Here is a 277,374-nt window from a genome sequence, read left to right on the forward strand (position 1 = left end):
AGGCAGTCATACCCCAGATCTGTACTGGATGTGGGTACCAGCCTGCAGTAGGATTAGGATGAGGGCACCACTGATGTGTTCAAATCCAGAGCAATTTGGGCGGAGCCAGGCCCCTGGCCGTGGGAGTAGGGCCTGTGTCTTTAGCTCAAGATCTTGGGGGGCAGGTCTCTTTTAAGCCTGACCACAGCTCCCTGACCATGACTCTGTCCCCTGCCTGTCCCTTACCCAGTCACTGTGAGAAGGTAACACTGAGAGCCCTGAAGTGAAGCCATCCCACGATTGCTTTGAGTCCTAGGTTCAAACAATCACCTTCCCCTGAATGGTGCCTGACCAAGCATTCTCCAGGGATGTGGTGGGTGCTTGGACTGGAGTCACTTACCAGCTGTTGCCTTTCAGAGGACTTACATAGAGGTAGAATCCTGCACTCTCCCTGCAGCTCACAGGACCTACCCATCCCTTCCACTGCCACATTTCTCCCTGAAGCCCTTTGGAGTTCCCAGCTTTCAGTTTGTGTCTGTAGAGTTGGTCTCCCTTTCCTGCAAGCCATGAGCCAGGCTCCTGGGAGAAAGTGCATATTGTCCCTTCCCTTTCTGTCTTGTGTTCTGTCTCTTCAATTTCTCTGTAGGTTTTAATTTTCCTGTTAGATCCTTCCTGGTTCCTGGGAATCTACTTCTCTTTTTTCCTTCTCCAAGTTGTTATTATCCAGTGTCTATATTCCAAATCTCAGAGAGGTTGAATTGTCATTGCTTATCACTCTGCTTTCCTCCCTTTCACCACTAACCCTTCCACTTTGCTACCTCTGCCAAGGACCTCCTTCCCTGCTCATTGATTCTATTTAGCCAGAGACTCACTGGGCTTATGGTGCCAGCAATACTGAAGATCTAGAGATGGTTGTAAACCACAAAGTGCTGCTGATCCCAAGCTCCACTATTGGGTCTGGGCATCTCTCTTGGAAAGTAATGGCTGTCTAGGCTTGACCCAAAGATGTAGTCTTCTTTCTTTTCTTTCTTCCTCCATGTCCTTTTCTTCTTTGTCCTAACTCACTAATGCAAATGCCCTCCCCTTTTTATATGTTACAGGGGATTGAACTCAGGGCCTTCCCACTGAGCTACATCACCAATCCTTTTTATTTATTTTTATTATGCTTTTTAAAAATTTACAATACAAACACTTTTTTGTTTCTTGTTTCTTTTGAGACAGGATCTTGCTGCATAGTTCAGGATGGCCTAGAACTCAAAGCGATCCTCCTGCCTCAACCTCCCAAGCACTGGCATTACAGGCATGTGCCACCACACCCAGCCAAACACTTTATTTTAAAAGTCTCAGGTCACCTATATATAACTTGATATTTAGGATTCTACCAGCAACCCTGGACCCTCCAATTCTAATAGGGTGAGCACATCGTCCCTGTGCATGGGATCTTTCACACTGTGAATGATAGAGCCACTAGTGTAGTCCATAAATTTCATGTGTATCAGTGTGCATTGTCCCTGTGAGCCGACCATGGCCAACACTTTGGGGACTCTGGCCAGCTTGATAGGCTGCTCATGCTTATGTCCATGATGGTGTCTAGGTGGCTCTGTCAGAGCCCCAGCCCTTTTTATTTTGAGACAGGTTCTGTTATGGTCTGGGTCTAGATGTCTCCCCAAAGCCTTGTGCAGTCATAGGTGGGGCTTTTTCAGAGGTGGATCTAGAGCAAGTGAGGCTGGGATTGATTCATGGTACAATGCTAGGCTCAAGGGCACTAGGATTAAGGGTGTGAGTGCTACCCACCCTAAGTAGTCCAAATAAGGTAAAAAGGGCAGAAAGAAGCTGTTAAGGTCCCTTATTACTTTTGCTGCCTTCTGCATGCGATGAACTGTTTCTCCTCTGTCATGTGCCACCCTGCCTTGGAGCCAGACAACTATGGACTGAAACCTCTACAAACTGTGAGCTAAATAAACCTTTCCCCCTTTAATTTTGGGTGTCAGATATTTTGTCTCAACAATGAGAAAAGTAACTAAGAGTTCTCACTAAGTCACTGAGTTGCTCAGTCTGGGCTCAAATTTGTTGATCCTCCTCTTTTTGGGATAACAGATGTGTGCCACCATGCCCGGCACTCATGCAAGCCCTTCTTTCATGCTTCCTTGCCCCAATCCTGCAGGATATTGATGTTGAACTGCCTAATATAGAATATATTGGTTGATTAAAGACCAAAACAGGGCTGGAGATGTAGTTCAGTGGTACAGGCTTGCCTAGCATGAATGAATCCTGATTCCTTGCACCTCAAAAGAAAAGAAAACAAAAATAATACAGCCAGGGATCATGGCACATGCTAAGATGGGAGCATCCTAAATTCAAGGCTAGCCTGGGGAAGTTAGAGAGAACCTGTCTCAAAAAATAAAAAGGAAGGGCCAGGGATTTAGCTCAGTGGCACCACACGTGCCTCGAAAGCACAAGGTCCTGAGTTTGATCCCCTGTACCCAAAAATAAAATAAAATAAAATAAAATAAAATAAAAAGGTCTGGGGATGTAGCTCAGAGGTAGAGTGCTTGCCTAGCATGTGTAAGACCCTGGATTTGATCCCCAGCACACACATACAAAACCCCAAACACAGGTTCATGTCAATTCCAGGGCCCTTGGCTTCCTAGGACTCCAAAGCCTACAATTTGGAAGCTATTTAATGCTTCCCCAGCAGCATCTTCAGAATAATAGAATGGAGCTGGCATGGGAGGACAGGCAGCGGACACTGACACAGACTGCCACCCCCAGGGCATGTTCCTCAGGATCCAGCGCTGTGAGGCCACCATCCTCACTGATGTCAAGGACTTGAGCAACGTGTTCAAGGTGTGGTACATCACCAAAGGCATCTTCGAGGGGCTGCCAGGCAAGCAGGCTGCTCAAGGATGACCAGCTCCTAGATGACAGCAAGATTCTGGGCAGGTGTGGTTTCACCAGCCAGACAGCACAGCCCCATGGTGAGGCTCAGCGTCCTGGCAGATGACACATCTGAGACCCTGTGCATCAGGCTTGTCCCTCACCCAGAGGAGCTTGAAGACTTGCTTCAGGACTCTGATGACAGCGCCAATGAACAAGCTGTGCAGTGATGACCCCAGAGGCCCATCCCCCATGAAAAGAGATTTGGTTTAAATAATAATAATAATAAAGAGCGAAATGAAGTTCAGAGAAGTGAAGTGACTTACCTAGTATTACACAGGAAGAAGGTGGCTTAGCCTGGATAGGACTTGGGTTTCTGAATTTCTCGGAAGGCTTTCCTCCCTGGACATCTTCCCAGAATAGAGGCACTAAGTGTCCTACCAGGATTCTAGGTCGAGGGAATGAGAAGCTTTGGAGAGACACAGTGGAAACGGGCTGGAAAGAGATTAGTATTTAGAGTTAGGTTCCCAGTAGTGGCTTTGGATAAGACAAGAGTCCCATTGTAGTCAAAACTACTATTAATTGAAGTTACTGACTCATCTGAAAAATAGGACACAAAAATAGGATCATGCAAAGATAGAGCCATGTGTTTCTGCTTGCCATTCTCCCAGATGCCTTCATACATTGTATAACACAGTTTGCAGACATCTCAACACCTCCAATGAACCAGGCATGGTGATGCACACCTGCAATCTTAACACTCGGGAGGTAGAGGGAGGAGGACTGCCTTGAGTTTGAGGCCAGCCTGGACTACAGAGTGAATTAAACCTAGCCTGAACTTCGTAGCAAGACCTTGATTCAATGCTTCAAAGTTCTAGGTATTTTGCCTCCACCCTACCCAATATAATAAGGCTTTTTTTTTTGTATTAAATTCTTTTATTGGTACATTGTAGGTATACAACACAATTACATTTCTCATTGGGAATTGTACCTTTACATAATGCATCTTGGTTCTTATTTTTTCCCCATTCCTAGCCCTCCCTTCACGCCCTCCACCCTTCCCTATTTACAAAGATTTTATTTCCATTTTTTCCATTTCTCATCATTTTTCCTTTCCCTTCTTTCCTTTCCCCTGCCCCTCCCACTACCCCTACCCCTTTGGACCTTTTCTTCCTATTTTGCATTATCGATTATTCATTCTAATCATTGGTACATTTTAGGTATACCATATAATGACATTCATCATTGGAAATTTGCACCTTTACATAATCTCTCTTGGTTCTTATTTTTCACTCTTGCCCAGCCCTCCCTTCAACCCCTCCAGTCCTCCCTATTTACAAAGATTTTGTTCCTCTTTTTCCATTTTCTCATATTAATCCCATTTCCTTCTATCCTTTCCCCTAGCCCTCCCACTTCCTTCCCCTTTGCCCCTTTTCTTCCTATTTCACATTATCTATTATACATTTAGTCTTTATTTACACTTTCAGTTTCTCACACCAGAGAAACTATTTGGTATTTACACATGTGTGTCCTATTTATTTCACTTAAGAGTATCGCCTCAATGTGCATCCACTTAGCTATAAATGTCTCTAATTTCTCCTTTTTTATGGCTGAGTAGTACTCCATTTTATTAAAAAATCCACATTTTCTTTATCCAGTCTCCAGTTGATGGGCATTTGGGCTGTTTCCAAGTTTTAGCTATCACAAACTGTGCTGCTATGAACATGGGTGCACATATATCACTGTGGTATGATTCTTTTAATTCTTTGGGGAAGATCCCCAGCAGTGGAATAGCAGGGTCAAATGGGATTTCCAGTCCTAGTTCTTTGAGGTATCTCCATACTGATTTCCACAGTGCTTGCACCAGTCTACACTCCCACCAGCAGTGGAGCAGGGTTCCTCTTTCCCCACAGCCCCACCAGCATTTGTTATTGGTTGATTTCATGATAGCAGCCATTCTTTCTGGAGTGAAGTGGAATTTCAGCGTTGTTTTCATTTACATCTCTCGAATGACCAGTGATGTTGAACATTTTTTCATGTATTCATTTGCTATTTCGACTTCTTTGTCTGAGAAATGTTTGTTCATTTCAGATGCCCGTTTTTTGATTGAGTCTTTAAGTTTGGGGGGTCTGATCTTTTTAAGTTCTTTATAGATTCGAGATAGTAGACCTTTGTCTGAGGAAGAGCAGGTGAAGATTTTTTCCCACATTGTGGGTTGTCTCTTCACACTGCTGGTCGTTTCTCTTGCTGTGCAGAAGCCTTTTAATAAGAAGAGATCCCACCTGTTGATTGTTTGTGCTAGTTCATGGGCAACTGAGGTTTTGTTCATAAAATCTTTTCCTACACCAATGTCTTCAAGAGTTCTACCTAACCTCTGTTCCAACTGGTTCAGTTTCTATTTTAATATTTAGATCTTTAATCCATTTTGATTTTAGTTTAGTGCATGGTGAGAGATACAGGTCTAGTCTGAATCTTTGGCACGTTGAAGCCCAATTTTCCCAGCACCATTTATTAAAGAGGCTATCTTTCCTCCAGTGAGGGTGTTTGGCTCCTTTGTTGAAGATGAGATGGCTGAGTGTGTCTGGCGTTGTTTCTGCAACTTCTAATCTGTTCCACTGGTCCTCAAGTCTGTTTCTTTACCAGTACCATGCTGTTTTTATCACAGTAGCTTTGTAGTAAAGTTGCAGGTTGGGGACTGTGATACCCCCTGCCATGTCTCTGTTACCTGGAATTGCTTTTGCTATTCTGGGTCTCTTCTTGTTCCAAAGGAATTTTTGGATTGTTTTCTCACGGTCCGTGAAGTATGCTTCTGGGATCTCAATTGGAATTACATTGAATCTATATGTCAGTTTTGGAAGTATGGCCATTTTCACTATATTAATCCTTCCTACCCAGGAGCAGGGGATGCCTGTCCATTTTCTGATATCATCTTCAATCTCCCTTTTCAGAGTGCCATAGTTTTCAGAGAAGCGGTCTTTGATTTCTTTCGTCAGGATGATCCCTAGGTATTTCAGTTGTTTGGATGCTATTGTGAAAGGAATTATTTGTCCTATTTCTATCTCAGTGAGTCTGTCATTCATATAGAGGAAAGCTATTGATTTTTGTGTGTTGACCTTGTAACCAGCTACTTGACTGAATTTGGTTATTAAGTCTAGAAGACTTTTGGTGGAGTTCTTGGGGTCTTCTATATAGAGTATCATGTCATCTGCAAATAATGACAATTTGACATCTTCATTACCTATCTTTATTCCTTTTATTTCTTTCTCTTGTCTAATTGCCATGGCTAATGTTTCCAGAACTATATTGAACAGGAGTGGTGATAGTGGACATCCTTGTCTTGTTCCTGATTTTAGTGTGAAGGATTTCAGTTTTTGACCATTTAGTATGATATTGGCTGTTAGTTTTTCATAGATGCCTTCTATCAGTTTGAGGTAGAGACCATCTATTCCAATTTTTTGTAAGGTTTTTATCATAAATGCCTGTTGGATTTTGTCAAATGCTTTTTCTGCACCTATGGAGATAATCATATGGTTTTTGTCCTTGGCTCTATTGATATAGTGTATTACATTGATTGATTTGCAATATTGAACCATCCCTGCATCCCTGGGATGAATCCCACTTGATCAGGGTGTATGATCTTCTTGATGATCTTCTGCATTCTGTTTGCCAGTATCTTATTAAGGATTTTTGCATCTATGTTCATTAGTGAGATTGACCTATAGTTCTCTTTTTCAGTTGGGTCTTTCTCTGCTTTGGGGATCAAGGTGATGCTTGCTTCCAGGAATGAATTTGGGAGTATTGCTTCCCTTTCAATTTCATTGAAGAATTTAAACAGTAGTGGCAGTAGTTCCTCTCCAAATGTCTTGTAGAATTCAGCAGTGAAGCCATCAGAGCCCGGGCTTTTCTTAGTTGATAAGTTTTTAATTACATTTTCGATTTCATTGGTTGATATTGGGTTGTTCAGAATTTTTAGGTCTTCTTTGTTCAACTTTGCTAATTCATATGTGTCTAGGAATCTGTCCATTTCTTCTGTGTTGTCCATCTTATTGGCGTATAGGTTCTGGAAGTAGGTATTGATGATCCTCTGGATTTCTATTGGGTCTGTTGTCATTTCACCCTTTTCATTCCTAATTGCATGGATTTGGGCCTTTTCTTCCCTTTTTCTGACAAGGTTGGCTAAAGGTTTGTCAATTTTGTTGATTCTTTGGAAGAACCAACTCTTGGCTTCATTGATATTTTGTATCATTCTCTTAGTCTCCATTGCATTGATTTCTCCTCTGATCTTTATAATTTCTTCCCTTGTATGAGCTTTGGGGTTGTCCTGCTCTTCTTTTTCTAGAAGCTTGAGGTGCAGCATCAGGTTGTTTAATTGGGCTCAATCTGTTTTCCTAATATGCGTATTCACTGCTATGAATTTCCCTCATAAGACTGCTTTCATTGTGTCCCATAGATTCCGATATGTTGTATTGTCATTGTCATTTAATTGAAGGAACTGTCTGATTTCTTCTTTAATTTCCTCTGTGACCCATTGGTTATTCAGAAGTGTGTTGTTCAATTTCCACGTGTTTATGAAATTTTTTGAGTTTCTTTTGCTAGGGATCTCCAATTTCATCACACTATGGTCTGATAATATACAAGGGATAACTTCAATTCCTTTGCACTTACTTAAACATGTTCTATGTGTGAGTATGTGGTCTATTTTGGAGAATGGCCCATGTGCAGCTGAGAAGAATGTGTACTCTGATTTTGTGGGGTGGAAGACTCTGTAAACATCTGTTAAGTTCATTTGTTCAAGAGTTCGATTGAGTTCTAGTATTTCATTACTTATTTTTAGTCTAGTTGATCTATCTATTTGTGACAGTGGGGTGTTGAGGTCCCCCACTACAATTGTATTAATGCATATATGACCTTTCATGTCTGTTAGTATTTGTTTTATATAATTGGGTGAACTAGTGTTTGGTGCATAGATATTTATGATTGTCATCTCTTCCTCTTGGATTCTTCCCTTTACAAGGATGTAGTGTCCTTCTTCATCTTCTTAATCAGTGTTGGTTTGAAATCTACTTGATCTGCCAAGAGGATAGCTACTCCTGCTTTTTTTCAGGTTCCTGTCACATGCAGTATTGTTTTCCACCCTTTGACTTTCAGCCTATGAGTTTCCTTTTGAATTAAGTGTGTTTCTTGCAGGCAGCATATTGTTGGATTTTGCTTCTTGACCCATTCTGCCAGTCTATTTCTTTTGATTGGTGAATTGAGACCATTAACATTGATGGTTATAACTGAAATGTATTGACTTGTCATTGCCATGACTTTTTCTTTTTGTTGGGTTCTCCCCCTTTACATTTAACTTCTTGTCATGCCAGATGAGTTCATTCTGCTTTGCTTCCTGGGGTTGTGATTCTCAGTGTCTGTTCCTAGGATATTGTATAAAATTCTTTGGAGTGCTGGTTTGGTATTCACGAAGTTCCTAAGGTGCTCTTTGTCATGAAAGTATCTTATTTCTCCATCCATTTTGAAAGATAGTTTTGCAGGGTACATCAATCTGGGTTGGAGGCTGTTTTCTTTTAGGGCTTGGAATATTTCACTCCAAGCTCTTCTTGCCTTGATGGTTTGTGTTGAGAAGTCTGCTGTGATTCTGATGGTCTTTCCTTTGTATGTGATTTGTTTCTTTTCTCTGACTGCTTGGAGAACTTTGTTCTTCTGTTGTGCTTCTGGAATCTTAACAATTATATGCCTATGTGTAGATTTTTTTGATCAAGGCTATTTGGAGTCCTATATGCCTCACTTATCTGTATGTCAAGCTCTTTTCCCCTGCTTGGGAAGTTTTCTGCCATTATTTCTGTGAAGAGTTTTTTTATGTCATCTCCACTCTCTCCTGTTTCTTCATTGAGCCCAATCAGTCTTATGTTATTCTTTTTTGCATCATCTAGCAGCTGCTGGATTGATTTCTCATGTTCCCTTATAATTTTGAAGCAATTTTTCTTTTCCTGGTCCCTAATTGCAATCTTATCTTCTATATCTGAAATTCTATCCTCACATTGGCTCATTCTGCTGTGTAGACTTTCAATAGAGTTTTTCATGTCCTGGAAATCTATTTGCATCTGTTTTATGGATTCCATTTGTTTCTTATGTTGGGATTCCATCATGTTCCTGAGCTCCTCTCTAGATTTATTAATCATGTCTTGCACTAGGAGCACAATTTCTCCTGTTATCTGAGAAATTATTTCTGATTTCCTTTTTTCCAGATCCCCTTTTGTTGCCAGTTCAGTGGGTCCAGGTGGTTGAGTATCAGGGTGTTCCATCTCATTTCCCTTTGGGGTTGCTGTAGGTGGTCTGGAAGTCTGGTTTTGAGACTTATTTATGTGTTTTCTCATTTCGACTGGGGCTGTTAGCGCCTGCACGGATTACCTCCTCTGAGCTGGGTGAGGCGGGACAGGGGCCGGGAGCAGCTGTAGGGATGGTGACCCAAAAGCCCTTTCCTGTGGGCTGGGAGCAGCGGGAGGGATGGTGGCCGGGAAGCCCCTTCGTCTGGACCAGGAGCAGTGGGATGGTGGCTCCGAAGCCCCTCCCTTTGGGCCGGGAGGGGTGGGACGGATGGTGGCCTGGAAGCCCCTTCCTCTGGGCCAGGATCAGCGGGACAGAAGGTGGCCCAAAAGCCCTTTCCTCTGACCGGGAAGCCCCTTCCTCTGGACCAGGAGCAGTGGGACGGCAGCTCAGAAGTCCCTACCTCTGGGGCGGGAACAGCAGGACTCAGTACCTTGGTCTGGTGCTCTGGTGTCCTCTGCTTCTTTGTAGTGTGGAACCAGGTGGCTGCCTGTCTGCAGCGGGGTGATTCGGTGTCTTTCGCACGACTCAGGACCTCGGTAGGGTGTGCACAGACCTTCCTGTGTGCAGCGGGCTGATTCGGCGTATTCTGTGAGACTGGGGACCTAAGTAGGGCGTGGGCAGACCTGCCTGTCTGCAGCGGGCTGATTCGGCGTGTTCTGTGCGACCGGCTTTTTTTTTCTTTTGGTGGTGGTACTGGGGATCCTTGGAGTGAGTTACATCCACAGCCCTACTCTACCCCTTTTTGGAGACAGTAAATCCCTAAGTGGCCTGGGCTGACTTTGAATTTGTGATATTCTTTCCTCAGCTTCCCACAGTGCTGGGATTAGTGCCATGCACCAACATGCCCGGCTAAAATGAGACTTTTATTTTCAGGCACTTATATCTCCTTTTACAGGTTATTTCAGAAAACCAAGAGTTTGTAAAATTCTTCCAGAGCCTGGGATATATATTTAATTAGGAAGTAAAAGACTAGAAGAAAGCTAAGGGGACAGATAAGTAGCTAACAGCTGGCTAAAATAACCTGTTTCTAAATATGTTTGAACCCCTATGCTTATAATTGCTGAGTTATAAGGTATTCAGTGCACCTTTTGTGACGATCTTCAGTAAAACAGTTTGGGTGGTATTTCCAAGTATGTCTGTCAGTAAAATGAAAAGGTGCAATAGGTCATCTCCACTACCCTTTCTAGTTTGTAAACATTCTGTGAGCTCACTTTCTAGTAAAGGTTAGAGCCACCCAGCATCCTTTTGTTGTTGTTATTAAGATAAAATATTATAGGTTTATTTAAAACATTTCTTACCTGGAGTATGCAAAATACAAACTCCACAAAATGTTCATCTCTTTACTTTGTAGTTTATAAATATACAAAATGGAATTTTGCTTAAATTTGTATTGCATATTTATTAAGGCAAGGAACTATATAGACAAAGCACATTTGTCCTGTTTAAGGCATACTTGGGAATAAACCATTGTACAAAGTATTGCACATCTGGAACCACAGTGCATAACAGACTGTCTGCATAAAACTGTTAAAGAAGCAAACCAGGTATATTTACCTGACTTAGGTCATAAATGCAGATTGGAAGGCAAAAATAGATTTTCCTTGTCAGAGAATGCAGCAGTTTGAGAAGAACTTTGACTTCCTCATTTGACACCTTTAGAACCAAGACTCACCAAGCACCATCATGTAGGGCGTTAAAACACATTTTCTGTACCTAAATTTCTTCTTCTAACATCGTACTAATGGCTTTTAGAAGGCAAAGAGAATACAAGGTGATCTTTATACTTGTATTGCATGGAAACACAATTCAAGAAAATTCAGGTCTTCCCACCCTCCCCAACTTGTAGATCTAATTTATACCCTGTTATACACAATTTTCAGTCTCTCCCATGGTGTTTTGTAAGTCTGGGCACGTTCAAGTTGGATTTGGAATTGGAATGATAGAAGATCCAGTCACAGACCCCATCTGTTCTTTGATTTTTATTTATTTATTTATTTTGTCTTTTGAATTTCTCCTTTCTCCTGATTATCCACTCACAAGCTGACCTGCTGGGAACTACATGACTGTAGTGCTTGCCAGATGGGCTCTTCAAATTTTGGGAAGACAGTGTAAAAGGTTTTTTAAAATGTTGAATTCTCTCCTAACAGTGCAGGTCATGTCCACTCTGGGATTTAAAAGTGCCGCTTCGTGTGTAAGGCTTGGTGGTTGGACCTGGAGAAGGCCCAGTTGCACTTCTGGCACTTGAAGGTGCAGTGCTGGGTGAGTTTGTGCTACTGCCTGGTCAGTTCATTGGAGACAGTGAACTTTCCACCTGCAGCCATCCCAGTCACAGTGGTACAGCTTCTCACCTGTGTAGGGTCCCAGGTGTGCCTTGAGATGAGAACTTTTTGTATAGGTCTTGCCACAGCCTGCATAATCACAAGTATGAGTGGCCGTCCTTTTCCGGGGCCATGCCCTTCCCCACTTTGGCTTGGGCTCCTCTGGCAGGCAGGAGCGGGGTGGTGTGAGCTCTTCGAAGTGAAGCTGTGGGACCTGCGGCTGCATCTGGTCAGACAGGAAGGATAGGTAGGTGGGTCCCAGATTGATCGGGATGGAGTCCTGGGGATGGAGTCCTGGGGAAAGCACCACGGCAGGGTGACAGTGTCTGGTGCTCAGCCGTTCCTCAGGACCCAGGGTCGGGTTAGTCCTGCTCTGGAGCTGCCGCTCCAGGGGGAAGTCGTGTGGGCGTGGCCGGTGCCAATTGCTGAGTGGAGATGCAGCGCCCAAGCGGGCCTTCAGGGGCTGCCAACGGTGCAGGAGGGCACGGCCTCCTGCTTTATCTTGGGGCACACGTGCTGTGCACCCCGCTGTAGGCCGCCACCACCACTGCCGCCACCCAGTATTATGACACTTAATTGAAGGACTCTGATTGTCGAGCTATTGTGCAAATCTTTCAGATACTTGGCTGAGTCCTCATGGCCTGTTAAATCCTAGGAGTGACATTGGCATCCCACCAGAAGAGGGGCTGGCAGTGGGCACTGGAACAGCTTTGCTTTAAAGCAGCAGACCTTTCTCCTGGTGAAAACAGGCCGAAGCCTGGAAAAGCAACTCAGCTTTTCTTGGTTTTGTTTTGTTAAGACAAGATCTCCCTGTATAGTTCAGGCTGCCCTTGGACTTGATATATAGCCCAGACTAGCCTCCAACTTTTAGCAATGCTCTTTCTTGCCTTAGACTCCTGGAATGGTGGAATTTTAGGCATGTACCACCATACTTGGCTTTGTCCAATCTTTGTGTCTCATAAATGATTCTTCAGGAAATATTCATACACACTCATCTCTGAACCCATTTGCAATGTTCATCTGTAGAATATATTGCTAGACATAGAATTACAGCATATATGAGAGAGACTGAAGGCTGTATAGAGGAGCCTGAGCTTTCCACTGACCAACTTGAATTACAACCAGCCCTCTCAAACAAGTTCATAAGTCAAATCGCTGTACTGGGTTGATTGGTCTGTATATTTTCAATGTTTTTGCTCTCTCTCTCTCTCTGTGTCTTCCTTTCTTTCTTTTTGAGATAGGGTCTCACTGTATATACTAGGCTAGCCCTTAACTCACTATGTAGCCCAGGCTGGTCTCAAACTCACAGCAACCCTCCTGCTTCAGCCTCTTGAGTGCTGAGAAAACAGGCGTGCACAGCCACTCCCGGCCAACATTTAAAGTAAATTTGTTGTATGTAAAAGCCTACAAAACATGTTGTGATTTTAAAATGTTTTTAGTGCAGGAGGGAGTACCAGTTTCATAATTATATTTTCAGTGCTGGGTATTCTTCCAGGGTCTCATACTTAGTCAAGCACTCTAGACCTGAGCTACATCCTCAGCCTTTTAAATTTTATGCTGAGGCAGGGTCTGGCTAATTACTCAGACTGCTCTTGAACTTGGAATCTTCCTGTCTCAAGCTCCTGAGTAGCTGGGATTACAGGCATGTGCCACTGTACCCAGTCCTCTATCTTCTATCTACTATATTACCCTGAAAATAAGACTGGGTCTTATATTAATTTTTGTTCTGAAAGATGCAACAGGGCTTATTTTCAGGGGATGTCTTATTTTTCACATATAACAATCTACATTTATTCATGTATAAAAATCTACATTTGTTCAAGTACAGAAATCTACATTTATTCAAATACAGTCCTGTCGTCTTTTTCTGGAACATCATCATAACTCTCCAGACCCCAAATTTCAGCCTGAATTTCTTACAACTCCATTTCCTGTAGAACCACTGGCCCCAATCTCTCCTGTCCAGCAAAAGAGCCCTCCTGGAATGAGCACTTCTTGTCTGTGTAGCCTGCTCGTTGTGCATTGGCAACACAGCTGTCAGTGGTTTTATCCCATCAATTCTTCACCCAAGTAACACCCTTTTGCAGGCTGGGCTTCACAAAGTTTTCCTTAAATCGAATGTTAATTGAAGACTTAGCAGATAGGGGTGACAACAAAAATGATGACAGTTAAGAATAATGGTCCACACAAAACTGACAAAAAATTGCAGAATATGTTTTCTTTATTTGACATGAATGGATGAAGTACGTTCCTTAAAACATACAACATATTGAGTTATAAAGATGCATATTAGACACAACCATGTCCATTCATTATCAAGTGTACATGTTATTCATGCCTTGTGTCTGTACTTTGATTGGTCATTTGACATTTAGCCTCAAGTACATCTGTTTACATAGGCATTTACCTCTTGTCCAAAGGCCCCTGCTCGGGTATTTACAATTTTTATTATTATTTATTTTAAGTATTAATGTCAATAAAATTTATTTATATTTAATTATATATTAATATCATTATTTTAAAATTTAATACATCCGTCATGTGTTGACATTAACTGGGGCTTATTTTTGGGGTAGGGCTTACATTATAAGCATCCTATAAAAGCAGGTTAGGGCTTAATTTCTGTAGGATTTAGTTCTGGAGAAATACGGTATCTGTCTAGTGTACTCCCGCAAAGTCGCAGTTCAGAGTTCGCGGCATCAGTCATTAGTGGATTTTTCCTTAGAACCTAACTAATAATTGTTAGAGGTAACCTCTGCAATTTCGTGGAAACCGCAAATATCCTCCGCAACTGTTTTATGGTGGGGGGTTCACAAGTAGCCAATCCGAGAGCGTTATTCAGGTCTCCTAGTTACTGATTGGCTGCTGCCCTGTAAGCCTTCTCCAGCTGATACACCAGCATTTCCGCATCATAACAGGGCGAGTGAAGCTATCTCCAGTGTTCTCGGTTTTGTTCTTCTTAAAGCCCTAAGATTCCTAAGATGCCGCTAAAATGCTTTGCACCTTCTAAGACGTCTGGCAATAAACCTAAGCGCCAGTAGAAGTTTTCGACACACCAGGAGAAGGTTGAACTGCTAGATTTGCTCCGAGAACTAAAACGCTATGCCACATAGCATAATAGGCATTTTTCTGACCATATCTGAAATTCGCGGTTTTTCACAATTCGCGGGTGCTCTAGAAAGTAACCTCCGCGAATTTTGGGGGTCCATTGTATTTATTTGTTGAAGGGTTTTGAAATTTACTCCTCAAATACCTGAGATCAAGTGATCCTGCTGCCTCAACTTCCTCAGTAGTCGGGACCAAAAGTGCGAGTCAGTTCTCTCACAGTTTTATTTATTTTTACTTTTTGGGTTTTGTTTTGAGAGACGGTCTCCTATGTAGTCCAGGCTCATCTTGAACCTCTGGAGATCCTCCTGCCTCAGCCTCCGGAGTGCTGGGGTTATAGGCATGCGCCACCACTCCTGGCCTTTCTCCCAGTTTTAACAAAGTAAATATTTTGGGGTACGTAAGGCAGTGTAAGACTGATGGCCAGGGGACAAGCTACTTAGCCTAGCCTGAGGACAGGATACGGAGAGAGAATAGATGTTTTTTTCAAAAGGTAAAAGAACTAACTAATTTACCCTCCCTTCCCAGTGCTCTCTGACCTGGAAATAGGTGACCACAAAATCTTACAATTTATGTACTAGAGTATAGATAACAAATCATTGCTAAAGATGTCCATAACTTTTATTTCTTGAGGTAAAGAGTGTTGATATCCTTTTTCATTTCTTCCAGGGCTCGAGTAAGGAGAAGAACTTGTGTTTCTACCTCTCTATAAGAAGCATGTTGCTTTTGGGGGGGGGGGGTCGACTCAGGAATGAAGCTACATCCCCTGCCCTTTTAAATTTTATTTTGAGACATCTCACTAAACTGCCCAGGCTGGCCTCGAACTTTCGCTCCTCTTGACTCAGGATCCGGAGTAGCTGGAATTTAAGGCGTGAGCGAGCACGCGAAGCACATCCTTTCTCTTTTTTGGTACCGGGGATCGAACTCCGGACCTTGCACTTGCGAGGCAGGCGCCGTAACCACTGAGCTAAATCCCCAGCCCAGCACATCCCTTCTTGATAGGCAGAGCTGCAAAGAGAAAGTTTTCTTGATTCAAGCGAAGCAAGCCAAAACCAGGTGGGCACTTAAGAGACTACATTCCCCAGCACGCACCGCTCTGCTGGGACGCAGCTAGCGACGGACAGACAACGCCTTATACTTGCGACAGGAATGGGGCGGGGCGCGCGACTATATATCCCGCGATGCAAAGCTCCCCAACTCCAGACCGCTCCTGGCTTGCTTTCCTTTCTAGAGGGACACAATGGGAAGGGAACTTTTCCACTGGGAATCCCCGTAGTCTGTCAGGCCGTGACATTTCAAAAGAGGAAGAAAAGTAGGGGGTCCCTTCACGCTCTAAGTAGTTCCCGCGCAAGGGTGGCGAGGCGTCAGGAAACCCGCCCGTATAGTTTCTCGGAGGCAATGCCAGGCCCTCATTGGTCGAAGGCTCGAGGCAGGTGGAAAGTCTGTGGAGCTCTAAATCGAAGTTATTGGCGGCTCCTCATTGGCCCTACTCGGGCGAGCAGGCGCCAGGGCGCCGACTCCAGTCCCTAGGGACTGGTGAGAGGCAATTGGCCGAAGCCCGCGAAGTGGGATTCTGGATTGGTAGTTGCTAGCAGGAACCTGGTTTCTTCCTCGACTTCTGCGAGTGATAGTGTGTGATTGGTTTAAGTCCGCGGGCCCCTGTCGGTGATTGGGCGGGAGCCACGGGCCGGCTGCGGTCATTGGCTAGTGCTGGGGCCATCCCTCCTCCGGCGGGCAGCGAATGACGAAATGGGAACGGGGAGGGGAAAGGCCGCGACGTGAGCGCGCGACCTCCGGCGCCATTTTGTAGAGAAACAAGCGGAGTTAGCCGAAGAGGGGGGTTGAGGAGAGCCGGAGTCGGGGACCCGGGAGATTCCTGTGTCCAGCCCCGCCGGAACCGCTTGAGGTGAGGTGGGCTGGGTTCAGGGACTGTCGTAAGCGAACGGTGTCAGCCTGAGGACCCGAGTGCGGGTGGAAGAAGGATCGGGTTGGCCCTGGGGCCATTGGAAGTGTTTCCCGGAGCTCCGGGGAACGAGGGCCAGCCGGAACGGAGGAGTGGAGCGAGGCGGGAGAGAGCGAACTTTGCTTTCGTGACTCGCAGAGCCTTTGCGCTCTTGAAGGAAAGCGGCCGGCGCTGAGGCTCCAGAAGCGGAGGGCTGGGCGCGGGCTGAGCCCCGAGGTGGCTCCCAGCCCGGGCCTGGAGGCTCGGGATGGCGGTGGCGGCTGTTCGGGCCCGTGGACCTCACTTCGCGCGGGCTTCACTCGCCTGTCCCTCACGAGCTCTGCAACTGCTCGGCTTTCTCCGGCACTCCGTGGCGGATGCGGTGACCGTCGCCCCCCCTCCCCCCAACTCCTTGGGCGAGGGGCCCGTATTCGGAGCTGTTGCAGGCGCTCAAGTTCTCCGTGTCCCGGAGCTGCCCCCTGCCCCTTCGCGCGCCCCCGGCGTGGTGTCAGCTCCGATGTTTCGGGTGTCTGCGGGTGGGAGGGGCGCTCGTGAGCACTTCCTTATTACTTCCTGCCACAGGTTTTTGTTCCACTCTCGCGCCCCGCCTCTCACCCGTTCTGCACAGTCGGGCCCTACCCACAGAGTCCATGCCTGTGTGGTTGCGGCGATTCCGCTCACCCGAGGGAAGTGTCCCCAAGGCTGCTGAGCAGTTTGCTGCCGATTTTGTAGAGCTTGCTTCAGGCCAAACTCAAGAATCTCTTGTTTTTGCAGCACCATCCGTTCTGCAGCGGTCGCCCACCTATGCTTACAAGACGTTACCCCCACGAGGAATATACATTGTACCTTTAAAAGTGATCGCTGTAGTTTGAAATTGTTGTATTTAAAGTAAACTTTATGAGAAGTAAACTTACCCCTTGAAGTCATTCAATCAAATGCCACTTTATTTTTCTTTTTTGCGGTGCTGGGGATCAGAACCCAGAACCTCAAGCATTCTTGGCAGGCCCTCTACCACTGAGCTGCACTCCTAACCCCACATGTCACAATTCTTTCTTTTTTCTGTTTTAACTTCCCTCTCCCTTGGTACTGGGGATTGAAACCAGAGTCTAATTCCTTTTATTTTATTGTATTTATTTTTAATTCTTGTTTCGTTTGTGGTTTTTTGAAATAGGGCCTTGCTATGTAGTTTTTTTTTTCTTGCTATGTAATTTAGTCTGGGCTTGAACTCGCTGTGTAGTTCAGGCTGCCCTCCAACCTGAGGCAGTCCTCCTGCCTCAGCCTCCCAAGCGCTGGAATTACAGGCATGTGCCATTTTTGATTTTCAGAGATGGGCTTTGGTTATCTAGATTGGGATGGTTTTGGACTGGCCTTGTAATCCAGAGTGGCCTCAAATTTATGATCTTGCTGTCCTACCTCTCAAGTGCTGGGATTACAGGTTTGTGTCACTTTACATGACTCAAATGTCACATTTCTTGTGAAATGTGTCACTCTAATAGAAGTGTCTTTCTGAAAAGTGAGTAACAACGTCTCTACCTATTTCTCTACAATTCAGTCTCCTATGGCCACACCTCCCTCCACAAATTGCTCAGTTTGGGCTCGAATTTGTGAATCTCCCACCTCACCCTCTCAGTGTGCTGGGATTATAGGCATGCACCACCACACCTGGTTTACATGAGGATTTTTTAAAAAGTCAATAATTAAATGAATAATTGTACTTTTTGAGTAAATCCTGAGCATTTATGACAACTTGTTTGAAAAAGAGTAGGGACCCATGAATGGAAAAATGGGAGGGGGCAAGTGAAACATTGTGAAGTAGATACGTGATAGGTCAAACAGATTAAGAACAAATTTAGTTTTGCAGAGCTACTTGGATTTAATGCTTGGATCCACGCACAGTCCAGATTGGGGTTTCTACTCTTTCAAAGACTGGTAGAACAATATTGAACAATTTATGAGATATATGGTAACAGTTTAATCATATTTTAGGACACTATACGTTGTTAACTTGTCTAAGGAAAAGATAGTTTGAGGATACATCCAGAATTAGGTACCTAGCTTTTTCTCCACTGAAATGGTAGCATTTTGAAATTTGTTTGAAACTTGGTCCTTTTAGTTGAAACGTGAAGAATTGAGGCACAAAGAACTGAACATCAATAACTAAAGCACTGCCTTTTTTTTTTTTTTTGATACGAGGGATTGAACTCAGGACCTTGCACTTTCGAGGCAGGCGACAGAACCACTGAGCTAAATCCCCAGCCCTACACTGCCTTTTTTTTAACCTAAGAGTGTAGCTTAGAAGTTTTTAGAAGAGTTTTATGACATGACATGATCTTTTTTGGTACCTAATTTACCTGAGTGAATACATGGCTAATTTTCTAGTGTCTGAATTTCTACTAGGGGTTTAAATCTTGAGCTTTTTATTTAAATGCATCTTGTTAAGCTAAGTACTGTGACATCCGCCTTGATTTTGCACTGAGTCTTTAAAAAACCAAAAACTGTTTGAATGTGAAGACAGTAAATGTCTGCTATCTCTTCAAAACCTGTAAAGGCTAATCTCAGATTCCTTCATGTTGCCTTTGGCAAGTACATTTTTGCTCCAGGCTGAGGCAGGATGATCTCAGGGAGGTTTTTTTTGTTGGTTTGTCTTGTATTTTTAATTTTGTGAGACAGAGTCTCACTATGTAGTTGAGCCTGGCCTTGAGCTCACTATGCAGTCCAGGCTGGCCTCCAACTCTTGGCTATCCTCCTGCTTCTGCCTCCTGAGTGCTGGGATTACAGGCCTGCACCATCACTTCCAGCAGGACCTCAGGTTTGAGCCACCATGAACAACTTAGTGTCCCAGAATTAGAAAAAGGGATGTGGATGTAGTGCCAAAGTACTGTATTCAATCCCCAGGACAGAAATTAAATGTTAAAAAAAAGAAGTTTTTGGCTATATGCTGACATACTTGTAAGAGATGTCTTTGTGGGTACCTAAATTCATAAGCTTGATTATTTCATATGATAAGCTAGCAAATCTTGATAGTCTTTTTAAAACTTTTAAGGTTTTTTTTGTGTGTTTTTTTTGGTACTGGGGCTCGAACTCAGGACCTTGCACTTGTGAGGCAGGTGCCGGAACAATTGAGCTAAATCCCGGGCCCTTTTTTGTTTTGTTTTCTTTTGAGATAGGGTCTAAGTGTATTCCAGGCTGGCCTGGAACTTATAGTAATCCTCTTGCCTCAGCTTCCGGAGTACTGGGATTACATGTGTACACTACCATGTCCAGTAGAATTTTTAAATTTTATTGTTTTTGTGGTAACTGGGGGTTGAACCCAGGGCCTTTGCAGTGACCTATGTCCCCAGCTTTATTCTGAGACAGCATCTCTGGTAAATTGTCCAGGCTGGCTTTGAACTTTCTGTCCCCCTGCCTCAGCCTCCCAGAGTACTGAGATTACAAGTGTGGGCCACCACACCAGGGATTAATTTTTTTTTGATGCAGGTTCTCACTATGTAGTCCAGGCTGGTCTTAAATTCATGATCCTCCTGCTTCAGCCTCCCAAGTGCTGGGATTTCAGGGATATACCACACCAGGCCAGGTCTTTTGTACTACTCAGTACTGTGGAAGGGAGTATGTACTCAGTAATTCTGATTGAATTTTTCTTTTAAGATTAATTTTTTTAGAGCATGCTACCGGTCAAACCTAGGATTTGCACATGATAAATCATGGGCTCTTCCACTGGAGTGTATTTCCAGCCGTAAGATTGTAATTGTAAAATATTATGCTTCTTGACTTAGTAGTTGGAGCCAGGTGTGATGATATATACCTGTTTTCCCACTGCTTCAAGCCCTGCCTGGACAATTTAGCGATTTAGTGAGACTATGTTTTGAAACAAAACAGAAAAGGGCTGGGAATGCAGCTCAGTGTAAAGGTTCTGGGTTCAATCCCTAGTATTGCCAAAAAATAAAAAGAAAAGCCAGCCATTTTGAAATGTTTATTTTTTTGTGAGGTACTAGAGAGCCAATCCAGGGCACTCTATACTGAGCTACATTCCCCAGCCCTATGAGACAGGATCTCACAATGTGGCCCAGCCAGGCCATCTGCCCATTTTAGAGGGCTGGGATTACAGGTGTGTGCCACTATCCTGTTCGTTGAAGGTCTGCCTTTCCCCAGCCCTATCTGTCTTATCTGTCTGTCTGTCTGTCTATTGGTACCAGGGATCGAACTCAGATCCTTGTGCTTGTGAGGCAGGCGGCAGAACCACTGAGCTAAATCCCCAGCCCTTTTTAAATTTTGAGAGCAGGTCTAAATTGCTGACCTTGAATTTAGGATTCTTGTGCCTGAGTATCCCACACAGCTGGAATTACAGGCATGCACCATTATACCTGGCTGAAATTCTATTTTTTGTTTTGTTTTTTTGAGACAGGGTCTCACTATGTAGTTCAGGCTGGTCTTGAACTCACTATGCAGTTTAGGCTGGCCTTGAACTCGCAGCAATCCTTCTGCCTCAGCCTCCCAAGTGCTAGGATTACAGGCATGGGCCACCACACCTGGCTAAAAATTATTTTCAGAGTTAAAATGGGCTAAAACTCTTAGTCGGCTTGGTGGCAAACTGCTGTGATCCCAGCATTTGGGAACCTGAGGCAGGAGGATCCCCAAGATGTCCAGGCCAGCTGGGGCTACATAGTGAGTTCAAGGCTAGCCTGAACTACATAGCAAGACCCTGTCTCAGACAAACAACTAAAACTCTTCTGTACCTTGTGCATGGTTTCTTAAATGTAATTTTACTTACAAATTTGCAAGAATGTTACAAAGGAAATACAGCAAATTAGTCATTGAAAAACATTGTTTGAGAAGGCAGTAATTAGAGGTATAGACTGAACCTGAAACCTTGTGTTTAGAGTTGAAAGAAATGGAGCCTTTGGGGGTGTAGAGCTGTTCAAATTTAAGAAATACTTTGCAGCCTTTAATTTTGGAAAGCTCAGTGTTAATCTCAGGTATTTGTCTTGGTTAATTTTGTTACAGTTGTTAGAATGAAATTTCTAAAATGCTGAATGCTGTGTTAAACTGTAGGATGCTTTGGTGATATTGGGCTAGTTATTTGAAATGTAAGGTAGGACAAAAGCATATTTTGAAAAATGCCATCCAAATATTCTTCAGCTTTATATTAAAAGCTCAGCATTTTCCTTTTTATATAATTTTGAAGTTTTTCACTTTGGGTTTTTATCTTATGATTTTTTAAAAATCAGCTTTGTTGTCTAGAGCAGTTTTAGGTTCACAGCAAAATTGAAGGGAAGATTCAGGGTTTTTTTTGAAGATTCAATTTTGAAATCGAGATTTCTCATATACTGCCTACCCTTAGACACACATAGCCTCCCCCATTGTCATTAAAAACATCCCTCACCAAACACTGAAACATCATTAGCTCCCAAAGTCCATAGCTTATGTTTCTGTTTACTTTTAGTGTTGCGTATTATTGAATTAGGGTGAATTATAGCACCCAATTTTGCCATCATAGTAATACTTGTTCTAGGGCTGAGTATATGGCTCAGTGGTAGAGTGCTTGCCTAGCATGAGTGCCCTCCATGGGTTCAATCCCCAGTACTGGAACAGGAAAAGAATGGTAAGAATGGTTGTTTTGTCTAGTTTCAGTTCCTTTGTCTTTTTTTGCAATGGTTTTCTAACTAATCTCCATTGGCTTTTACCCAGTATTTGGTTCTTAGGTTTCTTTATTACATAATTAATGTGAATATATTCTAAATAGTAAAATACTGTAGGAACACAGTTAATTCTTTTTTTTTTTTTTTTTTTATGGTACCAGGGAATCAAACTCGGGTCCTTGCGCTTGCGAGGCAGGTGGCGGAACCACTGAGCTAAATCCCCGGCCCCCACAGTTAATTCTTTACTGCCAAAATGCCTCTTAAAAAATATTGCTTTGAAAACACCCTTGCTGTGTTTCAGAGTTCTTCAGATACCTTTGCCTGGAGCTGTAAGGGTTGCTCCCTCCCTGCCAGTGGCAGCACATTACTGTATTGTGCTATAATGAAAAGACTGTTACACATTAGTTTCCAGATACGTCTTTGCCCCTTTTAGCTGAAATGTTGTCATCTTTACCAAAACTTACCACTTCTCAGCCTTTTGCCTAAGATCAATTGTAATGTCTTTACCAAACTTTGTCTTTATTCCAGTCCAAACACAAATGTACTATGTATCTATACATCTTTTTGTGGTGCTGGGGTTGGAACCCAGGGCCTTGTGCACGCTAAGCATCCCTAGCCACTATTACATTTTAACAGTTTTGGATTTATTATATTCTTCATAGCTTTTACTTTTTATTTTAGTTTTATTGGTACATATTTATAGTACTTAATGATTACATTCATCATAGGGATTTGATACAGGTACAAAGCACATTTTAATTCTTTTTTCATCCCTTTCTGCCTCCCCTTTTGTAACCTTTTTTTTTTTGGTACCAGGGATCAAACTCGGGTCCTTGGGCTTTGCCAGCAGGCGGCAAAACCACTGAGCTAAATCCCCAGCCCTTTCATAACTTTTTTTAAAAATAGCAAAACATTTTTTGGTACATTTTATTTTATTTTATTTATTTATTTTTTTGGTACCCGGATCGAACTCAGGATCTTGTGCTTGCGAGGCAGGCAATGGAACCACTGAGCTAAATCCGGGGCCCTATTGGTACATTTTAGACGTACAGAATGATAACATTCATCATAAGGAATTTGCACCTGTACACAATACCTCCTGCCTTTTTCCCCCTTTTCCCGCCTCTCAAGCCCCCTCCCCACAATGTACAAAAGCTATATTTCCATTTTTTCCTTCTATTTTCACTTTTTTTGTTGTCCGTTTCCTTTCTCCCTCCCCCCTCCTTTGTTCCCCTTCCCATTTAAACATTTTCTTCCCATTTCCTAACATCCATTATACATTTCAGTCCTTATTTTCACTTTCGGTTTCTCACACCAAAGAAACAATGGAGTATTTAAACATGTGTGTCTGATTTATTTCATGTAAGAGTATGGTCTCAATGTGTATCCATTTCGCTATAAATGGCTCAAGCTCATCCTTCTTTATGGCAGAGTAGTACTCTGTTGTGTAAAAAATCCATATCATCTTTATTCATTTGTCAGTTGATGGGCATTTGGGCTTTTCCATGATTTAGCTATTACAAACTGTGCTGCTATAAACGTGGATGTGCATATATTGCTGTGGTAGGATGCTTTTAATTCTTTCAGAAAGATACCAAGAAAGGAAATAGCTGAGTCGAATGGAACCTCTAGTTTTAGTTTTTGAGGAATCTCCACATTCCCACCAATAATATAGAAGCCGCCCCCCTCCAGCCCTGTGAGTGTTTGTTATTGGTTGATTTTTTTTCAATTTTCAACAAATACTTTTTAAAATATTTATTTTTATTTTATTTTATCTTACCCCCTGGTTGATTTCTTGATAACGGCCATTCTTTCTGGAGTGAGATGGAATCTCAGAGTTGTTTTAATTTGCATCTCTCCAATGACCAGTGATGTTGAACATTTTTTCATATATTTATTTGTTTCTACTTCATCTGAGAAGTGTCTTTTTCATTTCAGATGCCCATTTTTGATTAGATCTTTAAATTTGGGGGGTCTTTTCATAACTTTAATTTTGTACATGCTGCTGGGAAGATGCTTCTGAATACTTAGTTGATTCTAGATTTGGAATTTAGTTCCTTATTTATTTTGTTGTGATTAATTCTTTTCTGGCTTCATTTTCTCAGTTTTTAAAAATAATTTGCTGATACTTAATATTTGAATTAAACTGATATATGGGTTGGGTTAATTCTTTTGTTTGTGTTTTGTTTTTTGAGACAGGATCTCTCTATACAGTTCAGGCTGACCTTGAATTCACTATGCCATGTAGCCGAGGCTGGTCTCAAACTCCTGCCTCAAGCCTCTTGAGTGCTGGGATTACAAGTGTGTGCCTCCACCCCTGGATTGTATTGGATTTTTACAAAATACTTAACATATTCATGCAAGGCTGTTAACTGTTGCTAAAGTTCTGTTACACTGAGTAAAATAGTTTGTTTAAAGTGAAGTCGTTTATATACATATGAAACAGTCTCTTACTTTTTTCTCTTGAAATATTGGAGATTGAACCCAGAGCCTTTACTCTGAGGCTCCAGGCCTGGGTTTTTTTTGTTTTGTTTTGTTTTGAGACAGGCTCTCAGTACATTGCTAAATCGCCCAGGCTGGGCTCGAATTTGGGATTTAGAGGTTTCAGCCTTCCTGAGTGCTATTATAGGCTTGTGACACCATGCCTCGCCCTGGCTAGTTTCTGTTGACAGAATGTAGTATTTACTTTTTAAAACGTCATTGTCTTTTCAGCCCAACTCTTAAAATACTAATGAAACATTTGAATTTGCTGAATTTGTAGGGATTGCAGCATTGTTGTACATCGCAGCTCTCTTGGATGCCCCTAAAATGAAGAAGATAGTTCTTAGTTTATTCTGTTAGGATCTCACCACCCAACCTAAACATATTGTGATAATTCTGGGCAACCACATCTTGGTCTATCTGGTCATGCTCCATGGCCTGTGGTGATTGGTACATTTTGTATAGCAGCTCCTCTGCAGATGGCTGCTTCTCAGCCAGCTTCTAGTGCACAGCACCTGTGGAGGTGACAGTGCTTGTTCTAGTGGATGGATGCCTCCTGGTTTTCACCCGAATTGTTGTTAGCAGAGCTCACATGGTTTGTTTGGGCTGCCCTCTGGTACAGCCTAAGAACTACTTTGAGAGTATAGAAGATTCTTATCTTTGTTCAACCTCCTGCTAATTAAAAGTCCTGTCCACTTGGGAAAACTGATCTAGTTGAAGCTTGATTTTTATTTTTTTCTTTGCTGCTGGGGATTGAAGCCAGGCCCTCATGTATGCTGAGCACATGTTCTATTACTGAGCCACACTCCAAATCCCCCATGCTTTTTGTAGTTCTGTGGAGTGAACCCAGGGGCCGGCGCTGGACCACTGAACTACATCACCAGCCCAGTTTGGTATGTATGTATGTATGTATTTGACAGTATTTTTCCTAATATTAGGACTAACTGAAAAATCCAGTGGTGTAAAGATTATTTATATTCATATCACAAAAGTTTCCCCCAACATGTAAAACAGCCACTTAGTGTGGTTTTGCCATAAGCATCTGTTATATACTGCAGAATGAACAAAACATGCAGTGAAATTCACTTTTTAACCAGGGTATGTGGTAGTGAATTATTGGCATGTGATAACTAGATTAGTTCACTGATTGGTTTAGAATGGTTTTGGGTATGGATAATGGGAAGGCCCATCCTGGGTATGGGTGGCACCAACCAATAGGCTTGTAGCAGAAAGGAAGGGTCACTGTTTGCTGTTTTCTACTTGCCATGCCATGGAGTGTTTCTTCACTGCCATGCTGCCCTGCCTTAGAGCCAACCAGTTATGGACTGAAACCTCTACAAACTGAGCCAATATAAACCTTTCCTCCTTTAACTTGTGGGTGTCAGGTATTATATCCCAGCAACAAGAAAGTAACTAAGACAAGTGGTTACAGTGGGGTTTTCACCTGAAATTCCATTAAAAAGAAATCCTATTGGGGATGTGACACATGTCTATAATCCAAATTTGGGAAACTGAGGCAGGAAGAGTTCAAGAATTTGAGGTCATCCTGGGCTACAAAAAGAAAAAAAATAATTCCAGCACTCAAGACACTGAGGCAAGATGATGACTGGAATTTGAAGCTAGCCTGGGCTACACAGTGCATTCAAGACCAGCCTAAAGTACACAGCAAGACCTATACCAAGATCCTGTCTCCATTCATTCATTCATTCATTCATAAATATAAATAAAACAAAACCAGGTTGATGATGTAGTTCAGTGGTAGAACACCCCTAGGTTCAATCCGAGGATGAGATCCTGGGCAAGCACTCTTTAAACATAGGTATATCCTCAGCCCCCTATAAAAAGTCATGTCTTTAATTTACGTATTTTAAAAATCTCACTCTTCAGGTAACAGTTCATTTGTAGTATATTGCTGTCTAGTGTCCCTGACTTTCACTTGCACTATATAATGTTAAATTGAGAAGTGCTGGAGGAAAAGTACAGCAGACTTAGTTTCTTGGAAAGATTTAGCATTTTTGTTGCAGGGCTATGGCTGTTAACTTCTTTGTTTCTTTACAGATATACTTGTTTCCACTGTTACAATTCCAGAGCCATGATCACAGCAAATACTCTGGGGTTTTAGAAGGATATACAAGTATGTTTTTAATGAAGAAAGGAGGCCTCTAGCCATTTTTGGAGTGTTCTTTAAAAGCTTTGGCCTTTGTATCAAGTTCAGTACTAAAAAAATCTAAGCTCCTATTGGGTTATAGATAGGTGCAGATCAGAAATTGACGTCGCATGTGCAAATAGAGTGGTCCTGTGCCACAAATTTCAGTTAATGAATATCTTGGGATCTCAGTGACCTTTTTTTTTTTTTTTGAGACAGGGTCTGTGTAGTCCAGGCTCGTCTTGACCTCACTATGTAGCCCAGGCCAGCTTCGAACATGTGGCAATCCTCCTCCCTCAAGCTCCCAAATGCTGGGATTACAAGTGTATGCCACCATGCCCGACTAGTGGTCTTAAAATAGTTTAATATATAAACATTTTAGTGGAAAGCTTGTGGGAAAGTAACTTTAGAATTTTGCATTATAGTATTTAGAATAAACATAGCCTAGAAATAGATACTGCAAACCAACCATATATACATTATGAGGTTCAAGATTAATTGGAGGGGACTTGATAGTGTATATTTTTGAGGCTGATAAGTTAAAAATCATCTTGTTATCACTTATGTGGTTGTTGTTTCTGACTAGGAAATTTTCAGTGAGTTTGCATGCTTTTTTTTTTTTTTGGAGACAGGGTCTTGAATTGTAGTTTAGGCTGGCCCTGAACTCAGTATGTAGCCCAGGCTGGCCTTACTACACTCATGGCAATCCACCTGCCTCAGCCTCCCAAGTGCTGGGTTACAGGCATGTGCCACCATGCCTGGTGCATGCTTTTTTGTAGAGTGAAAAAAATGAGTTTTGGTTCTGGGGATTTAACTGAGGACTGAGGGCCTTGGCACTGAGTTATATCCCTAGCCCTTTTAAAAATTTTTTAATTTTGATTTTTTTTTTTTTGTACTAGGGATTGAACTCAGAACCTTGTGGTTGCCAGGCAGGCGCAGTGTTGCTGAGCTACATCGCTGGCCCTAAAATTTTTAAATTTTGAGACAGGGACTTGCCAAATTGCCCAGGCTAGCCTTGAATTTGGGATCCTTCTGACTCAGTTTCTGAGAGTGCTGGGATTATAGGCATGTGCCATCACACCTGACTCCCTCTAGTTTGAAAAATTTGTAGTACCAGAGATTAAACCCAGGAAGTACTGTACTACATCCATAACCCTTTCTTATTTTGAGACAGGATCTTGCTAGATTTTGCCCAGGCTGGCCTTGAGCTTGCTAGCCTTCTGCCTCCTTGGTATTGTAGTTGGGATTATAGGCTTGAGCACTTGGCACAAAGTGAGTTTTCTACCACTGACCTGTGCTCACCAGCCTCAGGTTAGAAAACTTTTTAAGTTTTCATTTACACTTTGTACTTGAAAATATTTAGTGAGCACTTAGTATGGATCCTTTAGTACTTACGTAAATTGGTGAACAATAAGCAGTTACATCAATGGTTTCACAGAATTTACATCCTAATATGATAAGACAGATAAAAGTATGTTACACATTACCTTAGGTGATGAAATGTGGAGAGAATGGGAGTTAGTGGCGTTACAGTTTTGCATAGGCTATTCAGAGTGATCTTCCTAGGGGAGGCATTGAGTCCTCCTGGAGTGGTCCATTGGTATCTAGAAGAGCATTCTAGACTGCAGAGGCCTTAAGGTGGACGTGTTTGTGAGAAACAGGAGGCTATTGTGATTAGAGAAAACTGAGAGGAAGCCAGAAAAGTACCAGTGGTTAGATCCTGTGAAACCCTTTCAAGTCATTATAAGGGGGCTCAGGCTTCCACTCTGAGTCAGTGGAGGATTTTGAACCCAGGGTGATGTGTCTTGAGCTTTCTGTATTTGAGAAGTATTTTTTCTTCCTGTTGTGTTGAAATGAACTACAGAGAGCAAGAATTGAACCAGAGAGACTAGGTGTTGTGGTGGTGCATTCCTGTAATCCCAGCATTCTTGAGGCTGAGGCAGAAGGATCCCAGTTGAAGCCACACTAAACAACTTTGGGACTTAGCAAGACCCTGTCACAAAACAAAAATGAAGGGTAGAGGTGGAGTTCAGTGCAAAGGACCTGGGTTCAATCCTCGGTAGTGCACCCTTTCCCCAAAATAAAAGGCTAGCAGAGTAATACAAGTGGCAGATGATGGCATTTATTTATTCTATTGTGGTGGTATGGGAATTGAACCCAGGGCTTTCCACTGGGCTGCATCCTTAACCCTTAACCCTTTATGAGTTGTTTATTTTTAATGAATTTTATTTTATTTTACTGCCCCCCACTGCCCCGCCTCTTTCCCTTCCTATGTACAAAACCTTCCTTTGGGGTTGGTTGGTTGGTTTGTTTGTTTTTTCCTTTGGAGGTTTTTTGAGACAGGGTTTCACTATGTAGTTCAGCGCGGCCTTGAACTCACAGTGATCCACCTACCTCAGCCTCTCAAGTGCTAGGATTACAAGTGTGTGCTACCATGCCCAGCTGTAGCCCCAGCCCTTTTTATATTTTATTGCTCAGGCTGGGTTTGAACTTGATCCTCTTGTCTCAGCCTCCCAAAGTGCTGGGGATACAGGGGTGTGCCACCACATCCTGCTAGCAGTCTTTAGATATTAATGTCATCGGGCTTTTCTTTTGAGGGGGAGGGGGTTGAGACAGGGTCTCACTATATAGTTCAGGCTGGCCTTGAGCTCATGGCAATCCTGCCTCAGCCTCCCGAGTGCTAGGATTACAGGCATGTGATACCATGCCTGGCTTTCATGGGGTTTTCTTTTTTTTTTTGGTACCGGGGATCAACTCGGGTCCTTGAGCTTGCGCAGCAGGTGGCGAAACCACTGAGCTAAATCCCCAGGCATCATGGGGTTTTCTTATGAGAAGATAGTATTTTTGAAGTATTAAAATGTCTGTCATATTGAGGAGTTGAGTTTCTTGGAGTGTCATTCATTCCACACTAATTTGCTTAAATTATGCTAGATTATACATAAAGTAGAATAGGCTCCTCAAAATATGCCATTCGTGGTAAAGCTATTCTGTTGTTCTTTCTCTGTGGAAGGAGAGGGTGTGTGTGTGTGTGTGTGTGTGTGTGTTTGGGTGCTTTTTTTTTTTTTGCAGTCCTAGGGATTAACCCTGGGCTTTTTGCATATTATGCACATGTTGTACTACAGAGCTACATTCCCAGCCCCAGGTTTATAATATTCTATAAAATAATATTCATATAAAATATGTTTTGAATGTCATTTTGACTGAACGGAACTTGCAGAATCCAAAATACTGTGCTTTTTTTCCTTGACACTAAAAATGGACATTTTTTTGGATATAAATAAAGGCGTTCTTTGGAGGGGGGAATTGAAAAAGGTTCTGGCTATGTACTTCAGGTTTTGTATGTGGTATCAGAGTTGTTGGGATTGAACTCAGGGGCTTGGGTCTTTTTTGTTTTGTTCTTGGTACTGGGAATCAAACTGCTTGACAGGCAGGCATGCTGCTGCTGAGCTAGATCCCTGGCCCACCTTGGTTTTTTTTTTTTTTTGAGACAGGGTCTCACTATCTCACTAAGGTGCCCAGGCTTGGCTCAAAATTTCAATCCTCCTTCAGCCTCCTAGAGTGCCGGGATTATAGGTGTGCACTGCCATGCTCCAAGACCCTACTCTGGGAATTTTCCCCTACCTTTGAAGTAAACTTTTTATAAGAAGGTGGCCGAGAATGGTGCCACATCTATAAAATCCCGGTTACTGAGGAAGCCAAGGCAGGAGGATCACAAGTTAGAGGCCAGCCTGAGCAATTTAGTGAGACCCTCTCAGAATAAAAAATAAAGGACTGGGGATATAGCTCCATGGTAGAGGCACCTTTAGGTTTGATTCCCAGTACTGCCCCTCCTCATGTTAATGGTGGAAAACAATATGTATAGTAATTTAAAACAAATTTACAAGCTAAGGTAGGTGAAAATGAAGTGCTTCCCCACCTATTCATGCTAAGATTTTATGTCTTTTAAAAAAATTGCTTAATGGGCATCTTTCCTGCAGTTCTACTTCTTTTGTTTTGTTTTATTTTGTTTCTGACTCAGGTTCTTGCTATGCAGGTATGCACCTGTCCTTGAACTTTCTATGTAGTCCCACCTGAGCTGGAACTCAGGATATTCCTGCCTTAGTCTCTTGAGTGCTGGGATTATAGACTTGTGCCAGCAGGCCTGGCAACTTAATTCTTTTTAGAAAGTGTCTTGTTTGGCTATACTATCATTTATTTAAATAGTTACTTTTTGTTTTTTTCCCCTAAGTTTTTGTTTTTGCTGTGGTAAAGAATGCAGCAGGGACTGGAATTATAGCTCAGAGGTAAAGCATTTGTCTAGCATTCTTGAGGCTTTTTATATTTTTGCTTTTTCCTCATTTTTGGAGCTTGAACCAACATCTGTTCTAGGTAAGTGCTCTACCACTGAGCCACATCCTCAGCTTGAGGCTCTGGTTTGTTTGGGGTTTTTTTTGGTACCAGGGATCGAGCTCTGGTCCTTGCACTTGCACAGCAGCCGGGGAAACCACTGAGCAAAATCCCCCGCCCCGAGGTTCTGGTTTTTTGAACTCCAGCACCATGAGTGGGGAAAAGAAAAATAATACATCAGTGAAAAATCTCAATTTCCATTTGAGTTCTTGGGACAGTGTCTGGGGAATACTGTCTTAACAGTGGAATTAACAGGTTCAAGGGTGGTGTGACACACTACATTATTGCCAGTATGAGTTTCAGAAAAGTTTGTACCAGTTTATACTACTGTTAGATCTAGTATGTCCTGTTTGCCCATACCCTCCTCATCCTGTGGTATTCTCCAACTTAGATTTTTATTAGTAAGATACTCAAGGGGCAGGGATTTAGCTCAGTGGTTCCACCGCCTGCCTGGAAAGTGCAAGTTCCCGAGTTTGATCCCTGGTACCAAAAAAAAAAAAGGTACTTAAAAGTATGCTATTACTATAAAATGAAGAGAGTACTTCCTCTAAGAATTTATAGAAGGCAGCTTGTTAAAAGTAATGGATATTGGCACAGTTTAATTTCTCATGTTATTGCTATACAGTGAACAAAAATTACTCTTTCTACTCTGTTTTTTGGTTTCTTTTAGGTGATTGTGGAGGGATAGTATTTGTAGAATTTTTGCTTTATACATCAGTGTCGTTTTCTGTATTGTTACTATACTTGATCTTAGCTAAAAGGCTGAGAAGCAGTGGCCTCTCCTATATTGTTAAACTGGTAAAGGATTAAATACCCTTATTAAAGGACTTGATTTACTATGTCATACATGGCGAGTTCTGATTGTAATGGACTTACAGTAAGCAGATTTCTGAACATAAAGTTGTAGATTCATGCACAAGGAGTTCAGTTCCTTCCATTCAAAGATTTTTGTGTTTTACTGGTACTTGTGTATTCTTAAGACAAAATGGGAGTTTTTCGTATGTTTATCTTTTTTCAAATACTGAAATACATCTGACTCAGCGAGTGTTTAGAGTTAAACTGATAAGCATTCTATCATTTTAGCTTACTGCTTCTTTGGGCCTTTCTTTCAGAATTATTCTAGTGATCAGTTCAACAATGTAGGAAGGAATTTGACTTCTGGAGTCCTTATTTATCTTTTTATTTATTTGTTTATTTATTTTTTCCCAGTACCAGGAATTGAACTCAGGACTTTACGCTTGTGAGGCAGACATGGCACTGCTGAGATAAATCCCTGTCTGGAGTCCTTATTTATCATCACAATAACCATTCAAATAACTAAAATATACTTCCCAAAGTACAACTTTAATTTCAAAGTATCAGATGTGAAGCAATAACACAAGGAGTAAAGTGAATGAATAAATAAATAAATGGAGTCTTGTACATAGGTTATGGAAAGAGGGCCTTAAGTGTAAAGTGAGTATTCCTTTCTTCAGACCCTCATTTTAATTGTTTCTGCTACTTTCGAAGAATATAGCAAAAATTTTAATATGTATGTTTTTGTTTTTGTTTTTGGTACCAGGGAATCAAACTCATGTCCTTGCATTTGCGAGGCAGGCAGTGGAACCACTGAGCTAAATTCCTGGCCCGCAAAAATTATATTTTGAAATTCATAAAAATAGAAATACCAATTACAGGCTGTCTTGTTAAAGTGAAACTTTTGGGGAATATTTCCTTTTTATATTTGCTTTATCTAATTTTGAAATTTGGCATCATTTAGCAGTGGTTGAGACATTTAATTATTTTTTAAAATTCTTAGTAACATTTAAAATATGAAAATAAAAGATGAAAATTATTTAACTCTTCCTCTAATTAAGAATTGTGGATTTTATTTTTTTAATAGGTGCCATGTTTCAGTACAGTGTAAGATCCCTGGTAAAGAAGAACTGACTACATTATACAGACACCAGATATAGCCTAATTACAGAGAAAGCATTAACCTGCCTCTGAGGTGACTAAAGGGGAATAATGGTGATTTTGCGCCGGGCTCGGCCGCCTGCTTCCGCCCCAACCAGCAATGAATCTTGACTCGCTCTCGCTGGCCTTGTCTCAAATCAGCTACCTGGTGGACAATTTAACCAAGAAAAACTACCGAGCCAGCCAGCAGGAAATACAGCATGTAAGTAATCTAGATCATAAACACTGTTGAAGGAATGAGTTGAGTATTCAGTGAAAAGCAAGCTGGAGATTTATGTGGGTATGTTGCATGAACTAACTTTTGCCTCTTCAGGGAATTTATTTTCAGTATAATATATATAAAAGAGATCTTATCCCAGTCTTTTAGGATTTTCATAGCATATTCTTCTATATTAAAAATAGACCTAGAAGTGGTGGAGGAATGGTTGGGAGGCTGAGGTAGGAGGATTTAGAATTTGAGGCCAGCCTGGGCTACAAAGTGAGTTCAGAGGACTATAGCAAGACCCCAGTGGGAGGGGGGGAGAAAAATATGATTTGATGATCTAACTTGTTTCGCTCTAGTTTTTTCTTTGACTTTAAGAAAAGTTTCATATTTCATCAGCCATGAAATTCACCCTTTTAAGCTGGGCATGGTGGCGCCTGCCTGTAATCCCAGCACTCAGGAGGCTGAGGCCAGAAGGATTACTGTGAGTTCAAGGCCAGCCTGAACTACATAGTGAGACCTTGTCTCAAAAAAAAAACAAAACCCTGCTCTTTTAATAAATGTATAGTTAAGTAGTTAGAGTTGTGCGATTATCCCCACTATCTAGAGCCAGAATGTTTTCATCACCCCCAAAAGAAATGCTTGGATATGTTAGGGGCCTCCCTCCCATTTCTCCAGTTGCTGATGACCACTCATCTATTTTCTGCTTCATTGGATTTACCTATTCTGGGTATTTCATATAAATGGAATTATATCATGTGTAGGGTTTTTTTTGGCCCTGGGAACTGAACCCAGGGCCTTCTCACTGAACTACATACATCTTCAGCCCTTTTGTTATTTTTTGAGACAGGGACTCACTAAGTTGTGTCAGCCTCCCAGTAGTAGTGCTGGGATCACAGACATGTGCCGCCAACCTGGCTGATAATATGTTTTTAAGGTTCATCCATGTTGAGGCATGTGCCAGTGCTACTTTTTTTTTGCTTTTTTGAGATAAGCTTTCCCTGTGTAGCTTAGGTTGGCCTCAAGCTCATGGCAGTGCTCCTGCCTCAGCTTCCCAGGTGCTGGTATTAGAGGTGTGTGCCACTTCACCCAACAGTATTTCATTTTTATGGCTGAACAATATTGTATATGTATTCTCCATTTTATTTATCTGTTCATCAGCTGGTAGATATTTAAGTTTATCTCCACTTTTGGGCTATTAATAGTTCTTTTAACATTTATTTATAACGTGTTTTTGGGGGGATGTTTCAATTCTCTTGTGTGTATGCCTATTGGAATTGCTCATATGGTAATTCTGCTTTAACTTTTTTTTGTCTGCTTGCCGTGCTGAGGAATAAAACCTTTCGGGGCCTCACACCAGCTAGGCAGGTGCTCTACCATAATACCCCAACTTGCAGCCCATATTAAAAGTTTTTAAGACCAGTGAGACTTTTCCAAAGCAAGGCATCATTATTTCATTTCCAGAAATAGTGCATGAGTTTCAGTTTTTCTTCATCCTCACTAATACTCAGTGTTGCCCATCGTTTTGCTTTTATTTTAATTTTCCATTACTAGGGATTGAAGCTACAGCTTTTATATTGAGCTATACCTTCAACCTGTTTTCACATTTTGAGACAGGGTCTCCCTGAATTGCTCAGTTGCCCTGGCTGGACTCAAATTTGTGATCCTTCTGCCCAGAGTGCTGTTACAGGTGTGAGGCACCACACCCAGCTAGCAGTTAATTTCTTAACTTCCAGAGTTGATATTTAGAAAACAAATAACTTCCCAGCTTTTATTTATTAATTTTTTTTTTGGTTTGTTGAGACAGAGTCTTGCCTTATAATTTAGACTGCCTTGAACTATGTAGCCCAGGCTGACCTTGAACCTGCAGCAATCCTCTTGTCTCAGCCTCCCAAGTGCTGGGATTACAGGCATGTGCCACCACGCCTGGCTTAAATTTATTTTCTTCCTTCTCTTCTTTCCTTTCTTTTTGTATAATATCTCACTATGTAGTCCAGGCTGACCTCAGACTCACTCTGTGTAGCCTAGGCTGGCCTTGAACTTGTGGTCCTACTGTCTCAGCTTCCAGGTAGCTTAGCTGGCATTGCAGACATGCTCCAGCACTGCTAGAATTCACTCCTTTTGAGACCCAAATTCAATATCACCCATTATAGATTCACACCCCCCCCCCCATTTTCTTTCTCCTTTGGTTTTGTGGCACTAGGGATCAAACCCAAGGCCTCATGCATGCTAGGCAAGTGCTTTTCCACTGAACTGTAGCCCCAGAACCTTTTTGAATTGATTCCTTAGAATAAATTTTGAAAGCTGTGCTGGTTAGCCTCTGACCTAACAATTTCATACAGCTGTTATTTAAGCCTCTGGCATGTCTTACAGTTTTTGTTCTTGTTGTAAGGATTAAACCAGATCCTTGTGCTGAGCTACATTGCCCACCCTGTTATATATTTTGAGACGGTCTTGCTAACTCGCCCAGCTAAACTTGAACTTGTAATGCTCTTGCTTCAGATTCCCCAAGTAGCTGGGCTTATAGGTGTGTGCCACCATGCCCAGCCTTAAAAATATTTTATATATCTCTGCGACACTCAATTTTAAAAGCTCAGATTCTTAAGCTGTCCCTAAAATGCAGTTTATGTTCTGTAGAAGCACGTAAGAGATAGCTTGAACTGAAGGTTTTAAAAATTTTTCAACAGGGCTGGGGATTTAGCTCAGTGGTTCCGCCACCTGCTTCTCAAGCACAAGGACCTGAGTTTGATTCCCCAGTACCAAAAACAAACAAAAAAATTTCAACATATATGGGATGGAGGGGGTGCAGGGAAGACAGTTTTGCAAAACTAGGGTGCATTCCTAACAAAACCTGGACCAACTCCGTCATGAGTTCTAGATCATACATGACATGTGTCCCACAGGGCACCTAAGCTAGTCTACATCCATGTTACTGGATGGGAGCTGTCCCAGAAGGGCACCCGAAGTGTTTTTAAGATTCTGTAACTGACTCAGATCCTGGAGGAGCTAGCTGTTGAGCCAGCTAGAACTTGTTTCAAGGAAAGAATCTGGTGGCAAGTGTACTGGATTAACACAGCAAGGCTCTGCATGATCTGGCTGCTTGAGTACTATATTATAATTGCTATATCCTGCTTTCAGGTTCTTAAGGTATGGGGCTGTCTTTATACCTCCTAAGCCTATGATCTACTATATGTTCAAATAAAACTTGAATAAAAGAAGGAATGATTATGTGTAATGAAAGAGGATAAACATGAAAGAAGGAATGATTATAGTTTTAAAGACAAAATGTAAAAATGGTTGTTTTCAATTGATGGCTGAGGTTTTACAATATGCAAATATTTAAAAATTTTTAAAATTATATGAACAATAATTGTATTTCATCTATCTTCTATTGAACATTTAGCTCTTTTACAATTTTTCACTGTGATCAGAAGTTTAATGATAATCATTAGCTTATGCTCAGTTAATTAGCAAATTTTTTAGATAAGTAAAATTTGGATCTTCAGTAGTACCTTTGCAGATGGCATAGGGCTCTTGATTTCCTTTGGAGAGAGATAAAGAAGGCTTATTGCAAATCCTTGGATAATTGGTACTGGTTTTTGAGACTGGTACTGCCTATAGCACTAGGGAGGCAGGTATATTTTGGTGCCATGCTTTGTTGTGGCTTGGTCTGACTAGGAATTTTGTTCCCTTTGGGTTTTGCTTTGTTTTTGAGTCAGGGTTTGCTGTGTAGTTCAGGCTGGTCTTCAACTCAGTATGTAGCCAAGCTTGGCCTCAAACTCTCAGCAGTCCTCCTGCCCCAGCCTCCAGAGTGCTGAGATTACATGCGTATGCCACCATGCCTGGCTTGTTCTCTGTTTTTTCTTCTAGTGACAAGTGGAAAATTCTTATTGAATGTATGAGGTACAGCAAATGTGTTAGATACAAACATATGAGCTAGCCTAGTATTCACATTTTATACATGAGACAAGGTCAGAATTTGCCTTGTCGGTTAAGAATTTTATGACATTTTAAAACATTAATACCTGCAATATTTTACTTTAAAAATAGTGGTTGCCATTATGAAACAAATTATTTAAATAAAAGAGAAAAAGTAACAGGGCATGGTGGTGCACACCTGTAATCCAGCACTTAGAAGGCTAACACAGGAGGATCACTTGAGTTCCAGGCCAGCCTAAACCATATAGCGACAGTCCCCCCAAAAAATATATATGTACATATATATACACACTCATATATATACAAAGTCTGTCAAAAAGTATATACATCAAGAAAAGGAAAACTTTTATTAACAATCCTCCACCCTCATTGAACTCAGGACCTTGTGCTTGCCAGGTAGCAATGGCACTACTGAGCTACATCCCTGGCCCTATGCAGTGACATCTGGACTGCTTTTTAAGAGATAATATTTTGCCCCAGGTACTGAGGGGGAAAGAAAGCATATTTTGATGAACCAGGCAGGGTAGCGCATGCCTATAATCCCAGCATTGGGAGGCTGAGGCAGAGAGATCACTGAGAGAGTTAGAGACCAGCCATGGATACATGGTGCGTTCAAGGCCAGCCTGAACTACATAGCAAGACCTTGCTAAAAAAAAAAAAAAAGTTAAAAAAGGCTGAGATTGTAATTCAGTACTCTCTCAGTTCACTCTCCAGTATCTCAAAAAAAAAAATATGGAGATGTGTGTATATATATACATGTATATATAATATGTATTTAGATATACTCTTCTGATTACTGTCATTGTAATGTGCTAGGTTATTTTCAATTTAAATTGAAAAATTGGTGCTTGATAATTATATAGAATCTTGGACCTTTGATGTCATTTGTTAGGCTAGTTTTTTTGTTTTGGGTTTTTTTGGGGGGGGTCCCATACTAGGGATTGAACCCAGGGCTTTATGTTTGCTGTGCCATTGAATGAGACAGGGTTTCGCTATGTATTCCAGGCTGGCCTTGAAGTCACTGGGTAGCCCTGGCAGGCCTTAAAATTATAATCCTCCAGCCTCAGTTTCTTGAGAGCTTGGATTATAGGTGTGTGCCTCTTACACCTCTTTTAAGATTTTTTTTATATTTTGTTTATTGTGATACTGGTAATTGAACTCAGGGCTTTTGTGCTGAGCTATCTCCCTTTCCTTTCTTTTTTCTTTGAATACAGAATCTTATTAAATTGCCCAAGTGGATTATAATCCTCTTGCCTCAGCCTCGCCAGTTGCTAGGGTATGTGTTTTGGTGATACAGGCTCTTTAAGGAAGCATGTTCAAAATTCTAGGGGATAGGACACATTAATCCCCGCTTTTAAAAATTTAATCAAAGAATGATAACACAAAACCAGTGAATGTGTTCACAGTAACCTTTGAGTTGCAAAGGTTATTGATTGTATATATATCTTTTAGCCTTCAGGTTCCTGGAGGATAGTTTTTCTTAACTCCTACATTTTCTGAATGGGAAAACAGAAGCTGAAATAGGTTAAGTAACTTAGCAGCTATTGCATAGTTACCATGATGTAGGAAGATGATCATAGGCTTGGAAATTGGACTGTATATGTGTATTCCTCTGATAACAGATTATTGGTTTTTTTATGCTCATGAAGTCTGTTTGAAGTATGTACCTCCTCATCCATCAGGGTAAATATTAACAGACTTGAAGATTGAACCAAGGAAGGTCAATGTGATACATCTTGTCCATAGTATATAGTTAAACATTTTAGTTTGACATTCAAGAAATACAATATTTAGCACGTAGTTTGCTAAGCTCTTTTCTAGGCTAGAAGTAAGCCACAACCATACCACTTTGCTTTGCCGTGCAATTTATGATTACAAACAAATTACTGTAATGGTAAGTGCTGTGGGTAAGAGTAAAGCAGAGTTAGGGGCAGTAATGTGGCAGGTCATGTTGCTGTTTTAGGGAGTCACAGAAGGTTGAGTGATAAGGAGACTTTAGAGCAGAAACCTAAAGGAAATGAGAACGAACCATATGTAGATATCTAAAACTTTCAGGTAGAGGAGATAGAAAGTGTAAACACTGTAAGTTTGAAGAACAGCAAGAAACTAATAAAGCTCAAGGGTAACATCTCCATCACTGAAGTCAAATGTTAGCACTGTGCCATGCAGACTGTAAAGAACTAGAGTTGTGTTAGTAGAAAGTGCAAATCACATGAGATTGTTGCTTAAAACTTGCTGAAAATGGAAACAAAGTCTTTGTAAATAGGGAAGGGTGGAGGGATTGAAGGGAGGTCAGGGGAATGGGGAAAAAATAACCAAGATAAACAATGTAAAGGTACAAATTCCCAATGATGAATGTCATCATATTGTATACCTAAAATGTACCAATAAACTTAATGAATTTTTAAAAAACTTGCTGAAAAAATACTTTATTTCTACTAAATATCATCTGATGCTGCTTCATATTTTCATAGATTCTCACCAACATGCAGAGTTATATGGGGAATTGATGGTTTTTCTCTTTCCCTCCAGTGACAGGAACATTTAAAAAATAATCATTGTGGATAGATACTTCTATCTCAATAATTCCTATAACTTTTATTCCAAAGTGAATAATTAAGGTAATTTAGGATTTTGCCCTAGAAGTTGATTTGTTTTTTAAACCTCTGTTATTCATTTATTTCTAGAGTTAAGAATTGTTCCTGGGGCCTCACGTGTGCTAGGCAAGGCTGAGCTATATCCCTGGTCCTCTGTGTGCATGCGTGCGTGCGTGCGTGCGTGTGTGTGTGTGTGTGTTTTTAAGCCCTACCTTTAACCTTCCATTTTTGTTCTTTTTAGATTGTGAATCGGCACGGTCCTGAGGCAGACAGGCATTTACTACGCTGCCTATTCTCACATGTGGATTTCAGTGGCGATGGTAAAAGCAGTGGCAAAGATTTCCATCAGGTATTTGAGGCTTACAGAGTTTATGACTATACAGCTCTATTTGTTCACTGCATTGCAGTTTTGAGCAACATGTATGTAACAAACAACATGTACAAAATACCATCCAGAAAATAATGTTAGCTGAATTTCTAAAAGGGATTGGGGCATTTTCCCTTTTTCTTTCCTTCCCCTTTCCTTCCTGGCTGTAGACCATTGCGATTACCTAATTTAGGATTAGACAGTGTGGGCCACACCTACCTAAAGTAAGTAGGAATGGCGATATCCTGCTTGAAAAGTTAATAAGATGGAGAGGATATTTCATGTCCTAGATTGAATATCTGGCCTGATTCTCAGTCCTGCAGCAGTTTGACATGTTGGTCATGAATTCCTATTTTGTGGAATTTTTGGTTTAAAACTTGTTGCTAATAGACTTAAAGTAGTTTAATATTTTCAAAGAGCTGATTGTGATAATAAACATTATATAGTATTAAATTGTACTTTAATGTATGAGAACTTCTGCTGTTATTTAAGTGAGATGATGGTTAATACTGATGAAAATTTATTTTTATTCTTGAAGACTCAGTTTCTGATTCAGGAGTGTGCGTCGCTGATTACAAAGCCAAATTTTATCTCAACGTTGTCCTATGCCATTGATAATCCATTGCACTATCAGAAGGTTGGTATTTTTTCTTACTAATCCTAACTTGAGGATTCTTAGTAGTGTTTTTTAAAAGGCTCTAACCTTTAGTGTTTGAAGTTTGTTTGTTCTGGTTTTTGGTTTTGTTTTAATGTCATGTCTTAATTTAAAATTTTTTTTAGTTTCTTTGGAGTTGTTTTTTGGTATCAGGTATCCAACTCAGGACCTTGTGCTTGTGAGGCAGGCATCCAGCACCACAGAGCTAAATCCCGCCCCCCCCCCTTTTTTTTTTGGCTTTTTTGAAATGGTCTCACTTCATAGTACAGGCCGGCCTTGAACTCATTGTGTATCCCAGGCTGGCCTCAAACTTGCAGTGATCTTCCTGCCTCAGCCTCCTGAGTGCTGGGATTACAGTCATGTGCCACCAGACCTGGCTTCTTTGGAGTAGCTTTCTGAGAAAATCAAGGCAGTTCATTTGATAATAAATGGAATCTTACTAAAACTATATCTCATGAAGACTTAAATGTGTTAGTCCATAGTTTTAGCACATGGCGTATTGGTTATAGCAGTACCACAGAATTACATTACATTTACGTAGTGCTATAATTGAGTAAATGAGTAATTTTGAAAACTTTGAAAATTGAGCTCTTGTTTTAAAATAAAATTTGCTTTATTTCAGAGTTTAAAGCCTGCACCCCACTTATTTGCCCAGCTGAGTAAAGTTCTTAAGTTAAGCAAAGTACAAGAGGTAAGTAATTTTAAAAAGCTACTTAGGCAAAATTAAAATTGGAGTGGATGTTTGTTTTCTGTGTTTTTTCTTTATTTTTGCTACTGGGGATTGAACTCAGGACCTTGACGCTTGCAAGGCAGGTGGTGGAACCACTGAGCTAAATCTCGGCCCTTCTGTGTTTTTTCTTTTTAGACAGAGTCTCTGTGTTGTCTAGGCCAGGAACTTGCTATGTACCCCAGACTGGCCTTGAACTTGGAATCCTCTTACCTCAGCCTCTCAAGTGTTGAGGTCCTAGGCATGTGCTACCATACCTGATCCCAGCACAGCTTTTTACAACTTGTTACTTCACATATTGTTTCTGTGAATGTGTATATATCTGACTTGGGGAAAATTTTTAGAGAGAAAGAGAAAAAAAGTTTTTATGTGTTTTTGTTTTTTGAGACGGTTTTGCTCTATAGCCCAGATTGGCCTTGAACTCTCAATCTTCCTGCCTCAGCCTCCTGAGTGCTAGGATTATAGACATGTGGCATCATGCTCTGCAAAACACAGCTTTTCATTTAAAAAAAAAAAACCATTAGACTCTGGTTAACAAGACTTCTTGTTTCAGGTAATTTTTGGTCTTGCCCTTTTGAATTCTTCCAGTTCAGATCTCAGAGGTTTTGGTAAGTTGCTTTTTCCTTAAGAGTAATATATTCTAGATTTGTATTTCCTAGTGTCTGTTTGTGAAATAAAAACATAAAATTTACCTTTATAATAGTTCTTAAAAGTACATACAATTGTCCGTATTCACGTTTGTTGTAATAGCTATCAGGAATCGTTTCATCTTGTAAAACTCCTTCCCCTAGCCAGCCCCTAGCAGTTAGTCTCTTTATACCCACTAAATAGAGCCGCAAAAGCATTAGAGAAATAGTAAGTTGGTGATTGAAAAGGATGATCATCTATGTTTTGATGGTATGTGACTTTTTTTTATGTTCATATTTAAATTTATTTATTTATTTATTTATTTATTTTGGTACCAGGGATCGAACTCGGGTCCTTGCGCTTGCACCGCAGGCGGCGGAACCATTGAGCTAAATCCTTGGCCCATGGTATGTGACTTTTTACCGATTATAAACAAAAATAACTTGTTTTTGGTTTATCTGACTTTTAGCTGCTCAGTTTATTAAACAGAAGCTTCCGGATCTTCTGCGTTCTTACATTGACGCAGACGTCAGTGGAAATCAAGAAGGTGGCTTCCAAGATATAGCAATAGAGGTCCTACACCTCCTCCTCTCCCATCTCCTCTTTGGGCAGAAGGGAGCCTTTGGAGTTGGACAGGAACAGATAGACGCTTTTCTTAAGACGCTGCGCAGAGGTAAGGATTCTTTGTAGCCTATTGTACATGATTTCCTTGGATAATTACAAATGCATTTTAGAAAGCATTTTAAAATATAAGCGAAGACTGATTTACTTTCTTATTCTTTATGTTGCTAATCTATGTAAGAGACTTATTTAAAATATGAAAGTGGTAAAGCTTTATTAAAGAACCAGTTAAAATGAACATAACTGCAATAATTTTATTTTTTTTAATGGTACTGGGGATTTGAACAGAGAGTCTTGGCTCGAGCCACATCCTCAGATCTTTATTTAAAAATTACTTTTGAGACAGTGTCTTACTAAGTTGCCCAGGCTAGACTTGAACTTGGCGTCCTTCTGCTTTAACCTCTCAAATAGCTGGAGTTATTGGCATGTGCCACCACACCTAGGACCAATAATCTTACATATAGTTACAATCACAGCTGAGACTTGGCATATTTCCTTGCTGTCTTTTTCTCTCTTCAAGAGAGTATAGTGGGAGACTATTTTAATTTTAAAAGTTGTTTCCTTTTTTTTTTTTTGGCACCGGGGATCAAACTCGGGTCCTTGCGCTTGTGAGGAAGGCAGCAGAACCACTGAGCTAAATCCCCGGCCCTAAAAGTTGTTCACTTTTGATATTACCTCCATCACTACTGGCATTGTCACGTCAAGGTGAATATTGAGTTTTCCTGATTTTGGAGAGGAAGCTACTCTTTTAAAAATAAATAAGTAGGGCTGGGCTTGGTGGCACATGCCTGTAATCCCAGCATTGTGGGACACTGAGGGAGAAAGATGAAAAGTTTGAGCCCAGCCTGGCCAACTTAGTGAGATCCTATCTCAAAATACAATAAAGGTTTAGGGATACAGCTCATTGCAGAAGGCCGGAGTTTAATTGCCCAGTAACAAAACAAACAAAATAAGTGATGGTTTACTAACAGCCCTCTCTATATTTTTATTTACTTCCTAATGTTAATATGTGGTTAAATTTCAAACTCCATTAACTTTCTCAGTGATAGGAAGCTTTGTTTTTGTTGTTGAAATGGACTGATGTACCACGAAAGCTTCCAATGCCTTCATTGAATAGAAATTGATCATACTGTTGTAAAAATTTAATATTTAGGATGTGAATTGTTCAGTAGATATTGGATCCTAACATGAGAAGTTAAAAGTCTTCAGATTAAAAAAAAATTCAAAATTCTGGAACTGGTGTGAAGTCATCACTTGGGTTACCAGGTTGGAAAAATTAAGTAAACTTTGCTTTGAGCATGAATTTGTGGTCTACGTTTTGGGTTTGAGGGTTTTGAGTGGTGGGAGAGTATAAAAGAGGATTGTTGGTTTTTAATCAGTATTGCAGTTGTATCCTTATTCCTCCCTCAGATTTTCCCCAAGAACGCTGTCCTGTGGTGCTTGCACCACTTTTATATCCTGAAAAACGGGACATTCTAATGGACAGGATCCTGCCTGATTCCGGAGGGGTAGCTAAAACCATGATGGAGAGCTCTTTAGCTGATTTCATGCAAGAAGTAGGCTATGGCTTTTGTTCAAGGTTGGTAGTAAGATATGTCAGACTTTTCATTATTCCTGTGCAAAGTATGATGTAATTCCTTAAAATGAATCCCTGAGATTCTTCAAATTTATCATCTGCCTGTCACATTTTTGCTTCTGAATTATAATCTTCCACGTATTAATGTTGATGGCAGCCGTAAATATCCTGAGGGTAAAAATTTCTTTTATCTCCACCAGTTTCTTAAATTTGGATCTAAGATTTCATACCCTAGTTTTCAGGACAGGCATTTTGTAGCTTTTGGGGAGGAAGAAAGAACATTAGGCCAGTGTCTATGGAACTTCTGTTAGTTTATATTTAATCTCTAATTTACTACTCCCTACCCCACTCCTGAGTTACTTAACTGTGTCTGTATCTCTTATCAGCTTCCTTTGCTGCTTTTTTTAACACCTTGCCTCTTATGTTTTTCTCACCTGCCAGGGATGCCAAAGAAAATTTTTACCTGTTAGTAACACTTATCTGTGGTATAATAGAATATTAATTTTTTTTTTCTGTAAGTTATTCAGGGAGTCAATATTGCTTTGTTCTCACTTTCAGTGTAACTTTAATGTTTCAAAACTCCTTATTACAAACCACATTCCCACATATTGAAATAGTATATTTGTGAGTGCTTGGCCTATGCACTTTAAATTTTAATTGAACTTGAAGATGGAGAATGAAAAGGTTAGGATATATTTTCAAGGCTTTTTACATACAGAATAATCAGATTCACCTTGAGTATAAGAGTAACTTGATTCATACTAAAGATGAAGATACTTCATTTGTTTGTGAGAGAAATTATACTTTTGGCTTGTATTTTCTTCCATTGATCTTTTATACTTTTGCCATAGTCTTAAGTAGATAATTGGATCCTAAGTAGGTAACTTTTATGTTTACAATTACACAAAAGTAATCTTACTAGTCTGCCAGTGTTGGTAAAACTAGGGATTTCGCACAAGAGTTCATTTATTAACATTTTTAATTCTTCATATTTGAAGATGTTAGCATTTTCTTAAAGTTATATTTCCGTTTCAGTATCGAAGAATGTCGCAATATAATCATGCAGTTTGGCGTTCGGGAAGTTACAGCTGCCCAGGTTGCAAGGGTTTTGGGAATGATGGCTCGAACTCATTCAGGATTAACAGATGGTATTCCATTACAGGTTTGTTGAATTCAGCTATTTTACAAAGTGAGTTAATGCTCTGTCACCTTTATTTTTTAGTTAAATTACAGTATGATTCGTTGTCCTATCAATCAGAGCTGAACGCATTTGGTTGGATTTATTTCATTCAAGTTTTACTTCCATAGAGTATCTCTGCTCCTGGCAGTGGGATCTGGAGTGATGGAAAAGATAAAAGCGATGGCGCACAGGCACACACGTGGAATGTAGAAGTCTTGATTGATGTTCTCAAAGAACTCGTGAGTTACTTATGATCATGATTTTTGATTTGTGATATTTGTATGTAATTGCCCAAACAAAGTAGGTTTTTTTTCTTTCATGATACCGTGGATTACTGAACCCAGGCCTTGCACATGCTAGGCAAATGGTCTTCCACTGAGTTACATCCCTAGCCAACAAAGAGCAAGTTTTTTATAAATAAGATGCATAACTGAGTAAGAGCAGTTTTTTTTTTTCCTTTTTCCCCTCAATTTCTTTTTTTTTTTTTGGTACCAGGGATCAAACTCGGGACCTTCCACTTTCGAGGCAGGTGCTGGAACCACTGAGCTAAATCCCCGGCTCAGTTTTTTTTTTTTTATGGTACCGGGATCGAACTCTGATCCTTGTGCTTACAAGGCAGGTGGCAGAACCACTGAGCTAAATCACTGGCCCCTCCCCTCAATTTTTTATTGGTGTATTTTTGCAATATATAGTAAATATATGTACCACAGAGGTACAGAGGAGCCAGTACATACACATATCCATCTTGATCCTTTCTACTTCTTCCTCTCCACTTCCTCCAGTCTCCCAAATCTCTAGATCCCCTTCCTACCCTTTCAAAGAACCAACTCTTTGATTCATTCATCCTTTGTATTATTGTTTAGTCTTAGTTTCATTAATTCCCACTCTGATCTTTAATTTCTTTCCTTCTATTAGTTTCAGATTTGGATTGTTGTTTTTCTAGGATCTTGAGGTACATCATTAGGTTATTTGGGATCACTCTATTTTTTGTTGTGTGCATTGCAACTATATCCTTCCCTCTTAGAACTGTTTTCATTGTGTCCCACAGGTATGTTGTGCTTCCCCTGTCATTTGACTCTAGGAACTTTATTTCTTCTCTCATCTTTTCTGTAATCCATTGCTTGTCAATAACATTATGTAATCTCCGTATGTTTGTGCAGTTTCTGTGGCTTTTTTGGTTGCTAGCTTCATTCCACTATGACTTGATAGTATGCAGGGAATTATTTCATTTTTTTTGGTCTTTAATTGTGCATGCTTTATGGCCTAAGAGATGTGGTGTAGTTTGGAAAAAGCTCTTGGGAAAAATATGTATTCTGTTGATGGTTGAAACAGGTTCACTTGTTCATTGGTGTCATTTAACTCTTGATATTTGTTGATTTTGGGAGGAGGGGTCTGGTTGACCTAGATGTGAGAGTGGGATATTGAAGCCCACAACCACCCCCCCCACCCCCCCACCCCCCCCACCCCCCATGATTATATCTATCTGTCCTTTTAAGCCCAATAATTATTGTTTTATGAAATTGGCTGTGCCAAATTCAGTGCATAGATATTTACAATTGTTCTCTCTTCCTGTTGAATTATTTCCTTTACCAGTGTGTACTAGTGGTCTTATTTTGTCACTTTGATCAGTTTTGGCTTGAAGTCTGCCCTGTCTAAAAATAGCTACTTCTGTCCTTTTTTTTTTTCTTGTACTGGGAGTCGAACTCAGGGCCTCACACTTGCCAGGTAGGCACTGCACTGCTGAGCTATATCCCTTGCCCCTTCTGCCTTTTTTTTGATACCAGGGATCAAACTCTGGACCTTGTACTGAGCTAAATCCCCAGTCCTCCTGTCTTTTTTTTTGAAACAAGGTTTCCGTATATAGTTCAGATTGACCTTGAATTCTGAGCTCACTATGTAGCCTAGGCTGGCCTCAGCCTCCCAAGTCTTCTGCTATGCAGTTTGGATGATGTCATGTAATTTTTAAGGTATCATGGAGTTTATGATCTACCACATCCACCTTGTTTTCTCTTTCTGACACTGTCCTTACATTGGTCAAGTCTGCTACCTAGCCTTTCCTTTAAATTTTTTTTTCCATATCATCCATCTCTGCTTCAGGCTGGCTTTGAACTCAGGGTGATCCTCCTGCCTCAGCTCCCCAAGTGCTGGGGTCACAGGCGTGTGCCACCATGCCAGGCTGTTTCTTGTTTAAGCTTATCTAACATTTTATTGGTAAAATCTTTCATCTTTTTAATTAAATCTTTGAGCTTGTTAAATATGTATTTGTTTGGCTCCCTCTAGCCCTACTAAACTCCTATACTATGTGCTTTTAGCCTGTAAACACCTAAACATAGAAAGATACAGTGAAAATGCACTGGTATCTTTGTATGGGGCATTTGAAGTGAATGGAGCTTATGATGCTGGTGGCTTGGTGAGTGAATGTGAAGGCCTGCGACATTACACCATTGTAAATTTCATAAACAGTGCACACTTAGGCTATATTAAATTTAGAAGAAAATATTTTAATATTGAATTTAACCTTAGTCTATTGTAATTTTATAAACTTAATTAAAAATTTTTTTGACTCTTTTGTATTAACATCAAACTTAAAACACAAATACATAGCCGATACAGTGGGGCATTCTTTGTAGTCTCAGTTATCCAGGAGAATGAGATCAGAGAATTGTTTGAGCTCAAGAGCTCAGGGCCAGCCTCGGAAACCTAGCAGGATGCCTCTTCAAAAAGAACACAAAATCCCAAACCCACAAATGCCTTTTATAGTGGCACAAAAATACTTTCTTGGGCCTGCAGATGTATGTAGCTCTGTGGTAGTGTGCTTCATGATGTGTACAAGGCCCTGGGTTCAATGCTCAATATTACAGAAAAAACTTTTTTGTGTTGGGCATGTTTATAACGTGGTAGAGTGTTTGCTTAGCATATTCGAGCCTTCAGGTTCAACACCTAGCACTACAACACTTTTTTTTTTTCTTTTTAAGGTTTGTTGTTGTTAGAAACTAAGATAGACATGGTAGCCTAGGTCTACATAGGGTCAGGATCATCGACATCGCTGACTTCCACTTGCACATTGTGTCCCACTAAAAAGTCTTTGGAGACAAGAACAAACATGGAGCTGTTAGCTTTTACAATGCCAGTGCCTTCTTCTGAGTGTCTCCTGAAAGCTCGGTAGGATTTTCTTCAGGAAATGTCACTCTTACCAAAAAAATGTCCATAGTAATTTGTTGCTTCTTTTCATTATGTATTTGCTTATAAACACACAATGTACCATGAACAGTTCTGTTTTGTTAAAGGAAACTTCTGTGAGTCCATGTTTTGAAACTTTATTTCTTTATGGTGCTGGTGATTGAATCTAGGACATGCTAAGCAAGTGTTTTATCACTGAGCTGGATTGCCAGCCTACTTATTTGTTTGTTTGTTTGTTTATTTTTATTTTTTTGGTACTGAGGATCAAACTGGGGACCTTGAGCTTTCGAGGCAGGCACCAGAACCACTGAGCTAAATCCCTGGCCCGTTTATTTATTTATTTTAGGTGTTTTGAGACAAGGTCTCACTGTGTAGTCCAGGCTGGCCTTGAATGCATGGTGATCCTCCTGTCTCACCTTCCACAGTGTCGCAGAGGTTGCCCAGGCAGGCCTTAAAAATTGGGGTCCTCCTGCCCTAGTCTCCCAGGTAGCATGAACCCCCACCCTTTTTTTTCTGCTGAGATTGCAGCTGCAGGCTACTACACCTGGTTTGAAATTTTTTGAGATTTTAAAGAAAATCTTCTAAACCCTTTGATACATGTATTTGTGGTCCTGGGGTTCAAACCCAGAGTCTTGTGTATACTAAGCATGTATTAGGAGGATAGAGAAGTTGCTAATGAACTACACCCCAGCCAAGTAGATTTAATTTCAGAATTAAATTAATTGATTTAAATTAATTTATTTAATTTCAGAATTAATTTGATTCTTTGTATAAAGCATCAAAGTGTGCACACACTTGTTCATTAAACTTGGAAATACTTTTGTTTTTATTAGAACCCGAGTTTGAATTTCAAGGAAGTGACTTATGAATTGGACCATCCTGGATTTCAAATTCGTGATAGTAAAGGACTTCACAATGTTGTTTATGGTATTCAAAGGGGTTTGGGTATGGAAGTGTTCCCAGTAGACTTCATCTATAGACCTTGGAAACATGCAGAAGGCCAGGTAAGTGAATAGTATTTATTGAAAGAGAAAATACAGTGAATTATTCTTTATATATTGTCATGTGCCCATTGATTAAAATATTGTAATAAGGTAGAGTTTGTTTTGCAGAGCTCAGAAAAGCAGGGGTTGTCACATTATTGAAGGAATATTATGATAGTTCTGCTGCTAGTCAGAATCCTTTCAGGTGCAGTAGTTTTTCCAGTAGTTTAATGGTTTTTGTCTTAGGGTATCTCATTATGCACCTTTGATTTTTCTGAGTTGTCTGATTTTTAAAGGAAAAGTATCTTCCTAATGACCCTGATATTAGCCTATTGAAAATGTTTTAAATTTTTACAGCATTTACAGTAATTTATGTTAGTAAGGACTTTGTTTTTTGTTCCAGCTCTCCTTCATTCAACATTCCCTTATAAATCCAGAAATCTTCTGTTTTGCTGACTATCCTTGTCATACTGTTGCCACTGATATTCTGAAAGCACCACCAGAGGATGACAATCGAGAAATTGCCACATGGTAAACACTCTCATCTCACTTTTCTTTGAAAGGGTCATTTCTCCTCTTTTGGAATACAAAACTAACTGTATAAGTGCATAGTTAACAGATTGTAATGAAATAGCATTTTAAATGAGCTTGTGTGCTTTGTTGTTTTGCAGTGCTGGGGATCAGATGTAGACTTCACACATGCTAGGCAGTTCCTCTACCATTGAGCTATACCCCCTGCCTTGTCCAACTTGTTTTTGTTTATTAGTTACTGTTTGTTTTGTTTTGAGATGTAGGGTCTTACTGTTTAGTCCAGGCTCCCCTTCTCTGTCCTGGATCAGCTTCCTAAGTGCTGGGATTACAGGTGTGGGTGGTGCACAGCTGATTCTGGTTTTTTGAGACAGGATGTTACTGTGTAGCCCAGATTGGCCTTTTACTTTGGGATCTTCCTGCCTTAGTTTACCAAGTGGTAGATTACAGGTGTGTGTCCCTGTCCCCAGCCTTAAATTTTTATAAAAGATTTTGGTGGATAATCTTTAGTTATCTTACCACTAGTTACATCTCTGTTCTTTATAAGATTTGCTATTAGGCATTTTGCAAATCCTCAAAAATTTGAAACTATTAAATGTTGTAAGGGTTTGTACTTCTTTCTCTGTTAGTTATTCTTTTTTTTGGTACCCGAGATCGAACTCAGGACCTTGTGTTTGCAAGGAAGGCAGTGGCACCACTGAGCTAAATTCCCGGCCCCTCTTTCTCTGTTCGTATTAAGAGCTTTCTTCTTGTACATTCATTTCTACGTAAGTTGCTCACAATGCCCAATTCATGAAATCTACTCTAAGCTGAATTATCTACTTTTTAAGTCGTTCTGAATGATGTTATTATTGATATTTTATGGTACATAATTTCAGTTTTCTTATTAATTTAAAACCAAGAAACAAAATTCAGATTGAATCATATAATTTAAAGAATCCATGCTTCATCATCTTTTCTAATGTTTCAAATCAACTTTAAAAAACATGAAAACTAATCTAGGAGAGGCCCCATGTTCATATCTACATAACCATAAGGGGAAAGGGCAAGAAGAGCTGAACAAGATGTGTGGTCTTTCTAGTTTTTATCTTCTGTGACTGTAGGAATCCTAAAAAGAAAATAACAGTTTCATAGCCAAATACATTTTTTAAAAAATAACTTTATTATCTCACACACACACACACACACACACACACACACAGAAATTAAAACCATTCAAAGAAGAACAATGCAAGGGAAAAAAAACTACAATAATATTTAAATACAGTAGAACTCAACCGAAACAAAACTGAAAAGCACTTAGACATTTTTCCATGTAACTTAAAAAAACATCTCAAGCACCAACAAGGTACCAGAGGATGTGATTTGTTTCAGAAAGGTCCCCCAAACCAACATTGAAGAAATAGTGGTCTGGAAAAAAACTGTAGTAAGCAGACTCCACATAAGCCAAACTTTTCCTTCCTTCCTTCCTTCCTTCCTTCCTTCCTTCCTTCCTTCCTTCCTTCCTTTATTTATTTATTTATTTATTTATTTGGTACCGGAGATTGCACTCTGGTCCTTGCACTTGCACAGCAGGTCCCTAATTTAAATTTCGATACAGTCATATGACACGCGATGGAAACATAATCTGAGAAATATGTTATTAGGCCATTTCATCCGTGTGTATCTTTAATTACACTTTCAGTTTCTCACACTAGAGAAACTTAGGTATTTACACACGTGTGTCCTATTTATTAGGAGGATGGCCTCAGTATGCATCCATTTAGCTATAAATGTCTCTAGTTTCTCATTCTTTATGGCTGAGTAATACTCCATTTTATTAAAAAAACACATCTTCTTTATCCAGTTTCCAGTTGATGGCCACTTGGGTTGTTTCCAAGCTTTAGCTATTATTATAAACTGTGCTGCTATAAACATGGGTGCACATATATCACTGTGCTATAATTCTTTTAATTCTTTTGGGAAGATATCCAGCAGGGGGATAGCTGGGTCAAATGGGACCTCTAAGCCTAGTTCTTTGAGGTATCTCCATACTGATATCCACAGTGGTTGCACCAGTCTGCACTCCCACCAACAATGGAGAAGGGTTCCTTTCTCCTCACACCCCTGCCAGCATTTGTTACTGGTTTTTTTCTTTATAACAGCCATTCTTTCTGGGGTGAGGTGGAATCTCAGTATTGTTTTCATCTGCATCTCTCGAATGACCAGTGATGTTGAACATTTTTTCATGTATTTATTTGCTGCTTTTACTTTTTTGAGAAATGTCTGTTCATTTCAGATGCCCATTTTTGAATTGGGTCTTTGAATTTGGGGGGCATCTGATTTTATTTTCAGTTCTTTATATATTCTAGATAGTAGTCCTTTGTCTAAGGTACAATTGCTGAAAATTTTTTCCCACATTGTAGGTTGTCTCTTAGCTCTGTTGGTGGTTTCTCTTGCAGTGCAGAAGCTTTTTGCCAAATACGTTTTTAAACGTCAATAAAGGCAGTGATTCTGCTACTTTCTTTCACAGCATAGTAATTAGAAATTCTTAGGGTGAATGATGGTCTTAAGTCAGCAGTGAACCTAGGGTCTCCACCAGTAATTCTGAGAATGATAGAAGCCAAACAGTTCATGGAAATACACAGTTTGGTTAAGACAGTAATTATCAATGTTTGTTTTACCAATGTAATTTTTAAGAATTTGGTAATGACAGATCAGGCCTGGCCGAGAAAACTTTCTTTTTATTTTAAAATTCCTATAATTTTTGTTTTTTATGGATTTTTTTCTTTTGTTAATTTTATCAGTGTGTTTGTAGTACATAATGATTATGTTAATTGTAGGGAATTGGTACGTATAAGTGACACATCTCAATTCTTTTTTCCCCCTTCCCTTCAACCCCCTTTTCTTTTGCCAACATTAGATTCATTTATAAGACCGTATAAAGTTAATTGTCATATATACAGATTAATAACCAGACCAGTAGGCAGAAAACACATAAACACCTAAGACAATTATACTAAATCAAGAACACTTTCAGAAATTATTTAGTTTTTCTAAATTCAGTTCCAGTTTTCAGAAAAGATGTCACTCTGGCTCCATGTCTAGATTAGGCTCTTATTGTCCAGACATTCCTTTAGGAATGTGAGATTAGAATGGTGAAGGTACATCCATTATCATTTGCATCACACATAGCTACGAGAAGGGAGTGTGGCTTATTTCCAGAGGCATCTGCTTCATAATGTTTTATTGACTTATTGATAACTCATCAGCGCTTTGTATCTGAGGCTTTCACATCCACAGATTCAGCCAACTGTAGATCAAAAATAATTGGGAAAATAAAATAGTATCTGTACTGCTCATGTACACTTATTCTATAAATAACAGTATGATTTACAAGGCATTTAGGTTCAAGTAAGTATTACAGATTGAGAGATGAAGTCTTGAGTGGATATGTACAGGTTTTGCATCCTTTTATATAAGGATTTGGAATCCTTAGATTTGCTATTTGGGAGGGTCCTGGCACCACCTCCAGTGAGTAAAAAGAAACCAACTGTATACTCTTCTGCACACTTCCATGTTGAGCATACCAGATCACTTTAAAGCCCTTTAGATAATGCCAGATTTTCTAAAACAAAAGGTTGTAAACTTTTTCTTTAAAATTTTAAGTAAACTGGGTGTGGTGACACTCATCTGTAATCCTAGGACTCTAGGTGTCTGTGGCAGGATGGTCACAAGATAAGAGCCCAAGTATTATATAGTTGTATTGAATCATAGATGTGATTTAATAGTTAATTTAAACCCTTTTTAGCCAGGGGTGGTGGTATGTACCTGTCCCAGCATTCAGGAGGTTGAGGCAGGAGGATTGCTGCAAGTTTGAGGCCAGCTTAGGCTACATAGTGAGATCCTGTCTAAAAAAACACAAAACAAAAACATGTTAGTCCCTTTTCCCCTCCAATACATACTGCCAGGTGATGTAAAATTTGTCGGTTCAGTTATACAAAGTGTTACTCAGTTGTAGGATGCATTGTACCTTTTAACATCTGATGTAAAACAGAAAGGGCAACAATAAAATAGCTGTCCTAAATAAAGAATATGGTAGAAAGAGATCTGTAAGCCCAGCCTTATTTTGTGATGGTGGTTGTTGTCCAGAATACTTATAATTCTTTTTGTTGGTGGTGTTTTTGTCTTTTGAGACAGGGTCTTGTTAGGTAGTTCAGGTTGGCCTTTCAACTCACTGTGTAGCCCAGGCTGGCCTCAAACTTGGACCAATCCTTCTGTCTTAGCCTCCTGAGTACTAGGGTTACAGGCATACACCACCATGCCTGGCAGAATACTTAGAATTCTTAAGCCTCTCAGAAATTGGAAGTTAAAGCAGGTTAAGTTTCAGGAAAAACCCCCCAAAATAACACAAGTTTAAGTGGGCCAGAAGTTAAGCTTTGGTGCCAGTGCCTGCCTGGCAAGTGCAAGGTCCTGAGTTCGATCCCTGATTCTGCAAAAAAAAAAAAAAAACCACTTTAAGCCCAGCTTGGACAACTTTGGGACTTAGCAAGAACCAGTCTCCAAATAAAAAAAATTTTGAAGGCCTGGGTTTGATCCCCAGTGCCTCTTGAAAACAAACAAAAAAGTTTTTAAATATTAGAACAATAATAATAAAATAATAATAATAAAAGTTTTAAAATATTTCACATGTTAGCCTTTACTGACAGGCAAGATAGTCTTTGTAGCAACTGCTCAACTCTGGTAGCACAATAAACAATGTGACTGTGTCTTAAAATATAATTTACAGAAATAGCTAGTGATTGAGATTTGGCTTTTGGATATAGTTTGCCAACCCCTGTTCTAAAAGTTTGACCCAAGAAGTGGTTTGTTACAAAGTGTTTCTTTTTCCTCAGTTCTACCTGAAATTATTTTTCTGTTAAATCTCTTTGTGGGTAGTCATAGTTTTTCATTTTATTGTATTCTTATATTTATTTTTCTCACTTTTTTCTTCCCGTGGTACTGGGTTCAAACTCATTTTTCTCTTTTGATGTTGGAGATTAAACTCAGGGCTTATGCACTGAGATATTTCTCGAGCTCCTTTGTGTTTTTTATTTTGAGAAGGATCTCACTAAGTTCCTAAGTGGCCCAAGCTGGCCAGGAACTCATCTTTCTGTCTCCGTCTCCTGAGTGCTGGGATTGCAGGTGCACAGCACCATTCCCGGCATTTTTAATTTAAAAAAATTTTTTTTTTTGGTACCAGGGATTGAACTCGGGTCCTGGCGCTTGCAAGGCAGGCAGCAGAGGCATTTTTAATTTTATTTTGATAGATAAGGGCCTCTCACCATATTATAAAACTGCAATGTTACTATCTTTTTTTTTTTTTTTTTGATACTGGGAATCGAACTCAGGACTACCTTGTGCTTTCGAGGCAGGCGGCGGAACCACTGTGTTACTATCATATTTAAGAAGTAATAGTTTCATATTATAACTAGCTGTCTAGATTTAAGCTTCCTTTATTGGCTTAAAAGTGTTTTAGTTTCTGTAATTTAGAATTTGAGACAATGGCCGCAATTTTTAAAATATTTTCTCACTTCATCTTTTGCTGTTCATGCACATCATTTGTTCTCTAGTCTGCCCTGTGTCTGAACTGTTTGTTTCCTTGTGGTGGTTAGTTTGTCCTCTGCCCTATGTCTGTCATGGACTGAGGGTGCAGCTAGATTCTGAGACTTGGTTTAAAGTCACCTGTATGTTACCAGAGTAAGTGTGAAGGGTGTGGTTTTGGTAGAAATTCTCCTGTGTGTAATTTCGGTCCACTGTGTATGTTTACTTTTTCTGATTTTTCTTTCCCCCCCAGTCATAAAAGATACCCCAGTCGGGGGTATCTATAATTATGCAAATGTTCAATGGTTTCATGCTGTCCTTCATCAGTTATTGCTTATTAGTTTGGATTGCCTTTGAAATTGGTCTAGAAGCATAACAACTTATTTTTTCTTTTTGTTGGTGGGGGTTGAACCATGGACCTTCTGCAGGCTAGGCAAGCACTTTACTACTGAGCTATATTCCCCTAGCCCCAACATACACTTCTGAGATAAACAGAAATAATTTAAATATTTCTCAAATATTAAGGCGATTTTGTTCTGTAATTGGTGTCAATTTTGACAGTGAATTTTGGAGCTTGCAGTGGCTTACGGATAATGCTTGCCTAGCACATATGAATGAGCCCCTGAGTTTGATCCTTATCAACCACAAAAAAATTTTTTTCAGGAAAATGAAATTTTTATACATTATTTGCATTGATAGAGCACCTTTCTTTCATTTTTGTTAGGAAGAGCTTGGATTTAATTGAATCTCTGCTGAGGCTTGCAGAGGTTGGACAGTATGAGCAAGTCAAACAGCTCTTCAACTTCCCTATCAAACACTGTCCAGACATGCTGGTATTGGCCTTACTACAAATCAACACCTCCTGGCATACCTTGCGCCATGAACTCATTTCCACTCTGATGCCAATCTTTCTTGGAAACCATCCTAACTCTGCTATTATTTTGCACTATGCATGGCATGGGCAGGTAAGGCGACCATTTGTTTATCATTTCTTCATCTAAATAATTGAAACTTTTTGAAGTCTTGAGTGTGTTCCAGTAAGCAGTTTATTGTGAATCCTTACTAGTGCTGTAAAAATTCTTTTGATAAAGCTTTTTATTAGAATTGAAAAATATTAGCCTTAGTGTCATGCCATTTAGCCAGTTTCTCCTTTTCTAGAGAAGCAGTTCGCATGGATTAATAGTTTATAAAAACTAATAGTTTCCAAAATGTTGAACCAGCATTAAGCCAGCTGTGTGTAAGGCTCAGACCTTGCATCATGCCTTTCTCACTATGGCTGTGAGGTAGAAAGGGCAGGCTAAAAGGAGCGGTTTCTTCTCACTCTTAGTTGAATGTTTGTTCCAGTTGAACTATCTGCCACTCTGGGACAATTAACTACAATATTATTGATTGATTGATTGATTGATTGTACTGGGGATCGAACTCGGGTCCTTCTGCTTGCGAGGCAGGCGGTGGAACCACTGAGCTAAACCCCTGGCCCTACAATATAATTTAGATAGAGCAACAGGAATGCCCTTGCTGAGAAATACTCACTGAGGTCCATTTGTTTGTTTATATGCCTCATTTTAGGTTAGGTCAAAAATCCAGAATACCTGCTAAAAATTGAATAAACAACTTTAAAAATGAACTTACTTTTATGTGGAAATAGCTAAATTTAGAATGTGTATACAAATTTCACTCCCCAAAATACCAATCAAATAATATACTATTAATTAAACACGACAGTTATTTAATTATTTTGTTTTTATTTATAAATTGGTATTTGTTATTTATTTATTTATGTATTTCTATTTGCAGTCTAGGAGTATCCCTAGCTCTTTTTAAATTTTGAGACTACATCCCGCTAAGTTGCCCTCACTGGCCTCACACTTGTGATCCTCTTGCTTCTGCCTCTCATGTAGCTGGGTATATAGGCATGTACCTTTACTGACGACTAATTTACTTTTGGTGTACCTTCATTTTCACATCATATCATACCGTACTGTATTCTAATTTTGTGTTTGAAAATGATTGAGCAGAGCAGACTTACATAGAAATAGTTTTATACCCAGGCATGGTGATGCATGCCTGTATTCCAGAGACTGAGGCAAGAGGATTCCTTCAAGTTTGAGGCCAGTCTGGGCTATACAGTGAGTTCAAGGCCAGCCCGAACTACATTGGTTTAGATGTAGAAACCTTTTAGAAGATGTAGAAATGACTTTGCTTTTTGATAAAAGATTTGCTTTTTGATAAAGATTGTTTGTATATGTGCATAGTGTTTGAGGCCTGAATTTAATGTTTGCATGGATGTATGTATTTTTTACATAACAAATAAAATTCACCACACATTTGTAATTCTACCTATCAAATGGTTAGCATTATTGCCATTTAAACTTCCCCCTCTTTTTCTTAGGGACAGTCTCCCTCAATTCGCCAGCTTATCATGCATGCAATGGCAGAATGGTACATGAGAGGGGAGCAATATGACCAGGCCAAGTTGTCTCGAATACTTGATGTGGCTCAGGACTTGAAGGTGACTGACTTCTGGGGGACAGAGTGACACTGGCTTATTAGTGATTAAAAAATAAATTTTTTGTAACATAGATGCCTTAAGAGTAATTCACATGTAACTAGGTTGTACAGTGAGTTGAGATTTAGAATTTTGCCTTATAATTTCAATGGATGGGAAGGATAGTAGGTTTAGATATGCTAAGTGTTTTTTTCTTTTGGTCCTCTATGTATTAGGGGGCTATTTTAAAAGCAAGTGATGGTTAACCTCTTCTCCTAAGTAATCTATGAGATACATTTTGGAGAAAATGGATACATTTCTACCCTTTAGTCAGTTTATTTGGATAAATTGGGATAATTTGACTTCATAACATTAATAACAGTGTGTATTTGTATTAGTCAGTGATAGCAAACCTTTTTGAGCTTTCAGTGATACAAACAGCCTGCTCTGCAGCACGTGTGCCATAGGTTCACCACCACTGATTGATACAGGTGATGTGATTCTACTTATGTTAGACCTATGCCTATAGTTGAATTTTAAAATGGGTATGGATTGTTAATTGTGCTTTGAGCCTTGCTTTGCTTTAGGTTTAATTACATGAAAAAGCACAGGGTAAAGTTTATGTTGAAAGTAATCACGATCTTTAAAATGTGACATTAAGTCAGGACTAATACTACCACTGAATATGTTAAATAAACTGTTTAAAAAATTGAACCCCCTCTCCCTAATTGTGACCAAAGAAATACTACCAGTATGCTTTTTCTGTGAAAAGTAGAATATACAAAGTAGGCCACAGAAATACTTACTGCTTGACTTACAGTTTCTAATACTCTGGTTTTTTTAGGCCTTGTCAATGCTGCTAAATGGTACTCCATTTGCCTTTGTTATTGATCTTGCTGCACTTGCTTCTCGTCGTGAATACCTCAAACTTGACAAGTGGCTCACAGATAAAATTCGAGAGCATGGGGTAAGCAAGATTTGTCTTTATTTCTGCTTGGAAATGTTGCTGGCTAAATTATCTAAAGAAACAGCTTCCCTGTTGTGTTGGGCTTGGCTCTTGGCACATGCTAGGCAAGAGCTCTTTGTCACTGAGCCACATCCCCAACACCAAGAAAAAGGTTTTAAATGGTAACCAAAATGTCATTTTTTTCTAGATGTTAGTCATAGTGCTTAGATATCTTAAAGCAGTTAAAACCAATTTCACACTGAGAAACATTGATTTTTCAGGAGCCTTTTATACAAGCGTGCATGACTTTTTTAAAGAGACGATGCCCTTCTATTTTGGGTGGACTTGCCCCAGAGAAAGACCAACCCAAAAGTGCTCAGCTTCCTCCTGAAACTCTGGCAACAATGTTGGCTTGTCTACAGGCTTGTGCAGGGTAAGAACATCATGCTAGAAAATGCTAATTAATATTGGAATTGTATTGTTACATGTTGATTTGGATATGTCAGGGAGTGAATGAAAGTGACAGCAGTTTCTGACAACCCAGTGATTTTTATGTCCACATTAGCATATTGTTTAACATGAATATTAGAGGCATTTGTGTTAATTTTTTATGTGTTGTGAATTAGGGGTCCACACTGGCTTTTTTTTTTTTTATGTGGATTTTCACGGCACCATTTGTTAAAAATGATACTTTTCCCCTTTGAACTTTTTTTTCTTTCGTTGTTTTGTTTTTTTCGAGACAGGGTCTTGCTGTGTAGTTCAGGGTGGCCTTGAACTTACTGTGTAGTCCAGGCTGGCCTTGCGGCAGTCCTTATGCCTCAGCCTGCCGAGTGTTGGGATTACAGGCATGCGCCACCACACCTGGTGCTGAGCTGTTTCTTAAAAAAGTAATTTCCTATTGTATGTGGTTTTATTTAAATATTTCTTCCTCCCCTCCTATCCCCTTCCTTCTTTATGGTACTGGCAATCGAATCTAGCGCTTATCACCCAGCTACATCCCCCAACTACTTCAGTATTTTTTATTTTAAGAGAAATCTCACAAAAGTTGCCCAGGCAGGACTTGAACTTGCTTCTACCTTTGCTTCCATAGTGTTGGTATTACAGGTGTGCACCACCATGCCTGGTTTTGTTATTAATTTTCTGAAGAAGATAGGCAGTGTGTCATCATATTGCTACCTGGGGGTTTTTTCATAGATACCCTTCATTAGATTGAGGAAGTTCTCATATGATTTACACCCATTCTTCCCCTTGGTTTGTTGAGGCAGGGTCTCACTAGTTTAAGCTGGCCTGGAACTTGTAGTATAGCCTGGCTGTCTTTGAACTCAAGATTTTCCTACCTCAGCCTCCCAAAAACTGGTCTTAGGGAGATGTGCCACCATGCTTGGCTTGAGTGACTTATTTCAGAAGGGTTTTGTCAGAGACCTTTTCTCCATATATTGAGATGATTGTGTGGGCCCCCCCCCCCATTCTTTTGATAGGTAATCTGTTATGTTAATTGGTTTTTTTGGATGTTAGACCTTGCATTTTTTAGTCACAATCTGTCGGTCATTCTGTGTGAGTATATATGTGTATACATATACAATTTTGTATATGTGTGGCTTTTTTTACTCCCTATATTGGGGGTTGAACCCAGGTCCTCCCACATGGTAGGAAATTGCTGTACCACTGAGCTACATGTCCAGCCCATCTATTGATTGATTGCAATGTTGGGGGTGAAACTCAGGCTCTGCAACAAGCTTCATCTTCAGCCCATTTTTAAATTTTGAGCTAAGGTCTCTTTAAGTTTCCCAGCCTAGACTCAAACTAGTGATCTTCCTGCCTCAGCCTCCTGAATAACTGGGATTATAGCTATGCATCACCATAACCAACTATTATTTACTTGTACTATATTTGTCTAATTGTGATATCAGGGTACTGCTGGCCTCATGGAATGAATTCATAGGTGTTCTCTTGGGCTCAAGCAGTCCTCTGCCTCCCAACTAGCTAGGACTATAGGCATCCACCATTGTGCCTAGTTCCGCTTTATTTCGTAATGGCAGAAGTAAAATTTTTTTGAGACAGGAAGATAAAAGATTATCAATGTGTGTAGAGTTTTCTGGGTACAAAGAATTTCACAGTTTTCTAATACTTTAAGATAGGAAAGTGAGTTTACCTGTCAAGTAAACATCCTTTGTGACATTTTAGACTTCAATCAGTGACTTCCTTATGTGCTTGCTAGGTGTAGTTGCTGACCATATATATATATATATAAATATATATACACACACACATACACACACACACACATACACACATATATATACACATACATATATATGTATATATATATATGGTAGCTTTTGTATAGTTAATAAGAATGTTGTTTTTATGATACATTAATATCAGAATTACTTGGCTGCTAGCTTTGATTTGTCTTGGCTTGGGTATAATTTTGTTGATATGCCAATATTAGAAAATCTGTTGATATTAGGTGCAAAGGGGCATGGTATGGCAGACTTTAGCTATGCACGCTTTTATTAGAAAATTAGGTTAGTTTATTTAAATGTTTTGGGAAATAGTCTGTTTCTTACTTTCCTTCTTTTTAGGAGTGTTTCTCAGGAGTTATCAGAGACCATCCTCACCATGGTTGCCAATTGCAGTAATGTTATGAATAAGGCCAGACAGCCACCGCCTGGAGTTATGCCAAAAGGACGCCCTCCTAGTGCTAGCAGCTTAGATGCCATTTCTCCTGTTCAGGTAAATGAATGCTATGTCTATGTTTGTTCATAGAATTAGAATAGATTACGTTTCAACATCATCATTACTAAGTTGAATTTATTACATTTTAGATATATGTGCATGTATATAGCAGCCGCTTTATTTATTTATTTTGGTACCGGGGATCGAACTGAGGACCTTGCGCTTGTAAGACAGGCAGCAGAACCACTGAGCTAAATCCCTGGCCCTAGATTTTAAAGGTCATCTGTGAATAGGCATAGTTGAGAATGGACTTTAAATCATCAAATAGAACATGATTAAGGAACGATACAAAACCACTTATTTAGGTAAGTATTGCCAGGCATGGTGGTGCACATCTGTAATCCCAGTACTCGGAAGGCTAAGACAGGAAGATTTCTGTGAATTTGAGGCCAGCCTAGGCTACATAGTGAGTTGAAGCCCACCCTGAACTCTATAGTGAGACCTTGGCTCGAAGAAAAAAATGAAAAGAAAAGAAAGTAAGTATTACTTAAACTCTTGAGAAATAAGCACTGCCTTTGAACCTGGTGTCTCTTGTTTGTAGTTTCACAGGCCAAGCAACAGTGCCTAGAGCATAATGACGTGTTATACCTGGGGCTCTTCAGCTCTCAGCTGAACTGCTCTTTTAAAAACAAGGGACATTTAAGTTACTCCCTGACATCAACCATCCCCTTCTCTTTGGGAGCAACACATTCCACTTTTCTTTCCCACTACATTGAATGACTGATTGCAGTTTAAGGAAAGAAAGCACTTCCTGATTCTTCAATGGCTTTTATAAAACATTTGCATGTCATTTTCTATAGTCATGAAAGCATGAAGTAGTGCCATAAACTAAGAAGCCTGCAAGTTCATTTAGTATTTTAAAAATCTTTTGGTGGGCTGGGGATTTAACTCAGTAGTTCAGCTGCCTGCCTCTCAAGTGCAAGGTGCTGAGTTTCCTATCCCTGGTACCAAAAAAACAAAAACAAAAATCTTTGGGTGAATAGCATTCCTTGTTTTGGTTAGTTTGTTTTTAAAATCAGACTGTCTTCCCCAATGCTGAGGATTCTCAAATTTTGACTATGTTTTGACTGAATGATTGATTTCTAATTTCTGTGATTGTATTTTAAAGTGATTTATTAGAGGTTGGGGTTACCTAATGTAATACCTGCTCTGTCATTACTACATGTTTTCAGCAACAGGGGAATTCATTTTAAGTATTTGTCTTTGAAGTTGTGTAGCCCTCTCTGACTGTTCTTTTTGTGATTAATTGTTTAAACCTATTCCTTATAAGATACAGTGTGAAAAAAATGACTGGCACAGGGCTGAGGATGTAGCTCAGTGATAGAGTTCTGATTTAGTATGCATGAGGCCCTGAGTTTAAGCTGCACTCCCAGGGGCAGAAAAAGACTGGCATACTTGACTTGATATTGCAAATTAAATATCTTCACAATCCTGTGATTATTGAGGTTTACTAAGAGTATAAAAAACCGTTGCTAAAGATTGCTTTACCTGTGTCATGTCTGTCTGCCTTTCCTTGAAATATGTTTAATACGTTTTTATAATTTTTTGTTTTAGATTGACCCTCTTGCTGGAATGGCATCGCTTAGTATAGGTGGCTCAGCTGCCCCTCACACACAGAGCATGCAAGGTTTCCCTCCAAATTTGGGTTCTGCGTTCAGTACCCCTCAGTCACCAGCAAAAGCATTTCCACCTCTATCAACCCCAAATCAAACCACTGCATTCAGCGGTATTGGAGGACTTTCATCACAGCTTCCAGGTAAGGAAGAGTTGGGTAGGGTAATACTTGTAAATTTCTTTGTTACTTAGTGTATGGCAAGTGGTTTGGAGTGACTATGATAAAGAGGAAAGAGTTAAAGGGTATTTATAGCTGTAAAATTTGTTGAGTTATTCAATAAGGAGTCCATTTTTTTTTTTTTGGTACCGGGGATCGAACTCAGGACCTTGCCGCCTGCAAGGCAGGTGGGAAAAACACTGAGCTAAATCCCCGGCCCCAAGGATTCCATATTAACTGGCAGTATGTATAATGGGTATTGATGACTTTAACAAAAAATTGTTGTATTACTCAGGCTCATATGCTGAGCATGTCCTCTACCACTGAGCTAAGCGACCAACTCATCATATATTTTAAAGGGCTTAGATCTAGAACTCACATGCATCACTCCAGGTTGGTACAGTATAATGAAAGTAGCAACTTGTACATATTAGATTTAGGCAAATGTTCTATCTTAGTGTACTTCACCTTGAAAAGTGGTCATAAATCCCTAAAACTTTCAGGTTTTTTTTTCCCCCCCAAATATTTTAGCCTGTAACTTTATAATGAAGTAAAGTTTACATTTTTTGATTTTAGGTACTCCTTTCTTATGAGTCTTCTACACTATTTTAAGTCATAAGATCCTAAAACTTTGGGGCTAAAATGTTGTGACTTTGTATTCTGTAACAGTGCTTCTGTGTAGTTATAGACCTGCAAAGATTGGGGGTTTTTTGGGCCTGAGTTGTGAGAAATAAGTCTTGACTCAACAAGAAGATGGTAGCATGAAATTTTCTAATTTTAATCATTACAATAAGCAAACCAGCTGCTCTTACTTTGACTTCCTTGAGTATGCTGGTATGTGCTTTAAGATGTATACTTCTTTTTTTTGGTACGGGGTGGGGGGAGACCTTGTGCTTGCAAGGCAGGTGCCGGAACCACTGAGCTAAATCCCTGGCCCCAGGATGTATACTTTAAATTCTTGCATGTTCAAGAACTAAATGCTGAAAAAATTTATTATCCATTTTGTCTATTTTTACTAGTTTAGATGGTGTATAAAATCAAATAGATATCCGTAGGGAATTAACAAAGAATCTAACTTTTTAAATAACTCACACCTGATCTGAGGTACTTATAAAGTCAAAAATATGAGTAATGGGCCAGGGATTTAGCTCAGTGGTTTCGCCTCCTGCTGCGTAAGCACAAGGACCTGAGTTCAATCCCCAGTACCAAAAAAAAAAAAAAAATGTGAGTAATAATGGAACTCCTGGCTGCTTTCATTCTCTCTAGTAGGTGGTCTTGGCACAGGCAGCCTGACTGGTATAGGAACCGGGGCTCTTGGACTCCCTGCAGTGAATAGCGACCCTTTTGTACAGAGGAAACTGGGCACCTCTGGACTGAACCAGCCTACATTCCAGCAGAGTAAGATGAAACCTTGTAAGTGGTAGTGTTGTCTGTGATTGTGAAGTGTGACTGCACATAAAAATTTTTATTGTGTGTCTGACTTGTTCCTAGTGTTATGTGGGCAAAAACATTGACTTTATTTATATATATATATATATATATATATATATATATATATATGTATGTATGTTTGTTTTTTGGTACCAGGGATTGAACTCAGGACCTTGTGCTTACGAGGCAGGCGAGGTGTCACTGAGCTAAATCCCCGGCCCTGACTTAATATATTGATAGTAGAGCCATGTGTTGATGTGTATCCTAGATCAGTGATAATACATGAATTTGAGTTATTAAAATAAAAATGAGAGCTGTCACTTTTGCCGTGGATTGCCAGAACAAAGTAATGTTTAATAAGAGGAAACATCCTTAGGGTATTATCCTGAATGAAGTAGGTACAGAAAAAAGAAAACTTTCAGCTTTTTAAATATATATACACTATATCAATCTTCCTTTTAACCCAATATTTTCCTAGTGTGGGCTTTTAATAAGCCAGGAGGGGCCAGGAAAATTTCAGATTTCCTTTTTCAATTTGTCAGCTTTTATAGAGTAAATAAATATGTATTAATTATTTTAAATCTAGTCTTACATTTAATATGTATTGCCATAAAATAATCATGATGTAATTTAAAGCTGCTAATGTTGAAAGTTTCCTCTCCTTAGAATTATCATCCAAAAATCAGAGAAGTCATCTTAAATCCGTAGGTGCCAGGCGTGCTGCCACATGCCTGTAATCCTAGCCCTCGGGAGTCTTAAGGCAAGAGAATTGCCATCAATTCAAGGGCTGCCTAGACTACATAGAGTTCGAGGCCAGGCTGAACTACGTAGTGAGACCCTGTCTCCAAATCAGTCAGTCAATCAATCCATAGGTATAATTAAATTACATGTTTTTCTTATCATTGGGACTAAATATTTATGATACAAGAATTGAAAGTATATCCGCTGACTTAAAAATGTTAGTGTGAAAGACTTGTCTGAATGTTATGTTTTGTAGCATGCTTTGTGTTTATATCAGTGTCTCATGCACATGCATTGATAATTGTTATATGTGATTTTTAAATTATAAAGTAACAAAGACAAGGGTAAGTGTGTTAGGAATTTGAGTTGAGTAAACTTGTGTTGTAAGTCCTGATGAAGAAAATATTATAGAGCCATGTAAAGCAGTGTATTAAAAATCTTCTACATACAGCACCTTAGTATTGAAACTTAACCACCTAGTACTTTCTTTAGTTTGTTTTTTCCCTATAATGCTAGAAGTTTATTGGTCTCTCTGGCAGTATGTTATAATAAGATTGTTGAGGAAGGGCTTACATGACTACTGATTGTTGTTTTGTTTCCTATAGCGGACTTGTCTCAGGTGTGGCCAGAGGCAAATCAGCACTTTAGTAAAGAGATAGATGATGAAGCAAATAGCTATTTCCAGCGAATATATAATCACCCACCACATCCAACTATGTCTGTTGATGAGGTGAGTCTCTAGGATGACCCGATTATTCATTGTTTAGGCAAATCTGTCTTGTTTTATTTTGGAGTTGAGGATCTCACCATGTTGTCTGGGTGGTCTGAAGTGATCCTCCTGCATCAGTTTCTCGAGTAATTGTGACAAACATGTACCACCATGTCTGCCTAGACACGCCCTTTTCAAGGTTTTTAGAAATCCAGTGCAAAGTGTTTTGATAGATATGTATAACCTTAATGTTTGTCTTAAGCTCCACGTATTCGTGTTTTGGTTAAGTCAGCTATTAATAGTATTTGAGGAAGGAAATTAGTAATAACTCTTTTTATGTGTGTGTTGTTTTTCTCTTGTTTTCCCAGGTATTAGAAATGCTACAGAGATTTAAAGACTCCACTATAAAAAGGGAAAGAGAAGTATTTAACTGTATGCTAAGGAATTTGTTTGAAGAATACCGGTTTTTCCCCCAGTACCCTGATAAAGAGTTACATATAACAGCCTGCCTTTTTGGTGGCATAATTGAGAAAGGACTGGTCACTTACATGGCACTGGGTCTAGCCCTGCGATACGTCCTTGAAGCCTTACGCAAGCCTTTTGGATCCAAAATGTATTATTTCGGGATTGCTGCACTAGATAGATTTAAAAATAGGTGAGTAAATAGGTTTCTTATGAAGCTCCTTTTTTTAAATATAAGGAACAGTAACTGTCATTTATCCACTGATGGGTGCCAGCCCTCTTAATTATACATATAAATCTGCCAGTGATGATAAGTAGAAGAAGAATTGAAAAAATTCATTACAGTTGTCAAATAAGTGGAAGGAAAACTATGAGATAGAAAGGTCTTGTTTCTTTTTATTTGTTTGCATTACGTACATAAAAGTTACCCCATTTAGGAATATAGTTCTTTGAATTTTGACCAGTTTATACCATCATTTAACCATGGTCACAACAGGAAACTGCATATTTGTGTCATTCCTCTTGAAATGCCCCTTTTTTCCCTCTGCAAACCCTTGGTAATCACTGGTCTCTCAAGTTTTGTCTCTAAAGGTTTTCCAGAGTGTCATTTAAACAGAATCATATAATATGTAGCTTTTTTTTTGGAACCAGGGATCAAACTCAGGACCTTGTGCTTGCAAGGCAGGCGGCAGCACCACTGAGTTAAATCCCTGGCCCATATGTAGCTTTTTGAACATGATGGCTTTAAAATTCATCCATGTTAATACATGTTTTAGTGTTTTGTTCACTTTTTTTTTCTGAGTAGTTTTAATATTATTTGGATTGACTACAAATTGTTTTTCTAGTCACCTGTTGGTGGAAATTTGAGCTTTCCAGAAAGTTTTTGTGGTTCATTAATTTTTTTATGTCATTTTCTTTTTTTCTTCTTATTCTGGTGATCTCACCTAGGGCTTTGTTTATGCTAAGCACACACTGTGCCACTGAGTTATACCTCCATTCTAATCCTTTCAATTAAGTAATAGGTTCATTAGTTTATTTTGTGATGCGGGGGATTTATTCTAGGGCCTTTGGACCTGAACTACATCCACATCCCTTTTTATTTTGGGACAGAATCTCACTAAGTTGCCCAGGGTGGGTTTAAACTTGTAATCTTTCTGCCTCGGCCTCCCAGAGTACTGCAGTTATAGGAATGTGCTACCATGCCCCCGCTAACTTAAAGTAAAAACGACCTTTAACACATTCATGATGAGGCTGTAAATCGTATGTCTCGCTGATTTGAATTTGATGGCTCCCACCATCTTCAACTACCAGTGATCCCATTGGGTGACTTGTTCTGCTTCTCAGAGAGTCTTTGATTATAATAATGCAAAGAGAGGTGTTGATTTAGCAGACCAGATGCCATTATATTACACTTCTTTAAGAAAACATTAAAATGGTATAAAAAAGTTGAAATATAGCTTATTTGTAATACAGCACTTGTACATTCATATTATATATACCAGCAGTGGGGTACTTGTAAGAATTCCATGTTGAAATTTAGAGAATTAATTATTGATAAACTATTCATGAATATAAATTGTATTTCAATCCAATAAATTTGTTGATTATTGTAATGCATTTTAATTGGTTTGAATACTATTATTTATTTTTGGGCAGTAATCATTCAGATTCAGATTCAAGGAGTTAACTAGATTCAGTCCATTTCTACACTCTGTTAATTTTATTACTAAAAAGACTGATAAAAGTGATTAGATCAGTTTGTACCACCAGTGGTTCAAGCTACCTGATGAGACAGTCATGCATGTACTACTGATGGTTCAAGCTGCCGGGAATGTGTTAAAAAGCAGAGATTATGTTTTATTTTCTAATGTGTAAAGAGGGAGTTCACAACTAGATTCCTCACTACTTTTGTGTTCTTTCCTTTGGCATTCTTTTCAAATTAGGTATTCATAGAGTGAGTGAGGGAAATGACCTAGACTGGTATTTAGAAGACAGCTTTTTGTGTTTTGAATGAAATAATAAATGAATGTTTTTGTTGGCAGATTGAAGGACTACCCCCAGTATTGTCAGCACTTGGCTTCTATCAGTCACTTTATGCAGTTTCCACATCATTTACAGGAGGCAAGTGTCCTCAGTATCTAATACCTGTATAATAGTTGGAGGGTTTATCTACTTTGATTTGTTTTGGGATTTGCAAGGGATGGCATTAAGACTCTTCAGTGATTGGCATGATCTCTATATATAGTTAGTGTTTACTGTTTGTTTCTTAAAACTACAACCCATAACGACCTCCTTAGATTCTGTTGAGGTGTTTAAGCAGGAGGCAGTCTCTGGGAACATGGACCCAGGGAATAATATATTACAATCGATCTTGTGTGGTTTTTGTTCTTGAAATTTCAGAACTATTGTTTCGGTGATTGATTTTTGGGGTTGATAAGCATTTTTCATACCTTCTATCAGTTTATACAAAACTGGAATTGATCAGTCTTTACTATATACTTCCAACCTTTTTTATATAAAGTATATAAATTATAGGTTTATATTTTTGTAAGTAATAAGGAAGATCAGGTTTAAACTTTTTTCTTTATTTTGGTGATGGTAGGAATTCAACCCAGACCCTCTTGCATGTACAAGTTCTCTACTATTGGGCTACATCCCTGGATATTTTTAAATTTTGAGACAAGATTTCACCAAGTTGCCCAGATTGACCTTCAACTTGTGATCCTTCTGACTCAGTCTCCTAAAATTATAATTATTTTTATTATCAAAATTATTATATGTGTGGATGATAGCTTTAGTTTTGCTAGGTGAAGATTGTTGAAGTAGCCCAAGAATCCTATGTCAGCTCTGTAATTTATGTTTGGTGAGTAGGGATGGAGATTTATTGATCCTGTGAGGTGAAAAAAAAAACCGGCCCAACAAGGTCTATTAATGTGTTGCTTCACCTTCAGTTGTCTCGGTAGTATTTTTTTGTTTTGTTTTGAGGTAATAGCTTTACTGAGATATGACTTACCATATGATATGCTTTACATGCCTTAGTTTTCTTAGGAGCATTCAATCAAAAAGAGACCAGTTATTATATGCATTCTAAAAACTTTTGAACTTTGTATTTATTAAGGGCCCAGAGAAATTTATATGCAGATATTTGGGCTCCTTTTTAAAGTTTTTTTGGCAGACTAGTTACCTTATAAATAGTTAAACATACACATACTTTATCTTTGAAGGAGTCCGTGGTATCTGCTTATGTATGAGTGCCAGGATGGAGCAAGAATTAACAAGAGAGAAATTTAAAGAGGACTCTGAAATTACTTTTTACCCTCTCACAAGTGAAGAGCATATAATTAATTTCTATTAAGACCTCTTTTAATATGTTTCTTTCTCTTACCCCTGTAGTATATCGAGTATGGACAGCAGTCTAGAGACCCTCCTGTGAAGATGCAGGGCTCTATCACAACTCCTGGAAGTATTGCACTGGCTCAGGCCCAGGCTCAGGCCCAGGTTCCAGCAAAAGCACCTCTTGCTGGTCAGGTTAACACTCTGGTAACCACCTCAACAACTACCACTGTTGCTAAAACGGTCACAGTCACCAGGCCAACTGGAGTCAGCTTCAAGAAAGATGTGCCAGTAAGTGGGTCTTTTTTTTTTTTCCTCAGGATTTATGTTGTAGTATATCCATTAGTAAGTATGTATTTTAATTTTCTTATAACACATTTTGTACCTCCTCTCCCAGCATTTTCCAGAGCTAGCAACTATTAATAGTTCAGTATATGTTCTTGCATACACTTCCAGTGCACAGTCATACCTTGCATATTTTTCATACTAATGGAATTTCTGGAAATTTTCAAAGAAAGCATTTCAACAGCTTTACCTTATGTACTTGTTTGTTTGTTTATTTATTTATTTATTTATTTTAGCCTTCTATCAATACCACAAATATAGATACTCTACTTGTGGCCACAGATCAAACTGAGAGAATTGTGGAGCCCCCAGAAAATATCCAAGAAAAAATTGCTTTTATTTTCAACAATCTCTCACAGTCAAATATGACACAAAAGGTGAGCATGGTGTCATAGTTTAAATACTCTCTCCTTTTTCCCTACTCTGTTTAGGGACTTGTTTTTGATCCTTTTTAATAATTTAAAGGTAGAGGTAATAAAACCATAAATATTTTATCTCTAAATAGTAGTTGTGGTTTTTGTAAGTATATATATAGTACCACTTTTGGAAATAAACTTTATGGTCTCATGATATTAGAAGATTTCTTTTTTTTTTTTTTAAGATTTCATTTTTGTATGTAGTTATTACTCATTTCTTTTGAGATTTCAGAATGTTTATTAGGTACCCAATAATGAAGATCTTGTGAAAAGCATAAAGAATGACGCTTCCTATCTAAGAATCTATGCTAAGACAGTACTTGCAAATGACAGTGTCAGCGATTAAGATTAGCCAAATGAAGTTAGTTTTAAGACACAGTGTAAGAAACAGCTTTCAAAAATCCCAGGTTAGGGGGAAAGGCTTTTATGTAACACACTTTTTTGAAAAAAAAGCTTCAAATTTAAGAAGATATAGTTCTGTTTATATCTGTTAATGTCACGTTGTAGTTTAATAATAAAAGATTTTGCAGGGCTGGGAATGGTGGCAGGAACTAATACATGTTTTATAATTTTAAAGCTGAAAGTGAGCTGGGGATGGTGGCACATCCCTGTAATCCCAGCACTTGGGAGCCTGAAGCATAATCGCCATGAGTTCGAGGCCAGCCTGAAGTACACAGCAAGACCCTGTCTCAAAAAATAAAGCTGAAAGTGATTATATATGTACAGTTTCTAACTACTCATAGTTTGAGAAGTGATTGACTCTATACTACCATAAAATTGAACATACTATACATTAGAATTTTTATCTGTCACAGGGAGAGAGAACTGTGGTGCCTTTAGCATCATGTAATTTTGCAAGAAGGCACATGCTGTAGTATGGTTTACAGAAACCAAACCTTACTTAATCATAGTGTGTTTCTGTGCTGTTTCTGCCCTGTTGATTGGGTAGGTTGAAGAGCTGAAAGAAACTGTAAAGGAAGAGTTTATGCCTTGGGTTTCACAGTATCTAGTTATGAAGAGGGTCAGCATTGAGCCAAACTTCCACAGCCTGTATTCAAACTTCCTTGACACACTGAAGAACCCTGAATTTAACAAGATGGTTCTGAACGAGACTTACAGAAACATCAAAGTAAGAGTTAACTTTTTCATTTTCTTTAATAATTGCTTTGAACTGGATAACACTTGATTGCACAGGTGGAATTTGAGGCATTTGGGTTTTTTGGGGTTTTTTTGAGGCATTGGTTTGCTCTTCTTTATATATTGTGTACATTAGGTATCTGTGGAAATTGCTCTAGGTTGTGTTTAAAATATAGAACTAAATTTCACAAAGAATTTACTCTTAAAGCCCTGTGCACTGTTTATACTGTGTAATTTACTCTTACAGCCCTATACACTGTTTACATTTAATGTAACTACTATTCTGAATGTGTTCATCATTCTTTGTGTGATTTTAGAACTTCACTGTCGGTTGTGCGTGAAAACAGCATTGTTTAGCATATCATATATATGTAGTATCAACTTCTCTATCCCTCTCTGCCTCCCTCCCAGAGAGCAGAACAATATTCACAGCCTTTTTTATTCTGAGGCTGTCTAAATTACTCAGGTCGGCCTCAGTCTCCCATCTTTTTAACTTGATTTTCCTCCTTTAGAATTTTATTTAAATATACTCTTTGCTCTAGAATCTGTTTTATAAAAATAATATTACAGAAAACCATTAAATGGATCCATATTTGCTGCTAGATATTTAGGTTACTAAGCACTATAACTATTGCAAACCATATGGTAATAAATGGTTTTATTTATAGCTTCTGTTAGTCAGGTTCTGGGTATCTCTAAATACCTACTTGTGGAATGGCTTTTCTCGAGAGTTCTCTGCAATTTATCTTAAGGTCAAGCTCTTGAATTCAGGTGTTTTGATTTCTAAATCATTACTTATTTCTAGGAGAAAGTTTTTTTTCCTTCTTCAAGAAAACAATATAAATCAGCATACAACTGTGATCATTCTTTGCCAAATAATTTGGGATTGTTTTAGGAACCAGCACTATATTTAAACTATGAATGGGAATTTTCCCCATTCTTGGTTACGCTGTAGTGCAAAAGAATTCCTGGCTCTTTATTTTGAACAGCTGACTTGGGCCATTCTGCTGTTGCTTTGTGGAGTTAAGGAACAGAACTTTGTTAGATTTTATTACCTGACAGTAGTGATGAAAGTTATTGCCTACTAAGGCAGAATTTTAAGATCTTGTCCTTTAAATAAAAATTTACCCGTAAATTGTGCTGGTGCCCAAAACATACTTCTGTGAGTGTTCTGTCCTTAGGAAATACAGTAACTGGAGAATTGGTTAAATGAATTGGATTTTCTAGATACTTGAAAAGAAGTGAATAAGCAATATAGAGTATATTTTAGGAAGTAACCTTAGTTGACTAAAGAAATACACTATATAATGACCTGGATATACAAAAGATTGTAATAGCTTTATTTTTTTTTGGTATTAGGGATCCAACTCGGGACCTTGTGCTTGCAAGGCAGGTGGTGGCATCACTGAGCTCAATCCCTAGGCCATAAATAACTATTTTATTATATTCTTCCATATGTTTGGTTCTTTGAAGGAGTAACAAGCAAAATTACAATATTAATTTAAATTGAATTTAGCTCTTCAAAATAGATCTGTGGTCATTCTGCTTTAAACCTACCTGAAGTTTTCAGAGTTTTCAAATACTTTCCTATGGAAGGATACCTGACATTTTTAACCATGTGTCCTTTTTGAATTTTGTACAGTGTATTTGTACTACAGATTGAGTGTCCCCTATCTGAAATGCTTAGGACAAGAATTCTGATTTTAGTTTTTTCCAGACTTTCGGATATTTGTATCTGCCTAATGAGAAAATTTGCGTGATGGGACCCAAATTAAAATTAAATCCAGGCCGGGGATTTAGCTCAGTGGTTTTGCCGTCTGCTGCTCAAGCGCAAGGACCCGAGTTCGATCCCCGGTACCAAAAAAAAAAAAATCCATTTGTTTCATATACACGTAGCCTGAAGATAATTGTATGTGATGTTTTTAATGTATCTCACTTTTGGTTGCAACTCATCACATGAGGTCAGGTGTGGAACTTTCATTTATTGGCATCATGTCAGCCCTGAAAAATTTTCAGATTTTGGAGCATTTTGGATTTCAGATTTTTCAAATTAGGGGTGCTCAATCTGTACCTATACCCTAATACCTATTACCTATACCTGTTCTTTTTTTTTTTTCCTCTCCCAGTACCTGGAAATCTAATTCAGGACTTTGCGCTTGCTAGGCAGGTACAGCACCACTCACCTATATCCCCTGTTCCTGTACCTATTCTGAAAAAGTAAAATCTTCTTTGTTTTTTTCTTGGTGCTGGGGAATCAGACCCAGGGCTTTGTACATACTAGGCAAGCGCTCTATCACTGAGGTACATTCCGAGCCCCTAAAAAAGCTTCTTAATGGTAAAAATGTATGTTTGATAATCAACCACAAAATAATATTAATATGATATAATGAAGTAACTCTTACTTTGGAGGTGTATTAGAATTGATGGCTTGTTTTTACAATAGAATAATGGATTTCTCAAGCATTTAGTTGGAAATTTTTCTTTCATAAATTAATTTTTATTTACTGAATCCTACACTATTTCAGGTGCTCCTGACCTCTGATAAAGCTGCAGCCAATTTTTCAGATCGTTCTTTGCTGAAGAACTTGGGACATTGGCTAGGAATGATCACATTAGCTAAAAATAAACCCATCCTGCACACTGTGAGTTTCAACTAAAGGTTTATGTAAAGTTTGAGAATGTTATGGTGTATTATGTACTGACTTTTGGGAAACGATTTTAATGATTATTTGATTTTCATAAAACATTAGCTTGTGTTTTGAATTCCAAATTCTATGTCCATGCTCCTACATTTATTTTAGAGTAAAGAAAAGTCAGTAAGGTATGAGTGTTGCTCTGTTTCTAAGACAGAAGTCAGATATTATGTTAGTTCCTATTTTGATGATGAATTTAGTGAAATAATGCTTCTGTGGGCACTTGGGCTTTTGTAGTATGTTTCCAGCATTTGAGTTTTTCTATTTTAATTCTAGGACTTGGATGTGAAGTCTTTGCTGCTAGAAGCTTATGTTAAAGGACAACAAGAGTTGCTCTATGTAGTGCCCTTTGTTGCCAAAGTCTTAGAGTCTAGTATTCGTAGTGTGGTGAGTAGATTTTAATATTTTATACATGGATAATCTGTAAGAATTGGCTTGTTTCAGCACAACGTCCAAGGGTTTATATTCTTGGTTGTCACCATAAAGCTAGTTCAGTTTTTCTTCGTGGATCATAGTTATCCAATTTGCAAAGTTAGATGAAATTACAAGACTGAGTCTCATGGCTTTGGGTTTTACTATTTTTTCTAAAATATGCTCTATATGAGTAGGTGGGAAGGTGAGGGGTTTTGTTTCTTTTTTTAAAGGCAGAATCTTGCTATGTAGTTTAGGTTGGCCTTGAATTCAGCGATCCTCCTGCCTCAACCTCCTGAGTGCTGGGATTACAGGTGTGTACCACCATGCCCAGCAAAGGGTTTTGTTATCATACAGATTTAAATTTTTAACTTTTTCTTTTTCCAGTACCAGGGATCAACTCAGGACCTTGTGCTTGCAAGGCAGGTGTGGCGCCACTGAGCTCAATCCCTGGCCCTAACTTTTAAATAATCTAATTTAATTAAGGTTGATTTTGGGGACCAGTTTAACATAAAGCTTTTCTTATAGGTTTTCAGGCCACCAAACCCCTGGACAATGGCAATTATGAATGTATTAGCTGAGTTGCATCAGGAACATGATTTAAAGGTAAATTTGTTGCATCTTTCACACATTCTCTGCTTTTGTTTTGTTTTTTGGTACCGGGGATCGAACTTGGGTCCTTGTGCTTGCGCAGCAGGCAGCGAAACCACTGAGCTAAATCCCCTGCCCTACACATTCTCTGCTTTGACCTTGTTAAAATGTACGGTAAAGGCAGAATATCTGGAGGAAAGCACTATAATGGGTTGAGTATATTTTCAATAAAACTTAAATTTATCTTTTCAAAATTCTAATCACATGTTGAAATCACACAGTTAAATTTGAAGTTTGAGATCGAGGTCCTCTGTAAGAACCTTGCATTGGATATCAATGAGCTAAAACCTGGAAACCTTCTAAAGGATAAAGATCGCCTAAAGAACTTAGATGAACAACTCTCTGCACCAAAAAAAGATGTCAAGCAGCCAGAAGAACTTCCTCCCATCACAACCACAAGTAAGTGACAATTAAGTGTAACCCTCTTAGCTAGAAAGTTCTCTCAAATGGTCTATCTCCATGTGTGCAGCAACTTGCAGTTACTCCACTGAGTGTGCTGTTGACATTTTGCGTGCTGCTTTGGTGAGCCTCCTAAGTTATAAAGTAAAAGTAATACCTAGGCTTAAGTCTTAACCTTGTTAGATTTCATCCTTGTAATTTATATAGTATTTTTAACTAAATGATATTTAATCAGTTGTTTTTTCTTACCATTGCTTACAATCTCAGAACTAATTTATGGCACGATGCCTTGTGTTATGGCTCAAAGTGGGGATTTATCAAATCAGGCTGACTTGCCAGGGAAACAGATTATTTTATCTGCATCAGTATGATAAGAGGAATTGAGGTGGCTTGCAGGAATACTGACTAATTGTGAGGTATGGACAGAATAAATGAGCTTTTCTGTTGGCAACTAAAAATTTCCAGGTAAACCTGGTAGCACAGTAAGTTGAAAATAGACATCTGTAATAACAGACTAAGCCTAGAAGGCTTGGGCCTGCTGGTAGAGCTTCACCTGACCGTTCAGTTGGTTTTTGTGCTTTGGTCCACTACTACTGATAAAAGTTTACATGCTTTGTTTACATCAAAATATGATAATAGAATTTCCATTTCAGAATGGGAAAGAGAAGACCTAAGACATCTCCTCCTATAAGACTAATCCAGTTAGTTTCAAATAATGACCACTTAACCTCCAGGTAATTTTATTGTAAAGTCACCTAATTTATGTGTGTTTGTGTTTTTAATCTCTTATCTCTTTTTAGCAACTTCTACAACTCCAGCAACCAGCACTACCTGTACAGCCACGGTTCCACCACAGCCGCAGTACAGCTACCATGACATCAATGTGTATTCCCTTGCAGGCCTGGCACCACACATAACACTAAACCCAACAGTAAGTAAACACTACTCTGGGTCACCTCTATTTCTTCATTATTTTGGATTATTAGGTTGCAGTGTTTTGTCAGAGTAGAGATCTAGAATTGCTATGTGGTACAGTTGGGATTTTTTTCTTCTCTTTAAAGTAGTCTTAACTGATTAGTGTTTATATTGTCTCCTCTTATTCCATCCCATGACAATTCAGTTAAGACAGCTATAAAATCACATTCTTGGATAATTCTTAGGCAGGTCAAAAGACCCTTAATGTATACTATATCCCCTTTTTTTTTTTCTGGACTGGAGATGGAACACTAAACGCACACTCCACTACTGACCCACATTCACATTCCAGGCCCTTATAGATTTTTTGCTTTTATATTCATTTCACGTTAGCCTTGTATTAAGCCATTTCTTTTGGCAGATAACTGGAACTGAGCTGATCTTTGTATGTAAAATTTGTAAGCTAGAGTCTTGAAGTGAGACTTAGTACTTTTTTTGGGCCAGCGGGGGGGCGGAACCGGGGATCAAGCTCGGGTCCTTGCGTTTGCGCAGCAGGTGGCAAAACCACTGAGCTAAATCCCCGGCCCCCTTAGTACTTTTTTTAATCATGTTGTTGTGGCTTAGTTCCAAGAAACTGTCTGGTCTGTAAGTATCAGGTAAGATAACCTCTCATTGAGCCTGGCATGGTAGCACATGCCTGTAATCCCAGCACTTGGGAGACTGAGGCTAGAGGATCGCTGTGAGTTTAAGGCCAGCCTAAACTACATAGCAAGACCTGTCTGAAAAAAACAAACTACTCATCTGTCCCTTTTCCAAAAGCCCCAACCTCACCCCTACACACCTGTACTTGACCAGCCCTTTAAAAAGAATTTTTTTTTTTTTAAATTAAAAGGTGGGATCTCACCAAGCCCCAGAGTTACCGGGGCTGGGTTAGAATTTAGGATCTTGGGTCTAGTTTTAATCTCTGACAGGTTGAAATCCAGTTTTTCCAACACCATTTATTAAATAGGCTATCTTTACTCCAATGAGGGTGGTTGGCTCCTTTGTCAAAGATGAGGTGGCTGAGTATTAGTTGTTTTTGCATCTTCTAATCTATTCCACTGATCCTCGGGTCTGTTTCTTTGCCAGTACCATGCTGTTTTTATCACAGTAGTTTTGTAGTATAGCTTCAAGTTGGGTATTGTGATACTCCCAGCCATGTCTCTGTTGCCCAGAATGGCTTTTGCTATTCTAGGTCTCTTCTGGTTCCAAATGAATTTTTGGATTGTTTTCTCTAGCTCTGAAGTATATTGTTGGAATTTCAATTGGCATTGCATTAAATCTATATAGCTGTTTTGGAAGTATGGCCATTTTCACTGTATTGATTCTTCCTACCCAGGAACAAGGGATGTCTTTCCACTTTCTTATATCCTCCTTGTTCTCCTTTTTCAGGGTGCTGTAGTTTTCAGCATAGAGGTCTTTTGCTTCCTTTGTTAGATTGATTCCTAGATATTTCAGTTTTTTGGATGCTATTGTAAAAGAAATTGTTTCCCTAATTTCTGAATGCGTCTACTATTTGTGTATAAGAAGGCTATTGTTTTTTGAGTGTTGACCTTATATCCAGCTACTCTACTGAATCTGACAATTAAGTCCAGAAGTCTTTTGGTAGAGTTTTTTGAGTCTTCTATGTAAAGTATCATATCATCAGCAAATAATGAGAGTTTAACTTCTTCCTTTCCTATCTTTATTCCTTTTATTTCTTTCTCTTTCCTAATTACTGTGGCTAACATTTCCAGAACTATATTGAACAGGAGTGGTGATAGTGGGCATCTTTGTCTTGTTCCTGATTTTAGCGTGAAAGTTTTCAGTTTTTGACCATTTAGTATGATGTTGGCTGTTGGTTTTTCATAGATAGCCTTAATCAGGTTGAGATAAAGACCTTCTGTTCCAATTTTCTGTAGGGTTTTTATCATGAATGGGTGTTGGATTTTGTCGAATGCTTTTTCTGCATCTATTGAGATCATATGGTTTCTGTCCTTGACTCTGTTAATATAGTGTATTACATTTATTGATTTACGAATGTTGAGCCATCCTTGCATCCCTGGGATTAGTTAGGTAGAATTCTTGAAGATATTGGCATAGGAAAAGACTTTATGAACCAAACCTCAGTAGCATGGGAACTAGCAGAAAGAATCAACAACTGGGATTTCATCTTATTAAAAAGCTTCTACTGCCTGCTGCGCAAGCGCAAGGACCCGAGTTCGATTCCCAGTACAAAAAAATAAATAAATAAAACAAAATAACTATTCCACACAAAAAAAAATTATGCCAGGGATTTAGCTCAAGCTCAGTGGTTCCACCACCTGCCTTGCAAGCACAAGGTCCAGAGTTCGATCCCCTGTGCTGGGGGAAAAAAAAAGATACTCTATAGGGCTGGGGATTGGTTTCGCCACCTGCTGTGCAAGCTCAAGGACCCGAGTTGCATCCCCAGTACTAAAAAAAAAAAAAAAGAAAGAAAAAGCTTCTGCACTGCAACAGAAACCACCAACAGAGCTAATAGACAACCTACAATGTGGGAAAAATGTTTTAGCAGCTGTAACTCAGACAAAGGGCTACTATCTAGAATATATAAAGAACTGAAAAAAATCAGACCTCCCAGATTCAAAGACCCAGTTCAAAAATGGGCATCTGAAATGAACAGACATTTCTCAGACAAAGAAGTAAAAGCAGCAAATAAACATGAAAAAATGTTCAACATCACTGGTCATTGAGAGATGCAGATGAAAACAACACTGAGATTCCACCTCACCCCAAAAAGAGTGGCCGCTATCAAGAAATCAACCAATAATAAATGCTGGCAGGGGTGTGGAGAGAAAGGAACCCTTCTCCATTGTTGGTGGGAGTGCAGACTGGTGCAACCACTATGGAAATCAGTGTGCAGATACCTCAAAGAACAGGGCTGGAGGTTCCATTTGACCCAGCTATTCCCCTGCTGGGTGTTTTCCCAAAAGAATTAAAAGAATCATATCACAGAGATATATGTGTACCCACGTTTATAGCGTCACAGTTTGTAATAGCTAAAGCTTGGAAACAGCCCAAGTGCCCATCAACTGGAGACTGGATAAAGAAGATGTGGGTTTTTTTATAAAATGGAGTACTACTCAGCCATAAAGAATGAGAAACTAGAGTCATTTATAGCTAAATGGATGCATATTGAGGCCATACTCTTAAGTGAAATAAATAAGACACACATGTAAATACCGAATAGTTTCTCTAGAGTGAGAAACTGAGAGTGTAAATAAGGACTAAAAGGGTTAATAACTAATAATTGATACTTTGAAAAAGGAAAAGGTCCAAAAGGGTAGGGGTGGTGGGAGGAGATGGGGAAAGGAAAGAATGAAAAGGAAAAATTATGAGAAAAGAAAAAAAAATGGAAATGAAGCATGTAAATAGGGAAGGGTGGAGGGGTGAAGGGCACACAGGTAATGGGGAAAAGATACATCATGTACAGGTACAAGTACTCAATGATAAATGTAAATATTGTATACCTAAAATGTACCAATAAAAGAATTTAAGCAAAAAAAAAAAAAAAAAAAAGAATTTAGGATCTTCTTGCTTCAGCCTTCCAGAATGGTGAGATTATAGATGTGTGCCACCATGACTCACCCCTTTTCCTACAGTCAGAAGTAGTACTTATTCTATATATTTAGAGTGGCAATTTATTACTTAATTATTTCAGTCTTCTCTTCTGCTTAATAACATGTTTTATCCAGAATCAGTTGCTTTTCAAAATAGGTATAACAGTAACACTTGCCTGCCTCACAAGTGCAAGGTCCTGAGTTCAATCCCTGGTACCAAAAAAAAAAAAAAAAGAGTACCACTAATGCTTTGAACTTTTATATTTTCAAGGTTTTTGTTTTGTTTTTTGTCTTGGTTTTTTTTTTTTTTAGTACCAGGAATCGAACTCAGGACCTTGTGCTTGTGAGGCAGGCGGCAGAACCACTGAGCTAACTCCCCAGCCTGTCTTTTTGTTTTTGAGACAGGGTCTTACTATGTAATTCAAGCTGGCCTCAAACTCACTGATCCTCCTGCCTTAGCCTCCCAAGTGCTGGGATTACAGGCATGCACCACCACACTTGGCTGAACTTTTGTATTAAAAGGACTTGAAAAAAAATTTCTTCCCCATACTAGGAATCGAACTCATGACCTTGCACTTGCCAGACAGGCGTGGAGGTGCAACTGAGCTAAATCCCTGTCCCACCTGAAAATATTTTAGAGATCATATTAATCTTCTTTTTCCTCTTTCCCCTTCTGTAAATGCAGTAGGGTGTGTGTTAATGTGTGTGTGTGTGGGACCCAGATCTAAAAGTCTTAATCCCTCAGTAATTCGAATGTTGTTGTGTTCATTATTAGTAGCTGTTAAATTATTTAGAAATTCAGAAAGTGAAAGAGACCCACTTGATTATTAGTGTGTATTTTATACCAGACATGAAAGATCAGGAAAATTTATTACAAATGAATCAGTGCGTAGCAGTCACTGCACAATCTTTTGCTATTCTGAGGAATTACAGTATTTAGTGTGTACATTACAATATTCAGACCAAAGAAATGGTCAAGAGAAACAACTTGGTGACTTGACTTTTATTTGCATAACTCTTACATGCAGTACTGTAAAGTATTACAGAACATTAAACTACAGTACTGTCCTGTGTAGTATCAGCAAAAATTACATTACTGTCTAAACAAGGTGTATTGTAAAAAAAAAAAAGACATTGAGGCTCTATAAAAAGATGTACAAAACTGTACCAAAAAAACCCAAAGGACAGGTCATAAGTCTGAGTGGCGAGTCGTAAATCTGAACAGTTATTAAACAGGTAGGTCATTAAATGAATATTTGTAGTATGGATCAAAAGATATATAGAATACTTTTATTCCTCTCTATGTAGCCCTGCTTCTGTTTTCTGGGGTTTTCATTGGTTACTTCTAAGTATACAACTGTAGTTTCTGTTAACTTTGAAGTAGTTCCAGAATCATGGGAGTGATCACTAATCCAAATTGGGCTTTCATATTTTGAACAAACTGTTGATTTAATTTGTCATCTTCTCTACCCTTCTTCCCCCTAGATTCCTTTGTTTCAGGCCCATCCTCAGTTGAAGCAATGTGTTCGTCAAGCAATTGAACGGGCTGTCCAGGAGCTGGTCCATCCTGTGGTGGATCGGTCGATTAAGATTGCTATGACTACTTGTGAACAAATAGTCAGGAAGGATTTTGCCCTGGATTCTGAGGAATCGAGAATGCGAATAGCAGCTCATCACATGATGCGTAACTTGACAGCTGGCATGGCTATGATTACCTGCAGGGAACCTTTGCTGATGAGCATCTCTACCAACCTCAAAAGCAGTTTTGCCTCAGCCCTTCGTGTAAGTTGGTTATTTATTTGATATAGTACAAAACTTACTACTGCTGAATCTGCTTTTCTTTGCCTTTGGCAGTGCACATTACCACTTAATTGTAAAATCACTGTGTTAGATGTCTTCCTTCATAGATAACTAACTAGTTCTATAAGGTAAAGCAACATACCTGCTTTTTGCTCTTTATTGTACCCCTAATAGTGTTAGAGGGTTAAGTACACAATATTTTTGGCTTAAAGAAATGACAGAAATTTTTAAAGAATAAATTAACAATATCAGTTGTTATCCATGAAGAATTTAGATTAATACAGTTGGAGTAGGACACTACCAAATTACTTTGGTGAGTTTTGCATGTACAGTAATCAGCATACATTTTCTGTTCAGGTGATTTGTTAGTTTTGAGTCTCCCGTGTATGTCATGGTAAATAATTCTTTTGCTCATTGCCTTACTGTTTTCATGTTCTTTACCATATTCACAACAAATTGATAAATGTTCAGTGTTTTTTGTTTTGGTTGGGGTTTTTTTTTTTGGTACTGGGGATCGAACTCAGGACCTTGTGCTTTCGAGGCAGGCGCTGTGCCACTGAGCTAAATCCCTGGCCCTTGGTTTGGTTTTTTTGAGACAGGGTCTCACTATGTAGTCCAGGCCTTGAACTATTATACCCCAGATTGGCCTTGAATTCAGCAGTGATCCTCCTGTCTCAGCCCTCCCAAGTGCCGAGATTCTAGACATGTGCCACTACACCTGGCAGTGTTCGGTGGATGGAGGGAGCTGATTATTGAGAATATTTCAGGATCATAGCTGATTTATTAAGTACTGCCAGAAATGAAAATGAATTTGAATCCATTGCATTTCCTGTATCTACATCAACTTTAAATTATTTTTTCTTTCCTTTGCATTTTTTTCTGTTCCAAATAGACTGCATCCCCACAGCAAAGGGAAATGATGGATCAGGCAGCTGCTCAGTTAGCTCAGGACAATTGTGAATTAGCTTGCTGTTTTATTCAAAAGACTGCCGTAGAAAAAGCAGGCCCTGAAATGGACAAGAGATTAGCAACTGTAAGTGTTTAGCACTTGACTTTTAAGTTTTGGTTATTTTTTAATTAAAAGTGCTTCATAACAAGAACCTCAGTGACTTTTTTTGTTTGCAGGAATTTGAGCTGAGAAAACATGCTAGGCAAGAAGGACGCCGATACTGTGATCCTGTTGTATTAACATACCAAGCTGAGCGGATGCCAGAGCAAATCAGGCTGAAAGTAAGAATTGGGACTGTCTCTCCCAGCCTTTATTTTTTCTTTTCGTTGTTGTTACTTGGGCCCTTACCAGGACTAGGACAGTAGGGTTAAATGTTGTCTCTGAGAGAAGCCTCTCATCCCCACTAGCATTTTCACTTGAAACTGCCTGGTGAGTCAGTATAGCAATATCTTAGATTTCCCCACTCCCCAAAGTTGTTGAAGTGCTACTGTTAAGAGTTTATGTGCCTGTTAACCTTCTGTCTCCCAGCTTGGGCTTCCTTTGTCATATTTTCTGGTGTTTATGTTCTTATTGGTAGTGCTTAATGGTCCGTCCCAACAAGATGATGGGTGATCTGATATCATTTGCCAGCTCCAAAGGAGAACTGTACAGGCAAAGGTCCTATTTGAGGCATTTTCCAGTGGAAATTTTTTAATCAATTTATGAATGGGGTAACTCAGGAAAATGGGAAATCCTCTTCTGAACTATGTGTGGCATGCATGCTCAGTTGTGCCCTTACATGTTGTAGTGACTCTTGACATAACCCCTGTTGTTACTACCATACAGACATTCCACTATTTGAAAGTTCCTTTCATTGTGCAGTGCTTTCTTGTTAAAATAAGCTCTCTCGTTCCAAGGTTGGTGGTGTGGACCCAAAGCAGCTGGCTGTTTATGAAGAGTTTGCACGCAATGTGCCTGGCTTCTTGCCCACGAATGACTTAAGTCAGCCTACAGGATTTTTAGCTCAGCCCATGAAGGTGAGTACTTGTCTTGGATTGAATTGAAAGTTTTATAGTCTATGTTGAATGTTGTTGTCAGTTAATATAACACTTATCCTCCCAGGAGCTCAAGTTTCAGGGGGAAAATATACCCACAGTTACTTAAATTACAAGGATTTGTATCAGATAAGCATGATGGAGGTTTTGTTTTGTTATTTAAATACAGCAAGCATTTAAAATTCATGAGATTGATTTTTACTTCAGTGTTGAACTTAATTAGAGGAATTTAGCTAGGCATAGTGGCCCACCCTTGTAATCTCAACTACTGGGGAGGCTGAGGCAAGAGGATTGCAAATTTGAGGCCAATGTGGGCAACTTTGTGAGATGCTGTCTAAGGGATGTAGCTCTGATAGTGCACCCCTAAGTTCTATCCATAGTGCCACCCCCATCCCTGAAAAAGGAATATGCATGATAACCTCATGATTTTTTTCCTTTTGGGGTGGGAAGCCTCTAAAATTTTGAAAGTTATTCACAAGAAAAGTTGGAATTTAAAGAAAACCATTTCCCTTGAGCCAAGTAAGTGTAAGTTGCTGACCTGATGTCTTATTACTCCCAAATCCTGTGCATGTTATCTGTGTATTTGATACAGGGTCTTACTGTGTTGTTTAGCCTGGCCTTTGATGTATGATTCTTCTGTCCAGCCTCCCAAATAGCTGTGATTATAGACACAGGCCACCACATACAACTAGTTTATATTTCTTACCAAAAAGTTCTAAGTGACCACAGTATAAAGATTAAACTCACGAAATAAACCTTGACACTTTACTCCCATCTAATTCTTAGTCCTCATTCAAGTTTAACCAAATTATCCCATTAATGTATAGTAAAATTCCTAATTATTATCATTTCTTGAAATCTCCCTTGGCTTTCTCTTCTTTCATGACCTGTATAAACCCATCATTTTCTAGAATGGCCTGATTTTGGGTTTGTCCACTGTATTCTCTTGGCCAAGTGTAGGTATTAATTTTTTTCTTCTTTGTGGTGCCAGGGATCCAACATAGGGCCTTGTGCTCGCTAGGAAAATGCTTTTCCACTGAGCTACATCCCCAGTCCTAGGTAATACATTTTTCAGAGAAATATAACAGAAATGATACAGTGTTCTATGTTTTTTTTCTCCCCCATTAAGTTTATTGGTACATTTTAAGTTTAAAATACAGTTACATTCATCATTGGGATCTTGTACTTATGAGTATCTTGGTTCTTTTTTTTTTTTCCCCTTCCCCTGCCTTCCCTTCACCCTCTCCACCCGTTCCTATTTGCAAAGGCTTTGTTTCCATTTTTTTCTTTTTCTCATATTTTTTCTTTTCCCTTCTTTCCTTTCCCCTACCCCTCCCACTTCCCCTGCTCATTTATACCTTTTCTTCCTATTACACAATATCAATTATACATTTTAAAAATTACAATATCAAGATCTAGGAGACATTACCAAAGATTCTACAGAATTTAAAAGGATATAGAAAGCATATTACAGAAATCTTTTTTGAAATAAATTTGTCAACTTCTAAGAAGTACCTTGGAAGACAAATTAATGAAGCTAACTCTAGAGGAAATATAAAATTTGAATAGCACCTATTAAGGAAAGTATATTCCAAGCTTGAAAACCTACCTATATGACAGCAACAGGCTTATATACATTTTAACTGATAAATTATATCAAACATTTAAAGCAGAAAAAAGAAGGAACACTTCTCCCCACATTTTAGGAAATCAACATTGTGCTAATTCTAAAACTGGATAAAGGCAGTAGAAGAGAAAAGTATGAACATAGATAGAAATTTGTTTAACAAAACAAACTCTTAGAAGTCAGATTTGGCAGGATGTAGAAAGTGGTTTTATTATAGGGCTGGCAGTGTTGGTTCAGCATTGGAAGACCCACTCCCAAAAGTCATCATTTTAACTGAGGAAAGGAAAAAGCCATATGATCCTGTCACTAGTTGGAGAAAAAGTATTGGACTAAATTCCACGGCTGTTCATGGTAAAAGCTATCAGGAGACTAGAAGTAGAACAGAACCTTCTCAACAGATCAAAGACATGTACTCCATACTTCCAGCAAAAATGCCTTATATGAATGGAAAAGATACAATGCTTTCTCCCAAAGGTGGGGAACAAGGGCAGATATGCCTACTCTTCATCTGTCCATTAAACTTTGAAACATAGGCGTAAACCAAAATAATCTGGCAATAAAATGACACAATTAGGATAGGATTGGCAAGGTAGAAGCCAATCATTTTTATAATTATTTATAATTATAATTTATAATTCATAAATATATAATATATATAATACATAATTTATAATTCATCTTTATATGTAGGTGAAATGATCATCTACAGAGAAAATACTAAGAAATCTCTAGGAGCCCCTAGAACTTGTATTTTTGACTTTAGCAGGATTAGAAAACACAAGGTATATATAAAAATTCAGGTCTGTGTATACTTGCTATAAATAAAGAATTGGATACTGAAATTTAAAAATTATGTAAGACCTAAAAAAGTTAAAAGAAAAAAGTGTTGGAAGACATTTAGTGCTTAATTTTAAGACTTCTTCTAAAGCTACAGTAATCAAGGCAGTGTTGGTGTAAGGAAAGACATAGATAATTGGAATGAAACAGAGAATCTAGAAGTAGAACCACACATATATGGTCCACTGAGGTTTGAAAGATTATTTAACATTAACATTTTATAGAATATAAACTCAGTTCAAGAGCAGAGGAAAAGACAGTTTCAGCAAATGGCACTAGAACACCTGGTATCCGTATATAAAAAATTAACCTCAACCCTTTATTTCCATACATAAAAATAACTTGAAAGGATCTATGAACCTAAATATAAAAGCCTAAAACTATGAAACTTTAAGAAGAAATTATAAGGGAAAATGTTTATGAATTTAGGGTAGGCAGGAACTTCCTAGGATACAAAAGACATGATGTATAAAAGAAAAAATTGATAAATGAGATTCTATCAAAATTTAGAACTTTAAATGACATCATGAAAATGAAGAGTAGTTCTTAAACAGACCATATTTACAATGCATATAACCTATGACCAGACTATATAAAGAACTCTTGACAGCTCATTAATAGGCAGCTTAATTAAAAAGTAGACACAAGAAGATGATAGCCAGTACAGCACAAGGAAAGGTGTGCAACACTAGAATCAGAAAAATACTGATCAGTACAATAACAAGATTGAATTATACACTCATTAAGGAGATGAAGTTAAAAGTTTTAAAAGCCTTGTTACGACTTTTTCTTTTTCTTAGATTCTTCCCCTTTGCATTTAATTTGTCACGCCCAATGGATTCATTCTGCTGGGCTTCCTGGGGTTGTGATCCTCATCGTCTTTTCCTGGGATATTGTCTAAAATTTTTTGGAGGGCTGGTTTGGTATTCATGAAGTTCTAAGGTGCTCTTTATCTTGAAAGTATCTTATTTCACCATCAGTTTTGAAAGATAGTTTTGCAGGGTACATCAATCTGGGTTAGAAGCTGTTTTCCTTTAGGGCTTGAAATACATCACTCCAAGCTCTTCTTGCCTTGAGGGTTTGCATTGAGAAGTCTGTTGTGATTCTGATGGGCTTTCCTTTGTATGTGATTTGTTTCTTTTCTCTCACTGCTTGTAGAATTTTGTTCTTCTCTTGGGTTTCTGGAATCCTATTATATGCCTATGTGTAGATTTTTTTTTTATCAAGGCTAGTTGGAGTCTTATATGCCTCAGTGATCTGTATGTCAAGTTCTTTTCCCCTCCTTGGGAAGTTTTCTGCCATCACTTCTGTAAACAGTTTTTTTATGTCATCTGTACTCTCTCTTCTTTCTTCATTGACTCCAATCAGTCTTATATTATTCTTTGCATCATCTAGCAGCTGCTGGATTGATTTCTCATGTTCCCTTACAATTTTAAAGCAATTTTTCTTTTCCTCCTCACTAATTGCAATCTTATCTTCTGTATGTGAAATTCTATCCTCACATTGGTTCATTCTGCTGTGCAGACTTTCAATGGAGTTTTTAATCTTTTGGAAATCTGTTTGTATCTGTTTATGGATTCCATTTGTTTCCTATGTTGGGATTCCATCATATTCCATTTTTTTTATCTGTGTCCTCTCTAGATTAATCATGTCTTACACTATGGGCACAATCTTTGTTGTTATCTGAGAAATTATTTCTGATTTCATATTTTCCAGATCCTCTTTTGTTGCCAGATCAGGGAGTCCATCTGGTTGAGTATCAGATTGTTCCATCTTGTTTCCCTTGGGGTTGCTGTAGGTGATCTGGAAGTCTGTTTTTGAGGCTTGTTAACTTGTCTTCTCATTTCCATGGGCGGGGAGGGTTGCTGCTGGAATGGCAGCTGGAGAGCCTCCTCCTGGGCTCTGGGATTGGCTCACCACTTCTGCCCTGGGAGCAGTGGAATCCAGTGTTCTATATTCTGGCAAACAACTTGATAGTCTGAGTACTGTTACTACTTAGCCTACTAGATGTCACAAGCAATGCTGCCATCTCTGATCACTTGGTTGTGCCAGTATCTGCCAGGCTTCCCACTCAATCACCCTTGTCCCTGGACTGATCTTGCCCCACCCACCCCAATTAATAGTATTAAGACTGAGTAGCTCAAAAAGAAGGGGATTAGCAAAAGTCCTCTATTTTGATGAAATAATAGAGGGAGTAAACATGCTAGTGTACCTCTGTTAGGTATGTGTGCCAGTGAAAACACTTGAAATATTTTGCTTTTCTCTGTTTTTCCTTCTCTGAAACAGCAAGCTTGGGCAACAGATGATGTAGCTCAGATTTATGATAAGTGCATTACAGAACTGGAGCAGCACCTACATGCCATTCCACCAACTTTAGCCATGAACCCTCAAGCTCAGGCTCTTCGAAGTCTTTTGGAAGTTGTAGTATTATCTCGAAACTCTCGGGATGCCATAGCTGCTCTTGGATTACTCCAGAAGGTTGGTTTTTAAACTTTTACTTATACATGTGAGTTAAATATGTAGTTGTAAACATTAGTGACGTGTGCTGTTATTGTCTTTGTACTTAATGTAGCTATGTTTAAGACGTAAGAAAAAAAAATCAAGTTCTTTTATATAAATAGCTGACTTTTCTCCAGTGTTAGAATGTAGTTATAGCAAAAGCTGGGTGTGGTTGGGTTAGGGTTAGTATACACTTGTAATCCCCAACACTCTGGGAGGATGAGGCAAAATCACCAATTAGTTACCACAAGTTGCCCATCTGGGCAACTTAGCAAGATTCTATCTCCAGAAAAAGAGGGAGATAAGGATGTAGGCCCAATGTGAAGGTCCTAAAGAATGTAGTAATAGCAGTTATGGATGCTAAAGTAGGAAAGTTTAGTTTTCCTAAAGGAAAGTTTTTTGGAAGTAAGATTGCTGAGGAAACTGTAGAAAGATAGCTCTGATACATTTTGAGGGACAAGTTGATCCAGTATTTGGGGGAATATTTTGGCTGTAAAGACTGCAGAGGGTTTCAGGAGAGTGAAGAAGTAACAGAATGAAGTTAAACTAGGTAGAACTTGTAGTAGTGGAGATAGTAACTTTAGGCTTTAGAAAGTACTGTGTATAGTAATTTGCATTGAGGTTTGATTTCTAGCTCTGATAGTTGAGTCAAGTACTGTACTGCATTTTTCCATGGTTCTGAATACTTTGTTTTGACCATAGGCAGTAGAAGGGTTATTAGATGCCACAAGTGGTGCTGATGCTGACCTACTGCTGCGCTACAGGGAGTGCCACCTCTTGGTACTAAAAGCTCTGCAAGATGGCAGGGCATATGGATCTCCATGGTGCAACAAACAGATCACAAGGTCAGTACTCATCTTGGAATAGAAATTATTTGACTGGCTTTTGATGTATGTGGTCCTAATTCTTACCAGAATTTTCCCTTTTTTTCTAGATGGTAAATGGAACATTTGAATTTCTTAATTCCAAAAAATAAAAGAATTATTGAATTGTCTTATCTAGTCTCCCCTTTCTCCCAATGATAGTTACAGAAAACTAGTCCCTTGTTTGAGGGAATAAACTGTAGGTCATTTGTTTCAGAGATTACATAGTGATAGTGTTCATAGGTAAATATTTTAATGTCATAAATGGAATCCTTTTCCCTAGAATTTGAAAGCAAAGCCTGAGCTGTGTTGACATTGGGCTAGATTCAAAACTCTGGGCTGTCTCTTCTTTATTATCAACTGTTTTTGTGATTTGTTTGTGTTTTTGGTGCTATTGATTGAACCTAGGGCCTCATATATGCTAAACATACTCTCTGCCATTAAGCTATATCCCTAGACTACTGGCTGTTTTAAACTTTGGATACGGATTTGTGCAATTGACTCTTAAGGGTCCCTTAATTTGGAACACATTTCCATTGAATAAAATGCCTTTTTTTTTTTTTTACATGATATAGTATTGTTAAGTATATGAATAAATGATTTGACTTTTCTAGGTGCCTAATTGAATGTCGAGATGAATATAAATATAATGTGGAGGCTGTGGAGTTGCTAATTCGCAATCATTTGGTTAACATGCAGCAGTATGATCTTCATCTAGCTCAGGTATGGAAGGAATTTTCAAAAAAGAAACCCTAGTATTTTGTTCTATTTTTTCTCTCTCACATTGTGTTTCTATATTTCCAGTCAATGGAAAATGGTTTAAACTACATGGCTGTGGCATTTGCTATGCAGTTGGTAAAAATCCTGCTGGTGGATGAAAGGAGTGTTTCCCACGTTACTGAGGCAGATCTGTTCCACACCATTGAAACCCTCATGAGGATTAATGCTCACTCCAGAGGCAATGCTCCAGAAGGGTGAGGATGAAATGCTTTGGGTTCTCTGCTTTCAGCAGTCTGAGAATGTGCTTTAGAAATTAATGTGCAGGCTTGCTAACATTTGTTATAAATGCTTTATCTAAATCATAATGAGAAACTTTAGTTAGGCCTAATGTTGTCCCTGGAAGTAACGAAAGCTTAACTGCCAGTAAGGTCTTCTTGGTGTAGGGTAGTGTATAATGACTGCTCGCTTAGTGTTAGTAGCCTGTGGTTGTGGTGTAAGCCCTGGCATTGCCACTTTAAAAGTCTCTTGATTTTAGGCAAGTGGACCTAACCTTCTCTAAGCCTGTTTAAGTAAAATGGAAATTCTCAAAGAACTGTCGAAAGTTAAGAGAAAGTATGGCACATAGTAGGCAAACAGTGAATTATTTGTTAATTCTAAACATCAGCTCCATTTCAGTGGTCACATTTTTTGATGAAGTAGCTTAACTGACATGTCATTTTTATGTTATATGTCCTCATAAGTAAACAGATACACGAGACCAAGAATAGTTTTCTTTAAATATAGAAAGTCTCCAATGAAGTGATCTTCACTGTGTGATTTCTGTTAAATAATCATTTGTCCAACTGTATGTCTTTGAAATCACAACCACGAGTAGACTGATTTTCACTCTGGATTTATTGTACTAGATTGCCCCAGCTGATGGAAGTAGTGCGATCCAACTATGAAGCAATGATTGATCGTGCTCATGGAGGCCCTAATTTTATGATGCATTCTGGGATCTCTCAAGCCTCAGAGTATGATGACCCTCCAGGCCTGAGGGAGAAGGCAGAGTATCTTCTGAGGGAATGGGTGAATCTCTACCATTCAGCAGCAGCTGGCCGTGACAGTACCAAAGCTTTCTCTGCGTTTGTTGGACAGGTAGAGCTTTTGGAAAGAAAGGTGCTTTTTATTCAACATACGTAGGGTGTGATACTTCTAGTATTAGTATTATATACCTGTGGTCAGACAGTTAGTTACCTCCGTACTCATGCAAACTAAAAGTGTGTGTTTCTGCATCGTTGATCACAGTGGTAAAGTCAGCACTCCCTGTACCCCTTTTAGTCCTATTTTTCCCATTCCATTTGTCACAGCTACTTAACATACAGGGGATAAGATAATAAATAATGAAGCTGCCTAATAAAATTTTAGTAGCTTGATCATCAGCGATGGATTACAGACTAAGAAATTCTAATAGCTCATGCTTTAAAAGACCAAGATACAAAAAACAAATACTTAAATGGTAGAGCATTTTTATTGTATTTTCTAATTGAAGTAGTTTATCTACCTAAAATGGTCACATACTCTTTTGGAAAATAGTTTTCAGCATTTCAGTTAAATCTGATGCAGAATGGAGTTTCAAATATTAGGAACTACACCTGTAATACCTAAAAATCAAGGTTCAGCAGGAATGTGTGGATAAGATGAACAGGAAAAAAACATAGGGAAAGAGCCACACTAAATTTGGTGTTGTTTTTGATCATCATTGGCTGCTTTCAGTTCCTATGAGGGATTAAAGTAGTATCCAAACTGTAACTTGGCAAGAGTGGTACTTTGCTGAATTGAATTTCTTTAGTAGAACTGGTATAATATTTGAGACTGAGCTATATTTTTATTTCAGTAGATTGACCATTTCTTAAAACTGGAACCTCAGGGCCGGGGATTTAGCTCAGTGGCACTGCGCCTGCCTTGCCAAGTGCAAGGTCATGAGTTTGATCCCTGGTACCAAAAAAAACCCCAAACTGGAACCACAATTTGAGTGTGTTGCCAAAAAAAAATTACTAATTAGGTCTATTTTCAAATAAATAACAATTGAATGTGGAAGAACTGATTTGAATTCCAGAAGTTGTTAAAAATTATATTTACTTTTTAAGATGAATGTTATTTATATACTAAGTAAATTACTCCCCTAAAAGAATCCAGGAAATTATAAGATACACCCTAATTAAAAGCTCTTATTGCATGTTCATAGTTTAATTGCTTATTTGGATGTAAGATTTGAATATTGGGTTTTGTGATTATTGCCATTTCACGGATGTGGCACCTGTTTCACCTCTTCCTGCAGGTTTATTTGGTCTCATCACTCTGTCTTGAAAAAGATTATGCATTACATTTTTCTGATCTCTTTGGCATCCTTTCAAGCATCACTTCCTCCCCCCCTTTCCAGTTTATCGTAACAGACTGGTCCGTTTTCCGCTATCCACCTGCTCCCCTTCCCTCCATGCACCTTTTCAGATTTCCATGTAGACAAAAGTCCCTCTGCTGGCCACCTGTCTTGGCTAGGGTATGTTATTATAGTCTACTTGTTTAGTTGTTTTGGTTGCTTATGAAGAAACATTTGAATTGTTTTAAAATTCTAGGATAACTTTTGTCAGATTTTTCTCTTGGTTGGTTTCTTTGTTTAGTATGTGCTGATGACCTTACTCTGCAGCTTTAATGTGTATTTCCCTGTTGTCTTTTTTTAGGGGGGGGCAGGTAACCGGGGATCGAATTCAGGACCTTGCTCTTTCAAGGCAGGTGCTGGAACCACTGAGCTAAATCCCTGGCCCTTTTTTTTTTTTTTTTTTTTTTAAATACTAGCCAAATAATACTGCCCTGCTTCACTTCCAGTTCATATGTCATATAATTTATAGTTTTTTCTCTTATAAGTAAACTTGGCTTTTCCACTTTATTATAATTTAATGTAGTAGTTCATTATATTAAAATAGCTAGACATAATCTGTGGGTATTTTTATTTGATACCTACTTATTGTACAAATTATGATTGAGGGTAGCTTTGGGGTTCTGAAATCTTTATTAGTTGTCAGAGGAAATTATCTTTAATTTTTTGAGAAGTTATCTGAAAATTCAAATATATGTAATTTAGTCTTCTCTTGGGAGGAAGATAAATTTTCCAGACTATCTTAATCTGAACGTGGCAGTTATTAGAAGTTGATTTTACTTGCATAATTTTCCAAATTATTTGGTGAAAACCTTTTTACAATCGGCATATCTCTTTGTCAATTTCCCCCTTTTGTGTTTTCCATGAAACTTAAATGTGGAGGAATTCTGTCACGGTTCCTAAATGGGGAAGTCATTCTCCAGTGACATTTTTTTTACATTAAGAAATGTGTCAGTAGGAACAAATGAGAGAACATGAAAGCAAAGGTGTACAACGTTTGTTAGGCATTAACTCATGGTGCATCTCTATTTTTGTTTCCATGGCAGATGCACCAGCAAGGAATACTGAAGACTGATGACCTCATAACAAGATTCTTTCGTCTATGTACTGAAATGTGTGTTGAAATCAGTTACCGTGCTCAGGCTGAGCAGCAGCACAATCCTGCTGCTAATCCCACTATGATCCGAGCCAAGTGCTATCACAACCTGGATGCCTTTGTCCGACTCATTGCACTGCTAGTGAAGCACTCAGGGGAGGCTACCAACACTGTCACAAAGATTAATCTGCTGAACAAGGTCTGCAGTCCTTTCTTGCCTGGTCTTTGTACATATGAAGTCTGTATCAAATGTTTCTCAACTCCATTGTGCCCAACGCTTCCCCTCAATGTAACAACTCTTTCTCTCCGGAAATTGAGAAATAATATACATACATACCCACCAAATTTGAGAAAAAGAATGTGCCTTGACTAAAATTTTAAATAGTAATATATATTTCAGTGTGATAAAGTTTTGGTAATGATTATAATAGAAGATATTTAGGTAGTATGAGATTTGCCCCCGTACACAAAATAGTTGTGAATAGATGACTAAAATATCTACAGCTAACAGACTGATAATTCAGATATCAGGTGTGACAGTGGGGTTCTCAGAAATTTGAATATTAAAGTAATGCCAAGATATGTGGAAAATGGACTTAAATTCAGTTTGGGAAAATTAGAAATGAATTCTTCACATTCTTCACTGTTCAGTGAGCCAGGACAGTTCTTTGAGACTGAGCATATTCAACAGCTTCCCCAGGCCACTTACTAAATGCTAGGTGTAAACCATTTGCCACCTGTCAATTTCAGTTCTGACTAGAAGGATTAGATTGTTGGATTATGTCAAGATGATAATGTGAGAGAGGGGTCATCCTGATTTCTATAGTGCTTTAGAAAAACCAGTGGGCATTTGTGAAGAATATACAGGTTTGGTCTGAGGATATTAAAATTCAAAGAAAATAGAACACTATAGGCCAAGGCAAGCAAATGTATGGCCCTTTTGGCTGCCAGCATGTAGTTTTGTATTCAAATGATATATAGCCTTCCTTTAATGTAAGACTTAATAAATAAATCGTTTTTCAAAAAAAAAAAAAAGCATGAGTTGAAAGTGACAAGTGAATTGTCTGTATGACACGCTGGCTGCAATCTCTTTGTTTTGTGTAGGTCCTTGGTATAGTAGTGGGAGTTCTCCTACAGGATCATGATGTTCGGCAAAGTGAATTTCAGCAGCTTCCCTACCATCGGATTTTTATCATGCTGCTCTTAGAACTCAATGCACCTGAGCATGTGTTGGAAACTATTAATTTTCAGACACTCACAGCTTTCTGGTGAGTATTGTTGGGTTTAATAGAGTTTTCTTGTTAAAGGCTGCTGAACATGTAGTAAAATTTTAGTAGAACTTCTGTGTAGTATTTTGAGGTATGTTGATTTGTAAGACAGCTTGCATGTGGCTTACGTTCATATATTGTTCACTGTATTTTATGTTTGACCAGCCTTCTGACTAAGGTTTTTCTCTTTTAGCAATACATTCCACATCTTAAGGCCTACCAAAGCTCCTGGCTTTGTATATGCCTGGCTTGAACTGATCTCCCATCGGATATTTATTGCAAGAATGTTGGCACATACGCCACAGCAGAAGGTGTGGCTGCAGTTTATCTCCTACAGATGAAGACTAACTACCTGGGGCTTGCTTATTAGTGCTGCCTGTAGATTTCAATTAGTCATTTAATGGTCATTGTACTTCTTCCAAGCTTATTTGAGAATTACTGTATTTAGATGAGTAAATTCAGGGAAGAGAAGCTGTCAGTCTCCAAGTTGAAATTGTTTTTAACCTTCTTAGACATCTGAATGAATCTGTGGGTACAGGGATTCTGCATCTGGCTGGATGACGAATTTGTAGTCTAAATGCTGAAACCCCACTCACATTTAAGGTTGAGGACTCCTGGGGCAACTTTTTTTTTCCTGGGCGTGGTAGTGTTGAACATTGAACCTAGGTCCTCATACATGCTAGGCAAACATTCTACCACTGAGCTATGCCCTTTACCCTGGGATATACTTTGATTTTGATAAGTTCTATTAAAGAGTTATTCTAGTTGCAAATGCACCACAGAGTGTGTGAAAATTTATTCTGTCATCCTGGAATTAGATAGGAAATGAGTACTATAGAAAGTATCCTTGGTCCCATCCATCAGACTAGAAAACATGGCTACTAATATGCTAGAGTAAACTGGCCCCCCAAAATGAAACTATTTACATGAATTTATGAATTTGGTTTTGTTTAAAGAAGGGCATTTCAGGAGGAGGGAACACAGCATATTCAATAAAATTATACAAGAATGAACATAATTGGCATGGTTGGGAAGTAAGCAGGCTGTTTGGCTAAAAATGGAGGATATTCACGCTGTAAACTCACCAAACTGTTGAGACTCTAGACTCAATTAAAATGTACAATTAGGTAAAAACCCTTGGGTTCGTTCTCAGTTGGCCTGAAATTTCCTGAAGGTCTCCTTACCTCTCAAAGTTTCTTACAAGGGCCGGGGATTTAGCTCAGCAGTACCGTGCCTACCTCGCAACCGCAAGGTCCTCAGTTCACTCCCCAGTACAAAAAAAAAAAATTAGTCTTGTGTTGGGATTATCTACTTACAGTAGTATGAAGATGATATTCAACAGCATAGCTCTGTGGCACCTTTTTGGTGACTGAAAACATAAGTGTAATTATGACTCATGTACTTTTTTTCAGGGATGGCCTATGTATGCGCAGCTACTGATTGATTTATTCAAATATTTAGCGCCTTTCCTTAGAAATGTCGAACTCACCAAACCTATGCAAATCCTCTACAAGGTAATTAATTTGTATTTGTAAATTAAAATAACTTTCAGGGCTTAAAAAGAAAACCTACTTGGATATATGAGGATTTAGCTATCCAGCTTTTATTGTATAATGTATTCAGAAAAGTATTAAAATCCAATTTTATCAAGTGCCCGCACCAGTTTATACTTCTCAGTGCATCAGTTACACTTTCCCACATCTCGGCATGCCTGAGTTTTTTCATTTTAGCCATTTTGGTAGTTGCGTACAGGACGATCTTGCGGAGGTTTTAATTTACATTTCCTTGATGATTTAATGAAATTCTCTTATGGAGATTAGCCTTTTTGTGATGTTCCTTTTCCAGTATTTTGTTCATCTTTCTATTGGATTTTTTTTTTTCCAGTTTTAATTTTGGGTGGGCAGTGCTGTGGGTTGAACTCAGAGCCTCGTGCATGCTAAGCAAATGCTCTACCACTGAGCCATACCCCACAGCCTTTTCTTAGTTTTTAAAATAAGAGTTCCTCATTTATTATGAATCCAAGCCTTTTATTGATGTATATTCAAGTATCTCCCACTCTCAAACTTTGCATTTTCACTCCCTTAAGGAGTGTTATTTGAGGAACATTTAAAAGTTAACTGTTGTCAGAATTAATTTTCTACTTATAGTGAATGTGACCTTTTGTGAATTGTGTAAGAAATCACTACCTGCCTCAAAAAAGTAAGGAGTTCTAGTATATGTACTGCTTATGTTATCTGAACTGTCAAATTTATTTGCAGAAAAATCATTTAATAAAAATTGTCAGTATTTTTTTGTCTGTAGAATCTACTGATAGTGTTTCCTCTTTACTGATACTGGCAATTTCTCTTTTCTCCATCAGTCTTGGTAGGGCTTGTCAGAACTTTTAGCTTTTAATTTTTCCTCTCCTACTTTGAGTCATTTTTTTAAAATTTTAATTGTTCTTTTTCTTCTGCTTTCTTTGGTTTTCATTAGTTTTTTTTTTCTTCATAGCTTTTAAGACAAATGCTTTAATCAGTGTATTTTTATTTTGTGCAGACTATTCTAGTATCTGAGGCTACAAACTTCTATTACCTAGTGTTTCATGATTTCTAGATTTAAATATTTTTATAAAGTAACATTAGTGTTGATTAAAGCTTAAAAAGCTAATGTTATTTGAAGTGTACTTTTTAGGAACAAAGAATATTACTTCCTTTTCTTACTGTGAAAATGTTTTTCTTTTTATAAAAACAGGGTACCCTAAGAGTGCTGCTGGTTCTTTTGCATGATTTCCCAGAGTTCCTTTGTGATTACCATTATGGGTTCTGTGATGTGATCCCACCTAATTGTATCCAATTAAGAAATTTGATCCTGAGTGCCTTCCCAAGAAACATGAGGCTCCCAGACCCATTCACTCCTAATCTGAAGGTAAAATTCTAAACAGTTCAAGGAAAAGTTGTATCTGTATTTTAGTCCTTTTTCTGATAAGCAGGCTGTGTATTTTCCCTCTCCCAATACGCACACACAACACAACACACACTATGTTAGGTAAGGACACTGTTTGAGGAGAACAATGTTATTAAGCTGGGCGGGTGGGCTGTAAAACTGCTGCTAAATATTGGTTCATAGTGTTTTTGTATTTACAAAACCCAGCTGTTCGGTAGTGTTGGGCAAGTCATTGAGTGCTGTCCACATGACAAAGAATTGCAGAACAGACCTTTTAATGCCTGTATTTAACAGATGTTTCATGTGTGTGCTTGTACTTAAATTGTTGAAGGAGAAAGGATCACTAAAATACTATAATTTTTATGTATTCTCTAATCCCACCCCCCAATGCACTTTTTAAAATGTAGTTAAGTGTAGTATTTTTCTTTTCTGCTGGGGCTTTCCAAAGACTTGAACTCTTGGAATCTCCTTCTGGACTCTTACTTTGAAATCTTAAGTTTAGGAAAAATTGTTCAGTGGTATAAACTAGACCTATCCATCAAAAGTATCTTGCCTGGGCCAGGGATTAGCTCAGTGGTTTTGCCGCCTGCTGCGCAAGTGCAAGGACCAGAGTTCGATCCCCGGTACCAAAAATAAAAAAAGTATCTTGTCTTACTTTAGAAAGGAAGTATATTTTATCAAATGAGAATTTTAATTTTATAGTCTTCTAGTTAAAGTTTGATTAAACCAATACAAAGTGGCAGTCTACTCTTCAAGGCATGTATAATATGTATAGTTTTAGAAAACCCTACCATTTTGTAGCATGGATTGAATTTGTTAATTCCTACAATTGATTCTGGTTGCGATTCTTGGCATTTGTTGCAGGTGGATATGTTGAGTGAAATAAACATCGCACCCCGGATTCTCACCAATTTCACTGGAGTAATGCCACCTCAATTCAAAAAGGATTTGGATTCCTATCTTAAAACTCGATCACCAGTCACTTTTCTGTCTGATCTGCGTAGCAACCTACAGGTTAATTGGTTTGGCTTAAGCTGTTTCCTGTGTCTTCCATAGAAAGCACTCCCTATGTATCATCCTTTGTTTGGTCCATTTCAGAAGTTAGTCTTTTCACCCCAATTTAAAGATTTAGAAACCATACTGTCCTGTTATTTGGGTGAGCTTATAACTTTAGACAACCTGGGAAGGTGAAATTCTATAAGGATAGATTAAACAGTCATTCTGTGTTTGCACCCCAAGATTTTCCTAGGTAAATGGATTCGGGTTTAATTTGCCATGTAGAATAACTCGAAATAGGATTATCTTAGCAATGTTTCCACACCTTACAACTAAAACTTACTCCAAATCTTTATCATTATTGGGATAGTATGTGTATTTCGACTTAGCTTTACTTCAGAGTTATGTCATGAGCACAGTGATGACATTTGCTTGGGTTCCCAAAGGAACTTGTGTTTCTCTTGATAGAACCACTCTTGGAATGGATATGTATTTGTTAAAATCACCTCATTTAATCAATCACAGTTCCTTATTTGGGAGGGTGGGTAAGGAACTGGAGATTGAGCTCACACTGAGCTACACCCCCAGCCCGTTTTATTTTTGAGACAGGGTCTAGCTAAGTTCCCCAGGCTGGGCTCAAATTTGGGATCGTCCTGCCTCAGCCACCCAGGGTGCTGGAATCACAGGGTTAGGGATCACAGGCTTGCACTGCTATGCCAGGCTCAGGTACCGACATTTAGATAACAACATTGAGAGCTGTTCACCCTTTCTTTGAAGCTCTGTGGGAATAAGTTTCCTATTTTGCTCTTTTAGGTATCCAATGAGCCTGGCAATCGCTACAACCTTCAGCTTATCAATGCACTGGTGCTCTACGTAGGAACTCAGGCCATTGCACACATCCACAACAAGGGCAGCACACCTTCCATGAGCACCATCACTCACTCGGCACACATGGACATCTTCCAGAACCTGGCTGTGGACTTGGACACTGAGGGTGAGTGGAGCTGCCAGTCTGTTGAGTTAAGACCATTGTCCCTTTTGTCACAATCCAGTCACAAAAACTAAAAATTGCGGGCCGGGGATTTAGATCAGTGGTGCTGCTCCCTGCCTCATAAACACAAGGTCCCAAGTTCAATCCCGGGTACCCACCCCACCGCCACCCCCAATTGCTGTAAGCCACAGGCAAGAATATTTATAAGTCTGGCTGGTTATCTTTGTATGTTCAGTGAAAAAACAGCAAAGCATAAAGGAAAAAATTACCCAAAATCTTGCTGTTTCAATTAATATTTTGGTGTATAATTATGGTATTTTCATATAAAAATGAACATGCTGTTTTTGGTAGTCTGTTTAAACATAGGTTCATGTTACATAGTTTTAATTGGCCTGTTTTCTTCAACACTGGTACTCACCGCCAGGGAGCATGTTAAATGTGAGTTGTATGAAGATTAGTTAAGATTTCCCTCCCTCTTCTATAGGAAATTCAACAGTAGAACTATTGCAGTTCACATCTTTCCTGGTTGAGCTACACTGCCTTAGGTGCTCTATATTTATTCTTAGATAATAGAGATCTCAGCTAGGTGTTAACCAGCTATAGTCCTCCTTAACACAATATAACTTTAGTAGAACTTCTAATTTTGCTATGGACACTTTAGAGGCTAATTAATCTTGAGTGTATATACTGCTTTCCTGTTTTTAGAAGGAATTTGTGATAGCTTAAAAATCAATTTAACAAAACATACTACACCCAGACCTCAGCAATAAAGAGAAGGCAGGACAGCCTTTAGGGTCACTGATAACTTTACAAACACAAATAATATTAAATAAAGGTAGATAACCAAACCCAGCTAATAATATTAATTCCCAAAATAGTTCTTTAAAATGATTTGAGAATCATTCAGGGTGTCCTCAAGAACCTTTCAGGAGGTCTATGAGGTCAAAACTATTTTCATAATAGCAAGGCACATTTACTTTTATTGCTCTTATTCTGTTATAAATAAGAGGAATTTTCCAGAGGCTACATGAATTACAGTAGTGCAGCTTACTAACTGCAGAGGCAGAAATGAGAATCTGTCCTTTTCTATTGTGACATTAAAGAAATTTACAAATGGTAAAAGTGACACTGTTGGCTGTTTTTTTTCAGAAAATTTTTTTTGGTACCAGGGATCAAACCTCTAGTCCTTGTGCCTGTGCAGCAGACAGTGAAACCACTGAGCTAAATCCCCGGCCCTTCAAAAAATATTTTTATTAACATTTATGTTAATATATAGTGGGTCTTTTTTTTTTAAATGAGTATTTTTGAAATATTACTTTTAATTTCTAAACATGGGAAGTACAGCAGTAAAACCCATAGACAAGTCTATGGGTCCTGAGAAACTATAGGGTAAATAGAGCAATCTGAGAGGCTGTATCATAAACCCAAACCCTAGGCAACAGTTTGTCTTCCTGTGTTGGACTTTCAGAGCAACTCCTTACAATGTTTTAATTTCTAGGTCGGTATCTCTTCTTGAATGCAATTGCAAATCAGCTGCGGTACCCAAATAGCCACACTCACTACTTCAGCTGCACCATGCTGTACCTTTTTGCAGAGGCCAACACTGAAGCTATCCAGGAACAGATCACAAGGTAAGAGTTTATTTTTCAAATTCATCAAAAACGGTTACTCTATGGGCTGAAGATTTAGCTCAGTGGTTTCGCCGCCTGCTGCGCAAGCGCAAAGACCCTAGTTTGATCCCAGGTACCAAAAAAAAAAATGATTATCCTATACCGGGGTGGCAAACTTACGGCACAACTTATGGCATTGGACCACAGCAGGCTAAATTTGTATCATTGAAAGCTCCAAAAAGTTCACCATCACTGCCCTATACCATTCATTTTGAATTCTTAAAACAGTTCTTTGGGCTGGGTATTTAGCTCAGTGGTCCCGCCACCTGCCTCGCAAGTGCAAGGTCCTGAGTTCAATCCCCAGTACCAAAAAAAAAAAAAAAATTAGGAAGAGTTCTTTCTATGCGTTGTTTGGTAATGCTGTGTGGAGTATGGGACACAGTTGTGTACAAAATAGAGATGTTTCCTCCTAATACTTAGTTACAAGTACAGAATCATAAGCTGTAATCATTGTTGTAACTATTTGTTTTTGTGACACCGGAGACCAGAACAGCTTACATTAACTGACAGCTTCTCTCTGAGGTGGTGGCAGCGGCAGTAGCTGATGCCATCCCTGTATACACCCCCCCACCAATTTTGCCTTACTGGGGATTGAACCCCCAGGGCCTTTGCACTGGGTCAGGCACAAGTGCACACATAAGTGTGCACCACCAACCCCTTTTAAATTTTGAGACAAGGTCTTGCTAAATCCCCAGGTTGGGCTCAAACTTTTGACCCCCTCCTGTCTCAAGCCCTCTAAGTGCTGGGATTATAAGCATGTGCATCCTCACCTTTACTCTGAACAGCTTTCAGATACTCATACCCTTTGTCAATAGTGAACCTTTGGGCTCGGCCAGGATTCATACTTACATATTCTAACCAGAATCCACATGCATTAACCATGCTATCTGTATTACAGAGATTAATTCACTTTTTGTAAAGGTAAGCACTTTTTAAAGTGCCCTAATAGTCAAGAAAAAGGGGGGAAAGGTAAAGGAGCTGTGGTCATCAGTTTGTTTCTTTGTGTGTTAATTAACCCTTTCTTTCTTTCTCCAGGGTTCTCTTGGAACGGTTGATTGTAAATAGGCCACATCCTTGGGGTCTTCTTATTACTTTCATTGAGCTGATTAAAAATCCAGCATTTAAGTTCTGGAACCATGAGTTTGTACACTGTGCCCCAGAAATTGAAAAGTGAGTCAAAAGTAACTTTTTAATTATTGAGCAGTGAAACACAAGATTGAGCATGAGTTAATATCTTGTTTGGTTCTATTATTTAGAAGATACTGCTCTAAACCTTGTTCATGAGTACATTTGTAATTGTCTCCATTCTTTAGGTTATTCCAGTCGGTTGCACAGTGCTGCATGGGACAGAAGCAGGCACAGCAAGTAATGGAAGGGACAGGTGCCAGTTAGATGACCTGTATCTCCACTGTAAAGGTGTCAGCCTTGCAGTCCCACTGCACCAAGTTCATAAACTGAAGAATCCTTTCAACTTCCTGACTTTCCCAGCCCTTTGGTTCTCGGGTGTCTGTCCCACTTACTGTTGGGGTCAGCCTCCCGTTTAGGTGGGCACGTTCCAAAGTTTAAATGCATTTTTTTGACTCTTGGCCAAAATTTAGAACATGCTGTGAATATCACTTTGAATTGTGTAAATATATGAAAAAGAAAACCTTTGTCTGGAAATTGAGTCTGTACAAAATGTATTCGAGGCAAGTACATAGAGGCACCTGGTGCCATGCACTTGTCTGGGGGCACAGCTCCCTGTCTTCTGACATTCTCAGTGTCACAAAGGATAGCAAAAAACAGTTTAAATATTGTGCAAGGTATTTTTTAATGTAAAGGACCTTAAAAATCCTTAAATTATTAAAAATGTGAATGCGTTGGAACATGGGAAGGGCTCACATTGAGATCCCACAGGGCTTTGCTTACCTTTTCCCAAAGCTGATCTAAAGGTGCCCACTTTCTGATCCTGCTGGAAAATCTGCACCTTGGTTCCAAACCAGGCTTAAAGCTCCCCCATCACTCATGCTACTTGGAAACTAGAGAAAGGAAAAAAATCTTACACGTCTCCCATATCACTCTGCTTGTGCCATACAGCCAATGTTAAACAGAAAAGTCAACCAGACCAATACAGTCCCTTTTGTAAGGATTTAAACGTTTCATGAGTGTATTGGTCCCTGTTTTATTTTGTGGCTTTTGTGGTTTCCACACTTACATGTGAAGTCAGATGTGCATGTGAGTCCATCATGCCTTTTCTCGGTAGCAGCAGCCAGTGCTGGTGAAGGAAAGTGGACAGCCGAGTTGCAGAGAGCCCAGGACCACTGGGAGACCCACTTCAGGCTAAACCACACTTTCCCACTAAGTCAGCAGTGTTTAAACAAGGAAATTACTTTTATATAGTATTTCGACAACAAACCCCACTATGGGTTTTCTATGGTCATACTGGATTTAAAGACACCAGCCAATAATTTTTCTTTTAAAATAGGTATTAAAGCTTAATCTCAGTTATAATTTACCATTACTTTTTTTGGCACTGGGGATCGAACTTGGGTTCTTGCACTTGCGCAGCAGGCGACAAAACCACTGAGCTAAATCCCCAGCCCTAATTTACCATTACCTTTGATGGTAGTCAGGTTTTATGGCTAGGGAGGACAAGGTTTCAAAATTAAACAATTTCATATGCGTGAGGTTTGAATGTCCTTAGTGTCTTTGGGTTTCTTCTTGAATGGTAACTGTGCCACCCAGTGCAAACTTCAGAGTGATTAGACAACCGAAGCTACAAGTACAGCAACCAGTGACTCCAACCCAGTGCTGATTATGTAGCCTTTTCTTTCCAGGAAATGGAGGCTTCTCTCAAAACAGACTCAGGTTTGAACCATGTCTTCACCCAGAGCCCATGCTATTAATACCTGGCTATAGAAGAACACCACAGCTATAAAAGCTCTTGTTCTTGGGGCCTGGGATTTAGCTCAGTAGCACTGTGCCTGCCCCAAAAGCACAAAGTTCTGAGTTTGATCCCCAGTACCTCCCCACCCCTCAAAGCTCTTGTTCTTGCTGACCATGATGACACATGCCTAGAGCCCCAGCACTCAGGATGAAGCAGGCAGAAAGCTCATAAGCTGGAGGTCAGCCCATATTACATGCCCCCTAAGGTCACTTTAAATAACAACTAGCAGCGATGCCCAAGTCTGCTGACTAGCTTTACTTTAATCACCCTCACTTTAGAGTTAACACCATTGCTACTTTCCCTTTTGGTATTTAATAAAAGCAAAAGGTCCAGACTTTCCTTTTTCAGCAGCTTAGGATGATGTTCTTACTGCTTTTCCTTCAGGCAGCAAGAACTAACTTGTCAATGCCAACAACTGATGTAAGATCATCTTCTGTCCATAGCGAACCTGTAAGGCCTGCTGTTCCCTCCAGCTGAGTTTGGCATAGGCCTCCTTGTTACTGAGGATATCTTGCTCAGTTTTTAAGTCTGTGGTGTAGGTCTGTAAGGTCAAAAGAACACTGTCTCGAAGCAGCTGTCTCCACGATGCTTTGAGTTTCGGGATACTGGTGATGGTCAAGCTGTTCTCTTCCCTTTCATTCTTTCCCCATACATCCCAGTTCTTAAAAGCTCTGAACTCCTCAGCAGGCATACACAGTACCTAGAAGCAAACATGGGGCCCTTCATCATGATGGGCTTAGCTGTGATTTCTGAAGATTCAGAGACACCACCACCCCCTTGGGAGCGTCAAGATGTCCTCCGCATCTCCCCATTCCTCTCTCACCTACCTTTATTTCATTCTAGTTCATCTATCAGCATCACACAGCCGTTCACAGCCCTTACCTTGAGTGTGGTGGTCAGCTCCTCTTCAGTCAGCACCTCCTCACGTCCAATCACGAATGCCCCCTCTTCCCCTACCATCTCCATTTTGCATAAGAAATCCCAGCGCTCAAATAGGAGGAGCCTTTCAGCTTCCTCTTTCACTCCTATAAAGTGACAGGGAAAATTTCAGTATACTTGAGGGCTCGTTTCCAAGAAGCTAACTGCTATTCAGCAGAGCTATTGCAACCAAAAGTCAAAGACTGGGTTGGGAAACTCACCCTGTAAGGCTGCTTCACGAACAGTCACCATCTGAATGTCAGCTGTGTCATCTGTGTTGTGAGGATATGGCTCAACAAAACCATACATATGAATCAGCTGCCAATTAGCCATTTGCCCATAAGTGTTGAAAATCTCATGGCCTTTAGGAATGGACCGAGTAGCCACCATCCGAAGGTAATCCTGGGATGAAAGGGAGAAGCTGGGGCCACACTTCCCAGGCCATTCCTGGCAGGATGGCTGCCTTAGGAAAAGCTTTCCACAGGTGTATTCAGCCACGAGACTCGTGCTACATCTATACTGTTCTATCTTTAGTTCCTGTCAGACATTGTGCTGTAGAACAAAAGGGGTTAGCTTCAGGTACTAACTAGGTCCATCTCTGCTCAGTCATGTTAGCACTTTAAAAGCCCATAGCTTTTTAAGAAGAGCAATAGGAGCAAAGCCCAGATAAGAGGATGGGCCTGGGATTTACCTCAGTGGTTCTGCCACCTGCCTCACATGCATAAGGTCCCAAGTTCTATCCCCGGTACCAAAAATTTAAAAATACAGTAAGGATTAAGTTGGGTATGGTGGCACATGCCTATTATCCCAGCACTTGGGAGGATGAGGCAGGAGGACCCCAAGTTTCAGTCTAGCCTGGACAATTTAAGAACATTGTCTTTATTTTTGTTTTTGGTACCAGGGTGAACTGAGGACCTTGTGCTTGCAAGGCAGACACCAGAACCACTGACCTCAATCCCCAGCCTGGAACATTGTCTTTAAAAGGCGCTATGGATGCAGCTCAGTGAGAAAGCTGGGTTCGGTCTCCACTACCTCCCCATGATGCAAGGATTAAGAAATTAATGGCTACGCTAATTTTTAATACCATAAATGTATACTTTTCTCACAATTTTCCATACGGAACAGAACCGACAGTCTAAAAACGGTTATCTTAGACCTCTGGTCTTAACATTGCCACACCTTTCTCCTGAAAGGACTGAGACTAGCAGTTCTTTGCTGTTATCCACAGGGCCAGCCAAGTCTTGACACACTCCCCTGTCAGAACAGCTAGTGGGGAATGAAATATGTCTGTGCAAACCACCCAACACAAGTTCCAAAGAAATGATGGTAACAAGTTTGTCACAGGATTGGGCTTTTTTTTGGCGGGGGGAGATAGGGTCTCATTGTGTAGCTCAGGCTGGGCTAGAACTCTCAGCTATCCTCCTGCCTCAGCCCCTCAGAGTGCTGGGATTACAGGTGTGTGCCACCACTTGGGGCAGGCCGCCTCTTTTGAGACAAATCCCACTCTAGCCCAGGGTGACCCTGGACTCTGGGTCCTCCTGCCCTACTAGCATGGACCACCACACCCGGTTCTAGCCTATGTTCAAATGATTTCAGGTAATGTGAATACCAAAAGTACAGGAGGAGCTAACTTCACCTCATTTTTAGAAGTAGGAAAGCGGAGCCCAATGACAACAATGGCTTGACTCAGGTGCCCAGTCATCAAGGCAATAACAAGAACTAGGTGGGATCCACTCACTGCAGAGTACTCTAGATTGGCATTGTGATTGGCTAAGTGGTTTAGTATGTCTGCTGCAGGCACCATCAAAGGGGAGTTTGGCTCCTTTTCCTCCTCTTCTTCCTCCAGGGGTTCCTGAAAGCTGCCAAAGAGAACTTGGCTAAGGCCCAGGCTTAAGTGAAGCACTAGGGTGTACACTCAGCTCCACACCCCAGTCCCTCAATAGAGTTCTAAAAATAAGGGCCGAGTCCTCCGAGCCTTTACTGACTGACCTATAGGCCATCACAAGGGCCACGAGCTGGCGATAGAGTTCCAGGGAGCGGACACTGGGACCGAACAGGTCTGGATGGGCTTCCATGAAGGGCAGCACGATGGCGTAGTACTCGCCGCGGATGTTGACCAGATCCTTGTCCACAGCCTCGGGGACACCGGTGCCCTGCAGCAAGCGCCGCCGCTCCTCCTCAGGCCTGTGGGGACAACCCCGCCCCGCTCCCGTCGCACTCTACCGGTCTGGAGCTTGGGGGCACCCACGCTGGGTGGCTGAGCAGGCTGCTAACCCAAGTGCTCCCCAACCCCTCCCGCGGCGCTCACCAGAACATGGGGTGCTCCAGACGGCCCAGCTCGGGCCAGAGCGCAAAGTAGGGGCTCCAGGGTGAGGCTGGAGCCTGCAGTTCGTGGAGCAGCGCCATCAGCAGCGGCACCCAGCCCGACTGGCTCTGCAGTACGTCTCGCTCTGGGGGACGACACGAGGGTAAGCGTCCCGGGCGACCCGCGGCCAGCCCAAGAATCCAGCCCGCTCGCCCGCGCTCACCTCGCTCCAGGAGGCCGCCGATAGAGCAGGTGTGCGGGGACAAGAGCGCGGCCCGCGGCACCGCGAACAGCAGCTCCCCGGGCTGCACGCTCTCCCGGGCCACCATTCCGTAGCCGGCCACTGTGCCCTGCCTGCTCACTGCCACCTGCGCCAGGGGGGAGTCGGGTCAGAGCGTCGCGCCCGCCGCCCGTGGTCCCCGTCTCCCCGTCCCGCTCACCTTGGGACTCAGCTCCAGCCCCACCCGCCCGCACCAGCTCAGGAAGCCGGCCACCGGGTCGGGTGCCTGCTCGCCACCGCCCGCGGCCCGCGCTGCCTGGGAAGAGGGCGCGCGTGGGGGGCTGGCGGCAGCGCAGGGAGGCCGGCGGGAGGGGCCGAGGGCATGGGCTGGGGGCCCCGGCGCCGGCCGCCCGCTACTAAGCCTTGCGCGCTTGGCCCGAGTCGCCATGCTCCAAGCGCGCTTCCGGCAGCTCTAGCCCCGCCCCTGCAGACCGCACGGGAAGCACGTGGGGCGGCCTCGGCGTCCGCACGGAAGGGGAGGGGTGGCTCCTCCTCCACAGCGTCCTTTTTCACTCTGGTGTTTCTAGTTGGCTTTAGAAAACGGTTATTTGAAAAACTCGTGGTCGCTTGCTTCCTCATACCTGGCTCACAACCAGCTGTCACTCTCCCTCCCATTTGTCCCTGAGAGTTGAGACTTCTTGGGTGCAAGTTTGGGTGCGAGGACAAAATTGTTTCCCCCCAGGCTTGGCTGCTGTCCAGTGGGGAGCGCGCCCAGGAGGGCGGCTCGCCGCTTTCCCGATCTCGACCTTCATTACCTATGGTCATCTGACCGCTTCACGCTGTGTTCCCTCAGAGCACTTTGCGTGCTTGGGTCTAGAACAGGCCCCTCTACACACATTTGCTTGTTCGTCCGTCTTTCATCTGCTTACAACCTGGCGTGTTTCATTTCCTCATTAGCTGACACACGGGAAGGACTCATTATGTGTCTAGTAAATGAATAAAGAATGAAACAAATAGTGGTTAAACATGGGGAAATAGCATGTTCGTTCTATTTAAGAAAACAAGGCCCGAATAGAAAGGTTATGGGGAGGGGTTTTGAACCAAACAATGCCCTAGTTGGATCTCTTCTTGGTGCAAATCCTCTGTCCTAAAGCTCGGTTTTCTCAGTTGTGAAACATCTAGTCCGTAGAAGCGGAGTCAGGACTGGTAAGATGAGGTGTGTGACAAGCACCGGAAATGCAGACCTGCCCACCTGCGCCCCCAGCCCCTCTGACACGCAGCAGCCCTCCACAGTCTGCCCCTTCCAAAAGGGCACCACCGCAGTCGCGCTCTTCTTAGTTTATTAGTTTTTCAGCACAGTTAACTTTCTACATTGACAAGGGTTTTTGTTTTACATTTTGTCATCTCAAAATCTAATAACATCAACTACCAGAATACACAAAAGTAGGCTAACTTTGTACAGAGAGGAAAATAATAAACTCCATTGAAAGTTCACCTTGACCAAAGAAGAGACAACCTCTGAGGGAAAACCACAGGCAGGAAGACCCAATATACATATATTTATATAATGTATAGATATTTATATATCTCATCTGAAAGAACACAGCAAAAAAAGGAAAAAAACAGTACTCGCAGTGCTATCTACAGTAAGAGGGGTTAATTCTACCAGCTTTAAAGTCACATTCAATATTCAAAGGAAGCACGTGAGTGAGCAGAACCGGGGCAGACTACACTCCACCAGGGCCTCCGTCTAGCCATTGCTTAACATCATGGAAGGGGTGACACGTGCCAGTGACGTGGATCTGGGTGTCCTCTCAGCCTCAGAACACCCCCCACCCTCTCCCCACCTCCACAGCCCTTCAGTTTTTTCAGCGCTTTCTTCCTGCCATTTGGGGTTTTGTGATAGTTGATTTAGGGTCTAAGACAACTGGCTCTGGTTTCTGGCTGTCAGGGACAGAAATAAATGGCACAGTCCTGGGCTTAGGTGGCAGGAGGGGGCTGGGGTGTGTGAAGCCTTTCTCCCCTACCTGGCCCTGTTCACTTCAAGAACCTTCAGCCCCCGCCCCAGGACTCAATGAGCCCCAGCCATGGCCCCTCTAGCAGCCTAGCTGCTGCCCAGGGCTGGTCCCTCCTGGGAAACTGACCCCCTCAGTGCTGCCGCTGCTGAGTGGCCACCCTTTGGAAACCCAGGCAACTAGGTCTACAGGAGTTTTCAGCTATCCTGCCTCTGGCCCCCTGCTGATTTCATAGCAGTCACCCTGAAGTCCTCAGAGGTACACGTGTTATCCAAGAGCAACCCCAGCCTTTCCCTCTGCCCCCAGCCAAGTCACTAGGGAGAGAGGACCAAATGACTTCTGCCTCAGGGAGACCTTGGCTCAGAATGGGACAGGGCCAAGAGGAGGCCGAATGTGTGGTTCTATCTTCAGCCCCCACCTGCCCAGCTCCACAGCACCAGCCAGCCCACAGTGCACCAGAACAACAGCTGTGAACTGTGGCTACAGTGCAGGTGGCCATCACCTATGCTACCCATCAGAACCCCATGTGCTTGGGGGGTTGAAGGGACAGACAGGGTCTTCGGTGCCCCAGCTGCTATCTCCAGGTTTCTGCATCAGGGTTGGAGCCCAGCAACAATCATCTCAAAACCCCATCCATCTTCCCCCTCCTGCCAAGGGCTTTAATTTGGGGGTGATCCTGGCCCAGGAAGGACTCCAGCTCTTTCCTTAGCCACCCCTCCTGCCCTGCCCAAGGTGGCCATAACTGTGCCTGGGCCGTGGGGCTGGACGAGAGGGGCCAAGGCAGTCAACACCGTGAAGGAGATGGGTGGGGGAGCCCCTCAAACCATCTGAAGACTGTTCTGCTGCAGCACCCAAGGTGGATCCCTCATTTTTTTTTTAAACGAAAAGAGAAGTGACTCCAATTCCTCCTGTTCACCCTCACAAAAATAAAGGGAAAATGAGCTGGCACAGGGATGGCAGTGGGGCCTTGATGTGGGCGGGAGGGCAGGTGAGCATCCTGGGCAGGACCAAGGGCTTCAGCAGGACACCTCCATGGTGTGGTTGACCTGGCCCAGCCCCTCGCTGCTCTCCAAGTGGGTGCAGGGCTGCGGGCGGCTGCCATCCACAGAGCTGGCACTGGTAAGAGATGCGGTGCGGGAGCGTGCCAGGCGGGTCATGCTGGCAGAGGGCACTGTGGGCAGAAAAGGAATGGGTGTGAGGACTGGCAGGTAGGGCCTGGCACTGGCAGGTGGGCAAAGGATAAAGCAAGCAAAGCGGCCAACGAAACCAATCTTCCAGAGACACAAGGCCCAGCCCAAGCCAGGGCACCGCGTTGGCTCCATCAAGCCCGAGGCATGCAGGGCCTGTGCTGGCCAGGCAGCCCCAAGCTGGCGCAGGGCTGTGCTATTCCCAGCATGGCCTCCCACAAGAGGATGACAGGGTGGGGAAGCAGCACTGCTCTTGGTGTCATGGGCACAAGCTGCCCTCAATCCCATTTCAGCCCTTTTAGAGTTTTGCAGGTGAGCTGTGTGGTGCAAACTCTACTCTCCTGAACTAACCTGTCCACCAGTTTGGCCAGGCCAGGGCCAAGCCTGACTGCCCAGAAGGCATCCGAGGAGCTTGTGCTTCCAACTCCCAGAGCTCTAGGAGCCCCTGAGCCCCTGACAACCTAGGAGCAAGACCCAATCTCTAAGACCTAATCTCAAGCCACTCAGCAGGACCAAGTCCCCAGCATTTGAGGAAGAGCAGGAATCCTGTGGGCTTTTGAGTTGAGCAGGACACAAGAAGTTTCAAAACCATAGCAAGATGCATCCTGGCTGCAGCACTGCACAGAGAAGGAGCAGGGCAGAGGCTGGAAGGGGCAACCATGCATTGGGAGAGGGGTCTCAGGGCTACCTGCTCCTCCACTCAGCCTTCGGTCCTTCAAGTATGCAACTGAGAGAGAAGACAGAGCCAGAGTGGCGGGGGCAGGGAGACACAGAACACAGTGAAGATCTTGGCCAGGTGAGGCAGGGACATTGAGATGGGCCAGAGATGAGTGGACAAGCAGAGAGAGGGCCTGGTAGGGCCGAGCCTCAGGAGCCCACGCCTGCCCACCCACCCAAGGACCCTCTGGAGGGACTGATCTCACTATGACCCAGGGAGCCCTGCCAGCAGGATGGGGGCTCTCATCTCACCTGCCGTCCACAACCCAGGCTCATGTCAGCAGGCCCTCTTGGGCCTCTTGGGTCCTCAGGATTCTGCAGGGCCTCAGTCTCCCAAACGCAGAATCCCTCCTAACTACGGGGCTACCTGGTGCATCTCCCCCAGGGCCCTGAGAATGTACCCCAGCACCTGGCAAGTTCTGCTTATCTGTCATTTCACAAATGTTCACAAATTCTTGTGAGTGCAGGGCCTGGCTGGAGAGCCTGCCAGGCCACCCTGCCAGCCTGGGCCCCTCTGCCCTACACCTGGTGCAGAGGCTGGCAGGCCCCTGGGCTGGAGGAGCTCCTTTCCTGCTGTGTTCCCCAGCTCCGCACACCTTCCTCCCAAGGAGACTGAGGGGAAAAACATTCACGAACAGGAAGTTTGCTTCCCAGCAATAGAGGAACTGGAGAAGCAGCAGTGTGTTGGGAGGGGACCAGGGGCCAAGGGGGTACACAGGAGCCACCAGAGCTATTTGTTGGGGGACTGAAGGACAGACCCTGGGGTCTCACCATCCCTACCAAGGGGGAACTTGGGGAGTGGAGGACAGGGAGCAGGTCCCACCCCAGGGCTCATGTCCTCAGGGCTTCAGGTTTGCCTCCCTTACATTCTGCTGCCTGTGGCTGGCTCTCCTAACACCATATAGTCTCACTTGCTTTTTCTGGTCCCCACACCTCAAGCTTACACCTATGATGCCCCTAGATGTCACCCACCACCTGTGACAAAGAGTCTCTTAGGGTCCCTGGGCCCAGCTGCACCAATAGTCCCTGCAGAGTGGGTGGCTCGCCTTATCATGCTCCCTGGCAGGACCCAGCCCAGGCCCTGGACCCCTGGGTTTGGGAGAAGATTCTTCCCAACAGGCCCAGCCCTGCCCTCAGAACAGTGCCCTGAGGCCTCCACATGGGCATGGGAGAGCTGGGCCTGGCCTGGGACAACCCCGTGCAGTCGGGCGAGGGGCCCAGGTAACACAGTGCTCATACACCCACAGGTCCTCAGCGCCAGACACTGTGCCAGCCCTGCCAGCCCTAGGGCCCACCCACCAGCTTCCAGGCCAGGGCGAGTAGGGAGTACTCACTGTAGCCCATGCCTTGCAGGAAGTATTTGAAGGCCTCGGTCAGCTTCCCCGGCTGCAGGAGGGTAGGACAGGGATGAGCTCTAATTAGGCAGCCTGGGACTGGTGGAAGGGAAGGGCTCCCTCACCCCACCCCTAGCTCACTCCCACTGGCAGGAGGGCTGAGTCTCACCTGTGTGACCTGAGGGAGTCCCCCGGAATCTGCCATCTACAAAGGAGAGAATGAGGTGAGTGAGCAGATCCCCCACCCTGGACAGGCTCTGTCAGCCAGACGTACTGTGTGCTCCTGCTCCCTGCGGCCAAGCTCACCTTCAGGAAGGTCGTGGAGGTTGGGTCCATTTTGGAGTTGCATTCAACCTGGAGACAAGGAGCCAGTCTCAGCAACACCCCTGCCCCCAAGGCTAAGGCCATGTCTGTGCTCAGAGCAGAGGAAGGGGCAGTGCTGGGGGCAAGTGCGGGCCTAGGGCCTAGAGGAGGCTGCCTTCCCTGGCTTCTTCCTTTCAGGGATCTGCAAGGCTCTGGAAGTCAGTTAGCAGCCCCTAAGGGGCCTGAAACCCTGGGACCCCATTCGCAGATGGGTCTGCAAAAGTTCCAGGGGCCACAGGGGCCGGGCAGCAATGTGAGGTGTAGCCGGAGACCTGGGCCAGCCCATGCCCCTGGTGCTGCCTGACTCTGGAAGGTACAGTATTTTCTGGGCACTCCTGGTCCTGAGGGACACCCACCCCCAGGCTGCCTGCTGCCAGAGCGCCAACAGGAGGGCTGACATACAGTGCCAACATCCCAGGGTATGTGGGGGGCACGGGGAAGAATGAATCCATTTCATGCAAGTTGAATTTTAGAAGAAAGATCTGAGGCTCTGGGCCCTAAGTGTGTAGAGACTCAGGTTCGGGGCTGCACTAGTGGGGAAGTAGGGGGCACATCAGGCAGCGGCTCCAGCTCCTTCCTCTTAGGCCCCTCTCCGAAGGATGGCAGATGGCAGGGAAGTGGACGGGAAGCCCGCCATCTGGTGATTGCCCCTGAGGCCACCTTGGGCTGCATCAAGAGTTGGCCTTGCTGGCCAGGATCCCCCAGCATCCATGCCCATCGCACACTCACCACCCCATCCTCAGCAGGTGCGTTGTCCCCAACCACCAGCATCACCGGGCAGCTGCAGACAGAGGGAAAGGGCTGTTTGGCCTGGGCGAGGGGCAGGGCCAGGGTCCCTGGAGGGCCATGGTCACTCACCGGAGCGTCTTGGCATTGGGCACTGTCCCAGGCCGGTTAATGTCCAGGTCTCTTCGGCTACAGGGAGAGCAGAGGCAAAGGTGAGCATCTCAGAACTGGATGAGGGGATCCCTGAGCCCACCATGGCCAAGTGGTCAACAGTCAGGTAAGTGTGGGCCTGCTCTGCAGGAACAGTGGCTGTCAGGGCTTTCCTCACTCCGGACTTCTTTCCAGACCCCTGGCTCCTGTCGGCAGGCTCTGGACCGTGTACCACCCTTTCTGTCTCAGGAATTTGTTCCTGGCCTGGCTGCTGGACACTACAGAAAGCGGGGCCTAAGCCCTCACTCTATTGTATGCCACACAGCAAGAGCTTGCACCTGGGTCTCTCATTCTCTATTGTTTTTCCAGCAGGTGCTTAATTGGTATTTGCAAAAGAAAAGGAAGGCAGGCAATGGGGGGTCTGCTCACCCAGATACCCCACAAAGGACCACAAAGCACAGCTAGAAAACCACAACCTCAGGAGGTTCACAAGTTCGAGTCCAACCTGGCAACTTAAGGAGACCCGGCCTCAAAATAAATTTTTTTTTAAAAGGACCGGGGATATAGCTTAGTGCAAAGCCCCTGGATTCAATACCCAGTACAACAACAAAAATAACAACAACAAAGGAAAACCACAACCTCACCGACACCCTCCCATTTCACAGAGGTCAGCACCACTGCTCCATGTTGCTGGGGTCGGAGTGTCACTAACATCTCGCAGTGCTCCCAGCCAGCAGGAGGGGAACTGGTAGAGCCCAAGGGCCAGGGTCCAAAGCCGTGCTACCTGCTGCCCCCAGGAGGCTGTGACTCTGGGCAGGAAGCCACCCCTCTCCCGGGATCCATACGTGCTCATCTACAAACCCCACACACACCTGTTGTACATGTTCCAGAAGAGCTGCAGGTTGGCCTGGTTCACCACATTCCCGATCTGCTGCCGGTAGCTCTGCACCAGCTCCGTGTTGTTCACCAGCTCCTCCTGGGCCCAGGCGTGGAGGGGAGCACACAGACAGAGAGAGACTCAGGAGGACAGGCAGGCATCATCTCCAGAGCAGCCTTTGCCCCACTCCCAGTGGGACAGCAGGGGGAGGGCTGGGAAGACGGGGCCTCTCAAGGGTGACAACAGGCCTAGGCCAAGCCACCAGGGCCTCCTCCTCCAGGTCGGGGCTGGGAACAGCCAGGGCCCAGCTCTACAGGAGTCCTGCCCCTTACCTGGCTGAAGAGGTGGGAGAGCACCGTGTCTGGCAAAGTGCTGGTCAGGCCAGAGAGCTGCGAGAGGGGGAGCCCAGTGTAAGCAGCGCCCCTCACAGCACCCTCTGCCCCAGGCACCCCAAGCTCACCTTGGTGGCAGCCCAGTCAATCCAGCCTTTGCCATTGGGGTCGATGTTCATGAGCACCAGCCCCTCCACCAGGTCAGGGAAGATGAGCTGCAGGGAGAGGGGAGAGGGGAGAGGGTGGGAGGGATGGGGGGAGGGAGCCCCTTCTGCCCACCTAGAAAGTGGGCTGTGAAGCTGCAGCCCTGCCTGTCTCCAAGGTGGCCGGAAAGGTCAGAGGAGGTAGAATGGCTCTGTAAGGCCCTGAGAAGCCACAGATGAGCCAACTGGGCCACTGGGGCCAGGCGCCTGCTGATCCTTTCAGCCTGAACCCCTAAGCACTCTCTGACTTATTTAGAACCTATGATTCTATCGCCATTCTCTTCCCTTTTAATATACAAACATATATGTGCACATATTTCTGCAGTGCTAGGGATGGAACACAGGGTCAGGCATACACTAGGCAATTGCTTTACTACTGAGCTACATCCCCAGCACCTTCTGATTTAGTTTTGAAAAGGTTCTTACAAAAGTGAGTATTAAACATACCAAACCTTAAACATGTTTTCCTTTGCTTATACAGAAAATGAAGGCAACTTGACTTTTTTTTTTTTTTCAAGCACTGGGGACTGAGCTATATTCCCAGTCCTTTTTATTTATTTATTTTTTGGTATCGGGGATTGAACTCAGGACCTTGCATGCTAAGGCAGGCGAGGTGCCACTGAGCTACATCCCTGGCTTCAGTCCTTTTTAAATTTTGAGACAAGGTCCCACTAAGTTGCTAAGCTGCCTGGGCTAGGTTCAAATTTTCAATCTTCCTGCCTAAGCTTCCCAGAGCTCTGGGATTACAGGTATGCACCACCATGCCTGGCTGTTTTTCAAGTTAATTCCCTTGAAGGGTAAAAAGGAGAAAGGTTTTCTAATAAGTGAAGAGGATGTGGGGTGGGGTGGGAGGATAGGGAAGGAAGAAGGATAGTGCTACAGGAGCTCCTGGGACTGCGCTGGGGCTTGGGGGAGGGACGGGAGGAGACTCACTGCAAACTTGGCCAGCACATAGGCTCCGGCTCCCACTCCGATGCCAATAATGTACTTGAACCTGGTGTAGATAGAGCACTGCTGGTCACTCTAGGGCCAGGGTGCCGTTTCCCCCAAAAGCCATCCAGAGCAGGCCCCTCCCACTGCCCACAGCCCTCCCTGATGGCTCTGCAGTGGCAGTGGGCACCTCTTGGTCCCCAGCACAGGGCCAGGGCCAGGGCCAGGAGGGGACTCACCCAAAGTGCTGTACCACGCTGGGGAGCATGGCAGCCAGCTGCTCCATGGAGGGGAACTGGTACCTGCAGGCAGAGCAGGAGGTCAGGGTGCTGTGCAGCCTGGGGTTTGGAGCTGGGGAGGCAGGGGGATTCTGGGGGTACCTACCCTTGAGGAAACTGCGACGCCCCCACCTGCTGTCCGGGGGCATCCACGTGGCACACCACAAAGTGCTTGGTGATCTCCTGCATGTCCTCGAAGTTGAAGAAGGTGTTGAAACACAGCTTGTCTGCAAAGACACACACCTCAGCCAGCCTCGCAGAGGAGGGGAGGAAAGGGGGAAGGTGGGGGGCCTACGGGGCAGGGCAGGAGTGATCACCCAGTGGTCAGTGGGAAAACCAAGGCCAGAGGGCTTAGGCCACAGGGCTAAGTGTGAGCAGGGCTGGACGGCACTCTGTGGCAGAGAAGGGAGTGCTGAGTGCTGCCAGGCTGCACTTACGGTTTAGGCCCACGTCATGGTAGGTGAAGATGGCTGGGCGGTTGCCCTTGGGGGAGCCGCGGATCACCACGTGGAGAAGCCCATAAGGCGTCTCAATGTCATGTTCCTGGAGGGTACAGACAGCGCTGGACTCTTGGCAGCCTCCACTCCTGGCTCTTCTGAGGAACCAGGCAGTGGGGCAGAGATCACTCAGCAGCCCACAGAGCAGACAGGCCAGATGGAGCCCCTTTCTCAGGGGTCTCCAGCACAGGGACAATGTGAACTCCATAGAAAGTCCAGGTCCCTCTGCAAACCAGCCACTGTGCTGCCACTGCCCAGTGGTCCAGGGAGGCCCCAGGCCCGCCCCCATGCAGAGCCCTCAAGGGTTCTCTGACACTGAAGGGCAATAGTCTCAGCAGCCCTGCCTGAAATCCTCACCAGCAGCCCATGCTGGCCTAGCCCCAGGCCCTGCCCCTGCCCCACACCCCTCCCAGGTTTCCACCCCAGCTCTTAATTGTACCCTGCCTTCTACCTCAGTGCCCTTCCCTGTGACCCAAGCATCCCCTAGGCCTCTAGGAAGGGTGGAGTTGGATCACTCCACCACTTCCAAGCCTTCTGCAGGGTCTGCTCAGGGGTCTTCCTGAGTTTATGCCCTTTGTTTTGCTTCTCAGGGTCATTAGTTGTTTAGGCAGCCTTGTCTTTGCTCCTTCTTCTGTGTGACTCTGTGCCTCAGCCTCTTCATGGGGAACCACCTCATAGGGATTTGGTGACAGCTTCAGCATCAGCCCTGGTAGAGAGCCCTGAGCCTCAGGGAGATGCCCTGCTGCTGGCTGGTGCCTTTGGAAGAGGGTAATTCTGGACACTCAATGAGGAAACTCAAGAGGGTCAGCAGAGCTGAGTAAATGGCCCATCCTGCCCTATGGAGAGCCCTGGGACCACAGTGGGAGCCCAAAGAGTTGAAGGTGCCCCTGGGGTGAGAGGCAGGAAGGAAAGAGCCAGTGGCTGAGAGGAGACTGTGCACCAGGTTCCCACATGTTCACCGAGGGAGAAGGACCCCAGCCCCCACTTTCAGAGGGGAAGGTATGGGTGGGGAGGACAGTTTCTCAGGGACTAGCTTTCTTGGGTCTGGTCTCAGAGCACCACTGTCCAGAATTGTGCCTCTAGTAGAAAGTAATAAGGTGGTGCCCACCCCAGGAGACACAATCTGCTGGAGGTCTGATCCCTGGGGTCCACCAGGTGGTCCCAGGCCTGCCCTCCCTGAGGATCCTTCAGCTCAAGGTGCACTTCCTACCTATAGGCCACTGAGTGGGCTCTTTCCATGTGTCCTTTCATTTACTCCTCACATGGACTCAAGCTACTCGGGAGGAAACTGAGGCCCAAAAAGGAAAAGTGACTTCCCTGAGGTCAAGCCCAGAGCAGGTGGGGTAGGGGACTTGCCAGGTGGGCCAGGGCTCCTCAGGGGCCAGGGCTCGGTACTCAGGCTGCATTTTCTGAGGAGGACACCAGTCCCACCCCACAGACCTCTGAGCAGGCAGCCCCACCCACAGAGGCCCACGTCCGCTGGGTGCCTGCCAATCCCATTCCCAGCCACTCCCCTGTTCTCTCAGGCCTGGAGGGAGAGCCAAGGGCTACCACAGTGGGCTTTCTGCACCAGAGGGCAGTTCTCAGGTGAGTCAGCTCTTGCCCTGGGGAACAGAAGTCAGGTCCCAGGGCACCTTCTAAACTCAGACCTCCACCCTCCAGCAGGTGTGATGAGGGGGTACCTGCCCTCCTGCTGAGGAGGCCCCATTTGTCCCCTCCCAGTCCTGATCCAGCTGCCTAGGTCCCCATCTGCAGGAGGCTGTCATCAGCAACAGAGCTGGGTCTGGGCAGTCATGGCAGGCGGGTGGGAGCTTTAGCCAGACAGTCAGTCCATGGGGCCTAGTGGCCTTGGCCTAACCCTGCTAACGATCTTCCGCTTTACTCCATCCTTAGCAGGGAGCTCAGACCCAGCTCAGCCTGATAGCAGTGGAGCATCCTATTCTCCCGGGTACTATGCTGGCCAAGGTGGGGGGCGCCCCAGGACCGCAGCCTGGCGAACCTAAGGCCTCCAACTCCCAGAGCCGAGAGCTTCCATTGGCTCCTGGTGACATCAGAGCCCGGCCCGCCTCCCGGTGGGCACCCACGGGATGCAGTGTGGCAGCCAGGGAGGGGGCTCTGATGTTCCCTCTCAGCTCCTAATGTCTTGCCAGTGACCTTGAGGGCCTGAGGTGGGGGTGGGGATTGGGTAGGGATTGGAAGCTGGACATTGGTGCATGGGGCCAGGGAATGGAGCTGGCACATGAGATTCTTTTCGTCAGCTGCATCAATAATTCAGGGGACAGGGTCTGCATGGGCGGATATGGGCTGATGTCACAGCCTCCATGCAAGGCGACCCCACAGCCTGGGAACCCAGCAGGGTAGGGCAAGGGGGGTGCGCAGGGGCAGGGAAGTTTGTCCTTGCCTCTCCTTCCTTGAGGAAGAACCATTTAGGGCTTGGGTACCTGCTGCTCCTCAGGGGTACAGGAGGCACAGTGACCCCTTGTTTCCCCTTCCCTGCAGAAACCCCTGCCTGAAGGTCCAGACCTCCACTCCTCTGCCGAGCTGGCACCCAAATGCCCTGGGGACATACAAGCAACTCCTAAGGAAGGAAGAGGCTGGGGACACAAATCTGTCCCCTCCCAATCCTGATTCAGCTGCCCCAGTCTCCATCCACAAGAGGCTGCCAATGGCAATCTAGAGCTGCCACCCAAACATCAAGACCATGGGGACAGGACCACAGACCCTGCAGGCATAGCCCTCCCAGGACATGCTGCAGACACAGCCCCAGGCTCACAGAGGACCAGCCCAATGGGCCGAGGTAGTCCCAGCACCCAGGCAGATGCCAGTGGGCACAAGGAAGGCAGAGGACTCGCTGTCAGCAGGGCATGTACACAGGGCCACACAGGCAGAGAGGAGTCAGTGCTTTCATTCTGTTTCCACAGACTGCATCCCTCCCTCAGGATGGACTAGCAGCTGCCCTCAGCTACACGGGTGCTCTAGGTTACCAGGGGACCGGAGCCCTGTGGCCTTGCCTCAGTGACTCCAAGTGAGGGAGAGCGATGGGAGAGTGATGCCCTGTCCTTCCCACAGGTCATAACGATGCCCCATCCTCCTGGCCCCCCTGGCTGCCCCCAGGGCCCTCACTCACCCCATCCCAGCACTCCGGCATCTTGCCGAAGGAGGGGACTCGCCCGGACCGGGAAGAACAAACAAAGGCCTGAGTCACTCGGTTCCAGTGGGAGGGGGCAGCTCAAGCGGGAGACCGTCAGCTCTGGGAAGGAGCTCAGCTCCTGGGCATTTATACACAGCTCCTGGCAGCCAGGTGGCCCCTCCTCCCTGCAGCGTTTCTGAACAGCCACTTGCTCACCCACAGCCCCCACTCCCAGATTGGCTGCTGGGAGACAAACTTGGCTCTGATTGGCTTCCGAGCTCCTCATCACCCAGCCTCTTCCTCCCACCCCAGCAACACATCATCCTGGGGGTCCCAGCCCCTATGTACCGCTGACAACTGCAGCTGCACACAGATACCCCCAGGGTGACAGAAGCTGTGGCCAGGCACACACAGGGGCCTTTCACAGATGTGCATGCCCAATCAGGACAGAGTGGGACACAGAGGCAGGCAGAGCCCTGGATTCATCTCCTGCACGAAGGGCTGAGAGGTCCAGGCCCAGCATGCTGGGCACCAGCCACCAAGCCCAGCTCCCTCACAGGAAGACCCAGGTCACTTATCCTTAAGGAAAGCTGGGAGGTCCCTGCTTCTCCAAGCACCTCTGCTTCAGGGGCCCGCTGCTCTCCCACCTACCTCCCACTCTGTGCATGTTACCCAGGGCTTTCCGAGCTGTCAAAAGTGGGGTGTGTGTCCGAGGGACCTGGGGAGACTGCAGAAGCAGGGGTGTGATGGGGCACACATCAGCTCTGCCCTCCCACCCCTATTCTGCAGCAAGGGGCTGGAGGCCCCTAGAGAGAGGAGGAAGGACAGGGACAGCCTTTGCCTAGCTGACGTGGCTGCCTCCTGCACACCACCCTCCAGCGTGCTGCTTGCCTCCTGGGTCTCTGTGGAGCAGGATGTCTGAGCCACCTCAGGCTCCATGTCCCATCCCCCAGAGAATCAAGGGTCTGGGCGGCAAACTAGCCCAAGCTACGCAGGCAGAACAAGGAGACTGGAGTCATGGTTACCACAGGAGGAGAGGAAATAGGCCAAGGAGGTGAGCAGTGGGAGCTCCAGGCTGAGGGAACAGGACGTCAGGCAGCAGGACGAATGCAAGGCACCCGTGCCCTGATTCTTCTTGTCAGTGAAGGACACACTGCTTGTCCCAGCCTATGCTGCACACCGGCTGGCTGCCCTCGGAAAGGCAACCCTGGGTGCTGGTGACCTGGCAAGCACCTGCCACTGGCACTACCCCTGGCCACATCCTTTACCTGGGCCACCAACCACCTTCCCTGCTCCATCTCTGACCCCTCACTTCAGGGCCTTGAGCAGCATGCTGGGCCCTGTGCCCCTGAAGGCAGCAGGAGTGTAGAATGGGGTGCCCCAGATCTCCCCATCCTGGCCATGCTTCCATCCTGGACCACTGAGGCAGCTCCTCCAAGGAGCAGAGGTCCTGCTACTGTCCCCAGCCAGTCCTGTGCACTCTGTTGGCCTGTCCTTGTCCTTGGACCCAGGTGAGATGCTGACCTGCCCTTCCCCACCCCAAGCTGCAGCCCTGTCCCCATTTGTGCTCAGCTCACTGGCTGCAAATCCACAGACCTGCATCCAACTTCTGCCTGGCCCCTAGCTGGGTCCCTGGGCAACATCTGTAACCTCTGTGCCTCTGGCTTCCCCGATATAAAATAGGTATTGTGCTTTCCTTGCTGAGTTGCTATGGGAATGAGAAAAAACTGCAACAATCACACAGCCCTGACCCTAGATCTCCCCAGCCCTGGAACAGGAGAAACAGGACAACCCACGGGTCTCCCCAGATTGCTGGCCCCTTTCCTGGAGGCTGTGGCCAAGCACAGCTAACTGAGGTTCTGCTAGCTGAATCCTGGTGCCCCTGAAGCTCTGCCACTTCTTTGCTGGGTGACCTTGGACAAGTCAGTCAACCTTTCTGACCCTCTACCTCTGCGAATGGGAGAAGGAGCAGTGCCTGACACACAAGTATTTATAAGGAAAACATACACAGTCTTCATAAACCCAGGAGATAGGATGAGGAAACTGAGGCACAGAGAGGTTAGGCAATTTCCCCACCCAGCTAGTAACACTGGCGTTTCCACCCTAGCATTCCAGGCCTGAGGTCACATTGGGAGCAGCACTTACATGAGATGGGCCACCACGAGCCAGGCTCTACTCAAGCATTTTGTTACCTTATTGTATTTTGTTTTGGTTCAGTGTTTGTTTGTTTTTGCAGTAATGGGAATTGATACCAGGGCCTTCACACTTCCCCAGACGTTTTTTTTTGTACCGGGGATTGAACTCAGGACCTTCCCTTGTGAGGCAGGTGCTGGAACCACTGAGCTAAACCCTCAGCCCTATTTTTGATTTTGAGACAGGGTCTTATTAAATTGCCTAGGTGGGAGGTGAATCATAATCCTCTTGCCTCAGCCTCCCCCAGTGCTGGGATTACACTGCACCCAAGTTCAGTTTGGTTTTTTGAGATAGTCTTCCTATATAGTCCAGACTGGCCTTGAACTCATAATCCTCCCACCTAGCCTCTCCAGTGCTGGAATTACAGACATGTGTCTCCACATCCAGCTTATTTTACCCTCTTATACTTTTCAGAGAAGGCAGGTGAAACGCAGAGAGGTTTGGTGACCTGCTCCATGTTACACAGCTAAGAAACAGAACAAGGAGCCATACCCAAGCAGCCTGGCTCTGACTCCACTTGTCACAGTCACTGGAGTGTCCAAATACTGGGCCACACCCACACCCACGAATGTGTCACTGTACAAATGAGCTGGCTCAGTAGACTGGCCTGTCCTAGAGTCACATGGCCAGGAAGTGGCAGGGCCAAGGGCTAGACTTGGGTCTGTCTGGCCCCTGTGTTTCTCAGCTTTGTTACTTCTCCTCCTGGCAGAGCCCACTGAGGTCAGCAACAGTGACACCACCTCCCGCTGTGAAGTGGGATACAATCCCTGCCAGGCTATGGCCCACATAATAGCCATCTTTGGAGCTGTTTCTTTTATTTTTGGGGGGTACCAGGGATCAAACTTGGGTCCTTGCGCATGTGCAGCAGGCGGCTGAGCTAAATCCTCGGCCCTGGGGCTGTTTCTTTTAAATAAAAACAATAATACAAACAAACAAACAAAAGTCCACACCTGTCTCCATGTAGTATAACTGGAGTGGACAGGGAGTCAGCTTTTCTTTTTGCAGTATAGGATTGTCACTGAGGGCCTCTTACATGCTAGGAGAGTGCTTCCCTCTGAGCTACGCCCAGCCCTTTATTTGAGACTGGCTCTTAGTAAGTTGCTCCAGCTGGGCTTGAACTTGCAAGCCTGAGTAGCTGGGATTACAGGCGTGGACCACCTCGCCTGGCTAGGAGGGAACCTTTTAATACATATTTCCCCTCAACATGCAAAGGGCCTTGAGAATGAGGGTCCCACCTGCCACAGCAGCTGCCTTGGGCACTGTCTGCCTGCTGCTTGGAGGGCTCAGCTGAGAGGCGGCTGCACAGAAGCAGTCGGGATCTGCGTGGCGAGGCCTCCCCTGGGACCCCAAGGCTCGCCTCCACCTCTCCCCATGACAAGGTGAGCGTCAGGCCTGCGCCTTCCACACGTGGGACCAGAGTGACAGGGCAGGGCCTGGCTGCTCCAGGATTTAATGTCATCAGTCCCCTCTTTAGGGCACATTTGCTTATATTCCCAATCTCATTCGGAGCACAGAGGACAAGAAGAGTTGCCTGGATCCTGCTCGGATTTTCAACTGGTCCTTCCTACCAGCTGGCTCCTCACCCAGCCACATCCCTCCCACCTTCTCCTGGCCCCCCAACCAAATCCCATGCCTCTCTTCCAGCCTGGAGCCCCTGTGTTTGGACAGGGCATTCCTGTGGGATCTGAGCACCTGCATGTTGTCTGCCCTGCATCCTCCCCTTGTGTCCTTGAAGAGCACATGACCAGAGACCGACGCACAAGGCCTGATCTTCAAGACTCGTGACCGAAGGACTACACACGTGCCCTGGCCTCATCCTTGCTGGCGAGCTGCTGAGCTACTTGCCAAGGCAGTGCCAGCAGGCGGCCCCACCTCCTGTGTCATCACCTCAGCGGCCTCCAGACCACAGGCTGGCCTTGTCATGGGGCTTGGAGAATGACCCACATCAAGGTTGCCAGTGACAAGGGTAGTAGCCTGGGGTCTACTTTCATCTTTTAGGAGGAAGGATCTGAGCTGTTCAGCATGTTTGGTTGCCTGGTGGAGTTTGGGGAACCCCACAAGACTCCCCTGGTGTCTGGTGTTAGGCGTTTTCTAGCACCTGGAAGTAAACGGTCACTGGGGAACTGAGAAAGAAGAAATGGCTGGACAAGTGAGCCAAAAGGGGAATAAAAACAAAGCTTAAGTTCAGTTTTCATGGAGAATCTGGCATCAAAGTAAAGAGGACATGGTTGTCCTGGCAACTGCTGCCATGGAAACAGGAGCTATTTTGGAGCCAACCTACCTTTCATTGGAGGAAAATGCTGATTCAGGTTATAGCATCCCTCACTCCCTTCTCCATCCCCCTGCCCTCCTCCCCCAGGTCCCCTGTCCCTTTCTGGCTGCCCTGTTCAGGGGCTGGCCAACGGTGGGTCCCACATCTCAGGGGGCTGAGCCTGGACTTACCTTCCAGTCCGTGTCCACAGTGGAGAGGAAGGTGTCAGGGTTCTCCTAAGAGAAGGCAAACAGAGGAGCAAGTGAGGCCCTCACTGGCCTGGGCGGCCCATGGAGGTCAGCCCAGAGCAGACAGCTTTCTGATCCCCAGACTACGTTAATGTTAAGTCGAGTTTACCAAGTGCCAGATATCAGGCTATCCAGTGCTTGGCAGATGAAAAGATTTCCCTTTTACAGGTAGGAAGGGTGAGGCTCAGGCTGAGGCCCCGGGCTACGAAGTGGTGGAATCTCTGTTTCAAATCTGGACTCTTGGTCCCTTTGTTCTCCTGCCCTCATAGATACTTCTGGAGGTCTGACCATCTGGACACAAGGGCAGAGGCAGAGGAAGGAGGGAGGAGGAGGACACGCCCATCACACCCCCAACTGGGATGGGCAAGCTGAGGTGTGCTTGGCATGAAGCCACAAGGAGCTTTTCTAACCTGCATAGTTAGGCACTGCCAGGGCCCAAGGCACTGCCCACTTTGAGTTCTCCAGTCACTTGGACATGTGTGACACTGAGCAGTGTACATCTGTGATTAGTGGCTATCCTACCACTGGACTCCAAGGGCCATGAGGGAGGGACCAAGTCCGACTGTAACATTCCCAGACTGAAATGAACAATCTGCAGGATGGGGGGTGAGATTCAAAATGCACTCAGCTTATGAGGCTGCACAGATGGAGCCTAGCAGCCCTCAGGCTCCCTGCAGCTGGGCCTGACTCTGGGGTGTGACTCAGCTTCTCCACATCTGAATGACCAGGCACCTGATCCAAGTCAGACTCCGGTTGTTTTGGAGGAAGCCTACCAGGAGACCAGCACCCACCCATGTAAGGTGGAGCGTGGGTTGGGTCCACCTTGCTGTCTACCCTGCCTGTCTAGAAGCCTCTCTGCTCCAGTCAGGCAGGCCAAGCAGCCTCTGCATGGGGCATTAGCTACGATTGTCCTTTGTGTTCCTACCCTGGACTCTGTATGCCACGGACTCTCCTATGGAATAAATACCCATCAAATCAGGAGCAGGGTGCAGCTGGAGCATAGCAAGAGAAAGGTTGGGCTGCCACTGTGCAACAGGAAGGAAAACATCCCTGGGTCCAGGGTGCACCCAATGATTCTGATGTTGCTTCTCAAAATACCTTAACATCAAGCTGCCCGCATTCTGGCAGGTAGGGAGGTTAAGGTCAGAGGGCACCAGGGACTGTCACACCCAAAGAGGACAGCCAGGGATCAGCTGCCTGGGAACGTGGAACCCAGCCTCCCTTGCTGGTTCAACCAAGGCCTGGGGGACTCTTCCTGGGAGAGGGAGGGCAGCCACTCTTGGACCCCCCCCACGGAAGAGGACAGGGCTGGGGGAAGGGGAAGGGGCTGGCATGGATGCATCTTCTCACCCTAATCACTGTGTGAGGGAGGCTGGGGAAGCGGGTGTGGGAGGTTTTTATCAAGACCTTACTGGGGCAATTATCTCTGAGAAGGAGGGAAGAGGCAGTTTTGTGAAAAACAAAACTCTGACAGTAAGGATGAGGCAGATAATAGCAGGGTTTGCAGAGTGCTCTCAAGGTGCTGGGGGCCCTGGGAGATGAGGGGTGTGGGAGGGACAGGACCTAACAGCCAAGGAACAGCAGGAGTAACAGGAACCCATTTGGAGACCCTGGACTGTGCTCGATGAGAGAAAGCTCAGAGGCAACTGGAGGGAGAGGGTCCCACTGAGGGAGCAGGAGGCTCAGGGGTGACTTGTGGGGGGCACTGGAGAGGGGGTGGCCAGTGTCCCACAGAGCCCTGGACCAGCAGGCACTAGAGTCTGCAAAGCAAGCCAGTGCGCAGAGGCAGAGGAGGTGCTGCTGTCCCGCAGTCTCTGCAGGGCGCTGGGTCCAGCTCGCTCTGCAGACACCGAGTTCCACAGAAGCTCAAGTCCCTTCTATGAAATGGTGTCATTTTGCACAGAACCTGCGCACATCCTCCTGTATACTTAAATTAGTCCTAGACTGCTTATAATACCTAACATAAGGCAGATGCTGTATGAATGGCTGTTACATTACTTAGGGATTAACTGCAAAGAGAAAGTCTGTACACGTTCAGTACAGGTGCAACTGTTTTTTCTATATTTTCTGTGGGTTTTTTTTTTTTTGGTACTGGGGATTGAACTCGGGTCCTTGTGCTTGCAAGGCAAGCAGTGGAACCACTGAGCTAAATCCCTGGCCCCTTTTTCTAATATTTTCAACCTGTGGTTGACTAAAACCATAGATGTGGAACTCAAGGACACCGAGGGCCAACTGTTTGATCCTCACTGGGCTCCGAGCCTTTGCAGGAGACTGAGAAAGTGAAAAGGGAGGGCACTTTCCCACACTGCCACAGGGGACCTGAGAAGTAGAACAGCTCTGCAGGCAAAGGTGAAGCATGTGGACCCCAGAAAAGCCCTTGCTGGGGGATAAGGAGGATGCTTTGGGCTTGGGGACAGAGCTTGTACTGTGCCTTAGGAAATAGCAGATGTGGCCAGGTCCTCAGCCAAGGGCTTGTGCTGTCTCGAGAAAGGAGAGACCTCCACAGAGACAGATACCAGACCCTCATGCAGAAGTGGGACCATCAGAGCGGCAAACTGTCTTGGAGGCCAGCAGGGTGAGAGACCAGCAGGCTGGGGGGTGGGGGGGTGACTGAGATCACTGATGGGGAACAAGGGGCTGGGCCAGGTGGGTGGAGAAGGGTGCCGTCTACTCTCAGAGCCTCTGTGTGTGTGTGTGTGTGTGTGTGTGTGTGTGTGTATGGTGAAGTGTGGAAGACACAGGTGTCATGGGCCCAAGAAGGCCTCAGCTCTCTGCACTGTGTCCAGGCACTGTTCAGGGTCACTGATGCTGAGCCACAGTGATACCTGCTCTCCACCCTGCCCCCTTCAGCACGTGATGGGATGCAGAGGTCCACAAGGGCTGCCCTATGCACTGGCAAGTCCTCACAAGAGGTCTCTGGTCAGAGGCTTCGAAAGACAGGCTGGTGTGGGCAAGAGGGACTTTTCAGAAAGGTCTGAAAAACTTCTTCCCTCCGAGCTGCACCACAATCTGTGGCTCCCCCCAGCGAATGTCTTTGCTGAGCACCAACTGTGTACAAGAAGCTATGCTGGGCGCTGTGGAGACCTGGGCATCAAACAGAGAAGAAAGCTGCAGAGTCTGAGAGGGAGCAAGACAGAGCAGGGAGGGGTGTCAGGGTCAGACACACTGGGCAGCGAAGACCTCTCTGAGCAGGGGCATCCGAGCAGAGGCAGTGAGCCCTGCGCTCTGGGGCTACACCTTCCAGGCAGAAGGAACCACTGGGAAGGTGGTGGGCAAGTTCAAGGAGGCTGGAAAGGAGGGAGCTGGGGGAGAGAGCAGGGATGGGGCAGGGCGGTGCATAACACATCCTGGGCCCCAGAAGGACAGGGGCTGGGCTGAGCATGACTGGGGCTGCTGGTGAGCTTTAAGCAGAGAAGTGACATGATGTATTTTAAAGGCCTGTAAGGGCAGAAGCGAGGGGACCATTGGGGAGGCCCTTGCAAGTTTCCCAGGAAGCAATAATGGGGTCTGCGGTCTGGGCCAGGAGTGAGTGAGGTTGGAACAAAGGGCCTGCTAAGTGTGTGGCTCCCCCGCTGCCCCAAGGGCTGCCCTGAAGTCACCCAGGCCTCAAAAGTTAATGCAAGACTCTGACTAAGGGCTGTGCCCTTCTCTGGGGACCCTTCATGAGGTCCGTCCTCTGGAGCCCTGCTTGCTGCCTGGTCCCCTAGCTTGCTGTTCGGGTGCTCTTGGTCACCTCCTGAGGCAGGAGGTGGGGGGAGGAAGGGCAGGGCAGAAAACAGGGATGCAGATTTGAGGGGTTGGGTGGGTGTTGGCTTCCCCATCTGCAGAATGAAGGAGGCCTGGGAGGTATAAGCAGTGGGAACCTCAGCCTGATGAACTCCCCCAGCTAAGGAGCAGGTGGCCCTTGGCTTCTTGCACAGTGGTTTGTGTCGCAGTCACTGATAGGATGGTGCAGAGAGGGTGAAAAGGAAAGGTGGACGGGGCGTCCTAACAAGGTGGAGGATAGAAGAGATGCTGGAGTCTGGCACTCAGTTCCCGACACTGGGACAAAATCAACCTCCACTGCCTCAGTCCCACAGCTCCTGAGGCGCTGCTGGTATATCTTGCCCATGGACCTCAGAGGAGCCTGCAGCATGGATAGGGCAGTTCCTGTGCCTGCTGAAAGCAGCACCTCAGGGTGCCTCCCTTGGGGTTGGGGACTGCCCAGAGCCAGGGACTTCGTGGGGCCTCAGTCTGCTCTAGTTGTGTGATCTTGGCCAAGTAACTTCACTTGTCTGTGCGTTTCCGCATCAACCAAATGGTGCTCTCTCCTGCTGAGCTCCAACCTCAAAGACAGCCGCAGCCACAGGAAAGTTAGCTGGGTGTTGGGCGCCTGGGAATCCAGGCTGGTCCTGGAACTCTTTCAAAGCAAGGACAAGGCTGCTCAGGGTGGCTTGTCCCCATTCAGGGTCTACCCGTGACCATCAAGGCCTCAGGGAAGGCTGCGGTTTCCCTCTTCGCCACAAGGTGGCGCGCTGGGGCCCAGGACCGCGAAGGGGCTACTCACCAGCTCGGTAACATCCTGGCCGCGAAGCAGGGGCTTCTCCTCTGGGAATCGCAGCTCTTGCAGCCCGGCCATGGTCACGTCGTGCAGTAGGAGCCCTGGGAAGGAGGGAGGGCGAGGTTGGGCCTTGCTCTGAATCTCCCGGGTGGAGGAGGACATTGAAGGTAGGGTCAGGGGTCCCAGGAGACCATACTGATACTTCCACAAGATTGGCTTAGAAAGATTGCTCTTAAAAGTTCAAACATGTTTGGAAACCAAAGAGAAAAGCAACACATAATGATCTCTAAAACAGTCTTAAGCAAAAGCCTGCCTCACTTGGGCCGGGGATTTAGCTCAGTGGTTTCACCGCCTGCTGCGCAAGCGCAAGGACCCGAGTTTGATCCCCCCTACCAAAAAAAAAAAAAAGAAGGCCTGCCTCACTGAGAAGCAGAAGGGCAAGTGGGAGGCTGGAGCCAGGGTTCGGTATAGGCCCGGGAGTCGACAGCGCCATTCTGGAGGACAGAGAGGCTGGGGAAGAGGAGAGCTGAGGGCACTCCTGGAGCCAGGACAGCCCGGGAGGGGTGGGGACCGTCAGGGTGGCAGGCAGAGTGATATTTAAGGAGGGGTCCTGCAGGGAGGGGTGGCACAGGCGATCTCTCAGCCCACAGCTGCCAGATGGTAGGTCCCAGGGCCCAGTGGCCGGGTGGCTCTGGGAGACCACCAGGCTTCTGACCCTCGGGAAGAACGGGTCACCAGATGAGGCAATGGTGGGAAAGGCAGGGCACTGATAGGGCCCCGGATCCACAGTTCGTCCAGAACTTGGATTGCAGGGTGGCAGCAGTCAGAACGCACCAAGGGAAATGAGCCAAGAACATGATCTGGAAACTCCTAAGAGAATTAAAACTGGAAAAATATGCACGTTCTCTAGAAGTCAAAGAAATGCAAATTAAAAGAAGCTCGTCTTTTTGGCAAATGGAACTGGCGAAGCTTGCAGTGCTAACAAAGGTGCACAGAAACGGGCACTGGCTTATAATGCTTGCAGGCGATACACCGATACATCTTTCTGGACAGCAGTTTTGTAAAATGAATTAAAATTATTTTAAAAGTTCATACTCTCGAGACTCAGCAATCCCTTCCCTGGAAGAAATTTCCTAAGGAAACTGGAGAGGGCAGAGAATGGTGTAGCTCAGGAATGCCAAGTACAATGCCATTTACAATAGAGAGAAACTAGACACAGCTGCATGTCTGTCCACAGGTCACCAAATACACATATCACTGTAGTAACTTATAAAAGATTACTTAATAACATGAGGAAATGCTTGTAGAAAAGAAATGTGCAGTATTATCTCAAGTGTGAGAAATAGGAATGGTTCCACAGAAAAAACCTGGTAGGCTGCATACAAAAAAGTTCACAGGTATAGTCCTTGGGTGGAGGGCTGAAAACTGGGGTATACAGTCTGAAATCAGGAAAAAACATTTTTAAATGACAGAGTGTAGCAGGGCATAGTGGAGAATGCCTATACTCTCAGCACTCTGGGAGGCAGAGGCAGGATGATTACAAGTTTAAGCCCAGACTGGGAAACAATTTAGCCACAAGACATTGTCTCAAAATAAAAAATAATAAAAGGCTGGGGATGTATCTCAGTGCAAAGGACCTGGGTTCAATGCCCAGTACCACCAAAAAAAAGATTGGTTGAAAAACAATTTTTTTTGGTACTGGGGATCAAACTCAGGACCTTGTGCTTGCAAGGCAGGCACAGCGCCACTGAGCTAAATCTCTGGCCCACAAATTCTTATTCTTACAAAGCATCTCATAGCTCCTAAGTGCTTGCTTGTGCTATTTTATTTCACCCTGATAAGATGACAAAACCAGGGCTATAAGAGGTCCAATTACTTGTCCTCAAAGCCAGAGCTGGACTCCTAGTCTAGTACTCATGCTCATCCTGTACCACTATGGCGATCTAACCAGGGAGGGTGAAAGGATGAATTAACTCCTCGATTCTTCCATTTATTCCTTCCTCCTTCCCTCCCTTCCTTTCCAACTCTATATCTAGATATTTTTCAAGGGTGAAGCCTCAGACTTTCTCTCCTTCCCAGAAAACTCACAATCACACCAGCTGCTTGGTTGGGAGATAACCTTCCCACCCACCCTGCTGGTTTCTCCCTATACAGAGCCCAGGGATAAAGACAGCTCAGGGCACGGGGCCTTGGATGAAAGCCATCACTGTGGCATGAGACCAGCTGGCAGCTCCGGGCCTTCCCCACCCTTGTGTCACAAGAAGCAGGAACCGCAGAACTGGGGAGTCCCCGCTAGATCCTAGTTGGGGTTTGGGTGTCCAGCCGGCTGGGAGTACTGATCACTCAGGCCCCAGAACCCCACAGGAGAGCTGCGAAGCCACTGGAGAGCCCGATCCAATCCTCTGCACAGGGGGGCTCTGTTCCTGGTGGTGGTTTCCGAGGAAACTAGCTCACACGATGCAGATGGGCTGTATTTTTAGAAAGGCATCCTCTTTCCTTTTTCTTGCATCCTCTGGGATGTGTGCACACTCATCGGTCCCTTCCCCTAGGCAAGTCCCTTCCCGCACCATGGGACACTCTTCCCCACTAGGGTTTTTTTTAGCCACATGCCTCCCTAAAACCCAACTCAATTCAGTGACCGGGCAGCACTGGGGTGTCCTGGCCTCCCCCAGGCCCATTATAGAGCCAGCCAGGGACCATCCTCCCCACGGACAGCGCTGTTAAAAGGGACAGATGGCCTGGGATGGAGGGAGGGGCCTGGATGGGGTAGGGAGAGACCAGAATGTCCCAGCCCATGGGAAACAGCAGGCCAGGCTGTGTTGGGGATCCAGGACACAGAGGCCAGAGTGGACTTTCCCACAGGGGGAGGAGCAGAGGCTTTTCTCAAGAAAGTTATGATTTTTTTAAAAACCCAGCTGGATGGTACGTTATGAGAAGATGAGAAGATGCTACCAACCTTCTGTAGTGAAGCTGAGTTAAAGTCTGCGAGGGGTTCAGCAGCACAGGGAGTGGGGACAAACCCGGGGTCTAGGAGGCAACACGATGGCTCTCCTCACTTCCCCCCCCAACCCCTCACCCCCAGAGGGAACACGTTGCTTAAACCTCCACAGGCCTGGGACGAAGCCCAGCCTTTGTGCTCACCAGTGGTTAGCCCTGGAGACACTGACACCACGGGCACCACTTCGCTCTCTGCCTGCGTTCATTTTGGGCAAATCACTAAAAGGCTCACTGACTCACAAAAGAGGAACATTAGCCATCCCTGCCCACCTCAGAAGGTTCTGAGGTAAGCAGAATGCCTTTTAGAATTAAGATGTGTTAGGTAGATATACTAACTCCACAGGAGCAATGTAAACATTACGTACTTCAAACATGTACTAATAATTTTTTTTTTAAATGCCTTTCAAATGAAAGTGGATTTTGTTTTTTTGGGTGACATTGGGGGTTAAAACCCAGGGCATTCACACTGAACTATCCTATCCCCCAGTCCTTTTTAAAATTTTGAGACAGTGTCTCACTAAGTCCCAAAGCTGCTCAGGCTGGGCTCGAATTTGCATCCTCCTGCCTTAGCCTCCCAGAGTGGGGGATTACATGTGTGTACCACCCTGACTGGCTGAAATGAAAGTGTTTCCTTACAATATAGCTACGTGGAACAAAAGTAACTGAATGTAGCTGAGGGAGGGAGTGAGTGGGGCTTTCCTTCCCTTCCCTTGCCTACCTAAGACATTTTTTCTCCTTCTGGCTGTTAGAGGAGTCATTCCTTCTGGACGAGAGGCTGAGCTGCTGTTGGTAGGAAAGAACAGTAAGGGGTCACGGGAGAGTAAAGGGCCCCTTTGGGGAGGCGATGGAGCCCTGGGTGACTCTCAGTTTGGCTGAGTGGCAAACGAGGAGCGAGTGTGGGAAGCTCCCCAGAGCAGGGTCAGACTGCTAACTTCACATCGAGGAACTGCATTCCCATTCCACTGCTTTGGTTGCTAGTTTGTGTTTCCGGAAATGTGATCCTGTGATGAGACCTGAGCATATGAACTCTCCGACTTATCAGGTTAAAAATATCAGTGACTACTACAGTTGTTCCTGAAACTATCCAATCAGTGCTTAAGTTGATTAGTAGTGGTTACACACCCTACAGAATGAATCAATTCTTTTGTTTTCTTTGTTATTTTATTTCTTTTAAAAATTCTATTTAAGGAATGGTAGGATGGGAAGAACTAGTTAGGCAGTGGTAGGGGATGGTAGGAGGCATTTAGAAGTACACTAGGGGACTTCTGGCATCTCAATGGCAGGGGCCTCCTACCAACATTTGGTGCCGGGGGGGGGGGCAGAGGTGGGAAGGGTGTATGGTGCCAGCTCAGATGATTCCTAACCCTGAAACACAATGCTGTCCTGCTGAGAAACACGAGAAAGAAAGGCCAACCATTCACCAAGCCCAGGATGGGAACTAACGCAGAGACTGAGAGGCGGTACCGAGGAGCTGCTTGCGTCTCTCCCCCGCAGAGGGAGGGGCCCTGGAGGTCACCATCAAGGGCGGGTCCAGAGTGCCCCGAGGAGGCTGCACACTCAGCAGCTATCAGGTCCTCTGGTTATGGGAAGAGCCACGGGCAAATGCATTAAGCTGCAGCAACTGGCAGGGCCAGACCAGGCGTGACATCTCCACCCTGGGGAAAGGGCCGAGTCACTGAGAGATGAGGATGTCACAGTGGGAGAACAACCCATGTCCAAACCTGTGCTCCCACAATACCCTCCAGCCCCACTGCTGTCTGGGACCTCAGTGAGGGAGCAAACATACATCAGATGGTGATTTAGATGGCTGACCTGACCCACCCTCACCACTCCAGCACCTGTGTGAAAAGCCCGAGACCCCCCAAAGCAGGGAATCACCTTCCAACTGCACTGCGCAGGCAGCAGGGTTGGAGCCCTCCAGGTGGCTGGTCCCCGTGTGGCTCTCCCTGTTGCTATCCTGACCTCAGAGGGTTGAGACAGCACTGGGGTGGGGTGGGCTGAGAGACAGCCACAGTCTTTCCCAACATCCCCATTTCACAGACAAGAAAACAAAGACACAGGAAGGAATGCTGGTGCAACCTCCCAAGGCAGGACCAGGAAGGGGACTCAGCATCCACTATGACACTGCACCCTGCATGTACCCTGCCTCCCTGCTGAGATGGCAGGTGGGGGGGCCGGATAAGAGATTGTTTTCCTGGCCGGCCTCCATTTCTTCCTCCTAGCAACAGTCCCTTGATCTGTGCCTGACCTGCCTTTTCCTCAGGTTTCCATGAATCCTTATCCCCCAACTACGACCACCACCCACCCTGCCAACACACCCTGTCCAGCACATCCTGCTGTGCTTGCTCAGGCAGTGAGGCCTGGGTTCTGGCACTTACAGCTAAAGGCACAGCTGATGCAGCAGGGACACACGTGCCCTCCAGCCTGCTGCTTGCTCCCTCTGCCCTTCCTCATCACATCCCTGCAACCATAACAACAAAAGGAATTCTTACTATTGCTGAGTGCTCCCAAAGTTCCTGGTACCCCTGGGGCATTTTCACACGAGACTCCCTGGACCCCACCTCACCTCTCAGAGGCAGATACTGTTACCCACCCTATTTTGTAGCTGAAGAAGTGAGGCACACAGTGGTGAAATGAGCAGCCCAAGGTCTTACATCTGGGAAGTAATAAAACCCAGATTTGGACGAGCCCCAAGGCCGGGGTCCAATGTTGTGCTTCAGGTAGAGTAGAACCAAAGGCCCTGAGCTCCTAGGTGGGGCTGAGGAAGGGGACTGGATTATGCAGCGCTACTGTAGACTTGCTTCGAGAGGCTGATTCCCCCGCCTGACACACACACCCCACCTGACCAGACTGAGTGTCGCCTCCGGGCTCTTCCCTTCTCTCTCCACCTCCAGGCTGCTGTGACAGCAGCAGCTTCCCTCCACAGCAGGCCGTTCCACCATGCAGTTTCTCATCTGAGCCTCCTGACCATGGACTGAAAGCTCTGAAAAAGCTGTGAGCCCAAGTAGGTCTCTCTTCCTTTAAATCATGGGTGTTGGGTAGTTTGTCCCAGTGATGGAAAAGTGACTAAGGCACCCTGGCTATGTTTTCTCAGTAGCCCATGAGTGTGTGGGTGAGGGTTGTCATCTCCCTACTGCTCTGTCCTCCCACAGCCCAACCCTGTTCATCTGTCCAACTCCATCCTCAATGGCTGAACTGAACAAGTCGTACATGTGAGGAAGACTGGAAATCCCCCAGGCTAACCTGCCCCAGAAACTGCATGAAGGGTACAGGATGAACATTCCCGTCAGTCAAATTCCACTGCTCCAACTTCACTTTGGGAACAGGTACAACACAAGGCTTGGAGAAGCTCTCAAGAGGTCTCTGTCCACCACTCCATGCAAAGCTGGTGGACAGGGTTGGTTTGCCAGAGGTTTCTGAGGCAATGAGATTGGCCACAAACCCTGGCAGAGGCAGATGAAGCCTGAGCACGTTCGCCACTCATGAATTTCTTTTCTTCCCAGTACTGGGGATTGAACCCAGGGCTTTTGCATTTAGTTATATCCCTAACATACATTCATTCATTCATTCATATTTATTTATTTATTTGCAGGGTCTCACTTAGTTGCCCTGGCTGGGCTTGAATTTGGGATCCTCTTGCTTCAGTCTCACAGGTGTGCACCCCCCCCCCCGGGTCCACCTCGTGCATCTTAAGCCAGATTCTCTCCTCGCTGTCAAATCTTACTGGAGTCTCCAACCTCCCCATGGAGCTTACTAGACCACCTAAAGGGGAACAGCGTTAGTAGCTCTCTCATTCCAGGCTCAGCTGGGAGAAAGAAAAAGACCCTGGAGCCAACGGAACCATGGGCCAAGGTCTGGGACCAGGAGGCTGGAGATGCAGCAGGTGAAAAGCACAGGGAAAGCATTTGGACCTCCTCATTAGCCACCAAGGAAATGCAAATGACATAATGAGGTATCGAGAGCTGCTCAAAAACACCTTCCCAGACCCTCGAGAACAGGGGTTTTGCTCCTTGGTGGTGGTGATGATCCCTGTGTGGAGGACAGTGCTGGGCAGGCACTCGGTACATTTTTGCTCTATGCAAAGAAATGAGCACACAAAGGGATGCTTCTCCTTCACTCTAACTCCAAACTACTACTTGGTCACATGCAGTCCTGGCGAGCGGAGAGGAGACGGGCACCACACGTCCACCTCCTGTTGGCGGGACTGCGGTGGGCTCAGCTTTGTCTGGGAGCCACCTGGGAGTTTGTCAAATGCAAGCACCTGGCAAGCACTGATGTGCACACACAGAGACAGTGCACGGGGATGCTCAGTGAGGCACTGTGGGGAATCGGAGGAGTGGAAACAACAAATGCACATCGGGAGAACGGCTACACAGATTATGGAGCCTCTGTGCCCAGGAGTACCATGCAGCTATTTTAAAAGGTCGCTCTACCCACAGAAAGAGAAAGCATTCTAAAATATGCAGCTAGATAATCCCATTTATGTAAAAAACAGATACACTGAATTGGTTCACATATTGTCAAAGTAAAAAAGAAATCCTCAAAAGACTCAGGGTAAATTGTCTCTGGGGAGGGAGATAAGGATTTGGAAGGGGGTAAAAGGGAAGGTTTTTTTTGTTGTTGCTGCCGTTTTGCTTTGTTTAGCAGTACTGGGGATTGAGTCCAGGGCCTTCACCCTGAGCTACATTCCCACCCCTTTATTTTTTCATTTTGAGGCAGGGTCTTGCTAAGCCCCAAAGCTGCTCAGGCTGGGCTCAAACTTGCGATCCTCTTGCCTCAGCCTCTCAGACTGCTGGGATTACGGTGCGCACCACTACACCTGGTGGGACAGTTTTATTCTCAACAGCAGGTTTTATCAGATCTAAGATACCACTGATTACAAGTGACACACTTTAAAATAATAAGAAAAATGCTGCCAATTAAATTAAGACATAACAATTCCTCCCCTTTTAACTTATTTTGAAAAAAGTAGGCTTACAGAAAAATTGCAAAAAACACAGAAATTTCTCACACACCCTTCACTAAGCTTTCCCCAATGCCATGCTACAGAAACATAATACAGGCGGCGGCACCACTGAGCTAAATCCCCGGCCCCAGAAACATAATACAGTTGGGAGAAACTAGGAAATAAAACTGATATAATACTAGTACTAATTAACAGATCCTATATAAATTTCACCAATGTTCCCAATAATGACTTCTTTTGTTTGTTCATTTCAGGTCAGGACCTAATCCAGGAGGCCACATTCCATTTGGTTGTCACATCCCTTCGGTCTCTTTACTGGGGACAGTTTCTCAATCTTTGTCTTTCATGAATCTTTTTTTTTTTTGAGACAGGGTCTCACTATGTAGTCCAGGCTGGCTTAGAACGCACAATGATCCTCCTGCCTCAGCATCAGCTTCATGTTTAGCTGGGATTACAGGCCTGTGCCACCACGCCTGGCTTTTTTGACCCTGATACTTCGGAAAAGTGCTTGTCAGTTAATCTGCAGAGTGGCTCAGTTTGGGTTTGTCTGCAGTTTTCTCATGACTGGACTGAAGTCAGGCACTTCCGGCAAGGACACAACAGAAATCAGTCACTTCTTGGTGCATCAGGTCCGGGGGCACACGGTGTCCATCTGTCTCATCGCTGGTGCTGTTAATTAACCTTGACCGCTTGGGTTAAGGTAGTGTCATCCAGGCTTCTCCCCAGTAACTGTTTTCCCCCCGTGATGAGTACGTATGTACAGGAAGACATGCAGAGACCACGGAAACATCCTGTTTCTCTTCAGACTTTTGCCTTATTTTAGCAATCACTGATGATTCTTGCCCATAACAATTTTTGCTGTGGGGCTCACCTAATGATACTTTTCTACTTCCATTTTCTTGTCTACATTCATCACTTGACATCTCCTGGAAGAAAGAGACACCTTTTCTCCTCCACTTATCTGTCCCATTATTTATTTATATCAGTACGGATTCACGGATATTTGTTCTATAGGCTAAACTCCATTGCTTTTTAAAATTTCCTTGTTCAAACTGCTCTTTGGCGGCTTAGAGTCTCCTGGGGGGGGGGGGTGCACCCCTGACTTTTTGAGTAGTTTTTAATTTTATAGACTCATTAGATGTTCAAAACTCATCTTGTACTTTCTGCTTCAATCCTGAAGTCAGTCACTTCTCCAGGGTGCGCCAGTTCCTTCTTTGGGGAAAGCTGCTTCGAAGCTGAGGCTGGGTGCTCAGTGTGTTCAGTGCTCCTGGGGTCCCAAGCTCAGCAGGCAGAGCTAGGAAATCTGAGACACGAACATAGGCCTGCTTCGAAATCCATCTGCATGTGCACTTAGAACCTGAAATTTATACTTCTAATTTCTCTAACTCCAACTCGACACTAAAGAATTTATGCTCGCTCCCCTCATTTTCTTTATGTGTATTTTTTTTTCTTCAGTGGTGAGAAACCTGGCTCTCATGCTCCACAATACTTTTGCTTATTTGTTCCTTCTTAGGGCACATACAAATCAGTTTGGGAACTGATATCCACATGCCGAGCTCTTATCAGGTGGGTTTTTTTTTTTTTTTGGTATTGTACTTATAGAAAGAATTATTTTAGAGTTAGATTCAGATTTTTAAAAACATTTCACTCAGGTCAATTCTTAAAAAAGGAAAATGTAATCGGAACAAGTTGTTTAAGGTCTTCCGAAAGCTTGTTTGCATTCTGAGGTTGATGCCCCCGAATCTCTGTCATGGAGTTGTGGTGTTGGCGCTCCCCATGCAGCGTGGCTGCTAGGTGTCTAGGATGCTGGCCATGTGGCCTCTGGGTGTCATATTTTCTCCGGAGCTCGTTCAGAGCTGCTGACAGCCACTCTGAAAATTCTGATGCTCAAAGGACAGTAATAAAGGCACAGTCACAACGCCCACTTTGCCGACAGAGACTGCAGGATGCATCCCTGATTTTAGAGATGCTAAATTGTGAAAAACTGTGCAGTTTAGAATTGTGCATTTAGGGGCCGAGGATTTAGCTCAGTGGTTCTGCCACCTGCCTCGAAAGCACAAGGACCCGAGTTCGATCCCCAGTACCAAAAAAAAAACAACCACCATAGAATTGTGCATTTAGAAAAATGTGCTCTTTCATGAAGTCACAGCACCAATGTGTGAGCTCCATTACACAACATGGCTCCAGGTGCCAAACACAAACCTCCAACCCTTACCACTCCAAGCACAGGGGCAGGGACACATTCCATTTGGGCAGCTTCTGCATGTAGCAAGTGAACAAGTTCCACAGTAGCAATGACTGCTCATTGTCTCCCAATATCTATTCTCTCCTTCTCCCTCAATAATAGATTCCCAAGTTTTAGGCAGGCAGGTGAATGATGGGAATAAAGTCTACTTATGACCACACAATGTTCCACCAGTGAGATGTTATGGAAGCATGTGACTTGGGAGTAGTAGTTTTGAAAGAGGAGACATGCCACTCTGACTTTCTTCTGCTAGCTGGCTGGAATGCAGATATGATGGCAAGAACTTGAACAGCCATGTTGGACCCTCAAGGTGGCAGAGAAGTAATATTAAAGGAGTGTAGGTGACTGAGATCATGAAGTCACGTCTTGTGATAGTCTATTTCTAAATGCTCTCGGCAAAGAGGGAAATGTCTTTTTATCTTGTTTAATCTATTTTTACCATGAGCTTTCTGTCACCCACAGTTGAAGCTAATCTAAATTTGGGAGCTTTTTTTGGATGCCCATCTGACCATGCTAAAGGAGATCAAGGAAAAGATGGGGCTTTTCCCAAAGGAAAATAGGGAAATGCTTGAGCTAATCCAGAATCTGCAGCTTCCTCCCTGCCTTGAGTGCACAACCTGACAAGTGAATCACTCCAGGAGACTGAAATCAGTGCACCAGCCCCTCCCATCCACAACTCACAACTGTCCTCCATCATGACCAACACGAAAAAGTTACAAAGCTTAGTTTGGCACTTTCGTCACAAACTCTCAAGCTTCTTTGATACAGGTACCTCACTCAATTCAGCGGTGTATCTTGGCCCGATTTGGCAAATTTCTCAGAAAAAAAGCAATCCTTGTCCTGGATCTTTATGTAAGATTAAAAGAGGTAAACTGAGGCAGTGAGCCTCCTCCAGCACAGGCACCTGCAACAGTGTCCAGCACAGAGAGGGGTGAGGGAGCATCTCTTTCACCAAGGGCCCTGCTCCTCTGAATGCTCGGTTCACTGGCAGTCTGAACAATGTTCACCCGGCAATGAAGGACTCTAAGCAACTCCCAGAGCTGTCCTGCCTTAAACGCCACATCTGCGGGAGAGGGGCTCCTGTTATCCGTGCCCGGCCAGCACCTGGTCCCTTTCTTCTTCTAACAGCTCCTGTGTGTCCCTTTGGGAAACCTCTCTCCCCCATCTTCAGTTCCCATGGCTCAGGCAGGAGGTGGCCAAAGAATGGACCTAGGTATGTGTTCATTCACTGATACTGCCTGAGCACCTATGCAATGAGCATCCTCTCAAGTCCAAAACTTCTTGAGCAATGAGATTAGGCTCACAAAGTTTTGGGTTTTAGAGCATTTTTGGATTTCAGACTCTTGGATTAAGAATGCTGAACCAGGAAAGTTTATGCAATTATGCCGAAATCCAAAAAACCTGAACTATGAAACACCTCTGGTCCCAACAACTTTGGATAGGGAGCCTCAACCTGTGTATTCCAGGGACTATTCCAGGCACTGGAGATAAAATACTGAGAGTTACAGACAAAATTCCCATGTTTGTGGAGGTTTCCAGAGGAGGAGGCAGACAATCAACAAATCTAGGTGAATATATGCTGTGTCAGACGTTCTCAGTGCAATGAAAGCAGCGGTGTCACAGGAGGGGACAGAGAGCAGACTCTGGGGGCTGCAACCTAAATCACCTTGTGGAAAAGATGACATGAGCAAAGATTTGAAGGAAGACAGGGTGTGAGCCCTGGGGATGTCTGGGAGGGGCACTCAGGCCCCCGGGCACAGAGGTGTGAAGGCTGGTTGCCAATGCCCTGGTGCCTGGTGCTTCATGGAAATGAGAGCAGTCAGGGCACTGGAGCAGAGCAGGGCAGGCAAGAGGAGCAAGGGCCAGGGCGCCAGACCTATTATATTCACAGGAAAACCTCGGCTTCTCCTGAGTGTGAAAGTGTATCAGATGGTTTTCGGCAGAGTGGTGTTGAGATAGGATTTTCATCACAAGGGTCCCTCTTCCTGCCATGTAGGGGACAGAGGAGGGGGCGAGGCTGGATAGAGGGGGACCTGTCCTCACAGTGCTCCAGAAGCGCAGTGCTGGTGGCCCACACAGCGGCAGGCAGAGGTGAAGAGTCAGAGTCGGGATTCGTCCTGCAGGCAGGGATGACAGGACCTGCAGACGCATCTGATGAGGATGACGGAGGAAAGGGGAAGAGTGACCTGGAGTGTGTCCTGAGCCCCTGGACTCATTGGGTGGCCATTTGTGAGTTGGGAAGAAGAGATTTGGGGAAAGATGAGGGATTCGGTTTGAAACTTGGGCCCGGTGGAGGTTCGAATAGGCAGGTGGGTGCAGTCTGCACTCAGACCCTGGAGAGGCGTCAGGCCTGGGGGTCTCGGGTCCAAGAACACCATTATCCAGATGGTGCTCAAGGAGACCAGCTGGGGTCAACTAGGGAGTGACAAAGGCAGAGATGATGCCCCAGGACTGAGCCCTGGAGAAAGGCAATGAAGAAAAGTCAGTAGAGTAAGAAGACATTGAGGTAAAAGAGTCAGAGGAGTTTGTGGCCTAGAAACCAAGAGCACAGAGCACAAGGCCCAGTCTCCGAGATGGTTCAGGGAGGAGTGTGGTGTCCAATCATGACTAGGTCTTGGCTGGAATTGTTGGGGGAGAGAAGTTCTTTGCTGGGACTACCAGAAGGATGGTCTGTGAGTCAGCAGTCATCTTGTCATCATGAGGAAGGCTCTGGTTTAGAACTCAATCAACCCAAACAACCAAACTAGCAGGAGCAGGGAGAAAGAGATTGAGCCTGATGTCCTTGTGCACATGGTGCTGGCCATGGACACCTCACTTTCCCCTTTCTGTACCAAGAAACCTGACATAACTTCTAAGTTCTTTTTTACCACCATGGTCTCCAGAGCCAAGTGAAGCCCACCACCCTAGCTATCCTGTTGGCAATCACACATGGAAGGACAGCCTCAATGGGGTCTTGGAGGACCTCAGAGGCTTACAGCCAGTCTCTCCGCCGCACCTGAATGGCCACACTACCGTCTACTCCAGGGCTGGGCAGGGCAAGACCCTCCCAACCCAGGCACTGCTAAAGGTGAATCCTAGGCTGTGATGGGGAAAGCTCCCCCAGGTCATCCTGGGTCACCTCTGGGCCACCTGACCATTACCCCTCTCTGCCCATCCCAGTATGCTGAGTACACAGCAAACACCTGCAACTGGAGAGGGCTTTGGGGGCAGCAGGCCCATTACTGGGTGGATGAGGAAAAGGCTGTTCCAGGGCTCACCTAACAACTCCAAGGAGGAGCCAGCTGCCTTCCCTGTCCCCTACCAATGCCCAGGCCTAACACACATCTTCTCCAGAACACCAAGGGGACAGGGCTGCTAAAAGTCACTTCTGGTACTCCGAAGCCTGGCCACTAGAGCTGTCAGAAATACTATGAGATGCAGACTATGGTAGGGGGCACAAAGCTTGGACTTGGCCATGGGATCCCCACACACATACTCTGAGGGGAAGACATTCCAGAGATATTTCTGTCGTCTCCAAAGGGCTCCCACGGCACTGCATAGGACAGAGTGCATCAATGGGCATCAGTGCCTGTCCTGTCAGCCCCTGCCCTCAGGTGAAAGGGACAAGCAGGTAGTGGCTGGGCTCAGCACAAAGCCACGTGGTCAGGGATGATCAGAACCCGGTTTTTGGACCACAGTGCCGCGTGCTGGCCACCCTCGTGGTGGAGGCTGTGGCAAAGGTCTGATGTGCACACATACCAGGAAATGGTTTCCAGGGGCTGCTCTGACAAATCACCACAAACCCAGTAGTTTACAGCATTACACAGTTATCCTCTTGCAGTTCTAAAGGGCAAAAGTCCACAATTGGCATCAGTGGACCAAAGTCAAGGTTTGGGCAGGGGTGGTCCCATCTGGGGAGTCTGGGGAGAAGCTACCCCCACCTCTCTCAGCTTCCAGGACTGCATTTCTTGCCCTCCTCAGCACGAGGCCCTTCCTCCCTCAGCAGAGCACCTTGCTATGGTCAGCACATGGCCCTTCTATGGCCAACTCTCCTCCTCCTCCTCATGAGAACACATGTGGATGCATTCAGGGCCCATGTGGATGATCTTGGGAAATTTCCCCATCCAAGAGCCTGAGTCTCATCTGCAAAGTTCCTTTTGCTATATGAGACAACCTTCACAGATTCTAGAGATCAGAATCTGAGTATCTTTGGGGGCCGTGATTCACCCAGCATACCTTTAACCCTAGAGGGAGAAATGAAGGCATAGATTTACTGCAGAAGGTCCTGAACCCCACAAACCCCACCTTTGCCCATGTTGTTTGTTTCACCTGCAGGGACTTCCTCCCTCTAGACTTATGGAACACCAACTCCAGCATCCACCCAAACAGCTCCTCCTCCCTTGGCCTTCCTCTGAGCACAAAGGACTTCAGGGCCACTTCAGAATTCCCAGGGGACTGGTTCTCATCAGAACCACAGAGCTCAGTGCTTTCTTCTGTGCATTAGTTAATTTAAATTTTTAAAAAACCCAGAACTTGAAACTGGGTGTGCTGGTACATACCTGTAATCACAATTACTCAGGAGGCTGAAGCAAGAGGACTCAGGTCTGTGGTGAGCCTAGGGAATTTAGCAAGACCATGTCTCAAAAACAAAAAGGCCTGGGATGTAGCTCAGTGCTCCCGGGTTCAATCTCCAGGACTGGAAACAAAACAAAACCAGAACCTGAATTTCCTGTAATACATACTCACTGAGAAAAATGAGAAGAATGGGACAAAAGAAAGTGAAAAAAAAAATCACATTAAATCCTGCGACCCAGAGGAAACCTCTGTTAAGGTTCCAACTCTATCTTTTTATTCATTTTTCAATGGACATCTGTACCCTGAAAAAGATATTTTTAATAGCAAAAAACGCTGCTTTGAAACATCTTTTGGACTCTGTAGCCAGATATTCTGGTTAAAATTCCAGCCAGTCACTGACCTTTGGCAAATTATGTAACAGATCTGTGCCTCAGTTTCCTTATCTGTAAAAGAGGAAAATCATAGCACATATCTTCCGAAGTTGCTATGGTGATGAATTAATGTAGAGAAAGCACTTGGGACCATGTCTGGCACATGGCAAATGCCATACACATGTGAGCTGTCATCATTATTATCACCGTACTCATCTAAGGGACATCTGTTCAGGTGGCTCAGTAACTCTGGCAACGTAATTCACAGCCACCTGTGTGAGTTACGGGTTCTCAGGTATGAATGCATTCTTCTGCTAGCCACTTGTTTCCACTTTGTTTCCTCCATAAACAATCACGGAATAAACATCCTTGAATAAATACCTCTGCACACATCTTTATTTGGTCCTAAAATTTCAACTGCTGAGTCACAGATCATATATATATTAAGCTTTTGATACATCACTGCCATCTTGGAAACAGTGTTTAAGTACAGATGCACGTAAATAAAACAGACTGATGTCCCACTTTCCTGCATCACACTACACAATAAGTCACCTAGCTACCACAAGCACTAAGAGTCTGCCCTCTGAGGACTTTGAGGAGCTTGCATGCAGGTGTGACCACAGACTGGACTTCTCAAGCATCATCTCAGCTCTTACCATGCTCACAAGGTGGATCCATGTTCTCATTCTACTAATAAGGAGACTGAGGCTCAGAGAAGGCAGGAATTTGCCCAGGCACTGAGGAGCATGGAGGAGACCCAGTGATTCACATCCTCAGATTGCAAGGTTGCTGCTTTCCTTGTGCTGTTGCAGCAAGACCCAGGGAGGGAGCTTGGGAACTGCAGGCCTCAAACAGCACTGGTTATCAGTGAAGCCTCCCAGGGCTCTATCACCACCCACTTTGCTTCCCAATAAAAAGATTCACTGGGCCTGGTTTTGGGCACCTCACAGAGCTGAGGACATCTGGCCAGAAGGGCCCAATCCTGGATACCATGTCCCACTCCACCCCAAGTAGTGGGAACCTGAGACCTCAGTAAAATCTCCCACAGAAGCACCTCAGAGGGGCCTGGATTGTGCAGAGAGCCCAGGGATAGAACTGGGACACCCAGAGAAGGGACTCTGGATACTGGAACCAAGGGAAGGAGAGACCCCAGGACACCAAGGAGGTCTGCACTTGCCAGATGGTGCACTCAACACTGGTACATATCTACTCTCTAAAGGACCCAGACAGAGGCCCCACTCTCTAAAAGACCGGGATGCCTTTTACAGGGCAGAAATCGAGGCACGGAGCAGCTGCGACTTGGTCAGAGCCAGGCACTTCAGACCCCAGGCACCACTCCGGGTCAGCACTCAGGCTCACAGCTGGATCCATGGCTTCTCAGCCATACGAACTGAGGAAGTGGCTAACGTCACTGGTAAAATGGGCATGAGAATAAAATAAGAGAATGTGAAACTATATGTAGAACTAAATAGATAAGAAGTTTTAAAAAAGGTTCAGTGAAACAATTTTCTAAGACCAAGGAGAGGACAGGCAGTTTGAAGCCTCTACAAAATTATCCTGGAAGCACAGCTGGTGAGCGGGCTTAGGGAGCCTGGACTCAGTCAGTCAGCAAATATTGAGCACTTGCTGCATGTCACCACAATAAATCTGCCACCAACCTGGCACTGAGCTGCTTATGATCCAAAGGGGGAGACAAACGGGAATCTCAAGGCTGCATGTGAGCAGGGATCAAGGGGCTGAGGCAGATCCAAAGCCCCTAGCGGCCAACCACCCAAGGGCAGGTGGATCTCCGTGACGGGGACAGCCAGGACCAAGGAATCAGAGGGGAGACGCAGACTGAGAGGTGTCCCTCAGGGCACAGGTCCCAACCAGGTGTGTCACCTGCACTATCTCAGCAGGCCTCACATCTCTCGGATGGAGGAGTCAATGGTTCCATCTTCAAAATGAGAAAACTGAAGTCAGAGGTTAAGTGACTGGTCTAAAATCGCACAGCTGACTAGCCGTGGGCCTTGAGCTGGAATCCAGATCTATGTAGCAAGGAAGAGGACAAGAGGGAGCTGTACAGAGAGGTAAGGGCACAGGGGGGATGAGCTGTCTCTTCCAGGGCCAGATTTGAGGTAAACTAGGAGTTTGTGACTGATGACCGTGACTAAGAGGGTCCTGTCCCAGTTTGTGCAGGGGCCTAGAAAGCCTGGACATAATCAGGCGAGCCCATGATGAGGGAGGAAGGCTCCTAACCCGGCATCCAGGAGATGAAGACACACTGTATCAGAACCTCAAAGTTTAGACCCCCACTGGAACCCCCATCAGTTCTCCTCCAGGCCCTCTGGGGCCAGGAAGAGGAGGAGCGAGGGCCCAGTCAGTTCTGTCCTCCAGGCAGGGCCCTAAAACCACAAGGCTAAACAAACTTTCCCTCCAGGTTACCATGTTCAGACTGTGCAGCTCCCTTCAAAGTCAATGGGTCAGGCCCTCCCAGGAGAGCATGATAAGGAAAGGTTGGCGAGAAAGGTGGTAGAATGCCAGCCCTGTGGATAACAGGCTCGGGCCCCACAGTTGTGAGTGCCAGCCAGGGCGTCCAGGGCCCACGAACAATCCCCACCTGCACTTTTGTATGAGCCCACCACAAACCACAGTTGAGTTAGTGCACACACAGCCTAACACTCCCCACCCTGACCTACTCCACCCGACCACACACTCATTCAGGCCCTCCAGCTGCCACACCAATCCCTGATTCTGGCCATGCCACCTGGCTCTCTACAAACAGAAATCCCATCACTTATGTCTTCATGCTCTAACCTCGGTTCCCCTTCTTCTCCAGACCCCTTCCGGTTTCCTGAGTGCACTCACAGATCACTGCCCCTTCCCCACCTTAGAAATCCTGTGCTCTGTCCTCCTGTACCAGCCAATAGGGTCCTTTAGGGCAGGGACCAAACCTCTGGGTGCCAGAGGCCCTCAACAGGAATGTGTTCATTCCTTGTGTCATCAAGTAAACACAGACTGAGCACCCACAAAGCCCAGGTCTGGGGGGTCTGGACTGGGGCCTTCAGCTCCTGCCTGGCTTTCTCTGCTGTACTTCCCTAGGCAGAACATGGAAGCCACGGGTGCTACTGTGCTTCAGTCCCCAACGCCCCGGTTCTGCCCTGGCCTCTGTCCTAAGTCCCTTTCCCACCTCCAGCGTCTTCTGTGGAACTCAGCCACTGCTCCCCGGGTGCAGGCTTCCAGTAGCCATCGGATCCCTTCAGAGAGGCCTGCAGCTAAGGGGCCCCAGTCATCAGGGTTCAATCTGGCCTCTCACTTCCCTGGTCCCTTGGCCTCTACTCCCAGTAAGAAACTTCTCCCCCAAGAGAAGGGTGGCTCAAATTGCCAGGGAGCAAGGAGCAAAAGAGAGGCCACGGCATGGGTCTGCCGGGAGCCCAGGAGCTGCTTTCTTGGGGGATGAGCAGCAGTAACTGGAGATCGGGCTCCCAGCTCCCTTCCGGGGTTCTGACGCGAGCTCGGCCGGTGAGAGACACCACGGGGCTGCTCCGCTGACCCGCGACGCAGCCGCAAGCGCCGCACCGGCCCAACGCGGGCACCGGGAATCCGAGGGCACCGCAGCGGGCACAGTCTCAGGTCCTCGCCCGGGCCGGGCTCCTCCCAGGAGCAGGTAGCGCCCAGACTAGGAATTAACCGAATTTCTTGGTTTCCGCACCCGGTCCCGCTCGGACCTGAGCCGTCCAAAGCCTCGGCCACTGGGCCCGGAGCCCGCTCCAACTCAGAAGCCGCGGGCGGCGAGGCGGGCAGGGCCGCGGTACCTGTCAGCAGCTCGATCTTGTGTCCCAGCACCCTCATCGTGGCGGCGGCGGGGAGCGCGGCCCGGAGAGTCGAGCAGTGCGGGTGAGCGGAGCAAGCGGAGCCAGCAGCCCGCAGCCAAGCGCTCGCCGCCCCCTCCAAGGCGGTTTAAAAAAATCCACCAATTGCGCTGCCGCGCACCCCCAAGGCGCCCGCCGCCACCTGGTCGGGATGAACTCCGGGAGGCGGAGGGAGTGCGGGGTGGGTGCGGGGGACATCTCGGGAGGAGGCCCCGCGCCCGCAGCCCGAACAAAGAGGCTGCCGCCCCCGGGCGTCGCGGTAGCGGGCGGCGCGGGCGACGGTGGGCCGTGCTCCCCAGGGTGCCCAGCCGGGCCGAACAGCGAGGAGCTGGGCGCCGCCCTCGAGTGGGCGGAATGGGGCCGCGGGGCGAAGGTGCAGGGCCAGGGGGTGTCAAGGCTGGCGGGGCCGAGGGCGCGCGCCGGCCACCGCAGGGGCTGCAAGGGTTGCAGGGGCTGCTGGGGCTGCAGGGCGAGGGGCTCTGAGACTCACCCAGGTGCGGTGAGCAGACAGTCGCGCGGGCGGGTTCCGGGCCTCCGCGTCGCCGCCCCTGCGCCGTGCAGGTGCCCGCAGCTAGAGAACCCCTCCGCCGTGCCCGCCGCTGCGGGGGCCGGGCTGGGGGCGGGGACTGGGCGGGGGTTGGGGGCGGGGACGGGGCTGAGGAGCGTGCCCGTGCGGATGGGGGGCGTGGGCGCTCAGGCCCTGGTGCGTTCCCCGGCGCAGGGCTGCTAGCTCCTGCCGCCGAGCTCCGGGTCGGTGGGCAGAAGACGGCGGGGCGCTGCGACGCGCAAACCCAGCCGAGACCTCGGGCGGTCGGCACCCGTCCCAGCCCACTCCTCACCTCTCGCGGCGCCCTGAGCGACGGTCAGGTCGCTGGAGCTCTGCGGCGCGCGGCCCTTCCCGCCCGTCCCGTGCTTCTGCGGCCGCGTGGCGTCGGGCTCTCGGGGAGGGGGCGGCCTCGGCCTCAGTCTTTGTGTGAACTCCCGAGGGAACCTCAGCCCTGTAGAGCCTCCCCCACCCCACCGCCTCTTCTTCTCCCTGCCCCTGCCGCGCGGCCCCACCCGCCGCTGCCTAGGAACCGCTAGAGAAAAGTCCCGGGGTTCGGCAAGAACCGAGGCTTGGGGTCCCCAGGGACATCGCCCCCTCCCCCATTTTCAGAGCCCTGTGGTCCCCTTGGGGAACTCCTGCTGACTCCGGAGGAGGTGTTCTTTCTGGGCCTGGAGGGTCCCATCTAGAGTATGGCCAGATCCTGCTCCTCCCAATTCACTCTCCATTATCTGAGTGAGAAAGGGGGCAGAAAGACTGGTTCGCCCTGCCACTCAAGAGCGAGGACCACAGGCCCTGGATAGATCCACCTCTAGAAAGTATTGAGCTCTGGTAACCCAAAAATATTTATTTAGGCAAGACAGTTTAAAACGAGGGCTGGAGCGGCGACCTTGTGTGGGGCTCTGCCTCTCCCTGGATTGCAGCCTTTTTGTGCAGAAGGAAAATTTTGGACCAGGTCATCTTGGAAGTTCAGGATGGCAGTGAGTGAGAGATTAGGAGGAACCTGTAGTACCTCTCCCTTCGGCGACCTTTGCATTGGTCTGGGGTGAGGTCGTCCTTTTGTTGAGCTTCGAATGGTAGCTGCCGGTGGCAGCAAATTAACCGACCTGCCGTCTGAGGAAGCTGCTACGGTTTCGGTAGCCTCATATGGGGCACGTGTTGCTGATTGGGTTACAGCTTTGTGCTGCTTGAGTGCCGGAGTACCAACCACATAGGAGGCACCAAGCTTGGCTTCCCCACCTTGGGGAAATCCCTAGATCTCAAGGTCTTCCTTTGTAAGGGGGTGGGGGAAGGTCATTGTCAAGGCTAGGGCAAGCCTCACCTCTGAAACTTCTTCCTTCTAGTAGATTGTGGTTCTGTGCCCTGAAGTCAGGAGCCAGTCCTTAAAAGCACAAGCTGGATCTATAGTTTACTGGCTATGCAGTATCTATGCAAAGTTACCTCTGTGAGTTTCCATGTCATACTCTGATACTGGGATGATGCTGATTTCAGAGGGTTTCTGTAAGAATAAGGCACATCGTTTAAGTCACCTTTATTACTGATGATGAAATTGTCATTATTCCATTAGAGATTCTTTCAGACTTTCCTGAGTTCTACCCTTTTCAATCATTTCGTTGGACAAAACTGATCATCTTCTAGTAAAATAGTCCATGAGGCTTTACCTGTTCTGTGTCCCCCCAGAGGATCTAAAAGGCTGCCTAACAAGAGCTTTGACACTATGGCATGTCTGTCGGGGTGAGCAAGAGCATCTGCAATGGCCTTGAACTAGTGCAGACAATCCACTAGGCTCAGGTACTTCATGAACCCCAAGTGAGCATTCTGGTGGGTCTGATTTCAGATTTGAACCCCCTGAAAGTGGAGACTTACTAGGTGATGAAGAAACTGGAGCTATTGCGGCAAGCTCAGATTTGATGGGGGCAAGGAGCCTGGCTCCTTCAGGAGGAGTCAGTTGTCCCAGGCAGAAAGGGTCACTGCTGAGTCACCAGAAGCTTGAGATCTTGGTTCCTTGTGCCAGGGTCTCCCTTCCTCTTCAGCTCCCTGTGGAGCACGTGTCCTGTTTGGGGTGGTGATGGTGGGGGTTTTAACACAGGAAAGCAGAACATTATAAGGGCCAAACTGTTGCCTAGAATAAGGGGCCTCTTAAGAAATGCCCCTGCCGTGTTCATAGTTCTGGAAAAATGCTTCACAAGTCACTGCTTTACAAAATGGGCAGGGAGAGATTGGGCGCCCTGTACTTAGGCTGGAGATGAAGACCCTACCTTTTCTGTGGAGTTGGGTTAATTTACCAGCCATGGTGCTAGCTGAAAGAAATTGAAGCCTACTCTGGCTCATTTAAGAAGAAAAGGGCTTTGTTAAAAGAAGGGTGGGCAGCTCTTTGGGATCTCAGGTGCCAGGCCTGACCCTGCAGTCTTTGTCCAATGTTCAAATCACCAGTCTCGTTCCTGGGCATGAACATTCCAGTCCGCGCTGCCCCTGGATGTGGACACTGGATACTGTTATCTGGACACCAGCTGCCTCCAAGATCAGTGGTAGTACTGCTGCCACTGTTACCATCCTCACTAGAATGGATTCCCTGTAGTTTTGGCTTGCTTGCGCCTCCAGTTTCTCACTCGCAGTCCAGAGGTGGGTATCTGATTGGAGGAGCCAATCATGTCCACTGCAAAAGTTGCAAGGGGGGCTGGGAAGAGGTGTTTTCAGTTCTCTAGTGGGAGGTGGTCTCTGCCCCATGGGAAGGGCATGGTGGATACTGGTGGCCAAAAGAGTGACCAGTGTCTACTTCAGATAACAAAGGACTTGTGAAAGTGTTATAAGATGCTGCACATGGGCACTTAACTCAGAGCCTAGCAGGGAAAGACCCAAGTCTCTGGTCTCAGATTCATACCACACTATAAATCCTCAGTGTCAACCACTGACACTGCTTCATGCTTTCATCTTTGATTTTTTCAGCAAGTGAAAGATGAAAGGACCTTGAGAACAGTGTGGCCTGCTGCCCTTCCAGATGCAGAGGCAGCTCCAGTCTCACTGCCAGGACAGGTGACTGGGTTTTTCCATTGTGGTGATGAATTGGGCTGAGTCACCATCCCTCTATGGTCCCCTCATGACCATGACTGGGAGCAAGTGAAGAGAACTATCGATGGGTTTGGGGGCAGAAATGTGCCTGGGGCTATGAAATCTTCATCTTTCAGCAGATGAGAGGAAGGAGGAAACTACTCCCCCTCCCCACTACCACTTCCCACTCACTAAGCGAGAGCCGGACGGCCTCAGGGGGAGAAGAGAAGATCCTTTCTTCTCTTTTCCAGTATTGATTCAGTGCCTCCTAGGTGGTGAGCCCTATCTATAGGGTCAGCCGGAGAGTCAGAGCTGATCAGGTCATTGACTTTGCCTTTATTATTCATATTGTTGGAGGAAACCAACTCAGAGTCCCATAATCTGAGTACCAAACAGACTGTTAAGAGTGTAACTGAGGTTAACATGGAGTGCAGTGGAGGCTTGGAGGACCCAGCATGGACTTCCTAGAGGAAGAGGCATCTGAGCCTACAGAGAGATGGAAGATCAGCAGATGGAGATGGGCTGATAGAAGGGAGTTCTATCCACTCATCTGTCCGCCCCACCCACCCATCCATCCATCCACCCACTCATCCATAGATCATCTGTCAGTGCTACACTGGCCAGGCAGGCTCTGTGCTGAGTTGAAGGAGGCACAGAGCTGAGCACATGGCAACCCTGCCCCCCATCAGGGACTCCTGCCTTGAGGTGGAAAAAGCTGGATGTGCGCGAGCAGATGGTGAGGAAGCCACCGAGGAAGTGGGCAGGAATGGATCCCTGGCCTCAGCCTGGCTCTGAAGTCTCGCCAGCCAATAGATTATCTTCTGTTTGTTCTCGGGCCCCTGCTGACTGCTCACTGGCTATATTGCCACCTCCTTTTTTCCATAATGTGCTCTCCAGGTAACTCCAGATGCTCTATTCTTTCTTCTCCCATATCAGAAGACATCAGGTCCCCTCCAAATGCCTTCCATCTCCCCAGGAAACTGCTAGTCACAGGAAGCCCTAGGTAGTGGTGGGTCAAGGCAAGAGGTGGGTCTGATACTATTTTTTAAAAATTATAATAGTTACATATACTCTGTACTCCAAATTTATAAGATGCACAGAGAAAACGAAAATCATTCTTAAGTCCACTGCCAGAAAATAGCCAGTGAACATCTAGGGGGGCATGACCTTTAGCACGTTATATTTGCCCTGATACATTTTTTCTTCTGAAATATAATAGGGGCACTGTCTTTATTGCATGGGCACTTCACAATTTTCTCAGCTAACCCTATATTATTGAGCATTTAGAATGTGTCCATTTTTTCATTACTGGAAACAATGTTACAACCAATCTATTGGGAAGACTTGCTTGTCTTTGCACACATCTCTTGACTGACCTTACAAGGCCATTCTGCAGCCTCTCTTTGGTTATGTGGTCTCCATCCTCAGAAGGAGGTTAGTGCATGCTTAATTCATGATTAACACCTGTACAGGTTCTCTGTGTGTGGGTCCATGGGAAGGGGTGCAGTTTCACCAGCCCCCACCTTCCAGTTGTGCTAACCTCCTTTGCTTTTTGTTTTTAAAAAATAGAAAATGTTTGAAACACATAATAATTACACTCATCTTGGGGAATTGGTACATATTACATATCACATCTTGATCATTTTTACCACCCTTTCACCCTCCAGCCTCCCCCTTTCTTCCCTGGATCCCCTTCCCATCTCCACATAGTCTGTCTTCCTGTTTTCTAAAATCTTTCTTTGTATTTTGCTCTTTATTTATATTATGGTTCTCTCATAGAAAAACTATGTGATATTTATCCTTCCATGTCTGAGTATTTCACTTAGAATTATGGTCACAAGGTCCATCCATTTTCCTACAAATGATACTCAGATTTATCCCTCTTTATGTGCCAGCCTCATTTTAATGCCCAAGGTTTTGATCTTGGACTGTCGTTATGTGAAATGTTACTACCAGGGGAAATTGAATCAAGAGTGCACCAGACCTTTCTACTGTGTCTGCAACTTCCTATTAATCTACAATCATTTCAGGATAAAAAAGTAAAAGCAAATCTGAGGCAGGTCTGTGAATAAACCGTTTGTCTTCAGTTTCAGAAACTAATGTTTTAAAATCTCTTTGTCACAAGGAGCAAAGCTAAGGTGTCTTTGCCTCCATTTCCCCTAAAGGTAGGATGTGGTCTAGGGAATGATATCCCCCGTGGTGGGTGGCCATCCAGGCTTTTTTCCATCTTTTCACTCCCACTGGCCTGAGGATGTGCTTGAGGGGCTGCCCAGAGTCACAACTTCCCTTGTGGGCCCAGAGAGATCTGAGTTCCTGGCAGTTACAAATCTGGCAGAAAGCAGAGGAAAAGCTGTTTGCTCTTGGAAGAGAAAAGCCATTCTCTATCCCAAGGAGAAATCACACATCCAGAGGAACCTCTGTCTTGAGGCGCTGGGGAGCCAGCCTCCCTTTCTGCGATTCAGGCTCCTTGGGCTCATGCTTGTCTTTGCACACATCTTTCGGTTGACTTTGTAAGGCCACTCTGTAGCCTCCCTTTGTCTGGTTATAGGGTCATTGTCCAGCCCCACTCCGGGGCCTGAACTGACTCTTTCCACAAACTCTCCAAACTTGAGATGGATTTGGTCCTATGGCCTCAAGACACCTCAGGGCCTGCAGTGTCCCCATGGTGTCCTCAGCAACATAACAACAGGCTCGGGTTGAATGAGAGGTTTCATTCAAGTTCCAAGTACTGTCCCTAACTTACGATGGTTTGACATGTGATGTTTTGGTGTTCGAGTGGGGTGAAAGTGTTACTCATCCAGTGGAAACCATACTTTGAACTTTGAATTTTGATCTCTTTCTGGCTGACAGTGGGACAGTTTAAAACTCTGTCAAGATGCTGGGTAGAGCTAGTGAGCCACAACTCCTAGTTGGCAACATGATCATAAAGGGAAACCATGAATACTCCACCATGCACTGGCTAAGCTCTAATGTTCAGTAGGTTAGGTGTATTAAATACATTTCCAGCTCATGTATGATATTTCAATTTATTTTTTTAAAGGTAAAAAAATTGATATAATGAACATGTAAAGAGATTCTGCTATACTCAGAGTCACATCCTCAACCAAAATGGGGCTAAAACAAGTAAAACAAATTATAGCAAAGAAGCTTTTACTTTATCACACTAGTTACTTTTCTCTCGTTGCTCAGACAAAATACCTGACGCCCAAAATTAGAAGGGAAGGGATTTATCTGGCTTACAGTTTGTAGAGGTCTCAGTCCATAATCAGCTGGCTCTGAGCCTGGCATGGCAAACAGGCATCAGAGGACAAACAACATGGGGTCAGAGGCAGCAAAGGCGACAGAGAGTTAACAGCGCCTCCCTGCCCCTTCTCTCCTTCAGACTACTTAGAGTGGGCAGCGCTCACACCCTTAATCCTAGTGCCCTTGAGCCTAGCATTGCACCATGAATCAATCCCAGCTCCACACGCTCCAGATCCAGCTACTTATGACCACATGAGGCTTTGAGGGAAATTCTAGACCCAGACCATAACATTCCACCCCCAGCCCCTCAAATGTTCCTGCACATTCCTTTACACAGAATGCATTTCGTCCATCTCTGAGAGTTGCCGAAGTCCTAACAGTTTCAGCATTGGCGAAAAGTCCAAGTCTCCTCTGAGATTTAAGGCAAACTCTTAACTGCAAGCCCCTGTACAAATGAAAAGAAAGTTAAACACTTTCAATTGTATAAGATAAACAGTACCATTCCAAAAGGTACAAATAGGGAGATACAAAGGAATGGGACCAAGGCAAGTCCAAAATCCAGTAGGACAAACATTAAATCCCACAGTTCCATTTCCAGCATCCTAGGCAATCTGTGTGGCAAGTTGTGAGCTCCAAAGGGCTTGTGTGCCTCCGCCTCTATTGCACTTCTGGTGGTTGTAGCTCCCACTGCTGTAGCTTCCATGGCTTCTCTCTTGGGCCAGCTCTGCTCCCTCCTTGCAATTTTCCTCAGACAGTACACACTCCTGGCTTCTCCAAACTTCTTGGGTCGCCAGTGAACCTTCAGTTTCACACTCACAGCTTCACACATTGCTCTCTCAGGCATCCTGCCTGGCCTCCTAGGCCTCCTTCTGAAATCTGGGTGGAAGCCTTCCTGACCCCCAACTCTGGCATTCTGCATGTGCCTAAAACCAGTGCCACATGGATGATGCCAAGGTCTGCTGTCAGTGGGAGCAGTAGTAGCCAGGCTTCCTCACTCTTGGCTGTAGGGGTCCAGTGCCTATGAACCAAATCCTGAGGAACAACTTCCCTAGGCTGCCACCCTTCTGGAACATGGTGCTCTGAGGCTTTCCTGATATTTCAACTTATGGGTTTGTGGGGATGTAACCCCATCGTAAGTCAAGAAGCACCTGTAAAGAAACAGAGGAACTGACTTTGGATCCTGTGCTGAGAGCCCCCAAAGCCACCATTAGGCTTGATGATTTGCTAGATGGTCCCCCAGTGCTCAGGAAAGCCATTATATTCATATTTAGTATTTATTTCAGTGAAAAAATACAGGTCAAAAATCAGAGCCAAGCATGGTGGTGCATGTCTATAATCCAAGCATTCAGCAAGCTGAGGCAGAAAGATTGCCACACATTTGAGGCCAGCCTGAAACACACACACACACACACACACACACACACACACGCATGCACACACACATGCATATGCACAAAATCAGTAAAGAGAAAAGGTGTGTGAAAAAAGTTCAGGAGATACCAGGTGTAACCTTACAACTGTCTCCTGGGGAGTCACACAGGAACACATTAATTCTTCCAGCAGTAATATATGGCAATGCATGCAAAGTATTACCACCAGGAGAGCTCACTGGAGCCTTGCTGTTGAGGTCATTCATGTAGGCAAGTAGCACCCATAAGACTAACCTTAGCCACTCATTCTCTAGGGCCCCAGAAGCCCAACTGATTAAATATGGCTCAAGGCCTCCTAAATACAAAAACAGTCATCAGGTAGGATATCCAAGGTCACAGAGGTTATCTTGAAGGACCAGTTTTTTCTTTGGAATATGCAGGGTTTGAGCAACCCAAGCCTAGAGAGAGTTACTTCCTTGCTGTTCAGAAGCCAATCATTTATTTTGCCCACCCCCCCATGTACACATTCAACATCATCTGTTGTCAGCATGATTTCATAAAAGAAAAGAGGTTCAATGCCAAGAACCTTAGGCTAGACATCATGACAGGTCAGTGCTCCCTAAAGGAAACCGTTGGTCTGGTATTGCTAACTTTGAAGGTGAAGGGGCAGCAGCCACCAGTATACATCAAGACCTCTACACAGGAGTGTTTTTGTCAGCACAGCTTTGTCTCTAGCCAAAGAACAGATGAGCTAAGATATCATCCACAGCTAGGATCCTCTGGCTCCTGCAGTAGATCTGGGTCAGATGTTTGTGATCGAGGGGAAGGATTAGGCTCTGCAGGGGATGGGAAGACATGGTCTGGAATCCTCCCTTAAGTGTCTAAGCCAATTTGTCCTTTCTTTTCTTGGACCTTACTGCCATTGCAACTTACCCTGGGGAAGGAGGGCATCTGCTCTTTATAATAAGTCCTCTGGCCTTTGTCCTGTTCCTTGCCTCAGGCTCTAGGTCTCATCTGTTCCTTGACTCAAGGGTAGACCAGGTGTCCTTGTAAGATGCTACCTCATTCCATCTTCCTCACTGTCCAGCCTGCAGGCACAGATGGAGCTGAGCCATCAAAGACTGTTGGCCTGTGCAGGCTTCATGGCCCAGGGTCAGATAATCCCACTATCTACCAGCCTTGGGCAAGTATCCAAACTTTGCAGAATGTCTTCATCTCTCAAATGGGTCTAATGATAAAGCTGAGGAGTGAGTGAGTTGACAACTGAGGAGCGCCCAGCCTGGACTTTGGTGCCCATTGAAGCCCACTGATTAGTGGCTATTGAATTGCATGGGTCCAGCCACAAAGTGTCGGGGCAGGAAGGATGTTTGTGATGAGCTTGGGGTGCAGTGAGACATCTAGCCACCTTAGAACTGGGTTCTGAGAAGGCACCATGGCCTGTGGTTTCCTGACCTGGGTGGGGGAGCATAATTCATGGACATGGCAGGAAGAAATTTGGTGAGGCTTTGTGGTGTCATGAAGATCGAGGTAGCTTCTCACTGCAGAGCCTTTGCATGTACATTTTTCTCTGCCTTGGGTCCTCTTCCTTCCTCTTCTCACACTTCCCTTGGCTAATCCTGCTCATCTCTTAGCTGTCAGTTTAGGCCTCAGTAGCCTCCCTGATTCCCTGATTCCCCTTCTTGGTGCTCCTTTTCAATAGCATGACTAATCATAACAACAGTTTACCACCAACTATGCCAGGCATCATGCTAAAGGCATTACTTACAGATATAGCTTATGTAATTTTTTCAGTATTTACAAAGCTAGGCATGGCTTTATTTTTCTGATTTTCCAGAGGAAGAAACATAAAAAGATGTAAAGGGCTCAGCTTCTTTAATGTTAAATAGTGTTGTCTGGGTACAGATCTATCTCTACCCTAGACAATGAACTTCCTGAGGGTAAGGACTGTGTCCTGTCCCCTCAACTGGGTATTGAACTCAGGGCCTTGGACATACTGGGTAAGTGTTCTACTACTGGTATCACTGGGCTACATCCCCTGTCCTAGAGACTGTGTCTTTTTCACTGTTCAGACACAGCTGTGGGCCTGATACTTAGTATGGGCTCAGTAGATGGGAGCCTTCCACCAGTATTTGTTGAGTAAATGAATGAATGAGTGAATATTTGTAAAGTGTCAATGCAGGCTTGGCATACCATGGGCAATAAACAAATACTGTATTAGTACCTCTATTGGGCAGAATGCCTGAATGCCTGCCAGCCTCAAAAGCCCAAGTCCTAATCTCCGGAACGTGTGAATCAATATGTTGCTGCATTAGTCACTTTCCTGCTGCTGGGGCAAAATACCTGACACCCACAACTTAAAGTAGAAGAAGTTTAGGGGCCAGGGATTTAGCTCAGTGGTTTTGAGGCCTGCTGTGCAAGCGCAAAGACCTGAGTTTGATCCCTGGTACAAAAAAAAAAAAAAAAAGTAGGAGAAGTTTAATTTGGCTCATGGTTTTGGGAAATTCAGTCCATTGTTGGCTGGCTCCAAGGCAGAAACATCATAGGAAGGGACTGGTGGAGGAAAGCTACTCACTTCAAGACAACCAGGAAGCAGAGAGGGAGGGGAAGAGCCAGGGAAGGAGATGGATCTCTACCTCCTCAGTGACCTCTTCTAGCCAGGCCCTGCCTCCTAACAGCACATTCAGCTATGAACTCATCAAAGGATCAATCCACTGATAAGCACATCACCCCCATTATCTGATCAGTTTCCAAAAGCCCCACCTTGGAACACATGAGACTTTTGTGGGATATTCTAGATCTAAACCATAATAGTTATGTTATTTAGCAGTGGGGAACGAAAGTTGCTAATCAGCTGACTTTAAAATAGATGATCCAGGATTATCTGAGTGGGGCCAGTGTAACCACAAGGGTCCTTAGAAGTGGAGGGAAGCAAGAGTGGAAGAGAAATGGCAGCATGAGAAGGATTTGGTTGACAGTATTGCTGGCTTTGAAGACAGAGAAAAGGTCCATGGGCCATGGCAGGCAGGCAGCCTCTAGAAGCTGGAAAAGGCAAGGGCATGCATTCTGCCATGGAACATCAGAGGGGATGGAGCCCTGCTGACGTCAGGGTTAGCCCAGTGAGACCCACATCAGACTTAGGACCTTCAGAACTATTTTTAAAATGTATGTTGTTTTAAGGCACTCATGTGGGAATTATTTTTTATAGCCACAATAAGAAAAAAGTAACATTAAGTGCCCCATCCCCGGTGCCAAAGGATCACATCTCACATTTGGTAGTCACTTATTAACTAATGGCTGAATTGGATTATGGCTGTAAGCACCCCATTTACTATCAGGACAGACATGAGAAAATGTGATGTTGCTTTTTTTTTTTGGTACTGGGAATCGAACTCAGGTTCTTGTGCTTGCACAGCAGGTGGCAAAACCACTGAGCTAAATCCCCAGCCCTTGTATGGTGCTGCATTTTAACACCAGAGGCCTAACTGGGAGGTTTAGAAGTAGGTCAGAATTTGGTCCTAAGTCCAAGTCATTAACTTGTTGGTGATTTGGGGTGGGCTGAGGGTTACAGAGAAGAACCTGAAGGGCTTTCTAGGGAGGGGAGCCACATGTTGGTAAGCAAGCAGGGATGCCAGGCAGGTAGACATCAGCATTCTGTCACCACCTGTGGCCTCTGACCTGTATGCCATCTTTGGATGCCACACCTGCTGCTTCATAGTCATTAGGGCCAACTGCCAGATAGGCTCCTCAGCCATCCCCAAAACCAGTCCAACAGCCCATCATATAAGCACTATGATGATGCCGATGTGTCAAGGGAGGGAATAGCCAGCCATTGTATACTTCTCCACGTTGCTGTATTATTATGGACTATATCAAGATAGTCTCCCCAAAGACTCATTGTTCAGGGGTGGGGCTTTTGGAGCGATTGGATCATGGGGGTGCAGGAGGTGGGGTCTGGCTGGAGGTGTGTCACTGAGGGTGTGACCTGGAAGGGTGGGTGTATTCTTAGCCCTGGCTCCTCCCTTCTCTCTCTGCTTCCTGGCTGCCATGGTTGAACACCTTTTCCTCCACCATGGCTCTCTGTCATCCTATTTCTGCCTTGGACCTAGCTGACCATGGACTGAAACTGTGAGCCAAAATAAACTTCTCGTCCTATATTAAGTTGTGAATGTTGGGTATTTTGTCTCAATGAAGGAAAAGTGATTAAGACATCAGTACTGTTCCAAGTGTGAGCATCCTTAACCCATTCATTTCTCCTAACAGCCCCATGTAATGGGTTCTGTCTCCATCCCTATTTTACAGATAGGAAAAGTGAGGCACTGACCTACTCACACAGCTAGTAACTAAGTGTGAATAAAGCAGCGTGGCTCCAGAGTCTCTGTTCTCAACCACTATGCTCTACTGTCTTTCCAGATGGTACATGAATTCTAATATTAGTACCACGATAATGCCAAAGTGTGCCAGCCTCAAACATGCCACTTTGACACATAGATTAGCTTGAGGCCACCACAACTGAAAAGAAATGCATACACAAAAAGCTATGTACCCCCTCCTTATTTGCCTAAAGCAGGATGAACATTTGTAAAGGTGTCCTGTCTTCCCCCCAACCAGGAAGGACAGAGGCTAGTGAATAGAGAAAGCCCTAGACCCTTCCCACCCAGAGAGGGCACTGAGGAATCCACACAAGCTTTACTAACTGCCTTATCTTCCATTATTTCCCCCAACATTTACCTTCCTACAACTTGCCTTCTAGAGACGTCAGGTCCTTTCCCTTTTTCTTCTTCTCTAAAAATGTCTTGTTGGATGCTCTACAGTCTGGAGTCTTACCCATCCTTTTGAGTTATTCTTCAATGAGTATTTGCATGGGCTTGCATGATGCATAGGTGAATGATCTTTTCTCTCTCTTTGATACTGGGGATTGAACCCAGGACCTTTGCCCAGAGCCACATCCCAGACATTTTTAATTTTTATTTTGAGACAGGGTCTTACTAAGTCATTAAGTTGCCCAGGCTCGGCTCAAACTCTGGATCTTTCTTCCTCAGCCACCCAGAGTGCTGGGATTACAGGCTTGCATTACCACCAGGCTATTTTTCTCTCTGTAAGTCAAATTTACAAGACCCCAGTCTGAGAGGAAAAAATAAAATTTCTTTTCTCCCTACAGCACTGCCTCACCTTTGGGGGAGGCTTTCCTGTGGCCAATATTCTCAGCCTGCTTGTCACCCTCATAGTGGCTGGTGACTAGGATGGGTGCCCTGAGCGATACTGTGGAAACAGACCTCCCAAGGGGGGACCACCCAGCCCTCCAGTCAAGGGTGGGCTTCCTTCCCAGTCTCCTGCCTCCAAGCCCAGGTAGGTCTCTTCTGAAGCTGCTAACTGCTGCATTATTTACGACCTATTGCTCACCTCTTGCAGGCACCCAGATGCTGCTGCCAGAAACTGACCACACTGTCCCCTGGAGAGGGCCAAGGGCAGCTCCTTCCCCCCAGCCCCATTCTCTGCTCTCCTCCCCTCTCCCCCATCCCCACAACTCTCCGGGTGTGTAGCATAGTCTGTCCCCATTTCCCACCCACAAGAACACCTTGTAAGCACAGTCTCCTCCTTGCCAAGCCTGCTGACACATTCCACAGGCTGCTGATTTTCAGGGAAGCAGCAGCAGAAAGTCCAAGGCCACCCCTGGCCCTTGCCCTGGTGTGAGCATGGGCGGGTAGAGGATGGGGAGGGAGGTGTGTGCATGTTCTGGGTGAGAGGGGGATTTGAGAACTCACCACTGAGCAGATTTGTGTTGACTCTTCTGGGTCTCATAGCTGAAAATATAGTGACAATCATTTTCTTCTTCCTGGTCACCCAAAGGAGTGGGAAAGAGCTTAGATCTAAAGTTAGGGCTGGGAGCAGGACCCCTGTCCTGGAACATCAAGCAAGTTGCTTAACCTCTCTGTGCATCATTTTCCTCCTCTTCACCTCGTTGAGTCATTCTGAGGATTAAATGAGTATGTATAAAGCAATCAGCTCGGGGACTCAGGGACAGTAAATGCTGAAAAGAAGCAGAGTTGCTTGGCCTGTATGCAGTAACTAGATCCCTTCATCTCAGTTTTCACATCCATAAAGTGGGCAACAGTTGAATTTAGCAGTTGCTTAAAACTAGAAAATGAAATGAAAACTCTTAAGTAATTGCAGAAATTGCGATTTGGGTTGAACTCTCCCCTTTTCCCTGGAATTTAAGGCATTTGGCAATTGTTGGCACATAAATCCCGAAGGCAGGCATCTCTGTCCTCCCTGCACTATAAGCTCCACACTCCCATGGTTCTCAGAATCATCAGGAGACCTTGTGGCTTACAAAGTCCCTGAGCGCTGATCCTGGGAGCCTGGGTTCCCAGGGGGAGGAGGAAGGCACAAGAGAGTCTGTGTCTTTAATGCCCTTCCCCATTGGCTTCACTGCAGATGGCCCACTCTGCTGGAGATTGTTCCACAAGCCTCTGGAAAGAGTCCTAGACTTCTAGAATCGTGACACTAGGTTCCTCTTCCTCCATCATAGGACCCTGAGAATTGGAAGAATGAGTTTCTCCAAACCTCATCATCTCCCACTTCCTCTGATTTAGCATCACCGGGCACTGTATTTTCATCAGTTTCCAATCACCATAACTGTTCTTGGAACCAGGACAACTGACATCTGTTCTGCAGATGCCCCTCCCTGGAGGCACAGCCAGATCTGCATCAAAGCCCTCCCAGGACAGGACCCATCCTGCTGGCAATGGGACAAAGAGGCATCTGAGTGATGAGTGTCTAGGAAGCCGTGAGCCCCCAGAGCCAGCATCCTCATCACTGGATCCAGTACCTTGTTGGCCCAGTGGGTGCTGGGTGTACATCAGGGAAGGGGAAAGAGTGAGGGGGAGTGGTTTTTCGGGCAACATTATTCCCACAGTAGTGACTATGGTTGTTTACCAGGAGCAATCTATTTTTTTTCAGAAGCTCTGGAAGCCAGCTTTGCAAGCTTCAAATATCATTATGTAATTTCTCGTCTGTAGTCAATCAGAGTCTGGTTTAAAGTCCCAAACCATCCCAGTGACCTTGCTCAGTGCCATCCTATTCCAGAATTGATGGGTGACCCTCATGAATATACAACTGCCATCTTTCCATCTCACTCATCAAAAGAACCACCACAATAACCTCTCACAAGCCTGAGATATTTACGTGGATCACTAATCAACTAGAATGGTCTGTATATTTGCCACCACAATCCTATCAAGTAGGAATTTACATTATATCCCTCCTCTCTTTTGTGGTATTGGGGATGGAACCCAAGGCTGCTCTACCACTGAGCTACATCTCTGGCCCTTTTTATTTATTTTTAAAATTTTGAGATAGGCCCTTGATAAGTTGCCTGGTGGGACTCAAACTTGTGATTCCCCTGCCTCAGCCTTAGATTACCTCCATTTTATAGATGAGAAAGCCAAGCATGAGGAAGTTCGGAAATTTCCTGGCAATGTTGCAGCTGGGCTGTGGTTCCCCAAAGCCTACTGTAGCAGGGGTCTCCGAGCCCACGCTCCTAACCACTGTGCCGAAGAGCCTCCTCATGGGTAGAAACGCCTGGCTTCATGGGACAGCCTCTGCCCCAAGCCCTCCTTCCACACATTCAGGGCCTTCCTCCCATTCGCAGCCCTGCTGCATTTCCCACTTGTGGTGGAAGTGCTCAGTCCCTGCTGGCTGGGGTTAATTATTCTAAAAAGACATTTGGAAACTCAGCTCTGCTGGGTCTAGTGTGTTCCCTTTGGTTAATTTAATAATCCTGTTTTCAAAAATGAGTACGATTTTCAAACTTGTTCACTGCAGTGATTACTCTGCAGATATTTCCCCATCCTTCTTTTCTTTGAACCCAGCTCTGTGAATTTTGCAGCTGAGAGCCATGATTGATGGTCAGGCTGTCTGTTCACCAAGACAGGGTCTTAGCTTTCTGTGTGCCCAGGCTCAGCAGTCAGGCAGGGTGTAGAAGGCCAATGTGAAATCCTGAGAAATCTAACCCACCAGATCAGTGTAAGAGGCAGCTTGGGCTCTGTTGGTGCAATTGGGTTACCAAATGCTAAGAGTGACCCTGTCTAAGTGGTGGATTCCCCCATTCCTCCTCCCTAGCACTGAGGATGAAACCCAAGGATGCTGCACCTCTAAGGTATATACCAGCCCTTTTAATTTTTTTTTGTTTTGAAATAGTCACTAAGTCCCTCAGGTTGGCCTCCTGCTCAGCCTTTGAGTATTAGGGCTATAGTAGATTACTCTACCATGCCCAGCTAGGGTGGTGGATTTTAGGAGAATTTTTAGTCTCTTCTTTATATTTATCTTGTTTTATTTTTTATATTGTTTTATTTATATATATCTTGTCATTTTTAATTTACGAAAGTATATACAAAAGTATATATATAATTTTAATAATAAAATAAAAAGAAAATTTTGTCATTAAAAACCAAGTTCATTCAATAAGGGGAATCCAGTTCTTCAAGCAAAGCCTCAGGCAAGTCTGGCTTTATGAACTTGTTATATGAACGTTTATGAATTAATTAAAGCCACTCACAAAAAGACTCCTCAGAAAATGAGTAGAACTCTATGCAAAAAAAGAGGAAAAATGATTACATTCATAAAATTATTTTATGTATTAAAAATGGAATAGAAATTGAGTTTTAAAAAAATATTAACTTATTGATTTGTTAAATCTTAGATATCATCTTTGTTTACCTTTGGGTATGACTTGACTTAAATTTGTAAGCAGACTATAGGGTGGATTTGTGTTTTTTTTGTTTTTTTTTTTGGTACCGGGGATCAAACTTGGGACTTTGCACTTGCAAGGCAGGCACCAGAACCACTGAGCTAAATCCCTGGCCCAGGACGGATTTGTTTTTAAATGTCTCCATTCAACAAATGTGCATGGAGCTTTGCCCTATGCCAGGCAGTGTACCAAGCTTGTGGGATTCAGAAAGGAAGGAGGATAGGAACTCAGGCTTGAGCAGCTTCTAGTGAGAGGGAGACCATTGTACAGAGTCACACAGTTTGACAAGTGCTTTGTGAGGGCACTGGGAAACCCAGCAGGGACACACTTTGGCTCTGCTTAAGAAAGTCAAGGAAGGCTTCACAGAGGAGGTGACTGGCATTTAGAAGAGGATTTAACAGGTGGAGAAGGTAGGGAAGACACTGCAGCAAAGAAAGATGTGCAATTCCCTGGGAGGGGGTGCCATGAAGAGCTCGAACTGTGCTCACCAAAGAGCAAGTTGCTGGCTATGACTATAGGGGTACATAATGTGTCTATGACACACGCATAGAGCTCACTGGATGGTGAAGAGCCGTGAAGGATGGGATAAGGGCTCGATGTGGTTGGAGATGGGAAGCTATTGAAGGTTTTATATTTTCTGCTCTTAAAATTCTTAGATATCTAACTTTTTTTTTTTTGGTACCAGGGATCGAACTCAGGACCTTGTGCTTGTGAGGCAGGTGGCGGAACCACATACTGTATAACTTTTAAAAAGCTTTGTTTAGCTTGCAGTTCTGGAGGCCCAGGAGCAGAGTGCTGGCTTCAGCTCAGCTGACTTGAATATGTGCTCAGACTTATACAGATTTCAAACAAATTTTAAAGATAAAAACTGCATGTGGGGAGGGGGATTACATCTGCTGTTTCTCAAGAATTTAGAGTGGTGCAGGTGGGGTAGCAAGCTCTTGTAAGAAAGGGATTGGGTAACTTAGAGGATATTTATAAAGGAATTCTAAGATAGGAAGGGAAGGACAAGAGTAAAACAATTCTCAGGAAAGGAAGGGAGTTGGGTGAGGTGACCTTGGTGACTCTCTATAGGATTAAAATGATCTGCCTTAAAACTATAGTCTTCACCACATAAACTCCAGGATGTAGTGAGTTTGGGCTTGGTGAGGTTTCAAAATATGCTGGGAGAAGAATGTACATCTGCACAGGGTCAAAATTTCCTTGAGGTGGACATGACAAGTAATAGGTCCATCATGTATTCTCAACCTAATATTTTGGAGTTGTTTCAATCTGCTTTGTCCTTTGATTTTACTTTTTTACCCATAGGTACAGTCTGATCTTTCTCCTAAGTGGTCAAACCATTTCACATTCCCACAATCCAGTTAGGAGAGGACCAATAGCTCCATATCCTTGCCAACACGTAGTCTCGTCAGTTGTTTTGTTTTTTCAGTACTGGGGGTTGTCTTGAGCCTTTCACACTACGCTACATTCCCACCCCTTATTTTACTTATTTATTTATTATTTTATTATTATTATTTTTGTTGTTACCAAACTTGGGACCTTGGGCTTGTGAGGCAGGCAACCAAACCACTGAGCTAAATCCCCAGCCCTCTTATTTTATTTTTTATTTATAAGACAGGGTCTCATGGAGTTACTAAGTTGCCCAGGCTGGGCATGAATTTGAAATATTTCTGCTTCAGGAGACGCTTGGATTGTAAGCTTGCACCACTATGCCTGGCTCTTGTTAGTCTTCGATTTTATCCTTTCTGGTTGGTGAATGTATTCTGTTGGTAACCTTCCTTGTTACTGAGAGACAATATTCGACACCAGCTTAAAGGAGGAGAGGTTTATTTCAGCTCATGCTTACTGTCCATGGTCAGCTGGCTCCAAGGCAGAAGACAGTGTGGCAGAGGGACATGGTGGAATAAAAGCTGCTCATGTTCTGGTGGCCAGGAAGCAGAGAGAGAAGGGAGGAGCCAGGGAGGGGATACACCCTTCCAGGTCACACTGCTGGTGACCTGTCTCTTCTGACCAGACGCTACCTCCTAACAGCAAGCCAGCTATAGCACCCCCATAATTCAATCATCTTCCAAACACATGAGGCTTTCGGTGGCATTTCAGAACTAAACCATGACAAGTACAGTATAGCTTTTTGTTATAGTTTAAATTTCTCTGATGGATAGTAACTTGTCCATATTGGCCATCCATTGATCTTTTCTTTTTTTTTTTTTTTTGGTACCGGGGATCGAACTCAGGTCGTTGTGCTTGCACAGCAGGTGGCAAAACCACTGAGCTAAATCCCAGGTCCTCGATCTTCTTTTATAAGTCTCTGTTCAAATCTTTTGCTCATTAAAAAAATTGGATTGTCTTTTTATTATTGAGCCACAGCACTAACCCCAGCCTGCCCACTCATGTCGTAGTGAGCCACCCCAAGGCAGAGGAGAGCAGAAGGCAGAACCACACTGACGAGGAAACTAAGGGCTCCACAGGACACTGTTGAAGCCTAGTGCATCCTGAGCCAAAGAAGGCTTTGTTCTGCTCCTCCCTGAGATACTACTCCTACCCCTGCAACTCCACGTGTCTTCCTAAGGAGCACTGAGCTGTCCCGTGCCTCCTTCCTCACCACTTTCCATCCTATCCATCATTGCTTGCCACATAACAAAAGCAAGTCTCCTCTTGAACAGGCCTGGGGCTGAGTAAAGACACTTTTGATTTTAAGATTAAGCCTCTGATCCATCTAGTCCACTTTTTAGGTCTCTGTAGCTTTGAGCCAGATCGAGGGCTTCTAGGGCTGGTAAGATTGGCTTTTGTCTTAGTCTTTGACTTTGATCAAGTCCAGTCCTTTTCTGGGGCTTCATTTCCCCGTCTATAAAATAAGAGCTCTGAAGTGAGGCAGCTCAGCTTCATGGTTGATCAAGAGGCTCAGGAGCCAGACTTCGTGCCTGGTTCCAATCTTGCTCTGGCCTCTCATCCAGGGTAAGTGACTCCATCATCATTGCATTTGTTCCCCATCGCTGAAGTGGGATTAACAACCACACTGACCTCAGAGGGTTGCTGTGAGGCCCAGTGAGATAAGGCTCACGAGACTCTGGCTCATAGCACTCAGCAGTTCTGGTAGGGTCCACTCCTGAGGCCTCTCCTCCAGCGGGCACAACAGCCCTAGGTGGTGGCAACTATCCTCAGCCCCATTGTACACGTCAACAAATTCAAGGTCAGAGAACATTAGGGGCTAAGGAGGCAAAGCTGAGATTAAACTTCAAAGCTTGCAAAGCTTTGGTGGTGGTGGTGGTGGGGTCTTGGAAAAAATCTGAGCTGTGTTATTCCACATCCTGTCCTCACTACCTAGAATACCACAGTCATGGGGAAATTAAGCCTGGGAGAATATTTGAGATTTAATCCCACAGGCAAAAGAAACCAATCCTAGAATCAGAGGAGCCACTGTGCCCTGCAGCAAGATGAGAGATGCTCTGTCAGTGAGACAGACCCTGGGGAAGTCGGAAAGTCTGGGTTGGGGACAAACCAAGGTAGAGGGCTGGCAAGTGACCCCAGACCTGTTGCAACCCAGAGATAAGTATATTTATTTATACATTAATTTATTTAAAAACTATAAAAATCAGGAAACACAAAGAGACCATCTAGATATGTGTGGCTTTCCCTGAAAGCTCAGAAGATCTGGTAACATTTGGTATCCCCTGGCTAGAGCTGGAAGCAGCTGGTCTTCTGGATATGAACACCCCAGTGCCCACAGTCCCCGCCTCTTCCTGCCTTTATATAATTCACTGATGTCACCTTCCAAGGACCTTGGAAGGCATTGGTTTGGGACCTCTGACTTAGGCTTAAATGCTGCCATCCTCAGACAGGGACTTTTTTAATATAAGATTTTTAACCTGGTAGCCACTGATAAAATTCAGGGGGTCTGTGAATTTGGATGGATTTCTTTTCCATGTGTTTCCAATGTTTCGATATGTGAGGCTTTGCTACTGTGGAGAGACTACTCCTCCAGGCCTAGTCAGTTTCTCCAGATAGTAAATGAGTCAGCTAGCCAGTCCAGAAGCCATGCTCCACAACTCCCACCTGCAGCAGGCTCTTACACTATAACTGCTATTCCCCTGTCCTAGTTGCCCATGGTCAGGTACCTGACAGCAGAGAAGGCCCCTATACCTATGCCCACTGAAATTATCAATCCAGCCCTAAAGTTGCTTATGCTGTCTCATCCATGATCACTGAAATCACAATAAAAGCTCCTTCCCAGTGTTTCTTCTGTTCTCTCTGCCTCCTGACCCTCCTTGGTGCCTCCCACTGTGCCCCTGCATGGCACAGCATGGTGTGCCTCCTCCTCATGGGAATCTATGAGTAACAAACTATCTTCTCTGTGTCTGTCATCTCCTCATCTGCTGGCCTCACCATAGCTAAATAATAATCAGACCTACATTTTTTTTTTTTTGCAGACTTTTACAAACCTCTAACTGCAACTAAGCATTTCTGTGTTAGCTTTTTGTCATTATAACAAAATATTTCAGATAATTGACTTATAAAGAGAAAAGGTTTATTTTGGCTCACAGTTTTAGAGGTTCCAGTCTGTGGTTGGTTGACCCTGCTGCTTCTGGGCAGCTCATCATGGTGGCAGTGTGTGGTGGAGCAAAACCACTCACCTCAGGTGCAGGAAGCAAAAAAGAACAAAGAGAGGGAGACGTTTCATCATCTGCTTCAAGAGGAACCCCCAGTGACTTAAAGCCCTCTTTATCTTCAACAACTCTAAGATGAGCTTGTGTGAGGCACTGAATTCACTCCCCCATGTTGCAGGACCTACCTCTTTTTTATTTTCTTCAGTACTGGGGATTGAACCCAGGCCCTTTGCCCTGAGTTATATCCCCAGACCATTTTTATATTTTTTAATTTAAGGTCTCACTATGTTACTAAATAGCCCAGGCTGGGCTCAAACTTGCAATCTCCTGCCTCTGCCTCCCAGAGTGCTAGGATTACAGGCGCACACCACCACACTCAGCTAGGGCCTGCTTCTTAGAGGTTCTACCACCTCCCAATAGCACCACCTTGGAGACCAAGCCTTTAATGCATGGGCCCTTGGGGGACATCAAGATTCAAACCATGGCAATCTGCTTCACATATATTCTAGGCAACAAACTACAGTAGGATTAGCAGCATGAGTGTCTTTGCTCCGTTAGAAATCACAGATCTTTTCATACCATATTAGAGTTGATGATAATGCAGAATACTGGTTTTGCTCATCACCACTTTGACATTATTATAGTTAATAAGCCTACAGTAAGACAGAGAGATCAACAAAGGGGCCTAGACAATCCAGCCTGAACTTTAAGGACAACCCCAGTCTCCAGTGAGGGAAACAGGGAAACTTGAAACCTTAATCTACAGAAGCAGGAAGTGATGGTCTTAGCAGGGCATCCTGGAGGGGCAGCAGGATGGTTCACCAACTGGCCAGGGGGCCCCAGTCTTGGGACTGCAGGTCACTGATTTGCTGTGTCCTCTATTTCTGTACTGAGGTAAGTTGGCAGCCCAGGACTTTTTTTTTTTTTTTTGTGGTACTGGGGTTCGAATCCAGGGTCTCACACAAGATTACTAGGTAAGTGCTCTATCACTCAGCTACATGTCCAGCCCCTAGACATGTGTGTTTACTTTCTGAATGCCATCTCTTCCCCAGCCTCTGAGCTCCACAAGGTTGGGGGCCTTGTCTGCCATGTTTGACACTAGCACCCAACCCAGACCTCATTGTAGGAACTCAATCCTTAGTCAATGGTTGATTGAATAAATACATGGCAAAGTTAAGACTTGAACCCGAGTCTTCGGCTCCTGATTTAGTATTCTTCTGTTTGTTTTTAATCTTCTAGAGGGAAGTGAATGGAAGAGTCGGGTGTCTGCCTTGCCCTGAAGTTTATATTCTATTGGAATGTAATTATATTACAATAACAAGAATACTGATACAACAACTACCATTGGCCACTTACCTAGTTCAGGTGCTGGACTAAACCCTCCACCCCACCATCTCCTACAGACACTCGTGAGCACACTAGAAAATACAGCCCATTGTGGTGCTGCTGACAGATGAGAAACTGAGACTGAGGAAAAGGACTTGCTTGCTCATCCTGGCTGGGCAGGCTGCAGACCCGAGGACATGGTAAGCAGGAAGAGGGGAAGAAACCACATGAAGGAGTTCCTTTCCTGCTACAGCAACACTCAAGGATGGGAGTCAGGGAGGATAGTGTCCTCTGTCCTTAGGCCAATGGAGAAAGAACTGCAAAGCCAAGAGTACACTGGGCTTGCTCTCTTGTCCAGGTAGTACCTCCAGCCAGCCCCTGTACACCTTCCCCAGGAAGCCAGCCCTCCCACACTCTTTCTGAGGACTCCACATGACACCTCCTTCTGGGGTTGTAGGTTACTTAAGTATGGAGAATTCTAGCCAATTCCAGACCATGGAGCATTTGATTCCCATTTCTGAGCTAAACTATTCCAATTCTGGGCATGCACCACCAAGGAAGCAGGAAACTATGAGACATCCAGGCCAGGGTTTGAAACCTCAGCTCTATACAGACCAGCGGGGCGAGAGCTTCAGCCAGTCACATGACCTACCTGGTCCTTGGTTTTCTCATCTGTCAATGGGGATATTAGCAACACCAGTATCTCAGGGTTATGAGGATCACAGTGGGTAATGTGTGTGAAACCCTCCTGAGACTCTGAGGCCCATGTGGTGCAGTCTTAGGACAGGGTCTCAAAGAAACAGCCTGGTGGAATCCCAGCAAGTGCTTATGTCTCTGAAGAATATGATGGAGATCCAGGTACATATACCACAGCCACTTCTACTCAGGTCACCATCTCCTGTAACACTGTACTGCTGCCATGAGATGCTCACCCTCTTTTGCAGCAAGTCTCCCCTGCATCTGTGGATGTCTGCCCCTCTCTAGCCAGCCCTGTGCCCTGCAGCCGAGGCACTACCCACAGCATGGTCCATGGGCAGGTTAGCATGGTCCATGGGCAGGTTGGCATGGCGACCCCGATGCTGCCTGCCACCACACATGCTGCCATTGACTGCTTTCCCTGGGACCGTGCTTCTCCTTTCTGTCTCCCCAAATGAAAGGCAGTGCCTTCCAAGGAGAGAAAGGAAAGAGAGCAGGCAATGCCAAAGCCCTCTGTAGCAGGCAGGGGACAGTGGGGGACACTCACACTTTAATGTCTGTGGTTCTTTCAGGCAGGTAAAGTGCTTGGTGTGGGCCAGTCCATAGCCCTCTGAGGTGCCATTTCTAGAACTGCCAAATGGAAAGACTCTGCTGCAATGTTTCTTAGACTGACAGTGGCCTCAGAAAAATGCCTCAAGTCAAAGGTGAAAAAGAATCTGCCACGAAGAGTCCAGGGCTTCCTTGGAACCTACTAGCCTGAGTAGCCCAGGCAAACAGCACAGTATAGCTCTTGGCATATTCTAGGTGATGGATTTGGATGTATAAGCAAACCTTTACTTAACCAAGAAGGCTCAGAACAAGCAGGCCAGGGGCAACATCTTGAAACCAGAAAGCGTCTAAGCATGGGCTCCCCAAGCAGTGAGGCCCAGGAAATGGTAATGTCTTGTTCTCCAAGCCGTGAGTTACAAAGAAAGTGAGGCTGAAGGGCAGATGGGCCTGGGAGCTTCCCGGGTGCCACTTATTAAGGGTCACCATGAAGCAATAGAAATGCAATGTGAGGGAGAAAACTATAATAACCTGAGCTCTTCTTGGGAGTGGGAAGGAGTACTTTGGAAACCTCTCAAGGCGATGAAGGAGAGACCTTGCAAGAAGCACAAGTAAGTAATATCTATTGGGCCAGGGATTTAGCTCAGTGGTTTCGTTGCCTGCTGTGCAAGCGCAAGGACCTGAGTTCAATCCCCAGTATCAAAAAAAAAAAAAAAAAAAAAGAGTAAAGTAATATCTATAAGTGTTAATTGGATCCTGAGGCAGATGACTGACAACTCCAGGGCTTCTGTTTTGCCCAGTAGGGAGCTCAGAACGGACCGCTGAGGGGAGGCTGAGCCCTGCACCAGCTCCTTCTCATGTAAGCCCCTCCTCCAAATGCACTCAGAGCACGTGGTCCAAGGAGATGTCCTTGAGTCTCAGTTAGGACCTGGCTAAAGGAATGTGCCCCTGGGGTTTTGTCACCAGCCTCATTTTGTCTCTTGGTGGAAGGTGTTTGTTATGGGTTGAATTGTGTCCTTAAAATATATGTTGAAGTCTTAACCCCTGGTCCCTGTGAATGTGACTTTATTTGGAAATAGGATCTTTGCAGATACAATCAAGTTAGGAAGAGGTCATTAGAGTGGGGCCTGACCCAACATAACTGCTATGCTTACAAGAGGGGAAATCTGGACATAGGGATAGATTGAACAGAGGGAAAATGATGCAGTGACAAAAGGGAGAAGAAAGCATTGTGGATATGATGGAACAAATTGGAATGGGTCATCCACAAGCCAAGGACAGCTGAGGATTGCCAGAGACCCCAGAGCCTGGAAGAGGCAAAGAAGGATTCTCTCTAATGCCTTCTGAGCAAGCGTGGCCCTGCTGACACCTTGATTTCAGATTCTAGCTTCCAGGATTGTGGGAGAAGACATTTCTGTTGTTTAAGCCACTTACGTTATGGTACTTTGCTTTGGTAGCCAAAAGAAACTAATCCACTGCATGCTCTTGCAGCCTGAATGATCTAAAATCCATCAGCTTCGCCTACAGGTCTCTTGGTGTATTCATTTCCTATTGGTGCTATAACAAAATACCACAAATTGAGTTGCTTAAAACAACACAATTTATTATATTACAGCTCTGGAGGTCAGAAGTCCAAAATGGTTGAGCTGGGAGTTGCTATCATAGATAATTCTTGATAGGCATAAAAAATATTTGTTGTTCTAAACTTTGTGTTTCATTCACATCCACAGCATGGATATCCACATCATCTGCTTCATTCCTTTTATGGCTATGTAGTATTCCAGAACTGGCTGCTCTCTTGTTCATTTAGAATCTGTCGTTAGATGTGAGGCTGACTCCATTCACTGTCTTAAATTTCAGTATTCCTTTTGGAAGGCCAAGGGCAGGACCCATTTCTTCACTTTTCAGCTCCTGAAGGCCACCTGCATTCCTTGCTGTGGCTCCTTCCAGCGATGAAACTCCAACCTCTCTGCTTCTGTCATCGCATTCCTTTCTTTCCCTCTCCTTGCTCATCACATTGGTTGACTATGACCCTCTTGCCTCCCTCTTCCAAGAACCCTTATGATTATATTGAGCCTACTCCGTAATCCAGGATAATCCCCTATTTCAAGAGCCTCAACCAAATCACACCTGCAAGTCCCTTTTTCCAAGTAAACTAACAAATGCAGAGGTTCTGAGGATTAGGGTGGGGGCATCTGTGGGAGGTCAGTAATCTCTTTATCACGCTTGCTTCCAGAAATGCAGAAGTGTGCAAGGCCAAGGATGAGGATGCAATGACTTCAAATACTGAACAATCAGCCTGACTTCTGACAACAGATTCTAGAGGAACAAGAGAGCAGCCAGTTCTGGAACACTACACAGCCATAAAAAGAATGAGGCAGATAATGTGGCTGTCCATGCTGTAGTTTTATTTTTATTATTATTTATTTTTTTGGTACTGGGGATTGAACTCGGGACCTTGTGCTTTCAAGGCAGGCACCGGAACCACTGAGCTAAATCCCTGCCCCATGCTGTAGTTTTAAATGAGACACAAATTTTAGAAATTCATAATTCACTTGTTCAACAAATATTATCTATGCCTACATATGCCAGGAGCTGAGAACACAGCAGTAAACTGAACAGAAGTTTATATTTCCTTTTTGTATAAAAACTATCTATAGAAATATATGTGTGCATGGAAAAAATGTCTCATCTGGAAAGTAAACATTAAATTGTTAACAGTGAATACATCAGGAGAAGAATAGGGAATGAAAATGGTGAGGATTTCCCCTTTTTATTTGAATGTTTTCATACTTTTTTATCTTTTCAAAAAACATTTATTATTCTTCTGAAAAAGGAAAATAAATTATGGTACAGTTATCAGGAAGAATTATCTATGATATCAACTTTCATTTTATAATGATATAACTGTACCTACCATCTGCAAAAAAGAATGGAGAACGGAAGGAAAAAGGGAGAGAAGAGGAAGAGAGAATGAAACGAATAAGGAACAAAGGAAGGAAGGAAAGGAGGGAAGGAAGGAGGGAAGAAAGGAAGGAAGGAGGGAAGGAAGGAAGGAACGAAGGAAGGAAGAAAGGAAGGAGAACCAGCTGATAAGTGTTAACTTGGGGAAGGGATGGCTTGTGGGGCACTTAGCCAAGGCTGTCTTGGTGCAAAATGTCCCTCCCACCCCCGCAGGAACTGGCAGAGCATCCAATGTATTTCTTTATATCCTCTTTTGGCACCTAGCCCCGGGTCTGTACACAGTAGGTGATCAGTGACACATTGTTGACAAGTAGAGCAACCAATGGGAGCACTGGGCAGCGTGTCAATGACATTTCACCAGCCAGGGCTCGTCTTTGACCCCCGCGTTAGCAGGCACACCCGCCAGCCTCAACTCCGTACTGAGATTTGCCTCTCCTCATTTATCACCATTTCAGCTCAAATTCTGGCCCTCCCCTGAGCCCCTGGAATGTGCCGGTTTATTTGAGGAACAGGTTCTGCAGTTTGGGGAAGTGGGTGGAAATTCCAGGCCACTCATTTCAGACACAGTGGTGCCCAAGATGAACTTGTGATCTGAACTGCAACCTCCAAGCGGGCCTTTCTGTCCCTGGGTGTGTCTCTGGAATGAGGCGTTGTGGCCATGATGCGCAGGAAGAAAAAGAGGCAGCCTTGAGCTTAGGCATCCTTGTCCTCAGCACTGTCATCTTGGACCTAAATCCCCCTGCGAGCCTCGAAATCGCCCACCCAGCAAGGAACTGGCCCTATAACCAACAAAAGGGGCTTGTGTCTTGTCATTTTACTCTTGTCCTTACTATTCTAAGAGAAAAAGACCAGACTCGAGTATCTGAAATGTTTATGTTTTACTCAGAAAACATGGGGAACACTGAGACTTTGTCACTTCCTTTTAGTACCTTTAAGCATAGATTGAACAAGGAAAACAGTTGTCTCCTTGCATATGTACTTTGTTTTTCCTAGATCTGAGTTAGAAAAATTAAGACTACTCCCAAAGTATAACTTGTTTCAGCCTGCCAGACACTCCATGACATGTCCCACCCCCTGCCTGTTCTGCTTTCTCCCCTTTCTCCCTCACACCTAGTCAAGTTCCTGCCCCAGGCCCTTTTCACATGCTACTCCCACCACATGGACTGCTCCTCCCTCAGGGGTTCACATTGTCCCCACTCCTTGAGTCTTTGCTCCAATGCTACCTTCTCAGGTAGGCCTCCCTGACCGTCCTCTTTAGAATTGCAGCCCCTACTCTGTCCTAGCCCCCACATCCTCATCCTTACTTTAGTTTTCTCCATAGCACTTGTCACCTACTCATAGATCAATTATTTGTTTACTTTTTCCCTCTTTTAATGAAAACTCCATGGGATTTTTTGTTTGTTTATTTTGTTTGGGATTGTAAACCCAATTCTAGGATAATTATGGAATTTGAATCTTCAGAGAGGAGTTTGCATTATGTATCTAAAATCTTATAAATATGCTAATGATTCCACACTGCTATTCCACCTCTAGGAATTTATCTCTCAGAGATAATCACATATGTGTGCAAAGATATACTTAGAAATGTTGCAAAACCAAAACACTGGAAATAATAAGAGCTGAAATTTAATTACCACTTACGGTGTGCCAGACCCTTTTTTAAACATTTTATGCACATGAACTCATTAACATTTCCCAACAACCCAAACCTGCTTATTACTGTTTGGATTTTACAAGTGAGGACACAGGCAGAGGGACTGGAGAGAATGTACTTGGTCCAGGATTTGAAGTCTCTGAATCGAGAGCCTGGGCTCTTAGCTGCTCTATGGGTTATATATAACTTGCTCCAATCATATAGAAGAAGGGATTTTTTCCTGAACATCTTGGGGAGGGGGAAATAGACTCCTGAAAATTATAAACAAATGTTGTGTTTATACATACCAAGGGAAGTTAGCTTTATCAGATTCTCAAAGACATCCAGGAACCAAAGTTGTGGAATAATTCTTCTACATGAACAAATTCATGGGGTATCAACATCTATAGCACAGACTTAAAATAATTTTGTAAGCTTCCTTCTTTTCTTCACATAGGCTTTTCTCTTCTTGCCCCAAATCATATTGACGACCTAGAATGTCACCATAGGAGAATTTTTAATGATTTAAAAAGATCTTTTTGATACATAGTTAACTATAAAAAGCATATTACTAGTGAAAATCTGTTATAACTACATTTTGATAGGAAATTCATATGTAGACATATGCACTACGAAAGGTCTCAAACAGATTATATGGTTAACAGTTGTCACTTTGGGGTAATGAATTATTGGGTGTTCTAAACTTCATTTTTTATTGTTTGTGTTTATCTGTTTATAAAAATATGAATTACTTTTGCAATTAAATACATCATTTCCTTTAGGAAAAGGCAACCTCTGGGAAGATAATTTGGTAGTAGCCACCAGAATTTTGTACATATCTTTTATGCCATCAATTAATTCTATTCCAGTAGTGTGTTTTACAGAAATCCTGGCACATGAGTCTGAATGTAAATATAGTAATAGTAACTGCAGCCTTGTGAAAATTTATAAACAACCCAAACCCTTTGTGGTGAGTAATTAAGTTGACTATGGTATCTCCAGACTATGGCAAACGCTGAGGCTGTTAAAAATAAAAACAAAAACAAGGCAGGTAGATCTCTGAGAAAACATTTTGCTAGGTTAAATAAGAGTTTACAAAAGAAAGAATATGCAACTCTAAAATGGCAAAGCTGGAATTTGAACTCAGGGACTCTCACCCTAGAGCCTAGGCCTCTAATTACAGAATGATACTGCCCCAAACCGCCCCTGAGATAAAAACTGACATCTTATTTAATTTTTAAAGACTCCAATTGGCTTTGAGGAGCAGTTGATGGAGTCTATCAGTTACACCAGTGCAGGGCAGCAGGGCAGCAGGGGCTATAGGACCCATCCCCATCCCAAGGTGACTGCCCACAGAGATTTGGGGATGTGATTTGAGCTGGCTCCCCACAACCACAACAAACCAGGCTGTAATTGATAGCATTCACAGATTTGTGTTGGCGCTCTCAAATGTTGATACAAAAGTTCATTTCCACCGACACCAATGGAGATGAAATTCTAGCAGTGCAGCAAAACCAGGGGACCGAACGCCTATTTGGGTTCTATTTTTATTAGAGCCCCATTAACTTGTTTCTATCAGAGCAATTAAAGTGTCGAGGCCTGCAGCTCAGCAAAGCTGTGGAGGAGGTTCTGTATTGTGAGCGGCTGTTCTCAGGCGGAGAATTTTCTGTTCAAAAGGACACACACCCCCCTGGGGGGCGGGATGACTGGATGGAGTCTCAGGCTTATTCTCAGCCCCAAAGTGGGTTTTCTTAGCAGATAATTTAGTAACATCCTCTGCAGCTGGTCTTGAGTTAACTGGGGTTGAAGATAACCTAATTTCCCTTCTCCTTTTCTTCCTTTTTTGGCCTGGTAACTCAAAGCTGGTTTAAAGACTTCTTTTAACTTGCAGCAATGGGATGTAAATTCTTTTCACGCCTTACTCCAGGGCACCGTGGAGGCCAAGTGTGAAGTTTCACTTGGCAGAGCTGCAGAGAAGAGGTTCTGTCTCTCCTTTTGCACCTTGAAATCAGCTAAATCCATGTGAACTGGGCCCTGTCCTCATTCTATGCCAGGGCAGGCATGACTGCTGGCTGAGGTTTGCCCCACCACACAAGTCTGGGCATCTTGACCCAGGCACATTCTGGAACAAAACTGGACAGCTTGCAATTCAGGGCTATTAACGGAGCATCTGTTACTGTGCAAGTCCTGTGCTTTGTGCTCTGGGGATTCAGTGGGTCTGGGATACAGCACTAGAATTTGTAGGTCTAAAAAATTCACTGGTGGCATTGGTTGAGGGACACTTTGAGAACTGCTTATTGTAGGTCTTTGCTTCAGTGTTCCTGCCCTGCAGGTCCGCTCTAACACACACACCCTGATCTGAAAAGGTGCCCCTGCCGTAGGCACTCAAGGTTATATATGTGACCCCTGCTGGGCTCATGCTTCTGATGATCACATGGCAACCCCTACCTCCCTGACCTTCAGCTCTTGTTGTGAACACAAGTGTCACAAAGCCCTCAAAGTTTCTAGTCTCAGCTTCCTTTCCTGCACCTCATCTGTCACTCTTGTCAATGCTCCTGCCATCCAGGTGTGCACTCAGTCCTCAGAATGGACCAAGCCATAGGCTTCTCATCTTTTCTGGCCCCAGAACCTTGGCACTTGCTACCCTACTGCCAGGGACAATGTCCTTCCATGGACTTTTTACCCAGCCAGCTCTGCATCCTTCCTCAAGAAACTTTCCCCGCTCTCACCATCTAAAGAAGGTTGCCCAGTGGTTCCCCTCACACATCCTTTTTAACTCAATCATTGCAACCTGGCTTCCTGTCTGTCTTGCCCTATAGAATGTAAACAGGAGCAAGAGGTGTGGTCGGCTGCTCCACTCCCAACCATGGGCCCCACACCCCACACTGGCGCAGGGCAGACCCTTGTTCGAGGGACAGGCGGATGACTGAACAAGTGGGATTCCTTTCTGCTCCTAAGAAATCCACAGAAGAGGCCAGAGCCAGCCAACCCTGCCCTAAGGAGAATTGGTTGAAGCCTGTGGGCTCTTCTTTTGGCAAACATCCCTTCCTCCAGGCCAGCCATCAGCCAGGCCTTGATTTGTTTTGAGCAGGGAAGCGGGGGTGGAGACAGAGGGAGGCAAGGAGTTCTGGCAACAGCCAGAGTTGCAGATTAGACACACAATCAAATCCAAGGGCTGCTCAGTGTTCTGCCAATTGAGATACCCAGATTAAACAGGCCAACAGCCCCTGAGATGAAATGCTGTGCAAAATAACTTCTCAAAAATAGCGACTTGCAATCTCAGAATTGAGTCCAAATTGTCAATGACATGAACAGTGTTTTGAAACAGAAAGCTGAGTTCTATTTATACTACAGATAATGGTTATGTGACAGAGGTGTAGCTTGGGCCAATTTATCCAAAGGAAAAACTTAAGAGTGGTGGCTTGGTGCTGTGCTGCAGGGACCAAGACTGCAGTGAGAGAGGCCTGGCAGGGTCGTGGGAAAGGGCTGCCCTGGCCTGGCCCTGCTGCTAAGTACACAGTACTCACAAGATTGTGACCTTCAGAATCAGCAGATCTGGCTGCTGTGCGGCCTTGGACATTTAACCTCACTGAGCCTTTCTCTGTAAAGTGGAGACAGCATTAATTTACTTGTTAGGGCTGTTTTGAGGGTTAAAGGACGAATAAAGTGGTTTTCACAATGCCTGGCACAGAATAAACTGTAATAAACAACAGCTGTTATTAGTAACAACTGTACATTGATAAAGTCATATTGTATCTTGGAGCCTATTTTCTCTTTTTTGCAAAAAAAGTTAAGAGCTTTTCTATTCATCAAAAGATACTACAAAGAAAAATAAAAGACAAGCTACAAACTGGGAGATTTCTGCAATATAGATAATTAACAAAGGAAAAGCATCCAGAACATATAAACAACTCCTATAAATCAATAAAAAGATAATCCAGAAGATAAATGGGCAAAACACATAAACAGGCTTTTCAGAAAAGAGGAAGTATGAAAGGCCAATGAATGTATTTCTTAAAAAAAAAACATGTTTAACCTTATTAGTATTCAGGTTAATGCAAATCAGAACCAAAATTTTTTCAACTTATTTATTTTACAGTACTGGGGATTGAGCCCAGGACCTTGGCACTGGGCTACAACCCCAACCCTTTTCACTTTTTGAGAAGGCGTCTTGGTTCCTGCCTCAGCCTCCCAGAATACTGGGATTACAGGCATGGGCCACCAGGTCTTTTTTTTTTTTTTTTTTAAATGTGCTGGGATTGAACACAGAACCTTACATGTGCTAAGTACGTGCTTTTCCCATGAACTGTACTCCTAACCACAATGAGATATTTAAATATACACCGAATTGGCAAAAAAAAAAAAAAAAAAGAATTCTAATAATGGAAGCTCTTACACACTGTTAATGGGAGATGATACACTGTGGCACTAGCTCGTGAGGCAAGAGTACTCACAGACCCGAGGCCATAGTCCCACTCAGGTGTTCATGGAAAGAAATCTGTATAAGAATGGACATAGTGAAAAGTTCATAATAGAAAAAGGACTGGAAACACACCAAATGTCCACTGCTGGAGAATGCTTATAGCAGCAGTGGTAGCATGCTCCCGTGATTGAACTGCAACTACATGGCTGAAAACAAAACAGGAATGCGGCAAGGGGCAGTAGACTGCATGCAGCATGATATAATTTTAACAGAGTTCAAAACAAACCAAAAGAATATATTCATTAGAGTTAAATATCAAGGGGACATTAATGTAAAACCCAGGTTAGTGGCTCCTCTGAGGGTAGAGGGTGGCAGGGAAGCAATGATTGTTCTATAACCTAAATGAGTGAAGTTCACATGTTTATTGTATTATAACACTTTGTAACATACAGATAAGCTACATATATTCTTTTTTCTTTTTCTTTTTTTGGTACCGGAGATCGAACTCGGGTCCTTGAGCTTGTGCAGCAGGTGGCAAAACCATTGAGCTAAATCCCTGGCCCAGTTACATATATTCTTTTGCATGTATCAAATATAAAATGATAAGTACTGTACTTCTAACATCCTGTACTGGTTAATCCAGGCCTCTTCAGCTCTAAATTATGATTTCTGAGCTATTGTGTAGCAGCTACCAATGAAGGAGGATTTCATAAACCTTCTGTAACCTTCATCAGTTGGTTCTGTATATGTTAGTTCTCTGACTTCTCAGCATTAATGACCATCATGGGAGCCTAAAGACAAAACCTCTTTCCTGGGAGATTTGCTCTGTAGTGTGGGTCCTAGGGACCTTGCCACAACCACAAGGATGACACAGAGGAGGTGGGCTTACTGAGCTGTAATTAAGCAAAGTGATATATTTGTCTCCATTTAACTCAGTTAAACACTTTCTTCTATCTATAAGGACATGTACAATAACCTGAGACACATGGTTTTTCTACGGCTTATTTCATTTGATGTGTCAGAAATGCCTTTTAAAATCACAATGATCTATGGAAATAACTAGCTTCCAATGAAGTGGTTTTCAATTTTTATTGATTTCTTTTGTTAAAAAGCCTTAAAAATTGGAGAACTTATTTTTCACAGCTGGCCATACATCAACATGATATTGCATGTTATATGGCTCCCTCCCTCTCTGAAATCCTCAGAATGACCTAGAAACTCAACCAGCTTGGTCCTGCGAAATGGTGATCAAGTTCCAAGCTGGCTCAAAACCTGAGAAAATATTTCCTGGACTTCTTGATTATTTGAAACAAACACATTACTTAATATTTATGTGGAATCTTGGATTAAGAAATAACAGTGAACATGAAGTACTAAATTAGAAAATGACAGTGTCTTTTGAAACACTGTAAAAAATGTTCTGCTCTTGAGTAAAGAGATAGCCAAGTGCCAAGTCCTCTTGCTCCCATTAAGATAAGGCCTAAAAATAGAAGTTCCATTTGACCCAGCTCTACCTCTTCTGGGTATATTCCTGAAAGAGTCAGTCATCATACAATAGCAATCCATGCATATCCATGCTTATAGCAGCACAATTCACAATAGCTAAGCGCTGGAAATGCCCATCAACAGACAAATGGATAAAGAAAATGTGATAATATATGTATATATATTATAAAATTTTATTGAGCCAAAGAATGGCTAGAAAAAAGGGATTTCCAGGAAAATGAATGGATCTTGAGCCCAGAATGTTAAGTGAGATAAGTCAGATGCAGAAAGTTAAATATTGCGTGGTTTCTCTCATATGAGAAACCCAAGGTATAAATAATGAGTGAAATAAATGAGTAGGAAACAGGGAAGTAGACTTTTTGGAGATGGGGAAGGGGTGGGGGGAGGATGAGAGTTGATATGATATGCATGTACCAATTCCACAAAACATATAAATATTATGTATCACAACATACCAATTAAAAATAAAGGTGAAGCCACCTTCTGGGAAAGCCACTATTATTTTTCCCTCCAGTGACTCTGGCAATGTAGCTTTGAAGATTGGTTTCAGTCTCACCTTTTGGAAGCCTCAAAACAAATCCCCACCTCACTTTTCCTTCAATAAATCATGCCATCTTTTCTCATCCACTTCCTTTGTTGCATTTGAACGTACATTCCTTAGCTACTCATTTCTTTGTGTCCAAAAGGAAGATTTTTAGTTGTACAAAGCAGATGGGCAAATCATGTGGCAATCAAAGAGAGCTCTCAGGGTGAAGTGGGAGCAGAAAGTACCACACAGGTTTGAAACTGTTTTTCTTTTTTTGTTGTAATTAGCCTTCAGTGGGAGTTTGCAAGATGAGCTGGTTCTGTGCTCCATTATGAATTCTGAAACACAACTGGTTCCCAGGCACTATTTTCAGAGCTGTGCTGACACTTGTTAATAATGTTGGTGTATAAAGTCGTGCTCATTTTAAACTAATTTAGATACAAAGAAAATTAGCTAGAGGCTGCCAGAAAAGGAGACAATCAAGTTACTGCTATCAGAGAGACTGCTACAAGTTTCAAGTAGAGTCAAAGAGGCCCCTTTTCTATCAGATCTAAGAACTAAGGAAAAAGTGAAAGGTTCAGGTGGAAATCTTACATTCTCTCCCTTTCTGATGAGTTTACCAGCAGCTTGCTCCTAGGCAAGCTCAAAAAAACTCGTAGTTGCCCCCAGGAACCCCAACCTCACTGCAATGAAACCTCTAGTCAGCTCTACTTCTGAAATATAGTAAAGACCTATAGTCTTTACCTATATATAAAGAAATATAGTAAATATAGTGAAGATTTCAAAATCTGCGTAAAGTCTGCATAAAGCCTGTGTTGTACTAACGTTAGCTTTTTGGCTTTGATAAATGTACCATGATCATGGAAGATGTAGGGAAAGTATGTAGCTCAGTGGTAGAGTGCTTGCCTAGCATGCATGCATGAGGCTACGGATTCAATCACTAGTGTTACAACAAAGAGGAAGAAGAGGGATGCAAGGACTAAGCCTGGAGCTGCTCAAAGTTTAGAAGTTAGGGAGTGCAGGAGGAACCCATGGAGGAGAGCGAGCCTTGTCCCACTCCCTGCAGCCCAGACTGTCCCAGGGAAAACCTGCATGCAGCGAGGACTTCTGCCTAGTTATGTGGAAATGGAGGAAAAGGCACACATTTACTCTCTGGATTTTAGCAGCAAGTTGTTATCAGAGTCAATGTGTTGACCTTTTTTTGAAAAATACCTCTTTGAAGGGATCAAACAGTAATCCAGAAAAACTTTACTTGGGGAGGGTGACACAGGAGGGGATAGTCTGACAGGATTGCAGGCAGATGTGTAACTGAAAGTGGATTCAGATGCTATGTGTGTTCAAAATTTCAAATAGAAAAAACTCTATATATGCACACCCTCGTATTCCTTGACATATAGTCCCTGAAGAAAAATTAATTTGAGAAAAAAAAATGGCAGCAGCCTTGGACTATCTTTAAATACAAAGATATCTGTGAAAATAAAGATGCCAGAAGTTAAATAATATGCTTTTCTTACTCTAAGAGTGGTTTCTTGGGTTCTAGCTATACACAATATTGCAACAATAATGGAAGTCTCATTTTCCTAGGCCATAGCACATCCCAACAAAGAATGCATCTCATATTTATGTGTACTGTACAAACAAAAGAGCAGTTGCTAAAACATGATTTATTTGGGAGTTATTGTCAAATACGATCAAAGACAAAATTCTCTGATGGCTTTGCTGATCATCTGCAGTACTGGAGTTACAAAAATATTACTGGTAGAGAATACATTCATAGGAAAAGCTGATCATTTATTTAGTACTAAAATCAAATTGTAAAAACAATTCCATTTTAAAAACATTTCTTTCACTCTAGGTTTACATCAAGACATCTGTACAATTTGGAAACCCAAAACCTTCTGTAATTTCCAACCACAGAGGTAATTTGTCAGTTGTAAGGTGTTGGAAGGGGAGCAATGGTGTGGAGAAAATTGCCCACCAGACAGTCCAGCAGTCTCATAAGGAATGCTATTTCTTACTCAGCCTGGGTTTCCTCCTTGTTCTTCTCAGAAGAGTTATGTGCTTGCTTACATAGATTCCCAGTAAATGGTCAGGGGCCTTCTATGCAATAATTTCCCAGAATTTCCTGAGGAGAAAAAAAAATGTAACCAAGCCTTTTAGCCACTTAACATGTGCCATGTTGATTCTCAAACAGGGCTCCAGTCCTGATTTCCAGATGTAACAAAGGCTGGTTAACACTCCTTAATAACTACTTTGCAATTCCAAGTGGATCCCTGACAGCTTTCCTAGAGCAGAAAGGAATAAGTGTGTGGATGCTCTAAAGATTGCAGAGACAAACACAAGCTCAATTTAACCATGTTCCCTCTAGGCTGACTGCAGTGATGTGATTCCGGTTCACAAAGCCCTGATCACGGAGTACAAAAGTAATGTCTTCTCTCTCCTGCCATGCCATTCATTTGCCTTCCCCTCACCTTTTTTTTGGTGACTGTTTTTGGAAATTAGGGTAATTCCCCACAGGTGAACAGCCAGAGAGATTTGTTAGTCAGGCCAGCACCAGAGGGTGCTAGTCTTTGTTCAAGTATGAGGAAGATGAGGCAAAAAGCTCAAGAGTACATTTTGTGAACAGGCAAAGGTGACCCAATTTGTACACATCCTAGTACAAAGCTAGTGACACTGAACATGTGAGGCTGTCTAAAGTCCCTGACACAAGAATACCAGCTCCAACTCAACTGCAAATGTATATGGCATTGGACCTTATTTAGGACAGATTTGGATTTCTCTTTGCCTGTGCATTCCTAGGTCAAAAGGCTTGGGCTGTGGGTTAGTAAGGTGGGCCAGTCCTGGAAGATTAGAGGACCAAGGGCTTCAGGACACCCCATCCCAACAAGATGGTCCCAACTCCTGAGAATACTGCAGGTTATAACTGATGAGATATGACACAATTTGGTCCTGAACAAGGTCAACTACATCTTATCAAGAAGCCATGAAGCATAAGCCCACCTGCAGCAATTCTGTTTTTCTGGCCTTCAGTCCTCCATGTCGGTGAATTTTCTCTTCTTATAATTCTGAACGAGGTTGGAAGGTGTGATCTGAGAAGCCTGACCCTTTTCCCAACATTGAAAGTTATTCAGTCCTTTCTGCCCAGTTTGAAATAAGCCCCTCTCCATCTCGTCTAGCCTAGCTACCAGGGCTGAAATGTCTTCATTGTAAGTGTTCTGAGAGGAGTCCATGATCCGGCGAAAACGTCCAATAAATGTCTGAAGAAGGAAGTAAGAGAAGTCAGGGTTGATCTAACATCCCATAAAGCCAGATCTATTTTTATCTTGGAATATTTAAATGGCATGAAAGAATTTTGGTCTTAGGACTCAGGAGGAGGACTGAATGCCCTCTACCACTCAGATACGCTACTAAACACTGCCAAGCCTGTTACCTTGACTGTGAAATGGTCTGTTATGGAATCCAATGGTTGTTATATAAAGCATCCAGCAGTGGCTTGCACATAAAAGCTCATTGAAAAGCCTTACCCATTACTGTCAAGTAACAAAGGCCATAATAATGTTCTGTAGTCCCAGGGTAACAGTTTCACCAAACAGATTCTGATTTAACTGAACGCAGTCTCTATTTATCTCAGACACGTGAGATCTCCAGGAGCCATTTTACCATTGGGCTCTGAGCACAAACCACAAGCTCTTGCTTCTGTTTCTTCTACTGTCTCATGGGAAAGTCACCTTATCTATAAGCAACTCTAAAGAACTTGAAAGCAAAGAAAAAGAAAACATACAACAGCTCACTAAAAAACATAAGACTCTAATTGAGGAACATGTTCTGGGACATTAGAAGACAAATGGATTTTCCTCATTTTTATTTCTGTGCCAAAGAGCTTCATAAAAGCTTGAATTCAGGATTATAATCTATGTCTATAGTCTATGTATGGATTTTCTTTTTCTGGATGGACAGCAACATTTTTCTTTACTACCTACATTAAAAGGAGCACTAGTACATGGTGGGCCAAAAACACTTAAGCCTGAAGGATGACGTCAGTTTAGCACAGGGTTCTTTTAAAACTAAGAATGCAGAAGTCAAGCCATTTGGCTGTTTCTGTCCAAAGAGGCAGAAAGGTAGTTTCTCCTAATGTTAACAGAATAAAAAATAATTGTAAAGAGTCAAAATAAAGTTAGCACTGTTTTGTCCACGAAAAATAATTATAGTTATTGCTTATTAAATGTATTAAGTAGAACTATGTGGTTTTCACCGCAACTCAGTAATTTTGGTGCTATTATTATCTCCATGTTACATGTGAAGAATTCATGCCTAGAGAGGTGCAGAAACTTGACCAAATCAAACAACTAGTTCATAGTAGAGCCACGTCTTAACTCCAGAAGAAGGGAACAAAGAACAAAATAATTCAAGTATTTCCAACAGGAACCCTTAGCACAGTCCTATGATGGGCAGGGACTTTGAATCTAAGTGCCTGTAACCTGTAATACACCATCACCTTTTTTCTCTTTTCCTGGACTTCCTGCTGATTCCAATTTTTAGAAAGCATATATAAAGAGCAGCAGACAAGTCGTATTTTAAAAAATATATAAAAGAGGCAAGAAAGTTTGCAGTGTTACTGCAAAGTCAGGTGACTAAAGATAATAATAAACTATATATTTCAAAAAGCTATATTGAAAATTTTTACCATAATGAGTTATGTTTAACTTGATTTAAACATTATACAATGTATATATGTACTGAAATATCACATGGTACCCAATAATATATATAATGTTTGTTTTTAAGTATTAGTTAAAAATAAATTTAATTAAGTGGGAGGGGTAGGGGAAAGGAAAGAAGGGAATGGAATTAACATGAGAAAATGAAAAAAATGGAAACAAAGTCTTTGTAAATAGGGAGGGATGGAGGGGTTGAAGGGAGGGCAGGGGAATGGGGAAAAAATAAGAATCAAGAGAGATTATGTAAAGGTGCAAATTTCCAATGATGAATGCCATTATACTGTGTACCTAAAATGTACCAATAAAATAAAATTTAAAAAAATAAAAAAAAAAAACTTAATTTAAAAAATATTTTTTTTATATTGGCAGACACATTATAATTGTAGGCTGACCTGAAATAATAATAAACTGTTTATAACCATACATTTCCCTGGGCAAAACTGACATCTGGTGGCTGCCACAGCTGCCTCCAAAGACAGATGCAGGACTGCGGGTTTTCATACCAATTACAGTACTTACCTGCAGTAGAGACTGGGATATATCCGCATTCTCCGGACTGTCAAAATGGAGCAACTGGGAGCCAAACCCATAGAAATGGGGTCCCATTTTGTGGAGGTTTACCACATTGGCATCTGCACTGAATACGGTCCTCCAACCCTCTTGGTAGATCTTGGGAAGTTCCACAGAAAGGATGCGCCGCTTGTTGTCAAAAAGTCCTTTTGCCAGCCATAAGGGGAATTCAAGCTTTGAGCCCTGCATCAGACAAGAATGTAGACTAGGGCTGGGGATTTAGCTTAGTGGTTCTAGCACCTGCCTTGCAAGCACAAGATCCCAAGTTTGATCCCTGGTACCAAAAAAAAAATGTAGATTCATAAAAGTAGACAAATATACAGTAAATGTACATGACAAAAAGGAAATACATATAACCTGATCAATATTTTTTCTTCTCTTTGGGAGAATGACTCTCAACTGTAGAAGACCTGGTTGTGACCTAAAGAAATGAACTGTGTGGGCTGAAAGTTTTATTTATTTTTATTAAGTTTGGTTTTTTAACTGACATATAAAATATATTAAAGAGTAAGCAAAAGTGAGACAGGCATGGTGGCACACATCTGTAATCCCAACACTTGGGAGGCTGAGGCAGGAGGATCGCTGTTTGAGGCCAGCCTGAGCTACATAGCGAGTTCAAGACCAACCTGAACTATACAGCAAGACCCCGTCTCAAAGAAAAAAAAAAAGGTGAACTTTCCAATAGTGATGCCCTCCCAACAAGAACATGTCTCTTGCAAAGAAGATACCCCTCTCCAGAGGAAGAGAAGAGGAAACAGGAAGTAACTGGTATAGAGCCCCAGTTCCTACTTCATGGATGTGAAATAACCACATTTCACCACAGTCGTTAGCTGTGCACAAATAGTAGTTTTGTGTGTTGGCTGCCCCCATTGTTCTCTGCCAACCTACAGGAGGACAAGCAAGGCTTACTAAAGGGAGGAAGTAGCACTAACAGCACTCTCAATCAAGATGGGTGGGAAGCCATCCCAATAAACTCATTTTGGATTAAAAAAAGAAAGGAGAGGTGAAATAAAGGCATTTTTCTGAGAGAAAGTGGCCTCAGTTGGCATCTGGAAACTTGGATTTCGGGAGGGTTCCCACCAGTCCCAAAAGTGATGAAAGGATCTCACTGTGACTAAACTTTTGTAGAAACAACATGGTGTATATGAACACTTGCTTTTTATGTGCTGGGCAGAGAGTACTTCCCCAATAAAACCTGGAGCACTAAGTATTTAACAAGCTTCCCTGCTAGACCCAAGGAGGCTTATGCTATGTACCTGGTCTTCTCTAGACTTCCTCCAATATATGCTTTCCCTTTGCTTATTCTGTTTTGTATCCTGTTGCTGTAATAAATCCTAACCATGGGTCCCACCTTATGCTAAGTCCTGTAAGTCCTCTTAGTGAATTATCAAATACGGGGGTGGTCTTGGGGACCCCTGTCAGAGACAGAAATTGAGGATTTACCACCAGATAAATTTCCTTACCAAGTAAGGAAATCCTGAAGGGAAAATGAAAATGATTCCAGAAATATGGAAATGCAGAAAGAAAAAAGGGTCACGCAAAGAGTAAATAAATGGGTAAATAGAATAATAATGTTTTATAGGGTTTTAAATGAATCATATTAGACTACATGAAAATAATGCAGGAGGGAGAGAATAGAACTAAAGTGTTCCATGATCCTAATATTGTCTTTGAAGTAGTAACTTGGATAATATTATTAATAAAAAATTATGTAATAATTAATGTAGTCACTAAAATAATAGAAAAATATATAACTAAGTAAACAAAACTTTAAATGGATAATAAACTTGTTTAATCCAAAAGGAGTCAAGAAAGGAAAGAAAAAGAAACCTGAAACAGATGGGAAACAAAGAAAATAAACACAAATACATCAATAATTAAATGTAAGTGGATTAATTACATGGATTAAAAATTGTCAAACTAAAAAACAAAACCCAACTATATGCTGCATAAAAGGAACATACCTTAAATATAAAGAAACAGAAACATTAAAAATAAGATAGAGGGCCAGGGATTTACATCAGTGGTTCTGTCGCCTGCCTCACAAGCGCAAGGACCCGAGTTCGATTCTGAATACCAAAAAAGAAAATAAAAATAAAAATAAGATAGCAAAAGTGTCATGTAAACACTAAAATGAAGGAAGGAAGAAGCATCACCAGACACAAAAAGGGACATTTGACAATAAGATGGTCATTATATATCTATAAAGAAGATATAAATGTGTCACTACACTGAGAGAAGTAAAAGGAGAAACAAACAAATCAATAATCATAGTGGAAGACTTTAAGTAGAAAGTGCCCCCCCCCACACAAACACACACAAAAATCAGTAAGAACACAGAAAATCTCAACAAAACAAAAACAAACTTCACCTGACTTACATATATTTACATACTTTATTGCACAACATGACTCCACAAAACCCATCTTTCCAAGTGCATTCAGAATGGCTAAATTGATCTTATAACAAGGCATAAAGTAAGTTTTACCAACTTTCAAAAAGCTGAAATAAGGCCGGGGATTTAGCTCACTGGTTCTGCCACCTACCTCAAGCACAAGGTACCTAGTTTGATCCTCAAAACCAAAAAAAAAAAAAAAAAAGCTGAAATAATTCAGACTGTTTTCTAGCCACAGTGGAATTAAACTAGAATCAAGAACAAAAAAGGTATACAGCAAAGTTTCAAAATGTGTGGAATGAAGCACCAGCCCTCTAAGTAACAACCCACAGATTGAAGGAAAAGTTACAAGGGAAATGAGAAAATATTGAGTTCTCTGATAATGAAAAAATACAACAAATCGGCGTTTGCTACCATGTGGATGCCATGAACTGTTTCTCCTCTGTGATGCCCCTATGTCATGTGCCACCCTGCCTTGAAGCCAGCCAATTATGGACTGAAACCTCTACGAACTCCTCCCGGGCCGCCATACCACCACTCCCAGTGCAGAAGAGGTGAGCCGTGCAGGCAACAACAGCACACACACACACCTGTCCCCACCCCCCCATCCAAATGAGAAGACACATAAACAAGTCTCAAAACTAGACTTCCAGATCACCTACAGCAACCCCAAAGGGAAATGAGATGGAACACTCTGATACTCAACCACCTGGACCCACTGAACTGGCAACAAAAGGGGATCGGGAAAAAATGAAATCAGAAATAATTTCTCAGATAACAGGAGAAATTGTGCTCCTAGTGCAAGACATGATTAATAAATCTAGAGAGGAGCTCAGGAACATGATGGAATCTCAACATAGGAAACAAATGGAATCCATAAAACAGATGCAAATAGATTTCCAGGAGATGAAAAACTACACTGAAAATCTACACAGCAGAATGAGCCAATGTGAGGACAGAATTTCAGATATAGAAGATAAGATTGCAATTAATGACCAGGAAAAGAAAAAATGTTTCAAAATTATAAAGGGACATGAGAAATCAATCCAGCAGCTGCTAGATGATGCAAAGAATAACATAAGACTGATTGGAGTCAATGAAGAAACAGGAGTGCAGATGACATAAAAAAACACTTCACAGAAGTAATGGCAGAAAACTTCCCAAGCAGGGGAAAAGAGCTTGACATACAGATAAGTGAGGCACATACGACTCCAACTAGCCTTGATCAAAAAAAATCTACACATAGACATATAATTGTTAAGATTCCAGAAACTCAACAGAAGAACAAAGTTCTACAAGCAGTTACAGAAAAGAAACAAATCACATACAAAGGAAAGGCCATCAGAATCATAGCAGACTTCTCAACACAAACCATCAAGGCAAGAAGAGCTTCGAGTGACATATTTCAAGCCCTAAAAGAAAACAGCCTCCAACCCAGATTGATGTACCCTGCAAAACTATCTTTCAAAATGGATGGAGACATAAGATACTTTCATGACAAAGAGCACCTTAGGAACTTCGTGAATACCAAACCAGCACTCCAAAGAATTTTACACAATATCCTAGGAACAGACACTGAGGATCACAACCCCAGGAAGCAAAGCAGAATGAACCCATCTGGCCCGACAAGAAATTAAATGTAAAGGGGGAGAACCCAACAAAAAGAAAAAGTCATGGCAATGACAAGTCAATACGTTTCAGTTATAACCATCAACATCAATGGTCTCAATTCACCAATCCAAAGAAAGAGACTGGCAGAATGGGTCAAAAAGCAAAATCCAACAATATGCTGCATGCAAGAAACACACTTAATTCAAAAGGAAACTCATAGACTGAAAGTTAAAGGGTGGAAAACAATACTGCATGGGACAGGAACCCATAAAAAAGCAGGAGTAGCTATCCTCTTTGCAGATCAAGTAGATTTCAAACCAACACTGATTAAGAGAGACGAAGAAGGACACTACATCCTGGTAAAGGGAACAATCCAAGAGGAAGAGATGACAATCATAAAGATCTATGCACCAAACACTAGTGCACCCAACTATATAAAACAAATACTAACGGACATGAAAAGTCATATATGCACTAATACAATTGTAGTGGGGGACCTCAACACCCCACTGTCACGAACAGATAGATCAACTAGACAAAAAATAAGTAATGAAATACTAGAACTCAATCGAACTCTTGAACAAATGAACTTAACAGATGTTTACAGAGTCTTCCACCCCACAAAATCAGAATACACATTCTTTTCAGCTGCACATGGGTCATTCTCCAAAATAGACCACATACTCACACATAGAATATGTTTAAGTAAGTGCAAAGGAATTGAAGTTATCCCCTGTATATCCTCAGAACATAGTGCAATGAAATTGGAGATCCATAGCAAAAGAAACTCAAAAAATTTCATAAACATGTGGAAATTGAACAACACACTTCTGAATAACCAATGGGTCACAGAGGAAATTAAAGAAGAAATCAGACAGTTCCTTCAATTAAATGACAATACAACATATCGGAATCTATGGGACACAATGAAAGCAGTCTTATGAGGGAAATTCATAGCAGTGAATACACATATTAGGAAAACAGAAGGAGCCCAATTAAACAACCTGATGCTGCACCTCAAGCTTCTAGAAAAAGAAGAGTAGGACAACCCCAGAACTCATACAAGGGAGGAAATTATAAAGATCAGAGGAGAAATCAATCCAATGGAGACTGAGAGAATAATACAAAAAATCAATGAAGCCAAGAGTTGGTTCTTCGAAAGACTCAACAAAATTGACAAACCCTTAGCCAACCTTATCAGAAAAAGGAAAGAAAAGGCCCAAATCCATGCAATTAGGGTGAAATTACAATGGATCCAGCAGAAATCCAGAGGATCATCAATACCTACTTCCAGAACCTATACGCCAATAAGATGGACAACACAGAAGAAATGGACAGATTCCTAGATACATATGAATTACCAAAGTTGAACGAAGAAGACCTAAAAATTCTGAACCCAATATCAACCAATGAAATTGAAAACATAATTAAAAAATCATCAAATAAGAAAAGCCTGGGCCCTGAAGGCTTCACTGCTGAATTCTACAAGACATTTAGAGAGGAACTGCTGCCACTACTGTTTAAACTCTTCAATGAAATTGAAAGGGAAGCAATACTCCCAAATTCATTCCTGGAAGCAAGCATCACCTTGATCCCCAAAGCAGAGAAAGACCCAATGAAAAAGGAGAACTATAGGCCAATCTCACTAATGAACATAGATGCAAAAATCCTTAGTAAGATCAGTAAGATCAGCAAACAGAATGCAGAAGATCATCAAGAAGATCATACACTCTGATCAAGTGGGATTCATCCCAGAGATGCAGGAATGGTTCAATTACGCAAATCAATCAGTGTAATACACTATATCAATACAGTCAAGGACAAAAACCATATGATTATCTCCATAGATGCAGAAAAAGCATTTGACAAAATCCAACATGCATTTATGACAAAAACCTTACAAAAAATTGGAATGGAGGGTCTCTACCTCAAACTGATAAAAGCCATCTATGAAAAACCAACAGCCAATATCATACTAAATGGTCAAAAACTGAAATCCTTCACACTAAAATCAGGAACAAGACAAGGATGTCCACTATCACCACTCCTGTTCAATATAGTTCTGGAAACATTAGCCATGGCAATTAGACGAGAAAGAAATAAAAGGAATAAAGATAGGTAATGAAGAAGTCAAATTGTCATTATTTGCAGATGACATGATACTCTCTATAGAAGACCCCAAGAACTCCACCAAAAGTCTTCTAGACTTAATAACCAAATTCAGTCAAGTAGCTGGTTACAAGGTCAACACACAAAATTCAATAGCTTTCCTCTACACCAATGACACACTCACTGAGAGAGAAATAGGACAAATAATTCCTTTCACAATAGCATCCAAAAAACTGAAATACCTAGGAATCAACCTAATGAAAGAAATCAAAGACCTCTTCTCTGAAAACTATGGCACTCTGAAAAGAGAGATTGAAGATGATATCAGAAAATGGACAGACATCCCCTGCTCCTGGGTAGGAAGGATTAATATGGTGAAAATGGCCATACTTCCAAAACTGCTATATAGATTTAATGCAACCCCAATTGAGATCCCAGCACCATACTTCATAGACCTCAAGAAAACAATCCAAAAATTCATTTGGAGCAAGAAGAGACCCAGAATAGCAAAAGCAATTCTAGGTAACAGAGACATGGCAGGGGGTATCACAATCCCCAACCTGCAACTCTACTACAAAGCTACTGTGATAAAAACAGCATGGTACTGGCAAAGAAACAGACCTGAGGACCAGTGGAACAGATTAGAAGATGCAGAAACAACTCCAGACACACTCAGCCATCTCATCTTCGATAAAGGAGCCAAACACCCTCACTGGAGGAAAGATAGCCTCTTTAATAAATGGTGCTGGAAAAATTGGGCTTCAACTTGCCAAAGATTAAAACTAGACCTGTATCTCTCACCATGCACTAAACTAAAATCAAAATGGATTAAAGATCTAAATATTAAAATAGAAACTGAACCAGTTGGAACAGAGGTTGGGTAGAATCCTTGAAGACATCGGTGTAGGAAAAGATTTTATGAACAAAACCTCAGCTGCCTGTGAACTAGCACAAACAATCAACAAATGGGATCTCTTCTTATTAAAAGGCTTCTGCACAGCAAGAGAAACCACCAGCAGTGTGAAGAGACAACCCACAATGTGGGAAAAAATCTTCACCTGCTCTTCCTCAGACAAAGGTCTACTATCTCAAATCTATAAACAACTTAAAAAGATCAGACCTCCCAAATTTAAAGACCAAATCCAAAAGTGGGCATCTGAAATGAACAGACATTTCTCAGACAAAGAAGTAGAAATAGCAACTAAATACATGAAAAAATGTTCAACATTACTGGTCATTCGAGAGATGCAAATGAAGACAACGCTGAGATTCCACTTCACTCTGGAAAGAATGGCTGCTATCATGAAATCAACCAATAACAAATGCTGGCGGGGCTGTGGGGAAAGAGGAACCCTGCTCCACTGCTGGTGGGAGTGTAGACTGTGCAAGCACTGTGGAAATCAGTATGGAGATACCTCAAAGAACTAGGACTGGAAGTCCCATTTGACCCCGCTATTCCACTGCTGGGGATCTTCCCCAAAGAATTAAAAGAATCATACCACAGTGATATATGTGCGCCCATGTTCATAGCAGCACAGTTTGCAATCGCTAAAACTTGGAAACAGCCCAAATGCCCATCAACTGGAGACTGGATAAAGAAAATGTGGTTTTTTAATAAAATGGAGTCCTACTCAGCCATCAAAAATGAGAATTAGAGACATTTATAGCTAAGTGGATGTACATTGAGGCAATACTCTTAAGTGAAATAAATAGGACACACATGTGTAAATACTGAATAGTTTCTCTGGTGTGAGAAACTGAAAGTGTAAATAAGGACTAAAACGTATAATAGGTAATGTGAAATAGGAAGAAAAGGGGCAAAGGGGAAGGAAGTGGGAGGGCTGGGGAAAGGATAGAAGGGAATGAGATTAATATGAGAAAATGGAAAAATAGGAACAAAATCTTTGTAAATAGGGAGGACTGGAGGGGTTGAAGGGAGGGCTGGGCAAGGGTGAAAAATAAGAACCAAGAGAGATTATGTAAAGGTGCAAATTTCCAATGATGAATGTCATTATATTGTATACCTAAAATATACCAATGATTAGAATGAATAATCAATAATGCAAAATAGGAAAAGAAGGTCCAAAGGGGTAGGGGTAGTGGGAGGGGCAGGGGAAAGGAAAGAAGGGAAAGGAAAAATGCTGAGAAATGGAAAAAATGGAAATAAAGTCTTTGTAAATAGGGAAGTGTGGAGGGGGTGAAGGGAGGGCTAGGAATGGGGGAAAAATAAGAACCAAGATGCATTATGTAAAGGTACAAGTTCCCAATGAGAAATGTAATTGTGTTGTATACCTACAATGTACCAATAAAAGAATTTAACAAAACAAAAAGAAACCAATAAAATTGACAAACTTTAGCAGAATTTATCAATTTCAAGAGTAAAACTCAGGATACTAGTATAATACTACATTTAAAAGAGTATAAAGGGATATTTTGAGCAACATTATACACTTGAAAACATTGATAGTCAGCTTTCTAGAACTCCCCCATATACTGAAACTCGAGAATAGAAAATACAAATGCTCATATATCTAAGAATGATATTAAATGTCATAAAAACTTTCCTATGCACTTGCAAAAGGGAGGGGGACCAAAGGATGAAGGAAGCGTGAAAGGAGGAGATAAAAAAGAATTAAGATGTGTTATGTACATGTACCAACTCCCAAAGATGAATGTAATCATTATGTACTGCAAACATGTACTATAAAAATAAAAAGGAAAGAAAATTTTAAAAGAAAATAAAACTCTCTTATGCAGAATTGTTTCAAGTATTCATGTAGACAGTTTGGCCTCCAAGATGCAGAGGATAACTTCCTACTCCTTCAGTGTGGCAATGCGTGCCTTCCTTCCAAAGTGTTCAATATGAAAAGGCATAAAAATGACTAACTTTATAGGGGAGAAACCGTAACAAAAACTACTTCAGCCAGTTAATCAAGGGTCAAATCAACACCATGGTCCTGGGACAAACTTGTATTTGAAGCCACAGGGCCCTAGGTTCCAATCCCAGCTCACCATTTACCAAGGAACGCTGGTCTCGGTACCTAACCTTTCTGTTACGTTTACAAGACCTACTTACAGCGCTGAGGACGGACTCAAGGGATAAAAGGCGGAAAAGCTTTCGCCCTCAGGCCGTCAGTCCTGGCACTAACGTCATCGGTGTGCCCGAAAGAATATGGCAATTTGCAGTTCCCAGCGCTAATACGCGCGCTGACAGAACTCAAAGCTGTTTTAAGGGACACGCGAGGAGAACCCCATCCTGAAGTACTCGGCGGTGACAGCCCACACCCCGATACGTGAAGGCGGAAGACACTGACAACTTGCGGTTCCAATAAGGGAACCAGTGTTGGAGGGGGCCCGACGAGGTCACAGCTTGCGGGGCGCCGCCCTCCGAACCGCAAGCCCGCGGCCCACCTGCGGCAGCGCGTGGTCCGGCCCGGCTCCGGCGCCCCATTCCGGGAAGAAGGTGCTCAGGCGCGGCATGGGAGTCTCCGTGCGCACTGGCAGCTTCTCGTGGGACATCAAGATGTCGTCCAAGGAGAGAAAGTTCTCCTCAGGTCCCAGCGCGCCCGACTCCACCCGGAAATAAGCCTCGGACATGGAGGCGACCCGAGCTCCTCCACCTCCCCTAGTGTGATTCGATTTGAGTGGAACCCGGAGGACCCACAGGCTGACCAGGCGCCTCAGGGTCGAGGAGGGTGCTGAGACTGCCGGGCTGGGTGGAAACTCATTTTCCCGCGCCCGGGAACGGGTCAGACCCAACCAGTCGATCGGAGTGGGTCCGTCACTGCTCAGGCAGAAGCAATCGACAAAATCTGCGGATGGGGTCCCGGGCGACAGAAGGGCTAGGGGGCGTCAGCCGGAAGTTCCTCCTCCCTTTTTCCTGCAGCCTCGCTTGAGAATTTTACCTGGAAGTTGGAACGCCCGCTGAGCTGCAGCGTCATTTGTACCAGATTATGTTCATGTGGTCCTTTAAATGTTTATATCAAAATGAAAACGTTTTACAACACTTTTGGGGGCATCAAATAAAGGCATTATGTACTATGTACTCCAGGTCTGATTAAATAGCACTTTGACCAGTTCTTCCATATTGTGACATCATCAAAATTATAGCTACAATTGGCTGTCCAATTTGCTGAGGCACAAACTGCTTTTGTCCAGCTGTATTCCAAATTAGGAATTTATGTAGCTTATTTTTGTATTAGGCAGTCTTGATCAAGAAGATGTCCCTATTGCTGGGCTGATTTTTAAATCCAAATGTCATCCACAAAACTATATTACACTCCACTTACCTACACTGAAACCTCAAACAGACACACTTTGAGCTTGCTTGGCTTAATTTAGGAGGAACAAGCTGGTCCAACACCAGCATTTTCAAACAGTAACACTGCCTTCTGAATTTTATACCTTTTTTTTTTTGGTATCAGGAATCACACTCAGGACCTTGCACTTGTGAGGCAGGCAGCAGCACCACTGAGCTAAATCCCCGGCCCTCCTTCTGAATTTTATGATGCTTTGACATCTTGGGGCTTTGGGGTTGCAGGGAGGAAATGCCTTTCCAGAGTTAGGTAATTCATAGAGATAGCAAACACTGCCCCTGCTAACATGCTTTTGTTATACAAATGTTATACAAATATATAATTAATGCAAGCCCATTTCCTGAAGCTAATTCACACACTACATCAATATTTCTTCTCCCCTAGATCACTGTAGTAAGTCACCCCAGGGCCCAGTACAGGACAACTGGAGATCACTCCTCTACTCCAGAGCCCACTGATGTTATTTAAACAATAAAGTGCTAAGCTTGCTCAAGGTTGCTTTCTTGCCTCCCCATTCCTTCCCATGGACATCATAAAAGGTCTGCACCATGATTTTTACCTTTGCTTCCTGTTCTCTGCACTGACCCTGGCACTTGCCCATGTGACCCTGTGTGGTATATTATGCTCCCTTCTGTTGAGAACTGTAACAAAACTTCTTTTACTGGTGTTGGCCACTCTGCCATCACTCAGTCATCTCCATGAATTAAACATTTGATATAATCGAAACAAAATGCCTTGAGGAGTTGGCCAAATGGTGGAAAGCCTTAATTCTATTCTAAGGAGTTTAGACTATTCCATAGAGAAGAATTGTAAGGTTTCAGAGCAATGAACAAGATACATCTGAGCTTCAAGAAGATAAAGCTGGCAGTGAGGGGAAGAAGGGATAGATGCTGAAAAGCCAGCTGGGAAGCTTTCAGTGGCAGTTTGGGGCAACTAACTGGAAATAGGAAGTAAAGGTTAGACAGGGGTCCAAGATTCACTTTGTGAACCTGGTTGGCCAGATGGATGGAGATGTCAAAATACACACAGAACACAGGAACAGGGGCATTCAGGCTGGGAAATAGGGTGTCTAGAAGCTACTGGGCAGAAAAATCTGCAGCCCAGTGAAGAAACCAGCCTGGAAGCATTACAGTTAGGAGGAATCTACTTGGGGACAGTTGTAAGAGGGTTCCCCCACCTTAATCATATTTTAAGCATTTTGTTTGCTACACAATCCAATATAAAAGCAAACATAATCCATAGGGATAATACAGAATTTCTCTGATGAAATGGATGTATGGTAGTACAGTTTGATGTAGAAATACAAGCTAATTTGTTTAATTGAAAGTAATACAGGTTATTTATTGCTGAGGGCACTAAATGATTCCATCTATGTGGAATCAAGGTAGATGTTTAAAGAACTAATGTCAAAGAAAAGTATTATTATTATTATTATTGTTATTATTATTATTGGTACAGGGGATCAAACTTGGGACCTTGAGCTTGTGAGGCAGGCGCCGGAACCGCTGAGCTAAACCCCTGGCCCTAGAAAGGTATTATTTTTGTACAGAGACCAGAATATTGGTTCTAATTGCAAATACCAGTGCTATATTAATACTAAAGTAACAGGCCAATATTTAAGATAGAATGAGATGGCCTTGTTTTTCTTATTTAATGTTTTGGCTCGTCATGAAACTATGCTTTCTTGCTTATATAGTGTTACTCTATTTAATCTCTTCTCTCCTAGAACAAGTGTAATAAAAAAGTGAATACACCAAAAAAAAGGTGAAATTAGTGAAAATTTCAGTTTATGGTGCTAAATTGCATTTACTCATTTGACAAAAGTGGCACATGATTTATTAAGTATGGATCTGTCTATAGCTTAACTCCTAAGAACCAGAAATGCTTCTCTTCTCTGAGAAAACTGTGTTCCTTACCCTAGTCAACTAGACAATGTATCAGAATTAACTAAACAGAATTTCAGTATGCTTGTAATATTCAGAGTATATTCGGTATATTTACAATATACAGAATTTCAGTACTGTATTTTGATAGGTATCTGCTGGATTCTTGAAATATAGAGTAACTTTCCAATGCAATTAGTTCAAGATTGTGGAAGAATAGAAGGGCAACATTTTAGAACATAGACAAAGTGTCACAGCCTTAGAAGCAGACCCAAGCTTTAGATATGTGAAACCACAAATAGGTTTATAGCTTAAAGCTTTAAATGTGTTTTTTGTCTTTGCAGTGCTGAGGATTGAACCCAGGGCCTCACACACGCTAAGCAAGCACTCTCTCCCTGAATATCAGTGGTAACTTTCCTTCATTGAGTGGACGCAAATGACAGAAACCTAATGGGGGGGTGGTGGTAAGGAGGGCCTTTAGGGTGGGAGAGAAAGAAAGACTATACTGGACTCCAACATGAAAATTTGGGGGTTTTCCTTGATCTTTTTTCCTGCACCTATATTCCATAACTGGCCCATGGGCAAATATTGGCTCTACCTGCACAGTATTTTTAGAATCTCATCATTTCTCATTACTCTAGTCCAACCCACAAGCATCTCTTGCTTGCATTTTTGCCTTAGCTGGCTATCCAGTCTCCTTGCTTCTGCCCATGACCTCCATCTTTTCCCTTCTACACTCCAGGCAAACTCACTCTGGGGTTTGCACTATCTACTCTACTCACTGGATTTGTTTTTCTTAGATTTCTAGTGCCGGTCCCTTTCAGATTTGTACTCAAAAGTTACTGTCTCAAGGAGGCCCTGCATATCTAAAAATTGTAACTATTGCCCTCACACCTGATAGCCCTTTGCTATGCTGTGATAGAGTTCGCAAATTTAATGTGTGGGGAAATAATATCTAGTGTAATAGGTTGGGAAGTGGGGCTTAATGGAAGGTGTGTCGGTCACGAGGACCCTGCACTCACAAACAGATTTAGGAATGGCTAAAAAGAGCTTTCAGGAGTGGGTTCTGTTCTTCTGTTCTTCCACCATGTGAGGATGAAGGATTCACCCCGTTTCCCAGACCCGCTGCTTTCTATTAAACAAGAACCTAAAGAAGGTCCTCATCAATGCCATGACCTTGGACTTCTTTGTCTCCAGAATTGTGAGAGAGTAAATTTCTGTTCTTTATGAATTACCAGTTCTGTAGTGTTCTGTTACAGCAGCACAAAAAGGACCAAAATGCCCTCTTCTTTCCCCTCAGCACTGACCACTCTAATGTACTATACATTTATATATCTATCGTGCTTATTGTCTGTTTCCTCTATTAGAACAATAGCTACATGAGGGTGGGGATAGTTTCTAGTCCATGTTTTCACTGTTGTATGCCCATTACTTACTGTGTGTTAAATACTTCATGGTGTATGTGAAACACTTCATAAATTTTTGTTGAATTAATTAGTAACTATTTATAGCAGTGATATTAAATTTCCTTTAATACATCAAATAAAAACAATGAGTCAGTTTTAAGTAAATAATAGTCCAGGGGATATGTAGATATTATAACAGTTACAAAATGTACCAGTGAAACCCTGAATTAAAGTCATTAAAAATGGTCTGCCCACTTGCCAGGACAGCGACCAACCTTGCAGACCTCTCCCAAGTCAGGCCCCACTCTCTTCCTGTACTAAGAAGGTCCTCCTATCTCTGGGAGGGCTGGCCTGAGGCCTTCACCAGAGAAGCAGAAATGGACAGGCCTGGGGCCCTGGCCCCAAGGCCTAGCATCCTGATGTGCACCAATGGCCCTGGAGGGAGATATTCTCTGAAGCACTATGAGGGGGAATGGGGCTGTTCTGGGGGAACAGCTTCTAAGAGATGGGGTCTAGAACCCCATGGACCTTTCCCAAGTAAGTTCTTTCTTGCTCCCCGCCTCCATTAGCTCTCTGGGGTGACTACACACAGCCACCGACCCTGTAATGTTCCCAAGGATACCAGGCGCTCCTCCTGGGCTGTGTGGCTGACGCAGAAGTGGGAAGCCAGGGCAGAGCCCTCACCTGACAGGGAGTAGTCAGTGCTGGTCATCCGAATTTCAGGGGTATAGGAGACACGGGGAGCTAGGTCTCCACCTTTCTCTTTCTGCCAGCGCTGGCACCAGGCAAATAGGTCCACCAGAACCAACATGAGGAACAGCAAAAGGACGATGCCCGTGACAGCGCCCACCGAGTGCCACTCTGCACCCAGGTCTGGGCTGATCTTGGTGTAGGGATTCAGCTCCTCCACCATGAGGGCAGCTGTGGACAGAGGGAGGGGAGGAGGCAGGGCCTGATACTGACATAGGGCCACTCTCTCTTCAGATCAGCCTCCTCCAGGCCCTCTAGTGTTAGGAGACCCAGCTCTGGTTTTGGCCCTGTTCTTCAATCCGTTTTACCTCCACCTTCACCCTGCCTCAGACTCTTCAGCTTCCTAAAAGAAGTGGGAATTCCAGGTCATGACAAGAACAAGTGTGACTGTATATGTGAATGGTTTGCCAAGGTACAGGCTAAATCACTTATAACTGTCTAAATCCATAAGTTTAAGTCTTTAATAATGTGATGAAAGCTTATTAGATTAAACTTGTTGGAGTTTTGATATAACTGTACTTACCTTTCCACCAACTGAAAAAATGGAATGCTTAAGCAAATAGAGTGAATGGATTTTAAATTGGCTTTGTTTCCCACCTACGAATTATTTCTAGCAGCCATTTCTACTCAGTTGCTCTGTTACTTCCAGAATTCAACAGAGCTGGATGCAGTCCAACTTCCATCACTCTAATTGGCCTTGTGGTGAGTTACCTCTTGGAAGCTTTGATCTCTGTAAGAGATACTGATAATGATAATAGTTCAGAGTCATGCTGAACATGGGACAAAGGACCCAATATACACAGAGCACCCAAATAAAGGCTCAAGAAATGCACTTCCTATCATTATTCATATGTTTGTTCACCCATGTATCCTCAGCACTTCAAATGTAGTAAGCAGTCAATGAACATTTGTTAAGTAGCTATCATCATTCATTATCATCATTGGTCTAGGGTTAGCTACATTGTCCGGCTTCCAATGCAACTCACTAATTTTTTTTTTTTGTACTGGGGATCACTAAATATTCTTGAATGTCAGAAGTTACCTCCAGGTCAAATTTTTCCTGAAAAAACTCAGGTAGAATTTGTCACCTGAGATGAATTTACTGTATTAAGGGCTTTTTAATTATATTTTGAAATTACAGTACTGTGTTTGAAATCTTATTATGAAATGTTAATGTATTGAAATCATTTGAGTTTATTTTTTTATTTTTTATTTTTTTTTAAAAAAAGATGGCACATTTATTGCTACATAAATGTTATATACATATTGTGTTTTCTGTTACAGTAACAGAAAAAATTTGAACTTCTTGTTGCTGGTTGAAAACTTTATCAATAATACCTTGCATTTGACACAGGATACAAATCTGCAATAAATCAACAGTGGAAACTGGAGAACAAGATGAGAAGCGATTCATCTCGAACGTTAGCTCTTGCAATACTCCATAGGTACTACATGGTATGCTAGAATCCTACTATGGTCCTAAAATGCTATTGTAAATTTCTGATATTAATGAACAGGTTATGGTAAATAACCCTACATTTTTACTACCTAATATAATAAAATAAAGTAAGAAACTTTTTGCTGAAAACTTTCAATTTCAAAAATCTAGAAAGAGTAATATTTAGAATTCAAGAAATTTTCTTACAAGATTATTGTATAAAAGACTAGCTGCAGTGAAAGACAAGCCAAATGTTTTTCTTTCTATTTTATGAAGGAAAGCTTCTGGGCATACTGCAAAGTCTAATATAGCGAAAAAGACCACAAGCTCTGAAGCAAAAGGCCAGGCAGTGCTGTATGTTCACTCAGACATCATAAGCAACAACTTTGTTTAGCCGATTAACACTGAAATGAAGAACAAGGCCACAGATAGAGTCTAACGTAATTGGAGAATATATGCAAATTAAGGTAACCAAAAAGTCTACTAAGTTCACAAACAGTTGATTTGTTAGGAAATCATCCTGATTGGAAGATCTGAAGTGCTGCCTTAATTGTTTTTGTTCTTTCAAATTAACAGAAATCTTTAATTTACATAGTGATTTGGGTTCTTCTGTGTGCTGACTGCTCTTGCTGGTGTTAGCTCTGAGAATTACTAAGCCAAGACAACACTGTTTAGCATGTATTTCTCTCCCAAGTTTGTTGTGGTGGAAGACAGATTTCATGGAAGTTCAAAGTCATTATGATGTCTTAAAAAATTACTCTGAAGAATTAGAGAGGTGCCTAATGCACAGTATTAAGATTAACTGACAAGTATCAGTTTAATGCTAATCTGGCTCATCTTGGGATGGGGCTGACGGTTTGCAGTTGATTAAATCACCCACTGAATTCTCCCCTACCCATCTAGATGACAGAGAATAAAGGTGAAGAGAAGGGGACCTGGTGACAAGTGTTCTTGGACTCCATCAGGTAATGAACCTCAAAGTGGTGTGTTCGTTTATCACACTACTGCCTTGATGACTGACTACTCGGTCTTGTTATAGTCACCATAATCATGGCCTGAAAAATCATCTTTGTATTTTAAATGAATTTTGTGCTTACTTACAGCTAACACTTTACAAGTATTATATTATGTAGTACTTACTGCTTGGAAAACAAGGCAATTTCTAAAAAGTAAATTCTCCCCTTGTAATCTACACTTCTTGCTATTACAAGCTTTACTATGAAACCTAGAAGCTTGAAAAGTCTTGGTGTTATTAGAAATAAAGCAATGTTTATTTGTGGGAAAAACCCAGGGAAAATTTTCCCCTTTTAAAATCTTAGCTAGGCTATGGTCACAGATGGTCTCTGCTCACCACTGTAGATACATGTGCAAAGCACACAGTGCTGCATGGATGATTCTGCACTATGACCATAACTACTCAGATTCAGAGACCAAATGTCACACCTACAGAGAAAATAAAAATGCATGAAAAATGAGAGAAAATGCTATAGCAAGTAATATTTTCCTATTTCGTGGAAAACACTATTCATATGGCAAAAGGAGAGGAGAGGGCAACAAAAGACTTTTCTCTTCCTTTTAAAGACACTCACAGGTATGCTGGGAATGCTAAGGACCAATGGTTGTCACTGTTTTGTTCTCTGCATGGGAACAGCTTTAACAAATGCTGGCATCAACCTTTTCCCTTTATATGTAGACCTTACAGTTCCATAGCAACAAATAAAATTTGTAGTTACAATGCATTTGTCAATTCAGTTTAGGCACAAGGCAACTTCCATGGTGAATGGAGAGATCGAGACAGTCTCTGATTGTGCAGAAGTGACACACTGCTTGCAACAAAATGATAGGTTGCAAACATCTCACGGGTTGATGTTCTAGATGAGCTTCCTATCTTCGCTTCTGATGGAAGTGTCGACCAATTGCTTTGATAGTAGGTACATTTGAGTTTCTTGTTTCAAGTGTTTTGTTTTTTCTTCTCTCTCCTGTCAGGTTTGTGTCTTCAGATAATCTGAGTTGTCCAAGTCCTTATTAGGAGAGGTCACCTTCTATGTAGCCTACTGATAACTCTGGAACTGGCTGATGTTTACATATGACTCATAGGGTTGGTAGTTTCACTAAACCCAGGATGGGCTCCTGGCAGCGTGGTTGGTGGCTCTGCCGATACGGCAGAAACTTTTTCTTCTTCCTTTTTCTTAAGGCAGGCTGCTTTGGGGTTAAGGTTCCTCTCTCTGACTTGCTGTTCTAAGCTAAGGATGACGGCCACGGCCTGATGAAGAATGAGGTGTTTTGTTTGGGGCTTTTCACTCTTCAAATGAAGCTAACACATTCGGCCAAGCTCTTTGAATGCCTCATTAATATCCCGCAAGCATTCTCTGGCATTGTTAGCCATTTGCCTTTCCTTGTCCCTTTCTATTTTCTGTTCTGGATTCAGATCCTCATCTTCATTAGTACTACTGGATACTAACAAATACCTTGTTCTGCCTCTAGATGAGACCTTGATATCTTTTTGGGAGGATTCATCATCTGATTTCATGTCATCTGATGAAGGAGGTTCATGAAGGTTCTCATCTTTCTCTTTATTTTCAGTCTTGATTTCTGTTGGAACAACAGTTCCAGACTGACTTTGTAAGCCACCTCTATAGTTTTCTTGTGTTTTATGGTTCAGGTCTGTGCTTGAAGCAGTGACAGTACTAGACAGGACTGAATGATTGCCATTGAGACAGACAGAATCTTCCCGTTGAGCTCCAACCATTGAAGCTGATTGATTATTTGTAACAAGGCTTGATCCTCCATAGTTTGAACTGAGGCTTCCAATTGGTGCCTTATGGGATGGTCCCAATAAACTGTGAATATCACTGTGACCAGCAGGTAAACTGGTGGAAGGTCCCACAGCATGGTTCTGCAACACGTGGATAGCATCATCCAGTCTGTCAAAACGATCCCCCATTCGAGACTCACAGATATCCTTTAAGAAGGACATTGTATCTTGCAAATGCTCATGAAGTTGCTGCTCAACTCGATTTTTCAGAGTGGAGTGAATTTTCATAGCTTGGGGATGAAGGAGCTTGCCCTCCTGGTCTAGGCCATTGAGTGGTACCTATCAGAGGTGAAGGTGATCCAACTGGTGTTGATGGGTTTGACAGAAAACTACTGCTTGTATGGTCAGGAGAATAAATAGATGCCAATGCCTTTCCAAGTGCATCACCTGTCTGTGAGCTTCCAGCAGCATTCCCTCTGGTTCCCAGAATGCCATCTGATCCATTGACAGGAGGAGTGTGGGAGGCAGCAACATAACAGGAACTGCTGGTCCTGCCACAGTGAAAGCTGGACATTGGGGGAAGACTTATGCTCATGTCTGTTGGCGAGACTGAATGTGGAGGGTAACTCAAGCAGTCATGGGAGTGAAGGCTACCATAACCACTGGACCAAGACATGTGGGGAGTGGAGGTCCCCAGAATTCCACCAAAACCAGGCTGGCTTATCCCATTTGATGCACTCCAAAGGTCAGAAGAATTGTGGGTCCCATCTTGCATAAAGAAAGTGGTAGCAAACATACTGGTTGGTGGCTTAGGAGATGGATAACCAGGAGGTTCACGGTTAAAATCATCCAAATTTGGGGATGGTGCACACACGGAAGAAGGCAGACCAGGAGGCCCCTTTCTGGCTTTCTTTGCTTGCAATGGATCAAGGGCTACAGAGTCATGGAGTGGTCTTCTCCTGGAACTTGTGGTAAAGAATGAGTAGTATGGTGTTCCTGGTTTTCCTGAAGAAGATAGTTGGGCTGGGCTCCCGAGCCCTAGATCTTGTCTCAGCAGGTAGATTGACAGCCTGGTAATCCAGTGTCTCTGCTGTACAGGGAAAATGAGCCTCTTTCTGATGTTTTTCCCATCAGATTTGAGTTCATGAAGGGTGTTGGGGACAAGCCTTCATGGGCTCCTAATCCACTGTCATTCAAGTGATCACTGTAATGAGGGCTGTCTGTAAAACCTCTAGATGAGTCATAGGAAGGGCTTGGTTGACCACTTGTTCCCCAAGATGTTGTACCTCCATGTTCATCCATACCTGATCCACTGAACTGACTGCTTCCCAGTGTCGTTGGACTGGTTTTCCTACTATTAATAGGTGGGGGGAAACATCGCACTGAAGTCTAGCAGGTCGCTCAGCTCCTTGTCGGTCCCTATTGCGGCCATGCGCTGTTGTTGGGGGTTCATCTTCGGCCACTTCTCGCAGGTCCAGCCTTGGCGAAAGTTCCCTCGGGTCTCGCGCAGGCGCGGGCTCGGTGGCTGCCTTCCTCCGGGCGGGCTGCGGTCCCCCCACAGAACTTGTGGGTCTCCTCAGGCGGACATTTTTTTCTCTCTTGAGTTTATTTTTATATAATTGAAATGTTCTTTTGGTTAAGCTATTTCTTGAGCCCTGCTCCAGAACGCCTTCCATGAGATCAAAATAAATTGATGGGCCTGATGCGACCTTACATGTGGGTAGTGCCAATTTTAGATTCTTCCCACAGTCTTCGGCAGTACTAACAGACATTGTAAACCCATCTTATTTGTGCAGAGAGATTGTGTGTGTGTGTGTGACCCTCAAAATTTGGCAAAGAAACAGCCACTGCATCATTGTAATGGAGGTACTTGTTAATCTAACTTTCCCTTTTTCTATGTTTCCAATTCCACAAAATATCTTTTCCTACCATTCCTAAATTTTCATTGTTTAGTGGCAAAAGATATAATACATAATTTATATAATTATATGCTATTATATAATTTAGTCTGTGGTCTGATAGGATATTTCTCAGTTCAAAGTGGGTGGAGTGGCAAGCAGATTCATTTCTGAAGAAAAATCAGGGGAGAATAGCTGTCATTTGCTCAAGATGTTCCAGGGCTTGCTAGATGGCCTAGGGCTGCAGACATGGGCACAAAGATGGGTATGACAAGTTTAGTGGAGGAAATAGTAACAGCAGGTGATAAAAGCAATGATGGAGCCATGTCCAAAATGTTATGGAACCTCAGAAGGCATGGTGGACCCTGACCTCAATGTAAGAAGGGTTTACAAAAGCTTTAGAGGAAGGAGCATCCAAAGAGGATCTTAGAGTATGACTAAGATTTGTAAAGTAGGCCCACAAATGTCAGAAAGAGTCACCCTAGGTCCAAGGATCAACCTTGAAGTGAGATGTGAGATTGTGTAAGTTCAGGACAAAACATCTCTCCTTCCAAACCAGCTGTTCCTTTTTGCCTTACATATCCTGATTACTGGCTTCATTGTCCACCTGATTACCATAGCTTTATACAGCAAGTGTCAAGAAAACACAAACTGGCTTAAATCAAACAGGTATTTCCAAGCTTCACACAGGAAAGTCCAGGACTTCATGGTTGGTCGATCCAACAGCCCTAGGGTACCATTGGGGATCTATCTGTGCTTTGGTCTGCACATGGTCAGCTCCAGTCTGTGACTCATTCCTCTCAGGTCACAGGATAGGTTCCAATTCAGTTAGGTCTACAAATGTCCTTGTTCTTGTCAAGTAAGGGAGGGAACATCGGTCCCAGTATTTAATCAAGAGTTCTAACATTCACTCTGATTGGGAGGTTTAGAGCACATGGTTACTTCTGAACCAAGAACTATGAAAAGAGCCATGGAATGTGCAAATTAGTATAATTCCATCAAAGCTACCTTTAAAGCTAGTCCAGGGGTCAGCTATTCCAAAGTGTCTACTACAATCGCTACCCAATTCAGAAACCTAAGAAAAATTTGGTATTGCTTCCTCTCACTTCCCTAAATGCAATAAATTCTGCTGATTCTATCTTTTTATCATTTTTTTTTGGAGGTGGCAGTGGTGGTTTGACTGGGGATGAACACAGGGCTTTTGTAATGAGCTACATTCTTATCTCTTTAAAAATTTTTTGTTTTGAAATAAGGTCTTGCTAAGTCACCCAAGCTGGGCTGAAACTTGTGATCCTCCTGCCTCAGCCTCCCAGAGTGCTGGGACTACAGGTGTGCACCACCACACTTGGCTCTTATAATTTCTTTTATCTATCCAATTGTCTGTTCATGCCCTTATCTTCCTTGTGTGTGTCTGTGGAGGGGAGGTGGTGTTAGGGATCAAACCCAAGTCCTTACGCATGCCAGGTAAGTGTTCTACCACTGTGCTACACCTCAGCCCAAGCCCTCATTGTCTGGTTTTTGTCTTCATCTTCTGATACTTTTTATTTAAAATTACTTTAATTTTAATTGACAAATAAAAATGACATATACTCATAGGGTACAGTGTGAGGTTTTGACATATGTGAAATTTTTCACCATTAGCCTACAATACAGTTTCCCAAGTAAAGATTACTAGAGATCTCTGAAAATGATCACACACCTACCTTCATGCTTCCTACTTCACGTCTCTTTAAACTACACATTCTGTCTCATTGTGGATACTTTATACATGCACAAAGAACTCATAAAAGCATCAGAAAATAATGAAGAGTGTCAACAGAAGACAGCAATACACAGAAGTTCCTGTAAGCTAGAAAGCAGATAGGATCGTATTAGTATAAAAACTAAAGCAAAGACAAACACAGCTTAGCCAAGAATAGGCAAAAACTACTACCAATGAACCTAAAGCAGTTTGGGGATAGTCTAAGCTCACACAATAGATCCCTGAGTAGGAGAAGGTGCCAGAGCAATATATAAACATCTGTATTTACAAGAGCCAGGCCAACCCTTGCTTCCATATTTCAGAGTAAAATTAGAAGGATGCCAAGATAGCATTGCCCCTACACGAAGATGACATGAATTTGTGGTGCATTCCATATTTTTCATAGTATTACCCACAAATTATATCCTAGTCACAAGGAGGAAAAAGTAATTTTATAATGGAAAGATCAGGTACTCACCACCATATGGAAATGATGAAAGCTAACATATTAATAGGACAATCCTACACAATGTGACTGGAGATATAATGCAATATGATGTATGCTGAATCACCTATAAAATATTCTTGCCAAATATAGTCAACCTGAATCCAATCAAGCCTCTAGACCTAATTTTATAGGAAATATGGAGGTGGGGGAGGGATTTCAGGAAAAGTTAAATGACACTAAGAGGAAATAAGCAGACGAATAAGAATGTGTATCATTCTACAAGGGAACTGCTAATAAAATGGTCTCTCAATCTGGTGCATAACTGTAAGACCCTTGTTCATGGCCTCAGAAAGATGTAAGATAGTGTTTTGTATCCTCTCAGTTACACAAAAGTTCTCGGAGAACTTTAAGAGCATGCCTCATAGCATCTCTCAGCTATACAGTGATGCCTCTTAGATGCCTAAGGGATTCATAGAGGCCCAGGGTAGAAAAGAGAATATCTCAATGATAAGACTTTGGAGGAGTGGGTTAGCTTTCTGTTGCTATAAGAAAAGTACCTGGGAACATCAACTTATAAATAGAGGAGCTTTACTTTGGCTTAAAGTTTTGGAGATTTTAGTCCATCATCAGTTGGGCCTCTGGTGGCTGCACATCATGATAGTAGTATATGGTAGAACCAAGCTGCTCACCTCATGGCCAGAATTGGGAAAAAAGAAAGAGGAAAGGGCCAGGGGTCCCATTGTCTCCTCAAGGCAATGCCCCCAGTGACCCAAGACTTCCCACTAGAAAATCCCTCTTAAAATTCCTTTACCTGCCAGTAGTACCAAGGGCTAGGGACATAGCTTCTAATGCATGGGCCTTTAGGGTAAACTTATCCAAACCATAGCAAAGAATCTTGGAGAAAGTTATATACTTCACAAATGAGAGAGAGGCAAATTGTTTTTGGCCAGAATGTGGTCCATGACACTTTTAAAAACACAGCTAGGCCTACCCTCTGGTTCTTTGGCACTGGTCTATAGTATTTATGACAATCTTGGTCTTGGCACACCAGAAAGAACAACTGATTAGAACAATTATGTCACCTTGGGTAAAGTAGTACAATCAGCAATAGCAATAGCATCAAATACAGCCTATAAAATGACAAACTGTGGTAACTATTGATTTGCTACCTTTAACCATATGAACTATATTTATGGTTACATAACAAAATCTAAAACAGACAGAACACACCAAATCAGCCCGCTGCAGACAGGCAGATCTGCCCACACCCTACCGAGGTCCCCAGTCCCGCGGAACACACGCCGAATCAGCCTGCTGCAGACAGGCAGGTCTGGGCACGCACTACCGAGGTCCTGAGTCGCACGGAAGACACCGAAGCACCCCGCTGCAGACAGGCAGCCACCTGATTCCACACTACAAAGACGCAGAGGACAGCAGACCACCAGACCAAGGTACTGAGTCCCACTGTTCCCGGTCCAGAGGTAGGGGCTTCTGAGCCGTCGTCCCACTGCTCCTGGTCCAGAGGAAGGGGCTTCCCGGTCACCATCCCTCCCGCTGCTCCCAGCCCAGAAGAAAGGGCTTTTGGACCACCTTCTGTCCCGCTGCTCCTGGCCCAGAGGAAGGGGCTTCCTGGCCACCATCCCTCCCACCACTCCCGGCCCAGAGGGAGGGGCTTCCGAGGCACCATCCCACTACTCCTGGTCCAGAGGAAGGGGTTTCCCAGCCACCATCCCTCCGGCTGCTCCCAGCCCACAGGAAAGGGCTTTTGGGTCACCATCCCTACCGCTGCTCCCGGCCCCTGTCCCACCTCACCCAGCTCAGAGGAGATAATCCCTGCAGGCACTAGCAGCCCCCTGCCACAGTCAAAATGAGAAAACACAGAAATAAGTCTCAAAACCAGACTTCCAGATCACCTACAGCAACCCCAAAGGGAAATGAGATGGAACACTCTGATACTCAACCACCTGGACCCACTGAACTGGCAACAAAAGGGGATCTGGAAAAAATGAAATCAGAAATAATTTCTCAGATAACAGGAGAAATTGTGCTCCTAGTGCAAGACATGATTAATAAATCTAGAGAGGAGCTGAGGAACATGATGGAATCCCAACATAAGAAACAAATGGAATCCATAAGGCAGATGAAAAAGATTTCCAGGACATGAAAAACTCCATTGAAAGTCTACACAGCAGAATGAGCCAATGTGAGGACAGAAGTTCAGATATAGAAGATAAGATTGCAATTAATGACCAGGAAAAGAAAAATTGCTTCAAAATTATAAAGGGACATGAGAAATCAATCCAGCAGCTGCTAGATGATGCAAAAAAGAATAACATAAGACTGATTGGGCTCAATGAAGAAACAGGAGAGAGTGCAGATGACGTAAAAAATCTCTTCACAGAAATAATAGCAGAAAACTTCCCAAGCAGGGGAAAAGAGCTTGACATACAGATAAGTGAGGCATATAGGACTCCAAATAGCCTTGATCAAAAAACATCTACACATAGGCATATAATTGTTAAGATTCCAGAAACACAACAGAAGAACAAAGTTCTCCAAGCAGTCAGAGAAAAGAAACAAATCACATACAAAGGAAAGCCCATCAGAATCATAGCAGACTTCTCAACACAAACCATCAAGGCAAGAAGAGCTTCGAGTGACATATTCCAAGCCCTAAAAGAAAACAGCCTCCAACCCAGATTGATGTACCCTGCAAAACTATCTTTCAAAATGGATGGAGAAATAAGATACTTTCATGACAAAGAGCACCTTAGGAACTTCGTGAATACCAAACCAGCACTCCAAAGAATTTTACACAATATCCTAGGAACAGACATTGAGGATCACAACCCCAGGAAGCAAAGCAGAATGAACCCATCTGGCCCGACAAGAAATTAAATGTAAAGGGGGAGAACCCAACAAAAAGAAAAAGTCATGGCAATGACAAGTCAATACGTTTCAGTTATAACCATCAATGTCAATGGTCTCAATTCACCAATCCAAAGAAAGAGACTGGCAGAATGGGTCAAAAAGCAAAATCCAACAATATGCTGCATGCAAGAAACACACTTAATTCAAAAGGAAACTCATAGACTGAAAGTTAAAGGGTGGAAAACAATACTGCATGCAACAGGAACCCGAAAAAAAGCAGGAGTAGCTATCCTCTTGGCAGATCAAGTAGATTTCAAACCAACACTGATTAAGAGAGATGAAGAAGGACACTACATCCTTGTAAAAGGAAGAATCCAAGAGGAAGAGATGACAATCATAAATATCTATGCACCAAACTCTAGTGCACCCAACTATATAAAACAAATACTAACGGACATGAAAAGTCATATATGCACTAATACAATTGTAGTGGGGGACCTCAACACCCCACTGTCACAAATAGATCAACTAGACTAAAAATAAGTAATGAAATACTAGAACTCAATCGAACTCTTGAACAAATGAACTTAACAGATGTCTACAGAGTCTTCCACCCCACAAAATCAGAATACACATTCTTTTCAGCTGCACATGGGTCATTCTCCAAAATACACCACATACTCACGCATAGAACATGTTTAAGTAAGTGCAAAGGAACTGAAGTTATCCCCTGTATATTATCAGAACATAGTGTGATGAAATTGGAGATCCATAGCAAAAGAAACTAAAAAAACTTTATAAACATGTGGAAATTGAACAACACACTTCTGAATAACCAATGGGTCACAGAGGAAATTAAAGAAGAAATCAGACAGTTCCTTCAATTAAATGACAATGACAATACAACATATCGGAATCTATGGGACACAATGAAAGCAGTCTTAAGAGGGAAATTCATAGCAGTGAATACGCATATTAGGAAAACAGAATGAGCCCAATTAAACAACCTGATGCTAAACCTCAAGCTTCTAGAAAAAGAAGAGCAGAATAACCCCAAAGCTCATACAAGGGAGGAAATTATAAAGATCAGAGGAGAAATCAATGCAATGGAGACTAAGAGAATGATACAAAAAAATCAATGAAGCCAAGAGTTGGTTCTTCAAAAGAATCAACAAACTTGACAAACCTTTAGCCAACCTTGTCAGAAAAAGGAAAGAAAAGGCCTAAATCCATGCAATTAGAAATGAAAAGGGTGAAATTACAACAGACCCAGCAGAAATCCAGAAGATCATCAATACCTACTTCCAGAACCTATATGCCAATAACATGGACAACACAGAAGAAATGGACAGATTCCTAGATACATATGAACTACCAAAGTAGAACGAAGAAGACCTAAAAATTCTGAACAACCCAATATCAACCAATGAAATTGAAAATGTAATTAAAAACTTATCAACTAAGAAAAGCCCGGGCTCTGATGGCTTCACTGCTGAATTCTACAAGACATTTAGAGAGGAACTGCTGCCACTACTGTTTAAACTCTTCAATGAAATTGAAAGGGAAGCAATACTCCCAAATTCATTCCTGGAAGCAAGCATCACCTTGATCCCCAAAGCAGAGAAAGATCCAACTGAAAAAGAGAACTATAGGTCAATCTCACTAATGAACATAGATGCAAAAATCCTTAATAAGATACTGGCAAACAGAATGCAGAAGATCATCAAGAAGATCATACACCCTGATCAAGTGGGATTCATCCCAGGGATGCAGGGATGGTTCAATATTGCAAATCAATCAATGTAATACACTATATCAATAGAGCCAAGGACAAAAACCATATGATTATCTCCATAGGTGCAGAAAAAGCATTTGACAAAATCCAACAAGCATTTATGATAAAAACCTTACAAAAAATTGGAATAGATGGTCTCTACCTCAAACTGATAGAAGCCATCTATGAAAAACTAACAGCCAATATCATACTAAATGGTCAAAAACTGAAATCCTTCACACTAAAATCAGGAACAAGATAAGGATGTCCACTATCACCACTCTTGTTCAATATAGTTCTGGAAACATTAGCCATGGCAATTAGACAAGAGAAAGAAATAAAAGGAATAAAGATAGGTAATGAAGAAGTCAAATTGTCATTATTTGCAGATGATGTGATACTCTCTATAGAAGACCCCAAGAACTCCACCAAAAGTCTTCTAGACTTAATAACCAAATTCAGTCAAGTAGCTGGTTACAAGGTCAACACACAAAATTCAATAGCTTTCCTCCAATGACAGACTCACTGAGAGAGAAATAGGACAAATAATTCCTTTTACAATAGCATCCAAAAAACTGAAATAACTAGGAATCAACCTAATGAAAGAAATCAAAGACCTCTTCTCTGAAAACTATGGCACTCTGAAAAGAGAGATTGAAGATGATATCAGAAAGTGGACAGACATCCCCTGCTCCTGGGTAAGAAGGATTAATATAGTGAAAATGGCCATACTTCCAAAACTGCTATATAGATTTAATGCAATTCCAATTGAGATCCCAGCAGCATACTTCATAGACCTCAAGAAAACAATCCAAAAATTCATTTGGAGCAAGAAGAGACCCAGAATAGCAAAAGCAATTCTAGGTAACAGAGACATGGCAGGGGGTATCACAATCCCCAACCTGCAACTCTACTACAAAGCTACTGTGATAAAAACAGCATGGTACTGGCAAAGAAACAGACTTGAGGACCAGTGGAACAGATTAGAAGATGCAGAAACAACACCAGACACACTCAGCCATCTCATCTTTGACAAAGGAGCCAAACACCCTCACTGGAGGAAAGATAGCCTCTTTAATAAATGGTGCTGGAAAAATTGGGCTTCAACTTGCCAAAGATTAAAACTAGACCCATATCTCTCACCATGCACTAAACTAAAGTCAAAATGGATTAAAGATCTAAATATTAAAATAGAAACTCTGAACTAGTTGGAACAGAGGTTAGGTAGAACCTTTGAAGACATCGATGTAGGAAAAGATTTTATGAACAAAACCTCAGCTGCCTGTGAACTAGCACAAACAAATGGGATCTCTTCTTATTAAAAAGCTTCTGCACAGCAAGAGAAACCACCAGCAGTGTGAAGAGACAAACCACAATGTGGGAAAAAATCTTCCCCTGCTCTTCCTCAGACAAAGGTCTACTATCTCAAATCTATAAAGAACTTAAAAAGATCAGACCTCCCAAATTTAAAGACCAAATCCAAAAGTGGGCATCTGAAATGAACAGACATTTCTCACACAAAGAAGTAGAAATAGCAAATGAATACATGAAAAAATGTTCAACATCACTGGTCATTCGAGAGATGTAAATGAAAACAATGCTGAGATTCCACCTCACTCCACAAAGAATGGCTGCTATCATGAAATCAACCAATAACAAATGCTGGTGGGGCTGTGGGGAAAGAGGAACCCTGCTCCACTGCTGGTGGGAGTGTAGACTGGTGCAAGCACTGTGGAAATCAGTATGGAGATACCTCAAAGAACTAGGACTGGAAATCCCATTTGACCCTGCTATTCCCCTGCTGGGGATCTTCCCCAAAGAATTAAAAGAATCATACCACAGTGATATATGTGCACCCATGTTCATAGCAGCACAGTTTGCAATCGCTAAAACTTGGAAACAGCCCAAATGCCCATCAACTGGAGACTGGATAAAGAAAATGTGGGGTTTTTTTATAAAATGGAGTACTACTCAACCATAAAAATGAGAAATTAGAGACATTTATAGCTAAGTGGATGCACATTGAGGCAATACTCTTAAGTGAAATAAATAGGACACACATGTGTAAATACCGAATAGTTTCTCTGGTGTGAGAAACTGAAAGTGTAAATAAGGACTAAATGTATAATAGGTCATGTGAAATAGGAAGAAAAGGGGCAGAAGGGAAGGAAGTGGGAGGGCTAGGGGAAAGGATAGAAGGGAATGGGATTAATATGAGAAAATGGAAAAAGAGAAACAAAATCTTTGTAAATAGGGAGGAATTGAGGGGTTGAAGGGAGGGCTGGGCAAGGGTGAAAAATAAGAACCAAGAGAGATTATGTAAAGGTGCAAATTTCCAATGATGAATGTCATCATATTGTATACCTAAAATGTACCAATGATTAGAATGAATAATCAACAATGTAAAATGTGAAGAAAAGGTCCAAAGGGGTAGGGGTAGTGGGAGGGACAGGGGAAAGGAAAGAAGGGAAAGGAAAAAATGATGAGAAATGGAAAAAATGGAAATAAAGTCTTTGTAAACAGGGAAGGGTGGAGGGTGTGAAGGGAGGGCTAGGAATGGGGAAAAAATAAGAACCAAGATGCATTATGTAAAGGTACAAGTTCCCAATGAGAAATGTAATTGTGTTGTATACCTACAATGTACCAATAAAAGAATTTAATACAAAAAGAAAATCTAAAACAAACCAGAAAATTGTGTACAATATATATGCCCTCAATATGGTGATTTTACTCTCAGGGGAGGAAATTTAAAAGGGGTCAGAGGGAAAAAATAGAGAAATAGAAGAGGAAGGGATTGGAAGCAAGGCTGGAGGACAAAGGAAGAGTACTCAAACTTTTGAAAACTTGTGAAGAAGGCAGGAGAGAAAGAGAGAAGGAAGAAATATAAAGAAGAGAAAAACAGAACAACAACAACAACAAACTAGAAACAATGTTGACATTCATATAAAAACAAGAATAGGGATGGGGATATAGCTCAGTGGTGCAGCCCCTGCCTGGCAAGCTCAAGGTCCTAAGTTCAATCCCCGGTACCAAAAAACAAAAGAAAAGAAAAGAACAAACAATGAAGAAAAAACAAAACAAAAACAAGAAAAGAAGAAAAAATGTCCACTTCAAGGTGTGTCTCTGCTTGTTACTCTTAGGTAAATTGGGAAAACAGAGCCCAGATCTGTGTTGATTAATCCCAGCAAGCCAGTCATAGATTTACAGATGCAGCAAGCCTGCATCTTTAGTTGCACTGAAGTTCAGGCTGGTTTCTGGCTGTGAGGCTGGAGACCTATTTGTTCAGCCTGCAACACTGCATGTGCATCCTGCTGGCTTGAACTCAGCTCCTTGACTTCCTGTCAACTCAAACTTGGTTCTGCCTCACTCTGATGCTAGGCGATGCTAGATGGAGCCAGTGTAGCTCTGAGTTCCAAGCTCCTCTTGAAGATGGTGACTGGCCAATCACCCTCTCCTAGGGGATGTCTGAACCTGAATAACTCACCAGCCACTGCAGTTGGCAGGGTCCACTGCTCTACTTCTCTGGTGCATTTCTCCATGGAGGCCTCTGGGGTCACCAGTAGTCACGGCAAATCTGCAAGTTCAAGCTGCCTTTTCCATGCAGTGAGTCAGGGCTCAGGGATGAAGTCCTACTTGCAACCTCCTTCTTTGTCATTAAAGTCTCTTTGCTCTCCCTGTGGGCTTCATTTGTCACTTTAGATCCTTGCTGGGTGCTGGGGACCCACTTCCCTTCTTCTCTTCCTCACATTGCTATAGTTCAGCATCTGGACACCAAACCTCGCTGCTATATGTATATATTTTGGTACCGGGAATTGAACTCGGGTCCTTGCGCTTGCGGAGCAGGCAGCAGAACCACTGAGCTAAATCCCCGGCCCATCGCTGGCATATTTTTTTAAATGGGGGTTATGCATTTATGAATATCCTTGTATTTGTACAGAATACTTCTAAAATATAGTAATAAAAATAGTGATTTCCTCCAGGAAGAAGTAGGAGACTGAGGGTGCAGAAAGGAGAGAGACTTATTTTTCACTATGTCTTTTTGCACGGTTTGAATTTTAAAATTTGTGCGTGTATAACTTTTACTTTAAAAACTCTAAGAAACTTTGAATTTCCTAATTTGTAAGTTCAGGGTATACTTTGACCTCACTATACCCCAGGAACTGGCAAGGCATTGTTCCCCTACTTTCAACTGCTGGATGTGTAGACGTCTCCATAATCTGCTTCAAGCCACCAGGGTTCAGCCCCAAGGGAGCTTTTATCTTCTAAAATATCATTACAGAAAACTTGAATTTTTAAATCATTCATCAATCCCAGCCATGTAGGCGTTCTTATGTATTAACATGTTGAGTTGGAGGGTGTGCTGAAGGTAAAGTAGACCCACGCTTCTAGAAAGAACTGAGAACACTTCTTTGACAATTCTGATCCTTCAAGGGAAGCTACCAATAGTTGTTTGATCTTTAGAAAAGGATTCCACTCCCTGTTTACTTTGTTTATGGAGATCAATATCACATCATCATTACTGAGTTCTTTTTAATTTTCTTATAGTTATCCTGTTCACCTAATACTTATTGGTGAAATCTCCTTCTCTTTCTCTCTCTCTTTCTCTCTCTCTTTCTCTTTTAGTTAGGAGAAAAAGGTTTTTATCTAATAAAAATAGAAAAATTAACTGAAGAAGCTGCAAAAATATATGTTAAAAATCCTGCATCCTATACTGCCAATAAACAAAAGACAATATCGGGCTGGGGATTTAGCTCAGTGGTTCCACTGCTTGTCTCACAAGCACAAGGTTCCAAGTTCGATCCCTGGTACCAAAAAAACAAAAAAACCCAAACAACAACAACAACAACAAAAAGACAATATCACATGGTTGAAATTTAAAATCTGAAATTTAAAGAACACAAGTATGGGGCCGGGGATTTTGCTCAGTAGTTCCGGTGTCTGCCTCATAAGTGCAAGATCCCGAGTTTGATCCCTGGTACCAAAAAAAAAAGGAAAAAAAAGAACACAAGTATGGTGTGATTCCATGATAAACAGATAAAGAACTTATACAGGATTTTTTTTTAAATTCCCTTTTGCTCCACCCACTTCTAATGCTACAAACATCTAAAATATTTTAGACCTGAAAGATATTCAAATCTGTCAGCACTAGCAGTTGGGAAACCAAATAGAACATTATACTTCCCCAGAACCTACTATTCCTGATCTTAACACACAACAAGCCATGTTATAGACCATGAAAAATAGAAGCGTTGCCCATTAGACTGACAGTAATACCAAAAAGCCTATTTTGAATCACAGAAACTGAGCATTCTGTTTTCCTGCAAGTAAAGCTGCGTGAAAAAATATTAAAAAGTGGTACCATTAGCATCTAGTGGATTTAAGAAATAATCCACAAAAACACAAGAGAAGAAGTATATCTGAGTTAATGTATATGCATGTCTTTTAATAAAATATCCTTTTAACAGAAAATTCCCTCAGCTTTATGGGAGTCAGATCTTTGAGGTGCTTTGGTATTTATGAATAAGGCCCAAATTGGGCAAAAATGAACCCTATGGACTATACATGTGTGTAGAATGTGTGAGAGAGTGTTACCTTTGGTGTCCCATGTGGGCAGTGAATTCTGTCACTATGACAAAATTGGATGGTCCATTAGAGAGCCATCTCTCTTTAGCCTCCTCTGTCCTCAGGACCACCTCTCCTAGTTCACCTAAATCATGCTCTGTTGCTCGTCTAGGGTGGCTGTTATGGTTTAGATCTAAAATGTTGCCCCAGAAGGCTTACTGTGTCCAGGGGAAGGGCTTTTGGAAGGTGATTGACTTATTGGGGTGCTAAACTCATCATTGAATTAATCCATTGGTGAGTTCATAGCTAAATGTGCTCTTTGGTGGAGGGGCCCAATGGGAGGAGATGGGTCACTGGAGGTGTATCCTGGAAGGGTGCATTCTTGTCCCCAGCCTCTTCCTCTCTTTCCACTTCTGGCCACTATGAGATGAGCAGCTTTCCTTTTCCATGCACCTCCACTGTGTCATTTTTGCCTTGGAGTGAGCTGATCATAGACTGAAGCTTCTGAAACCATGAGCCAAAATAAACCTTCTTTCCCTTAAATTGTATAAGTCAGCTATTTGGCTTAAAAAAAAGAAAGAAAGCTAATACAATGGCCAATGTCCTGGTTTACCCAGGATAAAGGGTTTTCTTGGGACACAGGACTTTCAGTATTAAAAGTGAGCCAGTTTCATCCACAATAGCCAAAATGTAGAACCACCCAAGTATTCATCGACAGATAAATGGATAAAAAAATTTTTGGACTATTATTCAATTTGCAAAGGGAAGGACATTCTGACACATGCCACAACATGGATGAAGCTTGAGGACATTATGATGATGAAATAAGGCAGTCACAAGAAGACAAGTACTGTAAGATTCCACTTACATGAGGTACTGACAGTGGTCAGGTTATAGAGACAGAAAGTAGGATGGCAGATGCCCCAGAGCTGGGTAGAGAGAAAGAAGAGTTGGTGTTTAATAAATGCAAAGTTTCAGTTTGGAAAGATGAAAAGTTTTGGAGATGGAGGGTGGTGGTGGTTATATAATAATGGTACAGAGCTATACGCTTAAAAGTGGTTACAATAGTGACTTTCCTTTTTATTCCAGTGCTAGGAAGCGAATCAGTGGCCTTCCACTGAGCTACACCCTCAACCCTTTAAAACATCTTTTTATTTTAAGACAGAGTCTTGATAAATTCCCCAAGGTGGCTTAAGGTTGTGATCCTCCTGCCTCAGCCTCACAGAGTGCTGGAATCACAAGCATGCACCATCATGTCTGACTAGAATAGTAACTTTCATGTTATATATATTTTAACACTATAAAAATATAAAAATCTGAAACAAAGCAAAAATCAATAGAACTAAGTCTTAAACCCGGGCACAATTGGATACCCATGTCTTACACTCATCTTTTCCTTCTGTCCTTCCACCATCATGTAGATGTATTTTGGTAGATCTGCTCTCTCAGCATGGTCCCACACATGGAAGATTCTGTGGTTTCTCCCACTGCTACTCTGAGGCACTGGACCCCACTTTTCTTCTGGCCCTAGATACAGTTGATTGGACTGGCAGACTCTTGTTCCAAGCAGGGCATGAATTATGGGTGTAATTTGGAAAATGAGCTGTATCATTAAGATTCCTCCCTTGAATATTTATGCTAAATGACGCCAAGGGCAGTTGCAGCAGGCATTGGACCTTGGAGTGGAGAAACAAAGACAGTAGGACTGAGAAGGGGGTGAGCAGGATCCAGCCTTGAGACTTGATGATCCAGAATGGCTTGCATAAGACTCTCTGTCTTCTCATGACACCCTCCTTTCACTTTGTAGGACACCCCCAAAGCCAGCTGTACTTCTGAAAAACCTCCTGTGGTTGGAATCACTTGATAAAAGTGGATTCTATCTGTGTAATTATAAAAAATAAACCCAGAAAAATCACCTAGCCTAGAGGAGTGGTTTTCAACAGGGAGTGACTTTACTTCCCAAGGGATATTTGCTAATGTGTGCCGACATTTTTGGTTGCCAAACAGCACCAAGAAGGCAGGCAAGTGTGCAGGCATCTGTGGGTGGAGATGGTAGGTACTATTAGTTTTCTAATTTTATGAATTAGGAACTTCTCCAAGATCTCACAGCTTCTAAGAAGTTGACCCATGATTCAAAACTCAAGTCAATTGATTCACTGCCTGTATTCTTAACTACCGATCTGTTTAGAAAAATTAATTACTCGAGCCAGAAAAAATATTTCATGGTGTTGAGTTGAATCAATATATTTCTGAGGTTTATTTTCCTACAAAGGCTTAGGTGTCCTTAATCTCAAGGCATTTTAAAATCAAATGCAGATTCTCAAAGTTCCACAAATGGAAATACAACTTCCAGAGTTCTGGGCTGTTTTGCCAGCTGTGCACCACTGTGTGATCTTTTAAATCAGTGCTTGACAATGCATAGGCACTGCTTAGAAATATATAGCACTGCGTGGCTCTTTGTCAGCATTGCTGAGTCATGGCCAGGTACCTGTAACAGCCAAGTGACATGTGCTCTAATGGGGTCTGACTCATTTGTGGAAGCTCCAATAAAGTGACAAGTTTTGATTTTATAAAACTGAAGAGGACTCTCTGAACTTTGATACTTCTCACCTCTATGTTTAACAATGATATGAGCTAAAAATTATCCCCATGACTCCATATGGCCCTAACTAGTGCTTAACTTCTCTCCTTTCACCTTGAGTGAAGTGTCTCCGAAGTAGTCTGCTCTTAGGGTATCCACCTCTTCATCTATACTCACTTCTTTGCTCCCTGAGAGTGCTCTCTGCCCTCTGCTCCCTTGGTGTCACTAAACTTACCCATGACGTCTCCATCCTTTTCAGATTTCACCTGGGCTGGCTTCTCAGCAGGGTTTGATGCCATTTGCCACAACACTCGTCTTGATATTCTGTTTCCTCATGAGTTCCAGGATAGCATACTCATTAATCCTCTCTCACTGTTTACTACTAGCAAACTACTAGTGGGCCTACTACTAGTGGGCCCTAGAGTTACAACCAGCCTGACATATGAACAACTTGGGTTATGAATGGAATTTTAATTTTAATTTATGAACAAAGTCTTGAGTTACCACCTGAATGCCAGATGCTTGTGCTTCCAGATGGTCTCAGATACAGATTTAAACCTTAAAGAGTTCTGGAAGGAACATTACAACATCCTTTCCTGTGTGGGGTTAATTGAGAAATCTTGGGCTAATGTCTCTCTAAGGATGCTGAGATCTCATGTGTACAGGAGAGAGACTCTGAAGGCTGTGTAGAGGAGGCTGAGCCTTCCATTGACCAACTTGAGTTACAACCAGCCCTTGAGAGCAAATTGAGTTCGTAAGTCAAGGGTCCACTGTAGTTTTCAATCTCTCTTGCTGGCCACATTTTTTTCTCCCTGTCTCGATAGGGTTATATAGTCCTTACTTCCCCTTCCCTTTCTCATCTACATGCCACCCTTAAATGATTTCTCTACTCCCATGGCCTCCAATAGGCCCTACAGGGTGATGATCCCAAGATTGGTAACTGCTGATTCACACTCAAATTCCAACCACCTGTGAATCACCCAGACTCTACTAGAATGTGGATGTTCATAGCCACTTAAACTCTACTGGGTCACAGAAGTAAACTCATCTCCCTCCTTTATTTTTGCTTGCACAAGTGGTACCATATCCTCATTGCCCAAACCAGAAACCTAGAAGCTACATTAGATTTTTCTCAAGCTTCATCTTCTACATCCAACTAATCATCATGTTTTGCTGCTTCTAATTCCTAAACATTGCAGGAATCCATCTTCTCTTCTCTAGGTATTAATCATTTCTTATCTGAAACACCGACCTAGGCTCCTAAAGAATCTCTTAATTGGACTTACCATCTGTCCCCTCTTCTAAGACTCTTTTACCCTATGACTTTGATGATCTCTCTACTGTAACCTAAATAAGTTAAAGGTAATTTAAAACTCTTCCTATTATCACTTCTGAGTCTGGAAGAACATCAGAAGAGGCCCTATTCATAACTCTAGACACTGCCACCCCAAATTCCCTTTCCCTATTGTATCAGTTACTGCTTACTAGAGAAACAGTTAATGCAAGATATATAAATATATAAGGATTTACAAAATAGGCTTACAATGGCCACCCACAGAGTCAGGTGTGGAAGAGGGCAAAACAGCTGTTTGCATGCTGGAGATCCAAGGCCTGGAGCTCAGTGTAGCGTCCTGTCCAAGTCCATATCAGGAGGCCAAAGGGTCTATGATGAAAGGCTGAAGGGTCTTTGCTGGAAGACTGAAGAGTCTGCGCTGGAAGCCAGAAGACAATGTTCAAGGGACGGTGAAGAGGGGAGCTCCTCCAAAAAAACAGAAGTGAGCCTTCCTTCTTCATTTCCCTTTTATTCCATTCAGGCAACAAGCCTATTGGTTGGTGCCACTCACACCTAGAGTAGGTTTTCTGTCTTCAGTAAACCCTCCAGCCACACCAAGAACTGTGCCGATCTAGTTAATTTGGACATTTCTTACTTAAATTGACACAATCAGTTAACTATCACACCTATCAGGCGGCGGCGGTGGTGGTGGTGGTGGCGGTGCGATCGGCCGGGCTGTAGCCGTCGTTGGTCCGGAGCAGCTGGAGTGGCAGGGCTGCCGAGAACGGCGCGAGGCGACGCCAAGGGCAGCGGCGGCAGCAGGAGACCCAGCGGCGGCCCTAGCAGCAGCAGCAAGACGGCCTCGGGGACAGGCGCCGCCGCCGCCGCAGGGCCGGGCCGGGTGTCGCACGCCGAGGCTGGGGGGGAGTCGCCGCCGCCGCCGAGGTGGCTGAAGCGAGAGGCGCCTCCTCGCTCCCGCCCCCGCCGGACTTCAATGACCAGTCCCCAGCTCGCCAGCGTTTTTCGTTGGAATATACGTTGCACATTTATGGCGATTCTGAGTGTGAAGGCAGACTTCTGGCAGGGTCAGCACAGCGTTTTCGCTGACAAGTGAGCTTGGGGGTTCTATGTGCCATAATTAACACTGCCTTGAAGACTCTGGACACCGAGACTGGCTTCAGAAATAGTTGGCTTTTCTTTTTGTAATTGCAAGCATTTCCTTTTAATGACTCCAGTGAAATTAAGCATCAAGTAAACAAAAGTGGAAAACGACCCACACTTTTAACTTGTCTCACTAGTGCCTAAATGTAGTAAAGGCTGCTTAAGTTTTGTATGTAGTTGGAGTTTTTTGGAGTCCGAAGGTATCCATCTGCAGACCCTGAAGCCCAATTTGAATTTGGATTCAAATGGATTCTAAATCCTTCTGCTTATCTTGAAGAGAAGCCTCGTAAGGAATAACAAGTTAATAGATAAAATGCTGATCCGTATTAGGCATTTTAGTGGTCTTTTTAATGTTTTCTGCTGTGAAACATTTCAAGATTTTATTCTTTTTTCATTGTCCCCCTCTCATACACACCGCACGATTACACATTTATTTGCCATAATGAATCGTCCAGTCCCCGTGGAGATCTACAAGAACATGCATTTTCTGATAACTCACAACCCCACTAATGCTACTCTCAACAAGTTCACTAAGGAACTCAAGAAGTATGGAGTGACAACTTTGGTTCGAGTTTATGATGCTACATATGATAAAGCTCCAGTTGAAAAAGAAGGAATCCATGTTTTAGATTGGCATTTGATGATGGAGCTCCACCCCCTAATCAGATAGTAGATGATTGGCTGAACCTGTTAAAAACCAGATTTCGTGAAGAGCCAGGTTTCTGTGTTGCAGTGCATTGTGTTGCAGGATTGGGATGGGCACCTTGTTGGTTTTACTTGCTTTGATTGAATGTGGAATGGAGCATGAAGATGCAGTTCAGTTTATAAGACAAAAAAGAAGGGGAACACTCAATTCCAAACAGCTGCTTTACTTGGAGAAATATCAACCTAAGATGTGATTACACTTCAGAGATACCAATGGGCATTGCTGTGAACAGTAGAAAGAAACAAACGAAGGCTCACTCGATTGTAGCATTTAGAGGGAACTCTTGCTACTGGGAAATGTGAATCTGAAATCTAACCTGTGTCATCAAACTAGTGATGATGGATTCAGTACTCCTCCACTACTCTCCTAATGATTGGAAAACAGCAGACAAACAAGGAATCCCTTAATAGCATAAATAAAATGTTTAAGAAAAGAAAATGAGAAAGAGAAAAGGGGTTAATTCAGTGAAGGATAATTTTGCTCCTAATTTTGGAGTTTTAATTTCAGCCAGGATTGAATTATTTCCAAATCTCTTGTCTTTTTTAACTTTTTCAAAATAGATCTCTAAGGAAAACCAGCAAAATACTAGCCTGTGCATAACCATCTGTTTGGGGAGCACATTCTTCCATTGTGCTTGGCACATAGATCTGCCTGTGGTGGGATTTTTTTTTTTCAGGGGGAAGAAGGATATATTTTCTCTCCTTTGCTCCTTTCTCCTGTCCTCTCCCTTCCCCTATACACATCGTAGATGGAATAGGAGAAGCCCTTGTTGCTGTAGATTTGCGTGCGGTCTGGCAGCCTTAAGCCCACCTGGGCACTTTTAGAAAAAACCAAAAACACCAAAAAAAAAAAAAAAAGCCATGGCGTGTGTGTGTGTGTGTGTGTGTGTGTGTGTGTATAATATTATATTATATGATCCAGGTAGCTTTTAGTCTTTATTGATGATGGAGTGTTCATGTTAGTTTCTTTTCCTTAAAGCCCTGATCTAACATTAGGCAAAGTAGTCAGTGGCTTTTGTTTTGGTAAATTAGTGGGAAAATGCCATTTAAAGATGAGTGTTTTTCCTCAAAGAGCTTAGCTGAGAGTAGAGTTCTCTTTCCCAGTGAATGAAGCTAAGTGGGTATTGCAGAAACTTGTTTTCTGAAAAGGATGACTCTAGGCCATCACTAAAGATATATCCAGGCAGAGAATTAGCACACTTTATACAAACTATTCAACTGTGGGCTGTAGCACTACTCTGATTTTCTGTCTTATGATGTCAGAGAATGCTGGTAGCTTAAAATTTTTATTTTAGAAATTATTTGTATTCTGAATTTTTGGAAATGGTCAAATGAGCAATGGCAAATTTACAATATTTTGTTCTTGAGAAATGCCTATGGTGGTTATTTTTCAGATTTCTCCCTATATATACAGTTCAGTTTAAGCACTGATTGCCTTGTTATTTTCTTACTAGGTTCTTATTGAGATTAAAAAAAAAATCACTTGTTCAGAACCAGTATTGCCTAGTGAGTAGGTGTCCACAGGCTGTAACAGTGTAGAAGAGAGACATCAGGTAACCCAATGAGTGTTGGACTGTGTTGCTTGTGAAATGGTGGAGTAGCAATTTTTTGCAGATTCCCTGCTGAATTCAATGTGTTGATCTAGAAAAGCTATTTATCTCCTTATTTGGGGAAGGCAGTTGTAACCAGAGTGTATTGACAGAGCAAGTGGAGGGACACCAACAGGGGTTTCTGCTCTCTTTTCACTTAACCATTACATACTCAACAGTGCCCTGCTTGTAAGGCTCTGAGTACAGACTTAGAGTCATCTTGTCCTGCCGGAATTACTGTGCAGAGCCAAAAGGTCCCACTTTGTAAGCATCAGCTAGGCTATAGAAATGGACTGGAACCTTATCTCACATTGATGATACCTCAGATGTAGGCTGGCTATGTGAACTGCCTATTTCCTGTTGCTGGAGTTGTTTTGATTTTTTAGCTAAATGCAAATCTGTAGATTCTCTCCTCCCTCATCCCAGGAAACAAAACAAAATAATGATTTTTGACATTGTTTCTAGAATTTTAAAGTAAAAAATGATGGTACTATCCAAAAATTTTATTTCTGAACATGACAATAGATTTCTTTATCATAGGGTCAAGATCAAAACATCATACCCTCTAATTCAGATAGACTGTTGAAGCCAAGGGTTTTGGTCAATACCATCACAAACCTTTTCCATTTGACATGGTCTGAATTTTGTTGTTTGGAGGAAGAGTGAGAGAGTGTGTGGTGTGTGTGTGAGTGCGTGCGCGTGCGCGTGCGCATGTGTGTGTGTGCGTACACATGCACATGTTTGCTTGTGTGTGGGTCGGTAGTGTCCCATCAGTATCAGTGGCTGCTTGAGTTAGGAGAATTACATTCCTGGTTCTGTATGAGAAGTATATATAAAGCAACAAGAAACACTAGCCCTCATTTTGTCTTAAATTACAGACTAATGTTAATTGCTCTCAGAACTGGATTTTTTTCCTAAAAATTAGAACAATTTTTTCTTTTGGATTAAATGAAGTATTGTTAGCTGAAGCCAGTTTGACTGGTGAGAGAGATGTCAGACTGATGAAAGGTGTGCAGCCTGATTTAAAAACCAAACTCTGAACCCTTTTAAAGAACAATAAAACATATTTTACATGCCAAAAAAAAACAAAAACAAAAACTATCACACCTATCATACAATCATTTAAAAAATAAGGTAAATTTACTATATGCTCTTAGAAAACTAAAATGATCAATATACTCTTAAAAAAACAAAAATTATAAACAAAGATGTATACAATTTCATTTCTGTTTTTAAAAAGTGCATGTGACTATCCTAGTGTAGAATGCACAAAACTATTAACAGTAGTGATCTCAGAGCAAGCAATGACAGGAGAAAGGGAAGTCAGCTATTGATTGATTAAGGGTCATTAAACTAAAAACAAATTTCCTGGGAAATTAGAAGCTTTACCACTAAGATCAGGTACAAGACAGGGTATCCTCTCCCACATTCTGCTTTAACATCATATTGGAAGTTGTAGCTAATGCAATAAGACAAGAAAAACAAGTAAAAGGTACAGTGATATACTGATTGAAAAGAAAGAAATAAAACTATATTTGCTCCCATATTATATTATTGTCTGAAATAATCTGCCAAAAATCTCTTGAAACTAATGAATGATTATTGTATAGTTGGATGATACAAGTCCCTTAATGTATAAGAGATGATCATTTTCTTATATAGTAGCAATTAGCACGTGGAATCTGAAATTCAAGTCACAATACCCTTTATATTAAAGTCTTAATAAAATACTTAGATATAAATCTAAGAAAACATGTACAAAATCTATATGGTGAAGAATCACAAAACTGGTGATAGAAATAAAAGAAAAATAGTACTTGGAGAGATAGTCCATATTCATGGATAGAAACACTCAATATTGTCAAAATATTAGTTCTTCCCAATGTGATCTACAGATTCAGCATAATTCTAATCAAAATCCCAGCAAGTTATTTTGTAGATATCCACAAACTAATTCTAAAGTTTATTTAGAAAGTCAAAATAGCATATTGGCAACATAATATTAAAGAACAAAGTCAGGGTGATATAGGGCATCAAGTAGTCCAAAAAATGACATAGGGCAAGTAACCCAAATAAGCAAAAATAATCCAATCAAGGGAAATATAACTCCTAACATGCTAGATATCTGAGATGCGAGTTCATATTCTCTAAAATTGAAGAATGAATTCTAAGAACAATGGAGGCTAAGAGTAGGAAAAATTGATTGAAAGAAAGATAGCTTCTATCTAAGAGAGACAGAGGGAGGACCAGAAAGTGGGTTGCCCACCCACCCCGTTTTTCAAAGGTGTCTTATAGGGCAAAGCCACAAGGTGAGGCGGGTACAAAGTGAGACAAAACTATAAGACCCAATGGAAAGATGTGCATGAGGTGGGACAAAACTATGATAAGCCAATAAGATTACAAATACAGTCACCCAGTAATATTGATTAAATGGGGATCAAATGGGAAAACAAGTCATGTAGGAGGAATTTCTGGAAAGGAAAGGGGGTAGGGAGATTGATGTCTATTTAGAATATCAGTCACTGCTATTCATCTCTAGAGGAAGTAGGTAAATGTAGTACCTTTTCTCTTTTCATGTTAACCAGTGAATGTGTCTCAAATGTTTTTCTATGCTGAGGGCCCAGCTTAGTCTAACTGCCATATAATAATTTCTCACTAACTTAGCTATTTGCAATAAGGGGACTGACATTACCTGACTTCAAAACTTACTAAAAAGCAACGGTGATCATATAGTGTGCATTGGTGAAAAAAAAATAGACAAACAGACCAATAGAACAGAATAAAACCCCCAGAAATAGACCCTCACAAATATAGTCACAAAATACTGATCTTTGACAAAGGAGCAAAGACAATTCAATGTGGAAAAGACAGTCTTTTCAACAAATATTGCTTTCTAACTGGATATTCACAGGCAAGAAAATGAATTTGGATGTAGACATAATGAATTCCACCAAAATTAACTCAAAGTGGATCACAGACCTAAATGTAAAGCATAAAACTCCTAGAAGAGCCAGGCATGGTGGCAATTGGAGGCTGAGGCAGGAGGATTGCCAGGAGTTCAAGGCCAGCCTGGGTTGCATAGTGAGTTCAAAGACAGCCTGAACTACATAGTGAAACCCTGTCTCAAAAACAGTGGTTCTTAGGGGCTGGGGATTTAGCTCAGTGGTTCCTGCTCCTGCTGCACAAGCACAAGGTCCTGAGTTTGATCCCTGGTACTAAAAAACCAAAAAAACCAGTGGTTCCAGTGCCTGCCTTGAAAAGGAAAGGTCCCGAGTTCAATCCCCAGTACCAAAAAAAAAAGAATCAGGGCCAGGGATTTAGCTCAGTGGTTCTGCCTCCTGCCTCACAAGCGCAAGGTCCCATGTTGGATACCCAGTACCAAAAAATAAAAAAGTAAAAATAAAAAAAATAATAAAATCCTTGAAGCAAACAATTGATAAGCTGGATTTCATCAAAATTTAAAACTTCTACTCTGTGGAAAACAATAAGTGAATGAGAAGGCAAGCCATAGAGTGGGAGAAATTATTTGCAAAAAATATATCTCATGAAGGACTATTATCCAAAATATACAAAGGGAGCCAGTCATGGTGGCTCATGCCTGTAATCCTAGCACTTGGGAGACTGAAGCAGGAGGACTTCTGCAAGTTCAAGGCCAGCCTGGCTACATATGAGTTCAAGACCACCCTGAACTACTACACAGTGAGATCCTGTCTCAAACAAACAAACAAACAAACAAACAAAAAATGAGCAAACAAACAAAATGTACAAGAAATTTAAAAAACTGAACAAAAAGCAAACAACCTGATTAAAAACTGGGGCAAAGGCCTGAACAACTACTTCACCAATGAAGATTCATAAGTGACAAATAAGCATAAGAAAACGTTCAGTATCATATGTTGTGCTAGTCAGCTTTCCATTACTGTAACAAATAACTGAGATATGTCAACTTAAACAGAAATGGTCTGTTTTGGGTCACACTTTTGGAGGTTTCAGGCTGTGACTGATTGGTCCTGTTGCTTTGGGCTGTGGCAGGGTTGTACATTCTGGTGGAGCGTGTGGTGGAATAGGCCCTTTCACCTAATGGCTGAGTGTGCAAAAAGAGGACAGAGGAAAAGAAAAGACCAGGATTCCATCCCCTTTCTGGGCCTGGCTGCAATGACTTAAAATCTTCCACTAAGTCCCACCTCTTAAAAGTTACCACCATCTTCCCATAGCACCAACATGAGGACCAAGCCTTAAACACATGGGCCTTTGGGGAACATTCGAGATCCAAATATAGCATATATTGTCAGGGGACTGCAAATTAAAATGATGAGATGAACCACACACACCTTTCAGAAAGGCCAAGATCCAGAATTCCAACACCTAACCCTAGCAAGGATGTAGGGCCACACAGTAGAAGACCACTTGGCAGTTTCTTACAAAACCAAATATTCTAACCATGTAACAGCAGTTGAGCTTCTTGGTATTTACCCAAATGAATTGAAAACTTATGTTCCCACAAAAACTTGCACTTTGATGTTTATAGCAGCTTCAATCATAATTGCCCAAACTTGGAAGGAATTAAGATGACCATCAGTGTGTGAATGGATTGATAAAGCAATAATACACAATAGGGCAAGCCTTTGCCTCCTCCCTATTTTTTTCCCCATAAAATGTTCTGTTCCAGAAATGTAACTGTTTGTGCTGCATGGTGTTCCTGCCCAATGTATCAAAATATTCTATAACTGTTTGTGCTGCAAGTATCAAAAGTGTTCTGTTCAGACAATGTAACTGTTAGTACCTGATGTTTCTACCTAAGGTTTCAAAAATGTTCTGCTAACTCTGCCCTGCTTTTAGCTATGTCTCCTCCCTAAAAGTTTCCTGTCAACTTCCTTTTCCCAACTGTATATGAACAGACACCCACTGCAACTCCAGGCTCAGAAGGACTCAGAATTTGGAGTGGGCAATCTCCTCTGAGCCTGCTGGCAATAAAAATTTTTCTTCATCTCTTTGAGTAAATTTCAGATTCTTGAGTCTTCAAATTGCTGTAGCTGTAACACTTGAGCTGTAGCACTTGAGCTTTAGCACTTGGCTGTAACATTGAGCTCTTCCAATTTGCCACACAACAGGATAAACTGTGGTATATCTAGATAATGAAATATTACTCAGTGCTAAGATATTAACAAGAAACCATAAAAAAATTGGAGAATCTTAAGTATATTTTACTGACTGAAAGCAGCCAACCTGAAAATGAGATAACTATACTGTATGGTTCCAACTATATAGTATTTTTTACAAATCAAAACTATAGAGACAGGAAAAGGATTAGTGGTTTCCAGGGGTAGGGTGCAGGAAGATTGAGATGAATAGACGAAGAAATTTTTAGGGCAGGGAAACTACTCTGTGATATTATATTGGTGAGTATGTTTGCCAAAAACTATAACATGTACAAAAGCAAAAGAGAACCCTAATGAAAGTTGGGCACTCTTGAGGACAATGATGTGTCAGTGTAGGTTCATCAGTTGTAGCAATCAAGTCAAATGTATCATTCTGCTGTGGGATTTTGATAGCGCCTGTTCATGAGAGTGTATGGGAAATAGCTGTACCTTCCACTCAATTTTCCCATAAACCTCCAAGTGGTTTAAAAATCAAGTCTATTTTTTAAAAACTGCCTTTATATCTTTATTACTCTCTACTAACCTCCCACATCCCACTCGTAGGGGTTCTTCTCTTCCCTTGCCTCTTTCTTTTCTCAACCTTTACTCTTTTGGTCTTTACAAGTAAATTGCATGTCTATAAATCCCATCACCCAATCATTGTTGTCCTGGTTATACTAAAATGCTACTCTTTGTTTTAAAGCCCTCCAGGGTCCACAGGAAAATGCTCATAATATCTTGCTCCACCTCTATCTAACTTTTTCTTTGGTTTGTGACCATTCTGCTGACCCCTTCCCTCACCCCACCTCTCCTCCCATTCTCTGAATCATCCATGTGAAACTTTTAATTTACTGTGCCTCCTTTGCTCAGTACTGAGCTCAGGGAGGCAAGGAGTTCATCTTTTCTTTCTGTATTTTCTCAGTGGCCAACATAGGGGCTGGAACATAGAACAGGGGAGTTCTAAAGGTGAAAGCTAGCACATGTTGAGTATCACTGTATTTGTGTGCATTGAACTTGGTCAAGATGTTGTCTGAGCTCAGTCCTCCTTCCTTAGAAAACAGATCTGTTCTAGTCCTGTGCAGAGGCAGCACCCACAGGTGGCCACCTTCTACACCATGAAACCTCACTCTGAAACCACTGGTGACCAAACAAGGGAAGAGGCACTAGCACAAGACCAGCCTATCTACAGAGGATCAGCAGCCTGAGAAGGGACTCACTGAAAAAGCTCCATCCAATCAGTGTTGGTGGTGATTAGTTGTTCCCATCAGATTCTCCCCAGGGAACTTAGATGTAAAGTTCAAGGGGAGATTCAATTAGCAGCAAAAGGAGAAGCTGAAAAGCTAGATGGCAACAGGCCATCAGCCACTGATTGCCATGAATAAACAGAAGTGATGAGGCAAAGAAAAGGTGTATAGCAGAGAGCAGGTAGTTGGCTGTGAGATCGAGTGGGGAGTGACCTCAGCAAAGGCAGGGAGAGGGAGGAGCTAGTAATGCTGAGGATGAAGGAAAGGAACATTTGCCACAGAGAGTGGCAGGGCATCTGGTGTCAAAGCCAGGTTGCATTCTTCCTACTACACTGGTCTCCATTATGCCTGCCTGGTGGCTGTTTCTGTGAAGTCTGGCAGGCAGGACATGCCTGGGTGAGTCTGATCTTCCTGCTGCAGAGCCCTTCATGAAGAGCTACCAGTTACTTGTCAGTGTCTTTGTTCCTCTGCCAAATACAGGTTTGGAGCTTTGCTACCTGGGTTAATTTTCACAAGGACATGGAGGTTTCCAGAGGTGAGTGATTGTGCAGAATGGTGGAGCTGGGCTCTGAACTCGGGTTTACTGATCTACAACCCATGGGGTGTGGCTCTGTCCCTGGCATTTTGATGTTTAAGGCCTTAATTGATAGGATGATGAATAGAGCTAACTGCATCAACCCCAGCCTTTTCCCAGGTGTATGCAGTGCAGGCTCCTACTCAACATAGGCTTAGTTTTTATAAACCACAGGTTTCCCTTTGCAGAAGGCTTGAACTCTTCAGTAATCTTCATAATGACTGTACCAGATTGTATCCCAAGCCCTATGTGAATTAAACCAGTTCATTTCAACTCGGTGATAGTGATAATGGGAGACCAGACAGAAAACGCTAATGATATTCATGATGGTTGAATACTGGACTATTGAGTCACTGTTGTATTTGCCCTGAACTTCTTCCCTGCTCCTCCCTCTCTTTCGCTAGAGCATGCTGCTTTGTCCAGGCCAGGCACATGGTTACAGGCTCCATACTACTGGCTAGAATTAACTGGGTCAGGCAGGGGCATCTGCTCTTTCTGCCTCTCCTGCATCTGGGAGAATCAAAGAGCCCTCATCCTGTTCACCCTTGACTGGTCAAGGCATAGGCAAGTTGAAAGCCAAGCCAGCCAGAGCCCTTCCCTGGGCTTATCAATTTCGAGGTGAAAGGTATTAGTTAAATGTGTGGAGAATATAATCCACTATAAAGGAGGTGATCTCCACAGCTTTTAAAAAATTGTGACAAAATACACATAACTTAAAATTTACTGGGGTGGGGATTTAGCTCTGTGGTTCCACCACCTGCCTTGCAAGTGCAAGGGCCAGAGTTTGATCCCCAGTACCAAAAAAAAAAAAAAAAAAAAAAAATTACTATTTTATTTAAGTGTAAATTCAGTGGTATTAAGTATATTCAGATTATTATCTAAATAGTCTTCAAAAGTCTTTTCATCTTGCAAAATAGAAACTCTGTACCCATTAAACAATCTCTCCCTCCCTTCAGTCTCTGGTGCTGCCATTCTATTTTCTGCTATAGGATTTTGACTGCTCTAGGCATCCCATGTAAGTGGAGTCATGTAAGTCTGCTTGTCATTTACATTATCATAGTGTAAAGGAAAGAAACTTTACTGAACTAAAATTTCTTACAGTTTATGGGCATTCTGAAAATACTATAGTCTGATTATTTTATCCACTGTTGAATGATCAGCCTATATTTTACTTTTTGAGATTTCCCAAACAAGGCATGGTAGGCAGCTTCCTCATTAATCTTCATAATGGCTGTACCAGATGGTGTCCCAAATCCTGTTGGATAGAACCAGCTGTTTCAATTTGGTGACGGTCCTGCTTCAGCAACTGAATCCATATACTAGTGGTCCTCACTGAGGATGACTTGCACCCCCAGACATTGTTGGAACATAGTGGGCAGGAATTATACTAACATCTACCATGCATGGCACATCTTCCACAGCAGGGAGCCCCAATGTCTATAGTATCAGAGTTGAGAAATCATAATCTGATGATCTGTACAGTAGTAACATTTCATGTTCCACACTGATGACAATTTTCCAATCAAGGACTGAATCCTAGTTGCATGATAGATTTAGAAAGCATCTTCTTTCATCAAAGGGTGGGGTTTCTAACTGCTTCCATATACCACCAGCAAAAATACTTCTGATTGTTATTTTTCCTATACAGTGATTCCAGAACTTGACCTTATATGGTGTTTTCATGACTTTCTCCTCCACTGTACTTTACACTTTTGTTGTTTTACAGTATTGTACCAGTATTCCAATTTTTTAGTCAAGACTCTTTCTTTTTGGTATTAGGCATGACACTTTCAGATCCCCAGCTCTCAAGCGGTCTGAAAAGTGAATGTAAGTGACACATTTATTTATTTGCAGTCACTGTGGTATCTCCACATTAGTACCAATATGTAACTTCTAATCAGAAAGATATAGGACCAAGATAGTTTTGTCTGTGACAAAAATCTTCAAAACTCTAAGTACAGATGGTTCCCAACTTACAATCTTTTGACTTTACAGTGGTCCAAAAGCAATATACATTCAAACCATTATAGACAAACCATCATACATTCAAACTATTATAGACAAGCAAGTTGAGCAGAAGGCAACAGGCAGCTAGAGAGGCACTGGGCCCAAGGTAGAGTTCGGATGGCCAGGCCTTGGTCAGATCAGCAGGAACCTGAGGTCAAGAGTTAAAAAGAACCAGGTGTACAATTAAGCCTAGGGATGTAACAAGTGAGGTAACAAACAGAGTCATGGATAACCACTACGACAACTTCTGCTCCTACCTATCTGAAAAATGTTTTGTTTTTCTTATTTTGTTCTTTTAATGAGCTGCTTGGAAAAGATAGAGGCTAAGAGACACTGAAGAAATAACACTTGCTACGTGCCTCATAGGCCCATTTCTAAATTTAGGTAAGCTTGTTTTAGTCCTATACACTGACCTTAGTTTGACTTGGAGTGGTCTGAGCTCTGATCATTTTTTGGTATCAAAAATTTCGAGACAAAGAGTCCCCTTGGCAACTCACTTTCTGGTCCCCTGCCAACTATTGGGAACTTTTTCTGTTTTCTTAACAAACATTCCTCCTGTCTACCTCCTTTGTGGTTGACTTCAATCTTCAACTTAGTGACACGTGGACCCAGATGATGCCGTTACAATACCTTGAATTTTGAGTTTGAACATGTTTCTTGCCTAGTGACATGCAATATGTTACTCTTTATGCTGGGCAGTGGAGGTGAGTCACAGCTCCCAGTCAGCCACATGACCATGAGGCGAAACAACTGACACTCTACAGTGTACTGTGATGTTAAGTTACAATGTTCAGTAGGGCAAGTGAGGTAGATACATTTTTGACTAACATCTTTTCAGTTTGTGATGGTTTATCAGGCCGTAACCCCATCATAAAATGAGGAGTATCTGTAATGGTATTTCCTTGATTTCCCAGAAAAGAAAATGAAACGGGCTTTTAGATATTATTTGAGAGTTCTCAGAAGTCATTGAGAGTAGTTCCAGAATCTACATTCCAAGCAGTAACTCTGTGGCTCCTTGAGTTTAGGTTAGATACTTGGTGATGTAGTTAACTACTATACTCAGTATAATGCTAAGTACCTTACACTAGATTACTGAGTGTCTTATCAGTGAGGTTTCTTGTTTTCCTGTTTCAGAATACCTTGCCTCAAGTGGATTAAATGAAACAGAAATGTACTGACATTACTGAGTAGTCGCAGAGGGAGCTGGATTTGGGGCAGAGACCTGACTAGAAACAAGGTCTTGGGCTCCTAAAGTTGCCCTCTATTCATCCTTAGGACAAAACTGCTTTGTTTATAGACCATTGTGTGGGAGCAGCAAGTTTTGGGGAATTGAATGGAGCAGCAAGTTTTGGGGAAATGAATGGCTGTCAAATAATCAACCTGGCAGGAGCTTGCCTAGTATTCTTTCAGGGGTCAACATCTTTCAGAAAGGTGCCGGGCGAGCTGAGCCTTTCTGACTTGTTTGGTGATGCTCCTAAAATTTCTTGTCTCTGTTCCTAATTTTAGAGCCAGCAGCTGTCATTGCTTTGTCCTAATAAGTCAGTAATTTTCCATTCCCCTTGCTTATTTGTATTCCCTTTATATATCTAGTCACTCTAAAAAAACTTCTACTTGGTCTTATTCTTTTAACCCCAAGGATAGATGCAAATGTCATATATTCTCATATGTATTATTTTGTTACTTCTGCAACTTAGTAATCACTTTTAAAAATTAAAATAACACCTTTTATACATACACTCCACCTACCTCAATTTACTGATATTCTGTGATAGGCATTGAGTTTCATCATCAATGATAGGGCACTCAATGCTCTTTGTCATCATAGGAAGGTGGCTTTTTGTCTGTTATTTGCCATTTTATTTATGTTTTAGGAGTCTATGGGTGCCACTAGAATTCTCTGGAAGTGTTTTAAAATTGGTATCATAACTTTATATTTTAATTTTGTAGTAGTCTGGTGTAGTGGATTAACTAATAGTCAATTTGTAATGCCCAGCTGAACTGAGTCAGTGTGGTCTGGGCATGGAAGATCCACCTGAGGATTGTCATAAATAGCCATAAAAAGAGAACTGGAGGGGAAGATCACGGGCTGTTGATTTTCTAAGAGATGCTTGCTGCGGATGGTTTTTCTGATGCGACCTTGGCTGCTGAAGGAGCTTAGGGCCCAGCTGTCGCTGGAAATGGCTGCTGTTCTCATGAAGGGCGCTCTGATCTTCACCTTGAGCATCACTTCCTGGCTCCAATGTAGATCCCTCAGCCTAGTGGCACAAATCCTTCACCCCGTCAGCGTAGCTTTTCTGGCTTTCACCACTGGCCTTTGGGCCTTCTGGGTACAGATCCTCAATACAGACAAGCATGAGACATTGCTATGGGCTCTAGGCAACTGGCTGGACTCGTGAAGGACACTACCTTGGACTCTAGGCCGTTAGTTGGACTTGTGTAGGACATTGCTGTGGGATCCAGGCCCTTGGCTGGATTCTTTGGGCCTCTAGTGTGTGGCTAATCCCTTGCACTCCTCTGTATTTGACTTTTTGGGTAAATATCATAAAGTAATCCTATAAATTATGTGTCCTGTATTAAATCTATTTCCCTTGCAAAACCCTGACTATAACATCTGGGATGTACTTTAAAATGATCCAGAGGCTAGTGAAACAACACTGGCCATGGTCACTAACTATCGAGGTTGCTGGTGGGAACTAGGTGGTCCTTATACCACGCTAACTCTCTGTATACTTGAACTTTTCCATAATAAAAGGTTAAAAATGTTTTTGCATACAGATTCATTTTTATAATCCACTTTAATGTAGATAATGCCAATTGTTCAAATATTGCCACCTATAGGAAGAAATTATATTATGCTTGTTTTTCTTTGTAAGTTACAATATAAGACAAAAAGTCTTATAATCTTTATCTCCAATATATTAAATTCTAAGCGCAAAATGTTAGTGTTATTATTTTTTCAGAACTCTCCACTAACATGAATTCCTAGGTGTAACTGACATAAATTTTATGACAGTCTTTGCTCTATACATCATTTGAAAAGGGCCAAATTACATTTTAATACAAAGACTTGTAATTTTTCTTTTTTGGTACTGGGGATTGAACTCGGGGCGCTTGCAAGGCAGGCGCCGGAACCACTGAGCTAAATCCCCAGCCAAGACTTGTAATTTTTTAAGTTTAGAAATTCCAATCAAGTATATAATAAAAATGTATTTCTGGACCTTCAAATGCTTTTGGTGATTTAAGAATGTATCTATATTTTAAGTTCTCATGTTCACATGAACTCAACATTTTCTCATGAAGTTACAAAAAAAGAAAAGTACTGCTTTCAAATTTGGGGAAGATAGAAGGAAAACTTCTTTAAATCATATAGAGTAGACATAGGTAACTGTATGGATACTATAAATGAATGATAAAATAAAAACTTTGGGGCTTAGGCAGAAGGTCTGGAAATTGTACTAGAGGTTTTTGAGAGTTTTGATAGCAGGATAAACAGAAAGGTGCCATTAGAACATTTCAGGTGTCTCTTGGTGATTAGAAATATCAGTTAATTCAATATTTGTTTTCTGAAGTATAAATTACATTCTAATAATTGTCATGTATCCACCTTTCAGATAAAAATTATATTACTAGTTAGTCTTTTAAAATTCTAAGAGTAACAATCTTACTCAGCATTTTTCCTTATCTATTGTGTCTGTAGAACTGTACCCTTCTGCTCCTCATGAAGTATTATGAGAAGAGAAGTTGACCTGGGGTGAAAACATGGTAGAATGGTTCTGAGGGCCAAGTCTGTTCATTAAGAGAGTCAGGCACATCCTTTCACATCTTCTGGAAAAATCTATATAACTAGTTGGGCAGGATTCTCTTATTACTCAAACAGAGCACAATGTAAAAATAATATCTAAACATTCCCAATGATGTCAACGCAATTCCTAAACAAAACCACACTTAGCAATTCAATTCATCTCATTTTTTGTTAATGGAATAGTGGCATTTTCTGCTTGAAGATGATGTAGAATTCCTAATATTTTCTGATGAGAGCCTATTTTGGGCAACTGTATTACACTATCAGATTGTTAGGTTGTTCTTGGATATGACACCAAAAGTACAGGGACTTGGCCATGGTGAGCTTGCAGTGTTTTGTTGTCAGAGTTGAGCCAAAGTGAGACAAAGTTCTTAATAAGAAGTATCTGCTAGACTTCAAGATTTCAGAAGAGGTGAGAATATATTGCCACTTTCAGTCAAGCCTATAGGCAAGCAGACTGACAAACCCATTAAACCACAGAAATTGACCTGTTGAGAAACATGATACAAATACTAGGGAAAAACCTGCTCTTCTGCACTAAGGGTAGGACAATGTCACAAGTTAAAGACTCTTACTCCTTTGATGCTCCCTTGGACTTCATCAATTTTACATCTTTGGATTATGAGGAAGATACAGAAAATGTAGATTCATGGTTCAAGGAGAAGGCCAATTTAGAGAATAGGTTTCTTGGAAAAAATGGGGCAGGGGAGCTTTTTCAGAACAAAACTTCCTTGAGAAAAGCAAATCTTCAGCAAGCTAGTCTCACACCTTTGCAACCAGTTGAGAACGCTTACTACAAAGAGGGAGAAAAAGTAAATCTTATGGAACATTCGAATTCTTCAAATGCTTGTTGCACCCTGGAAGTTGAGGGAACCAAATCAAGAAATACTCCAGCCCAGCCTCAGAGGATATCTCTTAGACTCTCTGCCCAGAAGAAATTAGAGAAGAAAGAAAAACAACATGTTCAGATGAAAGCAAAGAGATATGCCACTCCTGTAATCAGAGAAATTCCACCTTCCAAAAAAATGAAAATTTCTCAAAACAGAAAGGAGCCAGAGGAGAGGAAGAGGGCACTGCTCAAGATACTTCCAAAAATAATAAATTTTCCCCAAAGAAAGCCAAGGGCATACGTACTATACCTCATGTACCAACTATAAAGCAGAAGGTTCTCAAAGCTACCGAGGAGCAAGAGTTGTAGAAGAGCATGAAAATGCAGCAGGAGGTAGTAGAAATGTGGAAAAAGAATGAAGAGTTCAAGAAACTTGCTCTTGGGCCGGGGATTTAGCTCAGTGGTTTCACTGCCTGCTGCGCTGGCGCAAGGACCCAAGTTCAATCCCCGGTACCAAAAATAAAGTAAGAAAGAAAGAAGGAAGGAAGGAAGGAAGGAAGGAAAGAAAGAAAGAAAGAAAGAAAGAAAGAAAGAAAGAAAGAAAGAAAAAGAAAGAAAGAAAGAAAGAAAGAAAGACAGAAAGAAAGAAAGAAAGAAAGAAAGAAAGAAAGAAAGAAAGAAAGAAAGAAGAAAGAAGAAAAGAAACTTGCTCTTGCAGGGGGAGGGCAACCTGTAAAGAAGTCAGTGAGCCAGGTAACCAAAGTAGTTGTCTTCCACTTCTGCACAGATGAGTGAATCAAACAACATCCTAAGAACCAGGAGGAGCATAAGGAAGTGAACTTTAGAGCTGAAGGGCGAAAGCATCCCCCTCTCCTGCTCGAGTGGCTAAGGGATGTCCTATTATTAAGCCTTTCAACTTGTCCCAAGGAAAGAAGAGAACATTTGATGAGGCTGCTTTTCCATGTGTGTCCCTGGCACAGCAGGTTGAGGTGTTCCATAAACGAACCCCTAACATATCATTTGAGGAGCAAGAAGGAAAATATTAGCCTGTTATCCTACAAATCTTCTGTGACCAAGATGTCCACAGAACCACAGACCCCTGCACTGCAAACCAAATTCTAAGCAAGGCCTGTGACCTGCAAAAGTATAGCAGAACAGGAGGCTGAAGAACTTGAGAAACTGCAGCAATACAAATTTAAAGCACTAGAAGTTGATTCCAGAATTCTTGAAGGTGGGCCCCTCTTGCCCAGGAAACCACCTGTGAAACCACCCACTCAGCCTATTGGATTTGATTTGGAAATTGAGAAAAGAACCCAGGAGCAAGGGTCAAAGAAGAAGTCAGAGGATGAACACTGAGTTTCATTCCAGACCTTGCCCTACTAAGATCTTGGAAGATGTTGTGGGTGTTCCTGAAAAGAAGGTACTTCCAATCACCATCCCCAAGTCTCCAGCCTTTGCACTGAAGAACGGAATCCGACTGCCCACCAAAGAAGATGAGGAAGAGGATGAACCAATAGTGATAAGAGCTCAGCCTATGCCACATTATGGGGTGCCTTTTAAGCCCCATATCCCAGAGGCAAGAACTGTAGAAATATGCCCTTTCTCCTTTGATTCTCGAGACAAAGAACGCCAATTACAGAAGGAGAAGAAAATAAAAGAATTGCAGAAAGGAGAGGTACCCAAGTTTAAGGCACTTCCTTTGCCTCATTTTGATAGCATTAACCTGCCAGAGAAGGTAAAGAATGTGACCCAGACTGAGTCATTTGCATTGGAGACTGACAAAAGAGGTGCTAGGAAGGCTGAGACATGGAAGCACCAGCTGGAGGAAGAACTGAAACAGCAGAAAGAAGCAACTTGTTTCAAGGCTCGTCCAAGCACTGTCATCTTCCAGGAGCCCTTTGTTCCCAAGAAAGAGAAAAAATCAGTTGCTAAGGACCTTTCTGGTTCTCTAGTTCAGGAACCTTTTTAGTTGGCCACTGAGAAGAGAGCTAAGGAGCGATAGGAGCTGGAAGAGAGAATGGCTGAGGCAGAAGCCCAGAAAGCCCAGCAGCTGGAGAAGGCCAGACAACAAGAGGAAGAACAGAAGAAGGAGGAGCTGGCCAGGCTATGGAAAGAACTGGTGCACAAGGCAAATCCAGTACTCAAGTACCAGGCTGTGGAGATAAAGTCAAGCGACCAGCCTCTGACTGTGCCTGTTTCTCCTAAGTTCTCCACTCAGTTCCACTGCTGAACCCAGTTGTGAGCTGCAGATACTGCCTGGCAGCAGGAGCTGCTCATTACCTCACACCAGGCATGGAGAGAACTCATTTCTCCAGACTCACCGACCCATGCCTAACAGCATACTGACAACTGTGGGGCCAGTTCTGTGGAGAAGTGTTTTCATACATTTTAAGGCTAAAATGAGACTCAACTAACTCATGTATGCCTTGATGAGACTTCTAGTGGTTTCCTTTAGACATCAGTTGATCCTTAATTAGAATTTCAAGTCTCTGTGTCAGCACAGTGCAATTTCTTTTTCCCTTTATCCCTTCCCTTTATATATATATTTTTTTTAAAAAATCAGAAAATAAAGATAGTTAAATCTTTAAAAAAGAAAAAGTACAGGCACTCACACACAAAAAGATAAGTTGGACTAGAGTCAAAATTTTAAAATCTGTGCCTCTAACTGGCAGGCATGGAAAGGCAACTCATGGAATAGGAAAAAATACTTGCAAATTACCAAAAAGAGGGTAATATCCTGAATATTTGAAGGACAGTATAACTCAACAATAAAATATAACTAGATTTAAAAACAGGTAAAACACATGAATAGACATTTCTTCAAAGATACTATACAAATGATGATTTAGCACATGAAGAGATGGTCAGCATCACTAATTGTCAAGGGCATTCCGATCAAAATCACAATGAGATTTCACCTCACACGCATTGGGATGAGCACTAGCAGACATACACAAATCTCAGAAAATAACAAGTGTTGATGAAGCTCAGAGAAACTGGAACCCTTGTGAACACTGAATCCAGCCTTTAATTTATTCAAACAACAAATACTAATTGAACACCAACTCTCAGTAAAGAGAGGATTACAGAATTCATAAAAATGCAAAAGACATTTTCTATGCCCTTAAAGAATTAGGGCATGGGAGTGCTCCAGCTGCAGCTCCCAAGTCCGGACCTTGCAAATGCGCACCCTGATGCCAGCCCAATGAAGAACAGGTCCCCCAGTTTAAGATTACAGTTTTTAGGGTTGGTGCTGTTCTGTTGGCATGGCCTGTGCCATCAGTATCTTTTTTTTTTTAATTGGTACCAGGGATTGAACTCGAGTCCTTGTGTTTTCGAGGCAAGCAGCGGAACCACTGAGCTAAATCCCCGGCCTGCCATCAGTATCTTAATGAAGGATTCGGCAGATGAACCTGCTCTTGTTGATGTCATGAAAGACAAATTGAAGGGAGAGATGATGGATCTCCAACACCACAGCCTTTTCCTTAGAAAACCAAAAGTTGTCTCTGGCAAAGACTATAATGTAACTGCCAACTCCAAGCTGGTTATTATCACAGCTGGGGCACATCAGCAAGAGCGCAAAAGCCATCTTAATTTGGTCCAGTGTAATGTGAGCATCTTTAAATTCATCATTCCTAATGTTGTAAAGCACAGCCCAAACTACAAGTTGCTTGTTGTTTCCAATCCAGTGGATATCTTGACCTGTCTGGCTTGGAAGATAAGTGGCTTTCCCAAAAACCGTGTTATTGAAAGTGTTGCAATCTAGATTCCACCTGGTCCATTACCTGATGGGGGAAAGGCTGGGAGTTCACCCCCTGAGCTGCCATGAATGGATCCTTGGGGAGCACGGAGATTCTAGTGTGCCTGTGTGGAATGGAGTGAATGTTGCTGGTGTCTCCTTGAAGAATCTGCACCTCGAGTTCGGAATTGATGGGGATAAGGAGCATTGGAAAGAGGTTCACAAACAAGTGGTTGACAGTGTTTATGAAGTGATCAAACTCAAAGGCTACACATCCTGGGCCATTGGACTGTCTGTGGCAGATTTGGCAGGAAGTATAATGAAGAATGTTAGGAGAGTGTATCCAATTTCTACCGTGATTAAGGATCTCTATGGAATAAAGGATGACATGTTCCTTAGTGTTCCTTGTGTCTCGGGACAAAATGGGATCTCAGATGTTGTGGTGACTCTGACTCCTGAGAAAGAGGCCCATTTGAAGAAGAGTACAGATCCCCTGTTGGAGATCCAGAAAGAGCTAAAATTTTAAAGTCTTTTAGTATCACACCTCTTCACTGTCTGGGCTACAAGAGGACTTAGTTGGAGGTTGTACATGTTATCCTTTTTATCTGATCTGTGATTGAAGCAGTAGTATTAAGATGGCCTGGGAAAAATATCAGTTTCTCAGTGTTAGAAATGGAAATGGTTCACACAGCCTCACAGTTCTATCCTGATGCCAGATGGTACTTAACTTGTGTAGTCCTACACTGGTTAGTCTGCAGTAGCCCCACCGTCCCTGAGACACCATGGCCAATAACGCTCAGGCTCCAGTTGTCCTTTGAACCAGATGTATGTTGCTCTGTTATGTAACTTCACCAACCAGCCTAGTCTTTTATCCCAGCTGGTCACAGCCTAGGATGCAGAGTATAAATCCAGTACTGCATGTCTTGTGTGTAGCTGTTTCAAAGGATTTTATTTTGTGTATTATATATATAATCAGTAGTGTACATTGCCATATAATGTAAAAAGGAAAGATCTACCTGTGAACAACGCAACCAAGTGTCATACCAACTACAATGCCAAATAAACCTTGAACAGTAAAAAAAAAAAAAAAGGAGGGCATATATACAAAGAATTACATGTAAGGCAGAAGGTAAAAAATATAAGAATAATCTAGAAATATCTTAAAGAGCTAAAATTGCCATTTGAATAAACATACAAATCTATGGGACAGAATAGAAAATAGAAAACCCAAAGAGATGGTCTGTCCCTCACAAATGTGTGACAATTTGTTTTTTGATAAAGTTGACTTTCAGATCAGTGGGGAAAAGGTAGATTATTTAATAAATGTGGTTGGAGAAATTATGTTGGGCTCTAATTTACTTCCTTTTTGGTACCGGGGATTGAACTCAGGACCTTGAGCTTGAAAAGCAGGCAGTGGAACCACTGAGCTAAATCCCTGGCCCTAATTTACTTTTTATACCCATATACCTTCCAAATGGATCAAAGATTTAAATACAATGAAACTATTAAATGACTTTAAAATGTAGTAAAATATTTTAATTACTTTTTTGCAGTACTGGGAGTAGAACCCAGGGCTTTGTGCATACTAGGCAAGTGCTCTACCACTAACCTACATTTCCATTTTTTGGAGACAGATAAGGTCTCACTAACTTGTGATTCTCCTGCCTCAGCTTCCTGAGTAGCTTGGATTATACATAGCGGGGATTACAGGTGTCTGCTGTTATGTCCAACTTATTTATTTATTTTGTGGCACTGAGGATCAAACCCAAGGTTCTATGCATGCAAAACCCTTGATCTACTACTGAGCTACAACCCCAGCTACTCAAAAGATGCTTTTTAAATCTTGAAGTGGGGAAGATCTTTCTAAATCAGATAGAAAACCAAGGAATTTTAAAGAAAAAGAGATAAATTATATTCTATAAAAGCTAAACTATATTGCACAGGAAAAACATATTAGAAACAACATTTTAGAAAAATGACAAGTTGGGAAAAATATTGCATGATCTATTTTAAAGCATTAATTTATTTAATACATAAAGTGCTCCTATTTATAATAAGAAACCCAAAGAATCAACCAAAAAATGGACACAGGACAAGAGGAGGCAGCCCCAGAGAAGAAAGTATGATGTCTTATGAAAGAAAATAGCCTGTAAACTCTTGTTTTTTGTTGGTTTTTTTTTGGTACCAGGGATCGAACTCAGGTCCTTGCACTTGTACAGCAGGCAGAGAAACCACTGAGCTAAATCCCCAGCCCATCTGTAAACTCTTAATGGAAAGGAAAATCGTGCGATTACTCTTTCATGTGTCAGAATGGTAGAGACTGTAATAACAAGTATGAGAGAGATGCTTAATGGTTGCTTGTGGAGAAAATAGTGGACTTAGGGTATAGGCTGGGAAAGACACAATTTTAATACAATTTATAATGGGAGAGACAGAGAGAGAGAGGAGAGAGAGAAGGAGGGAGAGAGAGATACACACACACAGAGACTGAGAGAAGAGAGAGGGGGAGGAAAGGAGAGAGAGAGAGAGAGAGTTAGTCCACACTGCCTGGTTAATGGAGGAAACTTTATGGGAGCAAGACATCAAACTGAGCCAGGAAAAATGGGGAGCCTGTTCAGCAGTAAAAACAGGGAGACTTGTGAGTTTGAAACGTCTATCCTTAACGTTACATTTCTATCAACTTAACAGGCCAGAATGTTGAAAAGGTCCTTTATTAAACAGATAATGGCTCTGGAGGAAAACAAACAAAAAAAGGAATAGTCTTGAAAACTCACCATTCTTTTGGTTTTCCAATCATAGGAAATAAATTCTGTCATTGTCTAAAAAAAGAACTCTCTGGGGACTTGGTCAAAAGAGGCTCCAAGGCAATTTTCAGTGCACACGGTCCCACTGGGCCAGTCTTAGTCACTTGGGCTGGGGGGAAGAAAGTCCTAGCCAAGCATCAGATCTGCCACCTGTAGCCCCAGCTATGCTTCCCAAGGTGAGGAAGGCTGTCACTAGCCCTGCTTCTGGAGGCTGATGGTTGGACTTTTGGAGCTTTGTCCTTTCCAACTCCAAAATTATCCTCTGCAGGATAATTGTTTTTGTTTTGCTTTGTTTTTGTTTTGTTTATCACCTGTTATCAGGGCAAGGATACAGAGACGGTGACTGTCATCTCAGTTTTCCTTCAGGCAACAAAATGTAATCCAATCAGATTGAGACAGGTGAGAAAGGAGTGAGGGGTCCACAGCCACCAAGAAGCCACCCCACCCTGCCAGCGGTAAGGACAAGACTCTGTCCTGGGACAGAAGTAAGAGCGGGACGAGCTGGAGTTCACATCTGCTCACCGGGACGGCACTCATGAGGCAGGTGTGCTCCGCCTGTGCACCAAGCAGGTTGCCTGTTTTCACCTCCCAGACAAAAAAGTTTGGACTAGCTCTCATTTGCGGGACATTGAAAAGGTTGTTGGTGCTCTTTCAAAAATAATGGTGATTACAGTTTTCCACTTTGAAGCTTGGATTTCTTGAACTCCTGCTTAGAATTCAAGCTTGCAAATGCGAACTTTTGAGGATGTATTCAAACTGGTCACCACAAAGCTTAAACGCATGTCTCTCAAGAGCATTATCTTTGCCAATTTAATTTATCTCTCTTGTCTAGAGACTAGGAGTCTAATCCCCACCTGACCCTCTATGCTTCCTGACACCCCAGGGCTCTGTAAAATAGAGGTTTAGGGGAGACTGTTTGCACGGCAACAGAGAATTGCCATCCAGTGGAACCTTACCTTTGAGTACAATACAAAACCAAGAGCTGAGGCCAGAAAGGGCTTTGCTCAGACTTCTGAGTTCACTCTGGTCTGTAATTGCTGCCCGGGAAGCCAGCGTGTGGCAGGAACCCCAGGTTCCCAGCAAAAATAGTGCTCCAAGCATTGCCACCGAGATGGTGACAGCCACAGGCAGACTGGCAAGGCCAACCTGCTTGCTACACAGGGAGGCTGCCACTGTGCCCCACCGGAAATGAGGCCAGTAAACAAACCACTTGACAACAATCAAGAGAAGAACAAAGCACCACCATTTTAAAGTCTTAACATTTTCCCCAAGTTGATAAGCCCCCTTCCCCCATTTCTTCCTCCCTCTGCCTCATCACCCTTCTCTCCTTCCTCCTCCCTCTCCCCCTCCTTTCACAGCTGTTTCGCCAAAATCCTGAGGTGAGAAAGCAAGCTGAGCGTGGTAGCCTGACGTATACCTGACATCCTAGCACTCTGTGAAGTGGAGACAGATTTGTTAAGTTTGAGCCCAGCCTGAGCAATTTAACGACTTAATGAGAACCTGTTTTAAAATGGGGGTGGGGGGGGCGATGCAGGGGGGGGGCGATGCAGGGTGGGGGCGGTGACGGTGCTGGGAACGTAGCTCAGTGTGAAGGCCCTGGGTTCAATCCCCACTACCACCAAAACAACAATAAAAACCAGAGAAAGTGCGCTTGTTTTTGCGTACCTTTTCTCTTGCTAACTGTAAACAGCAGCAGTGTATCCGCCAAGGAATCGTTAGCACAGAAACCTTTTTCCGTATTTTTAGGGAGCGCCGTTCCAGGCAACCCTTTGGAAGAGTCCACGGGACTATTGCGAGCAAGATCGCCACCTACCGGCCGAAGTGATCATTGCAATAAACTCGGCGTTTGGTGAGCCGGTGGGGGGGCGGGGAGTGAATGAATTGAGTTGAACAAATGAATGACGCAATGGTGAATGAGGAATGTAAATCTCCGTGGGTAAGCGAGTGAAGGACTGTGGGAACGGAAGCGAGGTTCATTAGTCTCCGGCAGTGTCTCTTCCACCCCTGGACTGGCCCACGGTGTTCACGACAGAGCGGGACTTGTTCCTCCTGCTGGTTTATTTCTGCAAAGCTGAGTGTCTTTTGCTGGTGGGAGGAAGGTGTTTCCAGCTTCTCAACTGTCAGGCTTCTCTTGCCATTGCATCTAGCCTCTTACCCCGGGGCCACTTGGGGAGTGAAAAGCCCAACTGATGCTGATGCGGAGACCCACGGGCAGCGTCTGCTTCAAGACACGGAGAATTTCCAAAGCTCCAGATGATTTTAATGTCCGGCCAAGATCAAAACCACTGCCTTAATGTTTGGTTGCAATATTCTGAATACTTTAATTTTTTTAAAGTCCCAAACCATTCTGAAGCTGACCCCAATATTCCCTCACTTGGAAACGGAAGAACGTTTAGCACAACCATAGAAGATGCACTGCACTGGCTCTAGGATTTGAGGTTCCACCTCGCCTGTCTTCCTGCCTTCCGGATCTGACAGCTCCTGGGGAGATGAAGACCCCCCCCACACACACACTCCCGATCAAAGGAGGCCAGTCATCTGTGGCCTGAGAAGCAGTACCGAGTTCCACAGTCCATGCAGCTGAACAGCTCACACTGCTGGCAGACACATTAGGGAGGTGAAAGCAGAGGCCTTTCCTCCGTAGCCTAGAAAAGCAGAAAGAACAGGGTGAAGCCAGCCATGGCCTGACATCCCAGCCTCCCCAAGCCACCCAGATAACAATCTGCTGAAATGCAACGCATTTCATATTCATAGCTAACACTTATTTTTTTGGTACCGGGGTAGAACTCGGGTTCTTGTGCTTGCAAGGCCGGCAGCGGAACCACTGAGCTAAATCCCCAGCTCCAGCTAAAATTTTTTTTTAAGTCCATATGTTTGTTTTGTTAAAACTATTATACTTTGCTGTTGAAAACAAAATGCCTAATCTTATTTTAGTTAAGTAAGTTTAAAAGTTTGCTGTTTTGGGTGCGATTTTACTGGTTATGTTTCTCTTAATTACAATATGACAGAAAATAATCCATTGAATATTCATGACTAATTCTTAAATTAGATACGGTTCTGTGGAATGACTTCACAAATACTGGTTCTCTTAGTTTGGAATCTAAATTCTGTTATGGCAGAATACCCGTAACATAAAGTTGACTATTTTGAAGTGAACAGTGCTAAGTCCGTTCACAGTGCTGTGAAACCAGCACCCTTCCCTAGTTCCAGAACTTTCTCAGCAGCCCTGTACCTGCTTAGCTGTCATTCTCCAGCCCACCGTTCCTCAGCATTCCTCACTTCTGTGCCATATCCAGAAGAGACAAATCCATAGAGATAAAAAGCACATTAGTATTTGCCAGAGGCTGGGGTATGGGGTTGAGGAGAAGTGGGGGAGCAACTGCTAATGTGCTTGGGTTTTAAAAATGGTAATAAAAATATTCTAAAATTGTTCATGGTGATATGTACACAAACTTGCAAATATAGTAAAAGCCATTGAATCTTACACCCTCTGTGGGTGCATTTTTTGGTACACACAGTTTTTCTTAACACAGTTGGGGTTTTGTTTGTTTGGTATTGGAGACTGAACCCAGGGCCTTTGCACTGAGCTACAGCCCTAACCCCCTTTTAATTTTTATTTTTAATTTTGAGATAGGGCCTTGCTAAGTTACCCAGGCTGGGCTTGAACTTGTGATCCTCCTGCCTCCACCTCCCAGAGTGCTGGGATTACATATGTGCACCACCATGCTGGGCTATATCTATTTTATTGTTGTTGTTTTGATTTTTTTGTTTGTTTGTTTTTTAAACCAACAAGACAATATCTGGCTCTGAAGAAGGCCTGGAGTTGTGATATTTATTGTTTTTCATCTCTTAGCATCGTACTTAACTAAGCATTTGAGTCTGGTGAGTTTAATAAGGTGGGCCCCTCACCTTGAAGAGCTCCAAAAGTAAACACAATGTTCTTCATCCTTACTTCTTGGGGACACTTGGTTAACAGCTGTGTTTCATTTTTCTTTCTTATTCAACAAAGAGTGTTTTCAGACTAGGCACTTTCTTCCAAGTACAGCTCTAGCTCTATTCATTCATTTTGACATGTAGTGTTTTTATTACCATTATTTCCCAAATGTTATTCCTAGTCCATCTCCTTTGGCTATGACAAAATACCCAAGACTTGCTAGTTTGTAAAGAATAAAGTTTATTTGACTTATATGGTTATGGAGGCTCAGAAGTCCAAGATTACAGGACCAGCATCTGCTCAGCCTCTGGTGAGGATCTTGCTACATTCAACCTGGCATCGCATGGTGAAACAGAGCAATCATGCTACCCTCAATCTCTCCTCCTCTTCCTCTAAAGCCAATAATGCCTCCTGGAGAGCCCCACCTTCTCAGCCTCATCCAATCCCAGTTACTTCCCAGGGCTCTAGCTCCTAAGACTGGAAACATATAGATTTTGGTTTCCAATAAACTTTGGGAACATGTTCAAGTCATAGCATATTCTGTGAATTTATTTTTTGTCCATGAATGGTTTTGATAGAAAGTCTTGAGATCCTCAGATGGCTGACTTTTTGCCTCTATTTTTAATTTATTCCTAGGTTTACTGTATTATGATGAGAAAGTGCGATTAATATTATTTTAAATTTATTATGCACAATCAAATTTTCTTTTACTTCTATTTTATTTTACTATGGTAAGAATCTCTGCTGACCTAAGATCTTCCCTCTTAGATTTTTTTTTTGGTACCGGGGAATCGAACTTGGGAACTTGTGCTTGCAAGGCAGGCACCGGAACCACTGAGCTAAACTCCTGGCCCCTAGATTTTTTTTTTTTGAGACAGAGTTTCATTATTACCCCAGGCTGGCCTCAAACTCCTGGCCTCAAGTGATTCTCCTAACTCAGTGTCCTGAGTGCTGAGATTACAGGAATGTGTCACCATCCCCAGCTACACCTTCTTAAATTTTTAAGTATTCAACAAAATAGTGCTAGCTACTGTCACTCTGTGAAGTAGCAGATCTCTAGGACTTACTCATTTCACATAACTGAAATCTTACACTTGTTGATTAAAAACTATTCCCTTCCCCATCCCCAGCCTCTGGCCAACATCATTCTATTTGTTGCTATGAATTGGACAGTTGTAGAAACTTTATATAAGTGGACTCGTGCAGCATTTGTCCTTCTGTGATTATTTAGCTTATTTAGCCTATTGTCTTCCAGATTCATTCATGTTGTTTCATATAACAGCATTTCCTTCCTTTTTAAAGCTAAATAATATTCTACTTTATATATACATCACATTTTATTTCCCTATCCATCTATTGATGGTCATTGCTGTAACTTTTCCATTCATACTTGAAAAGAAATCTACTCTTCAGAGGATAGCCTTCAGAATACGCAGTAACTATATTCGGCTTAGCCTTAACATCTTTACTTTTTTCTCTGCTTAGTGCAACAAAGGCTGAAATGAGGGGATGAAATGTATCACTACTCTTGTATTTCTGATGATTTGTCTTAGTTTCTCCCTACAATTTGTCTTTGCACATGTAAGAAGATGCTTAAAAAATAAGGACTCTCATTCAGTTTCAGCTGAGCCCCTCAAACAGTAGAATTTCATGCCACTGTTAAAAGTTGTATTTTTGAAGAATAATGATATGGGAAAAAGATCATAGTATTAAAGGAGACAAAAGCAGGATACAAAACTATATGCTTAAATCTAATGTTATGAAGTAAAATATAGATACAGAAAAAAGACAGGCAAGAAATACCATAACTAGAATTTCAGGTACTTTTTTCTCAGTATTTGTCTGAATTTTAGAAATTCTCTACAATATATATAGTGTATTGATTTCTTTTTAAATCATTTTTGTGAAAACTTTTTTTAAAAAAAGATAATTCATATGTCCATGTAATCACCTTTTGCTCTCCAATTTATGACCAATACATGCATGAGAAGCAATTGACCTGGGAGCTGTCCTACACCTGCACAGGGCCCCAGTGGCCTGGCCTCATTCGGAGGCAGGTGTAACAGCAGCTTCTATTTGCTTGTGTGCCCAGTAAACGGCTGGAGTATTCCAGAAGGAGGTGTAAAGTTTGTCTATTTTGTTCTCATGTATGTTCTTATTTACAGTGGGTGCTAGGATGAATGCAGTAGTTCAAGTTTTATGTTTAATCATGGCTCAGCAATTCTGTTACTGTGTACAGAGGATGAGGATGATGAGACTGTAGCCCTTTGCCTCATGAGCTGGTTAAAATGGGCCTTTAAAAATGTAAGGTCGAGGGGCTGGGGATTTAGCTCACTGGTTCTTCTGCCTGCCTCGCAAGTGCAAGGACCCGAGTTTGATCCCTGGTACCAAAAAATTATGAATTTATATTTCAACAATCATTTCCCTCTTTCCTCATCATTAAAACTTATTTTGTGGAAATGTCATGGAATGCACACTGGGCCTCTCTAAATTGCACATTTCCCAAGTGCACATAAGACAAAAACAAAAAATAAAAAAAACCCCTTATTTGCACTATTGTCTTTTTCCTAGGAAGGAGGTCACAGGAATAAGATGGCCCAGTTCCTTCTGTCTGTCCTCTGTTCTCTCTCTCCTTTGGTGGGCTTGTCAGGGACAAAAAAGGGAAAGGTGAGATCATAAGCGTTCTAGCCCCACCCCCTTCTTCGACACAGCAGTATACTGTTTTACAAGTGCTGCAAGTACTCTGGAAAGAGATCCCATGACGAAACTTCCCACGGTTTAAGATGGGAATCATGCAGAGTCCCAGCCTTTCCCTTGCTTTTCCCCTGTGTGCACAGCAATCTAATGCACAGCTTCATTCATTCATTTCTTTGAACAAAAAAACACAATGAGGATGAGGAGACTAGCTTTGTGGATTTGCTGGAAACAGGACAGGCTGATAGGGAATGAATGTTCTCAGAACTAACTCCTGACCCCTGGCATTAGGTACTGTGAGGGAAGAATGGAGGTTACCACGAGAACCTATTTCTGACTCATGGGGTAGGGCACAAGAGAGGGTTCTAGGCATAGGCTCCCTAAGGAGGTGGCATTTAAACTAAGACCTAAATGATGGTCCTCTAGATTTCCTGTAGAGATGATTTGGGATGGTGATCAGGTTAGAAGGGCAGCAAGGGGGGAAATTGCATGTCTTCGAGGTAAGACATGCTCATCTCAGAGAAGGGGAAGCATTATGGTTTAGAGCAAGAATGTCCCCTGAAGACCTCATGGGCTTACAGGAGGGGCTTTTGGAGGTGACTGAATCAAGGGAGCAATATAAGGGGCCTGCTGTGAGGAGGTGGGGTCTGGTCAGCAGAAGTGGGTCCCTGGGGTGTAACCTGGAAAAGTATATTTCCCTTCCCATCTCCTTGCTTCCCTCTGCTTCCTGATCACCGTGGCATTGTTACGTATGTCTCAGAAGGGTAGACTTTTATCTAAGGTTTGTTAAAAAATCTACATCAATAAAAGAATTAGAGATATAAGTTCAGAAAGAGAAACAAAATCACTTTATTGAAAAGGGAAGAGAAATGAGGAAGCAAAATCACTGCACTAGAAAAAGGAGAGAAAATCAGGAGATAGATAGCTACCTTGTCAGAGTAATGTAGGGATCCCAGAGCTGACACTTGCGGGTCTTTCATTACATGGGGAGAAAGGGACTCTTCCCCCTTACGAGTTGTTAGTACTTGAATGGGTGTTTTGGGCTTGAGATTCCCAATTTGGCCATTTCCCCTTCCATTGCCTACTTGTACATTTTTGGATAAGCTCTTTGGCCTCTTTGTGCTGTCCAGGTGCTTATCTGGTGAGGTTTACTGTAGAGTTATATTCAAGGCTGAGTTAGTAAAAAGGATACATGTGCATTTTAGTGTATTAATATGGAGAGAGGATAACATACATATGTATTTATATTTAGGTGTCTGAGTGTCTGGGTGTGAGTTTTTTCTTAATGTAGCCCCACCACCACCTTTGTTTCTCTTGTGCTTAATTGGAGATGGAGGGAGGACAGGAATGGAGCCTTGGCATGAAGTGAGCCAGGCAGCCCTATCAGCTCTCTCTGTTTGTCTTTCTTAGCTGCTCTTTCTAGCAGGAGTTTAACTCTTCTATTTCCCAGAAACCTCACTGAGGCCCTTTAACTTTCCCTACAACATGAGCGGCTTTCCTCTGCCCAGGCCCCTCCACCATGTCTTCCAGCCCTGAATCCAGGATTGAAACTTCTCAAAGATGTGAGCCAAAGTAGACCTGTCATCCTTTAAGTTGTGGGTGTGGAGTATTGTGTCTCAGCAGGAGGGAAAGTAACTCAGACAAGAGGCGATGGGCAAGGCTCCTCGAGCACCCACGTTAGCAACACGATTTTGTGAAAAATACCTATATTTTAAAAACAAAAAATTTTTAGGAGAAGAGTAGCATTATTTTTTGTTTTGGTAAGTCTTTTTGATGTCTGGCTTAGTAGAAGACAGCTGAATTTTTACGTCTGCTTCTGTTATTCATTTTCTTGTAATATGGTGTTTAGTTGAAGTATATTGTATGGCTATGGGCTGAACTGTGTCCACTTCCTTCCATATGCTAAAGTACCCCAAGTACCTCAGAATGTGAGTGTATTTGGAGACAAGATCTTTAAAGAATTAACTTAGGGCAGTCCTAACCCACCTGAACTGGTGTCCTTATAAAATGTTTGGGTCCAGGCACAGAGGATCACATAAAGATATCTGAAAAAAATCACCATCACAAGCCAAGGGGATAAACCTCAGAGGAAAACAGCCCTGTAGATAAGATACCTTCATCTTGGCAGGTAGTACTGGTCTGTAATCTCAGCATTTGGGAGGCTGAGGCGGGAGGATTGCCATGAATTTGAGGCCAATCTGGGCTACATAGTTTTTTCAAGGACAACCTGAAATACACAGTGAGACTCTGTCTTAAGAAGACAAAAACAAGCAAACAAGATACTTGGATCTTGGACTTCTGCTTTCTAGAATTATGAGAAAATTAATGTCTGCTGTTTACCACCCCAATTGTACTGTTATGGCAGTCCTGTAAGGTCAATTTAGTACACACAAGGAGAAAATCTGACTTCACACAGATATGTAGTTGAAAAGAGGAGGTTTAAAAAACTTTTTTTGTGGTAGGAATGGAACCCAGGGGTACTTATCATTGAGCTACATCCTCATTGAACATTGAGGTACATCCTATACCCCCTTTTTAAACTTCTAATTTTGAGAAGGGTCTTGCTAAATTTCTCAGGTGAGACTCAAATTTATGGTCCTGCTGCCTCTGCCTCCCATAATGGTGGGATTACAGGTATGTGCCACCACAGCTGGCCAAGGCAGGTCATTTTTAGGGCTGGTCTGCTTGCCTTATCTTTCTTTTCTTTTTTCTTTCTTTCTTTCTTTCTTTCTTTCTTTCTTTCTTTCTTTCTTTCTTTCTTTCTTTCTTTTTTTCTTTCTTTCTTTCTTTCCTTCTTCCTCTCTCTCTCTCTCTCTCTCTCTCTCTCTCTCTCTCTCTCTCTCTCTCTCTCTCTTTCTCTTTCTTCCTTCCCCCCACCCTCTCTCTTTCTTTTGGTACCAGGAACTGAACCCTGGGCCTTTGCACCAAACTACATCCCCGTTAGCCTCCTTTTTTATTCTTTAGTTTGAGACAAGGTCTCACTGAGTCACTAAATTACCCAGGCTCTGTTTGAATTTGTGAGCCTCCTGCCTCAGCCTCCCAGAATGCTGGAATTACAGGCATCACCATCACACCCAGCTTAATGATCTTATTACATAATTGTAGCTATCCCTCTTTGATACTATACTAGAACTTGACAATAGTTTATTTTATAGGTTAACTATGTGGTGAAATCTACAATCATATCAATTAACTTGTGTACTCTTGTGTTGGAATCCATTGGTTTGCCTTGCTCTTTGAATGGCTCTTGACTCATGTATGTTTTTGTAACATTGTGTTTGCTCGTGTGGAAATATTGTTTCATTGAGTTATACAGATTTTCCAAATATTTTCCTTATACAAAATTTAAAAATCACATTCATTAACATTGCCACTAATCTCACCAGAAAATAACGTAAATCTTGGAACGCTGTCAAATTCATGGCGGTGGATACAAATTTTCCAAATGCTGATTTACACTTGAACGCTCAACTTTTATCACTGCCAACAAATCTTTCAGTAGTTTTCCTTGAGTGACAGCCTCATTTCATTTACTTCTAAGATGACGTCTGCTAAATACCCACACCTGAGCACCCCTAGTTTGTCCGTCAGTCATGCTGCCAAGTGGAAATGGTAATCGCTCAGGAAGGGGCTTTGGCAACTCAATCATCGAGTGCTTTTCCTTGAGATGAATGCTGGCCCTCAGTTTGCAGAAATGCTTCCTATTCCATCACACAGGCTATTAGAAAATCCTGGACTCAAGATTTAACAGAATTAAGAATTTTAAAGATTTCATCAAAGAAATTACTCAGTGAAACAGGCTCCCTGCACCCAGCTCCCCACTCGTGTGTATGGTGGTGAAGAACCGGTACGTTTGCATTTATTTGCCAATACATTTCAAAGCCAACCTCTTCTCACTCCAAACCATTTTCATGCCTGGTCTGAGCCTCTGTCAACTCCCTGATTATTGCAGAAACTTTCTAAGTGAACTCCCTGCTGCCACGCCATAGTCCTTCAGCCTTCTCCACACATTTGTCCTCCCCTCTTCCCACAGTAGCATGCAACCCCCGCCTTCTCACTCGGCTTCGGTTTTCTTCCTAGCACTTATTGTGGACATTATTGTTAGTGTGTGTGTGTGTGTGTGTGTGTGTGTGTGTGTGTGTGTTTAAACTGTCTTCGCTATTAGAAGGTGAGCTTCCCCAGGCAATGACTTTATTTGTTTTATACATCTAGAGCCGGGTCACCATATACCAGTTGCTCAATAAACACTTTGATGAAAGAAAAAGTAAATGCTCCAAGATTCCAGTGTCCAGCTAAACCTCCCCTACTAAACCCCCAAAACTGCTCTCTCTTGCTCTTCATCCCTCCCTCCTTTCTTCCAGCCCTTCCTTGACTTTCTGTGTGAGGCCCTGTGCTTGGCCTTGGGACTATAGAGGCAAGTCAGACACACAGCCTTCCCTTCAGGATGCTCCTGTTTGAGCACGGAAGACAGACTCATCCACAAACAGCTCCAATGTGGTTCAGTGGATCACCACCCAGGACTCAGGTGATAGAGGCATTTTCTTAACCATTGAACCTCCGTTCCTTATCTGTAAAATGACACTAATAATAGCATCTATGACCACTTGGGTTTGTTGTGAAAATTAAGTGAGCTAATAATAATGTTTTGCATATTAATTATTGGTAGCTCTTTTTATGTGGCAAAGGTAGAATTTGAGTCTTAAGGATTAGATTCTAAAATAGAAACGCAGAGGTCACCAGAGAGACAGGGATGAGAGGATGTGGATAGGGGGAAATTCCAGGAGAAGGGAACATGAGACCATGTCTGAGGCATGGCTGACTTGGTGAGATTTGGTTAGGTGGATGACTTGACTAAGGCAGGGAGAGACTGGGATGGTGGTACATAGATTGGCAAGCGCTGGATGGCAGAAGACTTTGTTTTGTTTTTGCTGGAAATTGAACCCAGGGCCTTTACACTGAGCTACATCTCTAGCTCTTTTTATTTTGAGACAAGGACTCACTAAATTGCCCAGGCAGGACTCAAACTTGCAATCTCCTGCCTCAGCCTCCAAGTCCTGGGATTACAGGTGTGGGCTACCATGTCCTGCCTGGGATGGCAGAAGATGTTATGACCATACCCAAGCGCTCGGGCTTCTTGCTTGTGGGCAGGAACGGGGACCGAGACACAGCTGCACAGTGTAAGATGACTGGCAGCTTGGCGAGGGTGGGTTGGAAGAGGCAGGAAGACCTGGGTGTGGGCAGGGCCCGCAGGATGTCATGGGGATGGAGGTCGAGGTGGCTGGGGAAGAAGTCTGCACTGAGAAGAACCTCAGGTGCCGTGCAGAAAGCTGGGCTATGATTATAACTCTCTTCTTGCCCCTGCAACATTCCCTGTCAGTTGAGATGTTTGTCGCCCAAAGCTTCCTGTCACTCTGTCTGTCTCAGTAAGGTGATGTAGTTGGTAACCCAGGATGTCTATTTCTGCAGGAAGGCAGAATGTTTTAGCAGCTAGTCTGACAGATGAGTCCCTAGCCTCTTGCATTACTTTATCCTAGCCAAGAACACAGAGGGACAGGTGGAGCCTTCCTTAGGGGTTGATTGGCTTAGCTACATCATACCTTGTTCCCCCAAAAGATCTTCTCATTCAGATGCTTACTCACTAAGTACCCATTGAATGATAAATGTTAACGGTATCAGGCATTTTAAAAATACAATAATCCGTGTCACTATTTATACTAGAATGTTCTTAAAATGAACTGGGTGCTTTTGAGCTGCACAGAGAGGCTGGAAAGACGACAGCCTGCCTTCTGTAAATATTCCTTACTATATGAAAGTCACACATGCTTATTAAAAAGAACAAAATTGAATGAAGCCAAAATAAAAGGTCCTTATCTTCTTCCCGCCACCCCCTCATCCTTAACCCACTCCTCAGAGGTGTGGATGTAGCCTGTCAGATATTTTCTAAGTGTATCTTTTTATAATGTACTTTAAAAAAAAAAGCAACCAGAAACGAGCTCCCACTCTGCATTTTGTTCTGCATCTTCTTTCTCACAACAGATGGCCTTTTGGAGGTCTAGGCATTGAACTGTACCCCATTCTGTCTTGGCTGCAGACTTCCCTGTGCAGGATTTATTCTTACACGAATGGTAGCCTCCAGTCTGGCCATCCTTAGTGTAAAAGGGAGACCTCAAAGCCACCCGCTTAATTTGTCAGAGGACCCTTGGAAAAAGGGCAGTTTTGTTCTTTGTAACTCACCAGCCTGTGGCTGGATGCCATGTGCCTCTCACTTACGGAAACCCCCAACCTCCCTGGGGAAGGAGGAGGTCCCAAGCGGAAGTGGGTGGTGGCTGCCCCATTGAGCTAAAGAAGGGGGATTTGTAGCTGGGTCAGAGTCTTGCTGGAGGAGATCCCTAGAGCCAACAGAACATGGTTAGGCACATTTTCCATTTCCTCCAGGGCTTTGGTCATTGATGCTGAGAAACATAATGGCAAGTTGATTGATGTCAAATAAAAGTTCCTCCCAGGAAAACTGTAGCATTCATTAGGGGCAGTGTAGCAATGATGTTTGAGCTCTATGGAACACAAAGGACATTTTTTACACTTGCTTATGGAGGTCTATGTAAAAATGTTTGCTGTGGGATTATTTAATATTTTAAAATTTGGTAACAATTACAATGTTTATTAACAAAGGCATGAATAAATAGAAGTATATTCATAGGACAGGATGTTCGACAAGGAAAATGAGTGGACTAGATCTTAAGTTCATGTGAGGTGAAAGAGCAATGATATGTATATATAGGATATATATAAGATCATTAAAAATACAAAATCGTTATAAATACATGTAATTAGTAGTAAAAATGTAAAAACACCAGATTTGTGGTAATGATGACCTCGGGAGATAAGAACACCCAGCTGAGCCATACTGGGGACTTCACCTTTACCTGTGATGTTAATTTCTTCTTTTTTAAAATTTTAGAACAATTTATACAGCTTTATTTTTTTCTTTTCTTTACTTTTTTGACCAGCTTTATTGAGGTATAATTGACAAAAATTGTATACAGTTATGGTGTAATAATGATGTTTTGACATACATCTATGTTGTGAAATAATTGTTACAATCAAGCTAGTTAAAATATACATGACCTCATATAGTTATCCTTTTTTGTATGTAGCCAGAACATTTAAGATCTACTCTTCACAATTTTCATCTTCAGGATTTACTCCTCTTGCCTAACTGAAACTTTGTACCCTTAGAGCAACATCTCCCTAACCTGCCAACCTCAGCCCCTGAGGTATTTCCCTGTGCCTGGCTTATTTCATTTAACACAGTGCTCTACAGGTCCATCTATGTTGTTGCGAATGACAAGGTTTTCTTCATTTTTAATGCTAAATAGCATTCCACTGTGTATAAATGTTTTCTTTATCTGTTCATCTGTTAATGGACAATTAGGTCGATTATCTTAGCTACTGTGAACAGTGCTGTATAAACATAGCAGTACAGATACTTCTTTGATGTACTAATTTCACTTTCTTTGGCTCAATATTCAGAAGTGGCATTGCTGGATTGTATCATATTGCTGGGTCATATTTTCAGTTCTTTGAGGAACTCTCATATTGTTTTCCGTAATGGCTGCACTAGTTTAATTTTGGTCTTGCAAAACCAAAAATATTTACTCTCTGGTTGCTATGGTTTGAATATGGGTAACGTCCTCCAAAGAGGTGTTAAAGGTGGCATTCCAGTGTGGCACTAGGTTTAGTGAACCTTTTGTAGGTAGGGCTTCATGGGAGCTTCTTAGGTTATTGGGGTTGTACTACTTAGGTTATTGGTGTCTCTCCGCTTCCTGCCTGGAGACGTGAGCCCCTGTTCCCATACATACTGTTAGGATGTGTCTCTCTCAACAGAGGTCCAAACCAATGGGGCCTTCTGGTATGGGACTTCAATGTCCAGAACCATGAACTAAGTAAACCATTTCTCTTTGTAAGCTAATTGCCTCAACTATTTCATTGCAGTAATGTAAAACTGACTAAGACACTGGCCCTTAACAGAAAAAGTTTTGTAGCCAGATGTGGTGGCCCACGCTTGTAATCCCAGCACTCTAGGAGGATGAGGCAGGAGGACTGCAAGTTTGAGCCATGCCTGGGCAATTTAGTGACTTAGTGAGACGCTGCCTTAAACTAAAAACTAAAAACGGGCTGGGGAAGTAGCTCATTGTGAAGGCTCTGGGTTTAATTCCCAGTACTGGAGAGGGAGAGAGAGAGAGAGAGAGAGAGAGAGAGAGAGAGAGAGAGAGAGAGAGAGAGATCTAACTTTCCTCCTTCATCTTTTTCCCCTTCTGCCATTTTCCTTCCTTCCTTTCTTCCTCTCTCTCTCTCTCCCTCTCTCTCCCTCTCTCTCCCTCTCTCTCCCTCTCTCTCCCTCTCTCTCTCTCTCTCTCTCTCTCTCTCTCACAAACACACACACACACACACAAACTGGGAATTGAACACAGGGCCTTTGCACTGAACTACATCCACAGCCTTAATGTAATTTATTATGCTATTTTGACTAAGACATAAATCATAACCCTGAATATTTTATTTTTTCAAATAATTTTAAGTGATTCATTCAGAAATGAATATTTTATGTTTTAGAACTTGTTATTGGCATGAGATAACCCTGTTTTAAAGGACAGGACCTGCTAAATAAATATGTCTTTTCTCCAGAGAGGAAAATGAGTATTGATTTTTTTTTTTTGTCACACCGAGATGACAGAGTGTTTTCTTGTAGAATAACTGGTTGATCGGTAGTGGCTGCCTGTTTTGAGAAGTATTGCAAGGAAGGAGTTCAGACGCAGGAGAAAGGATGTGGTATTAGATTAGTGATGTCTGCTGTGGAAGTGCCGCTGGAAAGGTGCAGTGTGGCTATCAGTTATTTGCAATCTTGGCCAATCATTTCATTTCCTTTTATCAACTTTCATGGAGAGTGAAGAGGCATAACAGATGATCACTTAAAATTTCCCAAATCTAGTTCTTTAGGATATAAATGGACTCCTTCAGATACATGATTAGAGACTTATTTAAAGAACTCTTTGCTTTGTCTTTATAAAAATTTGTATTTTTACAAGTAAATTGCAAAGTGCCATCCATAGTTCTGGTAGAAATTGCTGCCAACATTGTAAGTAAAATAATTATAGGTATAAAGCGATAAAATCAGGTGATAGGTTTGTTAAATTTTATACTATAATTTGAGTTTTCTTTGTGCTGTTTATAAAGTAACTGGTGAGTAACCAGCATGCCTTAGATCTGCTAAATGCTTTTAAGTGGGAAAAGGCATCTTCAAGACCTGAACCATTCAAGTTCTAGAGGTGATATTAGGGACACTTCATTAATGGAGGATAAGTGACAATTAGGGGCCTTGGTAAGGAGGTGGAAATCTTTAAGGGGAAGGTGAAATAATTTTCAGATGAAGAATATTCAGCTGGGAAAAAGTGCTTTTATTTTCTCAAGTCCCCCCCCCCCCCGAAAGTCTTATCTTCACATTTGGATTATTTCTTGGTTTTCTTGAAAAGTACTGGGTAAAGAACTAATAATTTATGTTATTTTCCTTTTCACTTTCCTTAAAGGAGGTGTAGTGAAGAGAACATGTACATTTGAAATGATTCATTAATTTTTAAAACTATTACTTTTTCTGACTATAAAATTGATTTATCTTTGTAGTTCAAAGAATATTTAAAATGAGAATTTCTCATAATTCTTTTATTCTCCCTCTAGAAAACTAGGTTTCAATTTTCTCTAGCAATATGTTATTTGTGTTTATTTTATATAGAATTATATATATTCAATTCTGCCCCCATCAACTTTCAATAGCTGTATATATATCATTTGCATCAGCAGATATATAATATTTTATAGTACTATTGTTTATTTAATCAATGCCCTATTGGTAGACATTTGGGATATTTCCAATTTGTCATTATAAACTACAGACAATGTTGTGATCATGTGACTATTTCCTCTAGGATACCCCGTCACCACTTTTACATTATAATCATTATTATTATTACTTTATGGTACTGGGGATTGAACCTAGGGCCTTTGCACTGAACTATATCCCCAGCCTTCTTAGTTTTTTATTTTTATATAGGCTCTCACTACATCACTGTGTCACTATATCTCACTATAGGCTAATCTTGAACTGGCGATCCTCCTACCTCAGCCTCCTTAGCAGCTAGGATTAAAGGCTTGTGTGACTGTAGTCTGTACCACTGTCACTTTGAAATGTTATGAGTGTGCTAAGCTCCTCTCCTGGGTGTGAAGAAACAGGCAGTGCTGTGGCATAGGTTTGGGGCTTGAGAGTGAGCAAGATTGGGCAGCTCCCTTATTTTATCAGCATTATTTGTGCAGGATTTCCTGTCACTGGGGAATTTGCTTTTTATAAAATAATGTAATTTATTTATAAAATAAAATATAAAATAATGTAATTTATAATGTAATTTTGTTCAAACTAAATAATAATAAAGCATCTTCGTGTATTTGGCTGGGTGAAAAAAAAACCCTGTGGAGTCTCCCTTGCTGGGGAGGAGGAGGAACATGATGGAGAAAGGGTCGGTGAGAGGCTTCAGATGGCCTCTCTGCTGATGCTCTTGTTTCCCTCACAGGCTGGGCTGTGGATACCCAGGAATGTCATTTTCGGTTCATGTTGTGTACTTGTCTGTTGTAGCAAAATACCCGAGTCTGGGTAATTTAAACAGAGGTTTATTTTGCTTACAGTTTTGGAGGCTGAAAGTCCAAGCAGCATGGTTCAGGCTCTGGCAAGGGCCATTCTAACTGGGTCACAACATGGAGGATGACATAATGGTAGGGGAACAGCAAGAGGGGCCAATTGCATGGTGAAACAAGAAGCCAGAAAGAGAGGGAGTGACCAGTCCTACTCTTTTACAACAACCCTTCTTTCAAGAACTGAGGTACCCTGGGAACTATATTAATCCCTTCTGAAGCCAGAGCCCTCAAAGACCTAATATGTTAGTGAGATATTCATCATAGTGACAAAATTCTTGAGAAAAACAACTTAGAGGAAGAAATATTTATTTTGACTCATGGTTTTAGAGGGTTCAGTCCATGGTTGATTGGCTCCAAGGCAGAAAGATCACGGTAGAAGGGCATGGTGCAGAAAGCTGCTCATCTCATGGCACCCAGGAAGCAGAGTGAGAGGAACAGTGTGAGTAGGAGAGAGGTTGGGGATGGGATATACTTCTCAAGGTCACATCCTCATAACCAATTCCCTTCAACTAGGCCCCACCTCCTAAGTTTCCATTATCTCCCAATAATGCATCAAATTACGATCTCATTAATACATTAGTCCACTGATAAAGTTAGAGTCTTCATGATCCAATCAGCTTCCAAAAGCCCTACCTTTGAACAAGTGAGACTTTTGGGGGCCATTTTAGATCTAAACCATTATCACTTAACTTGCATTAAGCACTCCCCCACCCCATCACCTCCTCTTATGGTTTAGATCTAAAATGGCCCCCAAAGTCTCATGTGTTTGGAAAGTGATTGGATTATGGGGGTGCTACAGCTGATTTGATATTAGGAGGTGGGGCCTGGTCACTGGGGGTGTGGCTTGGAAGGTCCCTGCCTCCTCTCTCTCCTCTCTGCTTCCTGGCCGCTGTGAAGTGAGCAGCTTTCCTCCATGCCAGGCCCTTTTGACACCATGCCTTCATGCCTTGGAGCTGGCCAACTACAGAATAAAAACCTGAGCCAAAATAAACCTCTTCTCCTTTAAGTCGTGGATGTCAGGTATTTGTGCCAGTGACAAGGGAAGTTAGATACTTCCCAGTGTCACCACACTGAGTGCCAAGCTTCCATATATGATCTCTACAGGGACACACTCAAACCATAGCCAGACCACGGCATATTGTTACTCCATACCTTAAATGTATCCTTTTGTAGGTACAAAATATTTCATAATGCATTTTTATTTAAAAAAAACAACTCCATGGACATCGATCAAAACGAAACTTAAGCCCACTCTACTGTGACACTGTTTTTCAGTGACTGCTTTTTCCTTATTATTGAAGAGACCTTATTGACATTACTCATATATCAGACATGGGATAAAAGTTCTTAGATATTAAAGATACCTTTGAGTACCAGACCAGTGGAACACACAGGGTTTTTTTTGGTCAGAAGCAACAGAATGATCTCTGGTTGGTATGGAGAAAAAAGGTTTGCTGGTGAGATAGTTAATAGACATCTACATTAACCTCCTCCAAAGACCTAGTTATATTTTTTTCAGTTATCTGTTTTATTCTCAGAGAACAAGTCATAGACAAAAAAGACTCTCTCTTACAAAGAAAAATCAAATAGATAAAAGCACAAAACTTTCCCTTCAATGAACTAAGAGAAACTAGTAGTATAAATGAAACAAATTAGCATATATATAAAAATATTTTTGAAACAATGGAATAGTTAATTTGGGGAATTATTTAAACTTCTCCCTCTTTCTTATTTTTCTACCTTCTATTTTGTTTTCTCTCTCTTTCTCTGTATATATTTTCTCATATAAGAGAAACCATGTAATATTTAAGTTTGTGTGTCTGACTTATTTCACTTAACATTATGTTCTCAAGTTGCATTCATTTTTCTATAAATGCCCTGAGTTTATCTTTCTTTATGGCAGAGTAGTACTCCATTGTGTATAAATACCACATTTTCTTCATCTATTCATCATTGATGGAATATACACTGTTTCCAAGATGTAGCTATTATAAATTGTGCTGCTATAAACATGAGTATGTATCTATCACTGTAATATATGTTGTCTTTTGGGAAGATACCTACAAGGGGAATAGCTGGGTCAAATGGAATTTCTATTTTTACTTTTTTGAGGAATCTCCACACTGATTACAACTAGTGATTGTGCTAGTTTAGATTCACACCAATAATGTAGAAGAATTTGTTTCTCCCCACATCCTCACCAGAATTTGTTATTATTTGATTTTGGGGGGGGGGTACCTGGACTTGAACTCAGGACGTTGCACTTTCGAGGCAGGCAGTGGCACCACTGAGCCAAATCCCTGGCCTATTATCTGATTTTTTGATGATAGCCATTCTTTCTGGGGTAAGATGGTATCTCAATGTATTTTTTTTCCCTAAAGATTCAATTAATTTTTTTGTTGTTGTTTTTTTTGTTTTTTGGTACTGGGGATCAAACTCGGGACCTTGCGCTTTCGAAGTAGGCGCCGGAACCACTGAGCTAAATCCTCGGCCCTGGATTCAATTAATTTTTAACTACAGGACGACTTATGCTCAATTATATTTTGAGTTCCTTTTCAAATATACATTTTTTTCTAGAAGTTGCTTCATTTTATAAATGTTTTCACATTTATCTGCATGAGTGGCTTATAACATTTTTAATATCTATTTACTTGCTGCCACCTATTTTCATGTCCACACCTAAAATTAAAGACAAGAGGTAGTTTACATTATTAGTGTTTTTCAGATAGCCAATATTTGTTTATTCTATTAATAATATTCAGTGCTACAATTTTTGGATCAATTATATTATTTACTTTTTTTCTGAAGAAGGGAATTAATACATTTTCTTGTTTTACATCTTAAATTAGATGCTCAGCTCATTAATTTTTAGAATATGTCTTTTCTAATATATGATTATAAACCTGTACATAGCCTTTAAAATACCACTAAAGTGTAATAGTAATAATATTCAATGTTAAATTGCATTTATGAGTATATTATGGTTTAGTGCCAATATTTTTCTATGTAAAGCTTTTTATTCTTTGACATAGGAGTTCTGCTTTTAATTTATAAATGTACAAGTATTAAAAATTAACTATAAACTTTGTTCAGAATGGATTATATTGTAGTCAGATATTATGGTCTTTTTTTTTCTCAATGTAGTTTTAATTTGTATTTCTCTAATGGCCAGCGATAGTGAACTTTTTTGTGTGTATTCATTGGCATTTGTACTTCTTCTGAGAAATGTCTATTCATTTCAGTTGCCCATTTTTTAACTGGGTTTTTTATTTGGGGGATTTTTTTAGTTCTTTATATATTCTAGATGTTAGTCCTCTGTCTGAGGAATAGCTAGCAAATCTTCTTCCTATTCTGTAGGTTGTCTCTTCACTCTGTTGGTTGTTTCCTTTGCTGTCCAGAAGCTTTTTAATTTGATGCGATCCCATTTGCTGATTTTCAGTATTATTTCTTATGCCACTGGCATTCTGTTCAGAAAGTCCATGCCTATACCTGTGTCTTCAAGAGTTTTACCTATTTTATCTTCCAGCAGATTAAGTGTTTCTGTTTTAACATTTAGATCTTTGATCCATTTTGATTTTGGTTAAGCACATGGTGAGTATGAGTCTAGAGTCAATCTTCTGCATGTGGATATCTATTTTTCCCAGCACCATTTCTTACAGAGCCTATCTTTCCTTCAGGTTATATTTTTGACCCCTTTGGCAAAGATCAAATAGTTTTATGTGTCTGGGGTTGTTTCTGCTTCCTCGACTCTGTTCCATTGATCCACGTGCTTGTTTTTGTGCCAGTACCAAGCTGCTTTAATCACAGTAGCTTTGTAGTATAACTTCAAATCTGGAATTGTGATGTCTCCTGCTTTGCTTTCATTATCCAGGACCGCTTTTCCTATTCTGGGTCTCTTCTGGTTCAATATGAATTTTAAAATTGTTTCTTTAGCTCTGTGAGAGATGCTGTTGGTATTTTGATTGGGATAGCATTAAATCTATATATCAGTTTTGGAACTATAGCCATTTTGATTATATTGGTTCTGCCTATCCAAGAACGGTGTCTTTCCATTTTTCTGATGTTCTTCTCAATTTCATTTTTCAGAGAGATGTAATTTTCATTGTAGAGGTCTTTCTCTTCCTTGGTTAGCAAAGACCTAATTATCTTGCACTAAGGCCCACCTCCTATTTGTAAGTCTCAGGGAGGGTGGGACAGGGAGATGCCCTCAATTGACAGCACAGCCTGCTGCTGGCCTGGCTGGGTGGCTGCTCTAGCTATTTTATTCTTCTGTCCCTTGAAGCAAGACTCATATTACAAGGATGAGGGGATCCAAGAAGCCTGGCTAGAATTGAAAGTCTACCTCTGGGCCCATGGAGATACCAGGACTGTGGGACCTTAAAGCCACAATTTACAAAAGACAAGAAGATGGCTAAAAGAGGCTTCGTGAAGCATACAGTGAAGATGAAAAATAGGAGCAAAGATACTGTAACTCAGTAGAAGAGTGGCTAGGACTTAAGTGTGAGTCACCTGTATTAGGATAAGTAGATCCGAGACTGATGAGTTCAAGGAGGCAGGCGAAAACCTGGGTAAATAAAATCAAACAATAGTGGCACCAAATCCAGAAGTGTGAATAGGAAGTATGAGCTGACCTGAAAATCACATGCTTGCTCTACTGGAAAGCCATCAGCCTGGCTTCGAATCCCTGGTCTGTTGTAAGACTCAGTCCGTTTTGGCTTTGAATTCACCACTGACCAGGTGGTCTGAGAAGTCCCCTCACACAAAATAGTGCAGAAAACACACTTTGATTTATCTTTGCTCACACAACCTTTAGGAGAGAATTCCAAGAGAAGTGAGCTGAGGTCAGAGTGGACAGCTGGGAGAGAAATGGTTTCCTGAAGGCAGGCGCTCTCCAGTATTTGACCAGTGGAGAGAGTGGGAAACCAAGCCAGAGGCCCTGGTTAATGCCGCCCTCTGGTGACCAGCAGTGGGAAGAGCAAATTCTCTCAAGGATCCTGTACCCAAGTTAGACCCCTCATGTTCCCAGGCTAAGACTAGCAGTTAGGATGACGGCACGCACGAGGGAAGGCAAGCCATGTTGTGTGACAGCAGATAGAGCAAAAAATAGATTTAGAATTCTTTTACACCTCAAAGAGGAGAACTTGGAACTTTCGGGTAACAAATATAGAATAGATAAATATGAAGTGGTTGAAGAAATGAAGACTGTTCTTCCCCAAAATACATCATAAGCAAACAGAGATGTAAAAATGAATTTTGTAGAAATTTGGAAAAAAGTTTCTTTGTTGACTTACCTTCTGAGGGTGGTTGGACAGAAAATTAGACATTGATGAAGAGAGAATTAATAAACTGGAAAGTGTATCACAGTAATCATCCAGAACACAAAAGTGATAAAAAGATTTTAAACAATGATAAGAGATTTGAGGAATAAGCTGGATGTCTCTCATCCCAGCACTCTGAGAGGCTGAAGCAGGAGGATTGCATGTTTGAGCCCACCCTGGACACAGTGTGAAGGCTCTGGGTTCAATCCCCAGTGAGAGAGAGGGAGGGAGGGAAGAAAGGAGAGAGGGAGAGAAAGAAAGAGGGAGACAAGGAGGGAGAGGGAGAGGGAAGGAGAGGGAGAGGGAAGGAGAGAAAGAGAGAATAAAATGAGAAAATCTAACATATCTATTTGGAGTCTCAGAAGAATAGGAGCCTGAAGAGAAGAAGAGGCAATATTTGAAAGGTCAATGGCTGTGATTATTCCAAACCTATAGGAAAATAAAATACACAAAGCTAGAAAATGGCGTATACTAAACAAAATAAATAAAAAGAAATTCAACCTTCAACTTGTCGTAGTGAAATTGTGGTATACCAAAAACAAAAGTTCTTAAAAGAAGCCAGGGAGAAAGGACAGCTAAGGATACAGTCTTTCTAGTCCTAGAGGTACTAAAAAAAAAAAAAAAATCTCCACACAAAGCAAATACCAGGTCTAGAGTGTTTTCCAATGAGTTCGGGAAAATTTCAGAGAACTGGTCATTTCTGTCTTCCCAACCAGTTCTATGAGGCCAGTATTACTGAAAAGAGTACAAGAAGGAAATTTGCAGACTTGTCTAACTCATAAATATACTTGCCAAAATCCTACGTGAAACACCAGTAACGGTGTATAAAAAGATAAAACACTAATGCTTGAAATTTGATAGTGGCTTTATTTGAGGATGTCCATAAGTTTCATTATTTGCATTAACAATTTGCTTTGTTTTGCTTTTGAGACAAAGCCTTGCTATGTAGACCAGGCCGGCCTTGAACTTGCTGGGTAGCCCAGGCTGACCTCAAATTTGCCATTCTCAGTCTCTGAGTACTGGGATTGCAGGCATGTGCCACAATGCCACATTAACAAATTAAAGGATAAAAACCAAATGATTATCTCAATAGAAGCCAAAAAGTTACTTGACAAAATTCAACTTCAGATTTTTATTAAAACAATACAAAACCTGGAATAAAAAAAAGGAGTTCCTTGACCTGATTAAGTAAATCTATTTAGCAATGCATATTCACACCTCACTTTAAGTGGGGAGGTGTTAGAAGCCGTCCCTTTGACCATGATTATGGTAAGGATGTCCTCTAATACTGACTCTATTAAGCTTTGTCAGGAGATCTTAGCCAAGACAATAAGGCAAGAAAAAGAAATGAAGGCCATAACCAAAGGAAGAAACACAATTCTCATTATTTGCAGGTGATATAATTCTTTACATGGGAAACCCAAACTTATCTAAAGATAAAGTATTAGAAATAATATATTTTATTATTAATTTATTATAAGCTACCATAAATCAGACTAGTAAGAAGTGGTTACAAAGTATGACTACAAGAAAAAATATCATCAGTTACAACCAAAAATGTGTAAGATATCTAGGAATAAATTCTATCAAAAGAAGTACCAAGTCTATGCAGAAAATCATAAAATTTTATTGAAAAATCATAAAGGAGTTCTAATTAAAGAAACATCATGCTTATGGATAAGAAGATATTAATTTATTCTCAAATTAATCTTTAGAAGCAATGCAACTCTAATCCAAATACTAGCAGGGATTTTTAAAAGAAGGTGTCAAGTTGTTTTTGAAATATATGAAAGTACAAAGAGCCAAGAATAGTAAAGATACTCCTAAAAAATAATTGGGTAGGAGCACTTGCTTTATTGGATATGAAGACTTATAGAAAGCTATATTTCAGATTGAGTTGGATTGGCACAGGGACATAGACCAATGACCAGTGTAACAAATCCACAGATCTCAGAAACAATCCCAGGCATACATGATCTTTAATATGCAGCAGAGTCACACTGGAGACCTGGGGACAGATGATGCTGGCACAGCCATGTTTCCAGTAGGAAAAAGTAGATCTACACTGTGTAGTCAGATTTCTATATTAATGCCTACGGAGGACAGCTTAGAGGAAGAAAGCTTCATTTTGACTTTCAGACATTTCAGTTCTATGGCTGGTTGGCTCTGTTGCTAAGGCCTGAGTTAGGCAGGAGATCATGGTGGTAGGAGCATTTTGCAGAGGTTACCTCAGGACATCCAGGCGGTGGGGGGGGGGGGGGGGGAGACAGGGAATGAGAACAAGATAGTCCCTTCCAGGAATATCAGAACTCCTAAAGTTTTCACCACATCCCAATAATGCCATCAAATTATGCATCCATCATTGGATTAATCCATTGATGATGAGGTTGGGCCCTCATGATCACCTTCCTGAAGGCCCCTCTTCTGAGCACTGCTGCACAGGGGAACAAGGCCTTCAATACAGCTTGTTGGGGGATATTTCAAACCATAACACACACCATACACATGTGCGTGTGCACACACTGAATCCAGATGGATTGAGGACTTAATGTGAAGACTAAAACTTCAAAGTTGGAGAAGATGCAGTGAAACAGATCTGTGATGCTGTTACCCAGCCTTGGAGATGCTTTGACACCCTGGAGTTGGTAAGATCTGGCTTAGCCCTTTCCCTGCCACTTTCTAGTATGTAACTTGCCTACTCTGAGTCACCATGTTCTATTTGTAAAACTTATTCATCATCCTGCCCTGGAATTGTGGATCATGAATGATAAAATAGTCATGAAACTCTTTAAGATCTCAAAGAAATGGAAGGGGTAATTTCCACTTCTCCCACTGTCAAAAATCCTTCCCATTCCCTTTCCCCAATGGAAGCCAAATCTTCCTGGGGTTAAATGTGTGATGGAAGGTGATGCAAGCCTATAATTCCAGCACTCTGGGAGGTTGAGGCAGGAGGATAGCAAGTTTGAGCCCAAACTTTCGACTTAGCAAAAGCATGTCTCAAAATTTTTAAAATAGGACAGGCTGGGAATATAACTTAATGTTGAGGCCCTGAGTTCAATAATCAGTACCAAAAGAAAGGGTAATAAAGGATGAGGAGACACACAGAACATCAAGGGCACTATGTAGGCAGGAGACAGAAAGCTCTTTCTAACACAGGCTGCACTTCTTATCTGCCATCCTCCCTCCCTTCAGCCATCGTCAGTTCAGTGAATCTCTTCTGATGTGCCAGGTGCCTAAGAGCCCTCAGTGGCTCCACAGTGTTACAGCTTACCACAATGTGGTGGATACTTTCCTTGAGTCCTGGCAAATGTTTGTGTTGAAGCCAAAGTTGTTCAAGTGGCTGCAAGGCAGATCCCAGCTGACCCTACAGTTTGGAAAAGCTTAGATTAGCTGGACCTACAGGCTAGGGGTTGGATGCTAAAGAAAACTGAACTGGGCCGGGAATTTAGCTCAGTGGTGCCACAGCCTGCCTCGCAAGGCGCAAGGTCCAGAGTTCGATCCCTGGTACCAAAACAGAAAAAAGAAAACTGAACCAAGCCTTAAAGAAAGTATAAAATGCTGACAGGCACTGAAAATCCCAGACCCACCCTCATTGTGGGTTTCCTCAGTCTAGCAGACTGACTAACTTGTGTAGATGCAGGGTGAGTACTGAGTGAAGCAGACGGATTGTGGTCATGACCAGAGGGAATTCTGTGATCTA

The 277,374-nt window shown here is 42.7% G+C and overlaps 4 protein-coding genes, 2 non-coding genes and 4 pseudogenes across 37 annotated transcripts; 6 read left to right on the forward strand and 4 right to left on the reverse strand.

Annotated features, from left to right (window-relative positions):
- Positions 1-16,369: 16,369 nt before the first annotated feature.
- Cnot1 (CCR4-NOT transcription complex subunit 1) lies at positions 16,370-104,437 on the forward strand. 16 transcript variants are annotated; one of them, XM_087205737.1, is made up of 51 exons: positions 16,384-16,512; positions 25,497-25,558; positions 32,407-32,652; positions 33,080-33,355; positions 40,133-40,240; positions 40,797-40,895; positions 41,536-41,604; positions 42,194-42,248; positions 42,737-42,940; positions 44,299-44,467; positions 45,500-45,626; positions 45,773-45,883; positions 49,658-49,828; positions 50,211-50,338; positions 56,622-56,862; positions 58,290-58,409; positions 59,230-59,352; positions 59,613-59,764; positions 61,917-62,067; positions 63,625-63,826; positions 65,108-65,254; positions 66,619-66,743; positions 67,091-67,377; positions 69,227-69,305; positions 70,578-70,808; positions 71,099-71,239; positions 72,228-72,407; positions 74,941-75,057; positions 75,385-75,495; positions 76,048-76,125; positions 76,392-76,569; positions 77,370-77,500; positions 82,587-82,883; positions 83,794-83,934; positions 84,027-84,131; positions 84,747-84,866; positions 89,635-89,826; positions 90,550-90,692; positions 91,325-91,433; positions 91,515-91,684; positions 92,336-92,567; positions 94,893-95,141; positions 96,047-96,210; positions 96,404-96,521; positions 97,623-97,724; positions 98,941-99,114; positions 99,997-100,146; positions 100,942-101,122; positions 102,618-102,750; positions 103,825-103,959; positions 104,103-104,437. In XM_087205737.1, the coding sequence occupies exons 4-51, from the start codon at positions 33,254-33,256 to the stop codon at positions 104,179-104,181; spliced, it is 7,131 nt and encodes a 2,376-aa protein (XP_087061863.1). In that variant the 5' UTR covers positions 16,384-16,512; positions 25,497-25,558; positions 32,407-32,652; positions 33,080-33,253; the 3' UTR covers positions 104,182-104,437. The 16 variants fall into 16 exon arrangements, with proteins under 16 accessions (XP_087061835.1, XP_087061861.1, XP_087061845.1 ...); XM_087205723.1 differs by having other exon boundaries at positions 65,108-65,239; positions 92,336-92,588; XM_087205749.1 differs by having other exon boundaries at positions 65,108-65,239.
- On the forward strand, positions 62,575-62,711 carry LOC147830662 (small nucleolar RNA SNORA50). The gene has a single exon (XR_015449666.1). It is a non-coding gene; the product is annotated as a small nucleolar RNA SNORA50 (small nucleolar RNA).
- LOC147830663 (small nucleolar RNA SNORA46) lies at positions 73,316-73,451 on the forward strand. The gene has a single exon (XR_015449663.1). It is a non-coding gene; the product is annotated as a small nucleolar RNA SNORA46 (small nucleolar RNA).
- A 1,518-nt stretch (positions 104,438-105,955) lies between the features above and the next one.
- On the reverse strand, positions 105,956-109,737 carry Setd6 (SET domain containing 6, protein lysine methyltransferase). 3 transcript variants are annotated; one of them, XM_021256969.2, is made up of 8 exons: positions 109,379-109,737; positions 109,162-109,306; positions 108,942-109,083; positions 108,623-108,817; positions 108,435-108,492; positions 106,855-107,035; positions 106,598-106,740; positions 105,956-106,415 (listed from the first exon to the last, which is right to left on the reverse strand). In XM_021256969.2, exons 1-8 carry the CDS (start codon positions 109,604-109,606, stop codon positions 106,110-106,112), a joined length of 1,398 nt encoding a protein of 465 aa, XP_021112628.2. In that variant the 5' UTR covers positions 109,607-109,737; the 3' UTR covers positions 105,956-106,109. The 3 variants fall into 3 exon arrangements, with proteins under 3 accessions (XP_021112628.2, XP_087061897.1, XP_004843296.2); XM_087205771.1 differs by having other exon boundaries at positions 108,270-108,492; positions 109,379-109,736; XM_004843239.3 differs by having other exon boundaries at positions 108,372-108,492; positions 109,379-109,735.
- Positions 109,738-110,481: 744 nt separating this feature from the next.
- Ndrg4 (NDRG family member 4) lies at positions 110,482-151,104 on the reverse strand. 13 transcript variants are annotated; one of them, XM_087205798.1, is made up of 17 exons: positions 150,956-151,104; positions 131,136-131,230; positions 126,533-126,577; positions 118,708-118,813; positions 118,377-118,497; positions 118,232-118,294; positions 117,996-118,056; positions 116,988-117,074; positions 116,860-116,916; positions 116,523-116,626; positions 115,633-115,689; positions 115,504-115,555; positions 114,718-114,765; positions 114,581-114,616; positions 114,412-114,463; positions 113,049-113,087; positions 110,482-112,344 (listed from the first exon to the last, which is right to left on the reverse strand). In XM_087205798.1, the coding sequence occupies exons 2-17, from the start codon at positions 131,205-131,207 to the stop codon at positions 112,190-112,192; spliced, it is 1,155 nt and encodes a 384-aa protein (XP_087061924.1). In that variant the 5' UTR covers positions 131,208-131,230; positions 150,956-151,104; the 3' UTR covers positions 110,482-112,189. The 13 variants fall into 13 exon arrangements, with proteins under 13 accessions (XP_087061924.1, XP_012927048.1, XP_087061919.1 ...); XM_013071594.3 differs by having other exon boundaries at positions 113,049-113,147; positions 150,956-151,045; XM_087205793.1 differs by having other exon boundaries at positions 150,607-151,032.
- Positions 151,105-169,286: 18,182 nt separating this feature from the next.
- On the reverse strand, positions 169,287-200,452 carry Gins3 (GINS complex subunit 3). 3 transcript variants are annotated; one of them, XR_002394366.2, is made up of 5 exons: positions 200,112-200,451; positions 190,535-190,768; positions 188,298-188,554; positions 179,151-179,334; positions 169,287-171,704 (listed from the first exon to the last, which is right to left on the reverse strand). XR_002394366.2 is itself a non-coding variant. In XM_021256971.2 (4 exons), the coding sequence occupies exons 1-3, from the start codon at positions 200,295-200,297 to the stop codon at positions 188,324-188,326; spliced, it is 651 nt and encodes a 216-aa protein (XP_021112630.1). In that variant the 5' UTR covers positions 200,298-200,452; the 3' UTR covers positions 179,150-179,334; positions 188,298-188,323. The 3 variants fall into 3 exon arrangements, 2 of the variants coding, with proteins under 2 accessions (XP_021112630.1, XP_004843187.1); XM_021256971.2 differs by lacking the exon at positions 169,287-171,704 and having other exon boundaries at positions 179,150-179,334; positions 200,112-200,452; XM_004843130.4 differs by lacking the exons at positions 169,287-171,704; positions 179,151-179,334 and adding an exon at positions 186,947-187,422 and having other exon boundaries at positions 200,112-200,449.
- Positions 200,453-206,710: 6,258 nt separating this feature from the next.
- Positions 206,711-210,449, reverse strand: LOC101716342 (transcription factor 12 pseudogene; annotated as a pseudogene).
- An 18,356-nt stretch (positions 210,450-228,805) lies between these two features.
- On the forward strand, positions 228,806-229,498 carry LOC101716009 (protein tyrosine phosphatase type IVA 2 pseudogene; annotated as a pseudogene).
- A 14,536-nt stretch (positions 229,499-244,034) lies between these two features.
- Positions 244,035-246,958, forward strand: LOC101715668 (targeting protein for Xklp2-like; annotated as a pseudogene).
- A 926-nt stretch (positions 246,959-247,884) lies between these two features.
- On the forward strand, positions 247,885-248,720 carry LOC101708741 (L-lactate dehydrogenase A chain pseudogene; annotated as a pseudogene).
- The last annotated feature ends 28,654 nt before the right edge of the window (positions 248,721-277,374 follow it).

This window comes from Heterocephalus glaber, unplaced genomic scaffold (genome assembly GCF_053883595.1).
Source record: "Heterocephalus glaber isolate CG9 unplaced genomic scaffold, H.glaber_assembly_v1.0 deba00000071, whole genome shotgun sequence".
Lineage (NCBI taxonomy): Eukaryota > Metazoa > Chordata > Mammalia > Rodentia > Bathyergidae > Heterocephalus > Heterocephalus glaber.

Bases quoted from the DNA above. Each gene is read 5' to 3' on its own strand.
- Cnot1 (XM_087205709.1), top strand. From the start codon at position 33,254: ATGAATCTTGACTCGCTCTCGCTGGCCTTGTCTCAAATCAGCTACCTG. The intron at 89,827-90,549 runs GTTGGTTTTTAA...TTTTGACCATAG, and splicing joins CTCTTGGATTACTCCAGAAG to GCAGTAGAAGGGTTATTAGA. The intron at 97,725-98,940 runs GTAATTAATTTG...TTATAAAAACAG, and splicing joins CTATGCAAATCCTCTACAAG to GGTACCCTAAGAGTGCTGCT.
- Setd6 (XM_087205771.1), bottom strand. From the start codon at position 109,606: ATGGCGACTCGGGCCAAGCGCGCAAGGCTTAGTAGCGGGCGGCCGGCG. The intron at 109,084-109,161 runs GTGAGCGCGGGC...GTCGTCCCCCAG, and splicing joins CGGCGGCCTCCTGGAGCGAG to AGCGAGACGTACTGCAGAGC. The intron at 106,741-106,854 runs GTGAGTTTCCCA...GTCACTTTATAG, and splicing joins TCGTGAAGCAGCCTTACAGG to GAGTGAAAGAGGAAGCTGAA.
- Ndrg4 (XM_013071591.3), bottom strand. From the start codon at position 150,096: ATGAGGGTGCTGGGACACAAGATCGAGCTGCTGACAG. The intron at 118,814-126,532 runs GTAAGTCCAGGC...TGTACCCTCCAG, and splicing joins CTGTGGACACGGACTGGAAG to GAACATGACATTGAGACGCC. The intron at 118,057-118,231 runs GTGAGTCCCCTC...TATCTACACCAG, and splicing joins AGCGTGGTACAGCACTTTGG to GTTCAAGTACATTATTGGCA.
- Gins3 (XM_021256971.2), bottom strand. From the start codon at position 200,297: ATGTCCGAGGCTTATTTCCGGGTGGAGTCGGGCGCGCTGGGACCTGAG. The intron at 190,769-200,111 runs GTGGGCCGCGGG...TGTCTGATGCAG, and splicing joins CGGACCACGCGCTGCCGCAG to GGCTCAAAGCTTGAATTCCC. The intron at 188,555-190,534 runs GTAAGTACTGTA...TTCCTTCTTCAG, and splicing joins TATCCCAGTCTCTACTGCAG to ACATTTATTGGACGTTTTCG.